We start from the raw sequence: 263,979 nt of genomic DNA on the forward strand, positions 1-263,979 counted from the left end.
CTGGTGGAAGTGAAGGAAAAGAGACTTCGAATAAAGGCCTCAAGTACATTTGTAGCACGAGTGTTAGAGTGAGGGAAAAAGGGACAATGAAGAGCAAGGAATGTAGACCATAATTTCTGGGGTTAAAGGAATGCAAATGATGTTGAATAAAGAGAAGGAAGAGGCAACTTGTCTATTGATAGATTAAAATAGGAAGAGCAGGTGATAAATCATCTCACACAAGAGGTAAATGAGTGGTGTATAGAGGAACAGACACGAAAAGAAAAGAAAAGAAAAGAAAAGAAAAGAAAAGAAAAGAAAAGAAAAGAAAAGAAAAGAAAAGAAAAGAAAAGAAAAGAACGTGAAGTGGTAGATTCCTTGGAGATTAAATAGGCAGGTTACTTAAGTAAATAATTATTGATTGCAAGTTTTAAAAGCTTTCTGAATTTTAAATTTTAATTCAACCTTCACATCCAGCCTCTCACAAATCTTTATTATCCAAAGGTATATATTCACATCTGGAAGAAAAAAGTCCTGAAACACAGCTACAAGTCTTTTATGTTTATCTCATAAGAAACTTTTCTAGCTGCAAAGCTGGAGCTTTCTGGTTCCTTTCTCATTGCTACAGGCATTAGACTCTGCCTAACAGCTGACATGTGGAATTAAGGTCCTGTTGCCATTCCAGGAGGTGAGGAGGAAAAGGAGCTCCTCATCCTTCTGGTATAGAGCTTTTCATTCACTCTGATTACAGTAGCAGCCTCAGGCCTCTATCCTTGGACTTTTTGTGGAGAAAACACTTTTTTCCCTGCCCTGGCACTTTGACATTCAGTGTTCTTTGACATTCAGTCCATGGGGGTATTATCCCACACATAACCACACTGAGGGAGAATCCCAAACTTTTAAGTAAACAGCACTAGATCTCAAACACTTTATCCACTGAATTTGAAATGATTTTTACATACTTCTTTCCACAAGCTGAAACTGAATGCAGACCCTGACCAGGTCTGTCCCCAGTGGGACAATTTTACCATTTCCTGGTAAAATGAGAGGCTTGCTTGGATAGAGGCTGCTTTCTCTGAAAAGAACATGATACTTAGCTAAGAGCTTGAAAAGGGGTGGAGAGACAGGTTAAAAAGCCAAAGTAAAAGGTTTCTTTGTATGAAGTACAGAAAGGTAGAAAAAATATTAATGATGGAATAGAATAAAAGGTTTTATGAGCCATCTTGTACCTGGAGAGGCTGATACAGATCCAGAGCCAACAGTCTAATAATCTCCTTGCTCATTCACTCCACTGTCTCTGCTTGGAACCTTACAATTATGGGTAAATAGCAGGTTCATTAGAGCTGGGTATACAAAGAACTGGCTCAGGTCCATGGTCCTCAGTGTTTTCATAATGTACCTAATGGTTTCTTCATACATTTTAAAAGCTTTTTTTAGCTCAAACACTTCCTTATCCATAGTTATCTGCAATCCAGAAGATAAGAGAGTTAAACATTTGATATTTGATATTTGATAAGACAGTTAAACCCAGGTTTTTTATCCTAGACAAAGCAGAAATATAACTTTTCAGAAAACATTTAAGGAAACTAGCACAACATGAATGCAAAGTATTACAGTAATAGAATTCCTGCTTCAAATACACACCTTCCTCTGGGATTCTGCCCATGTAAATACCACCACATTTTCTTTTTTAAGATTTTGCTATGTGTGTGAAGTGGGTATTAAGACACACTGCTGAATTTAAGGAAAATTATTGAAAATCTTATTTGACTGAGGCCCAGCTGTCACACAGTCTTTTATTTTGCCCCACCATAGAGGAGTTGGGACTTCTGCCCCTGTCTTTCCCTTGTTTCACAGCCTTCCACTAATTCTGAACATGTGCATATTTCCTACACTTTTTGACATCATCAAGCTGGCAAGTGTCTCATCCAATTTGCTGGAGCAAACCAAGGCGCTGGCATGGCTTTCTTGAATGGTAAATATCATCACTGAGTGTGTAACAGCTGAGAATTTTGCCTCTAGCATCTGCCCACATGCTGCAGGATTATCTGGCCTATCCACAATCTATCTGCTAGATTAAATAAATTAAAACAAACAAACAAAACAAACGCCAAAGAAACAAAAACCAATATAGACACAAAACCAAGCATTCAACTCTAACTGAAGCTTTCTTTAACAAATACAGAAATATGACATCTGCTTCAAAAAGTAAAGTTAACAATGAGATCACTTAAACTGCCCACACACTGCCTCCTGCAAAGCAGCAAACATGATGCAGATACAGAGGAAGAAATTCTGTCAAATTCCACGTGGTTACTGTTGCTTGGGAAACCACTTCCTTGGTAACTACAATGCATTCTCAGCACGACTCAGTGTCAATTTCTCTCTGGCTCTGAGAGACACAAACCTGCAGTACAGTGTGAAGTGAGAACCAGAAAAACAAAAAGCCAATAACAAGAAAACCAGCCTGAAGAAAAAAGGAGAGAATGAGCAAAAGATTTCTTCTTGTTGTTGTTTCAAATGTGCCTAAATGAAAAATAATGTAATCAGAAATCTATCTGGAAGATGTTTTAAATATTTTTTGGAGGATAAATCATTGATATATGTCAGAAAGTGTGTCTTGAATCATAAGTGTGAGGTTGGAGACAGGTTCTTGTGTGGCTCTGGAGAATTGGCACTGAGCCTGCTAGGAAGGTTGGCTGTCACTGGTGTTTTCTCTGCTCCAGTTTCTCAGGACATTTGTTGCTGAATCCACACTATAGAATGCAGTTTAAGAAAAGATCTGTTAAGAATAACTCGCTAGTATTTTAAACATAATTTCTAAAGAAAATTCTTGTAAAAAGAAGACATAAACCTTAGACTCCTTTCCCATACTGCTCCAGAAGAGTGGCTCAGTGATACTGCTGCTAAACCACTGACAGTTTCCTTCCTGCTAGAACACAGTGGTCTTTCTTTTAGAAGTATTGATTTGAGCTCTCTGCATGGAATGCAAAATTTAGTTTATTCATTGTTTCACACCAAAATCTTCTGCTGTGTCTTCTGCTTACCTGGACCTCCAACTTCTCTTTGGCAACAGGCATGAAAGCAGCTGAGCATGGTTTTTGTTCATGGGCAACATAAAGGAAATTTAGTTTTTATATGAAATAAATAGAAGAAATGCTCTATAGCAGCAGCAATTTGGTTGTTTTTTTTTTTTTTTTGTCACTTTATCTTTTTCTTGGCCTTCTATCAGAGTCATTATTGTGTCTTTCCAGTACAGAACGTGTGTTCACTGGAGGTTTCTTTTCACATATTTGTATTAAGTGACTTAGGATACTTATAAGGATACTAGAGAAATCATTTAAGCCCCCTCTTTCTCAGTGCAGTGAACTACTCCTTTTATGTAGGTCTGTTTAAATATACAGATTTCTATCTGTACATAGACATACACACATTTGCCTTTTCAAGGACAGTAATGCATTAGTTTTCTGCTTTTTTGCAGACTGAAAATTAACTTGTTGGAGCTATTTTGTTCTTACAGAGGGAGCATCAGCAAAAAACATTAATAGTGCCATTTTAACACCTTTAGTTCAAACATGTCTTCCACCCACACTCCAAATGGCAGAGGATATACGTAAAACACATCTCTTCCAGGAATTCAGGAACTTATTGAGTCAATGCAAACATTGGTGCTAAACTGCAATAATATACTCATCCCATTTCCTGGATTAAAAAGAGGGACAAATCAAGGAATTTGAAAATTAGAAGAGTTTATCATTTGTTCTCTGAAAATACAGAAGTTTGAGTATTTGCTCTGGAGTATGTGGCTGTGGGGAGGGCAGGAGGATATCCCTGGAATACTAGAAAAGATATGATGGAGATCTGGGATAAATCTGGGTAACAACAATGGAAAGGGCACTTTCTCTTTTGGTGTTGACTACCTGGGTTAGAACTAGTTTCTCTTCAAGTACAGTGTCTTAATTCAGAAAACAAATTAGGAAGTTCAGAGGACTTGAACTGATATTATATTGTGTTACTGTGCTCAGGGAGTTGAAATACTTCTTCAGCATATGTTTACAGTGCTTTGAGAATGAAAAACAACAGTGGGAAACGCCAAGTCTTCCACATTGCTGAGATAGCACTTAAAATGTTTTGGCAGTACTCCTTCCCCTCCCTGTGAAATTTAATTACTCTATCCAAAAGCACCAAGTAGCCATTAGGATCAACATTATTTGGATGCTGATGCCATGAAAGCTCTATACTTGAATGTGAAATTGTAGGTCTCATGGTGCATAATTATTGTCTCCAAACTATTTTCAGAAGAATAGCAGGAAGTTACATATATGTAAAAACAAACCAGACAAAACAATTCCAACAAAATTCAAAGCCAAAGGCACAAAGTGAATTGGGATATGTTAGGTTTTCTGTTTGTTCTGTTGTTTTTTTAAGGAAGTTTTTAACAGTTACATAATCTAGAAATGCACATGAAATACTTCATTCTTCTCCTGTCAGCATTGCTGTACTATGAATTTAAATACTGCAGTCATACTATTTCCTTAGTTTAGATGGGAGAAAAATTCTTGAGTATATCATGTTTACAAGTAAAATTTACCACTGTAATTTCATATCTAAATTTGTATCTTGTAGAATAATTACATATTATTAAGAAAATAACATATTAATGATTTATACGCTTTCCTAAGCAAAAACTTTTCTTCTATGCCTAGAGTCTGTTGAATATTTTACCATTGAAGTCACAATCAAAAAAAATTAAGGCAAATATGAAACATGTGAAAATGGGCATCTGATACATAAGATGTAGGCTTGCATCTTGCGGCCTGTTTCAGTGAGCACCAAGCTCAAAACCAGTAAAACCCAGGGGGAGTTCAGTATTTCACATGATCAGTTCCCAACTCAATAAAGTGGGCTGCTACAAAGCCAGGGCTGAGGCTTTGCTGAGCTGCTGTCCCTCAGGGCTGGTGTGTGGGAGCCACTGCAGCCTGATCCTCGGGCTGTGATTTGTGAGCACAGCCACAGTCGTGCCCTGTGCTGACTGGCACTGAGGTGATTGCATCTGTCCATTTGCAGTGATTTGAAAAACTGTGTTTGGAGAAGTGTTTTACCCTACCTTCTCTGTGTAGCTCCTGATGTCTTCCATTCTGCTGTTTAAATGAAAATATAATGCTCTGCAGACTGCAAAAATTCATGTAAGATGAACCAAATCGAGACTGTATCTTTGACGTCTCTGTACATTGACATTTAAGAAATACTTTAGACAAAGAAAAGGTTGGGAAAAAAAAGAAGCTGGATTTTTTAAAAGACTTTTTAAATTATCTCATAGGATCAGAGTCTCTCTCTGTCACTATGCCTTTAAGTAGATAAATACTGCTGCTTCTTACATATTGTTGGCTTGATTCAAGGAAAAAACATCTAGCTTTTTAAAAGTCAGAGTTTGTATATTTGATTTCTCAGAGGATTCAGTTATGTCTACAGTATATGGGATTGAACTGAGATAAATATTCTTGCCTTTCAGGCATTCATTTGCAGGCACATCAGGTTTTCAGTGAATTTTTAAAGTATGCTTGCCATACATCTGAAGGAGGAATTCTTTGTACATGGAATGAGTAACAAACTTCCATTTATCTTTTGCTGTGGTGCAGATAAAGGTACTAACTTGTTACCTCCCTCTGCAAGAGATACTGGATTTTTTTTTTTTGTGAGAAGCACAGTGTGATTAAACCTATTTCAGGTACAGTTTCATTACAGAATTTTGTCAGTGTTTGTCTGTGAAGTGTTCCAAAGCAGTCTCAAAAAGCTTTATGGCTCTTCAATATTAGAATACATGGATAAATTTTCAAAAGAATTGTTTTCAATATATGAGGTTCCTGTGAACAATTTTTGCACAGATAAACAATTAAGAAACATTATTCAGAGAAAAACTGCTGGAACATCAGAGACTTGTACTCAAACCAGGGATTTACACAAAACAGGAACAAATATCCATCTTTCTTGTACCTTTGGTTGAAGTCCTAATCACTGGGATATTGGTATTCTGTGCCATTTCCCATACTTCTTTAAATATGCATCAAACTAATGAAGGCTGATTTGGAACATTGCCCATGACGTTAATGAATCAGGAAGAACAACATCCCAAACCTTGGGCTCCCAGCAGCCAGCCCGTTGCTGCTCTCTGATGTTTTCACAAACTTAATTTGCATGGTCTTAATTTGTTTGAGTTCAGAATAAAGAACAAATGTCAAACCCCTCTAATTTTAACAGAGTTTCCATCTTTCAGGCAGGCTTCCCTACCATTTCTGAAGGCTTTTCCTATGGCCCAGAGGACTCACTTTGTCACAGACAGAATCCAAACACAGTCCCATGAAATACAGCTCTCCTCCAGTATAAACCAGTATAAATGAGCAATTTGTTTAAACTCTGGTTAAACCTTTCCGTGGTGCTGCAGGGAGCCCAAGCACAGCCAGCTCCAGGCAAGGATTGATTTGCAGAGGAGCACACTGGCCCATTTAGGCCAAACCAAGATCCTGTATTTCCAAACGTCCTTCCAAACCCCCGGCAAGGAGCACAGGTACCACCTTAAGAAAAATATCAAGGAAAGTTCAAAGAACACCAGTGGGAGCAGCTATTACGGTGCTAAAGCAGGGAAATTCCGAGGAAATCTTCAGAGTCTTAGTAAGACTCATTATTTCCAGTCCATGGCCTCACCTCTTCTGATACTTGCCCTTCACCCCCACACCACATCTCTTCTCTCATGTCTCCCCAGTAAAATGGATTTTTGTATTGTAGCAACTCGGTTGCCCCTTAAATCCCTTTGGATTTCTTCCCACTTACAAGTGTATGTTTTATCACCCTCTTTGGAAAAGTTTAAGGGGAGGAAAATGTAGTTGTTGTCGCGTTGTCCTTTTCCCTTGTGCTTTTCATCCACCACTCTATTAATAATCATAACCCCCATGACTGTTAGTAAGTAAAAGTCTCTAGTGTTTCTGCTGTCTCTCACTGAAGTGCCGCTGAACTGGTGTCACTTCTAGCAGACAAGTTTTCAAAAAATAGTGGCAAGAGATTAGCTTAAAGCACTAAAAAAAAGGTTTCTCCCTTAATGGATCAAAATTGACATCCCAGCTGGCACAACACCCCCTGGACTGAGCCACCTGACCATTTCAGCCTCCTCTCTCCTTATCACCAGGATATCCATGTGACCACAGCCTCAAAGATCATTCCAGTGCATATTTGTGTCTCATATTTTCATATGCAGAGTGGTTCAGACCATCACAACTGATGAAATAATTTTCCAAAGCAAATATTTTAAAGCTAATGAAAATAAGGATGCAGCTAAAATGTTGTGTCTAGCATAAGGTTATTTGCTTTTTGTTTTCAGCTTGCTAAATAATAGTGCTCCTATAACTGACATGGTTTATGATACTTCTGTTAACAATTCTAATACAACCAAATATGAAAATACAGCCAAGAGTCAGAGATCTTTCTTCTCATGTTTTAAAAGTTTAGTGACATCATTAGTCAGGTAAAGAGATTAAAGAAAGGGAGATACAACAGATATCTATAAAATTATGTGTATTATGAGAAAACTTAACAGCAATATTTACTCTTTGTTGTAACAAAATGACTAGGAAATTCAAACCAAAATTAGAGGCAACTTCACACAAACTGAACAATGGAGATTATTGCTAATACGCAGTGTTGACCCAGTTTATATGGATTCAAAAAGTACATTTATGTATGGAATGAAAATTGGAAAAAGTACAGCTTTGCCTTTACTATCCTTAAAAAGTGGCAACCCTGTGATAAGATATTGACAGACAAGGGACCTGAGAGGTAGCTAAGACAGCAGTTATTAAGATGGAGGACAGCAGTTGCCTGAAAAATCAAGTAAAAATTGATTCTTTTATGCAGCTTCTGCCAAAACAAGAGCAAACCACAAAGCAATGTGTTGCTTGTATGAAAAAAACTGGCTTGGCATTTAAAGCCTAAATCCCCAGAAAATGCACAGTGCTTAAGGATCTGATTCACACTTCTGCAGAAAAGTAGGCTTTTGTTTCATGTAATGGAACCAAATGCTTGAACTCAGAGTTTTTCCTTAAATGTAGATTATTTCTTCAAATAATATGAATTGTTCTAAATATTTCCTTTTCTTAACATTGAGATGACATTCAATTCAGATTTGCACAAAACTGAGTAAAAAGACAGTATAGACAAAAATAAAAGTTTTCTCTCAGTTGCTCCTCTTATGCCACAGTAATGTGACACTGTGAATACAAAACATACTCATGATTTTAGAAAGTACTTTTATGAACAATGGGCTTCATTACGTTTCTTGTATTGAATTTGAAGTAATCCCAGTTTCACTGAATTTTCTATACCTTTATCAATGAAATGAAAAAAAGAAATGAGGCTAGTACTGTCCAACATTCAAGTGATGCCACAGTTGCAAGGTGACACAACAGACCTGCACTCAGCTGATTGTCCCTAGGTCTCCCAGGCCACCTTCTGCAAAGCTGATGCTTTCCAATGGTAGGAATCTACTACTTCCAGCAAAAGTGTGAATATGAGCCCAAAACTCATATTCTCATTCTCTTTTACAGTACTGAAAAGGGTCCCTTTTAATATTCTTCTGGACTATTTTAAATACCCCTGTGGAATCATCAGATCTAATTAATAAATTCTGGTGTTTCCAAGTCTGACAAGACTTCTAATTAGATTGCTAAACTATTTTCCTATGCAGGACTAGACCAAACAAGAACAAAAACAGTAAGTAATTGCAGTCTACATTAACCTTTACCATTCAATAGCTAACCCATGAACACTCTGGTTCTTCATTAAAATCAGCTTTAAAAAACTTTTTTTATTATTTACAAACCTCCAGGTTATGCATGAACTTTCATGAGGCCCAATGATCAAATAGAGCTTATTAGCTTCCAGACTCCACACAGCATACAAGGTTCAAATTTTAAAGCCTCAAAACCTTTTGCCCCAGACTCCTGACATTTTCACTAACTTCATTTGAAATGGTGATATGTGTATACATTTCTTTGACCCTCACTTGTGTACATCTTCTCCCTAAAGTACTCTAAAGTCAAAAGAAAGTTGCAAACGCCACTGCACAGTTTTTTTTTTTAATGCAAGCACAGAAAGGGCAAGTTTAGCAAATTGCCTGAGAAAGAAAAGTATTTGTTAGGGAATATGTCTTAGTGTGTACTTTAGTACTGCTTTAAGTCTTCACATGTACAAATCTTATTTAGCCCTCTCATTTTGAAAGTGAGGTTTAAATTCAATTGAATGCAACTCTTCCTGTGCATTGCTTGTAACAACCACAACTAATTTAAATCTATTTTAAAAATCAGGAGATAGGACACATTATGTAAAAAGATCAGGATAACCATTCTGATTTTGAAATTTTAAATTAAAACACTGGGATATATGATGTTCTCTCTTTTGAATAGTGAAACAGCAGGAGCACTCAGAGACAGCAAGGGGCCCATCCCCTGGATTCCTTAAGTAACTCCACAATTCTGTTTTAAAAAGAGAGATCATTACTCACTTAAGAACACCAAGACAGCTTGGTGTTTAGTACTGCAAAAACTACCACTGTACCATAGCCCAAAATTCAGCAAAATATAATACATGAAGCCAAGGCACCTGGAGGAAGAGAGCTTCCATCACCATCTCTGCCTGTCTGTACTAGTTTGAAAACAAATCAGTGGGAGACCACAAGTCATGAAATAATATTATATATATTACACAAATATATAAAAAATTAATAGGAAAAATTAAATAAAGGCAAAACCCACTGTCTTAAACTGACAGAGTCAGGATACAACCTGACACCCTGTTGGCCATGGTGGTGGTGGCAATCCGATTAAATGGTGGCTGCAGTCCTGTTGGAGTGATGAACGTGGTTCTGTTGAAGCTGTGCTCCTGTGGAAGGGTCTGGTCTTCCTCTGAAGGTCCAGTGGTGTTATGGAGCTCTTGTCCTCTGGGAATGCAGTAGGCAAGGCTGCTGTGGTGCTCCAGCCTCAGATTGTATCCGGGTAGGAATGTTTGGCTTCAGCCCCTGGGTGGAGCATCTCCCAGCGGGATGATGTAACTCCGTGAGTCCTGCAGAGAGACTTGATGGCCCATTAGTGCAGCCAGACCCTGGAGGGAGTTACCAGGGATGAGATCAGGAGCACTGCCCTATCTGTTTTAACAACTTATTAAGATGGTGACAGAATGCATTATTTTGGTCACATCTTACACTGTAACCTAAATCACTGTCCAAGAGTGGGAATTGAGTTTATGGCCCAGAAGAGCTCATTATCAAAGTACATCAGTTCCGTGGGTTTCAGGACCAGTGGATGCCATGCCATTTTCTCAGGACAAAAATGAATTGAACAGAATAGAATACTTCAGTTAGAAGGGACCTACAGCAATCATTTAGTCCAACTTCTTAGATTGTGTGCAATCACTTAGGACCAAAGAGATATTTTTGGCCTGAAAAGAATAAGATTACTAGTCACCATTTTTGACCGTCTTAAGGTGATTTAGGAAAAACCAAACCAGAATTTTCAAATTTTCTTGCCTTTTTTCTTCCATATGTTTACTTATAAATTTCTATGCAGTGGAATATATTGTCAACTATTTAACCTTCAAGAAGCCATATCAATTAATAGCGTAAATGTCTTGTTGTATATTTTTTATTGTAAGTAAGTTTTGTGGCAGAATTCCTGTAGATAAATTCTTGTAGATAAAGATTTATAGTACTGAAGGTTTATATATATCTTTTATAAAGATTTATAGTGTCCTGAAGGTATCTTAAGAGTAAGACTGATCTCTTTCTCCCCTATAAGAGGGTGAAAATTTAACATGGAATCAGGGAGTTATATTTGATTTTTAAAATGTTATTAAAAACAGGGCGGAATTTGAAGGATTCTTATTCTTATAAATGAAAAAATAGACAAAAAGTATTTTAAAATGGTCTCATAGGGCACATTTGAAAACTACAAGTAAACTGCCATTATCTATATGTCAGGATAACTTGTGCTTTAGTGTCTTTTCTGTCTATTTGCTGTGCAAACTGCTTAGGAGCAGAGGAAACCATAAGCTCCAGGAGCCAATCTGCCACTGTTGTCTGTTTATGTAGTCTGATAGAATTTACATGGGCTGGCAGAAAAAATTGCCCTTTGCATGCTGTGTCTCTAGGGGAATTTGGAAGTATGTCCAAGTTTTATAAAATAATGATAATCACAAAATACACCAAGCACAAAAACCAGATATTCTAAGGCGTTTTCTAAGCAAGTTAAGTCTGTGGGCAAAGAGAAGATAACAGATAATACTTTAAAGAAAAGGAAAACCAACCCATTTATGCATCAAAGTTAAAATGGGTCACTCTGCAACATAAAGCACATTTTTAGTGGATATAAATTTAGCAGCTCTCTGCAGCATTATGCATGACAGCTGTCTTGTGATATTTCAAGTATAGAACAGGTCCCTGGAGACACCATGTAATTTATAATGGACTAACCATAATGAACCATAGCAGTCAGGAAAGGAGCTGGTTCCAATGAAATAAGGAATGTTGGTCTACTTGTCTTATAGGAACATCATGCTGAAGATCTCTCTTATCTGGGATCAGACAGGAGAAGTGGGGAGGTCAATTTATTGGTCACTAGAAAGGAAAAAACCAAAACAGAAAATATCCAGTTCGTCTGGAGTAAGAACTTAAAATAAAGAAAACAAACACAAAGGATCACAAAACACTTTTCCAGCAGACTAATAACTAGCAACCCTTTTCTCCAAGTGCACAGCAAATGCCTTTCTGCTGTTTGTGCTGGCAATGCTTTATCATAATTGGTGCAGTAACAAAATCCAGTGATACCTGCAGGGCCAAGGGCTCTGCCTTCCTCAGCTGTGCTGCACATTAATTAGGCCCCAGCTGTCTACAAAGGCACTCTTTATTTGTGATGTATCTGCTCATATTTTCACAGGGTCCGTGCAGGTGGGCTGTGGGTGTCTATTTGCTCTGTTCATGGCTACCAGGGGCTGATACATAACAACCTGCACAGAGTATGGGAAATGTATGCAGATTAAAGGTGCTCTTTCCAACACATAAGGGGATATTTAGCATGTCCATTCAGTGCAGTGATCTGCACACCTTGTAATTAATGACAATTTAGGTTAATGTCTTGCTTTTCAAGGCCTAGAAACTTCATTTCTACATCTTAATTTCTTACCAGCCTTTGATGACATGAGAAATTATTAAAGTTATTATTAACATGATGAGAGTTTCACTTAACATTCTCCCATTCTGTCACTTTTTCCTTCAAAATAACAGTAACAAAGTGTTCCAGTTACATAATACTTTGCAGTTATCAATTAATTATATAATTAAGGCACAGGTATAACGATACTACTGATGTGAGAGTTAACATCTAGTTCAACAATAGTGGAGGTAAAGTGACTAGGAGAGAAGAAGGGGGATGCCACATGGGATACAAACCCGAGGCAAGTCCCAGTCTGATAGCAGGCTTACTGTCTATCAAACAAATGTTTTTGGAAATCCCAGAAGTTCTTTCCAAATTCACAGTATGCAAAAGCTATGGTAATCTTAATGTAATTCCTCATAGCAAAATGTCAGTGCTTGCACACAATTGTCATTCTGTTCCAGAGCTGGGTCTCAAACATAGAATCTAGCAAGAGGCATTCTGTGTCTGCTAAAGAATGATGCAGGGGCATTACAGTTTGACTTTTTGTATTTTCCAATGTCCATATAATTCTGTTTCATTAGAATGAAATAAGTCTCTTTAATTCTTGCAGGAATGAGCAAAGCAAACTCTCTTCTCAGCAGTGTACAGATTTTGCATAAATTGTAGTTTTTATTTCAACAATATGCATGAGTGCTTGCAATATCTAGGCCAAGCATTTTCAATTATAGGACAACAGATTTGTCTTATCTCAGTTTTTAAAGGAGAAAGTTCTTCCTTCCCCTCCTCCATTAATACAATGGCTAAAATATTTCTCAGAGTGTGCACAAAAATGGAAATGGGTGCTTAACACCTTTGGAAATCCTCTGGGCAGAGTAAAGGGAGCAGGATTTGGTATTTGCTTTCAAGTATTGTCAAATGTAAAATACTAATCTAGGGAAAATGTAAGGATTTGGATGCTGGACATGCTTTCCTTTCATCGACACCAGGAGCTACTATCTCATATCACTTTCCTGTAAGCAATCTGAAATGGGAAAACCCAGGTGATGGATGGCTGGACTGCAGTTAAAAGACAGGGAAACACATTATGCCAGAAGAGCAGGCAGTATTTACTGTAAAATCTTACAGTACGAGTGAGGAAACAGCCTTTACTTTTCTTCTGCCTGTCCTTTCCAATTTTATGTTTCTTCCTTTTGTCTGGACCCCACAGAAAGATTTCCCCATGCCTCTTTTTCTCATCCTTAAATAGTTTGAATGTCAAACCTTTTCAGTAATCGCATTGCTTTGGCAAATGAAGGCAAATAAATAATGCTTAACCTTTCTTAAAGAGATCTAGATACCCTTCCAAAACCAATTAAGGCTCACATTTTTTCTGGAATTAGCCAAAGTCATCACACTAAATTTCCAAACTTGTTTGAGAAAAAAAAAACAATAAAATTAAGGCTGGCGAAGAAGAAAGAAAAATTTTGTCCTACCTACAGTCTTAAAAGCTTCTAATTTTAAAATGTGTTATGAGTGAGAGAAAAAAGAAGAAATTAAATTAGGTGATGCATGTTGCACTTCATGGCTGCTGGAGAGAATGGGAGGGAATTTGCTGAATTTCACCACACTGTTTTTTTGTTGTTGTTATTTTGTTTTGTTTGTTTGTTCTTTGTTGTTGTTTTTTTTTTTTTTTTTGGGGGGGGGGGGGGTGGTTTCCACCCCCTTCTTCTGCCCAGCAATTTATTTTCCTATTTGGCACATATATTTCCAATTCAGATATCGTTTGAATGATGAATAACAGCAGCAATAAAACAGCCTTGATTTTTCACAACCTAAAACAATTTATCTGCAAATCTTGCAGATAAATCTTGCTGTCCTGATGTGTAGGTTTTGATCTGTTTATTATCCACATTGCTTCTCCTGCCAGTGTCTTCTCACCTGAAGAAACAATTTCTTTGCATGACATGGAAGTGGAAATATCACCCTCAGTAACGGAACTGCACTGACCCTACCATGAGCACATGAGCTTTTGTGCTGTGGGTTTATCCCTGCGCCTCTTGCCCTTTTTGCTGCTGCCAAGGAGCAGACGACAGGACTTCATCCCCCGTCTCCTGCACGACACTGCGCTCCCGTGCTTCCCGTGATGTCTGCTTCACAGCACCCTCACAAGCATCAATGCCATGAAATTTCAACAAAGGGTTGAAGATTAAGGACTGCCATGACCAGTGAGACCCTTCAGAAAAGATCTTTGGGAATGCTTAACAAGGAGATCTCAAAGGTCACAGGCCAGTTTCATGCGGGCTTAGAAAGCAGCAGATTTCAGATGTACCAGCCAAGCTGAGAGATGAGAGTATGTGTGACCACAAATGCTCACAGTTACACACAGAGCTCTACTCAAGTCCCATTTGAAAACAAAACAGCACCAAAACCAAAAATGTGCAGTTTATATTATTTAGTTTGTAAGGGAAGTTAAGATAGCTTTGTTTCCTTGGCTATATTTTTTTCCAAAAACCAGAAAATTTTACAAGAGTGGTCTCAGCTGGAAGCATGCCTTTAGCCATTAGAGTGCCAAAATGAATGTAATATGTCAGCTGTGACAATCTGTCAGAAGGAGAGAAAAAAGTATTTTTGTTCCAAGAATAAGAGGTGTTCAAAAGTTTTGCCCTAACACTGAAACAAGCACTCTCTCTCTCCCCAGAAAACCTGGCCCAGAGTCTCAGCCAAGGGAAGCACATCTCCTTTTGTACAATCAATTTTCATCACCTGAATAGCCAACCCACATTTCTTGACATAACCATCTTTTTTTTTTTTTTTTTTTATTCATCCCTTGGTTAGACTCATATGAACACCATAATAAATGAGTCATTCTAGATATCCCTCAAGAACAACAAGCATCATGGATTAATAATGTCACGCTGGTCATTAATTTTGATAACCACAGAATTTATGTCAGTGAACATACTTGCTATGTAGTTATAATGTTGCATTTATTTATATGCAGCAGTCACAATGTGTTAGATGCCAGTTCTCATTATTTCAATTTCACAGCTGTTCAGTATTTGACAGATGCACAATTTCATTCTTTAAAATACTCATTTTCCTTTTATAAATGAAGAACTGTGATGTTAGATAATTTCTCTCATGTTTTGTTAATTTTAGATTATCAAGATATATTCAACAGTGCAATTTACCCATAAAACATTGCTATTAAGGTTTCTAATTTGCAATCCAGTAAATTGAATGAAGGAGAGGCCTTGTTACACGTTATGAAGTGTTAAAACTCAGAGTAAAGTAAATAAATTATTCAAATCCCCTATAGTACTGGCCTTATTTTTGTGCCAGTTGATTTGATATAACTCCTGTTAAGATGGGATAACATCAAATGCATTTATAAGCCCAGACAAGTGAAATAGTAGATAGACATTTTTGATTTGGAAATGATATTCACCAATTAATATAAATATTTTTTGTCACTGAAATCATGAACCAGTCTTAAAGTTGGAATACTTTGCTTCCTAGCTTGTAGTAATCTTGAAAATAAGGGGCAACAGTATATCACAGAGTTGTAATAAAGCAACTGTGCTGACATTTCAGTCTTTTTTCAGAACTTTGCTCTCCTTTTCAGAAGCTTCAGAGGAAGATGTGGTATTTTAAACAGTGAGGAAAGGAAGTCATATTTGAGCTTTCCTTAACAGTCTGGAATATTTTACTTCTCATGTTCTGTGTCTCCTGACACAGAGTCAGCATCCTGCACCCAGCAGCTCCTCACCTCTACCATCTGTAAGGCTCAAGTCTTCCCATCTCCAGCCTCTGCTCTCTCTCTGCAGAGCTGGTGCCCTTCATCCACAGAAAAGAGACAGAACAGATCAGTCATTAAAGCAGTGCTGTTGTGGGGCTGGTACAGAGAATAGCCAGGTGGACAACTTCAAAAGGAATTACCAACTGCTGTCTGCATTTCCAGACAAAAATGAGAATTTGGCAGTTTTAGCCTTTGGCAGCCTTTTGTCTGATGGCCATTTGTTCCCTTTTCTGGTGCTCCATCTGCTCCCCCTGGTAGGATCTGCCAAAGAATCAACTGCAGGAATGTGCAGCTACAGCCACCAATAAAACCCTCTAGTACCCCCCATGTAGTAATGCTTGGGGTTTGGAAACACAGCTATGGACTTCCTTTTGTTAGAGCTAGGACAGCAGACAACAGGAAAATCTAACAGACACAAACTGCTCACCCAGCACAGCCAGAAAACAAAGTGTAAGTCTGTAAGTCTGAAATATATTTAAGGCTCAAGATTCCACTACAACAGAAAGAAGCAGCAAAATCAGACTTGTATTAGTGAACATTTTACTTTGGAGCACAATGAGAGGCCCAGGTTCTAATCCCTGTCCAAAGCAGTCAGAGCCTCTCATGACAATGCCTGAGGAGAGAGCACTCTCCTCTCTGCTCATCTTGAATTGTTCTTCAACTGAACCATTCCAACAGGAGCATCTAAATCCACCATCCTGAAAGGGACAATAATTTGTCATCCAGAATCTCTTGTTAGACTCCAAGTAGGAAGAGGAAGGAATGAAACTTGGGACTTCCATATCTGACATGCCTGAGGAGAGAACACTCTCCTCTCCTCTGGTCATCTTGAATTGTTCTTCAACTGAACCATTCCAACAGGAGCATCTAAATCCACCATCCTGAAAGGGACAATAATTTGTCATCCAGAATCTCTTGTTAGACTCCAAGTAGGAAGAGGAAGGAATGAAACTTGGGACTTCCATATCTGAAGTCCACATATTCAGATTTAAGTCCATTTACTGTAAAAGGTAATACCATCCCCCTGTAAACAAACCTTTCCAGAAGGGGAAAAGCAGCAACTCACCATCAGTAACAGCTGCACAGGAGTTGACTCTGAGGAGGTGTTCCTGAACCTCTGAGATTTTTCAGCTGCTCCCTCTGCTCTCAGCCTTTCCTTACTGACCAGCACCAGGCTGCTCACTGCACATTGCTTACTCTCCCAGGCACTCAAGTGCCCCAAGGGCTGCAGAGGCAAATTAACACCCTGTTATGGTTCCCCTTTCCCATCCTACACCTACATTTCAGGTGCCTCAACACCCAACTTCTGAGTCCCTTTCTGACCGAAACTCAGAGTTATTCACTTCAGATGAGAAGGGAAATCTGCAGCTTTGAGAAAAGAGCCTGCCCAACATAACACAACTACATGTACATATTTTAGATTTTCTTTATTTATATTTTTAAATTCAAGAATTACACACTAGCCAACATTATTATATATTTACATGCTGAAACTGGCTGCAATAATTTTAAATTCAAGAAAATATCTCTTATGTGCTACTCATTTACAATCATCATTTTACTACCTCATAAATCCCAGAGGTTAGCAGTCCTTTTGAGAAAGACATGAAGATCTGATGCAATGATATCCACTAGTATTTTGCATTTTCTAGCCATTGGAAAATGTGCATTATGTGCATATAAGAAAGGCTACAAGGTCATTAGTAAGGCTGATGATTACTACATTATGAAATAAATAGTACTAAGTAAAAGATAACTCAGAACTGTGCAAAGACAGTACTAACAGAACCATTTAAACACCCATGCCAATAAAAACGTGATAGAAGTCAAATCATAGGCAGTTTGTCAGAATTAATCATGTTTCAAATGTTCTTTTTGTCTTCAACTGAAAGTAACAGGACAGACCATGAACCATACAGCCTGGTGAGTATCTGCCAAATGACAGGAACAGTGAAAACATACAAAATGCTATCAAATTGGAATAGATGACCTCATGTCTGAAAAACATTAAAAAAATACAACCCTTAGTATGAAAGTAGAGGTGAGATTTTTCATCATTTAAGTTTCATTTTTTTGTCAAAGCACTTACAAAGAAAATAATTTTATATTTATGAAATGCTAGTGTTGCATATTCTTGTAGAGATTATCTATTTCAATTTTATATAATGGATATTTAAATTCTTAGTATTTTTACAAAGTAGAATAGGGCAGTCTTTTTGATCAACAACATTCCATTTGCTTCTTAAAAATTTAGACAAAGTTCCTAGTGCATTTTACTAAGCTTTACCTTTGGTGTTAAGCAGTGACTTTTTAGATTTCCCTTTTAAACAATTTCTGGAGTGAAGATTCTTTGGCTTTGGGGGACTATGCTAACGACAGTCAAACATCCTGGATTTTTTTTGTTTTCTTAAAGGAAAATATAAGCCTACTATTAAATACCATAAGAGACAGATTTCAGAATCAGACAGATGCAATATGCAGGCTTCTGTAATGAAATCGCCGACAGCTGAATTCTCACTTACCTGGACACCTTCACCTCTCCACTCACTGGAGCAACATCAAGGTGCCTCTTTGTAAGTGAAAACCAGGCCCTGTTTGTTTTGGCTAGTCTGAGTACTGAGTGTGGCCTGAACATCTTAACCATACAAAAGAATCAGCTGTGCCAGCAGGAACATAGCCATGGTGGCTATTTTACACTACAGCACTTCCTGTACTATTTTATATCTGGAGTCCAAATCTGTTTATGCAAAAGGGTGTTTAAATTACTCTGCTAGAGCACTGCAATTATTGTACTTAGTAAAAAAAAGTCACTAAACAAATACTGTATCTATTGACTGCTCATTTACAGCTTATTTAATTATTTACATAATTTTAGGACACATTAACCTAAACCATAAGTAGAATTAGCTTTTTGCCTTACCATAAAGTACAAATTAGAAGTTAAAAATGTTTAAGAAATCTGATAATATTTACACACGTTCAGCTTAAGTTATGGTTGCTCACATCGTATGTTCTATGTACACATAGCAAAATGTTTTGACCACTACTGATATAGTATTGTACCCTGGCCATCCCACCCTAGATTATTTTTCTAGAAATAGTTACTATTTTTGCCTTTTTTTTTTTCTTGGTTCCCTAAGGAATTTGTTGGTTTTGAAAATTTACTAGTGGACAATGCTGTTATAAAAAGAGAGAGAAGAAATAGGCAAGCAATGTGAGGACTAGTCTAATTCCAGATGCAAGGAGGTACAGTACTATCATCATGTCAAACGGTGCAATACTCCATACGAATCATAAGCATTGATCTGCTGATATAGAAATGCCCAGTTACCCTGTCGAGTTAGTTGTTTGGTTTTTTTCTAAATACATTACTGTTTATTTTTTTTTTTCTCAAAAATATATTCATACACTGGTTGATGATAGAAACAAAACTATTATTAGCTTATTCCTTTAACACACCAACATGTGAATGTGTGTGCATATATATATATATATACTCAGCACGTGTATATATACACACATATGTCCATACAGACATTTGGGGGTACGTCCATATGCACATACAGCTGGAAAATGTTTCACATCTGTTCACTTTTGTTTAGCACTGTGTTATAGGATTGGAACACAGTCTAATATTTATAGTGAAAATAAATTGAGGTTTTAAATTTTAATGCATGTTTTTCTGAAATAAATAGGATATTTTCCCCAGGTATAAGACCACCACTTATTTTCCCTATGCATTGTGCTTTTATACCTTACAGATTTTATGTCTTTTTTTATTAAATTGTAAGAACTCTCTGAAGAACTCTGCCACATGCTGTTATCTAGGACTCTTGTTTTCCTCCCCTGGGAATGAGAAAAGAAATGGTCACAATGTCATTGCTTGAGTCTTTCTTCCCAGTCACTGAACTGCGATAGGATAGAAACATAACATTCCTTATGCAAACACAGAAATATGTTGCATGAATTTTCAGTTCTGAAAATGTGTATCATACTTACTAGCAGTCATGTACAGTATATATTTACAGATTGATCTCAAAGATTTCATTAAAACTGTGCCATGTTATAGTCATAATTCCCCCATGAATTTCGCAGAGATGAAAAACACCTTAATTGCTGGCTATTATGTCTAATAGAACAATAAAATGTGCAACTATAGTTATATTACAAGTTTTTATCTAAATTATTAACTTTTCTATTTTGTTTATTGAAAGCAACAACAATTAACACGATTAAAAAGATCTAGAATATTGATTTTCGGTCAATTCTAAAGTAAAAGCAAATTTATTCTAGTTTACCTGGAGGGTAGCACACATAGCAAACCCCATATCTCATGACTGTTGGCATCATTTCCCACTTTCACTCAAGTATCTCAGGAGTAAGTGCTTACCTGGGGCTCGAGTTCTGCTTTTTCCTTGATAGTGCCTCACCAGCCTTTCTCACCCCCATCTTTTTATATCACAGTGTTAAGCCTTAGTACAAAATGGTAGAATCTTTCTCTTGCACTAATTTTATACATCACATTAATAGCCAGAAGAACGTAGTAAAAGCAAAAGTGCTCCTTCCCCACAGATAATTTATCTTTCCTAGTGACACCTGAGCAGAAACCAAACATTTTCTTTCACTCTCTGAGTAGCAATATCAGAGAGTATTATGGCTTGTACTGTAGCTTCAGAAAAGTGAATGTGCAGTTCCAGGATTCAATCTCTGTGATTTTTGTAACAGCTGAAGCAGTTACCAATGCAGAGAGTCAACACATTCCCTGTAAGGTTTTATATTTGATGTGTATCAACCACAGAAAGGCTGTGAGCTCCCTGCAGTCATGCTCTGCGTCTGTGAAACAATAAAAGGAGCTGTCAGCAATTCCTGAAATGAAAGAAAAGCTTGTACAGAAGAATACCATAAGACTGCTTTCATTTAGGATAATTAATATAATTTTTAAAGAACATACTTTGAAGAGAAATACTGAATTTTGATATGCACCATTTCTTAAAATTGGGGAAAAAAAAATCCAACATGACTCATACCTATCAGCTGAAATCCCAAGTGCATCTACAAAGGTTATTGCGTTATGCATGAAATGCAGTCACAAATTGAGTATGTGAACAAAGAGCAAAATTTTGACTTGGAAAGTTAATCACATGAGGAAAACCTGTCTCTACATATTGCAGAGTCTGAGCCTGGAGGCAGTGTGTGAATGCACACAACTTCCTGGCAGGTAGGGTGTATTGCAAATCCCATCCCAGGATCTGAAATGATCCTCTCTTATTTGAACCACAAATAAGCATATAAAGTGCTCAGGAAAAAAGTCAGAATATTTGCCTATTAGTTCCCAGAACTATTCTCCTCCTATTAGTGTCATTCACTGTCAAACTGGGGGGGGGGGGGACGACACACCAAAAATAAAACCACAGAAACTTCTAAGAAAATTACTCTTTTGAAGAAAAAAAAAATTTAAAAAAATATTTTATGAAAAATATTCTAAACAATTTTTTTTAGTACCCTGAAAAACCACTTATACTCTCTAGTCTCTTTCAAAAATTTGTACACGGATGAGAGGTAGTATGGATGCAACAGATGTGGCTTTTGCTTCTTGAAACATTGTGTCAAACAACAGTGGGGATCTGACCTAGTAAAAGCCATCAAGAATTTTTACTTTTTTTTTACAGTTCTTGTGACTGCTATTTTCATTACAAAAAGAGTTCCACAGTGGAATAAGTGACAAAATTTTTTGTCTAATTTTTTTTTCTATTCTATTTTGCTATTTATTAAAAACAAAGCTCAATGGAATGAAAAAAAACCTCAACCTTTTAATTCAAGAAGCTTCCCAAAGAAAAACAAATTTACTAGTTTTTCAAGAGAAAACACCCTAAAGCAGGAAACATTCAAGAGTGTACTTACACTCTTAAAGTGATTGCTATGAATTTCTTTCCTTTAGAACAGTGCATTAAGGAAAACAAAAAGTGAAATGGTATTGCCTAATCCAGACTGAGAAAAGACCCTGTCAGTACAGAAATAGATATGCTCAGATCTCACCTGCTGAAAGAGGTACAGAACCTTTAACCAACAGCAGGAAGCATAATGCTGGAAAGATGAAAACCTGGAAGAAATCACACAACTCCACACAACTATTTCAGACTAATGTGTGTACAGCTGACAACATTCATCTGCACTGTGTATATACATACATACATACATATATATATATATACACACACACACTTTTATTTATATGTAGCCTCCTGTCTCCTTGCCCCTGCACTTTGAAACTGCTCTCTCACTCTCCCTGCCCTAGAGAAAGGCAGGGCACCAATAGCTTCCTTCAGCCATCCACAGAATTACTATTTGGGCAATTAATTTTGGCACTTTGGACAGATTCCCTTTCCTCAGCACAACCCAGCAGCATCTACCCGCTCAGTGCTCATGCATTTTTATACTGTCCCTACATTCCTCTACTGATCCCAAGCACAGTCACTGTGACTGAGCATATGTCCTCTCTTTGAAATACAAACAAACTAGTGCTTCTTGCTTCAGCTTCTGTGCAAACACCCAACCCCATTATTATCAGTCAAAGGTTCAGTTCTTTCAATAAATAAAAGGAAATACCTGAATATGGTTGGGAAACCTCTGACCATCATCATCTTGGAAAGATGATAGGCACTACTTGTTTTCAAGTTTACACATTTAAAAAGTAAAGTGTATGTGTTTCATAAGCATGATAACGCAGTACACTCTCTTAAGTGTATATGCATGCCTTGGATATGTACTTTCCCTGGAATGGCATGTACTGCTGTTGAAATTAAGACTTGTTTCTCAAATGCTGCTCTATAATTTGTACCACTAAACTCAAACGGCCATTGGGGAAAAAAAAAAAAAGTGAGGGACAATGCGACAGAAGTGATTTTCAAAACGCAATTTGCCTTTACACTCAAAATGCACTTATATTTTGATAAGGGGATATGTCCATACTGCAACTTAACATATATATGGTTTAGCAGATACAACCAAAACATTATAAAAACAGACCATAGAGTGGGCCAGCAACTAAGGTGTTTTAAAATAACTTTTTGTCCTGAATAGAATTTTTCCAAGTCCCACTTTTGGCTGTACAACTGATTTGAAGAGAAATCCAGTTCTTTCCTCCTGCGTGGCTTTGTTTCTTAGTTCACATAGTAAAGCCAATAGACAATATTGAAGAAGGAAAAAACAACAGGGAAGAATATGCGAGACCATCGATCTATGGCATTGACATCAGTCAAGTCAGGGATGGTGATTTTCAGCTGGGACGCGCGTCTCCGTAGCCGGCTCTTCTTCTGTGCCACGTGCCGCTCCAGGGCGTTGCGGCCGAAGCTGTGCCTGGGCAAGCCGGCTTTGCGGTACTGGATGCTCGAAGTGTCATAGGCCAGCATTGTGCTCCTAGGGTCCCCAAGCCCCATCACAGCCTCCGAGGCAGCCATCTCGTTTTTAATTTCCAGCGTGCTCAACAATATGTTTTCGTGTGGGTCCATCTGTAAAAAATAAGACGTCGGGTTTAGCAGAGGGGAAAGGAAGCCCAGTCAGCTGCAAACTGAAGCCATGCTGATAAGGGCCATATCTAGCGTTACTAATTGATTGGATGTCAGCCTGAAAGACTCTAAGCTTAGCCGTGATTATATTTATTATAATTTATTTGTGACCTCACGGAGAAATAGGGCCAGCATAGTGTACTGCAATAAATGGTATTTCCCTGGACCCAATGGTCAGCAAGCACAAGCAATACCTGGGAACAGAGAATACACTCAGCTCCTGAAAGTGGCATTCTGTCACTGAGTAGGAGATGTGGGGCAAATACTGAAATTTTCAGGGGTTTTGGAAGGAAATTGAGTGGAAAAAGATCTGCTTTGTTTTGGTTTTTCTTCTTTCAAATGAAAGCTTTGGCTCTGACATAAACTTCCATTATTCACGAGGTCTCACCACCTCCATGAATGAGGTACAGAGCACTGCACAAGAGAATGCACATTTTAGGTCCCCATATTCCAAACAGGAGTGCTGGTTACTTGGGGAAAGGCAATGGCATAGTCTAGCTACAGCTGTGTGGAAACTCCATGCCCTAGTACTAATACATTTCTTCAATACAGTGCATGCTGTAATAGCATGCTGCTGTAATAGCAGAGATCTGCAATTTCAAGCAAGGGAAAAGATGTGCAGAATGTAATCACATCAAATGTACATTGAACAGTTGTTTCAATGGGTAGATTTAGCTGCTATGCATTCTTTAAAGGCAATTCAGTGAAAAAAATATGAAAACAATATTGTAGAGAAACCCCTTAGACAAGAGGATTTCAAAGATAAGGAACTAAGTTCCACTCTTAGGCAATCTGGAGAAGATCTGGAGTGTGGAAGTAGATTTAAAAAAGAATCCATTTATAGAAAACAAAAGTTATTTAGGGAAGTTCTAATTCTTCTCAGCCATTTCTCTAAGCATGTATTTTGAATTGTGTGATAACAGATTATAATTAACTAAAAGTTCTTAAAAACAATAATAGCTAATGAGAAGCTAGTTAATTACATTGAATTAGTGATGGTAGTGCAGATATACTCCAGGCCAATTAAGAGAAAAAACTGTCCCAGAGCTCCTTTAAGAATAACTCAGCCACATTATTCATTTATCATGTACAGAATATATTCTATGATTAGTACTCAAAGTGCAAAAACTGTGGCCTTTGTGGATTTCTAAACAAAAACAGGGTATCAGTATATTCTGTAATATTTAGAAACCAGCAGTCTGCAGCACGTACCACCCTGCACTGCCCAGAGCAGACTGTGTTCACCATTATTAAACCCCCTATGTAATATTTACCGTGGTGAGATGAGAGAACTGGGTTATAACCAGTTGCTTTTTAGTAGCACCCCCTGCCCAGTGTTCTGAACTGAGAAGTCAGGCACTCACAAAGGCACTTTGGACCTACTGAAACACTGTCATTTGAGTGATTACATCTGTTCAAGTGATGCACAAAACCTAGTGTTGCTGAGTTGACAGATTTCCCTCTCTCTCACTTTTTCCTCCGATCTGTGTGAGTTTGCACCCCTCTAGTTTCATTGTATTTTAATTACAAATCAAATGTCATGACTCAATGTGAAACAAACAAAGTCTTTTTTTTTTTTGTTAGCTTTTCATGAGAGCCACATGAAATGTATGAAATTCATAATGTAGGAACTCAATCTTTACTTGAAAAGCACTGGAAAAATATGAAAACTGAGCTGGAACTCCAGAAAAATTCCTTTAAGAGCTTTGTAGCATGATACTGAGCATAGTGAGGGAATATTGCTTCTACCCAGGAAGGCCATCAAATCTGTTCTTATCTGCATAGGACAGGTAACAGTAGTATTCTGCTATTGTAATTCCAACAAAGCATATATCTGCAAAAGCTTTCAAAAAGATCGATGAAACATCAAGATGGACTTCAAACATTATTTTCTAATGAGTGTATTTACCTGGAAAATTCTTTTGTGATTTTTTGGGGTAAAACAAAAGAGGACTCATGTTTGTTATTAGATCTCAGACCAATTGTAAGACTCTCAGGGTCCTAAAAATAAAACAATTAATTACAGGCACTTGGCATTCATTGATCCCAAAATGTCTAAAATCTAAGAGGTAAGTTTCCTACATGAGGGGTGCAAAGTCATTTGGAAACTACATTTTCTATATTTTCTATATTTTCATATGACGGGGGGAAAAGAAGTTTTAGTTCCAGTGACATCAGGGGAAGTTGGATATAACATCCACTATGTAATGGGTTTACCCTTTAGCCCAGAGCCTGGGTTATTTTTCACCTCAGTGTTGTGAATTCTAGGATACTATTTTTGAAAATATTTTAGTGCCAACAGTTTTTTTCACATCTTAAATCTTCTTAGGATGAATTTACTTTAAGCATTTTATCCTTTTGATCTGCAATGACATTAGAAATTTGAGTGCTCTTTACATATTTGCATATATTCTATGCAGCACACATGCAAGAGAGGCTATTTTAGTCTGCTAGAGTTAGACACAAACATGTTTTAGCAACATGATATCACTCCAGTCAACTTTTTTTCTTAATGCAGCAAAATGCTGCAGATGTCTATAATCTTGGAAGCAGTTAGTAAGATTAGTGATGCTGGGCAGAAAAAAACATTAAGCAATGTTCTAAACTATCTTCTAGGGAAAAATGTCTTCTTCTGTACATATTACACTCATATCAGAGTTGAAGCACAGCATTGCATTTTTCAATATTCCAAGACTTTTTCAGAAGAAATAATGCAACATACAGTAAATATTAGAGATGGGCGAATCTTCAAGTGTTACAATACCCAGGAAAACACCTCAAAGTTCAGCTGCTTCTTGAGAACTAATTTGACCCTTCTGCATCTGGAACAATGAACTGACCATAAGAATAAATGCATTGAAGGATGGAAGGAAGGAAGGAAGGAAGGAAGGAAGGAAGGAAGCTAGCTAACTCTAGGACCTTTGTCAAAAGGTTCCCTGTCAAATGGGAGAGAGCTGGGACTGTTTTTTCCACCAAGCAGATTCGCCCAACTCTAACTAAAACATGCTTTTGTAACAAAGTGACACCTGAGATAGAATGACAGTGAACTACATTTATTGTAAACAGCACCACCCTTTCAAAAGGATCCCAAAGCGCTTTACAAGCATTAGAAAGAAGAACCACTTCACTTCCCAGTGAAGCACAATCACCTCTGAGGTGAAATGTGGTGACTGACAGTGCAGAACAACACACTTTATTTTAGTCGAGGAAATGGAGAATGTTGTAGCCAATTAAAACTATGGGGTGGGTGAGTGGTGGTGGGGAATGTTGGGTAAGCAGAACAGTTACATAAATTGGTATTTGGCCAGGTGCTTGAGGTTGAGATGACCACACTATAAAAAAGTGCCATGGGATCTTTAATGACCATAACCGGTCAAGACCTAAATTTTACGTTCTCTGAGGATAAAAACATTAGAAAACAATGAAAGATACCTTTGTTGAATACATTTCTGGACAATGATATGTGCCAATTATTCTTCTGTCCTGTAAGTTAATAAAATCAAGACCAGTTTCCTTAGAGATAAGGCAGCTATTATCTTTCATTTAAAATTAAAGCACTGTAGTATAATAGTAGGACAAGTAATTAAAATATATAGGGACCTCTAAGCCAACAATTAGCATAGGTACATTCTGGCTTCAGAGGTGCTATTACTGCCTTGCTGTGCTCCTCAAGGTAACATAATGTTGTGATGTAAATGTATTTTTTCCAGTTGGTCATTTGACCAAGGAAGATATGATGATATGAAAACAATTATTAAAATTATTCTGGGGGAAAGTAAGTGTAAAAGTGGTTTCAAAAGGAGGTGGAGGAAGGTTAAAAAGATCTCTTGGTGCTGAAGGATTGTTCAACCATAGAACTAGACTCTTTATGGTGAACAGGAGAGTTCAAACTTAATGGAGAAATTCCCAGGACAAGAAAGGAAGGGAGGATGAAGATGAAGAAAAAGCAGCAGCAAGTACTATGGAAATAAAAGGTGAAGGCAGAAGTGGAGGAGTAATGACCAGAGCTAAGCAACCATGCAAGACACTGGGGTTTTTATAAATAAATCTTAAATGTGAACGACAAAATAGATGATGCAAATGATTCATTTACAGGTCCAGGTCAAACGGAAGAAAAGCTGACTCTGGAGCCTTGAAAGTGGTCATGACTTTTTTGATGGTCTCAAACAAAGGGAATACAGAGGAAAGCATAGAATTGTTACCATTATATATTCTTCCTGATACCTAGAAACTCCAAAATGATGGCTTTCTTGAGGAATTCATCTTACAATAATACATTAGCAACTGTTAAATACAAGAAAATTACAACTCCCACACACATTCATTAGGAATCCTCCAAGGATGACCAGACCTCTGAAATTATTAACTTTCAGTAAATCAGTTCCTTGGTGTTTATGGTCTGCTGCTCTGCCAAACACAGCTTTATAGTACAGGAGAAATTTATACTGATGAATTGAAAAGATACAACATTGACACTTCTCCTTTCTCATACACTGTTCATTTTCACCTGTAACCTTCAACTACAGGCAGGAACTGGTGGCTCATTTTATGGTAGAGTGACTCAGAAACTGTGTATAAAATAGACAGTAGGGATGGAATTCCTGATAGAAAAACTCTGAAACAAAACAGTTGTAAATTGAAAACTTACTTTTTGTTAAGTAGAGCTGCCAGTAGATTAAAACAAAATCTGGTGAGGTAAACCATGGAGTCTAAACTGGTAACCAGTCTATTATAAAGACTAAAACCTCAAATTTAGCAGTTATATGTCCTGTGAAGTGACATTCCTAAGAAATGAAGACAGAAATAAAGATCCCTTTCTCAATGAAGACTTATGTGACATGTCTAGATATATAATTTAATTTGTTACAGATGAAAACCTTACTATCTATAGCACAGTTTCCCACTTCTTAAAAGCTGAGGTTTCTTGGAAAAGCAGTAATGTTCCATTCCTGACTAGTCACAGGGGCTCAAGTAAGATCAGATGAAAGTGTGACGTGCACTTTACCTGTAATAGGGATCTTCCACCTCATCAGCAAGGTCTGACTCATGGAATGGGAACCACTGAGCTCTGGGGATAGCCCTGACTGCACGGGCAATGTGTGGGAGGTAGACAGCTCTGTGTAAGCTGCTGCTGGGTTCACTCTGGATGAAAAAACAATTAATGAATTTCAAAGGGCACCTGCCTAAAGCTATAGTGGTATTTTTGACATGATAAGCCAGTCTGCTGAGATAAAGCTATGGAAATTTATAAGACACAAATGCAAATATTTCAAAATATCTATATGAGAAACAATTTCTTTAACAATGTAACAAACCCTGCATTTCCATTGTCTGTCCAAAACACAGTTAACTGCCCGTATTGTAGCTACTGTATATGAAACCAGGCTAGCATGTATTGTTGTATACCTAAAATTTGGGTCAGGCTGTAAAGAATAAAGTTAGAGGACAGTAATGGGGTAGACTTATCATTTCAGGTTGCTTCACATGGTTTCAGATCAGAAAATTCAGAGAAACTGCAAATGAGAGAAGGATTTTCTTCAGGTTCTTGACCTTTCAAAGACTAAAAATCTAAGCACACCCTATGCCCCTGCAAGAAACCTGTAAGAGTTAAAAAAAAAAAGGGGGTGAGGAAAAAATATAAGATCTGAACATGGAGCCTTAACATTGCTCTAAATAATTGTAAATCAGTTTATAGACATCCATTTCTACCTTCTGATATATATGACTTCTTGATCATTATCTTTAGTAACGCAGCCATAACTTAGTTGCAAGTATTGCAGGATTCTGGAGAAATGGTTGAAAATATAACTTCCCGTTAGTATGCATTACTTAAACATGGGATTCTGTATTTAAGGCACTGAAGAATGAGTGCCCAGATGAAATGTGAGAGGCTAAAACATCTTTGCTTTGATGGCATTTGAAAAAAACCCATGAAATATGAACTTGTTCAAACCTCTGCACAGAATCCAATAAGCTTGAAGTTTATATCAATGTCTTCTCAAATACAATTTGCAGCAACAATTTTTTGACTACTGAGACATTTAGGAGGAAGCACAGGAAGGTGATCTGGAACAGAAGATTTCTGGGGTAGCAATTAACAACAGCTTAAATCCTATTGTTTCACAAAAACCAAGGTGTTGGGCAGTGCAGATTCTTAGTAATACTGCTCTGATGAAGTTATTTGTTATTTCTTTTTTAAAATATCATCCCATTTACAAGTATACAATTAATTTTTTTGAAGATAATATGAATGAAGAACACATCAGCAAGAATCTGCATCTTAACCTGCTCACTTCCATCTGTGACAAGGAAAATGAAATTTTCATCAAGCCTTTATGACAACCATAAGTCTCCCATTATGGTGTCTTACAAAATACAATTTAGCAGATATATTGAGCACCAAAATTCTACTACAGAAACAGAGCAAAATCGGTTATATAAGAAAGTGTTGTGAAAGACAAAAAAATGCATTGAACACACAATTACCACCACAACTTGCAAAATTTCTAGGGTATAATTTGGACATAGTTATGGTTTTGAAATATGAACTAGATGGTACAAATAAGGTTGTTAAGTTGCTCCTCTAGAACAGCTTCAGAGAAATACATTAAAGATGTTATTTTTCTTGTTTGAAGCCAAATATAATGTGCAAAGAACTACACAGCACATCCTTGTCATGAGAGTGGGTGGACTGAATGGCAGTCTACCAGTTTCATCCGTCTGACCATGATATCTCACTTGTCAACAGATTCAGGCTTGTGGTTTTGGGGAACACATAATTCTTGGGCCCAGGCCAAAGCCAAACATGTTCAGAGACAGCAAGAGGACCAAAGATAAAACTCTGGGGAGAAACTGTAACTAATTCAACAAAAACAACAAAACTAAAAGAAAATTTCTGAAATCTTTCTATGGAAAAATCACTGAGAAGATTTTGTTATAAAGAAAAGAAAGATGATTTTTTATATTTTATAACGATGTCCAAATTAAAAAAGATCCAGAAAAGTATTTCACATGATCAGTTCATTGCTGATTTAGAAGCCTGAAACAGAGACAGTTCCACAGCTATAGATACTGCAAGGCTCAGAGGACTAAAATGAAATGGCTTCTGCTTTAAAATTATGAAAAAAGAAAAACCCAAACAAACCCAAATCTGTCTAAATTAAAATGTTCCTGCCCAATTTACTTGTACATCAATAATCTGGGTTTTTTTTTTTTTTTTTTTTTTTTTTTTGGAGAATCTAACATTTTGTTACTCATTTCAGAATGAGCAACAAGAATGAAGACACTTTCTTGTCAAGATATGATTAATAATTTAAAATATGTTTCTGAGTAAATTTCTGTATATGCAAAATATACACCAATATTATGTATAATTTAAAAATTGTATGCTACTTTAATTGTTTTTGTGTACGCATTAATTATAGGGAAAATAAAAACTAGATTATAGTTTTCTTCATGACATGGTATCTTTTTGTGTCTGTGCATTTCAATCAATTTGAGTTCAGTTAGTTAAATATATGCTTTGAATACTTATAAAACACATGGATAGAAAGTGGTCCAGAAAAACCCCATTACATGAAAAATAATCATATTTATTTAGGCTCTGTGACCTTTACTGTTGCATCCTTCAGGTCACAACTGCTAAGTTTCTGACAACCACATTACCAGAACACAGAGCTGGTTTTGAAAACGTGAGCAAGGACAGGTATGGAGAGCTTTTTTGCACACAGCTGAGACATGCACTAAGTTTAGGGACAAGTCTTGACAATTTTTTACATGGGAAGAAAACTATATTCAAGTCTCTTCTTAAAAGAGGAATGGAGACATAAGAATGAAAAAGGACATAGAAACCATGTTGTAGTACAACCTTTTATCATTGCAGAAGTATTCTTAAAACTAGTTTCTAAGGAGTAAAAAAGATATATTCACATATAGACATATATTGTCTCTACATGCACAGATCTGAGTTTAGGCATAATCCTACCAATCTACCTACCTAGTGTTTTCCTAAGTTACACAAAACTAACTCCTGGTGTCTATCTTTCTCCATATGCAGAATACTGGGAAAGCAGTGGAACCCAAAAGAATTTGTAACTAAGTGAATTTACCATGAAACATAGGTTTTCATAGGCCAGCTTGACTGTTTCACTAAATTTAACAGATGTGTAAGTAACACAAATCCTAACATGCTTTAAAAAAGAAAAAAGTACTAAATTTCCACATGTCTAAATGGATGCCTCTAAATGCATCTAAATGGATGGAGTCTTTAGAATGTGGTTTTCATATAAATAGACTGACAGTCACTATAACAACATTATAATAATATTTTTACCACGTAGTGACACCCAAGTGTACATAATCCAGTGATCCCAAAATTCATGCGCACAACTAGGTTACCTTCTCTAGCACATACTACTTGCAGTCACATCTTATGTTTTGGATAGCAATTTGCCAGCTCCTGGCTGCTGAATTAAGCCTTGACAAACTCTTTAGAGCTGATGTGCTTCAGGAAATCAATTCACCAAATTTCCCTAGCCAGACACACCTTCTGGACTGCAGCTACATACATTTCTTCTACTTCACTGTACATGATTTGTCTTTTTTTGTGTCTTATTTCTTCATGTCTTGATCTAATGACTTAAACTGCACTAAGGGATTCTTTTATGAACTAAAAATTGTATTCTGCTCAGGGTCACTGGCTGCAGATGCAGCATAAAAGCAAGGGGGAGAATGTGCTTTAAACAAGTGTACAGGCAGTGGTATTACATTAATTAAATATGGCATTCAAAGGAGTGCAACTGAAGAAAAAAAGCGTCACGCAGTTGACTTGACCTTTATTCAGATGTCATATGGAATACCAGCACAGATCGTGGAAAATCACCTTCTGACTGCTTCTGCAAAGTGCTGTGAGCAAAATCTGGAACCTCCTCAAATTTCACTCCTATCCAAGCTCTGGTTTGATAAAACATGAAGAGGCTGGCCAGACACCCTGTGCATTGCTGTTTCATAGGCAAGTTGTTCTCTGAGAATGCATGAATAGAAATTTAGGAGAAAGGCTAAGATTTTATAATCCATGCCTACTTTGTTACATGTCCTTCAATAAATTGCTGTGTAAGGAATACCTTCTGATCCTGGATCAACAATCAGTCCTCGTGCAGCTTTACCTGTACTGCAAACAAAAGGAAAACTCTCCTTGGAGAGAAAGAAAGAGGATGAATTCTTTCACTGACATCTGGACAGTGGCAGCATTAGCTCCAGCAATACAGGGCAGTAAGGATTTGAGACCAAAATTTTAAGAGCTTCACGTTGCCTTAGTGTTCTAATATCCTGTTCAGTTTATTAACCAAGTCTGTGCATATAACCAGTTCAAAAATTCTCTTTTTATCAAAAGCTTTTACATCTTGTAAACATGTTATATACGCTTACTCATGTTTTATACTAGAAGTACCTCTGGTCCATAGGGTATAAAGTGCCATTTTGTGTAATAGGTACTGACTGGTTTTAGGTACCTTTGCAATAGTTTCTTCTCCCTGAAGATGCATTATATGATTTCTTCAGATAGAAATGAACAAATATTGCTATGAACTGAAAAGGCCAGCGGCAAGCCAGAAGTAAATCAGTGGGGAAATAAAGGCATTAGCCAAGCCTAATTGTTTTGGAGCATTGCTTTGGAGCAAGGTCTATTATCTCGGGCCTAAGGCCTGCTAATGCATCTTCACACCACAGCCTGAAAATTGAAGAGAGTGACCTTGTCTGTTTGCAGTGCACTGAAAGCCATCACAAGCTGCAAAAAGCCACAGGTACAGATCACAGCATTCTCTTTGGCTCAGGTTAACACACTCCTTCATCTAATTCACTCCTCCTTTTCTAGAGACATCTATGGATATGACAGATTAAAAAAAAAATACAAGGCTCTTCCAGTTATTCTCTTGTAATGTGGTGAAAAAGAAGTTTGGAAGCTGTCATGGGAAATGTCAGGTAGCACATCAGCACCTGAACTGACTGTGCCATTTCCAAGTGTGCTGCTGTAACAGAGGATATTTTGGGCACAATGGACTAGAAAGTTCTCAGTCTCCCTGCTCCAAGAGGTCCCATACATTAGACAGTGAATCTGAAAGCAGGCATCTGGGGAAGGAGGATGCTGTGGGAGCTCCATTTCCTTGCTAGATTACACAACTGACAGTCCATCCTTAGCCTACCAGTTGCGTAGTTGAAATAATTAGGTGTAATCACTTGTGAAACAGGTGATTGCATGCTCTTATTTCTCTCAAAGCTCTGATAATGCAAGAGAGTTCCCTTGGAGTGAAAGAGCTGAGGAAAACTACTTAACTAGTTCAGCTAAACTCGGTCAGACTCCTTTCCTTAGTCAAAAAGCTGTAGGGAAAAAACCAGCAGCTGAGACTGCTGAAGGGGAAGAATTTGAAGGGGAAGAAAGTTACCAAGTGTTTCTGAGGGCAGGTTAAGTTTCTATTTGTCATTGGCTTGCCATCTCACCTCTTTTAACAGCCCTGTGCTAATCCAGATATAACAACACTGGGCCAGGAGGGCAATGAATTGCAAAGATACCTGTGTTTGTTTAAACCTTCTTAGCTTCCTAAGCTTCCTTCGTTAATTTTTTGAGAACATTTCTATTGTATTCAAATGTATTAAGATATGTTTACATTCATTGTCATACTGGCAATTCCAAGTTCTTGGTACACAAATTTTGAATGGAAAAATGTCATTAGCCTGACAGTTTCCCTTGTTTGTGATTTGCACTACGAGCAGCAATGCACTGTCCCTTTCAGGTGTGCTGACTGAATACCTTATGTAATAGAAAGAGGTCTGAGTAAAGAATTACTCATTGTTTTAAAAATATACTCAGTATATTTAAAAAGGAACCTTATCTAAATATGCAGAGGTTAGCAATGTCACTTCACATTTATTTACAGAAAATGACTGAATAAATCTGCATAAACAGCTTTACAAAGCATTGCATAATACAGTGACATTTTTCCCCTGTTTCCCAGAGGGAAATTGCTGTGTTACTGCTCACAATAAGAGAGTATGATTGCAAAATTGAAGGTAGTTTTATTTATGTGACTTATATTATCATGTACTTCAGGTATATTGTCTGTGCATTGGAGCATTCTCTGTGCTTTAAGCTAAGTTGGAAGCATGTAGACTTTGATCATTACTGCAACTGCATCCAATCTAAAATCACATTTAGTGATGTATTTACATGTATTTTACATTATGCAAAACATAATGCTGCTTCTGTGAAGTGCCAAATCAAATTATTTGAAAGAACATAGATAAGAAATTCTATATAAGGAATGTTAATTTGCTAGATGATTTAACTATAAAGAAAAAAAATTAAATCATTTAGAAATAACTTAAACACTACCTGAATGACATATAGGTAAGAATTAGAAGGGCTAGAAATGGAAGAAAGGTGCACTAAATCATTATGTGGTAATGCCTCTGTAAGGTTTGATACCTGAGTTGAAAAAAGGAAGTATCATATCCTGTTTGTAGGTAATGTCCTAGTGAGACAACAATAGTGATACTGAAGAACAGACTGACCAGGACCTCCTCAAAGAGACAGATCTGTAGCTCTTCCTTTAATGAAAATCTTCCTGTAGGAAGTGCTCCCAATACTCACAGTGAGTATCATCTCTGCTGCCTCTGATGCTGTGGAAGAGGATGGCACAGAGCTGCTTTTCCATGGGAATCACCTCTTGTCAAACATACAGATGGCAAGAAGCACTTTACAGAGGAAGGAGTCAGCCTTTCATTTACCATGGTCTTTAAAGTGACAGTCCTGGTTTTACCACTCTAACAGAAGTTTTCTGATCTATCCAGAATAACAAATATAGATTTAATTGATATTGATATTGAAAAGCATTTTCACCCTACTTATGCCTCAAGAGTAGTCAATTAATGCACATAGTAGTTTGGATCAAATGAATCAGATGAGCAATTGTAGAAAAAACAGCAGTAGAGTCCAATAGACAAATCAGCAGGTTATGCAGCTGGCTGACAGGAAATTTAGTAACACAGGAAAACATATGGAAAATATAGAACTTGGCAGGTGATCAACAAATGTTGTACACCTTGCAAATGTCTACAAGATATATCAGACTCATCACAATGGTCAGCATCAGCAAACCCATCTAAATCAGAGTTCCAAGATGGAAACATCCAAGGTAAAATTATTAGAAACAACAAATTAGTAGTACATTTAAAAATTAACCAAAAATAACTTGGCTCCTAGATTCTGGAAAAAAATGTAAGGGGAATAAGTCAGCTCTGAGAGAGCACTAGGAAACTAATTATCTGAGCTGTTATAACAGAAATGAAACTTATTAAAATGGCTGGGGATCTGCCTAAGAAATCACTGCAGCTGAACCAGGCTCTGCACTGGAATTGTGGTTAGGTGAATCATCGTCTTGGAGGCAAAGCCAAACTTCACAGGGAGAAAACCTGAAGAGTTTTATGACAGTACCTTGTTTCCCTCCCCTAGCCCCCTTCCACCTCACAAGGAAACAAGAAAAAAAAATTACAATTAAAAGAAAAACAGGGTCACAGAGGTTTCTAGACCAAATCTTTCTAGATCATTTGTATAAGGAGGTGATTTATGGATTTCAGTAAAGCCTTTGGTACATTATCTTAAAATAGAAGGGATAATGTGTTCCAGATGCATGTACAATTACCCACAGGAAGACAGGTGCATCTTATTGGGAAGTCAGAGGCTGGAATCTGGCCCTGTATTTTAATATATCTTAATCATTTTGAAGAAGCACAGACAATATTAGCATAAAGACTGATGAAATGCAAAGGACCAAAAGGACACTGATGACCATCAGCATTCTTAAATACAAAAGCTCACAGAATAAAAAGACATAACAATGGCTTACCATATATATACCACACTTTATGACAAGCCTCAAGCAGACATAGGACACTCTCAGTGTACCTATCCTTATGTACACTTGCAATACTATGCCAATCAGAACAGAAGAAAATGAGAAACTTGAGACAACCAAGGCAAGAAAGGCATTGGAGACAAAAGATGAAAAACTTGAAAAGAGAGGTGAGGAAATTATGTGAATGCTGTCTCAAATAAATTAAATGATGTCTAGAGTAAGAAGAAAGGCAGTGATTTACCCATAGCAGCAATGTGATTGTTTATAGAAAGAACAACTAGTCTTGGCAAGGCAAAAGATGATGAGTTGGACTAAAGGAACTAACTGCTAAATGCAGCTTGAGAAGTTTCAAGAGTGAAATGATGATTGTCTGAGCCATTTTTATCTGAACTCACTGCAAAGAAAATCAAGCAAGTCCTATATGATTTAACAAGTCTGTGGCAATGTATCTGCTGGTAACTGAGCCTGAATCTGCCTGAATTTTATGTTTTTTAAATTTCTACATGATTTTATAACTCAGGTTTCAGTACCCAAGAAGCAAATGAAGATATAGGCCCAATTCCTTCCCTACCTTTCCATTACCAGAAACAGGATCAACAGTCTTTGAAAAGGGAGTATATCTTATGTGAGGATTCAGACTAGATATATGGAAGAACTTTTTTTTCAAATGAGAGTGGTGAAACAGTGGAAGAGGTTGCTCAGAGAGGTGGTGGATGCCCCCTCCCTGAAAACAGGGATCCAAGGTCACATTGGATGATGCCCTGAGCAACATGATCTAGCTGAAGATGGCCCTGCTCATTAAAATGAGCTTGGAGTAGGTGACCTTTAAAGGTCTCTTCCGACTCAAACTATTCAATGATTTAAAAAAAAAAGACAGAACAAACCCCAAACTATCAGATTTTGCATATGATATGAATATATTGTGAAATTTAAAGAAAGATTTGGTCACAGTTTCATCTGGAATAGCCCTGGGGAAGCTCTGCAGCCAGCCTTATGGAGTTCACTCAAATGGAAAAAGAGGACACCTGAGTCACCAAATCTCCGAGAGATTGCAATGGATTCAGCAGACACTACAGTCTTGGAAAAAAAAGCTTCCATTGCACACTGTGTTTTAGGCTCCCTAGTATCTTCTGAACAACACCAAGCAAAAACAGAGAGATTACCAGTGCCTGTGTCCACACTGGAATCTGTCCATGGAAGAGAATTCAACAGCATAAAGGGAGCATGAATTAACTTCTCCTTTGATTTTGCAATCAGTTGTGGATGAGAGGACTAGTCAGCACTTCCCTTCTCACCACATTCTGTTGATTGAAAGTTTTATGAAATTGTTACCAAACAAGAGTGTTGGAATTGCAAGAAAACCATTACAGATTTGCTGGTCTATAAAGTATAAGCAAAGATGCTGTGCTGCAAACAGCAGCTCCAATAACTATTTATCCACATCTTTCAGAGTGTCAATGCTGAATGCAGCAACAGAAGTTTTGTGTAGAAGTTTTCATCCTTATATTTTGAGGTTTATTCCTCATGGTATCAATCTTCTCTTGTGTAGTATCTGAGTCTTATGAATTCATAATATTGCACATAGTGGTTCAAGAGGAATCTTGTAATATCACAAAAGAACACTCATACCTTGTAAAATCAGTCCTTCACTATTGGAGGCTAGTTAATGATGAACTGTTTGTGTGATCCCATTTCTAAAATATGTTAGTTTTTATGAAAAATTGTTTTTGAACTAATTTCAGCAGTTCAGACCCCTTTTTGATCCTTATAAATGAAAATAATTACATAATATTTTTCTCCCTTTAATAGATAAAATATTCAGGTCCATTAAATATTAATATGTTTTCTTGCTGCTGGTCAAACAACAAGAACAGCTGTCAGCTCCTTTCCTTCTCCCCAGAGCAGTCTGTGCAGTAGGACAAGTTCTCTGATCCTCTCCTATTTGATTCCCTACTATTGCTCAAAGGATTGCAAACATGATTACCAGATCAGAGTGGATCTGGATACCAGAGCAGAACTGCCATAGACTGTTAACCATGCTGGCCTAGAACATTAACTGAAAGGCTCACTATGAAAAAAATAAAAATAATGTAAAATTGTTCCTTGTGTTCCACAGTATATCTTGTGTCAATCCTGTAAGCTGGTAAAGTTCTTCAACAGTTATTGAAATTAATTTACTCTACCTAATGGATTGGATTAACACAACAGTTAGTGCTTTCAAATTCTGCTTCATGATCAGCAATTTGCCACTGGGCTTTGGCTATTCTGTTACACAGCTGAAAGGTCTATTGTATGAACAAGAATGTTGAAAACACCACAAGTGAAGCAAAGTGTACAAAAATATACCTCAGCTATGGATTTTAAATTTCCATTGATGTTAGAGGAAAGATTTCAGGTAAATTCAGATGTAGTCTTATAAAATTACTTACAGGGTAGTATACAGCATTTTTTAAAGTTAAATTTAAAGAAGAAAAAAAAACCCTTAACAATTTAAATAAACCTCACAGATTTTTTTCATTGCTGAAAAATCACCAATAGATATAAAAACATGTTACAGTGTCTTCATGAACTTTATAATGCTAAAAGATGATATATGGTAATATAACATCAACATTAAACTCATCATTATGATTATGCTTTCATTCATTAAAATATATTCCACTCTAATCAAAAAGAAAAAAAAAAGAATGAGATCTGAACCATGGTGATAGAACTCTCCTTCTTAAAAGACTATAAATTATAACCTATAAAACTATTTTCTTTTTGGAATAAAAAGTTCTTCTATCTGCAGACCCACTTTGTGTGTAGAGGTTTTTTTCTAATGATTTTTTTTTTTTTTTTTAAGATTTTGACTTTGATTTTTTTCTCCTTGGATTGTCAAAGAGCTTCCTTCCCCTGAAAAAAAAAAATCCCACAACCCTCTCACCCCCTCCAAAAAACCCCCAAAGATAATTCAACCTTATTTAACTTTCCAATTCTGCATGTGTGTGAAAGTTTATACATTTTAGAACATTTTTGCTTTCAGCACAGATTTGCCACTGTGTGAAATTCATCCCAAAATGGTCAAAGTGATAAATTACAAGTGCTTTATGATAAGTGCCTCATTTTCATTAAGCATAATGGATACTTTTCCCAGAAGTGTGTATCTTGGCAAATACCTTTTCTGCCTCAATTCTCCATCCCTAGGGGGCCACTTTAAATTCAAAATTAAGTACACAGCACATTGATGGTTTATTTCTGAGAAGTTCCTCATTTAGTCAATAGTATCCTGGCCCATTAGACATTGAAAATATGCAAACTTCTCAAACTTTAAACACTTCTGTGGCAAATATTTGTTATCCAGCTCATCTGAAAGATTTATGAAAGCAAGTTAAATTTAGAATTTAGTTCCAATGTTCCATACAGCTCTTCCTAGAATATACAGCCATCATTTTGGATTTATTCCTCTGGAAACAGGTTGTACATATTCAAGTCTACATTCTGACTAAGAAAAGATCTCTCAGTAAAGCTTCACTGACTGCATGCTTTAGAAGCAAGTCATTCAGCTTTCCAGGCTGGAGGGCAGCACTCATTGCTGAGGTAGCTAAGTACACTGCTCTGCAGAGCTAAGACAAGGTCATCATAATTCCACTCCACTCATTTTCTACAAGAAATCACATTTTAAAGCACTGTCTGACAGAAATGAGAACCTGTCTTCCTGGGAAAATGCTAAAAATTTATCCCTGTTACAGTTTACCTTATTGACATCCATTCGCAACTTCTCATTGTTGGCACTGGCAGCTTTTTCTGCTGCTTTCTTTTGACGCTGAGGTCCCCTGCCAAAGAAGATGTAGTTGACCAATGCATACTCCAGCAGAGCCATGAAAACGAAGACAAAACATCCCATAAGGTACATATCAATGGCTTTCACATATGGAATTTTGGGAAGAGTCTCTCGAAGATGGGTGTTAATTGTTGTCATTGTGAGCACAGTTGTGATTCCTGGAAAAAGAATTGAAAAGTCTAGTGATTGAAATAATTCTGATTTATTTTCTAGAGTAATAATTTATACTATTCAAATGCTGAAGTTGAAAAATATTTTTTTTCACCCTGGTGGGGAAAAGATATCTCTAACCTCCTTTCATAATAATAGAATCCTGGAAAGGTTTGGGTTGGAAGGGATCTTCAAAACCATCTAGTACCATGGGCAGGGATCCTTCCACTATGAGCAATGAGGTTGCTCATAACCCCATCCACCCTGGCCTTGAATGTTTCCAGGAACAGGGATGCCCCAGCTCCAGGCAACATGATCCACTGTCTCACTGCACTCACAGTGAAGCATTTGTTCCCAAGATCTAATCTAAATCCTCAGTCCTCAGCTGTCAGTTTAAAGGCATTCCCCTTTGTCCCTCTCCAGCTCTCTTGGACACCTTTTAGGCTCCCAAATGTGCTCTAAGGTCTCCCTGGCACCTTCTGTGCTCCAGGCTGAACAATTCCAGCTCCCTGTCTTCATAGAGAGTGGTGCTCCAGTCACACAGTTATCTTTGTGACATTTCTCCAGCTTGTTAAGGCCCCTCTGGATGGCATCTCTTCTCTCCAGCACGTGGACAGCACCACACAGCTCAGGAACTTGCTGAGGATGCCCTCAATCCCATTGTCCACGTTGCTGACCAAGATGTTAAGCAACACCAATCCCAGAGAGGTTTGACCCCTGAGGGTACAGACCCCTGAGGACACTTGTCACTGGTCTCCACTTGGACATCAAACTGTTGACTGCAACTATTTAGGTGCAACCATTCTGCCAATTCCTTATCCATTGAGTGGTCCATCCAAAAAAAATCCATGACTCTTCAGTTTAGAGAGAAGGATCTCACGCATAACAGTGTCAGATGCTTTGCACAAGCCCAGGTAGATGACATCAGTTGCTCTTCCTTCATTCCACCAGCTGGGACCTGCTGTAGATGGCCACAGACTCTGTCATGCACAACTTGCCCTTAGTGAAGCCAGGCTGGCTCTCATCAATCACCTCCTTGGTTTCCATGTGCCATAGCATAGCTTCCAGGAAGATCTACTCCATGACCTTGACAGGCACCAATGTGAGACTGACAGTTCTGTAGTTCCCCAAGTCTTCTTTTTTCCCCCCTCTTAAAAAGGAGGCTTTGCTTCTACTTTTCCAGTCAGTGAAACTTCACCAGACTGCCATGGCTTCTCAAGTATCATGGATAGAATTTTAGCCAATTCATTTCCCAGTTCCCTCAGGCTCTGTGGATGGATCTCATCAGGTCCCATGGACTTAGTGCTTGGGATCCCCATGTTCCTTAGATGGTCTCCAACAAGATCCCTTCAGCAGGTGGTTCTTCATTCTCCCAGTCCCAGCCTTTGCCTTCTGCAGCTTGGGCAATGTGTCTGGAGCACGTGTCCATGAGAGCAAGGCATTAAAAAGGTGTTCAGTACCTCAGTCTTCTCCAGATCCTGGCAATCCAGGCCTCCTGTTTCCTTTCAGAGAGGACTCCCATGTTCCCTTATCGTCTTTTAGCACCGATGAACCTATACAGAAGCTTTTCTTGTTGCCTTTGATGTCCCTGGACAGATTTAGTTCTGTCTTAGGGCTTTAGCTTACCTAACCTGATCCTTGGCTGCTCAGATTTTTTTTTAGTTATTTCTCACAGGCTACCTGACCTTGCCACCACACTCTGTACGTTTCCTTTTTGTGTTTGAATTTTTTCAGGAACATCTTGTTCAGTCCTTATATTGGACATGGATTTTTTGCATAGCATAAAAAACACTACGCCTGTAATAAAGTGAGTTCAGTCAAGCAAACATTAGTTGGATTCCATAAGTATATTTTTAACTAGATAAACTGCAACCTTCTGTAATGAATCTCAGTTAAAAAATACAGGCTACAGTTGCTTTATCTTGCTTTTCTCCAGCATTTTCAGAATGTCTGCAGTCTGAAATTCTTAAGGAAAAATGCTACATAAAAAGATCTGGTAAAACTCGGATGTATTTTATAACATTAAAATGCCAAATTTTCAATGGCAATTTTTATGGGGTTTTACTTATTTTAGCTATACAAGAGCTGTACTGGCAGGAATCAGTCTGATTTTGACAAAATTTGGCAATAGATATACTTATTTTTGGAATTATGATGAGGGGCACAGAATAAACAGATACACATAGGACTAGTGATGAGATGTACAAATACTCTAGAGATTAATTAGGGAAACAGTTTTGCTTTTGGAACGTAAGGTAACAGCAAGGAAAAAATATAGTCAGATTCTTACAATAATTTAGGTTGAAAAAGACCTTTAAGTACATTGAATGCAACCTTTAACTCAGCACTGCCACATCCACCACTAAACAATGTCCTCAGGCACCAAGTCTTCAAATCTTTTAAATCCCTTCATGGATGGTAACTCCACCACTTCCCAGAACAGCCTCTACCAAGGCTGGAAACCTTTTTGGTAAAGCAATTTCTCCTAGAATCTAATCTAAACCTCCCCTGGCATAACTTGAGGCCATTTCCTCTTGTCCTTTCACTTGGTAGAAGAGACCACCCCCAGCTGGCTGCACCCTCCTCCCAGGGAGTTTTAGGGCTGAGAAGGTCCCCCCTGAGCCTCCTTTTCTCCAGGCTGAGCTCCCCCAGCTGCTCCTCCTCAGTCCTGTGCTCCAGACCCTTCCCCAGCTCTGCTGCCCTTCTCTGGCACATCCCAGCCCCTCCATGTCTGTCTTCCAAGCGAGGAGCCAGGAACTGGATTTGAGGCACAGCCTGCTCCCTCAACATAAGGACAAGTGAGCTGTACAAACCTAGTAAAACTTTATTTAATTCCTGAAAGGAAAAGCAATTTATAATCTATAACACAATGCTGAACGTGTGTTCTGGACTGCTATGGGCAAAAGCAAACTAAGTGCATTCTTTTCAGAGAAAAGAACAATAGAATATGTTGAGACAATTAGGTTAATTTTGATTACAATGATTATAAAGTTAGCTGATTCAGACATGAAATCACTTTAATTTTTATTTAAATTCTGATGTTTTAAATGCTGATGCAAATAATACAAAGCTTAACAAGCCAGACATAAAAATATCTAAGACATATAGTTTTATTTTCAAATCATGCACTATCCACTCAGCCAGAAGATAGAAAAACCATTCAGCTAATGCACACTGCATGAGATGTGTAAAAATGCCTACCTAAAGCAACTCTTGCAGCTGAAGCATCATAATTAATCCAGAAGGAAACCCAGGACAGGATAGTGATCAGAATAGAAGGCATGTAGGTCTGCAGAATGAAGTAACCAATGTTTCTCTTAAGTTTAAAGCTGAGAGACAGCCTTGGGTAGGCACCTAAAAGAGAATATTTGGTATGGCCATAATTTATTTGTATAATGCCTGAAAACATTTTTCTTTTCTGTCATTTTTGTTTTGTTTTTTCATTCAACGCAGAGTACACTCAGAGCTGAAAGATCCAGGATATTCAGGGGCAGAATTTCTAGCAAGAATTGGGATTAAATAATCTTTTATGCTAAGGGCACAAAGATGCTCTAGTTGCTTATCTGCTGGTAATCATAACATTCAACAATCAAAAGCCAAAATACACATCAGAGCAACAAAGCACAGAAATTCCTCTTCCCTGACAAACTGTCATATGCCAGCTTCAGTATGACCCTGATCCTAAACTTGTGTCCAAGAAATGCAACACTCCTCTTTTGCCACTGGACACCAGAAATATTGTAGCATTTTTTATATGTAACATTTGTTAATATGGGTGTCTAGAAATCATTCTTCAAGTACCATTTCTGCTTGATTTTGAAGAATTTGGGATGTACATCATTTTGTAGTCATTCCAAAGATGATTTCTACCCATATCTGGACACTGAGTTTTGAAGATAATTTTTTTAACACACCTAATGGGTTTCTCAAGTAGGTAGAAAACATCTCCTAGTAACAGTCCAATCCAACTCTTGCCTCTCTTGGACAATTTAATTAATTAACATATTGAATTTTAATTTTATTAATTAACATATTGAAATATGTTGTTTTTTTTTTTTTTTAATTTTTTTATCTCATGAAATGCAATCTGATTTTCTGCTCCTTCTCACAAAGCATCTTTTCAGCCTCAAGAAAGTCATGCACTTGCTAGAACAGGCTAAACTGGAAATCCTGGAACAAGCATTTTAAAGATTTTATGTTGAAGACAAAATAATTAGTCTAATACATCTCCAACTTAGCAAAAGGAACACTAAAAAAACAGAGAAAAGTTTCCTAAATATCCTACATGTGGGGTTGGTTTTATGGCACAGAGGTGTATAAGTAGCTTTATCAGTTTTCATAGGTAAACAGAAAATACGGCTCCTTTGATGACCCTGAATATGCCAGATTACAGATGTTAATGAATGGTGCCCTATACACTATGGAAGCTCTGCTTTACAAATTCACAGCTGCTGCTCCATTTTATTCCTGTTTCTAAAAGTTTTGTTCCTCAACTGCACACTGAGAATTAATCCAGTTTTAAAAGTGTTTAAAATAATTCCCGTTTTAAGTTCCCCTCCACAAACCTGTAGAGAAAACAACATTCTTGGTGATAAGCTTGTAGTCCACAATGGAGAACTGTGGCAGTTCGATCTTTGTCACTCCTGTGACTGCATTATCACCCCCACGCCAGTAAAACTCAATGTCATCTGTTGTGTAGCCATCTATAAAAACAGAAATAAACAAGTGAGATACAAATCTCTTCTGACATCATGGGGAACAGTTCATTTACTCAAAACATATAAAACATATTTCTAAAATTAAGCCATTTATAAACATACAGACACAGGTCATTCCAAATACAACTTCAAAAGGCAATCCTAGGTGCATTTTAATATTTGTTGGCTTTTTTAAATTTTATTTAAAGATACATTACATGAATGTATTAACAAAACAGACCTTTAAAACCAATTTAAGACTGCACACATCCCATGTCTAGATATCAACTGTACATCAGCTTAAGGTAACTTCTGATCCCAAGGCTGGATAAAACAGCACAAGCTTGCTGTAATTTCTGTCCCTGAGCTGGAACACCAGCACTGGCAATGTTTAGTTTTCATTGTAAAACAGCATAATTATTTTTCTAAAATGGCTTGAAGGCAGTAAAAGACAGGCACATTCAGTAAGGCTTGTAGGAGGCCTCAAAGGAAGCAACTATAGCAGATGCAACCACCCATCAGTGGCAAAAAAACACCCACAAGAAAATCAACCAAAGAAAAATAAAATTCCCACCACCCAACAAAACACCCCAGAACACAGCACATGTTCACACAGTGATAAAACATATCCATGGAAAAGGAATCTGGGTTCCCAAATGGCACCTGAGCCAAGTTCCGTGCTCCAGAGTTGGTGTACAGAAATGATCGTGAGACATCGGAAATAAATCTATTGCAAAACCAGGAAATACAATATTCATTAATGTTTCATTATGCATTAATCTAAAGATTTTTGTCATTGAAACTAAAACACAGAATAATGACAATGACTTTTTTACAAATTGAGATAATAAATATATAAAACACCTTGATTTTACGTCCTCATTCACAGACTAAGGACAAAATTGAACACTAAATACCATTTTAGAGTGCTCAAATACCACTGAATTTCAAGGAATAATGCATAGAATCAGTAAAATTGTTCCTGTGCATCATCAATTTTTGATAATCCAAGTAGAATCCAGGTGTACAGCATTAGCGGAAGGCAAAGAAGTTTGAAGACATGAACCAAATAATCTGTAAAAACGCTATAACTATAAAAATATATCTAATACACACAATTTTTAGAAGTATTTTGGTAGATGCATTCCCATAGTATGTTGATAGCAATTCCAGAGGTTGTATAAGTGACTCTTTTACTTTCCTGGTCACAAGTCTGTCTTCAGAAAAGAGGCAGACAGTTTACCTATGTTTCCCTGCCTAGCAACTTCATATTTGTCAAGACTTTCTCTAGGCTTTCAGAGAGAGAAATAAAATAAAATCTAAAATAAAATAAAGTCTCAAATAAAATAAAGATGAATAATTACTTTGGCTGATATTGAGATGTAAAAGCAACTTACTGCACTTCATGTTATGAAGAATATAAAAGAACACCCTTAGAGAGTTTAGGAAGGTTGGTATTACTGTTTTGGGAGTATCTTTCTGATATTGTCAAGTTTTGCTGATAATCTGACATCAACCCTGCCCTCCAATGGCAAGTCCCAGGTTCTAATACCATTTACTGAACTTGGATTAATCAAGGTAATATATTTAATTCTGAGGCAACAAAACTGTTGAACTTCACAGCTGATTGATTAGTATTTTATTTTTATTTAGTTTATTTCTGAAAAAAAAAACCCCAAATGCCAAAATAAGTTTCAGCAGGGAAAACCCACACTTTTCTATGTGAGAAAAAAAGTTTATAAAAAGCCCTAATGGCTTTTAATTTGGTTGTATTTTTTAGAATATCCATTGGAAGAACTTTTTTGCTGAACTGCCTATGAACAGTTTAGTCTTGAACTGTCTAATCATAGCAGGGTTCACACGAGAGATCCCCAGGATTTACATTCCAGCTGACTGCCAAATGCTTCAGCATTTTCCTCTACCAGGAATTCTTGGTTCACCTCCTCCCTGGATTCTCACAGCCTTATCCTGAAGAAAACATTGACAACTTCTTAGGAGAGAGGAATCCTTGGAAACTCCCACCCCAAAGTTCACACTGAGCATTCCAAACTCTGCAGCTCTGACTGGCTTTGGGGAGAACTGAGCAGAATTCCCTGCTGCTGAAGGGTCTTACATTGTGCAAATGATAACCTGAGACAGACCCAGAATGACAGGACTTATCAATAAGGAGAATTTCAGGAAGTCTCTTTAAGCTTTCATTAAAATACTTCTCTTTCCAAAAAGAATAAATTATCCCATTCATTTCAGAGTGCGGAGAAGGAAAGCAAAGAATATTACAGTCATCTGCACATGAATGCTCTTGTGTACTGCTAGAGTACCCAAAGATAATTTGATATAAGTCTAATATCTGCAAAACATCTGCCAAAAGAGAGAATGGGCCTATTCATGTCTCTAGTGCATGTTTTACAGAAAAGTCCAATTACCTGTAGCTACAATAAACTCCTTCTGCAGGTATCTGGGACTCAAAACAACTCTACTTACAAGTTAAAATTACTTAAAGATCAACCAATTTAAAGTAGTAATAAGCAGTCTAGAAAAAAAATCTGTAGGTCTTGACAAGAAAAAGCAAGAATTAATAGAGGCAGTTCAATATTTCTGAATCATCAGACACCACATGTTGGTAAAGCAGAAAGGAAAGCATACTAAACCCAAAAATGTTCCAAGTAATCTTTGCAAGAATATGAGTTTAGCACAGAACACTATTTGATTTAGACTGTAAACAACTGTTGGTTTACTATATATTAAATTGTATGTAGCTCTGCTGCCAGCAGAGAGCATCTGATTGATTGCTTTTCCCTCAGTCATTTATACATCATCATCAGCACGATTTACTTCACGTTCAGTAAGTTCAATTTCTCATTTCTGTCATGCATCACACACTGGCAGTCACCCAAATCAATACATTGTCCTGGTAATATGGCACCAATCCTGAGAGAAGCAAAACATTCTCGACTGCCATTAACAGGGACAGGGAGTTTATCATCCTGTATGCATTGAGGGATGACAGATGACGAAGCACTGCAGAGGAAAAACAAACAACTAATAGAACATAAAATAAAACCCCCTTCATGTAGAAATTATAAAAGCACCAATTTTTTTCCAGCCTATTCAAGACAAGTCAAAAATAGGAAATTCTTCTTTCTAAACCAAAAGCTGTAACATTACTGACTGAAAATGAAAATATTTAGACAAAAGACAATTATCATAAACACTGTGCAATGGAAGAAAATAAGCAGATTTTTCTGAAAAACTCATGATTTATCAGGATTCACTGCCTCACAATGCTGCAGTTTATACATGACAGCCTGGTGATATTTTACATCTACACATCTTCGGAGTGCACTGTGTAGGAATTCAAGTGCTCCACTGCTGACACTGTGGCAGCACCTGGAGACTGAAGATAAGGCAGCTGTTGGTTTTTTTTGGGGGGAGAAGGAAATGACAAACACAAAACTGCCCAAAACAAAGGGAGATTTCTGAGGCCATGCCCTATGCTCTCTCTGCTCTGAACCATTTGTGTGAGCTTGGGCAGCACATGCACACGTCCTGCATCGCCTCTGAGCTCAGGAGAGCCACCTCAGCCCTGACCAGAGGCACAGGAGACAAAAGCATCCTGTTAGCAACTGTCTGAATCCCAGCTGCAGCTGCTAAAGCTCATCCAAACAACTGCTCCTCTAGTTACAACCAGTGTCTGTGATTCTGAGCATTGAGAGCATGCAATTATGATGAAGCACTGCTCAGCTGCTTCAAAATTTTTGCTGAGTGGGTCTGGAGACTCGGTGAAAGCAGGGAGCACACACCCCTTTGATCACCTGAGGTATTTGTCTTTTGCTCACTAATAAAAAAATGTATGAGAACGCAGTTGACAGCATATTCTGGACATAAATACTATTAAAAGGCAACCATTTAAAAGATGAACAGCCTATACCTGGTGGAGAATAACAGAGTGGCATTATACACATGGCACTTTTGGGGAAAAAAATCAAACGTACATTACTATATACAAAAACCTATGGCCTCATAGCTAGGGAATGAGTAACAAGCTACTTAATTTCTCCTTCTTCTATCAAATGCATTTTCTTTGCCTAGTCACTCACAATATGGCAGCTTCCCAAAATAAAATGGAGAGAACTCATGTATGATATCTATACCCAAGTGAATGTTTTGATTAGAACAATACAAAATCTTGTTAGCTAGCAATCATAATACATTAATTTATATAAATGTAGGTCATAGACTTTCAGAGTAATTAAAGAACTGGACATCTACAGGCCCTGTAAAATGAGATGAACACTGTAAAGAAATATTAAATTAAGTTATTAATCCTGTTTGCAAAATAGACTGTAGAATACCTTTAGTAGCAATATCTATGCATTGAATTTATTTTTAAACATACCACTACTCCCTCCTTTTTCAAGATTTTCTTCAACAGTTTTGCATTTACACAGAGTAAACAGCAAAATTACTGGTAAAATCCCAAGTAACACGCAAAGCATATTTTGAAATTCAGAAGTCTTTCAGATCTCTCAAACTTGTTTCACTGCATCACCTCAGTCTTTACTTACTCAATTCACTTATTCATTCAACAACATAGCCAGAAAGAGAAAGTTAGAAATGTTTCTTTGAATTTGCAGAGATGTTTAAAGCTGAGGAGAACATAAGACATGAGCTGCTGAAACCAGTGGGGTGATACAAGGGTGAGTAGAAAAACCAGAGTTTGTGTGCCAGAGCAACTGAAGTGAAAAAAAGCACATCACACTTGTTTCTTTCTCCTCCCCTCTAAATTCTGTCTTTCTACATAAAACATTAAAATTCTTCTTACATTCCACTTCAAAGACTTTTTCCCCTAAGGCTCTGAGGATTTAGATACAAAGAGGATGTACAATTTTCTGACTGCAGTGAAATTCAATTGATTTTTGGATTAAATTGGCAACATTTTCAAAAAACAATCATCTTCCAGTTGTACAAATGGCTCCTTTACTGGGGAGAGTAGGGTAGGTCAAAGAGAGAGACAGAAATGTGATGCTGTAATTACTATATACAGCTATTTTAAAAAAGAAAATGTCTTTTGATGAACAAGTGAAATGATAAAATTGATTCCAGGCCTTAGAGTGGGATTTCCATGATATTAGCAGAATCAAGTTTAATTTTTATGTGGGTACTTCAAGCTGATTCTTACAGGAAGCCTGGTAACTTATAGAATAGGTACCCTGGTGGAACTCCTTAATTTTTAATTTTTTTCCCTAAAGATTGCACTGAAAATCATTCATACTTTAGAGCACCTCCTGCAAAATGCTTTCATAAATATATTCCCACTGCTACGATATTTCTAGGAAAAGAAAGAGAGATCAGAATCAGATAGGGAGAACTGTATCCATGCAATAATATTCAAAAACCTTTTATCTCCTGGAAGACAGCAATTTCTTCCAATCTTTTTGCTTCTAGAAGTTCAGTTACTCCCACCAGGATGAATGATCTAAAAAGTTGCTGGATCCAACATCGTGGAGATCCTGCAAGCCCAGGAGCTCCTCATCCAGCAGAGAAAAGAGCATGTGGAGCAGAAGTGCGTGGTGACAGGAAGGTCACGGTGGCTGAGTGGCACAGCCAGGGCGCCCCAGCATCAGAGCCAAGCTCCTTCTGGGGCTCCAGGGAGAGCTGGGCACTCTCTGGGTAGGTTGGAGCTCAGATCTTTCCCACTTCCAGCACACAAGCATGCTCCTCATCTTTTTCCTTCTGATTTCCATCATCCTTTTGTCCTGCAGACCAAGCGCCATGTTTATGCATTAAATATGTCCCAGAACATAATAAAGTATAACACATCTGGTTCAGTTTTATTTATTTAAATGGCTAAAGTCCAGGGATTTCCATCACTGTGGAAACTGGGTATCTGATTTCTGTAGGCAAACAAACAGCTTTAGATGATGTTTTATACAGTGCAGAAACATCCTCTCCCCCATTTCTGCCACAGTTTGTATTCCCTAACCCACTTACTTCATTTAGCAGGTGACCTTTTCTGAGGATAAGGCTGACAGCATTATGTCAGCACATTGATTAAGTCTGGATCATCTTGAAGGTTATTTCAGTGTAGCATGGCTGACATTAAGCACATATGTGAGGAAAACATGGGTGGCAACAGTTGTCTATATAATGTTAGAGCTAAACATATTTCTCACATTCACTACTACTAAAATTATGAAGAAAAAAACCCTTAATCTTTAAATTTAAAAGAACAGATTAGTATACATTAGACTTGTGCAGTCAAGTTTATTATTTCCTTATTACACATACCACAGAAAAAAAGGAGTTATGGAACACACAAGTGAGACTATGTGAGACACGACAAATCTATCCTAGACATAAAAGATTGTGGGAAGCTTAGTTTCATTTGCAATTAAAAGTAGACTATGGTAGAAAACTCTGAAACTCAATATTAAGAAACCCAGTATAATGAACTATTTTCTTAAATCTCAATTTTATTGTCAGTGACACAGAAAACCCAATAAATTTACTTTCACTTCTCACAATGGTAGAGCTTCAAAGAGGCAGTAGGAAATTGCAATATGCAGCCATGAAGATGATACCAATCACTGCTGAGGAAAGCAACATTTAGGCAGAAATAAATTTCTATTGAAATGTGAACTGATGTAAATAGGATAAAAATGAATACATGAATACTTAAGTGATCTATTTCAATGCCATTAAATCACAAAATGAACAGAACTCAAGTGAAAATAACCATTGAGAAAAGACAAGTGCAATCAGGTATAAGCAGGCAATGGGCTTTTTTTTTCCCCCAGAACGATCAACAAAGTGAAAAGATAAATTATTTCCTATATTTAAAGACTGAAGATTTTACTACATAATTCATAGCTATTTGCTTCCACATTTAAATCAATGAAAAAAAAATCAAAGTTAAATAAAAAATAATTTAAAAATACCTTAAATATCACACAGGCATCAGAAATTGCTCATAGGAAAACAAATGTTTACCGTAGTTCACAAGATTTAATCTCAATCAGAGACAGAACACAAGTCCCAGAAAGCTGAACTGGGACATCTGCATGGAAGAGGGAACTCGGAATGTCCAGAGACTACTCAAGGTCTGCTTGACCCTTCTGCCACACCCAAACCCAAACTTTAAAGAGCATGGTAGTGAAGTGCACACACTTTAATGAACATGGCTAAAAATGTTCAAGTGAACAATTCAGTAAATGGATGATGCCTCTCATATATTAACTGGATCATTTTAAAAAGTCCATAAATTTGCATAGGCAATCTCATCAACTCCACAATCAAATATGAAAACTCTTGTGTTTTCAAATGAAGGATATGTGTAAGCAATTATTCAAATAGAAAGGACTGTGTTCTTTTGGCATAATATTAAATAGCCAACATGGGTGCAGAGGGAACAATTTTTGGTACTTTAATGCGTATATATATATAGACACACGGAGTTTTTCAACTGTATTCTGAAAAGATATTTTTGAAGATTGATGGAAACATCTTAACTCTCAACTCTGTGTAAAACTAAACATTTTTCTGCTCTTTGACAATAATTATTAGCAACTGTCTTCTACTTTTGAAAGGCCATATTTCAGGAACAGAACTTTTATAGTAAAATGTACATCCAAAGTGAGTGGGTGTAAATGACAAAAATCTCCTCTCTCCTTTCAGTAAGGACAAGGATCATGTAGGGATACCAAATACTTATATTTGCACCCAACCATGAATTTCATCACTGCAGCCTGTATTTAATGATTTGAGCTGATTCCTATATTTTATCTCATTTGACTACATTAACTCATTTATGCATAGGAAAATTGCTGTCCAAAACAATTATATGTAATCTGTAAATTATCAAGGCCATGGAATATTGTTCTCTCTTAGACAAACAAATCTCACGATCTGTTTATTTCAGAGAAGACTTAATAAAAAGACTGTGTATGTTGTTTGCTCTCTTGTCTGATTTAAGAATTGGTCTTTCTGAAACTGGAAATAGAAATGAGTGGTACATCCAAACAAATGAATCAGCAAAGCATCATCTCCACAAGCTCAATTTTTAATACCTTAGATATGTAAGACCAAATGTTCTAAGTTTCCTCCAACCCACTACCAGCCTACATTTTGAATGCTGATGTACATTTAAAAAAAGAGAGGAAAAATGAACAACATCTGGCAACCTTAACCTTATTTATAAAATTGCAGTAATACTCCACTCTGCTTAATTATTCCATAGCTGTATTAAAAATACAAGGCCACAAGGAGAAAAATACAATTTGTAAAAGAAAGCCCTTCTGTTTGTGGCTGTACCATTTTTTCAATTTAGTAAAATATTCATTATGATATGCTAGCTCGCAATGAAGTGTGAGGTAATATTCTGAAATATTATTCCATCTGTGCCTGAAGGACATCACAGTATCTAAACTACTTCTACTTTTAGGTAAAAAAATCTGGTTATGAAGGTTTAGGAACATTGGACTGTCCAGCAGGAACATGCTAAAACCTGTTATTGCTGAGAGTGAAATGTTCATTAGAACGTGAAAACCCCCACAGATTTTCACACATGTAGAATAATGGTTGGGTTTAGACACTTACCTGAACCTGCAGAAATTAATTTTCTTTTAGTAATGAGCAAGCTATAATTAATGCTCCTTCTAAAGTCATCCACATGTATAGATTTGGGGACTTTTTCTTTCCTATCTGGATAAGTCTTCTGTCATCTAGAAGTTTTTCAAGGATAATTACATCTACCTTTGATGTGGAGAACTATTTATACAGTACCATGTGAATGAAGTTTATAGGAACTTATAATTATAGACCATGATATTGTTAGAACTACATCATTATTTTCTAAAAATTGCAATAGTCCTGTAACATTTCTGTGTCCTTCACACAGCTTGGTTGGTATCAGAAACCACATCGCTGCCTTCTCAAAATATTTTAGTGGGAGCTGTGTGCCTCAAGGCACAGAGGACTTTCCTGCAGGAAACTCTGTTGTGACACCTCTATAAGAAAAGACAGCACAGGTTTGTTGGCAGCATCCCAACTACTTTCCTAGGAGGCTGAAGGGGGCCAGAATAAATTCTTTTGACACCCATCCCTCCAGCTTTTGGAAATGGCATACAGAGAACAGTCATTTGGTGGGTCACAAGATGCTAATGGTTGTGGATGGGTATGCACAAGGTAGCAGGAATTGGAAGCATTTTAATAGGAGATGGGGACAAGGCCAACGGAGAATGAAAGCTACTTCAGCTCTTTGCATTTATCTGGCACAGGAGACTGACCCTGAGAGCCTCAAACACACCATTCAGCAGTCACTTCTGTAAATCCATGGCAGATGAAACCTCGTCCCACATTTTTTTCACTAGGAAAGTCCACTTGCTCTATTCAATTTTAAAGTTTTAGCTGCATTAATTCCTGCTCTATAGGTAATATACTCTTTTACTTAGTATCTGGTATTTGCCTCTGATCTGCATTGATGTACCATACTAGGTTTCATTACTACATTTTAGAAGTTTATAAGTTCACAAAATTGTCTGTAACTTTTCTAACACTCACTTTTCTTCTGAGCTGCAACTCCAGGCAGTGCTCGAGGCTATGCCTATTTCATGAAGTCGATGTGACTGAGACAAGATAATGCCAAGCCTTCAAGGGACTTTTCCTTGCAAGCACATTTTAACACCCTGTTGACTTTTATTCTGTTTTCCTCTAGCTCTAGTATTGTAACTGTGTCAATATGCAAATATGTATTGCATAAGGTTGCCTCTTGGGCTGGAATATCTGCATATAAATGTTCGTTAAGAAGAATCCAGTACAATATTTTAACATTCATAAAAGGAGATCGGCCTCAAATACATAAGTTAAAGAACGACAACTTTTTGCTGAGAGCCCCATGTGGACTGCACCTCTCTCTTGCCTTTGAAATAAATACCCTTTTTCAGAAAAAAACTAAGAGAAAAACACGTGAATAATACAATAATGTAAAATAAACCATGCAGCAATGGAATATGTTATAAGTAGTGCTCCATAATCACTATACAGTCCTGACACAACTGCACAGAATCATTCTTAAAGGAGTTATGAGTCAAAGTCACCTCCAAGCTACAAAAAAACCCCAACCCACCAAAACACCAATGTAACTATTTTCAGATGAACCTACAGTATTCCATACCTGTATCTATCTGTTCCTTTTTTAAACTGCCCTTTCCTTTACAGTGACATTCATTTCTAGCTTATCCTTACAACCCAAGGCTTATGTGCATCACACATGCCATTATCTACGTTTATATTCGTATTTTCTAACTCTGTCTTTCCTTTGGAAGTGTTATCCTATATGTGTCTGTGGGCTTTATGAATCAGAAAAGTTGCTACTTGTAGGGAACACATTGCTTCAGTGCAGAAGCAAGAAACTGAAAGTACAGTGAGCTCTGCTACCATAAATATGAAAATTGGATTCCTCCTCTGCTCTGCAGCATCCTTGGTGCCCAGGAACACATCCCTGAGGCGTGTACCTAACAGCCACCTTGTAAACATGGTTATCAAACTATTGTCCTCTCTGCTCCCAGCTTTGCATCATTAAATTACTGCTGTGCCCTGTTTATGTTACAAGTATGTGAATGCTGTAATAATTGTAAGGAAATATTTTATTACTGTGATTGTATAAAGCAACTATTTGTCCAAAGCTTAAAATGAAAGGCCTCTTGTGTGGCAAAGAATAAGTGTGAAACAAAACATCTTTGGAAGGCATTGAGTTGAAGATAGTGATCTCTCTCATTTGAGTTTTATCGTGTCATTCTGTCACAAGTTAGGAGTGGGAACACTGAAAAACTGACCGGTCCCAAGTGGCTTTTAACTGCCCCTCTGACTTGGAACATCTCAGGGAGCTGTTAGACAAGTGGAAGGTATGCAAACCCAATGTTTTCCTGAACACAAGATCTGTAATAATATCCAATTTGTCTACAGAGTGGGGAAGCTAAGAAATCCTTTCAGTTCCTTCCCTGCACCAAGCATAGATACAGAAAGACAGACTCTGATTCCTGCTTTTTAAAGTATCAAGAGCTATTGAAACAAAAAACCGTTGCCAAGTCAACAGGGAAAACATAAGATACGTTTTCTTCAAGGAAACCAAAAGCCTTCCAGGTCTACAAACTCATAATAATGCAGTGCTGCTTAAAAATTGTCAGTACAGGTACATGCCAAGGACAAACCTGAAAGGGATGAACTGGAGCAGCTCTCCCTGGAGGCTCATTAGACTCTTGCTCTGGATGGGGCTGCCTGGCCATTAGTAATGGTAAATACTCATGAGTACCATAAACAGAAATGCAGGTGACCATAAAGAATGCGTCATCCCCAAATGAGCGCCCAAATTCCTGTGGTGACATGGTGAATACCAGAAACCCAGCAAGAGGAGGATGGAGAGGAGCAGATCTCCGAGAGGATGCCCCACATTCAGTTGTGGTGGCTTAAACAACCTCTACACCTCCTCAGGCACACCCTGAACTCTCTGTGCAGTTTACTGTACACATGGCTGAAATCACCAATAAAAAACCTTCCAATATTACATTACAAAATACATCAACATCTATAGAGCACTTAAAGGGCCTAATAATATTAAATACTAAGTTTAGTTCCAAGGTTTGTTTATTTGTTTTGATTTTGGCTGAAACGGAACACATAGAAGGCATTCTGCCAGTTTAATTACAATGTAAAAAAAAAAAAAAAAATCTGTGCTGCACTTTTGTCCTCTTCACTAACCCAAATGCATTCATGACCTGTCCATTACAGCTATTTGATGCACCATTAAATACAGAAAATAGCTCTATATTGTTAACATTTTCTGTAGGATCACTGCACTTGGAAGAAGGTTGGTAGCTGAAGATGCGGAACTAATGTAATACCAACAGTTAAAGAGGCTGACACACTAGCAAACAATCAATTTAAAAGAGCAGAAAACATTAAAAAAACCCCACCATTTTTCTGAAAATATATTTAAAAATATGCCATATTTCCTTCTGAATATCCAGATTTAAAAATTTGTAATAGCATAATTACACTCCAAATACCATAATTACACCGCCTAATACATAAAGCTATGAATATAAACAAATATAACTTTAATATCAAGTATCTCAAGAAAGATCCCATATAAATAACAATGAGTACTAGGAAAAAGGAAAAACAATAAGTCATTATCAAATGTATAATTGTTGTACATGATAATGGCAACATTCCCATGCATTTACATCAGAGCTGCATGTCCAGCAACGACAACTTCTTTGAAAAAGGATTTTCCCTTACTCTGTTGATAATAATCTTTTAAGTGAGCAGAAATACAGAAGGTGCACTTACATCACCTGCGTTGTGCTGAATTACTGTGTGTCAATATTTCAGAATGATTGTAACGCAGAAACCTCAGAATTTTGGATGAAAGGAAATGACACAGGGACAGTGGCTCAGATGGGGTTGATTATCAATAGATTCCTGAGGGTTTATACCTGTTGGAGATCTACCAACAAATGTTTTTCACACAGAAAGGTGATCAGAAAAATTGTTTGGCTCTTCCTGGATGCATATTTTCAGCTACTTTTACCATCACTACAACACTAGGCTTCATTAAAAACTCATTCATACAAAAAACAGTGTGATCAAGGGAAAAAATCATTCTAGTTTGGAAAAGTCAGATGTGTTTTAGGGCTGAAATTATAGAAATGCAAAAATCAAATAAAATTTGGAAAAGGTAGAAACCCATTGCAACAAAGAAAGGCCCTTCTTAAATAGGAAAATTATTCAGAAACACATTAGGAAAATCCAAGGAAAACAATTTCACTTTCAACCTGTCATTACTTCACATTTGGTAGACTAGAAGTGTTTATGGCTCTAGTTTTATCTAAATTTACTTAAACTATATATTTATGCTATGTGTAAATCAATACATAATCTTATGAAGAGCTAACTTGTCTAAAGCATAGAGAAAAACAGTTTTTAGTACCAGACTTCTGTCTCATGAGAATAATCTTTCAACTTAGTTTCTTTTGCAGTCTTTGTGCTGCAGTACTTTCTTTTTAAATTAGTTCCCAGCATGGACAAAGATGGGCTTTTTTCTTTTTTTTTTTTTTTTAAGAGAGAAACACTTTGCAATTCTACCTGTACATTCCCTAGGGGCAATTTTCTAACACAGTTTTTAGCCAAATAAAATCCCTTGAGAAAACTGAGAGAAACCAAGAATGAGTTTTGTCTGATGAAGATTTCATGGATTTTAGCTATGAAAATTTTAAATCACTTTCCAAATTATCATTGTATGTATTAGGAGTTAAGGAGTATGCCAGCTACAAATTAGATGCAGCCATTTAACAGCACAAAGTGACCTCACACAACAATTTATGGCATACATTGAGGAATGCAAAATCCAATTAAAATTACAGGGGGAGTTTAGCAGGGCAGAATTTAATTAGCAAAGATAAAATTCTGCCAGAAGACTGTGGCTTACACCTGTTCTGAAGTGTGAAGTGACAGGAAATATGTGGTAACAAACATTTGGGTCATAATTTATGTTGCATTTGCTAGACAGTTCCTCCAGTGGCATTTGGACCCTTGTTTCCCTCAGACTGGGGAAGTGCTGAGTTCTCAGCTCCCAGCGCTGCTGCAGCCTCTGACTCATCCCAAAATCCTAATCCAACCCAAGCAGTACTGCTGGAGCGCTGAAATGCTGATTTTCCTATTTCTGCATGCCGTTCGAATCCTGTTTATTTGCATCTTTGCCCTCCTCTCTCTGAAGCTGCAGAGATTCCTGTAAGCAGCTGTGGGTGCCCACGGGACACAAGGGCCGTGCCCCCGGGACACAAGGGCCGTGCCGCCGGGACACAAGGGCCGTGCCCCCAGGACACAAGGGCCGTGCCCCCGGGATCCAAAGGTTGTGCCCCCGGGACACAAGGGCCGTGCCCACGGGATCCAAAGGTTGTGCCCACGGGATCCAAAGGTTGTGCCCACGGGACACAAGGGCCGTGCCCACGGGATCCAAGGGCCGTGCCCATGGGATCCAAGGGCCGTGCCCACGGGATCCAAGGGCCGTGCCCACGGGATCCAAGGGCCGTGCCCCCGGGACACAAGGGCCGTGCCCACGGCACATGGCAAGTGGGCAGGTGAGTCTGAGATCACTCCCTTAGTCAGAGAACAAGGTGGGAATGGCAGGAAGAATTTCAGTGAGTGAAACTGGCTTCCTCACTGGGATTCACCCAGAATGTCCCACCTGGGAGGATAATACACAGCACCTGCCCAGCCGTAAATGCAAAATCAAAAAAACTCAGTTCTATCATATTTTCCAAGTTGAATTAATTTAAGATTTTCTTAAATTCCACTATCTGCCTTTTGTATGCCCAAAGTAGTAATGAGGAAACTTACCTAAAAATATTTGAACACCTCCTGAACTACAGATGACTAATGTTTTTAAGTGATCCCAACACTTAGAAACATTAAAAATTAACTAAAACCATGAACTGAATCATCACCATTTTCTGTTATATTCTTCTGGATTTTTTACCTAGGAGAGTGTTGGTATTTGCTTTGATCCACGTGCAAAACATCCCTGGAAACATACCCTTCATATACAGTTCTAGAAGGGGTATATTGTCTGATAAGAGCATTTTCTACATCTCACAAGTTGTTATATTCACTAACATTGTGAATTAAAATCCAAATTCAATTTTACTCTCTTTAGTGACTGCAGTTAATGTTTTTCTCTAGGTTTACTAGCAACTTCATTATCATTAACATCAAGTCACTGGACTACCTCACTGATGAAAGATGAAGCCACTGATTAAGCTGTTCATTATATCCATCAGCATTATACTTATGAGTTAAAACCCTATCCTATTAGTGATGAAAGGAATACATATCAGAAACCCAGCAATAATGAACCCTACTGTTAGTAAATCCACATGTAGCTACAGTGCAGGACAAATAAAGCAGCAAGATTAAAGCTTTGAGCTTTGACAATTACGTAAATAATGAGAGAGAAAATTTTTAAAACCTTGAAGCAAAGAGTGTTTTAAAAAAATTCATCTTTGCCTTGAGGCTGCCCTTTGAATAACAGAATATGGAGCACAATTACTGTAATTCTCACATAAGGATTGTAATTCAATTTAGAAAATAAAAATTTTCATCATAAAATGAAGGTGTATGCAAGGTATTGCTTTCAATTAATTTAACTGAAAGCAAAATAAAGCCTTGTGATTTGGGAAATTGTGAATTAAATCTATATATTACTGGTTCTCCAAGTTCAGTGCTACATCTTAGGATAGATGAAATAAAAGCAATTACTGGTAACCCTGAATGAATAAAAGAATGCTTCAGAAGTCCATCTAACCAAGCCATCCAAAGCAATAGAAATTACTGTATGTTCTGAAGTGGTTTTATTAAATATATTCAGCTTTAACAAATCTGATTTATTTTGAAAACATGTTTGTTTTTGTAAAGTTGCTTTTACACTGGCAAGAAAGCCTCCAGGGCATGATATGTGCTGTGTGTTTGCTATTTGTTTGTGCACAGTGGATTTCCTTCCAACCCACTTCTCACCTAGAGCATTTGGTTACCCCAACTCAGCTCTCAGGCAGCAAGTGACTTTAATTATCTGCTGAAAAGTGGCTGCGAGCTGTTGATTGAAGAAATGCCTCAATTCCTGTGTGTGCACCTAGCATCAGTTATAACCTGCATCTATAAAATCAGGTATTTTACTACTTCCTACAGCAGCACTGCTTTTAAATCTCAGCAATATGTAGGAATCAACAATTTTAAGAGACTAAAACGTTACTTAAGATACCTTAAAGGGGGTTTTGTTTCTAAAAACTGAATTGCTCTAACTCTGGCTGACAAAAGGCACAGTGAATAAAGAATTGTAGCATAGGCTTAAATCTCCACTTTCCATTATTGCCTTGTCTCTCAGCAGAGAAGATTTAATTGCTGTTACGCTGATTATAATTGCTACTTTTTTCACTGTGCTCTCATTCTGCACCACTGGGCTGTGATAGTAAAACAAGACTAAATTTACTGTTAGTTTTTTACTGTTAGTCTGTTAGTAACAGACCTGGGGAACTTCAGGATGTGCAATGCACCACTCTGCTCTGGGAGTCACTAGCAGACAGGTAGGTGCCAAGAAAGAAACACCCTTCCGGTGCTCAGGCTGGGACTCAGAGTCCTTTACTCCTTTCACTGTGCAGTGGCTGAAGGATCTCTACAGATTGATACAGGCATAACCAGAGAAAGCCTTTTATTTTATTGTATTTTAAAGCAAAAAGTAACCTCAAGGGGAAAGGATCACACTCTAACTTTCCTCTGGCTTATATTCAATAACTATGAAATGAAAATTCCTGGAAAATTCTCACTCATCTAATTCATCTTTCTTATTAAAATAAGTAATGTATTACATGCTTTCTGTCTTTGTTGAAGTAGGTTGGTGTTGATATTACCTGACAGTGAACCTTCTATGCTTTTAACTACACCTAGCAAGAATAGCAAAATAATAAAACAATCTGTCAGCAGTTCACTTTGGCTGCTCAATAGTTTAAACAGCAAAGAAGTGTTTCTGTGGGAGCACAAAGGAACTTTTCAGTCACTTACAAGCAGACATCACTCTTGATTTAGATACAAGGCTCTACTTTATAATGGAGCTTTTGAAGACAGACATTCCGCCTCTTCCATTGATTTTCTGTTCATGAACTTGAATAATTAAACCCAAGATTTCTGCATTCATACATCTATCATTCACCTGGTACTTTAAATAGGGAATGGATGCTTTAGAAGAAACAAAAATGCTACCTCATGGTAGTTTATATACATATATCGGTGTTTATATACATGGCATATCTTTAACACAGACCAATTTAAAGGATTTTGACTTTTTATATATACTGTTGTTTTATTCCACACTGAGTATTTACAAATTCCTCTTATTTCCTTAAGGATATACTTAATTACAGGAATATATTGAAAAATTTTCAATCACTAAGAAATCAAAAATCCCCCACCCTCAGACCCCTTCTCCCTGTCCTAATGATGTACTTGAAAAAAAAAAAAATCACTAATTCAGTTAATAGAAAAGAATAATAATAATTCCAATTTTTTTCTTTTCTGTCTAGGAAATGGATTAGCTGTTACTGGAGATTGGAGAAGTCCCACCTGACTGGCATTTAGATAGCTTTGATCAATATGCAAGGGTGAGAAGTCACTTTAACATGTTATTTTTTCACATAATATTGTTTCTTCTTCATCCTAACAATGAATTGCCTTAATAAGAAAAGGCTTATAACTGAAATGGGGCAAGGCAGCTGTAAGAAAATTGAAAAATGTGCAAGGAATATGCTTAAATAAATGGCTTTGTCTTTATTCATCACATATTTATCAAACCCATCAGATTTAATCAATAAAAGCTGGGCTGATTCATGATTTACCAGTGCTGATCAGTACTCTATTACTTTAGGCTCTACCTTGGAGACTTAACATATGTGCCTTTCACACAGTGAAGGCAGCTATATCAAATTTAGCCTCTTTCCAAAATCAGATTTAAGTGTCAGTGATCTCAAGCAAATATGTTCCACAGATTCCACATCAATTTTAGATTTTACTTTGTAAAAAAAGTAGGTAATAGCATAATCTCATCATTTAAATTTGTAACCCCATGTCAAACAGAAAGCCTCACACAGCATCATATCTCCTCTAGATCCTCAGCCCTCAATTGTTTTGACCTCTCACCTGTGCTGTCAGGATTTACACTAAAGGAGAAGGAAAACACCCAAAAAACACCCAAAAAATCCCAACAATCCACTTTCAAATCCATCCTACAAACCAGATGAAAACTCTGGCTGCTTGCAAAGATGAGAACATAACTGCAGTATCCAACCCAGCATGACCTTGTCATGCAAGTTTTCCTAAAAACTGTGACCTGAGGGCTTCTCATTGAAATATTCCAGGTCCTCCTGTCTCCTTGAGCTCTGTGCTATTAATAGCATGGGCAGCAGGGCTTATTCTGATCTCTGGTTTGGGGTTTTTTGTGGCTTTTTTAGTTTTTCAAAGGAACGTCTGTTTCCTGTGACAAACATTTATTCTCATACTTGATATTCTACAGTTTTATAAGAAAAGACAAAAAATTCCCTGTCCTTGCTGGAGATTGATTGAGACACAAAAGCAGGAAGTTTTTCCTCATTGCAATCCCATTATAATGTGCAAATGTCCTCCATATTCAAAGTGTTTAATTTTAATCAGTCAACTTCCTATACAGTAAAAAATAAAAGGCACTAACTGGATGTTTCAGATAAAAAAAGGCTGGCTTGAGTGTTCCTGAAAATTACACTCTCTTAACTAGACAGTACTTCTGTTTTGTAAGAGAAAAGAAAAAAAAAAAAGTCCAAACTCAAAGAAATAGAAAAAAACCCCAGGAATTAATACATATGTTACATAAATGCAATCAGGTGGAGTGCATTTAATGCCCTGGATTTCAATATACCTGCTCTATTTTTCAAGTCTTGTTGGTATTCAAAATCTCTTGATTACCTGAAATAATTTGCTTTTCTTAAAAATACATACATAAATAATACTGGATTTCTTTTTAAAATGTTATATGTGAATACTGATATGATATAAAATATTTTAAAAATAAATGTAGCAAAAATATAATATAATCTGTTAATTGTGTTCAAGCAGGCCAGACGGCGAATAGCTTGTAATCTTTGGGGAGAGACAAATCAGATTAGTGTGCTCCCATACACTGCCTAATGCTATCAATTTCTGCTTGGAATCTGTAAGAAAAGAAAAAAAAATTGGAAAATTAATGTGAAACAGTCTATAGTATTATCTTATTATGCAGTTTGCACTAATGGGGCCAATCTGTGCATGGTGTGCTTGCTCTTGGGGAGTCATTAGGTGCCTGAATCAAAAAACATGTAGAATAGAAAAAGCTTTACAAAACCAGCTTTAAATAAAGAGGTAATTACATGCAAAGGGCATAATGTTGACAGCAATTATTGCTGCTAACCTGGAAATACAATTTACTGAAGCAGTTCTCCCACAGTAGTACTGTTTCCAATATTATATTTCACTTCTCCTACTGGGCAGCTTCTTCCTAATGTTCTATGCTCCTAACAATCATTCTAGATTGCAACAGCTCATGCAGTGAGTTTGCCAGAGAAACATTAATACAGTACAAAAAGAGACTATAGCATAGATAAATGTCACCACAGGTCACAGAAGTGACCAAAGTAGTAGTAAATGTAGAATCAGAAATCTGTTTGTTTCCCAGTCTGGTGCTTTTCCACACCAGCTACTCACCCTTACTGGGACACAACTCTCATAAATGAGATTTTCTTTAAGAGATACACATTTTTGTCAACTTAATAACAACAATCAGTGACCTGACCTATAAAAAGAAATGCACCTTGCTCTACACCTTAGAGCAGCACTCCTTAAATGGGAATTTTCATCAGGTGGAACCTCCAGGGCCTGGTGCCAGTGTGCACTACTTGGAACTGGGTTACACCCCTGAGATATTTAACATTTCCTGCTCCTTTTTCTTGTAACAATTGTACTCACATATCCGTTGGCATTTATTTAGTCACCAGTTTTCTCTGCAGAACACAAATATAGCCAAAGAAATACCATTCATATGAATATGGCATGATGTCACCAGGATGGCCTTTAATCCCCGAGCCACACAGGAGTGAGTTGCAAGGGCTCTGCTCAACATGTAGGAAACAGTGTTGAGTGATGGGCTGTGCTTAGATACCCTGGAAATTGAAAAAAAAAATCAAGGGAAAAGTGCACACAATGTCAGAGACACTAAGCCTTGCTTCTGACATTATGGTATTAACTCCTCTAGCCCAGATGACTGATCATTCCAAAGATTACTTTGGAATTAAGAAATTTTCTCTGAAAGAATCTAGAGATATAAATACTTATAACACATAAGAGGGTTTTTTTCCCTGCGATAAAAGAAGATGACTGAAGACACACAGTCCTTCAAATCATGAAACCATTCTCATTTTGAATGAATGACCATGATTAAAGCCTCTTAGGAGTCAAATATATTTATATAAAAAGACAGGTACTCATGGGCGAGCACTAAGACCCATGATCAATTGTCCAGATTATAGAGTTGCTGCCTGGATAGAAAATGTATATTCCACAGACACAAAACATGAGGATTTGAGGAAATTCCCAGTTTCACCGGCAGAATAAACAACACAGAATATATATTAATATCTATTCATAGTACAAAAAGGACAAAATTAATATACTGAGAATTCTGAGGACTTTAACAGTGCAATTTCAGGCTAGAGAGAGATTTAGTATCCCTAAATTCAGAATCCTAATCTTGAGACTCAGATTAGACACCTGGACTCCATATGCAGAAACTGGAAATAATTAACCTTCAGAGGGGTACATCCCCTTGTAAGTCAGGTTTGATGACCTGATTTTGGAGGATGTACAACTTCCCATTGGCAGTCCAGGTAGACCCAACAGTTTATTTAGCTAGATCATTGTCCTTAGGTGAGTTAAACACTAGCTCATCAGACAAATGTTACTCTAAGGTTGTTTTTTTTATTTCACTTAGCATTTAGAAGAGTTCAGCAGAATCACAAAACACAAGGACATTCTCCTGAACTGAAGGATGGAATTGCTTTTAATATTGGTCTCATAGGGGGGGAAAAAAAAATAAAAAAAATTGTGCAGACACAGCCAAGCCACAGTCATGAAAGAAATACGTTCAATTTGCCTGTGAACTGTGCCATTTTTATATCTGCTGTGAACATTAATAGTCTCAAGAATTGTAAAGCATCACAGATACATGGAGTGCGCTGCTGGCATGTACCTGAACAACATTAAAAGGACTAATATCCTCCAACACCTTTCTTCTCTAAACTATGAGGAATAAAACATGGGGGCCCTAAAGCCCAACAGCAGATCCCTCTAGTTGAAATCTGTTCCCTTAATTCACTGTGCTGTATACTTGCATTGTGACACAGCCCACAGTGAGGCAATCACATGGCATTTTACCCACACTACTCTCCCTACCACGTATAACAAGCCAACAGAGACTTATTGTTCTCTCAGATACAGAAAATATTTCAACAGCTAAAAGCAACTGTGTACATGGATATCTTTTGTGGCAATCCTGTGCTTTCTTGTTACAGAATCCACAAAACTGGCCATTGATTTATCTCACACAATCATGAGTTATAAAAAAAGAGAGCGAGAGAAAAGGAAGAATATGTGAAAAAGGTATCATATTCAGTTGCATGCATCTTTCAGGGTACTAGAAAATCACTCAGAACAAATGTGATCTGAATACTTATGTAGTAATAACTTTCATCCTTATTTAAAAGGACTGCTTTTCCACAGAAAACATATTAGACAGGATTTCCTCAGTCCTCCTGTAATCTATCTAAAATAATTATTAAATGAAAAACCTGGCTTTTAAAGAGTGGCTGGAATCTATTTAGCCAGCTGTACAAGCAGCCAGGATGCAGCGTGCCTGCTCATTGTGAAGAGCTGAGCCCTCACTGGAGGAGCAAGGAGTGAGGCAGCTTCCCCTCCTGGGCACTGACCCTTCCCTGGAGCTGCAGAGCTCGGGAGGTGACAGGGCTGTCCTGGCTCCCCAGGGAGCTCTGAGTTGGCAGGGACAGGCCATCCCTCCACAGTGCACCTGGGCCCCCCAGAGCCCTGCCAGGAGATGCCTCCTCACCTCACACGCAAAGAGCAGCAGCTGCAAAGGGCCCGTCTGTGCTCAGAACAAGTTGAGGGAAAAAATGGTAGAGAGACTTCTGCTCTGTGCCACAGTATCTGTAAGTATGCAATTAATATTAATGTGTAAGTATCGCCACTGACATAAAGGATATGAGAAAACATTTTAACTGTGTCACAAGTGGGATTTTGACAAAATCAGGCGGTTCGTTAGGGATACAGTACAGCCCATCACATTAAAAATTGTGTCCATCAAAAAATATTTGAATTAAAAATATTTCCATAATATAAAAAAAAAAAAAAAAGTAAGCTTAGGACCAATATGAATTCTGGAATCATGCTGCAACTCAACATTTCTTTCTTCATTTCTATAAAACCAAACAGCACAGTAAGAAAACCCATAGTTTATAAACTGCTGCATATTGACATAATTCAGGATTTTTCTTCAGCATTGTAAGACTGAGCTTTTTCAGTTCCAGTTCCACTGGCAAAGACCTTCACTTGATTATTCCCATATGAAATTTTTTCTGTCAGAGCTTTCTCTGAACAAAGTTCTGTCTTTCATCTGTATTTCTATCAGATCTTTTTCCTGGGCACACGTGCTAATGCCCAGAGCAGAACAGAAGTCAGCAGCAACACAGACTTCCATAGAGCAGGCTGCCAGTCTTCAGCATGCTTCAAACTAGATGCACCATTTGTCTTTTTCATAAATGTATGGGGGAAAAAAAAGGCATTTTGGTTCTGACACTAAGATTTTTCTGAATAAAAGTTTCTGCATTGTTCTACAAAGACGGCAACTTTCATTATCCTAATAAATTAACAAGAAAAGACATCTCTGTTGCAATCATGTTACATAAACATCTCACCGATAGAGATATATCATTAGATTATATTTTAAGCTCCCATATGTCACTAGAATTCATGCTGAAACCACCTTACAATGCAATCTTTATGACAGATTCCTGTGGATTAACCAGCTTCCAGTTTTCTCTGACATTTTGTTAAAACTTTAATACTCTAAGCACTGTCGCTTGACATGCTTTCTGCCACTACTTTTGCCAAGCACAAGCATATGCTACAACACAGCAACGGCTGCACTTTGACTTATGTCTTTTACAAGAAAAATATTTTGCACTGACACTGCATATTGTTTTAAAAGTACTTAGCTGAATAATACATTATTTTATACATGTGGGGCTTTGCTTCCACATATTTTGTTACTTTTACAATCTGTTTAGATGGAGCATGTTAATAGTATGAAACTGACTGACTCTTTAAACGTTCCATCACTGCCTTTCCCTACCATAGCAGAAACCTGGTAAGGTTAATCACAGGAAAGAACTTCTTTAACTAAGGAGCAGGACAGAATACAACACCCATAAAATGATGACGACTGAAGACAGAAAACAGACTGGCTCTGTCCCCTTTATGGCACAGAGCATAGGTCACACATTTCACAAGCATGCTGTCAGGGGAATTCCCTGGTATATATTGGAATGAAATGTACTGTTCTCCCTTCCTGCTGAAGGCTGAATTTTTTTTTTTTTGAAAACTCTTAGGTTAATAATGATGACTTCCAGATTTGAAACAACAGATAATTAGAAGTTGCAGGGCATGAAGTATCTGAAACTAGATTTGTTTCATTCCTACATGTTCATCTGAAAATTCCCAGAAATACTTGCTGCAGTATGTGATCTTTTAATGATGCAGCATGCCATTCCCTCCCTTGCTGAGTCAACTCTGGAATGAAAAGTGGAGCCACATCATCACCAGTTCTTCACGCTGGTCTCCTTTTAGGTATTAGGGCTAGCTAGAACTAATGCCTGATACCCAAAAGCATGAGTCCTATCAAGCATAAATATCTGTGGAAACTTAAAAAGAAGGTGAACATCTCCCCTTAATTTCCAGAACATTGGAAGAAAAGCAATGTTGACAGAAATGCATTAGTTCTTAACCAGCAACCCAGAATAGTGCCAATTTCATGAACACCTAAAAGCCAGGAATGCTGGCCAACTGAAATTGCTCAAAACCCACTGGAAGTTCCTGAGGATATTTTAAATAATATTGCACATTCTTATGGGTTTTTTCTTTCACTGTTACAAGCAATAGAAACAAAGAAAATACACACTGTATTGATCCAGGGTAGTAATTTCCCTCTCAGAAAAAATAAAAAAAACCCCAATCACCAAAACCTCTAGTACTCATTCTCTTTTAAATTATTTTCATAGAAATTACACACACAAGGTAAGAGAGGATAACTACTCCCACAGCTATTCCAGAAGAAAACCTGAGACAAATTTACAAAGTCACAGCCTTTTATACAGTTCAGCCTGTCCTGTGCCTGCAAATATTGAAAGATAAACATATCTATGCATACTCAAATACTACTCAGTATGCACAGCAGTATACTTGTTATTTGCTGATGCTTGTATGCACCTGAAGAGGGAGTGTACACCATCACAAGGAGAAAGTGTAGACAACTTCCTACTAGAAAACAAATCAAAACAACCTTTATGATCTTCGTTATACTCAGAGACACTCATTCTATCTCTGTTTCAGACTGGTAGGAGGAAAATGCAAATATAGTCTTTGAGCAAGACATGTTGACTCTCATCTGTTTATCAAGCCTTCCTTTTGGGTTTTAATCAACTGTTTATAGAATGATAATTTCATGCTGGTGTATCCATCATCATATCCAAAATCTATTTATCAGCAAGGTTAGGGGCAACTGTACCTCCACAGTTCCTGTCAAATGGTTTTCTGCTTGTCTTGAGAGCCCTCCTGGTGTGGATCACAATGGGTTATCTTTTTACTGTGGTTATCTTTTTACTTCCCATTCCTACCACCTCCACTTTGAACTTTCACTGCTGCAATTTCAGATCTTCACTTGTTCTAACCAACATGACAGAGAACAAATTATGCTGTTTCACTGCAGTACATTTTGTATATTACAAGGCTCACACATCTCTTCCTTAAATTCCCCTTTACCAGAACAACTCTTTCCTCTAAGTCATGTTTTCTAGGACTTGAGTTAACTTTCTTGCTATGCCTTGGATATTCTCTGACTGACACAAATCTTCCTTGAGGTGCAGCCTGTAGAAGGACATAGCCTGACCACCACGTATTGCCACTACAGGACCGAACAGAAAAATGCAGTTACTTTACAAATAGCACTTCCACTTATAGACCCTGATGTCAGCCTTACTATTGCTGCCAAGGAATCAGTGTCACATCACAATCCATGATATCTCCCCAAGGTTGGGCTTTTTATTTTGTTTTGATTCCTACACCCCTGTCCTGGGCTGCCATTTCCACCTCATTATTTCCCAGTTCTGAGATGCCAGTATTAGATGTAAAATTGGGAATTTGATGTTTTCAGGCCACCTCTCTAGCGAGAACCATGAAAACCTAACTCTATCCCTTCAAGCTGCACAAATGTTTTGAAAGTTCCATAAACTTCAGATCATTAAATGAAAATAGTGAAGAGGGACTTGATAAAAAATTGTTTCCTTCCTGTAATTTCAACAATCATGTTCATGTTATTTTCCAAATGTGGTTTTCTATAATCCATGTTTCCCCACCTTGTTTATAAGAATATCATTCAATACAACATCAGGAACCTTATTAATGTCAAAATATAGGACATCTACTGCCTCCAGCAAACAACTCTGCTGTTCTGAAATCATCCAGGCACCACCACATGGAATCCCCTCATGAACAGGAGTGTTAAGTTCAAAATGGAAAAAGCAGTCACAAAAATAGGAGATATTTGCATTGGCAGGAGGAGATATAGACAGCTGACCATTTTTTCAGACTAGAGGTTTAAAAATACTAATTGCGCAAATAATTCTGTTGCTCATTTAAAATCATCAACGTTTCCAGCTCTTACTGTGACTGTCCAGAGGTGATTTTTCTCTGGAGACTGTGTCTCTAACAGTGCCATTGTACTGGCAGCAGTCTCAAGGGCTCCTCAGCTGGCACACAGGGTGCAAGGTCTCACTGTGCTGCCAGCTTTCCAAACACTCTGATGAATGCTTTATTAAAGAAGGTTTAGAAAGGAGATCGATCCCTTATTGATGATTCAAACACAAGAACTCAGAAAGCAAATAACAGGTTCAGCATGGGGCTGTCAGTGCTGAGGTGGAGTTATGGGGACACTGCCCATGGTGTGGCAGAGCAGGCACACTAACTGCATTGACTCTTCACATTTGTGCCACAGCCCAGGACAGACTCTGAAAGGCAGTAGGGAAAAATCTAGAAATAACATTTCTGAGCGAGCTATGTTACTACTCCACTTAACAGAGCACGGAGGAAAAGATATACATGCATTTACTACTGCAAAGGCAAGTGGTGACAGAAAACAGAAAAAGGCAATGAAAATCAAAAATCCAAACAGCACAGAACTGTTTACATAGCCATAAAGGTTACTTGCAAATTTTCTGTGGGCTGACATCCTTTTAGGAAAATATTCAATGAAGAATTTCTGGTCTGGTCATAAGTATGGACATTCTACACAGGACATTTAATGTGTCTGGAGTTAAGACACAAATCACAAGGAATTTAAGTAATCAGTATGTCTTGAAATAACATGGGAACATGAAAGGAGTCAACTTGGTTTATGGATGGATAACAACTACAAAGCTGGTGCTGGGCTCCCATCCTGACATTGGAGGATTACCAAATTTTGGGCTGAATGTGGACTTTGTGGAGCTCTGAAAAAAGTCTGATAATTTAGGGATAGGTGGAATTTTAAAGATATGTGCAAGACTTTTTTCATTGCTCAAGAGGCCTGTGATAACCTTACCTTCTTTTATATATGAGAAAATAAGTGGTTGTCAGTGTTCCCCCTCTTTCATCCACTGAACTTTAATAAGCAAGAATGGATATTCTCAGAAATTTTTATATTTCACTCTAACAACCTGAAAAATCAAATCATCAACATCAAACACCCAGCAAGAAAACTGGCTAGGTTCCTTTTTAGGAAGATTAGAGCCCTTCATGTTCAGAAAAGAGAATATTGAGACAGGCACCAACTCCAATAGACCACCTTTTCTCTCTTAAAATACCCTGAAAATTACAGAACTTTTTTATTCTTTACTATCGTCGTTTTTCAGAGAAGTCATACAGAGCATACAGACAGGTAAAAAGTAGATATGGAATGAATAACCCTGTCCCCTAGATGAAATATTCAACCATTAGCAAGATTTATGGAAGCACAAGCATGTGCATTCCATAAGCCAGCATGTCTACCCTTACAAAAAAAATTTCTGAGAAATCTATCTGATCATACACTTCCCAAGGCCTTTTTGCACTAGTTTGAACAACTTCAAATGCAAAAATACGTAATTTAGCTGCAGACACACAGTAAATAACACCCAATAATTTCCATAAAAAACTGTTATAACTAAAGAGAAATTCTATTTAAGTGTGTTTAACTAAATTGTAAATTTTTTTCTGAAAACCAGACCAATTTAAAAATTAGTATCTCTTTTTGCATTCCTTCCTTAACTGTAATGCTGTATGGTCAAACATTGCTGTACTGATAGATTGAGAACTGTCAGTCAAGAAGTATCCATGCTGTGTACACTGAGGCACTGATGCCAAATTTAGGAAACAGTCACAGGACACAGGACCCTCTTGAGACAACACAAATCACCAAACCCTGCCTTGTCCAGATGGCAACTGGAGCAGACTGACCTCACACCTTGGACATCTATGAGCAGCCATCAAGAAAAGACTGGGCAAATTTTTGTCTGTACAGCAAAAACAGCAGACTGACCTCACATCCTTGGACATCTATGAGCAGCCATCAAGAAAAGACTGGGCAAATTTTTGTCTGTACAGCAAAAACCTCATTTAGCCACTTTGTCATATGGATGACAGCAGAATGCTTCCATGGGTAAAACTCCATACACTGATGATGTTCCCAAAAATCTGGAATACAAACCCGTTTATTAAAGACTGGGTATCAGCACACACCAACAGTAACAGGGTTTATGAGAGACCAGCAACACTCAGCTCAAAAGAGCCACAACACACTTCAGACTGCATGTTCCAGTTCCAACAATGATGACTTGAGATGGGAACATCTCTTATGCAAACCTCTTTAAAGGGTGAAAGCTTTTGGTTAACATTTATTTGATCAGATCTTAGTGAGAGATAAGGACTTTGAATCTCTTTTAGCTATATTGACCAGAAAACTACATTGACATCAGCTGCTCCCACAAACGCTACAGGAAATAGCACTGGCTTATTGATAGGTCTGCCTTCTGAGACAGCTGCAATGCAGTGGACAAAATCTAAGATAACCAAGGGGCTGAAAATAGTCCAGGTTACAGTACACAGAGCTCCACATCAGCTCATCTGCCCTTCTTTGATTCTGTAAGAACAGATGTACACTATCTGCTAATTATCTTCCTCTATGCAACAGACTCCGATATTTTGCTCAGATATTTTTATAGCATACTTTGATATTTTTATCATGATTGGAAAAACAATTTAGATAAGGAAAGATCTAACTAAAAGGCTTGCCTAGTCATCATTCTCATAATTATTTAGGGCTTACATTCATCCTTCCTATGGAAGCAGTTTGCAATCTATTCTGAACAACTCACTAGGGATGATAGTGCTTGAGCTGAGAGCTGAGCTTCTTCGAAGGTCACACACTCATGGAATAACCATTATGCATAAGCAAATTAGGAAATTTGGATATATACTTGTAATAACAGAATTATAAACCCTCAGTACAAGGTATTGCCTCCTTTTTCACAGACTGAGTGAATTTTTGGCTGGTCAAGAGGCCTCATGTGTTGACTCATGAACGTGTGGAACCAACACTGCTGTATTTTCAGTCCCAGCTGGAGTCTCCCTAGTGAGTTGTGTTCTACCTTCTGGCTAAAATACTTGCCACAATCATCCAAATCCATGAAGGTAAAGATGACTTTAAAAAGCCACAAAAATGAAAAAAAAAAAAAAAACAAAAAAACCAAACCAAACCAAACCAAAAAACAAACCAAAAAAACCCACAAATTAAAAAAAAAACCCACAAAAACAAACAGCTGCTCTAGGTTGCCTTGCGTTTAAGGAAAACATGGTGCATTCCAAACCATAGTATTTTCCCTGTAAGAGAAAGAAATATCACAAAATGTCATTGTTTCTGTCATCCTACTCACCTCTAGAGCAGCCATATTAACATCTCAGTATTCATTCACAATAACACTTTTCTAGTCTAAGAAGAAACAAACTCAAAGAAGTAGTCAGAGGAGCTGGACTTGGTGGGAGGTGCTGGCTAATGGTCAAGCAGGAAAGACATGCTCCAGACCTTTCAAAAAAAAGCTCATCTTCCAACATCAGATTTCATGCCCAGAAAAAAAGTGCACTTTTAATCACCTAGAGAGCTCCCTGTAAAAGCAAGTCATTCTAAGATATAAAGTATGAAAACACATTAGAATGCTTGTTCATATGTGGCCATTACAACTATGAAAATCATCCTTAAATGATAATTACATCATAGCTTTTACAATTTAATGTCTGGCAAAATTATGGCCATACCATATGTAACAGGCATATTGACCTAATTTATCAAATATATATATTTTTTAAATTCCTTAAAATCAAAAGCAATTTGGCACCCAGCCATAGAACAAAGTGTCCCTGAGTACAGCTTCAAGGCCAAATAAGAGCTAGCACATATGTAAATGTGTGCAAATTGGAACTCACTGTTCAGTTACAAAGACCTATCTTCAGAACAAGGTGACTGAAAGCCTGCTCGTGGATCACTCCTCAGCACAAATTGACAGGAATGTGCTCAGTACAAATGCTACTCATATTTGCATCACTTTCAAGAATCTCCATCCAAAAAAAATTTTTTTAAAAGTATATTTTTGTATGTATAAATAGAAAGATTAGCTGACAGACATTCAGACCTCACATTCATCTTCTCTCAGCAGATTTCAAATATTTTCCATGTTTTGCTGTGTTCATAATTCCATTACACTCATAAAGAAACACACAGATATCAAAGTTAAAACCACCATTTTATTTTTTAAAGAAAGTTACCATATTTAGCAAGCAACTTGTAATTTTATAATGCAAGCAAGTTTCCACACCTATACAATCAATTCTACAGTAGTATCAGCAGTACATAAAGGGTCACTGAAAGGGGATAAGGGGAAAAATGGGAAAATGAGAAAGGAAAAGAAGAAAAGAGGAAGAGAGAAAAAGATCAAAGGGGCAAAAGACAAAAAAAAGAGAAGAGACAGCTATGCCGTACATCACACACTGTAGGGTAAAATGCTAATTTTGGACATAGCGAGATGCCAGCTTTTCTGCCATCATAGCAAAATGTAAAACCCAGTTCTTTAGTACCATCTTCCCAAAAATGAATAAAAATAGAGGGAAGTAAAAGATAGTTCTTCTTGCGCAGCAAGACAACAACTTTGACAGGAAGTTAGGTTGATTTTGCAGGAGAAAATGTCATGCATTTACCCATAATGCTGTGGAACTTGCAGGATTTGAAGAAAGTTGTTCTTGAAACCTGAAAGGAAAGCAACATTCTAACTAGCACCTGTGCACAATACCACCACTACCTACCTGTGCTACAGCAACATAAACAACTTACAGCATAAGGGCATTACACTTGCAGCACTTTGATGCATGTCTGCTCCCCTGCACATTCCTGTTAGCTCTTTGTGGAGAATGAGAAGTTCCTCGGCATGGATACCACCCCAGTGATAATAATTCTAACAGGATAGGAGTCACTGATGTTTCTCTTGATATTACTCATTTTTGGTCTGCAAAGAAAAGAAGATAGAGAGGTACCATAGGTAAAATAAAATAAAAAAAAAATCTACTGTTCTGCTCTTTGTCCCTTTACAGAATTTTCCCCAGATTGTGTGTCAGGAACAGGTTACAAGCTTCCAGACACAAAAAGCCCCCAAAGGAATAACATCATAATTCACAAGAAAAAATGTAACTTACCAGCATTTCAGGATCACTCAGGTTGTCTGTGTAACATTTGGGTGCACTCATTCTCCCAGAAGTCAGCTGTTGAAGGGATGATTGTTCCACCGATAAACTGTTGGCTCCTTGGAGTGCCCGGATGTTCACTGATGGGCTCCCACACAGTCAGATTCAGGTGCCTGCTGTGCTTTTATGGAACTTGTTCCCACAGCAGCCCACAATAGGTGTATTTGGCTGGAATAAAGCTGGACCTGATATTGGACAAATATTCACTTCTAATATATGCTGTCAGTTACTGTTAATAGAACTGGCTAAAAGTGGTGATTTTAGCAGGAAACTGAAACGTAAGTTTATGCAAAATTCTCCAAATTCTCAAATAATCAACTTTGACACATCAATAAAGTGCCTGGATTCAGCAGAGAACTTGATTCCATCATGCCATTGCAGACTCCTACTGGTAACAAGGGGTTATCTCCAGTGTTGCACAGTACCAGCCACATCATGTCAGAGTGGAGAGATGTGTTCCTACACATGCAGCCAAATACTGACTCCCACATTGTTTTTTCTCTGTTATGTTACCCTGTTTTTATGTGAGATTATTGGCTGGGCTCAGGTAACATCTCAAATTCTGGCTGCAGTGACACATCAGTCACCAGATGACACAGGCTTGTCTGAGAGGAAATGCACATAGTGGATTGCTCTGCAACTAGAAGTATGACATACCACAAGTTCAAAATCTCTGCATTTCCAATACATTCCTGCAAAACTGACTAATTATATGTCTGTCCCATACCCAATAAAGACAACTTGTATGTTGTACAGTCATAGAATACAGAGAATTGCCTTTTAAATGCATGTAACAACAAAAATGTTACTGACTCAAACATCATAGTGAAAATTCTGAGATCATTATCCAGGGAAAAGAACCCTTATTTTGAGAATTTTTAAACCATAAGAAGCAGTGACAGAGACACTTCAGTCCATGTAATGGGAATAGTACCTGTGTACCTGAACAGAGAGATAGGGAACAGATTATACCACACCAGAAACTACATGGAACAAAAACTGCATTGTTACTCTTTGTTAAATTACAAGGCTTGTACAGCATCCTGATTTATTCAGAGCATTTTCCTGGTATTGTCATTCTGTTACATGACTCAGAACTTTTTCACAATGCAGGTCACGCAGCACTGAGGTTCTAGTTCAGATCAGTAATGTTAAATACTTATTCCTGATTCTGTAAGGCAGATGTAGGATCCCAGGACAGGATAAATCAGATAGAAAACTTCAATTAAAATTCTTCACTGTTATGGTCAGGCACTGGAACAGGTTGTCTGGGGAGGTTTTTCAATATCCGTCCTTGAAGGTTTCCTAGACCACACTGGACAAAGCCCTGAGTAACTTGGTCTGACCACAGAGCTGACCATTTTATTAATAGATTTGACTAAGGACATCCTGAGGTACCTTTCATTTTGAATTACTCCTGAGGTACAACTTGAAATGCAAGTACATGTTAACCTATTAAGTGACTTCTCTTTCCTCACAGAAAAAGCAACCTTAAAAAACACACCTTAATTCTTGCATAAGAAAGGACAAAATAAACCCCAGCTCCTTTATAAATACAACATAAATGATAAAGACTATAACCGTTATTTCTTTCAAGCACTTAGACAGCCTTTTCTTTATAAATGCTCATTCACAAAAACATGTTTCAGGGTACTGAGAGTAGTAACAGTATTATTGGTGCTTAATTTTTGCTCAGAACAAATGCATATAATGAGAAAATTTATCCAAGAGTTAGAATATTTCATACATAAAAGATATCTTGAATTTCCATCCAAATAATTTTGGACAGCGTGTCAAAACCACATTGGATACTCTGAGTGGCTTAGGTATCAAACATTCCTAAAACTGGAATAGTTTCCCTGGGTAGACCTGCACACCAATGCAAAATAGTAAATTTGCAGTAGCACTGTCTCACTTCAGCTATAGTGGTGTCAGATGGATAGAAGAGAGGAGAATTAGCCAGAGGATAATTCCCCCAGCACTGCCAAAAGTTGGACAATATAAGGCTGAATTCTTTTAAAATGACTTATGACTACTGTCATACTATGTCATACTATGCTTAGTCATACTATGTCATACTTTACTGTCATACTAAGTCATACTATGCTTACGACTACTGTCATAAGCAAAATTAACTTTGACTTCAATATATAAACTTAAGACATAGGAAATGGGACTGCATCCAGTAAGAGAAAGCAGCTTGTTTTTCCTAAGTACTGGTGGAATTTGATCAGCCTGGCTAGCAGCACCAAATAACATGAGCAATAGAAAACAAAATTAACTTGTTTCACAAAGGTCTCATCATTAGCAAGGTGTGATCAAGAGATGAAAAGATCGTAATTTTTAACTTTGCCAAAGCTGCTTCTAATTCAATTTCTTCTCTGTTATTCCACCAAAGTAGAATAATGTTTCCTAGACTTGTCTACTTGGAAGGTCAACCCTTCCTCAACCCAAATTTCATGTCATAATCAAAACTAAAGATGATCTTATTACTCTCTCTGGCTTCTACTTGCTGAAACAAAACCAATTAAATTGTTTTCCTGTTCAGTGACCAATGATGCAAAATTATGCATTTGGGCATCAGTAAGAAAAAGTAAAGAAAACTTGGAGTTTGGAAAAAACCAAAACTAAATCACCCAAAAAAAATATTACAACCCTGCTGGAGAATACAGCTATTTCTTTTCTTTAACAAGAGCTACTGAAGAAGGTTAAGCTCATATTTGAGAGAAGAATCTCCAATTCCTATTCCAGAAACTTAGGTCAAATGGACAAGTATCAGTGACCCAAATACAGAGCACACTGACCAATCTGGTGATTTGGCTTTCTCCTCAAGCAGCAAATTGAATTCTTGTCAGAGAAGGAACCTAATGGGCATTGCCACATCTTGCCCCAGCCCAACCGTGCTGTCCATGGGGACACAAGGACCTTTGCCAGGGTGGGTAAGAGCTGATTGCATTTTGATTGGTGTTGTTTTGTAAACAGGCCGAAATTCCTAGTCAAATTTCATCTGAATCCACAGTTCTGCAGTGACTCAAATATTCATTTTCATTCTTCCCCCACTGAAGTAATTCAGCATGAGCTGAAGAGCATTAGCAAGAGCCCTGGCATTAACTGTTTGAGTTGCAGCTATCAATGACCAAGGGTAAATACATATCAGACTGACAACAGACTCAAGTATCCTCTTGCCCCTAGATGTTTTGAAAACTAAGCTAAACAAAAGTGAACTAATTTTTTAATGTAACTGATGAACAAAAGACATTGTAGTTATAGATAGGGAAAAAGCCCTCTATCTTAGGAAATAAAATGACTGTAGAAACATATTTTACTTCTTTTCACAGGTATGTGATCACTGTGTGATAGTCACAGTTTGCACTGTCTTGTAAAGCAAGAGACCTGAGGTCCAGGGATTCCAGCACCTGATAAATATTACTATTTCATAAAAGCTGTTTATGTTGAAGAAATTATTTCATTTTGAAAAAGACAATAGACTGCTCAAGTAACCAGACATCATGAAGAATGAGCCATTAGGTTTCAGTACCACCTCCATCCCTTTCAATGGTCGAAAAAAATTTTAAAAGACCTAACCACATGTGCCCTGCAAAGAAAATAATAAAAACAAAGTATAATGTCAGAACATATCCTACACCCTAGTAAGGTGTGTAACAATATCACATGAATTTTCCAACAGCACTTATAAATACTTATTTTTCTTGAAGAAGTCACCAGTTACAAGGCATCTGAAAGGAATACCAGAGCTAGAGAAAAAATTTTGCCTAAAGTATAACATTTTATAACTGAGATCCTAAAAAATAAAACAAACAAAAAAAAGGTGAATATTTATCTTGTAAAATTCATACTTTCTCAAAACAGGACTGTAAAGTAGTAAGCCATCAGCTTTCCATACTTCCACATAATTTATTGGACATAAGATTATCAGAGCTTTTGTTAGAAATATATTCTTTCTTTTGGAAAATATCTTTCTGCACAAGAGATGCCTTCCTGGACATGTAATTTTCCCCCCAAACCTTAGCAAATACATTTTCATACTTTCTGAATGGGGACTTTTTAAAAAGGGCCCTTTTTGTTTCCAAATAATCCCTTGATAAAATGCAGGGTTACTTGTAATAAGGAAAAAATTTCTCTTGTTCAAATTGAATATAAAAGACAAAATGCATTAAAGGTTTTAAAACCACTTGCATTTTGTTTGTCTTTTTGATTATACACATTCTCCATATTCAACTATAGAATGAGAAGAAAAAAAAGGCACTTAAAATGATTAATTTCTTTGTGGAAATCTGTGTTGTTGGTCTGGGGCTGAAAGGCACAGATTAGATATTTGTATGCTGTATTTCCATTTAGATTTAACTTCAAGTAGCTCAAAAGCATTAAGAGTCTGTTGCAGATCTCCTGTGCAATTCTTTCTTCATTTGCAAACAGTACATCACCTTGTTAGTGCTATGAGAACTCCCAGGATGCAGAGACTGCTGCAAAGATGTACTGAGATATAATGAAAAAAGGAAAATACTTCCCTCTTGCCTACCTGTAGGCAGGCAGTAAATCTCGGTGTTATTTGAGCTCCAGCCTGAAAGCCCAACCCCCAGCTGGGTGTGGGGGTGTGTGTTATCAAACCCTATAAACTCTGGTTCCCTTGTACACAGCCCACCCTGATCATATGCACTGATGGTGAATCTGAATTTCCTTCCCCTCTTCAGGCGACACAGAAGAATCATCTACTGCTGGGGATTATTTTAGCTCTTCCTGAATCATCCTATCTCCACACTGAAGAGGAGTCAAGGATTTCCTGTTAATTTTCAGTGTGCATTATGCCACTGAAATTATACCTTTTCTCTTCTCAGCATGCTTGAGATGAAATTACTGAGGACAACTAAAGAACAAAGTACCTGTCCCAAAGAAGCCACACTAGAAGCTGATGGTGCCAAAATGGCAAGACACATAGGTGGAATTCATCACTGTTTGTTAAACAACCCATGTCTCTCCTCCACACACAGTGCTGTACAGGCTGAATTGGCACAGAATCCAAATTAGGAAATCTGAATATGGAAATGATGAATGAGATGAAAAAAAGGGCACTTTGATAAGACCACCTTCTGCTGATAGAGGAATATCCTCTCTGCAAGGGCCATGATGCAAAACACTCAGCTGAAGAGACAAAGGGGATGGAATACACATTAAGCTTGATTAAAGGAAGAAAAAAAATTCACAACTTTTAAAATTCTAGCTGTCAGTGGCCCAGGAGTCATGTTTAGCTTTCCACTTGCTGTGCAATTGTTGGCAGTCAAGTGTTGCCATGGTATCCTGTGCTGAACACCCCACTGCTGGGGACCGGCAGCTCCTTGCCTGGCATCCAACCCATTCGCCTCTAACCCAGAAAAGCCCTGCCTGGTCAGCTCCTGGAGTTCCACCATTTGTCCCGTGTGACCTGATTACAGCTTTGATCGATGGCCAGAGCAGCCATCTGCAAAGTACTCAAAGCTCCAGCAAAAGGCTGCTTTGATTTCTTTTCAGCGCCTTAAAAGTACTCATAAAGTCACCTTGAGCGCACAAAGATGACTTCTCTTTCTCTTCTTGATGAGATTTCACAGATGATCTGATTAGGAAGTGTTAGCTACTGGGCTGCACTGCCACGGGCAGAAATGATACTCTTTTGACTCTGTTTCTGGCTTTTCCCTGATTCTCTTACTAAATGGAGGTTTTTAACCTAGTGTGATTCTCTGGTGGTTTTGTCATGAAGTAGAAAAAAATTCTAATGATTTCTACTCCGAACACTTCAGGCTTTCATATAAACGAAACGTCCTGAAAACAATTATGTCTCATTCATCAGCAAAGCATTCCCCCTGCCTGTCTGTGAGTGCTTTTCCCGGGTCAGCACAGCCACATGGGGAGCTCGCTGCCTGCTAAGGGCTTGGACGCGTTGCCTTAATGCCACACACCATGGGAAGCGTTTCTGAGGAGAAACTCAGTGCATTCTTGTTTGTTCCACAGCAACAAAGAAATGGAAAAAAAAAAACCCCAACCCACTGTCACAGGCAGATTCTGAATTTTATCTCAGTATAACATAAATATAGCCAGGCCTAACACATTATGAAACAAGATGAAAAAGGAACTGAAGTAAACTTTTGTCTTTATGTGGTACCACATAACTGTCCATATCTGGACCAAGGTCCAGATGTACCATATGAATCTTGAATAATTGTGTTAAAAAAATTCAAAAGAATCACAATTATTTCTGTCAGGCTGAGGATGTGCAATATGATATCTTATTAGTTTATAGGAATATGAAGTATTCATCAAATTGTCTTGTAATTCTTATTGCCTTTGAGCTCTCACTAGTCTTATGGATGATTAGCTGCGACATTCCTCTCAACAGTTACAATTCCAGAGAGGCAGGAAACAGCAGAGAAATAAAGTCATTCCCAAGAATCATCAGAAACTCAGCAATACAAACTGCAGTGGCAGATGTAGGGTGCAGAACAGACAGGTATTTACTGAGTCAAGTCAATATTCAACTAAAAAAAGAAAAAACTGTTTCCTGCAAGGTGGGAGACTAAAAAATGAATATATAGGAAAATTGGTTTCCCTCTGGTATTGTAATCCTGCTGTTCAGTATGTTGGAGAATAATAAAAGAAAGGGAGAAGTAGAACAGCTCAGAGGAGGCCCCCTTGGACATGATAGCCCACAGGTTTAGAAGCATCTTAGCAGAACAATATTCAACAAGCTTCTGCTTTTAAGGGACCTCAGAGTGTAGCTATTTATACGTGAAAAAAACCACAGGATTTCATGTCTCAAAACTGACACATTTTCAACTAATGGAGAATAGTCCTCTCTTACACTTTGAGCATCTCACTAAGACTGCCCTTAAAAATGCTCTCTTGCATCTTAATAGGTGATATCATCCCCTTTATATCATGTTTCATATTTTATATACAACTCTTTCACACAAGAATTTCTAATTTGCAAATTAATCTATATTTATGCAAATCTAGGCTAACAAAAACTTGATTTTGGCCACAAATGTCAGTAAACACTATGACATGAAGAAAAAAAAATAGCCCAGGTATTTCAGAAGGCATTCAACTCTGGCAACAGTAAGAGGATGAGGGAAGTAAGGAAGAAGGAAGCAAAGAAAGAGAATGAAGGACTTTAGAGACATTAACATGTATTGAAACAGAATAAAAATACCATTACAACTCAAATGACCTGACTTGACAATAACTTCTTTTTTAAACAATGCATAGCTGTACTGGATTTCATAGAAGTATTTGCTATAAGACTAAGTAAGAAAAGACAATTAGTAAAGATATGTAAAAGACGTGCAGGAAATTGCACTGCACTGAAAGGTCATGCTCAATACAGAGAATGACTGTAAGGAAAACTCTTCCTTCTTGACATTAATATTCTTCAGTATTTGTGTGTTGATGAAGTTTCTAATGAAACAAAATCAGCAGGCATTGTCAGGACCAAGGATGAGAACAAATATAACAAGAACTGGATAACCTTGAGGACTGTAGCAATATTAAGAACACTGATTTATGTGAACAGTGTTATGAAATGCCAAGTCATGTGTTCTTAGCATTATGCAAAAAAATTCTTCAAAAAGCCAGCATGAACCCACTGCTGGAAAATGAGTGAGGAAGGGAGAGACCTTACTGTACTGTTCCAGAAAGGACTCTCCTGTGATATGCACTTGTGAAGGAGGCAGAGGTGGCTCTTTGAAGAAAGGCAGGGTTAGTGCCATAGTGTAATACAGATTTCATCTGGGACACTGTTCATGGTATTAGTTATTCCTGATGAAGAACTAAGGACAGTTCTGCATTTCTCTTAACATGCTCCTGCATGAGAAAGCTAAAAAAGACTGGAATATTCAGTTTAATGAAATGAAGTCTATGAGAAACTACAAGTGTTTTCATTAAATGTGTTATGAAGGTCCCAGTAGGGCCAGAGAAGACACTAAATTTAAAAAAGAAATTGCAGGCCCAAGCAGTGAGTATTAATTTCATGCTTTCAGAGGTATGAAAAGACCTGGGGTAGGAATTCATAGAATATCTAACCACTACAAGAAAGCAGTGGTGAAACAGACATCCAAGAGGATCACAAAGGCAAGAAACCAACCTTCTTCAGGCATGCAGCTTAAGCACTTTTTAGAAGTGATTATGACTTCAGCACTGGCATGGAATGACTTGGAAAGTGACTTTCAATCTTATTCACACTGCCCATCTACCTACAGCACTTTTGTCTTAAGTGATTCATGAAGAGTAGACACACAGGTTTTCATCAGGACAGAATGATGTTTATGAAGACCAATCATTTTCTAAAGCAGTGTGACAGTGCTTCAAAACACAGGTCAAGTGTTACTTTATCCACATTCTTTAGTGGACTTTATTATTGCAATGACAGACAGGCTGGCTCCCCTTAGTATCCCAATTTAAATCCATTTTACCTTTGTGATGCTGCAACAGAGCTCACAAACCCACATGCGACCTCTGCTCCAGGCATCCCAACTTCTATGGTAAACTCAGCTTCTACCCTTTCTATGATATAAGGAGCATTAAGTTTTCATAGTGAGTGGAACAACTTTGAGCACTCAATACTAACTTTTTAGGATTGTTTCTTGAAAGATAAGTGATCTGCATCAGATAAAAGGGAAATTTCAATTTACAAGTCCCATATTCTAAGTCTGAATAAGAACAAGTGCTCTCACTGAAAAGCAGAGACAAGACTTAATTTTCTGCTTTGCCAAAGGACTGACCTGACAGAAATTTCCTGGGAATATTTTCCAGAGCAGGTTGTGAAAGGATGAAAGGAGAGATACCTACTTTGTGAATCCCAATAAGACTTAGTCATCTCAGCAATGTAGAGATGGCAAGACCTTTCAGCTTCTACCCTTTCTATGATATAAATGAGCATTAAGTTTTCATACTGAGTGGAACAACTTTAAGCACTCATTACTAACTTTTTAGGGTTGTTTCTTGAAAGATAAGTGATCTGCATCAAACCTCTACTCTAAATCAGATAAAAGGGAAATTTCAATTTACAAGTCCCATATTCTAAGTCTGAATAAGAACAAGTGCTCTCACTGAAAAGCAGAGACACGACTTAATTTTCTGCTTTGCCCAAGGACTGACCTGACAGAAATTTCCTGGGAATATTTTCCAGAGCAGGTTGTGAAAGGATGAAAGGAGAGATACCTACTTTGTGAATCCCAATAAGACTTAGTCATCTCAGCAATGCAGAGATGGCAAGACCTTGTTGGCCATTTCAACACTGCTGTAAACAGAGAGAAAGGATTTCATCTGACTCTCCAGCTTCCCACTTTACACACACATTTGGAAAATAGGAAAATACCAGGTCCTTGCTACAAGTACAATTAAAAGACACTGTCACAGCAAAAATTTTCTCCAAAAAAATCTCTGTAAGCCTGAATTATGCCAATAGTTTTCTCACACATTATAATCAACCTAATATATATACTACCTATATACTGGTTGCAGGTATGAGATCCTGAATCAAATGCTATCAATGGAAATTGCACAAAGAACTACACAAAACCCCAAACAAACCAGATTTTATCCACTCTCAGTGCAGAGTCCACCATTACATTTGCTGCTTGTGAATATCAGTGCACAGAATTTTAATGATAGTCTCAACTCTGCTTACATATGCATGGTAATTATTTCAGGCAACAGTGTCACAAGAATTTTAGCATATCTGTAAATTCCAATAAGATGAATGAAATCTGGACATAAATGTAAAGCATATTCTTAAATGCTTCCTCAAACAGAAGTTCAGCCGCACCGAGCTCTTACCAGACTGTAGCAGAAATTAAGCACAGAAATCACACATATTTCATAATACAGAACTTACTTTAAAAATACACATACTTGTGTACTGTATATTAAAATGTTACATTAATCTTTAAAGTTTTTATATAATCTTAGAGTGTTAAATAACATGCTTGCAATATTGTCATTATAAAAGTGATCATGAATTTTTTTCAGAGAAAAGAGAGATTTTACTTCACGAGTATTATCTACATAAGTTCAATAGACACCAGCCATTAAATCAGTATATATAAAGAGACTGTTTACATGCTTTGAAAGTTTAACTAGAGCACGGTGGTTAGGAAAAAACCCACAAAACACCTATTTCAAGGACAATTCTAACCTCTTGCCTTCATTTATAAATGGAAACAAGCTGCTACACAGTTCAGCAGTAAAGGAGGATAAAGAACTGATATAATCCTTGTGCTCCTCACATGAACTCCAACAAGGCATTTCAATGAGACTTCTAAGCTGTAAATTGTCTATGAAAACACAGAATAACTTTTGCTAATCCTTGTGCCACAAATTATTAATCCATCTGGAAAGCTATTTTTTTGCTTGTGTTTACAGGGATCTAAACATCATCAGACAGAAAGACAAGTGGGTTAGTAGCATGTAAAAAAAGCAACCCCTGAATACAGAACATGAAAAAAACCAGAACTCGACAGAAATAAAAACTCCCAAGCAGTTGAGCACAGAATAAGTAGGATTTGCAGAAGTACTTACAGCTTTCAATCTCCAGCGTGCAGTTCTGCTCATCCAGCGGATATCTCCGCAGGTCCATCATGCAAGCAGCTGTTGTTGTAATTCTGGGGAGGAAGGAGAAGAATTTGTTAATGTGCCTCATTCCAATGTTTCCTCAATCACACTTTGCTGAAAGAAGAACCTGTATTTCTGCAGAAGTGATGCTCTCCCTGGGTGCCATGCCTGCTGCTGGCTGGCCACCAGGGCTGTCCCAGGGAGGCTCTCCCAGCTCAGCTTCCCCTCCACAGGTACCTTCTGCTCTGTGCTAAGCACAGCTGACTGGCCAAAGCACTGGGGAACCTGCTTCCACACCATGACAAAAATGAGAGCATTGGGCAGCAGACATTTGCACAAGCTTTCTTCAAGCTGAAAGGCTGACCAAATGAATGAGATCAAACTGTAAAATCCAAGCGATGAGCTCCACAATGGGATCCAAAGTGGACCAGATGGAGTACCTACAGCACATACAGACACTAAGACATGACAGAATCAATGTCTTTCCAAGGCATTAATGGGAGATTGCGTGACCAACAGTTTTCTTCTCAACATCCTGTGCCATGTATGAGGTTTACTATTGGCCTTTCGTAGTAGATATTTAGAATGTTCAACAAGAGTTCAAAACTTATTGTAAATTCTCTGTTCTGATAAAAAGACTTCAGAGAACTCCTTCATTTGACCCATCTTATTCTTTCTCCTTCAATACCTAAAAAGTGTTCATTAGTGGCAGAAAATTACAGTTGCCTGGTTAAAATTCAGTCAAAATTGACTGTAGCAACTATTTCTAAGGCACTTCAGAATCTTCATAAGTAAGATTACTGTCCTATTCTATTGGTCTCTTGGACAAAAGGAACATTTTTTGGTATCAAGTTCTTTCTTCATTCCATATAGGTCTACTCATAGAATTGCTTTGGAAAATATAATGGTTTTAATCAGTGTGTGTTACCAGAGATGCTTCACAATAAATCTTTTTGGAGTAGGACAAAACACAGGGAAAAGGCTCCTTTGGTGTCTCTCAGTGAAAGCCTTCCATCTTTTAACAAAATGAGACTGCTGAGGAATACATGTGTGCTGATAGCAAATGCAAATTGAGCAAGCAGTAGCATATATTGGTAAAAAAATTGGTAAAAACTCTTGGCAGTTAATAGTTGGTTATTTTTAAATTTAAAGAAAAATCAAAGAAATTGCCCTGTTCCAGTGTCAGTATAAGACTGAGTATTTTGGGACAAACTTCAAGAAAGGTATGGTGAGACCAGAAAAAAAATTACAGGTCATGGTTTTTGTTGGGTCATGTTTTGGATTTTTGTGGGGAGGTTTGTTTTGATTTCCTCAGCCCTTCCATACTTAGCTGTATATAATAGTCAGGATTTTACAAGGGTTTCATAGTCCACAGAGGAAAAGGCAGAGCACAGACTTACAGCCAAGGTTGAAGCTAACCTCGTTGACTACTAAGTTTTCTCAGAGATTTCTCTGCACTAAACACTTCCTTCTAGAGTCTACCAGATCCAAGGGTTCCACACAGAGACAACCCCCAGCCCATGCTACCCTCTGCAAAGCATCTGTCCCCACAGATGGAGTGGAGAGCTCACAATTCTCACACAAAATTTCCAGAGGATTTTTGGTACAAAAAACCGAGAGGGGCCAAAGGCTGCAGACAGTTGGGATAAAAGCTCTGTAGGGAACATCAGGAAATCTTTAAAGGACACAATGCCCTGCACCTCACTAGAAAGTAAAGGGAAAAAAGGTGGCATGGTAAGGAAAATGATTTGTAGAGCAGGGATTTAATCAGGTCAAAACAGACGTTTTGAATAATGTATTAAATTCAACTTGCTTGTTCCTTCCTATCCATAATGCAAATCCATTGAAATAAAATCAGTAGCCTGTCCTTTCCTTTCCTCTTACCTCCCTCATATTTTTAGCCTGGCTTCTCACATTTACAATAAAGTACAAAAAGTTCTCTTTCATCTTCATAGTTAATTAAACAGCAAAACTACCTTTAGATAATTCTTAGTGGTTCACAATTCATGGTGATTAGCTAAATCAATTTACTAAAGCAACAGAGTGCAAGAATTACCACCTTGGAATACTTTTAAAGGCAAGAGACATGACCCACACCTTTTCAGACAGAGGAAGAAATAGCAGTTCATTTTAGAAGTTGGGAACACTTGAAACAGGCCCAAAGCCTCTCCCCCAGAGCAGAGCTGTTTCAATTTTCACAGCAGGATTAAAAGTATTTTTATACAGTCTGTACTAGTGCAAAAAATATAACATTGTGTTTTGCATAATGTAACCTTGAGAACAAACAGTGAAAAAGGAAAAGCTTTTAAAAAAACAACACTAAATCAAGGCACTGCAGTCATTAGGGATGATACACAATAACAGGACCCAGAGAGGCACCACATGAAATGAAACACATCACAGAACTGTCTCTCTCATACACTCATCTTTTAATCTGTTGCTGAAGAAAGAGAAACCTTGTGATATTTTATGATTCCTAACAATGAAAATGAGTTTTCATCTTCCACTTTTATGAATTATAATTTGAATGTAGACTGATTATGAAGCACAAAAAAAAAAAACAAACCCTGAAGAATCACTAAACTGACTAAATAAAGTATTATGAAGTAGACCTAGAGAAAACTTCTTGTGTTAAAACAAGAACAGCTACACTGCAAAAAATCTGCACCAAAACTGACTTGCAGGGAAAGTAAAGTTTGTTGTCAATAATTCAAAATAATTCAGATAAACTCTGAGAAAGATGAACATCTGCTTACCTTGGAGGGTTTGGGATTCAAATAAGAGTCAGAAATTCTCACTACTTCTTTAAGAGGCCAAATGTGAAGGCCATAAAGAACTATTTTAAAATACTTCCAAACTTAAAGTAAGGCAGAAAATAAAACCCATATTATAATACTATCCCAGAAGTGTTAGTAGGTCTTATTTTTCAGTTCTATGCAGGGAACAGTTTTTCAAAATCCTATAAATTTTACTTTTCTGACAAGTTCAAATATTATTTGAAATCCAAAATAGCAACTTAAACAGTTCTGACATCACTAGTGAAGAAAAAAGAGCACTGGAAGAAGGAGAGCAATGCTAATGCCACGTGCAGATGGACAGAATCCAATTCCCTCTTGGAGCTGCAATGGCTTTGCAAAGCTGTGGAGAATAAGCAGCAAGAGAAACTTCTCCCAGCCCTGGAAGGAAGCAGCCCTGACCTGTAATTACAGGTTTACAGACACGCAGGAATGATGAGCAAAAGGGTGACAAGTTCAGATAGCTCTCCTGAGTGGAGTGCTAGTGCAAGAACTCTGTCACACCCTCCTCTCCTGTTCCAGCTCTAACAGACCAGGATACTCAACTGTGGACTCAAAGAAAGAGCTTTGACTCCAAGAAGCCCAGGAGGAAGACACAAAAACTAATTATTTCTCTAAATGTATGCACATATATCCTGTTGAAAGCAGAGTGAAATTCTGCTTCAGCTTTGTGTATCTGTAAGCTGACTGACACCCCATCAACACCAGGATTGCACCAGGAGCAATCCAATGAGCTCACAGGGACAGCAGACTCAATCTCTTTATTGGGGATTTTATAAGAATTCTCTGTGTGTGGTGAAAGAGAGTCAGAACCTCTCTAAATTAGTTACTGAAATAATTTACTGTAGCTAAACCCACTGTTCACCTTTGCTTCTTGGAAAAAGTCCTTGTGCATGACAGCTGGAAATGCATGTGACAGCAGCAGCCAGCAGAACCAATTTTAAAGACCTGGAAATTCTGGGAACAGGACATTATGGGGATAAATCTCTCTCCTGGATGATAACACTGGATTTAAACATATGTCAAGGTTGATAGACATACTAACAGATCTACTTTTAAATAAAATAAATTTATTGCTAATTAAAGAGTTCACAGAATTTTTCTCCTGTTTATTCACAGAAAATAAAAGCTTCCCTTGTGTGATCATAGGTAAAGAGTTGGCTGTAGAAAACTCCAAACAATAACGATGTTTCTAAAAGTTCAACATTAATTCTAAAAATTCAGCTACTGAATTTTCCAACTATAAATCAGCTATAAATTTTGAACTGTGAACAGCATATAGAGTGTCAGTGTAGCTTTATAGGAAAAGAACAGCTTTTTTATTGATGTTGATGTCTCTATTTGAGATGAAACAATATACACATGCTACCTAGAATCTGTAATATGCTCTCTTCTAACACCACTCCTCAACATTTCCTGAGTATTCCAACCTAAGTGCCAACAGCTCACTTTTCTTACTCCATTTGGAAGTAATGACATGTAGATATTTCTCCCTTGATTCTGTAGTGTGCAATCCTTAGACAGTAAGATGTTCCCTGAAAGCACTAAGTATATTTGTCAAAGCTGAAAGGCACAACCATAAGGCAAATACAAAGAATCAGAAAGGATATTATACTAAAGCATTATCTAAATGTAATGCAAGAGAGGAAAAAACTTTTGCAGCTGATAAAACACAGGGACTCAGAACCCACGCAGAAACTTTGACCTCATTAATTTTGTTGTTGCTGAGATTATTGGTAAAAGAATCATACCAGATTTTTAAAGGAAACTAACATCTATATGCCTCTGATCTTTCTTGGGAAGATGTTCTGCATTTCTCTGCTGAAGTACAGCCTATTGTGCCATCTGCATGCCAGAAGGGAAGAGTCATGGAAAATCAGAGAACTGGGCTCTTATTTCATGGTAAAAGAATTCTGTCACAGAAGAATCAGAATTTTGCTGCAGGGTTCCATTCCATCTTCTGCTATATGCTATACATGTAGCTCTATAAATAGTTTTTTAAGTGAGATAGCTTTTCCTACTATCCTCTCCCTGTGTCCAAAATTCAGCCATAATACCATCGTAATTTAAGTCCTTGCAAAAAGCACACATCACAATGCAGTAAAATCTTCTGCTACAATAATCTCCACTTTAGACTGAATTAATTCAAACCTTTCCCTGAAGTAATAGGTTCTTCTCCAGAAAATAACACCTACAGAAAATGGCAGAAAAGCTCAGAGGAGCACTTCATAATTTTAATATTTTATCACTGAGAAATGTATCCTTGTCTTTCAGCATTCACTTCACTTCTCTCTTTCAAAAGAAATAAATAAAAGGCTAAAATAGTACAGGACTTACAGAAAACTCAACAACATCATCAGTAGTATGAAACAAGCAATCTTGGAATAAAGAGTTACTACATCTTCTCCACTTATCCAGAGTTTATTGTCCTTTTGCTTTACTAACCATCACTGAAAACATGGAAGTCTTACTTTCAAATATTTCACAAAACATGTTTCTTATTCTGGTTGGGAAAATTACATGTCTACTTCACTCAATTTCAGCATCGAAATAAAAAGTGTATTATTTCACTTTCTTTCTCTTAAAAATTTATATCATTACCATCCAAGTCACACTGTATAAAATAAATCATAAATACAAAACATTTTTAAACTGGTTGTTCTGATATTACACCACATTAAATACAGACTCTCAAACTAGGGAAGAGAGCTAGAACTTTTCAAGGGGACACAGGAATTTAGTGGGTTTTTAATCAATTCTCACCACCTAAAATAACACGCTTGGCTCAAACAAGTACATTGCACTATAAATGTACCCTATATTAACAATTTTTATTGCTGACACAACCTGCACCTCCCTCTGTTAGTGAGGAGCTTGTGCTCTGGATAATGAGCTCCCACTGAAACTGCAGCCACTTGATTATGTTCTTAATCCACAGTTTCTGTGTATTTGATTTATCAGATGCAATTGATGTATCAGATTCCAGGAAGCTGAGTGGAAGGTATTTTCCCTGTTCTGGAGGAAAAATGTTCTACTTGAGTTAAAAACTAATGTGAAAGTCAAAACAATCTTCAGTAAGAAGTTTTATGGTTGCAGCTTATTTCTTAATTCTTACAGAAGTAGTAAGATAAGAGCCTAAACCTCCCATTCCTCTGGCTTTTGTGAGTCAGACAGCTCATTTCCCACAGGAAAATGTCAATAGAAATCATAAATGCAAGTGGAGTTTTAATAAGCAGAATTACTCCCAGATCTAAAAAGGTGGGAAAATCAGTGAAAAACCCTATGGCACAGATCAGAAATTAAGTTTCTTCCAACAACCTTTACAATAAAGCAGTAATCCATGCCATTCTTACAAAACACTGAAACAAAAGAAAAATGAACTCTCCCTGTCCTAAAACAGGAGTCACACCTTAAAAACAATCAAACAGGGAGACAGTTAAGAGTCAGCATGAAGAAGAGCTGCAAGAAGCACAGTAGAATACCAGACACAGGTTATTAGTACCTAACTCAATTTTTATTAGAAATTTTTATTCAACACAGACTGGAATGCAAAGAGAGTTGCACTGCCTCTGTGTAGGATTTCTATGACACCCTTTACTCTCTATGCCTTTTCTCCAATAAGGCAATCCACTATATACCTTTGCATTTCTAGCAAAAAAGGAAAACTCTCAAATATTTCCTCTCCTCTGCTCTGAAAAGACTTCACCAGAGCTAGTAACGAAGTGTTTGCTCAGCTTTTCTTAATACCTTCTATTTTCTGTTGATAGACAACCTGACCTTCCCTAAAACGCATCAGAAACTATTTCAGTAGCATGTCAAAGTGACATGGTACACATAACCATGATTTGCTCACCACAATAGAGAATGAGTAAGAGAAAAATCCTCCTCCAACACATCCACAACTACACCATTATGTGTTAACCCTACCACCATTGCCCAAGATGTCTTGAGTGCCCCAGTTACTGAAACTTTCTAGAGAACACTGCACCAGGCCACCTCTATCCATGACCAAGTCTTATAAAAACTGTAGATTTTTTTTAATATTATTTTTTTAAATTTTTTTTTTTGGTTCTGCTTTTCCTGATGTCAAAGAGGATCCCATTGTGTTCCCATTCCTTACTCCCTGAATAGGTCTCAAATCAAACTGTCATTGACCAGATACTCAGTTTAAAAAAACAGCATGCCAAGCAATCTCCCAAAGTAAGAGCCACAGATCTGTGTCCCAGGAAAACACATCCTGAGCAACCTCACTCCCTGCAGCTGGAATACACTCTCTACTTTCCACAAAGTGCTCTTGCAAAATGCATCTCCACACTTACTTCTGGTAACCCATCCTCTTTCATTCTCTGAGAGGTGAGCCACTATTAAGCAGCTGTAGAAAATAATTTTATTTTTAAAAAGATTTCCCATGAGAGCTGGAAGCACCTGCAGCTGCTAAGCTTGTCAGAAGGAGAATGATGTAGCCAAAATCTCCCCTGTCCCCTTATGCATGTTGGAGGCTTAAAACAAGCGAAAAAGAGAATGAGAAACGGTCCTGTTTTGTCCTGCTATTGCACAGGCTGATTAAATCTCCTGTAATCATTCAGGAAAATAACCCAAATACCCTTGCAACTGACTATTGTCATAAGATCAATATCTCTAGCTTTGCAAATAAATATTTCAGCTTATTTCTGATATTTAGGGCAGAGCAAGAGACACGTACCCAAATATGTAATTTTACCCTCCTGACATCCTTTCAAATATCACTGTAATATCAACTGTCAGTAAAGGCAGAACACAAACAACACACATGATCTCAAAGCTCCAAAGCATCTGAAAGCCCTCAGACTTTATGCCTACTGTGCTAATGCATTACACTACCATTGGCTAGATTAGCACACTGATACTAATATCTCAGTTTGCTCTTAATTTTATTGAATGACCATTATTTGTAGTTAGTAGGTCATAATTCTTCATCCCCCTGTGGCAATAAGGAGATGGGGATGGTGAATTGTATGGGTAGGTTGTGATGCCCACAGCAGATTTTTTAAAACAAAAAAGTCTGCAGTGCACAAAAGTGTGTATAAATATATATGATATACATGTATGTATGCATATATTATATATATATGAGATATGTACATATATGTATACATATATTATATTTATATATCATGAAATATATACACACACACATATATATATACATACATACATATTTCATTGCTACTAGTAAAATAGAAAGTAATAGAAGGGTTATTATATTTCAATGAGAATCAGACTGTCCATACTACATTTATCTTGCATCTACAAAGCCAGTGCACATAATACTAATTACAAGCATGTTTGCATACCCTCACCTGATCAGCATCTGCAGGGACTGTGTAAAAGCTTTTAACAGGAAAGAATAAGAAACTGGCTTCCCCCCCTCTCCTGCCCCTTTCTTCTGACTGCAAAATTCCTGACTTGATACTTTAAAAACCACATTTTTCAGGACTCAACTCAAATGAAAACGGGAACCCTGTTTTGAAATAATTAAAATTATCTTTTTCCTATATACAGTGGGTGTCAAATTATATGGAAGTAGGATTTAAAAAGAGGAAAACAAAAATAGCTTTGAAACACACAGAACAATTCTATCAACTGTGCAGCCATATCAGTAAACACTATTAATTCCATTTTTCGTTCACATTCATCATGACTGACAAGCAACACAAATACATTCACACACACATATCTATATACATAACAACATAAATAACATATGCTCCTTAATTATACTTGATGAATGCCCTTTCTGACTTTTAGGCCTTATCCCTGCAGCTGTATTTTCCTTTTTTTGCAGCCAAATACTGTTTTCAATCCCTGCCAAACAGGGTAACAAGGATTGGGTGTCAGTGGTTGGGAAGTATCTCACCAAGTTTTTATCCTTGATTTTACACAAATATTTATTACCAATAATTCCTGAACTGTACTTCACTACTGCATCATCCAAGTCCATTTTTAGATTTAACACAGAAAACAGAAGCTGACCAAAATATTAATGTCATGTGACCCCAATTAATAGCTAGCACCAATCTAAAATTGCATTCCTAAGAATTCAACGTTTTACCACTGTTTTTATGTAATTTTTAATTTGATTTACTGAATCCTGTAGCTGTTAAAACAAACAATACAACTGCTGTCAACAAGCCTATCATCTTATCCCAAGTGGTTTTAGGTTTTGCTTTTTATTGCAAAAAGTTACCATTATATGACTACAAAAATGTAAGAAGTATAATTGGACTGGATTATTCTTTTTTTCCCCACGGCTCTGATGTCAGTAGATCGCACACACTGCACACAAAGAGATCACTGGTCAGTTTTTAAAACTATGTTTAAGTCATTCCCTTAGGAGTGTCTACATGGCAGCACCAGGGGCCTATTTCCAGATATTGGAGTGGTACAACTGACACAATACATAACGACCTGGAACATCTCACAGAATTAAAAGAGGCACTGTAAAATTACAGAGAAGCCCTTGGGGGAAGGTTTGAATGGTTCTTTTGCAGCAACTGTTATGTCCATAGAGCAGTGATTACTGAATGGTGTCAAGTTTTTCACTTAGGAATGAGAGCGTTTTTCCCTACAACAGGGAGAAATGTAATGGGTCAACAGCACTCCAGGGATTAGATACCAAGAATATGAAAAAAAACCCAACCAAAAGCCAAAAAACATACATATAATAAAATGTAGTTTTGATGCTGGTGTTAATGTTACAGCTGCACCATACAGGCAGTACTTCACAAGCCCTCTTGCACAGGTACAGGACTGCAGGACCTGTAGATCCAAGTGTCTAAGCACATTACAGGCATCAGACATTGACACCTCACAAAACTGCAGAGGGGCAGGATGAAGACATTTTTAAGACAGAATGAATACTTTCAGTGTCAGAACCTCAATTAATATTCAAATCTTTTAGTCCTATGTGGCTAATTACAGACTACTTTCAACTACTTTTTTCACTTTAACTCCTCCTCACCTGCTTGCCATGATCTACAGAAAGGCCAACACTGCACTGCTAAGTGGGGGGGGGGGAGGCAGTATTAGCAAATGAAAAATGACAAGTAACTCTGCTGCTAATTGCTTTTGAATTGCCTCATTTTACTTTAAGTGATGTTTTTATTTCCATAGGATTTGTTGTGGTTGTATCAAGGATATCAAATCATTTATTCTGTAGAATAGACTCTTAACTAGTATTTTAAAAAATATGCATTTTTTTATCAATTAAAGGTTCAGTGCCTATATTTAATCCTACAAGTTACCTAAGCAGATGTCCATGTATACCAAGCAGGGCAATAAATCCTGCACAGAGTAATTAAGATCTGACAAACATGGACAGTACAAATACAGATAGTGGGTATTCCAGAACAACATTTTGAAATTATAGAAGAGAAATCACTCACTTAAAATGACTACCAGAATTCTTAAAAATGACTACAATTTGTTCAATTTGTATTAAGTTATTACCTGTAAAGCACAGATGAAAGAGACATGGATGTAAATCCTCTATGTGCACACTAAGAATTAACACCTAGGGATTCAAAGCTAGAGATCTTCACCCTTCACTTGATCCCAGTGTGTCCAGAGTGCCCGTGGGACAATTGCCAGTTATCAATTCTCCTGCCCAATTATCAGCTGGATCTGAGGATGTTTAAGCTGTCTTGAACAAATCACCTGTTTGCATTGTAGTTATATTCCTCAGCTCAACAACTACTCCCATGTGAACAGTAACTGGGGAAATGAATAAAGATTTAGAAGATATTTTTAGGCCTAATTCACAGCAAATAAGTTTCAAGTTACAATTTCTCTTACTTTAGGTAAGTCTCCTGTAGAGATGGGTGGAAGAAAAAAGACAAGGAAAACACCTACAGATGACTTTTTATATAAAATGTTGTAATGGGGAGTTGGGAAGAGAAGATCTCCTTATTCCTATAAAGGCATTAGGATAGGTCTGACATGGTCAAAATATGAACAAGCTTATTCTGCTCATTTTATTCTTAAACATTGCTATTTTTCCTGCTCAGGCTAATCTGCAAGTGGAGATCTGTGGGGAAAATCCATTTTGCAGCTATTTCTGATCCTACTTCCTCTTTTCTCTCTTCTGACAGATAGATGCCCAAGCCAGTATAATTCTTTTTTATATTGACAATGAAAAAATAAATTACTTAGAATTGCCTTCTATCACATTCCAGATGTCATATCTGGCCTCAGCACTCTCCTCATCTATTTTGTTAGGCTTGTATTGCCCATTTCATATCTGATCCATTTGGAGCACCAAATACTTTTATTGCTTTAATATGTTATTAAAGCAGCAGGAATATTATTTTGAAAATGAGAAGTCACGTTCTTCCTGAACATTTCAAAATCTCTATGAACATGAATTCAACTCAGCTTTAGCTAAGAGTTTATTGGATGTGTGAGAGAAGCACAACAATGAGTCAAACCTAATGACTAAAATTAACAAGGCATCTAAGTTAACTCCAGCCGTCCTTCTGGAATCCAATTCCCAAGGGCTACATCTCCTCCTCTGCCAAAATTAGGATGCTCAGTCACGACCTTTCTCTTCCTCATCCTAATTTCAGAACATTTGTATCTTTGTTTCAAACAGAAACAGGAAAACCACCCAAAAGGCTTCTGACATATCAGCTGCATCATACTGGCAAGAGCTGAAAGCTTGATAAGCTATGTAACACACTGAATGCTAGAAATCTAAATAGAAAATCTGGATAGGGAATATTCAGTTGGTCCTGTCCTGTTTATGAAATAAAACCTTTGAAAATTCTCAGTAATTAGATCTCAGTGGCCAGAACACTAATCCATACACTGCACCCCCCCCACACACAAAATAAGTTTCTTCTTCATTACCATATTTTCCTGCAAAAAATGCTTTTAAATAAATCAAATCTGAATTCCTTTAAGACAAGCTTCAGAAATCTTACCAAAGTTCCTTCTTTTCCATTCTAAAGCTAGCTAGGTCCATCAGTTTCTGCAGTCCAAGTTATTTGCATTTATGATCAATAAAGCCATTAGATTTGGAAGATACGTGACTCCGACCTGTCAAACAGCCCAGGATGATGCTGTTCACAATCCCATTAGCAGAGAGGGTGTGACCTGAGGCAGATTAGAATCAGTTGAACTCAGACTCTCTTTGACACCTTCAGTCTCAGAGTCTGAGTTCAACTGATTCTAATCAGAGTTTAATCAGGTCTTGGCTTCCCATAGACTTATGCAGTGGGGATCCCTTTGAACGTTCCGTGCAACCAGAACTGCATTTTAATGCTTCACACTGCACTGAAAGTTGAATCAATACATGGGCTACTTATGAAGGCTTTCTTTGTATTGTGTACTTTTATAATTTAATTTAGAAAATATGTCCCCCATTGCTTTTTCTGTTACTTTGTCTATACATGAACCCTCTTGTCTCTAAGAAACAATTTAAAACTAGAGGTAGACGAAGAATCAGATGGAAAATATCAGTCCTACCCAACACAGCAAACATATGTCTGATGAGAAAATAAATGTTTATCTCAGATATATCAGATCTGTCTGGGACGCATTCCTTCAATTCAGGGAATTTTTAAAGCAATCATTTTGCTGTAGAAAGTGCACCTCTTTCTTTCTTTTTTTTTTTAACCAATCTCTAAAATTACTCCTATGCTTTACTTAAAAGTCTTTTATACATCAACAATAGGACAACACATGCTGCAACTCAGTAAATCAAAATCAGAGCCTTGGGAAGCATTTACTTGATTAAATGCACAGGTGCTTTGAGGTGACCACAAACACTGGCATCAAGCAAAAGCACCACTGGCACAGCAGGTTGAGCACAGAGCCATCCCTGAGGCACAGCACAGGGGTTGGTGTCCCCTCTACACATCCTCACCACTCCTGAGCCCAGGCATGTGAGCAGTGCCCAACCCACAGACATCAGCAAAACCTACAGAACCACAGACATGTCAGCACTGCTGTCACTTACCATGGTAAAAAGTCATCACTGTCCACCTGGCAAGACCTTTTAACTTTTTTAGTGTGCAAGGATAACAACAGCACAGTAACAAAACCAGCACTCCCTCCATGAGGCAGAGTGCTCATGGGAAATATGCTGGAAAAATTTTGAAAAATAACTACTCAGCAGCAAAGTCTTAGCAGGGATGGGGACTCAAGTTGGTGCTGCCTGCAATATGAAAATTATCTGTGCCATGTTTTAAATGGGTAAGACAATTCTCTATAAGCCAGTCCAGCATTTTTCTCCTTTCCCAGTACACCTTCTCAAGTATGCAGTTAAATGCTGTGTTAGGAGAAACACCCATCTGTTTGGGTTTTGTTGGGTTCATTCTGGGTTTTTTAATTGTCACAACATATCAGTATTTTTGATACAAATTTACTTTCAGATATTTCAAGCATTGGCCAGAATTTATCACTACTGTCATGCATCACGTTCATTTAACCTAATGCTAAAGCCAGTGACTCTGCAAAATCTCTCTCAGGTGGTAAATATCATTTCTAAGCACAGACCAGAAATTTAGTGAACAATTTCAGCAGTTTAATAACTCTCCTGTTATGGTTAAATGTTTTTCTCCTGCTGCCCCTCCAAGATGACAAAAGAACAAAGTAATAACATGAACATGAGTACTGCATGACAGAAATCATTCTTAGGAATTTAGATGGGAGTCTGTTTATATTGTGATCCACGTTTTATAGAGACAAAGAAACTGGGGCAATAACCAGCTTGCTCAAAATGGCTCCACTTTTCAGAATTTTCAATAGTAACCATCTCAAATTTTTAATGTTGAAAGGATTATAAGTTTGATTGTGGTGCAGTGGATCTGACTCAGTTTTCCATTTACTCCAAGGCTTCCTCTATCAACAGATTCAAACATGACTGCAGTGCCTTTAAAGGGAATTAATAATTTCTCTGTTTTTGGAATAGCAGAGACACTCCTAAATTCAGAATTCCAGCACCTCACTGAGAGAGCAAACTGCATATTGTGCAAAGCTTTGCATTTTCTGTGTTAGGTAACAGAAACCATGCTCTGGGTCAAGCCTACAACTCTGCGTGGAGGAAAACCAGGTTCTCTCAGGTTATTTCTACTTCTTTTTAGGTCACTTCTTCATTCACATATCTGTTTATATTTTGGAAACCTTGACACATGCCAGACACAGTCCTGAGTCCCTCTCTCACCATCACTTCTTTGTGTCACTCCCAAAGGCTCAGCATCCCCAGACCCTGCATGCAGCTTCAGGTGGAGGGGAATTCATCCCTGTATGGCCAGAAGCAGCAAATATGTACTTGCTAAGGAGACACCTGTGGCACAACTCTCATTGTTAGAAAAAGAACTGTAGCTTTTTAAAAGTAATTATAAACTTCCTTTAATTGCACCTGCAGCACAGGACCTTTTCTAAACAACAACAACAAAAAAAAAAAAAAAAAAAAAAAAAAGCAAAATAGACTAAACCAAACTGCCTTAGTATTTGCAAACAATGATCAGGTGCACAGCAGTGATACTTAAGGAAAAAGCAAGTCTTTAAATTATAAGAAAAATATATAAAACCTGTGACTTCTTTGGAGAACAAACCCAGAAAATGTTTGGACACAGAAATGCCAATAATATTGTGTGAAAGAAGCAATAATAAAAAATCTGGGGAGCAGAATGGCCATGAAAGACAGATGAAATCAAAGAAATAAAATTTTAAGGAATTTTCTTCATTAGTTTTGCCTAAATGACTCCTGTTGTTTCTTGCAAGCCATAAAAACAAATAAATGCATGAGTAGAAAAGAAAAGCAAAACAATAAAGCAGTAAAAATATTTCTGTTTTACCTGTCACATACAAATTATGCTTGAATTCCATAAATTAAAAAAGAAATTATTTTAGTGAAGCTTCAATGTCTGGAAATCCTGACTTAAGTTCTGGCAAGTTCACAGACTTGAGTCTGAGAATCTCTTGAACACATAAGGAATGACTTACAGTTACCCACATAAACCTGGCACTGCAAATGTCACATGCTGTTAGCAGGAATGAAAACGAAAATTCAGTGCTCCTGGCTGTGATTTGCTTGAAGGTTTCAGACAAAGCTTGGCACAGGTGTACTTAAAACAGAAAGTGCACGTGCAAATTCTGCCTCCTAGCAACAAGATGTCATCATAGTATTGGGTTTAAAGGCAGGTGATGAATCACAAACCCTCCTAAATAATGAGATGGAAATACACCCTCTTTGCACAGTGTAAATGCCACCAGAGGAGGAGATATCACATAGCTAAGCCACTACCATCTGCACAATTAATATATGCTCTAAGCAAGGAGGGAGTAGGAGGAAAAGCATCATCACTTATGACTATGTAGTCATTAGCCAAGATCCTCATCTTCATTAGACAAATAAATTAAAATTCACATTTACTGAAGCTGTCACAGTAGCTCCAAAACAATACTCTAAAAATGGTTCCACTGGATTTGGATGAAAATGATGCCTTTTGAAAGAGTAGTTGGTAAGCAGAAGTATCACATCAAATACACTGACAATCCCATGCTATTAATCTAAGGCAGCCCTCCTCCCTCCCCCCTCTTTCACAAGAAGGAGAAAAAAAAAGCATGCGCCAAGTTTTAGTGAAAAACAATAACTCAGGATATTAAAGGTCTGTAATTCAATGAAAACCTGACTACAAAAACACACTGCTTTGCCAAAAGTTTTAGAGCTTGGAGAGAGATTTTACATTAGAAAATTGCTAAACAAAAAGCATAGATGAGCACAGTGATGAGGTAGAATAGCAAAACTAAGCAAAGCCAGAAGGGGAGAGGATAATGCATTTTCAAAACTATCATAAGAAAGCAGGAAAACTTGATCAGTGCTAAGACTGTATTTGATGAATTAAAATTTGGGTGGGAGCAGGGACAGGGGCGCTATTTTCATTGCTAATCAATCCTAAAAATAACACAAAAGTTATGCTCAAACAGAAGGGGAATGGTTTTTCTAACACTCACCCTTTGTACCAACATTGACAGGGATGTGTTTAACCAAATGGAAGCTCTCCCATGTTCCTGGGCAAAAAACATCATCACTAAAAGTTTTTTATCAGATCAATCCCCTGATGCAGAGCTCACACCCTGCTCTCCTAACTGGCATCACACTTTGAGAACAGAAGATAATAGATTGTCACACCAGGCCTGAACTGTCAATGTCTTTTAAAAAGCACTTTGAACATCATGTTTTCCTGGGCTAGTAAGAGGTGCTGAACAACAAATAACTGTGAGGAATAAAACTTTTCACTTTTCATCCCTGTCTAAACTAACGAGCAAAATGAACCCTGATACCCTGCTCACTTCTCTCAACTGAAACAGAATTTTAAACGTCTCAAAGTATAAGGATAATTTATTTCTATGAATAGGGGGTTATTATAGGGGTTGTGCCATGCACACAATATTAAATTTTCTGCATTCCCACCCTATTTTGCAGGAGTGGGAAACTGAGGATTCTAGGAGAGATATTCAGCCCAGCAATCTCTCATGTGTTTATCAGCTTGGCCATCACACATCTAACATCACACAATTTGCTGGTCAATGCTTAACAAAGCAAAACAAAAACCTGTTTTTACTATGCATTGCACTGACAAATACAACTTAATAAAAAATTTATCCAAGTGAAAAAAACTGCTTTACCAATGCTTTTTTTCTTTCATATGGGTAAGTAATAATTATCTTTGCCTATCTAAAGTTTGAGTATTTCATCCACTAGTCATGTATTTTCCAATTGCTTTATATTGATGTACTATCCATATCTTCCTCTTAACAAATTACTTATAAAGTTCTGTAATACCTGTAATGGCAGGTAACATTTAAGATTATTTTCATTTTTGACATTAAACAATAGCTACTCTCCATGCTCTTTTACTTGTCTTCAGTTCTGTGAGGTAGTGTTCCCCATGGCTAACAATTTCAGTACCTTGGTTCAGTCTTACCCCTATTTCTAAAACCAGGACACAGTCAATTTTCTTAGCAATCCTATAAATCATAAATATAGATTGTACTCAAATTAAAGCCATATTGAAATAAAATGGAAAGATGAACTGTAATGAAAATTAAATGAGGTGAACCAGAGAAGATGTGACCACATAAGACAGCTGGAATGGGAGTCTATCCCCTTCAATACAAGAAAAATACCTTCAGTACTCATGGAAACAAAATATTAACACAGAAAAAAAACCCCCAAAAGTGCAAATAAACAAAACTAAAGAAATTACCAAAACACTTACCATAATACCCCAGTATCAGATTTTGGGATATCCTTACTCATAACCTTTTTTACAAGGTTTTGTTAAGTGTTCAATTATAAAAAAAGAAAGAGCACCATGTTACAAAGCCTTGGGTCTGTCCAGGAGGAGCAGAAAAGAAATGATGACTGGAGGCCTGAGTTAAATGGCAAAGTGCAGCTGCAGTTGATTTACATGAGTGGGACCCACCTGCAGCATCAGCAGTAACCTCCAGAACCACCTGTGCAGGGGAAAGGTTTCCTCCTAATCCTTGTCTACAAAGATCTTTATACCCTCAATCAGATTTTAATTTCTTCTAGGACTGTAACTTGCCTACTCAGATTTTTCAGGGCTTTTTTTTTGTTGTTGTTGTTTTGTTTTTTAAAGTAACTACTAGAAAAAAAAATCATAATTCTAAATACTGCAGTATATGCATGTGGAAATGACTCTAGGACCCTATGAAGCCAGGCTAAGCTTTTTTGTATTTGTATTATTACAGACATAACTGCAAAATAAGAACACCTTCCTGAACACCAGCATTCAACATTTTATCCATATCCTTCAGTTTTAATAAATGGGCAAATAATTTACTTGAAATGATACCGTGAATTCTTTAGAACATAAAATCACCTTGCATTAGAAGATGAAGAGAGAAGGCTATGAAAAAGTAATCTTGAGTGTGATTTCAGTATCACTTTCTTCAAAAAGAAATAAACTACTCTGGTTGGGAGAAGGGGTGGATGTTTCTTTAACACACAGCAGTGTCCTTAGAAAATTCTTTTTCAGATAAATATTGTAGCTCTTGAATGCACTTCTGGAAGGCATAGCAAAGTTACATGAAAATGACTAATGGCATATCTTATAGCTACTCTACCACCTCTTTAAAAATCCAGCAGCAACAAAAGTCATCTCCTCTCTGCTGTACGTGCCATTTCTCCAGCAACACTAATGCTGTGAAACAATATTCAAAGGCATTTCAGGATAACCATAATGTAATATTTGTGCACTCCAACTGCAGGTGCTTTGGAGACCCCCTTGGAGAAGAGCCCACAGATTGGTGTTTAAAGATGCACAGTGTTTTACTCTCAGTTGTTTGCCAAGAATAAGATATACCCTGGGATGTAACTATAAAATAAGCTCCTGTTGTGTGTAATGAAAAATAGAAGGAAAGAGGGATGAATATTCAGTATTTGCCTCCTTGCCTTTGTCTTTTTTTCCATCTCGTGCACTGATGGTCATCTCTGCTTCTCACAGAGAGAACCAAAGGGAAAAGACATGAGCCATCTTCTAGAGAGTAAATGATATGGTGAAAACACAGGTGATAGCTCCCTGAAAGGATAGAGCTTATCAGCAAGGTCTAACAATAATTTACCTCCTCAGCTGAGCACAAACTAATGTCCTGCAGTCACCTGAGTTCAAGGGATTTCTAAGTTCTTCCCAAGTAGTTTTCATTGCCTGAAATTTGTAATGTTTCAGTAAAAATATCTATGAGGTAGACTGTAACAAGCTTTATGATTACAGTAAATTCAAGATTTCTTGGTTTCTCACATCAGCAGAAGCATTCCAAATTTTGTTGTGAGTGTTTCTTCCTGTGCAGTATCAGTCATATTACCTTGTTAAGGTACAAGACTATTATTCTAAAGCACATATCTTGGTCTTAAGTTAAAAAACTCCAAAGCTACACAAAGATCTATTGCTGATAGCTAATTTCTACCAGTTACAAATGCTGTAAACACCTGCACAACAAAGAAAGTCACCATAGCAAAGCACAAAAAGAGAGCACAGAATTTGTGGATGACAACATCGTGATAAAGAACATTTTCCTTCTTACTCCAATATTTCTGATTCTTACCCAGGTATCTACAAATGGAGATAGGTTCTGGATTGACAGAAACAACACGCTGAAGCAGGGGGTTAAAAAGTTATCCCTGACAGAGAAGCCAGCCAAATAACGCTGGACCACCTGGTCCTAACCCTACTGTTCCAGTTTCCATTAATGCAAGTTAAACTGAGATCTCAAAGTGTTTTCCCAACAGCTACACATCCCCTCTTTTTCTCCATTCTGACACTGAAGAGAATGACCATAACATTTTTCAATATATACTGAATAAATTTTCCACTACCAGTTTAAATAGGAAAAAAGCTTGCATACAACACCTTCTACAGTAAAGATATCTCAGTCTTGCAGGGATTGTTAAGGTCTATCACTACATTTTTCATGTGAAAACAAATGTTAACTTTATAATCCCCAGTGGCTTTACAACCCTGCAAAGGGCTTTGAGAAAAGGATATTTTTCCACATTAAAAGGTCTTGTGCTTTCATATGCCTTTCACTTTTCAAGATAAATTTTTGAGCAAATATTTTAAAATGTCAGTTTTAATAAACAGTCCTGAGACAGATCCCTGTCAGTGAATGAAAACAAACCCATAAGCTGTACATATTTTTTTTGGGCAACACACATGAGGAACAGGGGGCCACTGTGCAGCAGAAAAGTTATTATATATTTACCATTGTGGAAAGACAATGGGATGACTGACACAACTGCAGGGCTCAGTTCAGGGCCCCTCCCTTCAAGGAAAAGAAGACATGGAGGCATTGGAGCAAGGGCAGAGAAGGGCAATGGAGCTGGGACTGGGTTTGGAGCAGCACCTGAGGGACCTGGTGGGAGGGTCAGCCTGGAGAAAAGCAGCCTCAGGGGAGACCTTCTCCCTCTCTACAACTCCCTGGCAGGATGCTGTAGCCAGGTGAGGATCATTGTCTTCTACCAAGTAACAAGCAAAGGGCAAGAGTAAACAGCTCAGGTTGAACTAGGAGAGGTGTAGGTTGCATATTAGGAAAAATTTCTTTACTGTAAGGGCTGTTAAGCATGGTAACAGGCTGCCCTAAAGAGGTGGAGCAACCATCCCTGGAGGGATTTCAAAGATGTGCAGATGTGTCAGCAGCAGCTGCCACAAAAGAAAAAAAAAACCCAAAAACTATGTATCAAATATTTGGCAATTGCTGCAGTTTTTTTGTAAAAAGTGTTCTCAAAAATGACCCACTGCACCACATGAAGATGGAGAAAACAGTGACTTCTCAATTCAGAAGCTGAGCAGGATAAGGCACTCTGGCAAACCCTCCCTGGGAAATGCTGCATGTGGACTTGCAGCCATACGTGAGAATAATTCAGGGTCCTGAATTATTTCTGAATTGTTTCTGAGCGACTGCCAGGAAAGATCATGTCCACAGAACACAAACCCTGGGGATCCTTACTGTATTGATGACACCACCCTGAAACACCTTCTGCTGCTGAAAGAGCCATTTCTGGGGGAGCAGTCCCCAGGCCACGTCAGTGAGGTGACTGCTGAGGTCCTCTTTGTTCTGACACGAGGAACATGCCTCATGTAGTTCTCTCCCTGTGATTTGATCTCACAGTCTCCTCCTGGCCCTGAGATATTCTTGCCATCTGCTCATACAGATGGCACATTCATGTAAATTTTAAAAAAAGGGTTTTCCAAACATTTTCTATTCTCTCACTTCTCAGATAGTTCTAGACTTGCAGACGCAGTAAATGTTCTAGGAATGACTATTCAGAAAGAGAAAAAAAAAAGCAGCAGGAAGAAGAAAATATGGTCTTACACAAGTAATTTAGAGGAGAAAAAAAATTCTAGTCACTGAATAGCAAGTAGAAATATCAGCATTATAGTCTAAAAATCACAGATAGACATAGCTTTAAAGTGCTCTTCTGCAGAGGCTTACGTACATCCTTGTGGACTGCACAGAGATTCCAACCCTTGTGTTCTGCCCACACAATGTGTGTCATCTCCTGAGTCTGGAGAACTTACCTGGAAGCACAAACCCCCAGAATTTCTTATAATTTATCCTAGTTTCTCTTCTGCTAAGCAGGACTGAAAACTGTTCCAAGAAGAGCTCTCTTCAATTACCTTGAACACTGAAGACCACAAGAAATTTGAATTTTCAGAGAAATAAAGAAACTGATGCAGGAGATGCAAGTAAAAAAGACCTCAACAAACCCTTACACTTGAGTTTCTTTATCTCAGAAAACATTTTACCATTGTCTAAAGTTTAATAACAAAATAGAATAAAACATTGGGTGAACAAATCAGCAATAATCTTCCCAGAAAATGCATTAAAACATAAAGGAAATGTGGTTTGGGTGAAAAAAATTACCCAAACTAGATATTTAACTAGAATAAAAACTAAATCCAAGTACTTAGACCTTCAGATTTGGTAGGGGAAAAAACCCCATATTCTTCCATTCAATAAATAGTATTCTACAATGCCTTACATCTGTAAATCACAACAACTAGAAAGTGATTATGGCCCACAAGAGGTTTCGTTAGTTCTGCAGTGTCCTAAGTTTCATTTTTCTTACATGTGCAAGGACCCCAACCCTCCTTCTACTTCTGAGATCCATCTCAGATTTTACCAATTTCAATAAAAAAACCCCAATATGTGCAATTAGAATTTATACATATACAAATACACTCTATTTATTTATGAAACATATATCGTATATGTAAGCATGTGTTTGTATACACACGTTTAGCATCTATCCCATTAGCTGAGTCTTTATCAGAGCATTCTGAGATTTTGTGTATGTCCTTCCAGCTGGAAAATCTCCCTTCTCAGGATCACCAACTACCAGCACAAATAATAAGATCAAAGACTTTGCAGAAGAGAAATGATAGATTGCTGTAATTCTAAATCACATAAATTATTGCATTTTAATATAAGATTAAATGTTTGATGACCTGTATTTGTTTTTGGAATATGCAATACCCTTGGAGCAACTTAAACTATTTCATGGTTCTGATGGAGTCTCTGTTTGATATGGTGAAAGACTAATGAAGACTAAATGCCACAGTCTGTCTGTTAGGCAATAAAACTCAGAATTCTTTTCACTTCATTTCAATGTAATAATTTTGGATAATAGGGCTTTTAATGGAAGAATTCCTGTGACTTAAAGCTTTTTTTATTAAGCTTAATTGAATTAATTATTCACATACTAATGACTTAACAGTGACTTCATAAAAAAATAAAAACAAAAGACCCTTCTGAATACTTATCCCATACTTAAAATCTAATAAAGGGATTGAAAGAGAAAGATATCTTTGTTTTCTTTCAGACAGGGGAGATATTTAAAAGACAACTACTCTCCCTCCTGCTGAGGATGAATGGTGAAAAGAGTCCATTCCAAATCCTACAGGAAAATGCATAATAATCTACGAGTCCTTAACTGAAAATAGATTTTTAGGAGAGGCAATGATCTCCTTTTTTTTTCCCCCCCCAGAAATTGCATCTTTCCTAAAACTGGCTCATTTTGTGAATGGACTGCTACGTAGGGAAAGTGGAACAATGTGATTCTCAGAAAATAAAGCAGATTTGTATCTATAACCCGGCCATCCCAAGGTGCACATGAGGGCTGGCATTTTTTAATTCTTCATAATAATGCTTGGCACTTAGGTAGTGTTTTATGGGATCAAAGCACTTTACAAACTAATTAATTAATCTTCACAATACCCCTGTGAGAAGGTAGGTTCTAGCATTCCAATTTACCAAATGGAAAAACTGAGCAGAGAAGCTGGATGATTTGTTTCATGTCCAAATCTTCAGTTCACAGGACCAGTGTTATTAGAAATAACAGCACTTGCATTTCTCTGCTTTATTCCTTGGAACCTACAAAAGAACTATTTGCATGAGAAAAGAAAACAGCACCTGGGCACACCTTGGGCCAGAGCTGATACCTAATTTATTTAAAACAACAATTAATTCACTTACAACACACATTGGGATTTAAGTTCCTTTCCTCATGCTGGATCCATATTGACAGTGCAAGAAAAGAGCCATGATCAGACATGTCCTGCCCCAGGATTTCCAAATAATGAGATTGAGGTGGTAATGACTCCTTGTTAATGCAGAAATTCTTTGTACTTGAAATTCTACACTATTGTACAGTATTCAATTTTTTCAAGTCTTTGAAACAGCTACATGACTTCAGTTTGAAATGATATTTTACTACATTTGCATTTATTTCTTCAAGTTTCCAAAAAGTTCTTGCTTTGACCACCTGCATACAAGATCTAAAGGTTCTTACAGATGTCTACATACACTAACAGTCTTGAAAATCTGGACATAGGAATTGAATTAACCTCATTTCTTGTGCAAGAATAAACAACTGCATGTCAGACTGTGAATTAGCTTTGGCAAGTGTTGGCAAAGGAAAAGTCAGTAATTGCATCTATAGGTGTGAGCACCAGCACAAAATAATTACCCACTTAACACAATGGAAATGCTTCATGTTCAAACAAGTCTTGTAAAATTACTTTTTACTTCCTCTCTGCAATGCCTATATATCCAAAATTAAGAAAACTTGTATTTTTAATTGGAGAACAGAAAGCTACTGACACTTCAGATATCCTAATAATCATATTCACTTATTTATTTTAACAAACAGCAGCACTACTCTGAGATACTGTTGGTGCTATTTATGCTACAGGCTACCTCATTATAATGTTTATTTCCTCTTCTCCCCTGAGGCTGGACAAGGCCCCACTTGGTGTCAAGGGTTGCACAGCCAAGAGAGGCATGAATGTGATGGAGCCAGAAACACCTGCCCCATTCACAGGCATCATGATCAAGAGCAGAGCATTCAAAACAACATATTCTCCCCAGAAAAGAAGTCCAGGTTCTTATCTCTTCTGAAATCCCCAAAATGAAAAGATTTTGAGAAAATCTTTTGCTTAACATGAATGTGCATTAAAAGTCCTTAAACACCTTCTGTCCGGCTTCTGGAATCATCATATTGTAGCAAAAAGGTAGGACAGGTCTGCTGCTGTCTTGCAGAAGATATTTTGGGATAAGAACAGTATTTGAAATATTGTAGGAAGTCCAAAGATTTCATTTTAATTCACAGAATCAAAAAATTTTAAGGGGTTGGAATGGACCTTTATAACCATGCAGTCCTAAACCCCCTGCCATGGGCAGGGACATCTCCCACCTGGTTCTCGAGCCCCCTCACACCTGGCCTTGAACATTTCCAGCGTTCCAGCTAGTACAAATGATTGTATGATTTTAAAACTGAAAAATGGAGCTTTACCTCCAAATTATGCTTAGGATTTAATTAAAATTAAGTCATATCAGAAAAAAAAAAAAACAACAAAACAAACCAAAAATAAAACAACCAAAAACCACAAAACACAACCCCCCAAATACCCCCAAACAAAAACAAACAAACCCCCCAGAAAACACACACCCCCCACCAAAAAAAAAAACAAAACCAAAACCAACCAACCAACCAACCAAAAAAAACAACAAAAAAATCAACAAACCAGAAACAAAGAAGAAAGTAGCAAAAAAAAAGTTCAAATGCTTTACTGAAGAGTAGCTGGTGGGAGCACTTCACCTCTCAAAGAATGTGGTCTGAGAACTAAAGACATTTGCAAAGCAATTGCTTTTAAAATTGTCCATGGGATTTCATAGACGATGAGGTGCCTGTGAGGAGTAAAACTGCTGAACAAGTCTAATAATGCAACAAAAATACCCAATGCTCTGTTAACAGAGCCAAATATGGCAGAATCTATTTTATTTGCAGAAGTGCAAATTTCCAAGCAGCTGAAACTCAGTGAGCAGACAGAAGAAGGCACAACTGAGACAACACAAAATACATCATCCAGAACTGTTTAGGATTTTGTGACTCAGCGATGCTAGCAGGAAATGGAGAACAAAGCAAGGTCATCATACACATAATTCTCCCATTTGTGGGAGATTACTGCGTTCCATCAGTCAAATAAGAATTATTGCTGGCTGAGGTGGAGACTCATAGTTGGTAATGCATTAGATGAGTCTTGGCAAGTAAAACTGTTGGGCTTTCAAGTGGGAAAAGTCTTTAATTTCTAAAAAAACTCCTCTGTTCTACTTCCTTTTGTTTTCCTTTTGGCTAAAAAGGATAGGAATGTCAATACCTCACAGAACATGGTTTGTATCAGGTGTTCTGTATATATTCAATTTTTCTGTAAAAAAACCCCACAAACTTCATTTACAAAAAAGCATGAAACCATCCTACTGAAGAGATACAAAAGCATCCAATGCTCTTGGTCGTGTAATTATCAGTTGTCTACCTACTGTCACAGAGCTCTCTTGTGAGGAATGCTGGGAGAAGTGTATGCAAGGGTCAATATCTCTCTAAACAGCCTGGTAATGGTGCAAAACCACACAAAACATCTTGGTCTTCAGTCACTTCTTCAAATATTTTTAATCCTTGTATTCTAAACTAAATTTCCCCCCTTACTCTGACACATGGCATCACAAGACTCTACCAGCAAAGAGGCAAGTTCCAGAGACACCGTAACGTGGTTACTCAAAAAGCAGTAATTCTAAATTGGCAAGTTTTATTCAACTTATACTATTTGCTATCCTAGATTTGAATGCCTAAATTTACTGTTCCAAATGTTGTCAAATCACTAATATCCTCTTGCAAGTCATCTTAATTTCCAACATAGTAATTTTCCTGTAATGACTCTTCATTTAAGAGTACATGTTTACAATTTTCTACCATTTAGGTGATTTAAGTATATCTACTGAACGTCCTGGTCTTGGCAGCAATAAATAATTTTCTTGACAGATGGAATATGAAAAAAATACTAAATAAAACATTTTCCCAAAACATAAATAGCTGGCAGTTATCCCTCAGAAATAAAAGTCCTTCGTAACTTAAAAGCAACCAGCATGACATGTTCTCTGTAAAGACAAGGTCAAGAATTTAGTTATGCCCTTAACTAATGCCCTAAGCAGTGAAGACGGCAGGCTATGAGGACAACATAACAACCATTTAGATGCTTCCATTCATTATTTCTCTTTTTTCCCTTCTTTCTCTCTCCTCTTTCAGTGACAGCATAATCCAGGTGCTCACAAAACTGCCTCTTAGTCCTTCCTGAAATTTACCTTCCCAACATCTAATCTAATCAGATGTGACATGCACACCATGTATGGGCTCTGCTCACAAAAACAAAGAGAGCAATGTTAAGGGATCACTGCTTGCTGTATGAAATAGAAATTCAATTGTAAAGACACAAAAGAAAGGGATGGTTAAATTTGTACTGATAAAATCACTTGCTATCCAATGAATTTAGATACAGCAATCAAGGTAAATGCAACCAAAATTCACAGCATTATTTATATATGTGTGTATGTTATGATGTTTATAAATAGATGTATGGGGAGATGAAAAATTTCAGACTGATACTTAAAGGAATCTCAGTTTAGAAAAATGAATCCCACAGTAAATCTACTGAACGTCCTGGTCTTGGCAGAAATAAATAATTTTCTTGACAGATGGAATATGAAAAAAATACTAAATAAAACATTTTCCCAAAACATAAATAGCTGGCAGTTATCCCTCAGAAATAAAAGTCCTTCGTAACTTAAAAGCAACCAGCATGACATGTTCTCTGTAAAGACAAGGTCAAGAATTTAGTTATGCCCTTAACTAATGCCCTAAGCAGTGAAGACAGCAGGCTGTGAGGACAACATACCAACCATTTAGATGCTTCCATTCATTATTTCTCTTTTTTCCCTTCTTTCTCTCTCCTCTTTCAGTGACAGCATAATCCAGGTGCTCACAAAACTGCCTCTTAGTCCTTCCTGAAATTTACCTTCCCAACATCTAATCTAATCAGATGTGACATGCACACCATGTATGGGCTCTGCTCACAAAAACAAAGAGAGCAATGTTAAGGGATCACTGCTTGCTGTATGAAATAGAAATTCAATTGTAAAGACACAAAAGAAAGGGATGGTTAAATTTGTACTGATAAAATCACTTGCTATCCAATGAATTTAGATACAGCAATCAAGGTAAATGCAACCAAAATTCACAGCATTATTTATATATGTGTGTATGTTATGATGTTTATAAATAGATGTATGGGGAGATGAAAAATTTCAGACTGATACTTAAAGGAATCTCAGTTTAGAAAAATGAATCCCACAGTAAGAATATGTGACTGCAAGTATAAGCTAAAGTAAATTAATGCAGCAACAACAGTAGTGATTCTCAGAATAGTGTACAGGGGGGTTTAAATATGTGAGAAGTATAACTAAGCAGGCATTTTTAAGACGTGGAAATTACTAATAAGCAAGAATTAAATATATCAGTAATGTGGACATTTGAAATAACAGTAAGTCGGGGTTGAATTTAGATAAAATAGATAAAGCTATTTCAAACTATAAAACTAAAACCTTAATATTAGAATGAGATCATTGATTGCCACTTGGTCCAGGGAAGGCAAAAGCAGAATATGTCCAGTCACATAACCCTGTTGTATTTCCACTGGTGCATCTTCCCCACCCAGCCCAGGGTTTGAAGGATGTTTTAGCCACAAAGCCTTTCCGAGCCCTGCTGGGCTGAGTCTGAGGAGGAAAAATCAATTCCACATTTCACAAGACTTGTCTGGGGTTCATTAAGAATTAGGACCTGCAAGAAGGGGTTTTTTACATGTCATCTATTAAGTACCTGTTATGTTCCACAGTCCCTGCCCAGAACACACGAGAGCCAGCAGTGCCACTCACCTCCGTGTGCCCAAGGACACAGCTGCCCCAGGGGTGAAGGCAACTGCAGTCCCCAGCCTCAGGTGACACTCACCCTGCCCTCAGCTACAATTCACTGCAGCACAGCAGCAGAACAAGGGCACAATTCACAGCCAGCACTCATCCTCTGCCAGCTCACAGGGCAAAGAGAACTCTGCAAATGCACTGAGTCTTAAAAGAGGCGTAAGAACTGATAATATCAAATGTGAGATTGCTAGGTATACCAGAATACTAGAAAATTATTTCCTAAAGTGAAGTTGCTTTACCTAGGAAAAAAAGCTGTCTAAATACCTTGAACTCTGGGCTGTGCACCAGTCCTACAATAGGAAAAAAAATTAGAGTTATTCTAGAACCATTTTGGATAACATATAGTGATTGCAAGTATTGAAGAAAATAACTCTAGGAAATAAAGGTTCAAAGCATTAATAAAGATTCCTCTAATTACATTAAACAGCTTTAAGTAAAAAATAGATACAATTTCACTTTACTGCATCTCATAAGAGACATTAAAACTGATTTGCTATTTATGCTGAATGAAAAGGAGGAAAGATTTCATCTAAAAAAATCAAGCAGTATCACTGCTGGTTCAGCTCAAAGGAAAGAAACAAAACCCTCAAAATGTTAAACAAAGTATATTTCATGAAAGGTTTTAAGTTTTTGAAAAACAAATTAACATCAAAAGAAACTCTCAGAAAACCAAACTTTCTTTCACTTGATTCTTCTATGGACAATTTTTTGTGAGCTCTACTTACTGTTTACCAACCTTTTAAAAAAAACAGAAATTATTACAGATGCTTAAACACCCAGAATAAAAAATGCCACAAATAGCAAAAAAATGTTAGCATTATTGAAGACATTAAATCTGATATTTATTTCTAATTTATTCTAGAAGAAAATAATAAAAATTATGATTTTAGAATCTTAAATTGAAAACTACACCAATACCACTGTTTTGCTGGCTCTCACTCCATTAATATCAATATGTGTTACGCAGCTGGTTTATATTTCACTTTAAACTGCAGCTGTATTTCAAGGAACCAAGCTGGTTTATATTTCACTTTAAACTACAGCTGTATTTCAAGGAACCAAGCATCTGTTGGTTCACTGAGCAACCACAAAAAGTCCAGACTTGCTCACAGCCATAGTGCCAGAGCCCACGGAAAACACAACAAACTTTGGTAAATGCAATCCCCAGCTCTGCAGCATTTTCTGTTGTTAACCCAGACAATGCTTTCCTGATGTTTTGTTACCTACCCGCACGGCATTGGCAGTCACCTTTTGCAGCTACATTGTTAAATCAGTTTCTCAGCAATAATTTATCCTGCTGACATCACTCAAGAGACAATTTCCCAAGTTTTCAGAACCTCTCAAGAGTGAAGCCCTTTTGTTGATTTCTCCAGTCACCCCTCTCCATACAATCATACAGAACAAGAACAGGCTGTAAAACATTTCAAGTCATACCTCATCTTAGTGAAAATCAGAAAGCTGATTCATCTGGGCAGCATACAAACCAATCTAATATTCAATCAAAAATATTTTGAAAACATATCACTTAAACTATCATTTCAGCTATCATATACATTTCCTGTTTTTTCCTTTAATCCTCATTTTGTATTTTATATTTCAATTCCTTTGAAGAAACAGTTCTAAACTAGGCTTTTAATCCAGAATGAGTATTTCAAATAATATTTACAGTCTTATCTGTTCTTAATACAGGTCTCTGAACTGTACTAAAAATGGCACTTTATCTCAAACATTTGTATAAAAATAAAATCCTTAGATTTAGAACACAAACTTAGAATACTTTTTTTTTTTCTCTGGAATATCATCAGTTATTTTACAGTAATAAAAAGAAAATCGTTAACAAACAAACAAAAAAGAGCAATGAATGGTTTTTATTTTTAGCTTTTTAATCATGGTTTTAAATTAAGAGGGAGAAGAGTCAGAAATGTTCCTACTGACCTGAGTCCATAAAGGACTGTTCCATCTGGATGCAGACGAATCATTCTGTTCTTCACAGTAACACCATGAACAAATGACTTCTTGTCATTCAGGAAATAGGTATCAGGCACCCAGAGCTGATCAGCTACTCTGTTGTCCAGGGTAAGGTTTAGAGGTATTACATTGTAGGACAGCCTCTTATCCCTCCATGCTTGCTGGAAGTACATTGTCAAGGTATAGTCCTGTGATCAGAAAAAAAAAAAAAAAAAAAAACAAAAAAACCAAAAAGTTTGCATTGAAAGATACATATGCAAAAAAATTACAATGCAAATGTACATGTATTCCCTGTGACTGTTCCTAAAGGCAAACATTTCTGTTCAGAATTTCCAGAAGTAGACTTAGTTATTTTTTCAGTACTGAACATCTTCTATGCACTTAATAACAGCAGTGAGAACACAAAGATGATGGGGCATTTAAATTTTATGAATGACTTGGAAGTTCTCACTTCAATATTTAAAAATAAAATTTAAAAAATTGTAGAGATTTAACAGCCTGTAGCACTTTACAAGCCTGGGAGTTCTAGGAAATAGGAGCATTCACAGATCCAAATTTAATTTCAAGGTCTCCACTGTATTCATAGAGCTCTGGATCAAGCCTTCTGTTCCTGAAGTTGCAGTCACCACCCAAAGACTTCCCTAAATTAAAATTTCTTCTAAGTCTGTTAACTTTCCCCTGGGCACTGAAACCAATGGGAATTTTTTAAGGTTCCTAAGCTACACACTTAGCCTTCATTTTACAGATGAAGTAACTCTGGTTACTTCAGGAGGACAATTCAGAGAGCACAATTAGTATCTCAGTAATTATTCACAGTATTATGAGACTTGCATTGTCTTGATGCAGACCACCACTGTACAGTGCTTCAGAGATGTTTTGACTTCTTGATTTTTTAAAGAATAATGCATTTGCAAAGGTTATACCTTTGTCAAAATTGTTATCCAGATGCAGAATAATCATTATATTTAGCCAATGCTAAAAACCCCTCTACAAATAGTACAAAAAATATATTGAGAGCAACCCTGTGGAGAAAGACTTGCAGAAATGGCAATATTAGTTCTTATTCCCTGTTTTATGTTGTAAAGGAGAATCCACTATTTAAAGCATTTTTATTACACTTGGAAAAGAAAAAATTAACTTCCTGCTGAACTACTTTAAAAGTATATGCCACAAGTGTATTTTACAAGCATTCTCATTTAAAAGGATATTTGACATATGAACATTATATAGAACATCTCGGAAAATACAAAAATAAATTTTTCTTATTCTGCAGTTTCACAGACTGAACATCCCAGCAGGATCACTGAAATTGGGTTGCTGTAGTTATTTTCTTTACAATGTACAACACCCACCCTTGAACTAGGAAGGGCCTGTGAGAACTATGGCTATTTCAGCAGAATTCTGTAAGCAATGACACAGAACCTTGAAACTAAGTGACCCTGCCTCTTCTGCAGAACAGTGTGCACTCAGAGAAATCAGTATAAACTATTTTTTTATAGAAATGTGCATTTCAGTGGTGGAAAGACTCTTATTTTTTGCCTCATCTCACCCCAGAAGAGCCCATGTTCATGGGCTTGAAAATGCCTCTTCAATTTTCAGCGAAGCAGGGGGAAATACATGTGCTGTTGTGAATAGTTAGTGCATTTCTTCCTTACCAACACAAACCACAGATGGTACTGCTGTCCCTCCAGTGCTCCTGTCTGCACTGGTTACAGTGCAGCAAGGTCAATCCCCTTCCCTTGCTGCACCCCTGGCATGCCTGGAACCCCAGCACCTTTGGCCAGGTGCCACAACAGCCACTCTGCAGGGACTCAAGTAGGCAAACACCAAATAAGCCTTCCCAGTTGTTTAACTACCAAATATATTCACCTGGTGCTGTTCTACAATCTGGTCAGTTTTAACAATCTGAAGCCTCTTCCCACCTCCCCAGGATCAGGATAAGATTCTGCTTGCAAGAGCATTCCACCTACATCAGAAGGATTTTACTGTTATGCTTCATCACTGTTCTGCAGCATTTGATTCATAACCAGCTATCAGAAAATCTCCAGTAGGAAAATTTATTAGTCTTTATGATACTAATATATCACATCATCAAGTAATGATCTGTAGCAATTGTTTCTCTATTATCCTTGGAAAGCTGCATTTCATTCCTATTCCAAAGAATAGCCTACATGTATTAATATGCTGCATAAATACATAGAACATGCTTTCCTTTTTAAACCTCAGTAAAAGAGGAAAAGAAGAGGAGGAAAAACCCTAAACATACATGGTTCATTGCATAGAAGTGAATTACATAAAACTATGAATTTGGAGCACTGGCATTAGTGAAGGAAAAGCCAAGTCACCAGGCTGGAGTTTAAAATCAAACACACTGTGTTCCAGAAAGAGCTGGTGTTCTGACTAAAAATTATTTGTCATCTGTTGGCCCTGGTTTTCAGATGTGACTGAAGTTTCTGATGGTCAAAACAGAAATCCTTTGAAATTGTTATAAAACTCTCACAAGCTTTTGAATTTAGGTGGTTTTTTTAATGATAATTTTTAAAAACCCCAAAGATGTTCCAAGCTACATATTTCAAAGTGAAATTGATAAGACAGGAAAAAAGCAAAACCTGTCACGTAAACTGTGATCTATTCCTTAGAACAGAGAGAGGCATCTGTTTTCAAAATCCCAAATGAAAGAGTAATTCAAAAAAGCTGTGCTGGTACAAAATGTCCCTAAAGTATCCCAAGACCCTTTACATGATGACATTAAGAACACTCTCATCTAATAGGAATACTACAAGAAAAAAGACTGTTAAACTCACTTTAGGCATGGGTATATTCCCCTCTATTCTAGGGATAAATATCAAATCAAATATGTAAATATCTTGTCTCTAGGAAGAGAGGCACACAAAAGAAGTAGAGGACTAGAAGTAAAGGATGATTTTATTTTGTTAAGGTTTAGCATCCTTTTAAATTCACAGGATGGGATTGTTAGAAGCAGTGTAAGTTTGAAGAGGAAACAGGAGCAAATTCATTTTCACAGCCTTGCACAAGGGACTAATTCCAATGAGCTGAGAGAACTCCAAGCCCAAAGCTCCTGATGACGGTGTCAGTGTAAACCATTGCACAGACACAAACTGCAAAGGTACAGACTGTTTGCAGCACAGCCACATGGACATATTTCTATATAGAAGTAGAGATTCCTCAGTTGCCCTGGACAAGAAATGCTTCATAAAACTGTATTAGTGTTGACAAAAATATAAAGAAGCAAACATATTTTCTGTAAATAATATCCATTTTGTAGTTTTCATTATTATTATTTTATTATTACATTGTTTGCCTAGATTTAAATTTAATAATTCTTTGTTCTGTCTAGAGCAAAAATCCATCAGAAAATGGATCATTACCCCTACTCTGTGATCAAAGAAAAGATGTCACTTTTCCTCACCTCACCTTTCCACTTTCCCTCTTCTTTATTTCATACAATGAACAAAAGAGCAGCAAATACAAGACAAAGTTAATGTTTACGCATAACTTTCCATATGAATGAAAAAGTATCAAACAGTTTCATTAGTATTAGCATATTCATGAGTAACTTTTATTCTGCACATTAACTCTGTGCAGTGGTTGCCTGCAAACAAGTTAGCTGCTGGAAGTGTAAATACACTGAGGATTTAAACTTGTATTTAGATAAACAGAAGTATTACAGACAGACATGGTGTCAGCGAATGGCCATCAATTTCAATTACGTAACAGAAGATAGTGGACAGGAATGCATCAAATCTGAATAGTGGCATTCTTATTTATAGTCTCACATTTCATTCATGCTCTCAAATAAATATTTAAGCAAAAAACAAAAAAGAAGCCAAAAATCAGTTTGGGTCTATTATTAGTTTAAAAAGATTAGAATACAGGCCTTAGCTAAACCCACCCATGGGCCAATAACTGACATATTGCTGATCCTCTTCTTATATTGGAAAAAGGATCAAGGCAAAAAATGAAATAGAGGTCATGAATATTCACAATGACAGTGGGTGTCTAATGCAAAAGACTCTACCAGATGTAAATTTTTTCAAAGCATAATAAGGTCCAATGTGAGAAAACATATTTAAAATATAGCTCCTTCTTCTGCATTACACATATCAGGACTGATTCACACTGCAGCTTAAAACTGTAACCAACACTTGTATTAATGGGGATAGAAACCAGCTATTGAAACACTGGAAGCAATAAAGGCAGAAAACCTCAGAGGAGAAAAAAAATAAGAAGAAAAATAAGCAGAAGGAATGTACAATATCTAATGTATAAAGTGTACATTCTGTGTATTGTAAACATGGAGTGAAGACTATAGACAGTGTATAGACAGAGTGAAGTTGAAGCTGTTAATCACTGCTCTGCAGTAATAAATGGAGAGCTCATTTGTGGTTTGGCTTAAGTCCACTCCTCATCACATTCCTGATTATTACTAACTTGTAAAAATTCTTTACTACATTTCCACATATGGCTATTTTAAAACAGAATAATTCCCTTCTGAAAATGCTTGAAGCCAAAGACTTTGCCTGAGCATTACTTTTATTTAACACATACTTTTATAAAACTGTTTGTTGATAACATTTAAAAGTACTGATTGACAATCCTTTCAAATATTTTTATTTAAAACCAGCCTCTACAACATGTTTGATTCAAAATTATCTACCTCATTCTCTCATTGAGAAAAAAATAATGTAAAAAGTCTGCTTAATGCTAGAGACACCACAAAATACACAAAGTGACATATAAAAGTAGGAAGAACTGTTGAAGGAATGGGTGATACCAAAGAAAAGCCAAAATAGTCATACGCCCTTTCAAAAAAAAGTATTTTTCACATTCTGTGAATCTTTACTTCAAAATAAACAAAAACCCCTCACAAAACAAATAAAAAAGCCACAAACAATGACATCAGGAACCTTACACAGAATTCAAGTTGAATTCTCTCAGTCTAGCAAATCTGACTTCCCAAGCTGGCTTTAAATCTGTGAAACACTTGTAATTAACTGAGTCTCCTAAAACTTACTAGGGGAGTTTTCCTTGATGGGAATTACATCTTCACAAGTTTATGATCTTTCCAAAAAGAAGATCCTAGCACCAAGCTTACCATTTATTTTGCTGTGACTCTCTTGGAATTATTCATCAGCAATTCTCATTTGTCAGCTGAGCAAAGCACCAAAGATGGGCTGTTATCTCCCACCACAGCTCTCAGAAAAACACAGTGTTACAGAAACAAGCAAGAGACTTGGGTATGAAAGCCAAATGACTGTCAGCAGAGCTTGCCTCCTTAGCAGGAAAGTTTTGACTCTGATTATATGAAATCTGAAATAAGAGACTGTAGGATTTCAGCATCAAGAGCATGAATCTGTGTGCCCCTAGCACTACTGAGGGTAGCCAATATTTATATTATATTTATGTTTCTCCATGGTAATTTATAATGGCACAGCCTCACAGTACAATGGATTTCATGCACTGAAGTGAAAGGAAGCAGTTCTGGCTGATAAGTTTCCTGTAACCTTAATTAGTTTAGCAAGACTCTGTGACACTTGATTTTCACTTCTGACAGGTCACCAGACTGAAGTATGACACTGCACTTCTCCTGAGCCAGCAACCTGCATGTCACCGCAAGCAACAGCTCCTGCCACAGCCCTTCCAGCTCTCTCCGATTTGCTGTCTCTTGATAACAGGAGGAAGCTTGATTAAAGTGAACCTGGACTGAAAACTGCAATCTAGCTGCAACTTGGTTAAGAGAGTCATGCGTCTGCGATCCTGAGATTGTTCTCTTCTGAAAGGAGCCCATCATCCTGATACAGCACTGCAGGATTCTCAGATGAATAAAGCAAATGCAGAGTACAATGAATAAATGCAACTACTCTCACTTAAAAGGAGTTATGAAAACAGTAGTTTTCTGCCTCAGACAAAATTATTATTTAGTTCTGTCTTTGAAGTAAAATAAAATATTTTAGTCCACAAGAAACATCAAAAAGTTTATTTTTATTTGAATTTCAAAGTTTTCTTTACTCGTGTATCTCACATTATTTCTCAGAGCTCACAGATCATTCCCTATGTAGTTGTACAATTCCACAGACCTTCAGAAAGGTAAATACCTTCAACAGAAATCACATTTATATTGCTTTCTATTATAACCTATTATATAGTTGCCTTGCAAAATACTAGAGAATTTGTTGAAAATACTAAAGAACAAAAATAATAATAATCATTAAGTAGAGTGGAAAGTATCAAGTCAGATTTTTAGGAGGCATCAGAGTGAAATTCCTTATCAAGCTGGACAGTCCCATAACGTTTTCAAAATTTAACTGAAACTGTGGGTAACCAACAGTTAATAAACCCCTTCCATATTAGCACTGGAAAAGTGGACAGAATCAGGGTACTTTTCTCAATGTTGCCCTAAACAAAGAGTTGGGTATATAGATAAATTATTAATTAATTAACTAATTGCTTTCCGTGGTGCTCCTTGACACTGAACACAGTCACACTTTGTTCTGACTTGGAATATCCTTTAGCAAGATACAGGCTCAGCTATTACACAGTTTTGTCAAAGCAGTTACGATTGTCTTATATTTGTAACATCTGTAAAACTAGATCAAGGATATATTTAATAAAAATATTTTAAAACCAATTTTAAGATCATCTCAAAAAGCAATGTTTACATAGATTGAGCAAAAATCACTGAGAATACTGATGTAAGAGAGGCAGATGTAAGAGAGTGAGAGAGCATGAGTTAAAGGAAAATATTTATAAAATAACCCAAACCACTTCCTTTAGTACTTAGTTCATTGCAGAATTACAAAAACAATGGGATACTTAAATATTCCTTTACTAATGTGCTGTATAACTGAAACACAATTAGAGTAATTTATTTCTTTAGCTTATTACGGTCTCTAAAAGCTGCTGATACTTCACACAAATTTACAGGACAAAATCAGCCAGGTCTGTGCATGAGATTTCCTGAGTTTATTTTTGCTTTATTTTTCTTCTAAATGAGCTCAGAGTCCTTCTCTCTTTGTCTGTATGCATGCATTTTCTCACATACTACTACTAACCATCAGAGACTGTCATGCTGATTTTCTTGGAATTTTTGTGTTTTTCTTTTTCTTCTAAATCTTTGTCAAACACACGCACTTTGGAAACAGAAACAGAGCTGTTCCTAGGCAGGGGTGACCTGGCAGTTTTCTCATGCCATTCCTCAGTCCCATGAGGAGCACCAGCAACAGTTTCCTCCTCTTAACCACTGTCACATTCCACAACACTTCATCCTCTGCCCTGCTGATTCCCAGCTCTCCAAAACGGTTCATTAATCCAGCAGCAACAAACTGACACCTTGAAGGAAGCAAAGTGCTCTGGAGAGCACAAATCTCCCCAGAAACATCCCCAGAAGTGTTTCTGTATCTTGGTGCAATATGCCAGAGGCTGCACTGCAAACTGATGTGTTTCCTTCTCGTTTACTCATCAATCTTGTGGGAACAGACAAACCACCCTGGCTCAGCCTTCCTCACCAATAACCTCTTGCATACTGCAACCTTGTGTACAGATTTAATGAAATCTGAACAGTGAAGAGTGTGAGGATGAAAAAAAAAAGCAATAGTGTCACGTCACCTAGACCTTTTCCTGTATTTTAAATGCTCTCCTCCCTGAAGCCCGAGATATGACAGGATGTTTCCTCTCAAAAATGTCAGGCGCTGCAGAGAACTGGCAGCACTGAAGTAAAAAAGACAATTTATTATAACTGCATATCATTTCTTTCAGTGATGACAAGCCTGTGGAAGCTGGTAGAAGGTCCAATTTGCATGACAGCACAACACTTCAGCAAAGAGAATACACTCAGTTGAGACACTGCAGGAGAATAATTGATGTATTCAGATGAAAGAAAAATTATTACTATTATTATGCTCTAGGAAAAAAATATGAAAAAAAACACAGATTGAAAAAAATTTGCAGCTCTAAGAGTAATTAATTATACTCTAAATTGTTCCTGGCTCAGCAAAGCCAAAACCTACTGGACTATCTCACAGAAAAAATGTCATTACAAGTGCCTCTGTCACAAAGGTGTATTTTCCTCCAGTTCAACCTCACACACAAGGCAAGATCTACTGTGAGGTCAGACCAAGTTACTCAGGGCTTTCAAACCTCTTGGAAAGGGATTAGAACAAGACTTTAATGACAATGAAACTGCTACTTGCATTGAGAAAGAAGCTCCCTATCCTTCAAAAAGGAAAAATTGGGATGGTCACCCTAATCTAGCAGTGACTGCAACTTAATTTCAGTTTGATTCAAAATCACCATTGTCTGATGTTTAGAGCCACTGCACACTACCACTTTTATCTGTTCTGTTTAGTGTATTATTATTTGAGTCTTTTTGTGTCATTTTCTCAGCAATTGCTTCCACTCTTTAATCCTACTACTATTTGAGGCACTTAGAAATCAACAGGATTCAGTTACCACTGAGGTTTTGAATGCAGCCATTGTTCACTATTTTCTATATTCTTCAATTGGCACCAACAATTCCTCATGAAAATATTCCCTGTCCCTATACAGTACATGATTTTTGCCTTTTTTTTGCTCTCTTTCTCTCTTATTCTTCAAGGTTTCCATCTGTACTGAAGAACTTCTATGCAATTAAACAATTTATTCCCACTTTCAACACTGTTAATAGATACTTTGTAAACAATCCTGATTGTACCTTATCAGACTGAAGCTATCTTTTCATCAAGAGCTAATAATGTCTCTACACTTGTACTATCAGTTCAGAAATGTACTCCAAGAACCAAAAAGAAAAAAAAATAATTTTACATCCTTTACTGCCAAATGGGTTTGTTTATTTATCCGTGGCTGATTAAATATCTCAACTCAACCTTCAACATTTGTCACCTCCATTGTGGTTCACAATTTCTTCCAGAGTTCAAGTCAGACTTGTATTTCAGTGACTGAGTGGAAGTAACTGTTTTTACAGCTGGAAAGATCAAGAACAAGACCCAAGAGAACATTTTTTTTCAAGGAATGAAAAGTATATGGTTAATGGAAATGACATGGAAAGTATTTCTTACTTGGCATTAATACTAATCCAGGGTATTTTAACAAAATAAGGACAAATAAGGATACCATACTTTTTTTTTCCCCTGGTCAGACTGCTTGTTGGGGAAATGGCAATAAAAATATCACTGGTTCCATGCCTTTTAGCCCTTCTAGCAAATACCCATATAAGTGAATCAGGAAATTATTCAGGAAACACGGATCACATTTTAAATTAAGCTGCTTCATTATAATTGTACTTTAAATGTATTTGACTTGGCAGACACATGGATGGGTTTTAAGCAATTTTAAGATCTTGCACAGAGCAAACTTTCAACTTCCACAGCAGTTCCCTCCAGCTACACTTACTGGAAGGCATTTACACAACCTGCTGGGACTCAGCTTGACATCATTCCTTCCATCTGGACATCCAAACCAGCAGTCTGCATACAATCTTTCCTGCCTTCTCTCTACTTCACACGCTTGACATTCATTGAAATTTCTGGAAAATTGAATGCCTAAGAATTAGAACTCTATGAATACTTCAGAACCCCTTGAGAAAGGGTTTTGCTTTTTCTTCACAGCTGAAGGAACACTAAACCAGTGTTTCCAAAAGCAGTTGCCATTTTTTCACACGTAAAAAAATGCAATGCATTTGGTTCCTTTTTTGACATGTGGAATTGGATTATCATTCTCACATCTTTATATATTTGGAAACAAATCAAAATTAAACAAGTCAATGTGTATAAAGAAGTCTAAGGACATATTCCAACTTAAAACCTGTCAATTCTTACATTAAAAACTCTCAAAAATTTGAAAAAAGATATGGAAACGAACTAATCCATGGATCAGAAACAAACACTAAATTTGCAGGAGAAAAGGTTATCAAACATTCTTTAAAGCTTACACAAAACATGGTTTCATTCATAAGATGACTTGGCAAAAGTGTTTCAATCCTTGTTTCTGACAGAACCATTATTTCCCTTTCCCTTCAATGGTCAATAGATATCAAACGTATTTTGAAGTCCTACCATTGCAATTTTGGAGCAAAATGAAAATAAAAAACAAATAAAATAAAATAGATTGATTATCAAAATAATCAAAAAGCTCTGTTATGACTCTGCTGAGATTGTCCTGAAAACAAGGACTCGTCTCCTGGCAGCTTCATCAGTCCTGATGAATTTGTAACACTGGATTTTCTACCTTTACAATAAAGATTTTGTTAAATGTGTTATTCATAATTGGTTCAAAAAGACATTAGCTGAAATGGTTTGTTTTTTCTTTCGAATTATTAGACCATAGTAAATAAGTGCAGAGCCACAGCAATAAGTGCAGGGCTTTAGCCGGTGCTAGACAAGCAAAAGCTCCAGTAGCTCAGATATTTGCAGCCATGACCTCATGTGCTGGATATAGTATTTCTGCTCGAGCACCTTCCAGATTAGCTGGGAAGCAGCACACATCGATTTGATATCTACTGGCTAGTAGCTGCTTAATTCATGCATGAAATGCACTTATATAGCAGTTCACTGGTTTGATTGATGACACATCTATTCTTTTAAAATAACAGCATGCTTCCTGTCTCAAGAGTCACGAAGTGCTTTACAACATATCCTTATGTTTCTACACAATACTTGAAATTTAGGATTTTTTTTAAAGAAACTATCCATCTTTGAGATGCATTCTCCATGGTGTTCAAAGAAAGTAGAAGCTCTATAAAATTCTTCCACTAAGAATGATTTTCTTTAAGAAGTGAATTCCTCAGTAATGCATTTCTCAGAAAGGCTGTTTCACAGGTGTCAGTAATCTCTTTTTCTTCCTCATTTTCCTCCCTCCCATTAGGTAAGCATGAAAGAAAGTAAGCACTAACATCCCCGCATGACACATGACATTTTTTTTACCTACTGGGCATTGCTTATCAACATTCTATTCTTGAATTCTGATCATCATCTTTCCCAGAAAGTCACAGGGCAAATGAGGAAGCATTCAGATACACATTTATAAGAAAACACAACAGAACCCAAATTTTATTCCAGGACCATGGATAAGAAACCCTTCTTTGTTTTTACAGACAGGATTTGCGTTTTTTAATGTTACTGTTTCCATTAATCCATAGGATTAATGGAAACCACTAGGAAGCTTGAAACATTCTTTGCTGTGAAATAATTAGAAAAGAAAGGAAACTCAGGTCATAATAATAAAACAAAGTAAATTGGTGAGTACTGTCCCATATGCTCTGCCTTGTTCTTGAGAAGAGAATAGCTGTACAATTATTTTGAGACAAGAGTTCCGTACCTAAGGGTACTTAAATTAAAGGTATAAATTTATCAGAAACTTCGGCAAATGAAACTGGTATATGGGGATTCTACCCACAGTTCTCTCTCTTGTTTGTAGTGCTTTCCTGAAATAATTGTAATATCTCAGTTCATTATAATAAGTAACACACAGAGTAGAGTAGGTAAGGGTTGTAGATCTTAAAAAAAGGAAACATGCTAGCGAAAAGCACTGGTGTTATATTCTTGCAACAATATTCTTTCTTCCCAAATGTCTAAAAATCAATATAAGTGCAAAGAGAGGATATATAGACATGAATGAAATCAACAAAATCAACACAATGACTAAAAGTTATTAGCATGGATGAAGCTTTTTTTTTTTTGTTTTGACTTAAAATATAAAAAAACCATTATGAGAATAACCCATGTTTTCAAACACCAAGTTGAATCAAACATGTAAAGGATTTTGAAAATCCTATTGAATAGATCTTCCTATAAAAGGTATTTATGTTTTCTCATGGCTCTGTTATCCCAATACCTAAGCCAATCCTAAAGTTAAGCAAAAATCTTCAAACAAAGAGTAGGTATTCATTCCAAACAGCATTGCAGAACCAGCACTTACACACTCCTCCCAAAAATGTCTTTATTGATTCTACTCAAAGTAGCTCATTTATTGTCACCATTTGCATTTAACTTGGTTTTAAGTTCTGATTTATATCAATGCAAATTTTTTACTGTTTGTTTTTGCTGTGTTACTTGATGCAACATTTCTTCATTACCTGTACCAAAGGTCTCCTCCTGAACACTGCAGGATGTTGCAGATACTTGGAGTATGTTGCATTAGCAGTGATTTCGCTAATGAAAATATTGCCCAGACACAGATTCTAGCTCATCGTCTTATGTAGAAACCTGGTGCACAATTGGCAGGTTTTTTGTTTGTTTGGTGGTAGTTTTTTTTTTTTTCCCCCTCAGTGGCTGTGAAGAGGGAAAACAGAGAATAAAAGCAAGTACATATGATCTTTCAAGGTCCTTCCCAACCTGGGCTGTTCCACGAGCATTTTGAGACAAGCACACCCTAAATTAATTGCTTTATTTCTTGTATTAGACAACTTGTGATTAATGTCACCAAATATTACAATTAAGTACTCCTCTCAAATTATCTCCTCATCTCTGCAGTGTTCAAAAAGTCAAGCTAGACCTCAGCTGGCCTACGGCATAACATGATTATCTACAGCAGCTCACAATTAACGAATTACGCTTGGAATGCATGCGCTCTCACACACAGTTATTTAGGAACTCACTGAAACATGAATTTAGTGTCTGCTTGTTTCAGCTATTCAGCAAGGAATATTTACAGCTGGAGATGTTTTTGAGCCTGGGAGAATTAAAAACTCTTTAGATTAAATAGGAAAAAATACCTAAAATTAATTATAGCAAAATTTGCACAAACAGAAAGTAAATACAGTCAATACTTGATGAAAGAACCTTTCCTGAGGAAAATATGAAGTGCTTAAAACTGAGCATATAATTTGGGGTTTTACAAAAGAGCACTTTATCAAACCCCTGGTGCCAAACAAGACAAAGCAGGTAAATTCTCAGGCAAAACCAGATCTCTCTTTCAGTTTCATGCAGGATCATGGATTTTAGGCACGAAGCTTAACACATCTGCTAATCCTGCACCTACTGAAATCATGGATACACTTCAGTACAGGGCTTGGGAAAAACAAACAAGCAAACAAAACTTCCATGGATTTTTGATGCAGACAGTGACAATTCTGAGCTTCTCAGAACTGGAGAGACATGTGAGCCACTTAAAAATGGATTCTTCATTAGATTCTGTTTGATTCTTAGGTTTTGTCTGGATCCTTATTTCTCTAGATCAGGGTGCAAGAAAAGCCTTTTTGTACTTTATTTAATTTACTTTTTATTTGCATTGTTATCATACTTTGTAAAAAATGTACCCATTAATAATTTAAACAAACAGTATATATATTTTTTATTTCCTAGTCTAAGTTTATTCTAAATCCTTATGTGAGTGTGATTCCTTTGAGTCAAATATACACAATGGAATTAAAAACCAAAAAAATTACATGGCCCTGAACTTCTCTATTTTTTCTTAGCAAGAAAAAAATTGTCTCTGCACTCTCCTATATAAAAATGCATAATGTAAATAAGTCTTTGGATGATTTAATCAAATATGTGCCCCTCCATATCACAGACGTCAACTTTTATGATCACATCACATGCATTTAATTAGAATTTAACCTCCTCTTCTACCCAGATGAAGTTACAACAAAAGACAAAAGTACTAAATTACTGAGTATCGTTCTTAAGGATATCATGACATTTTAGTACCACAACATATGGGTTTTCCTGACTTGAGAACATGACAATACAACTGCAGTGAGTGAGCTGGGAAAAGCTGGTATTTGTAAGTTATTTTTTCATTTCTATGTTCAAGAACAGCACAGTCTCACAGGAAATTCCTAGTTAATAGGGAAACCTCAGTCTATTCATTACTATATGCTTATTTGTAGTACAATAGCAATTTTTAACATTCATCTTAGGCCAGTATAATTAACCATTCTTCTTAGAATTAAACAGAAACAAAAAAGAAGGGGTAAAAGAAGATTCAGATCCCAACCACTGGATAATTATCCACATACATTATCTATTATCTATACATTATCTATTATTAACATTATTATATATTATCTAATATTAACATTATTATATATTATCTATTATGAACATTAAAAGTCACATTTTAAAACCTGAATATTGAAATCCAGTATTCTTAGCTGCTAGCCAAGCACGGAAAACAGACAGGCTAATACTAAAGAAAACAAATTTTTATTCATTTACCTTCTGTTGGAAATGAACTGTGTAGTGAATTTTTTAGAAGACGAAAATTGTAATTGCTTGTATAATAAAGCTGAAAATTAAGGAGAAACAGATGGAAGACTAAAAGTTCTTTTTTGTAAGTGATAAGAGGATGATTCATAAGTATTTGACATAAGTTAAAATTACTTATGGAACAAATGTTTATGGAAAATGTTCTGCTTAGGACAATGTGCCATCATACAATCAGCAGTGAATTATTCCAATTGCGATCCCTAATCAAAAAGAGAAAAGGAAATAAATGAACTAAGAAGAAAAAAGTAAAAACTTTTAATTTTCAGTGACTTGTGTCTTCAAGTTCTACCTCAAGAACTGAGGGCACTATCAGAAGCATTGTAATAATTCAATTAGTTTGCAATTTTAAGATCACTTTATAATGCCACTAAATAATAATTAACTTCCTAAGATCAGCTCAACAGAATGTGGGAAAAATAGGTGGCATGTAAGTGCATATTTTGATTTTTATTTTTTCTTGCAATGATCCATTTGCCTACATAATCTCTTGTCTTTTTTTCTGTCTTCCCATAAAATAGGATTCCAATGACTATATGAACAGGTCATTGAAACCTGTATCACAATATCCCACATTACATATGCAAAATTGGTATGAGAAAATTGAGGAAATTTTCCAGACTACAGCACAGAATACAAAGTGTGGAAGAGCAACAATCCAAAGCATCTTAAACAGCAAATTTCAAAATGTCAGTTAAAACACCTAAACCCCTCACTCTGTTATATGTCTGATGAAGAACCAAACACCACACCTAAAAGCATGAGGTGCCATTGCTACACATGAACAGCAAGATAAGCATGGACATAATAAAGTTTGAAGAAATCACTTTGGTACCTCCCATTGACAGACTGCTTCCAGTCTTTCACTGGTGGATTTTTCTGCATCTATTGCAGACTTAGCACCTCCTGTTCTGCATGTCTGTTCTTTAAAGATACATTTTTGTTATGCCGAGCAAAGTTATCTGCAACCAGCTAAGGGTACCCCACATCTGGGAAAAACCTGATAGTGACAGGACATTAGCAATATTAGTTCCACAACAATAAACCACATATTTGCACATTCAAGGAAGAAAAATTGCAATGAGGCAAATACTGGAATAGATGAGCACAAATTGTGAGGTTTGAGAATATAGAATATTATCATTCTACAGAGATCTCCAGATACAAATATCATTTCAGCCTAGAACACGCTCTCTTTTTTTTTTTTTTTTTTTTTAGATTTCCAAATCTAGCAGATGATTTTGCACTGATCACTTTCTTTAAATTTGGCAAAAGAGAGATAAATAGGCAAGAAAATTACTGCAGAAAGTGGAAGGCTGGTATCATAACACATGGCATAACTCAGGACCTGATGCAGTGAGGGGTGACATCTGTGCCAAAAGCCTGGCTGTTACCAAGGCTGAAATCCAAAAAAAAATAAACCAAAACAGAAAAGGACCAACAGAACCAGACAACCCCGTATCATAATGCAGCTTTCAAAAAAGTAGAAGGTTAGCTGTGTGGCTTTCTAATTAAAGATTTAAAATCCCACACACAATCTTCTAAAAGCATCATAAAAAATTTCCTTTTTCATTTGTTAATACCTTAAGAAAATCTTCACACAAACATATCCCAATGAAGGGAAAAAGCAGATCAGCAGAAATTAGCTGCATGAACTACCATTAAACACTTTGTCTTCTGTATAGAAGGAAACACACCTGGAAAGTTTCTTTGTGCAATATGTGTTACTTAAGAGAAAATGTCAATGAAATAGTGCATTGTTAGAGGATAATGGTCTCTTGCTGCTATTAAATGCCAAGGCACAGCTAAGCCACTTGCAAAGCAAGGAACATTATTCCAATGATAATATTCTAGTACAAATGGCATTTCTACTACGCTGAATAGGGTATGTTGATTCAATCATTTGATCTGATACCTGCTATTGTGACAGAGCAACAGTTGCTCAAAACTGCTGCTCTAAAATTGCAGTATTTGAACTGACCACCTACAGAAAGAACCTGCAGCATTTGCAACGTTTAATCCCAGCACATAAACATCAGCAAAGTCCTAAATAACATTAGATTTATATTTTTATGACCATTTGGCACATAGAGAAACTAAGACTTGCCCTACCTTATAGTACACCTTAGCAGAACAACTAGAAACAAAATGGAGAAATATTTAACCTTACAGGAGAGATACACCTTCCTACTGGGGTTTGCAGCCATTTGCTAGCACATACAATCTTGGATGTTTTATACCAGCAGCTTGAAGAGTTTGCATCATTTCAGCCTTCCAAATGAGGTATTCTACATGCCAAAAAAGAGGGCATGGAGGGCATGTGGACATCATATTTTCAGGATTTCACATATCTAAACAAAGGAGATTGCTCTTGCCTTCAAGTTGTCATTCAGTCTTCACTCCTGCACAGGAGGGGCCTCAAAGCACTCATAACTCAAATTTGTTTGGTCTCAGAAGCATGGATCTCTCACTACGTTAAAAATGTTTGTTTTCTGAATTTTTACACTAAGATGAACTCATTGAAAAGGACCTGCAGCCCTTCTTCACCTAAGGGCAAAGCAGATGACTGGAGTGAGGCTTCATATGTCCATGAAGTGGCTGTACCTTCAGAAATGTTTTCCAATTTCTTTAGGTGGATGGAGATTTGGGATGGCCCGTGGGGAAGACTGGTGCAAAAGAAGAGAGAACTGTGATGGCAGGGCTTGTGGGTGATTGCCTTGGTGCCTGCCCATGGATCTCACTAAGCAGCAGTAGGTAGAACGAGCAACTGCAGCCAGTGTCAGTTCATCAAGAGCCAGGCTGAAACACACAGAGCACGGGCAAGACACGAGAGCAACAGCTGCATAGTGCTGTTGGAGACAGAAGCACCTATTCCATATTTAAAGATAGTTTAAAAGACTCTTCATATGAAAATGGAAACCCATCAGGGATTCCAGGGCTGTGGAGGACAACACCTCAGTGACAGCAGAGGCACTTGACTCTCCTTGCACAAATGACTGCTAGTGAAGAAGGTCTGCCCAGTGCTGCTGCCACTGCTGGCTCCTGGCACACAAATGAGGGGGCAGCAGCTCTCTTCTGCCCCACACAGTGACCCGTGGGCTGGCAGGGCCAGGAGGCTCGGCAGGGTCACACCATCAGGAGCTGGGAGCTGAAGAACCAGAGCCTTTCTGTGCACCAGTTCACAGCCCAGCATTTCGGTTCTGAATAAACACCTCCAGGTTTCAGAAAGAGCTGCCAACTGGCTGCTTTTCTTCCCTAACAGCTGGTGAGCTAGTTTCCTAACACAAACTTGACAGAGTGGATAAGCACCACAGTGCAATGCAAACTCAACCATGATTGGTTGTGTAAAAACATAACTGAAAAGCAATTTACTAATTAAAGCAAGGATTCCCCTGTGGTCCAGCTGAATAGAGAAAAAATTAAACTTGACTATAACTCAGACACCAGGCACTTGAGAACAAAGGCACAAAACTCTGTTTCACATTTTAACAACTACAAGTATCTCTAAATTTGGGAGATTAAATTACATGCATATTCACAGCAAAACATACACACAGACAGTCATGGGAAGGAATAACAACACAGTTCAAATGATAATCATGTTCATATAAGCAACTGATAGAAAAGTGCTACATTATAAACTTCATCAAAGTGTTGATTTCTATAAGCTTGCTTCCAATAGTTCATTTTGTTTGGTACAATGGTCATTCAGCCTCCTCTAATGAACTACCACAGATGTCATGTTTACAATTACACATTACTGTATAGCTTCAATTCTTCCTATTAGGAACTTCAAGCTCCATTATATTGCACAGAACTCTACTGCATTATTTTTGTCTTTCAGTTTGTATTTGAATTATGAGTAATTTCTGAGGGAGCTTACACAATAAGTGAAAGCACCAAATTTGTCACAAGGAAAATAATTCATATTAATCAGTTATTCAGAGGCAGCTTATGTCATCAGCACCCATCCAGTTCAGAGCAGGAAGCGGTACTGCGAAGGCAATGTGACATAAAATCTTGAAATGGTCCTCTCAAGGAACTCCAAAGCATACAGCCTTGATAACTTTTAAGTTTTCTTTCATTTTTTTAATCTGGGAGAGCAGATTAGGCCCAGGGCATTTTTATCCTCTTTTTATGCAGACCTTTAATTTTATGGTCTAATGTTCGTCTGATGATTTGGTCATTAAACCTCAGTTATGTTCCTCTGCCTTCTACAAACTTCTGGGATCAGGAAGCAACCAGTTAAGACAATCTGTAAGTTCACTATATTTCCCTGCTAGCAGAAGTGTATTAAGTACATTATATGACTTGGACATCCTAAAACTTCCTAGAATTTGACCAGAAATCTATCAATACTTAAATTTATCTCAGCAGACACCAAGATACCACTAATGCTCTAGAGGTAGACTAAAATTACACGTGCTGCATGTTTGTGGTTTTGCTTGTCTCCATAAAGGATGGTTATTTCCTTTTTTATACTCCCTGTGGCATAAGGTAATGTGGCAGCTAAAGTAAACAACACCAGACAGACTTAAAAATTGATCCTACAGTTCATTCTATGTGTTCCTAAGGGCTTTTCATTCATAGCACTCAAAGAGTAAAAGCATAATTTACCTTATGTGAGGTCAAGTTAATTATCTCACATTAAAGCCCCAGTGACCAATCTATAAAACAGCTGGTAGCATCTATTTTCAATTGCAAAACCATTGTCTATCTATCTTTTTTGTTTCCAGAACATTACATGCAATTTTTCATGGTAATTTTTGCCTCATTAAAAGCTGACCTGTCTTCAGATAATACTGCATTACTAATGTCAGAGCTAAATAGAGTCTATCATGGGCAAAAAGCACCTCCTATGGTTCTTACCAAACCATTTCAGATAGTTCAGAGCATCATCTATCCATAAAATACACTTATCCTTTCAGGCCAGTCTCATTTTTAAAAAAATTCATTGTTCATACAACACCAAAACAGATGGAAATCTTTGCTGATACTAAACACATGAATACTGAGAGCCAAAGAAAACTCTATTGTTCAGAGACGTATAATAATGTTACTGCTGCATGACTACACTTAGACATGACTACATGGCAAAGCTTACCAAAATTATTTTCTCACTCATATTTCTATGGATAAGAAGAGAGCTTTGATGAGAATAGAAATTGCTCATTTTTCTAAAAATGCAATGTAACACCTTTCTTTCGTTTTTCTGTCTCACGTACTTCAAAAAGTCTAAAGCACTTCTGAAAATAATAACTTAAAACCTGCCATTGCTGCAGAAATGTTTAAGTGATATTACTGGTATTACTACAGAATTATATGGTATTACTACAGAAAGAAATCCCATAATAGTACCAATATGTAACAGTCACAAATGGTGCAGGGGCAACGCAAAGTTTTAATTTCAAAACATGGTGATATATATTAATGAGGTATTGTGAAAAACTCCAAATGTAAAAATTTGGGGATTACCACGTATCAAAGGGGGAAAAAAAGACAGAAAAGGTCATATGAAAAGAAATTGGTGACCACATTTATGTAGTCAGAAATAAGCTCCTTTAATCTTAAACTCAATGCCAATGAACTCATTAGTGTGAAACAGAGCAGGATAATGAACAGAAAAGACTCTTAAACACAGGTGTTGCTCACCAACTCAAATTCCTTCCCTCTGTTAAATTGTTCTTAAACCACAGACATTTCCCTCTTTTCTTCTCACCATTTTGGAGCATTCCCCCACAACACAGATGTGTTTTTCAGAGTGCATAAAACTGTTCAGATTCCTCCTGCTTCAAATTAGGTGTGAAATTAATGTACAGCATACATGAGATAACTCGGCCACTGAGAATCCACAGGGGTAGATAGGGAAGTGTCCTGTAGTATTCTTAGTAATTCATAAAATGTAATTTACTTTTGTAATATGCTTAAAAGCAGTCTTCGAAAGAAAACTATCTCCTGAGCAATGCAAAACCAAATTCTGAAACATTTACAGAAAAATAGTGATCAAAAAATCTTTTACCTGTCAAAGTAACAGTCTTTCAGTTAATGTCTCCTCTAATAGAAGCCTTTCAGGGCAATGCAAATCTCTAAATAACATGTTTTTGTTCTTCCCAAAACCAGATGCTCACATGAATTCTCCCTTTAAGCTAAATGACTCTCCCATCACCTGATTTTTACCCTAGTTATCATAACTGCAAATGCTCTCAGAAGAAAGTCAATTGAAAAACAAACAAAAAGTCCAAAAACCAGAAACAAACTCCAAGCCCCTTAAAAATGGTGCTCAAGTAGCTCTTGAGGTCCTGACTTCTCTATCTTGACCATTCCTGTGTGCTGCTTTGGCTCTACAGGATATTTGTCTTTCTGCATCTCCTGCCCTATAAGTAAGACCTCCTAAAAGCCACTTGATAGCATTTATTACATAAATTACTCTTCTTTAAAAAAGTTTAATAAAACTCTGAATGGAATAGATTTTGCCAACTGTGATTATTTCTGCCATCGAACATTCTCAGGGATACAGGTTAGATTACAAGTTCCTCACCTTCTTGAATGAGTGAGGAAGGGAGGATGATGCAGAAAGGAAAACAAAGAAAAGCCAACATCTTTATTGTTACTGAGGTGAAAAATTAATTTACTTTTATCTGAGGCTTTGGTTTTGTAACTACTGCTATTCAATGTTTTTAATACTTCTGAAAGCATGGAAGAAGCATATTGATTCCACTAAAATTTCTAATCTCAATGTTTCTCCAGACAAGCAACAGCTTTGTCTGCCTGAAGATTTATCATGAGACAACAAAGAATATTACATTGAGAAGAATATAAAGAGCTGCAAAAAATGTATCCCTTTCTCAGCAAATATGGACAGACCAGAGCTAAAACTGCAAAACTACCCAGCTTTGGGCTAGGCAAAAAATATTACTCCCACACATCAAAAAAATAAAAACTACTGTGAAATATAAACTATTATAGTCTTTAAGAAAGTGAAAACAAACAAATGGTACATAAACTTGAATAAATCTCCTGTCATTGATTTCACTTGGGAAACATCATTAAAGGCTGATTTTTTTGAAACACAAATTTCACATAGTCATATTCTTCCTCTATTGCAGGATTTCTGAAAAATTACTATTTTCTTCCTGCATAATAATTCCTCAGCCCTTAGCCAAAAGGGATTAAATATCTTATCCATTAAATATCGTTTTTGTTCTTGTTCAAGCTGTTTTTTTTTGTTTCACACCTCCTGAAGTGTTTCCCTATACAGGTCTACTCATTTCTATATATCCACTGGGAGCCTTACAGCAAGGTGTCTTGCATTCCTTACCTCCCACCCTCTAGCAATGAATGCCTCTTTGCATCCCTGCTGCTTTTCCCAATGACTGTATAGCAATGTTTCAGTGTGTATTTAAACTCCTCAGTGCTGCAGGTTAAATTGTGATGTATAATAATAGCTCTGAAAATAAATCTGTCAGTAATTAACGGCTTTATGCGTACGATTGTAGAGTCATGCCTTTTCCCAAAGTCCACTTGCCTCAGATTCTCAGTGTGACAGTAGTAACTGCACAAATGTTGTTGTGCAAATGTTACTGCCTGTGGGTAGTGCTCTAAAATTCTCACTGCAAATTAAAGCCCCAGTAGGCTTGCACTGGGCCAAACACATAACAAAAGAATGGTCTATGCCCCAAAAAGTCCATTGCATATCATACCATCCAACTGTTCCAAATTTCCAAAGCTGCATCTTCACAGATTTTGACCTCAAAAACCAGAAATGCTGTGCTTTTCAATTATACATAGCTTTTTCCACCTGAGTCATCAGTTTTGTCTGACTCCCCACAGGCCACCTGCTTGGCCTTCTCGTGTTGTGGTGCTCAGTTAAGTACCTATATGTACCTTCTAAAATAGGTCTGACTCCCTCACCCAAATCACTCCCTAAATGAACCTCCTTGGTGCCATTTTGCACTTTTCAGCACTGGCCAGATGACTTCTTTGTTATTGTAGTGCTTCTGAATTAAAATGCAAATTCACCAACAGGAAGACGTGCAATTACATGCACAACAGAATGCTCCAGAAATTAATGTTTCCCTCTGTAGAAAGTAGAGGTATCTTAAATTTTAAAATCAACATTTTGTCTTTTGTCTCAACATGCATTTTATGCAACAAGGTTCAGAATATGGCAGGTAGATGAGAATAACACACTTCAAAAGGAGAAACCCTCAAACTCTGTGTGGTTTTGACACAGATACCTGTGTCACCGTTCACCTGCTTCTAAGGATGTTGCAAACTTGAAAAGACATGTGCTCATGAAACCACAGCTTTCATTTCCCATCAGAAAATCCTCAACAATCTCTCTACTAAAAGGTATGAGAAGTCATGAGTAAGAAATAGGGGATATTCCAGAAAGTGAATTCCCCGCAAACAGGAGGCAGCAGCTGCTCACAAGCCCACAAAGGGTGGGGGAGCAAATGCAGGTGACCTTCAGAAGGAGAGTATGCCAGAAGCTCAAAGCAAAATCCAGCTCTCTCTTTTTTACAAAGGTTAGCTAAGGGTTAGCAAGAACAAATGAAGAACCTGAACCTTGGTTTAGAGCACTTAATTCCTCCTATATACCTCCCAAGTTATAAAGTAAACACGTGGCCAGAGAGAAAAAGGTGGAATTTCCCAAAAAGGGAACAGATTTACATTCCACACAAAAAAATCCTCATCTCCAAAATGTCCAGATAAAGTAAAATATGAGGACAGAAAGGTAACACAGTTGATATGGCCAGTAAGATTAATTATTAATTCATAGAGATTGCAGACAAAACTGAGATCTCTCTCCTTACTCTCATCACACCATGAATCAGTTATACATAGCTCACAGTAATAAATGATGTCACTAATTCATTTTGTTAAACTTTATTCATTTCTTTAGCTCTTGGTTCACTTGACTTCCTGTCATAAAAATTAAAAGCAGAATTAAGAAACAAAGCACTTTTCTGACTACTAAACATCAGCTAAGAAAAACTGACAAGACGAAAGCTAATGGCTTCTGGTCTAAAATGTGTATTTCACAGTTTTCAGACTCCAATGTTTTCATTCTTATCTCAACTGAAAACATTTCTACTGAGATATTATGCAAATGAAGTGTGGAAATAAAGACAAAATTTTCTACCATGAGGACTATTTATGGAATGGAACCCGTCCACACTGATGCTGAGGAGGGGATTAAGGCATGCAGCTGTAGTCTAGAGGAACCATCCATCACTAAGAGCCTGCTGGTTTTATGTGACTCACTTCACTTATAAGTTTTTAAAAATTTTAAATCCAAAGTCAATTACTGAGATACTGAAGCTTTCTTGAACCAGACTTTTCATATAATTAAGGTCCTCTGAAATGACAGTGATTTTTAATTGCATTTCACACACTAGTTTGGATTGTGTGCCCAAAACCAGAGGTGACGATTTCTAATACAGTACACCCTTCTGTCTTTCATCATTACTTTCAATCTCCAATTCAGAGCTGAGAGATAAGAAGTAATTCCTGGGCAGCCCAATTCCTATTGGCTCCAGCACATGCCATAAAAGGGTGCTACACAGCTCTTGGTCCCTGAAAATAACCCCACAGAGCACAGATTGATGAAAACAAGTCTGTTCTCAGTAAAAGTAACAATTTCACCAGGAGTATAGATCTGGAATTATGTGACAACTCTAAAGTGCCAGAAGAGGTTTGGAGTGCAAGAATTTTTCTGGAGATGTTTATATGTGTTATACTGAGGTTTTTACAATACATAAATCAAATATTTCCTTTACAGAATAACAGAATATTCTGGATTAGAAGAGACCCACAAGGATCACCAAAATCCAGCTCCTGACCCTGCACAAGACATCTCAAGAGTCACAGAGAGTGTTGTCCAAACTCTCTTTGAGCTCTGTCAGGCTGTGCTGTGACCTCCTCCCTGGGGAGGCAGTTCAGTGCCCAGCCACCCTCTGGGTGAAGAGCCTTTTCCTGTTATCCAGGCTGTACCTCCCCTGACACAGCTTCAGGCCATCCCCTCAGGTCCTGGCAGTGCTCACCTGCGCTTTCCCTCATGAGAAAGTTGCAGATTGCTTCAACCCTGTGTGGACTTTTAATGGAAATTGGCTGCAGTCTGCCAGCACATCACTTGTCAGCTGCACACAGCACTGAACAACAACCAGGCCATTAGTTGGTTACTAATTTTAGCCTCTTCTAGGCATTCTCTCCTTTTTTTCCCCCCTTTCTTTATTTTCTGTTACAAAAAAATTACTAAATTTTTCAAGAGGCTTCTTTATAATAATTTAGGAATGCATAAAGAATGAGCTGTGGTTTAGGCAAGCAGAGCACAGCCCTAATGCTGACTTATTTCCTGCATTGCTTTCTACATAGTACAAAACACACTTACACAAACATACAAAGCTATGCCAGCTTTTTTACATTACAGTTAACTGAGATAATCAGCTGGGACAGAAAATATTCAAAGAAACACTTTTCTAAGCTCAGTGAAAATGCTATGGATTATAAATATGTTAGACAGGAATGAGGCATACATGTTGTACCTTGAAAACAGAATTTGATGCTTACTTCTGAAAAATGCCTAGTCATAAATAAAATTCTGCATAAAATAAGGTACTCCCCCAATGTAAGGACAGCTACAGTGCACAGTTCGAAGTTAAATTTTGTATTTCCAATTTTCTTATCCATGTTCCTGCACATATTCTTTCTCCATCAGAATGCAATGACTCTAAAGGCTGCCTAAAGTGTATGTGTGTATGATTCAAGTGCCCTCGAACACAAACTGGAATTATTTTTAAAGTGCATCTCTATTTTCTATTTGGAGGATAAGACTGAGATAAGAGCAATGCACTTTTCAATATACTTAAAGAAGAGCAGGTAAGATTCTGCTGCAGGCAATTACCTTAATTTCACACATATTCATTTCAATTTTTAAAAGTACATTAACTACAGACAACCTGCTAAAAATAACATGGCATTGTACAACTGTAGAATATCGATAGCAAAACACTGGCATATTGGCCAAACTACTTTTACATGTCCATTATTACTCATCTGAATTCCCCATTCACATCACCATTTTTTATACAACCTAATACACTCACACATATAATAAAATCCTCCCAGACACAACGCATCTTCAATGCCACTCAAACTTGCCCTCTACCAGCATGAGAATAACTTCAGGCTGCACTAAAGTCTATGTCACAGGACTTAAACACTTAAAATATTTAGAGTTTTCTGAAAATATAAATAAAAGCTCTCCTCTTTGGAGAAACAGCACGCAGACATCAAGGGAACATTATTCTTTATTACAAGTGTCTCTCAAGATGTGTTTCTCCCCTGTGACAAAGTCTGTTGCAATCACACTTTTAATAACAAGATCAATGAAATTACCTTGGCCATAGAATAATGGCATGTGGAAAGCTGCTGAAGCTGAAAATTATGTTCTCCCAGCAACTTGAAAGATAAATTGAATCACTGAGCAACAATAAAAAAAGCACGACTTTAGGATAATCCTGCAGAACTAAGGCTCAACCACTGTCTATCCTTAACTTGTGCCATTTAAAAGCAATAACTTAACTGCCATTTGCTGACCTAGATACTTGGCTTGCACTCCAGATGTTCTCACATTCCCTGGTGCTGGATTTGTTTTCTTCCAGGCAGTATGAATGGGTACTCCAATCATTAAAATCCTCAAAGCTCTGGATAGTCACAGTAATACAAAAGTGGTTTTCACATTCTTTCCTAATGCTCTTATCTTCCTTTTTTTTCTTGCGCTGTTTTCATTCAGCAATAGAGGTCTGGAAGGTGTTGGGGAAAAATTCAAAACCAGCTGTTTAAAAAAAGGGGCTAACAGTACCTGGGGAAACTGTTACCAAACAATCATCTGTTGGTAGTATTTAGTACATAGTCATCCCTTCTGTCAACACAGACTATGGAACACTCAGATCAACTTCTAACCGAAGTGCCACTGTCACTACTTTTTAGTTAACAAAACATACATTACATTAGTGATTCCCTCTGTGTTACAGACAGCCAAGCACCAGAACAAAACTTCATCATTAGTCATTTAACATTAACCAGTCCACTCATTTAATTTGCCTTTCAGGCTCAAAGATTCAAAGCAGAAATATGGCTAAAGGGAACTCGAGTTCAGCTCCAATAACTCGAGGAATTTTATTTTTTTTACAGAACTGAGAGGAACCTTGCAACAGTGTCCAGATGATCCAACAGATGAGGCACTGAAATTGCTCTCAGATTATTTTATGAGCCCAGAGAATTGCATGCTGTATTCCAGACATATTTCCTTCTCTAGGCACACACTGACATTCTACTAAAGGAGCATTTATGAAGATGCAAGAGGAAAAGGGATAGCATGAACAGCATGTAGTTGATAAAAATGAAAGGAAATTTACCTACATGGAAAAGATAGAAGGTGCATTAGAAGGGTCATAAATGGAAAAGGCAGTATTTATCTGGAGCTGGTACTCAATATTTTGGAGTGGTTACTACCAAACATATAAAAGTTCTAGCTCAAATGCTACTGTGTATATATATGTCACTGGTAAGTGATGACTTTTTAAACTATTTCAGATCTTTTAAAATAACCAAGTCAAAGTTTATGGATAAACCCACATAAAACTAAACGTCTTATATCCTATCTGGAGACTTTTACAGCTCTCAAATTGATATATGAATGAAAATAAGTTTTAATCAAAAAAGGGGCATATGAAGCCAAAATGAGTAGCCCTAGAGAAAGCTGCTGACAACAGATGCCTAAAGAAGAAGGCATTTTATAAGTCAAACCTCGTCTACTGTAGTATGATGAGGAAAGGTTTCCCATTACTATGATGAGGAAAGGTTTCCCATTATTACAAACACTAAAAGTACCTTCAGAAAAATACCTGGGTTAAAAAACAAAACAAAAACTACCAACAAGTAACAAGCAAAAAAACGCCCCAAAAAACTAAAAACCAACAACAACAAAAAACACCCCTGAAAAAAATGCAAAAGAGAAAAAGCCCACACAAATTTAAAAACCACCAAAAGTAAGAAAACTAAAACTTCCTCCCAATTCTTAACTATGAATCTCCTTCTGCTATTGCCACACCTTCATTCAGAAAAGAAAGATGGACCCAAAAATCAAAAAAAAGTCACACAGAAATAAAGAACTGCAAAGTAACAACAGCAACGGAGCACCAGCCAAAGAGATAATCCTGAGGATTTTGCGTGTCACTGTCAGGCAGATGAATTCCTGGGAGAACTGCAGCCCACAGTTCTGGTTTGCAATGTAATGACAGCATAACCTTTCTCAGTAGAAGACAGGAATACTGAACAACAACCTACAAAATTTGAGTGATAGTAACTAAAAGAATGCTGCTTTTAAATGACTGCCTTCACATGAATACCTCTGCAGGTCTGAACAGTGAGAAAAGTTTGATTGCAATTAATCATTCCAAGCAGAAATACTGCTTATTTTATAAGTGGCCTGTGTCCAGTTAAAGAACTATTTTTATAACAACACTGGAAAACTGACACTGCTGGAACAATTGGCTTAGCTGAGTTCCACTTGTTAGCTTAAAACCTCCCCTGTCTGTGGTTCACCTTAAGAGAAATCATTACCCTTTTCCTAAGAGACAATGCTTTAGGCTGAAAAAAGGGGAAGTAAAAATCACAGAGGAAGGTGAATAATTACTGCTCTCTCAAAATTAGGTCTTAAAAAAAGATTTTGAAAGCACTTCCACAGTTGGGTCCTACAAACAGGAGAGAAGAACAATCACCAGCATTACAAAACCTCTTTGCTGTAGCTCATTAACAATCCTGTCTTTGCTTAAAAGGGTATTTCCTTATGAAACTATTTCAATTTTGCCAGTTTTTGCTTACTTAAAAATAAGTGACTAATATGATATTTTATTTTCTCTAGGCATATTAATGCAGATGGCTTCAGGAACCAGACTGCTGTTGAGTTATATCTAGAAAACATGAGGGCAAATACCCCAACACAGCAATTCTTTTCTGCTAGTGAAGTCTTTGTTTGAGACAGAAGCCATGTGGCAACTGTTCTTGCCTTCATGATTAAGATTATTACCTTCATAATCTATGTAAATTCCAGCTGTGAATTAGTAATCAATAATTTTAGAAAAAAAAGGCGCTAAAGGATGGGAAAATTTTCTAAGGTTGCTAACAAACCATGCTTTAAGGTTTGCAACTGTGAAATTGAAGCCTTGTTGGTAATGTAGCCATTTGTGCAAAATCCTGTGTCGGGGTGCACAGAGGGAACAGAGCCATTGTTCCACAGCACTTAAAAATACACAAGTAGCACTTTGGAAGCCCAGGCACACAGGATAGTGAAGTTCCACCATCTGAGAAAAATCAGATCTTACATAACTTACAACTACTGGATGGGTAACTGTCATATTGTTAAAAGTCAAAAAGATTGAGTTCAGAAGGATGGATAGGTCTTTCTGAAACACACATGTTTTTTTTCCAAGATTTTAAGTTTTCATCATATCATCAATATGATGATAATCATAATCAATGATTATCAACATATTGATAAAAGCCAAGAGACATTATTACTAATGCCCATTCACAATTAAAGTAAATATTAAATTTTCACAATTAAAGTCAAATAACTTCATTCTCTCTCCCATTCTTTCTTTATGTATATGAAAGGGTAAATTGAAAGTAAACAAAAACTCACTGCCCTCTCTCACCTTGTCCAGCTTTAGAAGGTCAGCTAGTAATTAGGTACAGGAGATTTGAAATGGGTGCACTTGAAACTGGGAATCAACAAATTCCTGTAACATTGGCCTAACTCAAGAGAGGGCTCCAAGGTTTAACATATGCTCAAATTGATAAAAAATTACTTTGATGTCTTCAGACAGGAGGAATTAAAACCATATTTCTCCATCACACCAATGCTTTTTGTGACAATTCATCTAAGACTCAAGTTATCTTAATATCAGGAGTACAGCTACACAAGCAGAGACAGAGGAAAAAAATAAACTAACACACTCCAGTAAAATTCTGCCCATAAAAATATACAACTCCAGCCATTTTACTGTTGTAAATTGTAGACTTAGCTGTGTTCTAAGGTTTCTGAAAAGTAAGTGTTGCATGGGCTTTTTTTCCTGAATTTGTTGTTTTGGTTTGTTCGCTTTTAAATACAGAAAAAAAACCCCAGGTGAGATAAAATTTGGCCTCTCTAGGAGATCTTTCCAGAGTGGAAAGTTTGCAATCTGTACTACACTACCACCGGTTCTAGAAATGCTTTTCTCAGCAGTGAGCTTCAGAAAAAAGTTTATCATAAAATACTGCATTTAGTGACAGCCCCACAATGTTTCTCTTGCTTTTTGTAGAAGCTTTTAGACACACTTAAAAATTAATCTTTTGGGGAATTTTTCAGATAGCTTGGGAGCTGGATTATTAGTTCCCACTTGAGACAAAAATTGCAGTTCATCTCCTTCAAGCAAGAGTTCTTTGTCATTTTTTACAAAAGGGTCATTACCACAGCTTGGTGGCTGCTACTGCAAAATAAAAAGAAACTGCAGCTTTTCATAACCCATAGTTTGAAAAGTCTTACTGATACAAGAGGAAGCCACAGTACTCTCAAGCAAAAGTTAAAAGCTGAAGTCAAGTTTTACAAAAATTGAATTAAGTCTTAAGCAATTCTTCTACTGATAATATGTGATATAGTTAGACAAATAATTTTTCTTCCACTGCTATTCATCTATTGTCAATTATTCCATGTGCAACTGCATTATTTTTCTATTCTTTAAGACATGTGTGTCATTGGACCAGCAAGACAAAGCTCTCACTTCCAAAGCAACACCTTCTTCCTTTTTTCCCAGAAGAAACTGGTTGAAGTTTTACTGGCCTCTCAAGAACTAATGTTTCACCTTGCAGTTCCAAGGTTTTACATGGTGGAAATTAACTAATTCTGAAAATTTTTATTTTGGTGCAAATAAAATCATGCAGGAGCAACTGCCTGCAATGGTGTCAGCAACATGTTCCTGGGAAGTTCAGGACCTCACAAAAGCAGTAAATAACAAAGGTTAAAACTTCCCATGCCAACCAAATTAAATAACTGCACTTTTTTCCCCAGAGAAAGACTGGTTTTCCATCTTCCCACTTGGCCTCCAATGTACCTGGACACTACTTAATCCAGCACAGTTGATTATTTAAAACACCACTCATACGTAGCTTTACAAATTGCTGTACTCCTCTATATTCTAAATGTAATACTCTGCAGCAAGGTAAACTTTCTAAAAATAATACTAAGCATATTTTAAAAAGTCTATGTAATCTGATGACTACAATCAAAACACTGCTTAAATTTGCAACTCAGGAATTGTGAATTTTAAATACATTAATTACTTCATATTTGCTACTCATGAGTCAGCTTTGATCTGCTAAAATAGCATGCAAAAGGCATTCTTTCCCCTCTCAAGATTTTTATTTCTGCATTATAAACAAAATACTTTTGTTAGTATTTAAAAATGACATTAAGATGACACAGCAAAGTAGTGTGGGTGAGAATGTGTGGGAAGCTGATCAGAAGCACAATGAACTTCTTGGATGCTCAGAGAACAGCGGATCCCTCCAGGGAAATTTTGAAAAAATATTCTGCATAGAAACAACTCTGCCTATATATCACATTTTATCTTTTTCTCCTAAGGTTCTTTATCACTTGAAATATTTGCTGGAAAACAGATTTTCTGTCTTGATGGTTGTCTAATCTGCTACGAACAACTCCAGACATAATCCTGTTTGTGACACTGCCATTGGTAACAACAGAAAACTCCCCCCACATCCATCTCCACTCTGCGGTCAGGATGATCCAAAGGATCATCAGCAAAACACTTCCAAGCCTAACCCCAAACATATGCTTCTGTCTTCTGGGTGTGAGTCCTCACCAAAGGAGGATGTGAGGGCAGAACACCCAGAAGTTCCATTTTGGGTTGTCATTACTGCTGCAGCCAGAGCCAGGATCTAAGGGCAGTGCCAGGTAGATCATTAAAACCAAGAGGGGAATTTTGCAGTTAATAACATGCCTGTGCTATTTGAGGAGCTCATGACAGTGGATAACTTCCAGAGATCCTCCTCATCTGTTCAGAACCAGGTTTACTGCAAAGTCAGATCAGTCCCCTCAAGGCCTTGTTTCAAGTGTCTGAAGCACAAAGGATTTTCACAGCGAGGGGAGTCAGGCAGTGGTGGGACCTGAGACCACAAATTCCCTTGAAGAAAGCTACGACTGCTGGCTCTCGCCTTTTCCCTGGGCATCTTCAAGGAGAGTCTGGCTCTGTCTCTTCTGTAGCCACCCGAATGGAAGACAGCAGGTAAGTCTCTAGAGCACAGAGATGACTGATGGTCAGACATTTACACACTACAACTCCACTGGGTTTGTTTGTAAAAGTGCTCACACTGATGCTCAACCATTTTACTCCATCAGCCAGAATGAAATAAGAGACGCGGGTATGTGATCCCTGGGATCTCTTACACACACATACAAGGGGACGAGGCAGACACAGGCACTGCAGAGCCAGGCCAAACTGGCAGAAATTAATGAACAAACAGGAAGAACAAGACCAAGCAGTAGAGGAACAGATCAGCTATGACCAGGAAAGGTTTGCACTCCAGTTAAAGTGGAATACAAAGAACTCCATGATGGCATTTCAGCTTGTAAAATTACTCAACAAGAAAACACATATACGCATCCTTTGTTTTCAAAAAGTTTAACTCAAGAGGTAATTTAAGTTACATAAAATACAAAATACTTCCATAATAAAACAACTTGATTAAAACCAACATTGATTAAAACAAGCCCTTTACATATCCAAAAGCAGCAATATTGATTGAAATCTCATATTCTCAATCTTTACAAAGTAATTGCTGCCTTCATCAATAAAACTGTTATCCAGCCAGCATATTATTGGAACATAGATAACTATCCTAAACTCCCATATGCTGTATCAAAAGTTCATACACCTTTGCATTAACAAAAAATCAATGCAATTAAAAAATTAACCAAAATTTAATCCTACTCTTTAGAATTTGCACTACCATCTAGCTTAACCCAAGATGATTCTACAATTTTAAAAAGTTCATTTTTATTCATTTAACTGAAAGGAAAAAAACAATACCAGAAAGATTCTGATGTCAAGTGATGTCTCCCATTTAACAAGAGGCAAAGTTTGGCCCCAGTAGGAGCCACATGAAGCTCCTAATGCTGCCTCAGAAATGCATTTGGTTATAGCACAAAGTCAAGACCAAGAGTAAAAAAAGTGTACTCTTCCTATGACTGGACTAATTGGGTTTTAAATATCCTTAATTCAAAACTGCCAGCAAGGTTTTATTTATGACTTTCCAGCCAATTAAAACCACCAGTAACATCTACTCACCTCAGAAGAGCACCTATTGCACAGCAAGATTTTTGGAGACTATTACCCACTCCCATCTACACTTAGTGGCTGAGACATTATAAGAATCATCTTGTATTGCATTGCAAGTCACTCAAGTGCCCACAAATCTGTGAAACCCATGCAGAAATAGCCTCTATGGAAAAATCAGCATCACATTTACACATCTTAAGACTTGAAAACAAGGCTCACGTGGGACCTGAGCTCACAAAAGCATTCTGCAGAGCCTATGCACAGAGGTGGGTACTTTTAACAGCAGATTTGAATGCAGCAGGCTAACTAGAATTATTTTAGATTTCTCTGTAACTGGTCACTTGTGTCACATAATAGTAGATTAATGCAAAACTGTATTTATTTCCAGGCATTTACACTAACAGGAATGATTATACTTAAGGGCTCCCTGGCATTTCCATTACAAATCTATTTTTTGAGGATTTATATGTCAGCTATAATAATACATTTTTAGCTGAAACTCAATATGAAAGGTCTCAGCTACACATTATTCAGGAAATGCTCCCACACCTTTGAAAAGGCTTCTTACAAAATTAAGAAAAGTGAGTAATTTAACCTCATTTTCCTATTTATTGTGGCTGTTGAGCATTTTCTTTTAAGCAACGTAAGGCAGCATTTGCTACAAGATACAAACATTACATTGTTAATTCTGGATGGACTTCCTACAAGTATTTCACAATGCAAAATGTCAGTGAAAAAGAGCAATTGGACATAAAACACATTGAACAGTCACATAAGTTTAAGGAAGATTTCAGGCTGATTAAAAGTGCTTCTTTGGTCATTTCTGGACCTACATGACTGAAGAAACAATGATGGAATTAGTAGAAAAAATGCTCCTTTTCATGTGTAAATGACATGCATATTTGTTTAATCCTTTTTCCTTCTTCCCTATATATTATCTAAAATGATAAATCATTTCCTAATAAGGAACAATGGAACAGTTACACTCCTAAATTATTTCATTTAGGAATTCAATCTACTGAACCTTCAAACTACTTTTTTCCACTTAAATTTTATGCCTCCTTTGGTGCACATCTTGTCAAGCACGGATTAACACTTATTCTGACACACCTGAGAGAGCCAGCAGAGTCTATTGGGTCACCAGTCCTTTGGAGAGGAAAAAAACTCCCATAGTGCTCTATAAATTCTTTGGAACTGCAGGACTATTAACTCAAAAATACACTTATAAAAGAAACAAATAAGGATTAGACAGTAGACCATAACAATTTCTGGACTATTGGGTGAGAACTGTTATGCAAATGACAACACATTCACCCTTACTGACCAAAAGTAATTAACAGTATTTCACTACTTTCAGTGTGGTTGCAGTAATGTGTCTCCTTTTTTAAACAATATTCATTTTTAAAGGTCTATACAGAAAATTTTAAAAGTCTGAACACTAATTTTATTCAGTCAAGAAGAAAGAATCTCTTCCAATTATTAAAAAAAACAATTCAAACTTCCATGGGCAAAAAAAATTAAATCAATCCTCTTCCAAGAATCTCAAGAATCTCTTCCAATTATTAAAAAAACAATTCAAACTTCCATGGGCAAAAAAAATTAAATCAATTTACAATAGAAATTAGGATCAGATTTTCCAAAGGCTTCTGCATCCACGGTAGTGAATGGTTATTAGAAAGGCTTCAGAATCTATTCCAGTACTTAATTAATACATTTTAATAGCTGGTTCTCACTGAGAAATAGATGCCTTCAGTTCTTTGAAAGCAATAGGAACTTCTGGCTACTTCACAGCTCTATGTAACGCAAGAAATAGAATGAGGAAGACTTCTGAAATATAAATCACAAGTCCCCATTCTGAGCCATCCCAAATATATGAATATCCACACGCATTTCTGGAAGACCTTCTCATCTCAGTTGAGCTTAGCATGACCTTTACCTAACTCTACACCTAATAACTTCTCTCCAAGGGTTATATCTAAAAATAAACAACTCTTGGAGCATTTTGCACATTAGGGTCTTTTGCCCAAACCAACTGTTCAAGGAAAGAGTTGTGGCGACTAATCTCTGAAAAATATTACACTCACCAGTTTCTGCCATTTTGATGATTTATTTTGCAGTTCACAAAGATCTGCACTGCACCTCTGCTCAGGAAGGCAGTGCTCCAGGTGAGCAAGCATGCTGCTCCTACTGAATCCCATTCAGACAGGTTATAATATTTAATTCTCATGCAAATATAGACAAAACCAGTGTGCTTAGGTAATGCCTAGTAACAGAAAATCATGGCTACTCTGGTTCAAAAGCATTTCCAGTGACAGAGAAGGCAAAGGATGTGTTGTCAGCCTTTCACAGGGTAATTCAGGACACGCAAGGCCTGTTTTTCTGGTCCCCTGACACCTGAACTCTCCCACTCCCAAGAACCAGGGCTAACAATCCATCTAGAGTGGAGGTCCCTGCAGCCAGGCTGCTCTGCAGCAAGGGATGCAAAACCTGGCCATGGAAAGAGACAGTCCCAAGCAGTGATGAGGACATCCAATTGTGAAGGAAAATTCTGGGGTTTAATCCTTTGTTGCAGAGTTGTTTGGTTAATAGAAATGCCTGTTCATGAAAGAAGAAACAGTCCAGAGAGCAGACACTGGAACAAGGACTTTCCCATTCAAATAGCTGAATTTTTTGAGTAAGGCTCTCATTAGGGTGATTTAATATATTGCTCCTGTTCAAGGCCAAGCTTGCTATAATCTTTTTCCACTTGTTCAAAATTTATAAAGTTGAGTTTGTCTTTCAGCACAATCAGTGGTTTGTACACAAGAAAAATCAGTGGAAAGACTCAGAAGTGACACATTTACTATAACAGCACACACTTGAGTTGCAAAATGCATCTCTCAGAAGGGTTGCTTGTCTCCCCACACAGTTAAATTATTACTTGAAAACTAACAAGAGAATCCCTCTGTCAGTATTCACAGAAAAAAAAATTAATAGACCTCAACTTTGATGGAGATATGCAAAAAGGAGCTCAATATAGACAGAAATAGCACAGAACCCCTGTTCCTTAAGTCTGGGGACAGGGGAAGAGGTCACACTCTCAATGCTTTATCTGACCTGTGATAAACTATATTGAATATGATCTATATATTCTGTATTCAGTTGCATATACGCCAATTTCCTGAATATTAAATGCTTTCTTATTTAGAACAGAACTTCTAGTTTTTACTGGGAATTAATTACACCCTTATTTGAAAAACTCATACAAAAATGTCACATGCAGTTGGTGTGATTCCAAGTCTTGGGAGGATCTTTGCATTGTTCAACTAATTTGAAAATACTTAGCCAGAAAATTTGCATGCAAAGATTTTTGTAGGGAAAAGCTGTGAAGTGAGAGCACTGCTACTTCACTGGCCCTCGGTCAGGCAAGACTGAAACTGTAAATATGCCCCTATGTCACTGTTCCTCCAGGGCTTGTGCTGTCCTGGCTGTTACCCATCCACTGTACATAGCATCTCTGTCAAGAAATGGGAGCAGGGTGGGAATCCCTGTAGAAGCTCAGTTAGGGAAATTACAGTAGAGCACAAAGGCTGATTCTGTCCAAGTTTTCTTTTTGCAAACCCACAACTGACAACATTTGTTAATGAATTGCCTACAATTCATACGTAATTATACTCAGGTACAGACAGATTGTATCCTCTCTAGTAGCATATTTTTCAGTTTTAGTAACTCCAGACATTTGACTGTTTCTGAAGTTATCATCTCTAAAGACAAACAAGACATGCCATCTTCCATGTCTTAAAAGGAGACTTACAAAAATGACCTTGTGGATGAGCACCATCCTTTGAAAGGAGGGCACTGACCCTTGCTTACTTTATTCTTACAAGCACTATCTGAGAACTACAGCATTAACCACTGAAGTCTACTAGGAATCTGGATTACTTCTGGAAAAAAAAATATATTACTATACAAGACTGTACTTCAACATGATTGAATACTAAAGGTTCTATTATAAACTTTGCAGAAGGTTGCATGATGTATGAGGATAAAAAAGGGAGGGAGGAATAATAAGGATTTAGTCATGATGCACTGACAGACTTTGGAGTCACTAAGGAACACAAATACAACCATTGGAACAGCTTAAACTTGTAACAAGTTTCTAGAGTACAACATAAAAATCTTTTATTCTACTACACAGCTCATCTATAAAGATTTTATGTGATTTTCAATAGAGGAGTTATGAAATAAAGCAGCCCATAGCAGGAGCTAACAAGTGCACTTCATGTTCATTCCCACGCATTAGCACCAAGACACTGCCCATAAAATACATTAAAGATAAATTTATCTTTTCTTCTGTGGCAAGAGCCAAAACACTTCAATATTTATAGATCAAGGCTTTCTTAAAGGAAAACACAAAAAAAACCCAAAAAACTCCCAGAAGACAACAATTCTTGTTGAATACAACAATTCAGTACTACAAATCACCTCCAAGGCAATCTCTTTAAATTACTAACAACCATCCCCTGGTCTGCAGAAGGCAGTGATCACTTTGAAAAATCACCAACCACATCACCACCAACCAAACAAGAAGATTTTTCTACTGATTAAAGTCGTGCAACACTGTGGCACCCTGAAAGTGCAATCCAATTAACAAACAATTTATATTGACCTTAAAGAAAAGTGAGAATTACGTCACCCTTCTAGAGATGTAGAACATAGACGCACATAATATATATCTAAATATATGTAAAAATTTATTACTTGTGAACTATCTTGTAAAAGCAGTTACAAACTTGCTATATTCCTGCATATATGTTCTAGATTAATATTTTCATGCTGTGGCTACATATATTCAAGCAAAACCAGCAGAAAAACTTCAATTTTGAAAACTTCAAAATGTGGAGTATCAATAGGCAGACTTATTTTGTCCTCAAGAATAATATTTTATTTAGACATAGGAGCTCTTATTTATTTTCACGTGCCTTTAAGCTAAGAAAGGAAAATTCCTGAATTAGAGGCATGTAGTAACCAAAAATGGAAACCCATACTAATGTAATTTAGTTCAGTTCAAAAATGTCCTGTGATGTTATTCCAGACAGTAACTGAAGGAAAAGGTGAAACAAGGTTTTTCAGTAAAAAGAAGTTCTCACTTCCAAGATGTACATCACCTGCTCTGCATTCACAGAAGTCTCTGTAGACACATTTCAGTATGAGTCAGTAATGCATAAGCACAATAATTTGACAAGAGCCAAATTCAAACTGTCTGCTGAGAAATGCAGTTTTATGTGAAGAAACATATGCATTTATGACACAGAGAAACTAATAAAACCAACTGTTTCTGGCAGCAGAAGTATTTAGCAAAGCAGCACCTTCTCAATATTCCAATATTTCATTTTTAATGCATTTTCAGCCCTGTTCTCTCCTTTTTTTTCTCTACAGAATACATGCAGCAACATAAACAACGAGGAAGGACTAAAATGAGAAGATATTGCTGACAGAAACCATTTCCATGACCATTTTCCTCATCTCTTTCTGCACCAGTGTATATAAGACAAATTTTCCTCTTTTCATTTTTCTCTCTCAGGACTTTTCCATGAAGTGTTGGGGTTTGGAACAGCTCCACTCTATTTTCTTACCACTTAATCCCCATTTGTTTTTATATCACAGGCCATCAATTCCCTTTACACACATAAAGATAATTGCTGCTATTTGAGAGGCAGCAACACAGCTCCTGTTGTTTTCATTATTTAAATCTATTTCATAATCTAAACCCTGAGCTTTGTTAATGTCCCCTACTGAAAATACCTCAAGAAAAAGGAGAGATTTTAAGTAAGCCAATAGTGGGCTTCCATTATCAAGAGCAACTCAAAATCTGAGGTCTACCAGCAAATTACAGCTATGCCTGCACATTTCTGAGAATATTCTGATCTATGAGAATTATACTTATTGTTTTGTGCAACTTGGGCATTACTGAAATACAGAAGTGAAATATAATATTAGAAAAAATAAAAAGCTTTTTTTTAGAGCTTTGAAGCTATTAGGCTCTGCTATGTAAAACTTGGCACACACTAAGAAATAAACCTTTCCCTGATAGATGGTAACAGCTCCTTTGTTTCTCCAACTCCCACTTGATGGAAGGATTATGCTCTCAATCAACAGTAATGGCCCCACTAAGACAAACCAATATATCATCTCTAACTGCACACGCACTACTGACTCCATGTGCCAAAACCTGCACACTGGGCAAGCAAACACTGGGAATTAAATAAACACTTCAGATTCCTCTCTGCAGACCCCGATCACCCACAGTGTGAATAGTTATATTTAATTATACTTTTATCTAGACAAAAAAAAAAACCCAGACAATAGTGACACTGGACCATGCAGCCACCCCAGGACAATTATACAACCCAACTTCAACAAGCATATATTTCCTGAGTAAAATCTGTAGCTACAGAATATTTCTCTCTCTTTTCAAGACATTCTGTACTAGAATCCAAGAATAGCCACAGACCAAGAGGGGAAAGGAGGGAAATGTTGACCTATTTAATAGGGAATAAGCCAAGACATTGAAAACTAACACATGATCAACATTATCCATAGAAATCCTCATGTCTTATCTATATAGACCAAATGCAGAACATATTACACAGAATCTTCAGGCATGTCTAGGGAAGAAAATTTATTTCTGTACTTCTTAATGAACCTGTAACAGTTTTTACAAAGAGTTCATGAGGGAATAGTTGGGAGAAAAAGGGAGAAAATTAGAATGGAGAATAGTCTTCATTGCTACATTTTCAAGGTGTCTATTCCAAAAACTAACTGAGAGGAAAATGTGGAAATGTGAACATTGCATTAGACTCACTGCACCATAGCTAATCTTACATAATATCAAATTCATTAGCCCAGGAAAACCATTTAAGTAGCCTTCACAGATCTCCATCTTTGTTCTCCATTGTTACCTGAATAAGAGAATCCCTAAGGAAATCTGCAGTATAACTACAATAAAGGATACACTCAACAATATTGCAGGACCTGCTGCTGAGTGGAATTAGCCATCATCATTCCTGTATCACATAAAATACCTGCTGCAGATTTTTTCTTTGCAGAATACAAAGAAATTAGTCAAAATAGTCATGATATTTGTTGATAACCACAAACACTTGAAGTTCTCACAAGTTTCTCATGTTCATTCAAGGCATTCCCCAGAGCTAGAACAAATTGTTTTCACAAGTGCCAGTACTTTGAAACCATTTCTGTAAACTCAGACAAATTCTAGTTCAAGTTGCTGACTGCCCAAGGTAAACAGCTTACAGTTTCAGCTCTGTTGCATAAAAGAAATAATTATAAGGCACCTGTAAAGCCTTATACAATCTGAGTTCTTTATGATGCAAGTACTTATCACCCCTAAGAACTCCAAGTCAACAATAATATTCTTAAATATCCTTAACATACTTTTACTTTCTATAAGAGCAAGTCTAAATTATCCTGTTCAACAAAATGAAAACTTCATGATTTACTTCATGACACTGGAGTGACAGAAACATTCTCCCTGCAGGGTGGCACAGGTTTATATGGTAGATGCAATATATCAAGACTGAGAAAGAAATGTAATTTTAAAATAAATAAACATTAAAATTAATAGAAATTATCTCAAGATGAATAACTATGATTATTTAGCCTTTCTCCCAAGGCATAGGTTTGACCCCAATAATGTTAGTACAGGAGTCCAGGCAATGATCTGCCTTTATCTAAAGTCAGTAGTGTTTGCCATGACTACAGACAAAGCTACAGCAAGGCCATGCTTAGAACAAAACAGGGCCATAAATCCAAAAGGTTCTTTCTGTGGCTCTTATTATCTCAGAAGGCTTTGCATCATGGCATTCCATGGTGTTCCTCCTGGTTTCTACTCCAGATTCTGGTGAATGTCCAAGCAAAAAAGCCAAGGCCTTGCATACTTATTTTGTTGTTTCCTTGTATGTCTCTCTCCTCACATATTTCAAGTTATATTCAGGGTATATTAGGACTTGCTATGTTATACAGACCATTGTAAAGTCAAGTGTTACATTTTGCAATTAAGCAGATTATAATCTTGGTTTGGTGTCTCTAATGAAACTGTAAGTGAAAAAAAATTATGTAACATGATTGCCTGGGTTTAAGAAATAGGTGGCTTCTTAGAGTAAAATAAGCCCAGAGCTTAAATGCTTTAGGCAAATTAGTAGGACAAAATTGTATATACAGTTCCTCCTCTGAGATCTGCAGATAGTCTGAAAAGACTTTTTTTCAGAAAGGTCAAACATTTCATTATAGAAACACAATAAACTGACTACAGAATACTAAAAATAATACTGCTTTATACAGTTAGGCTGTAAGTATCAGATCACAGTATTCTGATATGCCATCACCTTTAATTGGAGACCAAATGTCTAGAAACCATTTAAAGAAGCAAAGAAAATAATCAGAAGATTTTTAACAATTTTTTCACATGAACTTTCCAGTTCTGAAGGGATGGGAGGATACAACACTGACCTGGTAGACTGCAGCCCCAACAAGAAACCCTCATCCTTCCCTCACTGCTCAGGGCTGGCTAAGAAATAACTCTATGTCCCTGTTTCCCCTACCCACAGTTCTCTTCATGAAAAACAAGTGGTCTAAAATACAGTGTACTTTTCTTCCTCTGCACTTAAAGCTCCCGGAGGTAGAACACTAGATAACAAGTTTAGTGATACAAAGTTTGGGAGCCTCTTTGAGCCACTTAGAAATTTCCCAGAATAATGTTTCAGAAGGTGAAATTATTCAGGTTCACTGGTATCTTGAAAAAGAGCAGCATCAAGCACACGGTCACCAACACCTCCCTGTCCCACAGTAAAATAACCTGTAATGTTATCCTCGAATTAGGCCAAGGGCTTTATTTTACATTCTGAAAAAAACTCCCGTACATCAGACAAGTCATTCAGTTTGAGAACAAATGTTTTCCAAATCATCCAGTGCAACATCTCTGAGAACCCAAACATGACACTGAGGAATTAAATATTTTAGTAGTATAATGATCTTAAAACAACTGATAACTTTCCAAGTGTTATTTTCAAATGCATGGTTACAGCTACAGCAATAAACCTAAAATCACACTTGCATTTAAAAGATGGTCACTTGACACCTCTTCAAGAATACTTGACAAAATCACATTTATTTTGCATCACTTTTGTATCATGTGCTACTATCTTTTACTGTCTTTTGTTGTTCTTTATAAGCCCCTATGAGTGTTAGGCCAAATTCCATGTGCTTAACCAATTAACACGCAAATTAAGATAGAAAGTTTAAAACTGGACCCCAAACATTTCCAAATAATAAAACTGAATGTTAGTAAAGTTTCATCTAAGTCAAGAACAGCTCTTTCTAAAGTATGAATCAGACTTGTCCAATTTTCTCCACACCTCATTAGTCTGTCAGGGGATGTAAGTGAAACACAGAAAGAAACACGTCAAATTACTACATTCTGAACAAGTTCAGTATTTGAGGACAGTCAGTTCTAAATAAGAGAGACAAACATCTCGGAAAAATTAAACTTCTAAAATCATTGACTCTTTCATCACCACCCAAAAAAAATGTCAGGCTAGGGAAAAAAAAAAAACAAAACATAAGTTTTGAACACACACACAGAAGCAAACCCCTCTTTTTTTGTTTTTCTTGGGAAGTGCACGGCTGAGACACGGGAAGCACTGCTCGCTGTTATTTTCCAGCAAGGCACGCACGAAGGGCACGGCCGGGGCTGAGGCCGAGGCGCGGCGGCTGCGCGGGGCGCGGGTGCGGTGCGCGCGCGCGGCCGGCAGGGGGCGCCGTTGCTCGCTGGAAGGCGCTGAGGGCGGGCGCGCCCCCGGAGCTGCCGCAGGAGCGGCCCCGCGCAGCCCCGCTCGAACCGCCGCTCCCCGCCCGGGAGCAGCCGCCGGCAGCGGGGGAAGGCCGCCCCCGACCCCCCAGCAGCCGGTGTGCCCCGCCCCGGCGCCTCCCCGGGGCAGGAGGCCGCGCCGGGTCCCCGCACGCCCGCGGGCACCGCTCCGCCTTGGCAGGGGCGGGGGGAGCGGCAGCCACCCCCTCAGAGAGCAAGCGGCCCCGAACCCGAAGTACTCACCATATTGACTTCCGAGACCATATCTATACTGGCAATGTCTATGTTCATGCCCACAGCCACTGGGGGACCTGCAAACCAACAAGATGGTCCGCAATGTGATCTCGAAGAACTTAACTCGTTCTTACCAGAGTTAGCAGGGCGAACATGAAACGACGTTTGAACACAACCAGAAAGTCAGGAGGGAGGCATGAAGCGCTCCCCCCGTCTTTCCCCCACAGCGGGGTCCGGAGCGGGGCCGCACGCTGCCCGGGCCGTGGCGGTGCTTTATGTAACAGCGCACACGTGCGGCACCGGCGCGCCCGCTCCGCGCCCCTCCGCGGCACGCTCAGCCCCGCGCCCCGGGAGCGGCAGCACCCAGCCCCGGGAGAGGGATGGGGGGGGGAAAGGGCCACCCACAGAGAGCACGTCCGAAATAAACAAACTAGTTCGAAGTAGGAGCACGCAGGGGGTTAATGACATTTTTGTATCAGTTAACGGCACGTCTTGTACTCGAAAATAGTAACTGTGATCACAGGCACATTAGGCTGAAAGGAACAAACGTTGGGTGAACTTAAGAGAGGTTTGCGTCTCGATGAAACCAGTTAAACCAGGATTTAATTACAGGTTGGTAAAGTATCATCTCACACACACACACACAATGAGGGACCGATTACGAATATACAAGTGATTTAAGTGATGGCATTAAGAGCATCCTTTGCTAAGAAAATTGAGAAACAATGGGCTTAACTTTGGATCAGCTACAGGAAATGGCAACACACACACCCCCCAAAGCAACAGCACCCACAAGACGTTTGAAACCGCCCCCATACACAACGCACCCAGCCCGGATATGCAACCTCTCTTATGCAAAAGCAGTCAAATTACCTCCAAAATCTGGCCTCAAGCGAATATCATAGCCCTTCAGCAGTCTATCCACGGTCTCTTTCACCAGTGACATATTACTAGGGTCATTGACACTAAAGAAAAAAGAAAGAATAATACTGTATTATTTCTGATTTCTCAGCCCCCAGCTGTACATTTCTCTCAGCAGCAGCATGCGCTGCAATTCAAAGTAAAGGAAAAGCGATGCCTTAATCACTTACCTCTGTGCACACACCGCAGCTATTATCAAAGGGAATGACCAAATCCCAAAGTAACCCTTTTTCCGGACTCTCAGCATCCCTTTAGCTTTTGATATGATTTAGGGTTTCAGTGAAGAGAAGAAGAGATCCAACTTATTCTGGCCAGTGCAGTAATTCTAATGTGAAGCGCATGCGCACGGCGTACCACAACATCAAAAGGAGCAGTGGTTGCTGCTGGAGATGGAGCAAATTTCCTTGAAAAAAAAAATTAAGGGGAAGAAGGAAATGCATTATTAAAAAAAAAAAAAAAAAAAAAAAAAAAAAAGAGAAAGAAAGAAAAAGTAATCCACAAGGAGGATCCAGTATATTTTTGTTGTCCTTTTTGTTATTATAGAATATAAATCACAGTCAGAAGAGAAGTTTTAGGAGTTGCAGGGTACAGCGGCTTTGCAACCTAGTTTAAGCGTTGGGGGGGCTGTACGGACTCGGATTAGGCACAGGGAGAATAGTTAAAAAGGCGAATGCACTGCGTACGTATGGGGGCAGGTGGGGGGAGAGAGGGGGCAGCTTAACTTTTTAGTCCCTGGAAAGAACCGCCTGAAGCGAGGAGAGGTGCGGGCAAAGGAGCCGGCGCTGGCAACGGGGGCGGGCGGTGGGGGAGGAGGGAGATGAGCGCCTACAATATTTCTCACGGAGGAAAAAAAAATGATGACGAATAGTTTCTTGTAAGAGGGGATTAGGCTGTTTCTTTCCTTACTGTGATGCCAGGCGCTATTCCCGGAGCACAGGCTCTGGGAGCTGAGGGGGTCGCCGGCTGCGACCGCCGGCTCCCTCTGGTCACTGGCTGGTGCCTGAGGAGCACCCGCGACCCCGCTGCCCCCGGCGCGTTTTCCCTACATCGACCGATGTTTAACCCAGGGATGCGAGTTCTTCAGGTAGAACGGAACCTGGCCACGGAGCTGGGGGAGGGGGCTAAGGGAAGAAAAACACCACCCTGAAAGGATTTCAGTGACCATCCAGACCCCACGTAGGTGCATAAACCCACTTACCTTAGCGGGTAAAACACCCAGGCTCTTCAAATGCAGCGCGTGATCCAATTAATGCCTCGGAAGAAACCGGCGACGAGCGGAAAGCTGATCTGGGGATGCTTTGAGTGACATTTAAATCCTGAGCAGAAAACGAGATAGATAGGAGAGAGAGAAGGCAAAAAACAAACCCATGAAAAACAACAAACACCGGAGTTAAATTATTCCTCTCAAATCTGCTTGGTGCCCGTCGCTCCTTTTACACCACCTCCTCCTCCTCCTCACGCACATACCCGCTCGGCCCCGCGGATCTGTGCTGCTTCACCGAGCGGATCTGGGCGTGCACACGTCCTCGGTCGGCCCGGGCGACGCGGGGAAGGGATTGGGAACACTTTGGGCGTCAATTAACAAAAGAAATATTTAACTCGCTGCAGGAGAGTGGAGGAGCGGAAAAAAAAAAAAAAAAAAAAAAAAGGAAAAGGAAAAAATAATAATTAAAAAAAACCCCGGCGGGTGGTGGGGGGAGGGACAAGGGTGAAGGTGTTGCACGGAGATCGAGGCGGGCTGGAGAGCCGCTCGCTCCCCGGCACGGCGCGGTGCCCGGCGCGGGCTGAGGCGCTCCGGAGCTCCTGCCCTGCCCTGCCCCGCCGCCCCCGGACCGGCCACCGCCTCCCGCTCCCCGGGAAAGCCGCGATTCGCCTCGCACGGCCGGGCCGGGCCGGCCCCAGCCCACATCCAGGCGCACCCTGGCCCGGGAGCAGGAGAGCCAGGAGGGGTGCGGGGCCGGGGGGATGCTCGGAGGGAAGAGGCGGCGGCGGCTCCCCGGGAAGGGCTCGGGGAGGAAGGGCTGAGGTGGGGGCGGACGGCGAGGCAGTGGGATGAAGCCTCACCTAGGGAAGCGGCGGGGTGGAGGGGGAGAGCTGCCAAAAAAAAAAAAAAAAAAAAAAAAAAAAAAAAAACAAAAAAAAAAGCCTCAAGCAGCCAAACCGTGAAGCAGTCGGCAGCCCCGAAAAGCAGGCAGCCATTTAACAGAGACCGACAGCTACCTCGGCCGGAGCGGGGAAGCCCCGCGGCATGCACCTGCCGCTGGAGCGGGGCCAGGGCGGCCCCCGGCCTCCCCCGCTCCCGTCCCGTCCCGTCCTGCCAGCCGGCACCCGGCACCGCTCCGGGGGAACAAACCGTGCCCCTCTCCCGCACTGCCAGTGCCTCACACCGCCACGCTGTGCCTTTCGGCTCAAGTAAGTAGCTGCTCGGGTTTTCCTCCCAGAAACAAAACAGCCATCCTTTAGGGGGCTGGGGGCAATTCGTCAAGGCGTTTTCATTACCTTTTCCCAATTGTAAGAATTGGAATTGCACAGAGTGGGAAAACACACTTTTCCTGCTGAAACAGACAAGACCGTGTGGGTGATAAATTTCTCCTGTAAATTTCTCATGTATGTATTCAATAGAAAAAAAACCCCAAACAACTAAGTTAAAGAACGTTTAAGCATTTTTAAAATCAAAACACCCACGGCCCCCACCCCATTTTTCAGCTTTTCTTTCCGTGGCTGATTTTACAGAGCCACTCTCCCTGCTCACCAGCGGAGGTTTCTGTTCTCACACAGCCAGGCTGTTTCACTGCCAAACCTCTTGAAGTATAGCCCTGAAAGGAAGATGGTGGATATGCTGTGCAGTGAATCATTTGGCTTTAGATGTATAATAGGCACTTCTTTTTTTCTCTTTCTGCAATCATATGATAAGACCAGGAGGTCTCAAGATAAAACACTTTAATCCTGCACTGTGAAATTCACCTGCAAGTGCTAACTTGGTGGCACATCTGACACTCCTGAGCTGTTTCTGAGTGTCTGCTATTAATTGCCATTAACACCACAGAAACGTGTCATTTGCCACACCTGAATATGACCAGATATCAATATGAGCCCGATGCTGAAGGCTGGTCATATTTTGTGCTGGAATGACAAGATTTTTGATTTTCATATTAAGAAGCATTCAAGCAATGCCAAAATATCTCTGATCTGGTGTGTGCACTGGTAGTCAGAGAAGACTTGTTCCAGGCCCAGAGTACCCCTGTGCCATGTGTAGTGAAACCTACTCTGTCTGGCTATCCTAGCAAAAAGCAATTGAACATATCTAACAAATTCAATATATGTGGATATCATGGTGCATTATGTGTGGAAAATTAATGTATATCCTTGGGTTTTGGAAGTTAAAAGGTTCCATTGAGCCAAGTTTGGGTTGATCTGCATAACTCATTATTTTTGCTAGCTGTAAATACACCACTATCTAGATGTGTCTATAGCAGTAACATTGTCTTAGCAACACTGCAGTCTCTGTGTGCCCAGACAAGCCTATGGGCTAGGGGTTTCATCATTATATATTGACAGTGTGCAAAGTCATACAACACTTCCTTTTACAAATGGGTTCATGCTTTGCTATACACTATTGATAATACCACTTTTTCTCTGACTATGGGGTTGTGGTCTATCTCTGCCTGTTAAAATTTCTTATCACCTTCAAAATCTCCCATTTATTTTAAGCAACTTGTCAAATAAATTGTTTCCCTCTTGTTCTCACTTGTGTCTGTGTGTTTGATTGAAAAGTGGAGGAAATAACTGGTGTGAACACCAGTATTGGCAAAATGCAGAACTGTTCATGTGACATGTTTAAGGATTGCTAAGATTTTGGGTGTCTTACAATGGGCAAACAACCTGGTTCCCAGCTGGGTCCTTCTGGTTCTAAAAATATCTCAATTAGACTACAAGTACCGTAATCTCACAGAGAAACCAGCAAAGATGGTCCTATTTTAAATGACAGTTGCAAAGTATTTTGATTCTTAGCTTTCAAGACGGAAAAAAATACCCCTCAAAAGTGAAATATTCTTAAATAATGGCGCACAGCCCTTGCTGAGCTGCATGTGATACTATGAAATAAATTGGCAATAAAGTAACATCATACTTACTCATCTTCTGAACCCTTGTCTATAGATTATTTTCCTATCACCACAAGTAATATCCTAGTCCATATACTAAGAAGTCTAAAAGGTTTTCAAATGGGTTGCTGTAAATGTGTTCGTTATGCAAAATAAACTCTCAGATGGAGTAAGAGTTTCACGATAGGTTCTCAAGAGATCCAGTCACTCAAGTCGGTAGGGACAGAAGAGATGGTAGCCCAAGAACTGTAGCCCTGTATCAAAAATGGTGTGACTAACAAGTGCAAATTCCCACTTCAAAAAAAAAAAAAAAATTCTTTTCATTGCACCTGAACAGGCTGTTGTGTTGTCAAAGTGATGTTTCCTGAATTTTTTAGCATTTGGATAAGATGCAGCAGTATCAGAAATATGCAGATGAAAGTTGTTTCTATGTATCAGATAACATTTAATTATTGAATTAACGGAAGGATTTTTATAATAAACTATTTTGATGATTTCAATTTCCAAATCCTTTAAAGCTATAAATTCATGTGAAGGACAACACAATATAGTCAACTGTTGTAGACATTTCCTGAACAAGGTTTCAATATACTTTATCTTGGTCTCTTGACTTTCACTGTAGGTTTTCAGATCTAGTGTGTCACCATACACCATCCCATTAGTAATCAGCATGTCAGCATAAAGATACCTGTTACATCACAAACACAGAAAAAAATATTCATGCAAGTGTCTTGATTCTGCTTTTCATGGGCAATGGAATTCACTTTTTCATAGCCCCAATTTTCTGGGATTCACATCAGCTTCAACCACTGTGTATCTAAAAGAATCCAGACCGGTAAATGTATTGGCAGACAATAAAGCAAACTTTGTAAGACTTTCCAGTTATATTGCTCTTGGCCCTTAAAAAATATTAATTTCTCAGTATTGTACAGAAAATTACTTCAATAAGTTGCTCAGGAAACAAGTAACACTTGATACAAGCATGACTTTCACTTAACTGTAAGAGAAGAGCAAATGGGAGGGGCAAATAATAATCTCTTCTTGGTCTACATAATTCTGTAGGACTATAGAATTTGGAGCTCATATGTTTTCATTCTGTAACTCACTACATGCATCTCCACAGGGTTAAAGATACTACAGGTGAGACCTTACCCCAGTTCTTGATCCAGGCAGTATTTTATGAGTCAAGGACTTGCTGTATCTTTAAACAAAAATATTTTGTGTAGTTTGAGATCAGCAGAACTTAAGTGTATACTGAGGAATGTCTTTTAATACGAAATTGAATTACAGATTTAAAAAAAAAAGGCAAGTAAAAGGTTGTACAAAACATCCCCAAGTGATCTGATTGCAGACAGTTGGAAGCAACTCAGTGGGGACTGGAACAAAATACAAAGTGTCAGGCACTGAGAATTACGATGGATTGAGAACTGAAGTCCTCTTATCAAATCATGAAATCACCACAAAAAGCTGCCCTATTTCCTTCAAGGTAGTGGAATAAATTAGTTTAACAGCTATATAGACAGCAATTTTTTTAATTCCTTAGTTTCAGCTACATTGGCACTTAGCTAAGAAATATCTGCAGCATTCATATCCTTTGACAGGAAGGCAGGGCAAGGAAGAATGAGTGATTGTATAGGGTAAGGATAGTAAAATGCTCAAAAGACAGCAAAAAATGTGCACCAAGATTATGTCACTCTGTGTCTAAAGCTCCTTCATGATGTTTGTGTAAGATTCAGCCTGAAAGCAGACTGCAGAAACCTGTTATGTTTCATGGAATCAATATTTGCTTTACCTGGGATTCTGCCTCTGTTTCCAGATGTAAAAGGTAGAAATTTCACTGAGAGATGTTTCTGTTCAGCAGCAATCACCAAGTCTGAATGCTCCAGTTTTGCTGCGTTGGGAGTGTTTTTATAGAGCTGCATTATCCTCTACAGAAAGAGTATTGTTGCCTAAAGGGTATAGCATGGAGATGGGCTGGTGCCAGTGAAGATGGCAAGGCACCTGTGTTGCAACTCAGGCCTAGAGGACATTATCATAATCCTGGGAAAATTCAGAATGCCAGGACAGAAAAAAACAACAACAATAACAAAAAAACCACTAAAACCAATCACAAAACTTACTGTGGAATAATCCCTTTCAAGAAGCTATATACAGCAAAAACCTCTAGGAATACTGTCAGTATTTACCTCTTTGCAATCAAGGATCTCTCTTTAAAATATTTCAGTGTTGTTGTGGAGAGCTCTCTTTCATTCTCTTCACCCATCCCATTTTGTGCTCAGACTTGCTAGTTTACAAACAGCAATGATCTGGAAGAGATCTCATTCATGCCAGTTTGTACAATATTACCATGCCAGTTTCACAGGTGAGGTAGAGGAAGCATACGCTGACTCAGCACCCAAGACAATCCCTACTGGAATTAATGGCAAAATCCACATTCAAGTCAGCAGTAGCAACATCAAGGTCCATCATACGAAGCACTCAGTGTTAAAAAACTGCAAGACACCCAACAGACATGATTATTTAATCTTTTTGCCAACCTGGTCTCTACCACATTTACAGGGAAATTAAAAATACTTTCTAATTTCTATCTAATGAAGTCCTAGACGGAATTGAAAACATCCTCAGGTTGTTATAATTTTTGAGGCTACAGCTTTCAAACTAGAGGATGTCTTAGATCCGCTAAGGTCCTTAGTCTTTCAGACTAGATGTCTTATTAGAGAGGTCAAAGGCACAGCAGTGATAGGGGGCTCACAGAGGGTGTGAAGCCTTGATGAATTTGTTTTGTGTGACCTCCCCTCTGATGCCTAGGGACATTTTGTATTGATTCCACACAAGGCAACCATAAGGTCACTTCAACAACTCCTATCGATCGCTTTGCCAGACGTGGGCAGTTCAGGGAAATCTTAAACAGGGTGACAAAATTGTCTTGAGAGCCACTTGGAAGAGCTCTGAATGAACCAGTCAGAGCAAGAATCTGTCACTGGAAGCAGCTCTGGGTAGTCATACTAATCAAGGTATTAACTTTGTAAATTTATTCTCATATGTGGCAAAAGCAGCTGAGTAATACCCATAGTTGATGTTGTTACACAGCAAATTCAAAGGACTGCTTTGCATTTTTTCTCTCACCATGGCAACTTTGGACATTTCTTGCCAGTGTAAATCAGGAGCAACTCTACAGGTTTTACACCATTACAAAAAAACCTCCAAATCCACACACCCACACCCACCAAAAACAATCTAAAAATAGAGTTAAGGGAAAGACCTTCTCTGCAGAGTAAAATAATCATGATTCTTTATTTATATATTTACCCTAATTTTGGTGACACATGTCTCTTTAGCTCACTATGAATAATTAAGTATGCTTTATGCAAATTCCATAACAAATCTCGATATTCCTAACTCCATACATGAATTACTTGCATATTCATTCCTTCTCAGAGTTCAAACTCAAAAAGAGCTGGACCTTTATTTCAACTACCTTTTCATCTCTCCAGTTATACATTATAAATACAGATAATTTGCATCACCACAAGGCATCAAGGATCACTTGAACATGTTAAGAACTTATGAGTTAAACACTTGTCTACTTTCCTAAATTTTAAGTCCAGCTTAAATTTTTTCTGTTTTGAGCTTGACCATCTTCTTCCCAGTATTAGTCCCTATTAGAAGGTTTTATGCTAAGTCAGAGATCCAGTTGACACTGTCACAGCTTTCTGCTGGGGCAATGGGTAAGAGTTCTCTTTTCTGGTGCTAATAAATGTTGCTGTCATTCATTTGCAATTTTTTTGGAAATTGGTTTTCACAGAGATTAGAACAGCCTCTAACAAAGTTTGTTAGGGCAGCTATCATACCAAATATATCACAGCATAAATTGGAAAGACAATTTTGAAAGTAAGAGACAATTGCATCTTGCAAGAGCTAGGTCTGAAGCATAGAAGAGAAAAGGCTATTCTTGACTTTGCCTTAAGTAACTTTCTGAAATAATTCCTGTAAGTATAATTGACCTGCTAGAGAAAAAAAAAATAATTAAATGTGACGTGTTTTGTGAGACCAAACTAAGGGGTACTTTGCAACACTGGAATTTAGGAGCCAAATTATTTTTAAATGAGTAGGCTATACCAGTTCAAAAGACAATGAAGTAAAAAGAATAGAAAACTAAAATCTATAGGCAGCAGCCTGGACACCATGCTGTTAGAGAGTCATGGGAAAGCTCTGAAAACTCTGGTATACCAAATCAACAAAAATGCAAGGAACAGAGTAGGTTTAAATATAAAGTTGGCCTTGAAGCCACTTTTTATCAATGAAACTCAGATTATGGCAGCAAGTAAGAGTCCTAACAATGGCTGCCTAGGAGGCTGTAATTCCAATATGATTGCCAAAAATAAGAACGAAATGCAGTAAAAACTTTGGAAGCTTAGCAGAATGCATGTGGGATGTCAGTACCCCCAGAGATCTTTCAGTGAGACAATAATTTTATTTTGCTCTTTAGATCTAAAGTGAATAGGAGAAACCCATACACAGCACTGAAGTAGAAAGCAGCTTTTGAGGCATTCCCAAAGATACAGATATCAAAAAGTCTGTGCAAGTAGTGGGTATAATAAGAAGACTGAAGCAGTGCATTGCCTCTGCATTTTGTACCTTTCAAAATACACATCTCCACTACTGTATCCTTGGAGGGCTTCTTGTGGAATTATATTTAGCCTGGGTATCAGGAGCTCAGCTCTAGCAGCATGAAGCTCAGCATGCACTAATTAGTCAGGCTCCTCAGAAAGCACTTGCAGGCCATGCTCAGCCCTGAGATGCTGCAGACACTGCTGGCATTTGAAACACACACCAGCCCAAACAGCTCATTTGGTCTTCTTGTAACTGCACTAGAGAAGACCCTACAAAAAGATGCATTTTGCCCTTGTGTGCAGGTGTCAATGAGCTTGAAAACAAGACACCAGGCAGCTGGGCATGAACATATGCAATTATTCCATGTTATGTCATATCTTACTTATATCTTCTATGTTTATGTATATAGAGAGAACATACACCTATATCATGTCTTCTGGCCTTTTCTTTGCTTTACTTCAGCTGGAAGTTGTATGTCATGCACAAAACAACTGCATAATGAATAACAAAAGCATGTTATTTAATTCTCTTGGGGGAGACCAGCAATTACTGTATACTGACTGTTCAAGGGTGTTATTTTTGTAAACAAGAAAGAAACTAAATGAGCATAGAATTCATCATTAGGAAATCATCTCTTATTCAATTAATACACATTCAAGAGAGCCCCATATGCATGTGCTCTAGTCGGTGAAGTACTGTAGGAAAATAGGAAGAGAACTCCCAGGGTGCAGCACACCCTGCTTTCTCTGCCATATGCCTTCTAAATATGTTCCTCTGTGTCACTACACTCACAAGGCAACTTGCTGATTCTTGGCAGATTGATTCTGATACATTAAAAACATATAATTCCTAAAGAATAGGTTTTTCCCTTATCAAAACAAACCAGCAAAAAAACCAAAGCTGCCAAATCACCAAAGCAACCACCCAAAGAGAAACACCCTTATGAAAGTGATCTGTGAGTTCTGGCAACCGGTAAATAATTCCAAAATCTGGAATAATCTACTCTTGCCAAATTATGGTCTCAACAAGGTCTGAAAACAGAGCTTGAAAAACTTGAGAGACTCCATGGTGCGTGAAACATATCAAATGTATTTATCTGGTTAAGATAGTACAGACAAGAGTTATTATAAATATAAAGAAAGCATGACAGATACAGGGAAACCATAAACTTTTTTGAGATTAGCCTAAATGTGGATAAAAGAAATTAGTGAATTTTTAAGAAGAAAATGCTAGAGGAAGGCTAAGGAGTTCAAATAAGCTGCTGGTTAACTGCAGATTTTAAATAACATACTCAAATTTACATTTATGGTCTTAATTTTCAGCACTGTTCCATAAAGTTGTACAACAAATTAAGTAGGAAACTTTGTTATTAAAAAGAGACTTTTAAAGGTCCTCCAAATAGTCATAGAATAAGGAACCACTAATTAAGAGGAGATGGGAATATAAAGGATAATGGAAGAAGAATTTAGTTATATAAAATTCAAGATATATTAATACATTTTAAGGAGTGTGTGTGTCTGTGTGTTATAAAAAAAAGAATAAAAATGAACACGGAGGAATTAAGGCTGGATGAAAATAAAAGTGGTAATAAAATAGCATCTACAGGTGGTAACTGAGATTAGAAATGCAAGAGTTGAAGCATTAGCAATCAGTTTTAGAAACTCTTTGAGAATTGAAGAGGTCGCAGTTGATTAGAAACCAGTGATTTGTTTCAGTACTTTGAACAGCTTTCTTAAAATTATTTAAAATAGCTGCACATCTGCAAGTTCTACATATCTTTACTGTGGGTTTTAAAGACACAAAATTCAGTTTGTATGTTGTCTGTTTGATTCCTAAAGTTAAAATGAGTAGGAATGCTTTTCCCAACTACTCAGGAACCTGAATTTCTAACCCCACAGCCTGTGGTTTCCCTGAAAACTGGCTGGATTTGGGGACACTAAGATGTTCTAGTGCTTAGCATCACTTTGCCCAGCCATGAGTTCCAGAATATTTCGTCTTGTTTTATCTGAACTTTTGCAGTCACTGACATCCTAATTACAAACTGTGACGGAAAGTAGTTTTAAAACCAGTTGTATAAACTAGAAAATTCCATTGAGTCCAATGGGAAGAAATAGTAATTAAAGTGTGTAAAAATTTTCAGTGTTATTCAAGAAACACACTTGGAAATAGATACAGTCATAAGACCACACATTATGTGTTTTTCAATACCAAACAAATAATTCTTAAGACAGAGCCTTTTTACAAATGGCTGTTTAAAATATGAGCAGAAAAAAAGTCCATCTGCAAATAAGATAAATCAGGGATGTAGTGAGTATTCACTGGGTAGATATGATTTATTTCCACTGTGCTCCAGAGAATCCATCAAAATCTATCACATACAATGTAGAAAAGATGGGATCTATATTAAGAAGATTTTAGTGTGTAGAAGGCTCAATATAAATCTTTTTGTAAAGTAAAGCAAAAGCTAAACAATGTATATTATGGTAAAGGGAGTCTAAGGAGGATTTTGGTTATAAGTTGACAGTGAGTCCTGCCACAATATCATGATTCTTAGAAATTAATCATGTCCATTTTGAGAAATTCAACCATGTCATAAAAATCTCAGAGGAACAGAGCTGTCTTATTTTATATTCATAACAAATCATATAATGTGCAACACATTTTATTTATCTTGACTTAAATTCTAAACAAACAAGGCCTTAGTTCTAAAATAACACATAATAATAAACTATTCAGTGACCACTGATAGCATCAGCAATACAGGACATTGCTGGAGAGTTACTTTTATTTTCCATGTTTGAAGAGTAGCTTTCTGTTCCTTAGAAAATACACAATTGAACATTTGAATCTGAGGCTTCTATTGTGCATCTATAAATAAATCTGCTGAATACTACATGGCTTTCACAAAGTTTCCACCTATAATTTTGTTTTACCTCTCTGTCCTTGGCACCAGTGAGTCTCTGGCCTTAATCTCCTCTGTTCTTCATACTCAAAATTTCCAAAGTAACAAAAATTCTTATTCAAGCATTCAAAGAAAGTTAACACCTTCAACAACAGGAAATAATTTAAAATATTTCTCATTACACTGTTCAAAGAGATTGGTATTTAAAGTAATTTTTTAGATTAAAAAAAATTGCAAGCTGTTTGCACACTCAAAATTACATTCCAATTATTCCATTATTACACTAACTCTTAGTATCTAATTTTTTTCTTCCTCAAATTTTTGTTCAATTTTATCTATGCAGATATTTCTCTGGCTATTCACATTTAAAGATCTTTTTGAGACCATTTTGAAAATGCAGCCGCTAATGAGAGGGATGATTAAGAGGCCTAGTAGTTTGATATTAGCATATGGAAAAGTGAAACAGTTTCCATCTGCATACCTATTTTTATCTCTCTGTTTCTCCTCCTGCCCTTAAAGTAGAACTATTACATTAGGTAATCTGCCTTGTTAAGGCATTGGAAGAACAACCCAAAGTGAGAAGCATCCTGTGACTGCTGATGGAACTGCCCAGAGAAGCAGTGGCTCTCTGCACATTATCATCTTTGTGCTACCACAGATTGAGCAGCACAGTTGTCTTGACTGACGACTTGGATTTTAGATTGTGGTGGGGGGGAGGGTTGTTTGGTCAAAGTCTTTGATTGTATTTCAACATTTCACATAAATAAAAATGTGTACAAAGATGTCACATATTAACATAAAGTACGGTAACTGCTACGTGTTGCATGCTAAGGATTTCCTCCAAGTTCATAATTTAACTTTTGGATTAGAGCCTATCACAAATAAAATGTATTTGAAATTTCCTTGTGAATATTCAGTGCAGTACATCAGGCCTAATCTCCAGCCTCCAAGGTTAAATCTGCTAACAGCTTCTTATTAAGCACCAGACAAAAAAGTAAACAAATCCATCTTTAATTAGACCGTCACACTTTCCCTGCCCCCCTTTTTTTCCTTAGTAACAGACTAACCAATGCTTACAGAATTAACAGATTGAAGAGTAGTAACAATCTAAAACTTCAAATTAGTCTAATGCTGGATTCAATTTAAAGACATTAATCATTCTTCAATACTGCAAAATTACAACCATTTCCAAAACAACATGCATACTAAACCCCCCAAACTTCATCACATTCTGAAGCACTGGCTTTGAATTTCTTGTGTTTAGGTTGAGCCCAGCAGAAAGTTGCTTTCTCTTCCTTACACATTCTCTCTTTATTAAAAGAGCACAAAGGGACACATCATCTGCAGATGGTACCTTTCAGTGAATATGCATCAGTGGACTGAAAGAATTTCTGAATTCCCTGTTAATTCTTGACCATGCCTGAGTCAGGCAAAAACATCCTCAAACCAACCTCAAACCCACCACTGGACCAGCTGCAGTCAGGAGAGCTATAAGAACTTTGAAGTTTGAATTGTGTAGCTTTCCTACATCCTACAAGAAAATGCCTGTTCATTACAGTAAGCTAGGAATTTAAAATTAAAATATATAATGATGTTACTTTAGCACAAGTGGTTTCATGACTTTTAAGCCACTGTAGATTGTTGCTAGTCTGAGCACACCTTTGGAAAGCAAAGAGGGACAGGCAGGTATCCTTTGTCCAATCTGTAAGCAAGTTTCTGCATTTACTTTAATAGATTGTAATAATATATTCAGAAAGTACTTGCACAATTTGAATCAAATACTTTTTAAACATCAAGCTAGCAGTCAAGCACGTGTGTTTTCATGGAAATAAAAAAAAAACCAAAAAACCACAAAACAACAAAAAGCTAAAAAACCCCCTGCCCCCCACAACAGCCTGATCAACATGGCTTGCCTGGGACAATGAAAAATAGTAACAAGGCCAAACAATATGAAAGACAAAGCTACTTTTACAGAGCAAGACTTTTCTTATATTGCTAATAGAATTTCTTATATTGCTAATAGAATACTTTGTCCAGAGCAGTATGTATAACACAGATGCAATAAACTGAACTCAGGCTTCAGAATAGCATACAGAAGGGTACTAAATGCAAGCAAGAAGTTCAGAAGCAAGCAGCTTCTGAACTATTTCAGTACTTGAAATATAATCTAGTTAGTATAACACAGGAAATAACTTGCCTAATTTCAGGTAGAAGGGAGATAAAGCCATGTTTCTTAGCAGCATCTTCATAGACAAGGAGAAGTATTTCCCTTTGGATTTACCTCTTTCCTCTTGAAAAACAATATTGCTTCGTGAAGCCAGTCACTATTTATTTGCATTCTAACAATGTCTATTATCAAATATGGGCTGCAAGGAGCAGCCCTCCCCTTTCTTACATAAATCCAGTCAGGAAAAAATTTAGTTTCATGGAAATTACAGGCCTGTACACAGCCTAAACACAATCAAACATTGATAGACAATCACTGACTCGAGGGTGGTTTTTTGTTTTGGTTTGAGGTTTTTGTTGTTATTGGATTTTCTCTCCATCAGCAGCTGTAACAGCTGCTCTGTATCTTCCAGTTCGTCGCAGTGGTGTTTCCTAGGATGCAGGTATGAACTGATGCAAGTATGATCAGGCTGAGAATTTTACAGCTCTCTTGATGGAGAGATGATGGCTGAAGTCAGACACAACCTGCCAGGCTGTGCCAGGCTATGACTATTGCTAAGTCAGCTCATTCTTGCTAGCTGGTGAGGTGTTACAGGAGACAATTTCCAGTGTAACTGCATATTCAGAGCTCCATCTATTAAGTGCTGTTGAATCCTCACTGTTTCACATATGACCACAGGGACTTGTTGCTACAAGCAGCACCTAACACCCTGTGGAATCACTTGGAACACAAAAATGCTTTTTCAGAGCTGCCTGACACTGCAGCTCTTTACCTGGGGCATGTGTTTCAGTACCTCCCACATTTTTAACACTTGACATGCCCAAGTAAATCTTTGAGGTTGGATAAAGTACAGACAAAAGGAAAAGAATTAAATTATATTTAAACATGCAAGTTACAAAAACTTTCTCATATCCAAATCTTATTATTTTCAAAATTAGTTGAGAACCCCAAATCTTGATTTGCGAGTTGGCACAGAATGAAGATTGGGCAGTTCAGTTCAGGTGTGCCCAGTCCTGTGCACAGCAGGACACAGCTGGGGGCATGACAGTACCTTAGAAACAGAGAAAAACAGCAAGAAAATGGTAAGGAGAAAAGCTGAAGCAAGAGAGCAAGAAGGCAAATCTAGCAGCTGCCCAGGGGGCCAGAATGCAGTGGAACAGGCAGAGATACACTGGGCAGAAAACCAGGCAGCAGCAGTTGCTGCCTTAATGCAGTGCTGAGTTTTCCTGGCAGGTGATACCTGATGGTGCTTCTCTGTCAGAATCTGATTTTAAATACTTAATTATCCATTGGAGAAAGCAGTGAGCAACATTCCAGCTCCTTGAGATTCCATTAAAAATTCTGCATAAGCATCAAGACTTTATAGAATTGGAGATATAGAAGAAAGGTTATAAAGGCAATACTGCAAACCAAGTAAAGGTAAATACTTGTTCAATTTAAGGAAGAGTAGATCTTAAGCTAAGGGGGAGAAGAAAATAAAAATTTTAAAGCTTTTACAGTGAAGGAAACAGTTGGATGATTGGTATGAAGCTAATGATATGAATTTGTATAATATTGAATAAAGATTCCATGAGAAAGAAAGACTGAATAAAGAAACCTGAACCTTTACATATAAGAGGCAAACTTTCTGAATAGAGGACTAAAAAATCATCAATAAAGCATTGTGTAATACCAGTAACTGAGATGTTAAATGTCTTAGGTTACAATGAAAGGTGTAACCAAAAGTATGTATTCTATTCCCATCCACATAAGATGTTAAGATAAGTGGGCCAGTGTTCCTTATCTCCTCCATGACTCATCCCTGATAACTCCCTCCAGCGTCTGGCTGCACTAATGGGCCATCAAGTTCTCACTGCAGGACTCACAGAGTTACATCATCCCATTGGGACATGTCCAGCCCAGAGGGAGGAATCAAACATTCCCACCTGGATATAATATGGGACTTGGAGCAACAAGAGAGCCCTGCCATTGGATTCCAAGAGGACAAGAGCTCAATAACCAGCAGTAAACCTTCAGTGGAGGACCAGATTTTACTACAGGAGCGCAGCTTCAACAGAACCACATCCATCATTCTAACAGGACTGCAGCCACCATTTAACTGGACTGCCACCACCACCCTGACCAACAGGGTGTCAGTTATTTTCTTAGGTTACAACATAAGATGTAACCAAAAGTATGAATTCTGTCACCATCTTCATAAGCTGTTATGAAAGATAAATTGGAAATTCTCCTGGATGAGAAACAAACACATATATAACTGGTATTACTGCTGGTGGTGGTCAGCAGAATTAAAATCCCCTTAAATTTAAATTGTAAATGCATTTAAATCAGGATGCAGATGGAAATTCATCACTTTTTTCAGAAGGTCAAGAACCTTTATTTGTAAATGCATAGTTCATGCTCTAAGAAAGCCAGGAAGGTTCATCCCTGAAAAAGCCTACAGAACAGTTCTTAAACACCAATCCAGAATGCATGGGCTCAGCAACACGGCAGGAGAATTTCCTCATGGCAGATTGGCCAACAATGTTATTCTGCAGCCAGAGTAGTAAAATGCTATTATGTTTTCAAACACTGTAGCTGAAGGTATTCTGGACTGTGCTGGTCTTTAGTTACTAACTATCCTGATTCATATCTTTCAACATGATCAAACAGGTATCACTTCCCATCTTCAGTGCTTACAAAGGGTCATTTTTCCTGCCAAATAAGAAATCCAGTGGCTGGCAAAAAAAACCTTAGGAAAAGGAAGACTGAAAATTCAAAGGTTGCTAAAGACCAGAATATTAAATGTTCCAAATTTATGATAGTGCTAGAAAGCGACAACTTCATTTCAGTCATCAAGTGATGATGGAAATTAGATGAATAAAAAAGTGAAGAGAGTAAGTAATAGAAATTAAAAGTTATGCATCACGGATAAAGTAGAGCTACTGCACTTAGCCCAGCATATCTTCAAGATATTTAAGCATATTCTTAATTTTCAAGTTTGAATTTAGGATTAGTGGTACAAAGAACTTTTAATAAGCTCTATTCTTCATGTTTCAATAGGAAATATAATCATCTCATTCCACTCTCTCTCAGTTTGATTTTAGGATCCTCTCCCAGAAAGTCAGACTGCTAAGATTAAGTCAATTCTGTCATATTTAATTAATAAGAAATTTTGGAGGGTTTTTTTTTATAAAAGAGAAAAAAATAGCCACAGTATAAATACAGTAAAAAGTTACATAATTCATCGTATAATAATTAGAGATACAATTTTAAAAAATACAACCAGTAATGCTTTATATGAAAAAAATACAAACAACAACAAAGCACAAACAACCCCCAAAGAGTACTAAAGGAGAGGAATCAGAGGCAATCTCCTGTCTGCTAGCATTAACTTTCTAATAAATCATGGAAAGCTGGAGTAACTCCAGAAGATTAGAAGAGAGGCAATGTTGTGTCCATACTAAAAATGCCAAAAGGGATGAATCAGGTAACCACAGGCCAGATGCCCAACTTCTGTTCTTGGCAATATAAAGGGAAGCTGCTGCAACTGTTTGACAAATTATAGAAAAACATTTAATTCCCGGCTAAATTATTTTAGAGGCAATTGATCTGGACTAAAAGCTTTCTATTTTTTTATTCTTTCAAAAGACTACAAACTTTGTTGATTAAGGTAATCATGTGCATGTAATAAACTTAATTTTTGTGAGGCATCAAAACCAAACAGAATTTAATATTGTGCTCCATCCATGCAGAAAAATGTATCTGATGGCTCTGGAGGATTAGCCCTTAAATTTCTGGGACTTTCTGCTTTAAAAGACTGAGTGATAGTAGCTACAGCTGAGCTGAGACTGGAGCAGCCCTGCAGATCCCTGTGTCTGAGTGCCCAGCTGGTGAGGAAAGTTGTGAGAAATACAAAAGAATTTACTTCAGATTCATTTTTTCATACAACAAATAATAGCTTAAGAAGTTGCACAGAAAATTATTTGATCAGAATATTTCTGATTTGGAGATCTGCTTTGAGTATTTTTGACTGCCTTGAAACAAGAAATATGAGAAGACTTCTGTGGCCACCACTGGAAACTCCAAAAGGGGAATTCTGCACCCTGCTTCAACATATACATTTTAATAAAAGTTTATTTATTTTGTCCTGCCCTGTCCAGGGCAAAATAGAGCAAATGACTTACAGGGTAGACAAACTAAGTGTCTGTCCAGCTGCTGGTTTTGAAGCAGGTTTGGAGTTGTTTTGCTTGTTGCATTTCAGTATTCACTTACAATGAGAGAGGCATCAAGTACCAACAAATTCCTTAATGAGTAATGGAAACCAATGGCGAAAAGCTACAGTCAGATAAACATTAGCTGGACATAAGGCACAGTTTTCAGTGAGATGGTTCACAGCATAGGATAAATCAGGCTGGAAGATACCTCAGTGGTCATTCAGCACAATCTCCTGCTAAAAACCATATCAGCTCTGATCACTCAGGGTTTATCCAGTCTAGTCTTGAAAACTTGCAGAGGTGGAGACTGAAAAAGCTCCTTGGCAGCCTGTTCTATTGCTATTCACTGCTATCAGGGCTGAGCATAAAGGTGAAGATATACTATAGTTATACATTGTTTTCTGAATTGAAAAAATAAGTCTACAATTCTGAGAGTATTGGAGTCATTCAAGGATGCAAATGAAATGCTACTAAGAAAGGGGCAGCTGAAAAATAAAGATACTAAACTATCTCTGAATGGTACAGTAGTTTTACTTTAAACCCATTTTTTACTCCTAATACAATCATAGAAACATCCAAGAATAATTTGGGCCATTAACTCTTTGCAATATGATATCAACTCTTCATTAAACCCGGGTATTTCTGTAGGCAATGATGGTCAAGTAACATCAGATACTGAAAGCATAGGGAACTACATTGTCAATCATGACTTTCTAAGGATACTCTCAAGAAAATGACTTTGCTTTATGCTAGACAAGTTGCTTTTTTCAAAAGCAGCTGAGAAAAATTGACATAAGGAGGCCTTAGTCACCAACAGATTTTTGGTTGAAAACAAAAGATGTGTTCCTACGTTGTTGAAAAAAAACTATGTAAAGCACAATCAAGATATTGAATGCATCACTGCAGGCTATCATTATTCATCACCTCATCAATGGGAGCAGGACAGGCTATTAAACAATTCTTAAGAACTCTGATATCAACTATTCTGCCATAAAAAAGGGGAAGCCTATAAGCAGCTCAAGAGATGTGAATTTCTATTCCTCTGACAATATAAAGTAAAAGATTATATTTTGTAACAGAAATAACTATTTATTGTTTCAGCACGGGGTTCTAGGTCTATTGGTGTGGGGGAGGTTGGGAGGTTTTTTTTTTCTCCTTTCTCTCAGACATTCTGTGCATGTTCCACAGTAGAAACATCCAGGAAGAAAAAGAAAAACCAAGGCACATCCCCCAAAGCACTATAGTTTCTACAAAGAGGAAATTTGCAATCCATTACTCATTCTAGTCAAACTTCCAAGGCATTGCAGATGTACCGCTTCATGTGGCTTACTTCAAAATAAAAGAATCTCAAATTGTGAATCATTTAGTGCTACTTACTTGTGCAACCTATGAGATGTCTGGCACTTGAAACTGCCCACGACTTTAATAATCAATTGGAGGATGCAGCCAATCACGTTGTCCCCATGACAGTTTCCAAGGTAACCAACAAAGATACTGACATGGGCTGCATGCAGTGCAGAAATGCACAAAAACACTGCTACATTGCCACTTTTTTTCAATACTTTGGATTGTATATTATAAAATGCTAAATATTCCCTAAATTAGTATTGACAAACCCAGTAGCAAAAAGGCCAAAGCAGAATTAAAAGACAGTGATGACAAATTCCTGTCTGCAGTGATTCAGGAAGATTACAGAGACTTCTTGAAGCTCTGCTTTTCATCAGCTGCAGTATGGACCCCTCCCTTCCCTGGTCAGCCACAGAAAACGAGAGCTGCAGCTCATTAACACAATTAGAACACCTTCTCTGTTTCGTTCCTGTAAATACTTTGCTTAATTGATATTTGTTTGTGATGCCTTCATCATGAGATACTATGACACACTGTTTTTTACATAGATTTATGCTAGAACTTTTAGTTCTCAGCTCCCAAGAAAACCCCTCCAGACCAAAAAAAGATCAATAATATTCCTTATAAAGAGTCATCAAATTACTCATTAGAAAAGCTTTCTCCCCACCTCTCCTTTCTCACCCCATTCTGTCAAGCAAAGCAGAACATGCAGGGGGGAAAATGTTGGGATTTTTGTTTGCTTTTCCTCCCCTTCATATTCATACCAGAATTTCAGGCCCTACTTTCTTTTAAATAAAGTATCTCCAAAAAAATCGTGATCTGGGCAAAATGAATCTGGAGCCAAATTGAGTTTCTGTTACTTAAAGGCTTAAAATTGGGATTTAGGAACACATGGGTTCTGTGAAAACAGAATTGAGCATTGGGACTTTTTCAATAGCCATTATTATTAAGAATAAATAACTGACACCTGATAATTGGCTCTGGTACATGAATGTTTTCCTGAGAAGCACCTTGGCATAGTTTCTCTAATTCTGAAGCTTTCCTGGTCAGAGATTGTCAGTCACATTTCTCAGTGCAAAGCCAAATCGTGGAGAGACATCACTTTCCCCAGAATCTAATCCGGAGGCTTGAGTTTTCTTGTGAATTCATCAAAACCCAAACCCTTGACCTCCAGAAAAAATTCTTCTTCAACAGAAGAAGGATACTTTGCCTTATCCAAGAAAGTCCCAGAAAACAAACCAATCAGTCTCACCATCCTAGGAGGCCTTTATGTTTGTATCCCCAGTTGTCTGTTCAGTTTATGCTGGGTATTAAGTTCTTCACCTTTAGGACTGGTTCCCAGAGCAAAGGGGGTTTAATATTATTCATTTTTTTATGCTTGTGAATACTTTGCTTGTTAAATAAATAGGTTTTTCCCCACTTTTCTCCAAAGAAATCTTTTGCCGAACCAGCTGGGGGAGGGGCTGCTTGAATCTGCTTTCTAGAGGCCTCCTTGGGAATTTTCCTCCCTTTGCCCTAAACCAGGGCACACACCCAAAACAAACAAAAAACCAAAGCAGAAAACCCAATCCACACACAAACATACACAAAAGACTCCAGCCACTGGCACTATTTCTCTCTGCTCTGTATATCATGTAGGCAAGTCCTTCATGAAGGTATTCAATTGTATTATATTTTATAAAGCGCAGAATGACACAGGCTGCTTGATGATGTTTGTGGAATTCACTCTTCAAGCTCATAGATTGGTCTAAGTAGTTTGAAATGTGTTAGAAACTCAAATGATTTGAGTAATTTCAGCCAAACTGGTTAGATTATTAAATTTAAAAACTGTGCAATAATTGCTAAAAAATTTAAAATGCAATAGTACTTTTCGATTACTGAAAAATTTAACACTAGCACTCTCTAAGATAACCAAATATATAAGCATGAGAGTAGATCTAGTGTTGGCAATCAAGTCTTAATTTTAATTACATGTATATCCTATTAAATCTTGCTGTAAGATAAAATGGTTTCAGAACATAACCCTAATTCATTTATATTCTGCAAGCCTTGTGAAAAAAGAGGCACAGCGAAATCAACTTCCTATGTTGTTTAATAAACAGCTTTGTAAATAAAAGGAAAGCCAAAGTTTGAAGGCAAGGTGTAGGCAATGAGACTGCAATAATCCTTGTTTGCACATGCAGACAGGATAATAACATACTTAGCCATCTGTCAGCAGAAATACCAGCTTTTATTCTTCAGCTCTGAAAACAGAGTTTTTAAACTTTACCCTGAAACTTCATAGACTACAATAAAAAGTAAGATATATTTTTATTGTCCTCACACTATGTAGTAGTAAACAATAACAACATTTCTTGGAAATATAAAGATGCAATGCTCCTAGCTTGCCCATTTGCTTTACATTTCCCCATCTATTCTGACTGCATTGGGTGGGAGAAAGAATGTGTTTATTAAAAATTTGTATGAGAACAGATTGACCCAAATGTCTGCTACAAAAATAGATTATATTAGCTAGAATGAAGTGTGTTTCTTCCATGAAATCAGCCACAGTCTTATGAAAATGTCAGCTCTTATATATACATTCTGATGCAGAATAAGTAAAATTATTTTTCAACTCTGAAAAATACATTAGAAATACTTTGCTTTGTACTATGAGCACAGAACATAACTCTCCTAGAAATACTGTTCTTGCAATCAGTTTCCTTCAATGCTGAGTTGTATTCATTGATCTTGATAGACTACCAAAATAAATCAGTTTCAGACAGTCCTTTAAAGTCACTAATACTCAAAATTAGCAGATAGGCATTTGCCATGATCAGTGGTGATCTCTGGTAGACCAGTATAGAGCTCCTTATGTCTGGTCAAATCATCCCCAGCATGAAAGCACAGCAGCTTATTCTTGCAGATTTAGGATATGGTATAGTTGCACTGTAGATTTCAAAGGATAGGATTTCAAAGGACAGGACAAGTCTCTTGCCCTAAAAACCTCTACAGTGTTTCCATTTCATCCTGCATGTCAGAAGGAAGCCAGGAACCCCTGCTTGCCAGACAGCAGAGCATTTGAGTGTATGAAGACATTAAACCTGCAATGGGTTGTAACTTGTCCTATTCAAAGATTGTCCAACTCGCTGTATTCCACCCTTTTCTTCATAACCATTTTTCATCTAGGTTTTTATTTATATGCATTTCTGTCACAGCACACAGGGGAGAACAATGCCTCCTTTAGTCTCAAAAAGTTACAGCTATTTCACTTTTATCCAGAGTTTTCTAACAATTAGCTAACACAAGAGCTGTAAGATCTGGGTTAGATAAAATGTATTGTAGAGTTGGGTGTTAACTTATTAATAATGATCTCCATAATGTTTCACAGTGCCACAGAAGCATTTGCAAATGATCAATCAATTCATGCTAAAAAAATACAGCAGAGAAACTAACAACACAAATAAAACAGGAACCTCTTTGGGGCCTAAGCATCCAAGGGCAGCTGACAAGAGTCAATTGTATATCATCCATAAGCTATTTCTCTCAGTAGACCCTCCTCCACACACTGTTTGCAATTGCTAAAACATTTACAATCTATATTTATCAGCAAATGACCAATACATTGTTATTTCTTCTAGCAAAATATTTCTCAAGCCATGACTATTTAACCACCTTCTACTTTATACACATGCATGCAGGAGAAAGGCTACTGGTCTACTTAAACACTGCTCAGTGCTGCTGCTTTATGTGTTCACCCTTTACACCTTTCAGTTAATTTACTGACATCACAGGAGTTACCTCTTGTTTCTTTCATTTCCTGAATAGATTATCCCAAAACCTATTGGGAAGCATCCAAGTATTTACCAGGTGGAGTCACCTGCTGTCAAATGTATGTGCTACCTTTTCATTAATAATCTTGTAAACAGGATTTTCTCACTGAAATGCAGGTACCAACAAGACATGGATAATGTTCTGTGTTTTATATGAAATTATACGTTTAAACACCCTTAATGATTGATATTAAGGAAAACTCCCTAGCTTGAAAGCTCAGAATTAAAGTATTAATGTTAAGGCTCTAAGTTTTTGGGTTTTATATTAATTAATTCATTATAAGAATAGGTCATTATAAAATGAATAAGTAGAATTGGCCTGAGAGCATACCAGCATCCCCACTAACATTATATACATTTTTAAGAGTGGAGATTTGTATTTATTATGAAGCCAGGCATACAGTGCACACAGATTTAGCATTACATGATGCATCTGGAACTCTCTTCCATGCATTCAGTTGAATAATATTAAGAAAAACAAATGGTAACATCATCAATTGAGACTAGAAAGAAAAACTTTGTCTACTCTTCCCTTCTGTTTTGTGGCATGTCAGCATAACAGACAGATGTGAAGATGTGCTTCCACTTGTGTTGGCCATATGAGTAATCTGTTAAATAAATCCATAGAACTATTTGGATACTTGTGTTAGAATAAAAACATTGCAGTGTGGACTTTACTCATCCCTAGTCCCTACTGGTGTGTAAGCTTAAAAGTAGAAAAGCTTAATATATATTTAAAAGGAAAAAAGCAAACACCAAACACAAATTTATGTCTCCCATTTTTGAGGAGTTTGTTACTTAGCAGATTATTCCATTCCTACAAGAAAATATCTATACTTACTTAGATTTATGATTATTTAATTTTAGAAAATATTAGAATTGGTATTCAGCCAGCAACACTTAATAGTCCAATTTCTGAAAGAAAAAAAATAAATGAGAAAAAGGAGAGCTGATGAAAGCACTGCAGTTGCAGTTATATTTCTTACAAAATTAATTATGTTAGTGAAAAAGTAATATGCACAGATGTTTCTACCAGGCCATACTGACTAAATGTCACAAATAATTTTTATATCTCCATTGAACAATACTCTCCAAGGTTGAAATTCTTGTTAATTCGAGGACTAGCCTTAAAAATGTGGTTTTCTTCCAGCAGCAGAAAACAGAAGTCTGCCTATAGCTTTAACAGATTTTCAACTAAAGTTGTGTGCCTAAAGATGTAGAAGATACATATGGGATTTATAGAAGTGACTAAGTGAAATTCAGTGGGAAGTAGATACTGCTGTCTAAATTGACTTTAAATAATTCTGTTAAACATCTGACTGTATCGTCAAAGCACCTAAATAGATCTTTCTTTAGTAAATGCTTCTCTTCATCTTCAGCATTCCTGGACAACGTGCTTAGTTGTTAAAGAGATTTTCTTTTTGCTTAGCAGTCACACCAGCTTTGAGATGTTAAGAGGCAATGAGTTATTTAGAAATATTATTTGAAGTAACTAAAAAGTAGAGTGTCTTGCAACCCGGAAGTCATATTCCATATTTGAAGTCTCTCAAATTCAAAACCAGAATTACTGCCAAATCTACATAGCTTTCATTGCACAAAATAAAGTCTCCATTTAGTTTCACTGTTTCCAAAATAAAATGTCTTTCCAACAATTTGGTTACTCTTATTTTATCGACACTTTTTTGGGGACATCATGTCCAAATGATGTCTCCAGGGGGAGAAAAAATAAGAAAGGAAGAGGTGACAGTATCACAGACACATCTGAGAGAGCAATTTACTTCTGGGTTTCTTAATTCAGATTCAATTGACAAAGCAACAGGAAAGTTATTTTGTTATCATTTGACCTGGGTTAGAGAGAAGAATTCGTACCAAGGCATCTTTGTCATCAGGCTCTGTCCTGGGGAGGATGGGACATGGAGGAGAATGGCTTCTGCATCCCTGCCTCCCTCCTGCTGCAGGGCCAGGTGCCCATCCATCCCTCTCTCCCCTCCTTCTTCCTGCTGCAAAGCCTCCTTCAAATCATAAAGTGACACTTAAAATAAGAAAAAGTCAGGCCACGTGCTCCTATCAGACAGATTTAATGCAACAGAAGAAAGTATTTTCCAGCTGTGTCTTCCACCTTGTACTCCATGGTTGAGACAGATTATATGGGACTTTCTATCTCCAGCCATGGAAATCCTCAGAACTGGGACAAAACCAGCTAAACAGCATCCACCTGTACATGGTCACTCAGAGTCAGCACTTCCAACTCAAATGGTGTGAAGAAAATAATCAAGTGTGGTTACCGAGAAGGACTTGAAAGATAAGTGAGAGACATGAGCTGTGATTAACAAGCCTACTAATTTTACAAGTCACCAGTCCAAGACTTGATAATAGAGATCATATTTGCTATCAGGAGTTGAAGTTAACAGTGAAAGGCAGCAAAAATGTGTTGAGAGCTCAGTACAGTGGATTCTTATGTGACTTCTTAAAAAAAACTAAAAAGATGTTTTGCTTTTATAAAGGAAGACTATTAAAATACACACCCTTTGAGTACTCTAGAAGTTATCATGTACAGCCTTCCCTTCCAAGGGTTTTCTTATTTCCACTTGAATGAAGGGAGAGAAGCAATTTCTAAAGCTCTCTGAAAACCCAAGGGAATGCGTTAACTATTCAATGTTAGGTTCTGGTCCTACACATTCACCAGAAAAACCTCACTTATTCCACTCATCTTTCTCCATAGATACTTCTGGCAGCCATGAATGAAATCTCTCCTTCCAAATAAGTTGCTGCCCTTCATCTGACAAAAGAATAACTCTACAGATCTAAAGACATGCTTACAGGTTTTTTCCCACTGACTACTACAGCTTATAAACCCAAATGTCATCAAATTTTGCTGTTATTGGTGAACTTGTACTATCAAAATATTCAATGATCAGGAAAAACCTATGTGCTTTAAAAATTGGAGCAATGAGAATGTTTTAAATAAGGGATGTTAAAACAACACCCTGTGCTCCAGAGTACTGGAAAAGTCTCCACATATTCACATTCAATGACCCTATCCAGTGATCCAAACAGTTGTTATTTATCTCAAATTACCTTGTGATACAGCTAGAATTGCAGATAGAATTTAGTAAATCTCTACATAGTGCTCATCTTGAGTGCATTAATGAGCTTTATTAGTCACATGACACTGAGCATCTTACTGACATACTCCATTCTGGTCATGCCATGGAGAAAGTGACTCTTGGAACTGGACACTTCTGAGCTACCACAACCTGCAGCAGGGAAGGATGGCAATGCATCAACAGTCCAGTTGCTTGGTACAAGAGTTGGAGTTGTAGTACAGTAGTTCTGGAACGCTGGATTCACTTTTTTTTTTTTTTTTTTTTTTTTTTTTTTTTTTTTTTTAACATTCAAGGTCATAAATAAAATGGCAGGAAAATTGTATATGAAACATCTGTAGCTTAACCTACTTGCATTACAAAAAACTAAAAAAACAGACCAGTAGGGGAAGCCTTACCTTACTTTTACTAAGCAACAATTTTAGAGGTTTTGAAATGATCAGGAGAATCAAACTGAAATCTTGAGCAAAAGATGATCAAGTTTATAATTCCAATTTAATTACTATAGGGGTAGTTTTTCCTTGAATTATGTTTTAGTTTTCAGTTTGGACATTTCAAAGCAGAAGAAAATTTTGTGAATTCTGTTGATTATATTATTGAGTTCCAAAATAAAACCAATACTAACACCCAATGCTTGCTCACTTACCCAAGTGAGGTCACTCACAGTGGCATAGACATTGTTTCAGAAATGAGGGGCAGAAAGATTTGTAAGGAGAATTTGCTTATGTTGCAAAGGCTCCTGAATTCTCAGTCTTCTCACGCAATAGAGGTCTTCTTTAAATAAGGAAGAGTTATTCTGAATTATCAGGTCTCCTTCTGCCCCATTAACACAATTTAAAAATTTAATAATCTCTGTCATTTGCCTCAAGAATTAATTTTTAGTACCTAAAATGTATTTTCTGACAAAACTGACAAATTTATCACTTGCAAGAACTAAAATGATCATCGGCTTGCAGAAGCTGCGAAAAATTAATTAACTTGAATACACACAGGCATGCTCACTTGTATTGAACATAACACCTGAGTGTGCTGAAAGAAGTAACTGTCCTTATAGAGAATGAAGCACATGTTACAGACATAATTGCACACATCAAACATTAAAGATATACTAAAAAGGTCAAATATTTTTCTTTCAGTCCACCTGCAAACTTCTTTTTAGTTTCAGTCATAGTCTTATGCACCATCAGAACTATTCCAAAGGATCTGATTTTCTTCCTCAGTTATCTCTGGCATTATTCAGAAAATTTAGGTACTTTATGACCTAATAATTACCCAGATAACAGAAAAGGTTAGGGGAAAACAAAAATACATTAAACCCCCCCACCCCAATACTTTTGGTAGCATTAAGTCATTATCATGTATCTCTACTATAGCTCAACTAATGGCTTTACTGAACTGCACATAAGCTTAATCTTTAATGTTTCATTAAATTGGATTATTTATTTGTGCTGTGATTCTGGAAAAAAAAATAAAGTCTCATTTCTTATTGGAAAAAAATGGTAATAATGGAAAATTAACGATAAGATTTAGTAGAAGACAAAACATGAGGAAAACTCACTAAAAACATTTTTTTAGAGCATTAAACATTGCTAGCAAGGTAATAAAAAATTGAGACTTCTCTTGGTGCATGAAATTACAATATTTTAGGAATTATGCAAAGATTTAGATAGGGCAGGTTTTGCAGAGTAGGAGAAAATTAGTACACTTGCCTGTAGTATACACATTTAAATTAAGACAATCTGCATTTCAGTTGGTAATACAATATAGAACTCAGTTGATTGTTAAAATAAACTGATAAAGTCAGCACAGGGCAATGAAAGACCAATATAATTTTCTTTATATCTTAAACATCTTGATATCATTGTTAATGAATTTGGATCAAAATGAACAAATCCTGATATAATGAATGCACATCAAAACGTGATTTTGATCATAGTTCAGCATAGTTCAGATAGAAGAAAGCACATAAATAGTAGCCTGATCATCTTGGAATAAGCAACAAAATTTTCAGACTGCTAATATTAAAAAAAAAAAAAAAATCGGTCCTCCTAATGAGCAAATGTTACATAATCATGTTCAGATAAAAGTAAAAATAAGCTGGGAAGTTCAAGCAAGAGCTGAGTAGATGGCTGGCTGGATTCACATGCAGCTGTGTACATAGTTTTTTTCTCAGATAAAATATTTCAGTAAAATATAGCACAGAGTAAAGGCTGGGCACAAAGATATTCTTCTTGGATGGTTCTCTACACTCAGTCAAACTGGCATTCTGGTGTACCACAAAAAAGCAAACTTCAAGACCAGCAGCTTTTCTATCAGGAATTTCTAGTGTCTCTAGAACAGCTGATCACCAATAATCATGCAAATCTCAACCAATAAGCTAAAGATGCCAAACACCATTTTTCTCTGTATCTACAAAATAGAAATTCACCTGATTTGGGATAAGAAAACTAAAGAACACAACCAAACTTTGCAAATGAAAGTATATAGTGACTTAAAAGGTAAAGTAACTTTGATAAGGGTATGGAAAATAATAAACATTTTATTAGTACAATTTTGAAGCACTAATGCCTCTAATTTAAGGAATTTATGAGTGAAATTACACAATATTTGCTGCTGTAGTCATAACAAAGCTGCTCAACTTTAAAGACTCCTATTGCAATAATTTTTTGTGAAATATTTAATAAGTGCACATTAGTACTAATACAATTAATTCATGCTATGAAGCAAAACCAATTAATAAAAATCAGTGATGCATCAACTGTTAAAATCAATAGATTTCATGATGAATGTTCCTCTCCATAAGATTGTGCCTCTGTATTATAGAGCAAAGGAAGCTGAAAATAGGATTTTTTCAATAATTTGAAATAAACCAATATGGTCTTTATGCAAATTATCTTAATTGGCTGTAGCACACATGTGATGTGTTGCAGAACACGAAGGTTTGTCTGTGTGCTAAGGCAGTCCCAGAGCCTGGGTAAGCCCCCGCCAGTGCAGCCACCGTGCAGTGCTGCCTCCAGCAGATGGAGACAGGAAAACAAACGAGATGGGCGCAGCCAGCAACTGCTGGGCAACTTCTGACAGCTGACATCGTGCTGTCAGAGACATGGAAAAACACGTGTTTTCTTTTATTGCTGTTGTTTCCAAGAATACTTTCTCCCCATCAGGTACTCAGGGTACATTCAGTAGGAATATTTCTGGAACTGCACTGCGGCCTAAAGGAGGTTCATTGCTACTCTCTCATTATTATGCCCTGCTCCTCTCCTTTCCCATTTTCATCTGTAATTTCACATTCTCTGCTGAACTCTGTCACACAGACTGTTATTATTTCCCGTTGTTCACTGTGTCAAATGCTGATTGTGTTGTGCTGTTTGTGGTGTTTCAGGTACCTGGTGCAGGCTGGCAGCATCTGCATGTGCAAGGCAGATCAGAGAGGGTGGGAGGAATCCCAGAACAGCTGGAGTTGGAAGGGATCCAGAAGGATCATCAGGTCCAAGTCTCAAATGAATGGCCCATACAGGGATGGAACCCTTGGTATTATCAGCACCATGCTCTGACCATCTGGAAAGTTCCATTTCACACACAGTCAGAAGTTCTTTGATGAGAGGAGGAACTTCTGGTGCAGGACAGAAAGACTAAATTTATATAACTGATATAAAGCATGAAGAAAGCAGAAAAAACTGCAAAAAAAAAGCAATTCCAGCTAGATAAATAGAAATAAAACTTCATGGGAAGATTGGTCAAACAATGGAACAGACTAGCCAAAAATGTTCTGCAAGCCTATCCTTGGAAACACTCAAAGCTGAGGTAGATTTCAGCATAAGCAAATTGATTTGACATTGAAACTAGGTCCAAGCTTTGAACAGGGGGCTAGAACAGATTACCTCCAGCAGTTCCTTTCAACTGACATTATTTTAGGATTTTATGAAAGCATATGGTTCCTTTTCTTATCTCAGATATACCAAATGAGAAGCTAACAATATCATTATAATGATACAATGAAAAAGTAAGCAATTATGTTTTTTAAATATTTTAGGACAATATTTTACTAGGGCAGAACTGTTAGTACAACTAGTATTTTTATCTGTTGGTAAGAAGCTGCTTGTCAGACAATGACAACTGGGATTATTTAGTAGTCTTTGGTTGCTGAAACTGACAGACGTTCAACAATACTCCCACAGAAATAATTTTTGACTGAAATTTAGCTGTTAAATCTGCCATTGGTTTAACAAATACATTCTTGAGGAAAGCTGGCAATTCCCATGAGGCATTTGATTATTAGTTTTCAAAGGTTCAGTAGATAAGCATTACCACGTCAATGAAGGCTCTCATACAGAAACACCACGAGTCAACTGTACCAGCACTGGAGAAACTCAGATTATCATGGACTTCTGCAAACTACATGATCTAAATCAGAAAGGCAGACATGTAAGAGAAAAGAAGGACAAGGAAGGCAGTATCATAATTACCTTTGACTGAGAAAAGACAAAGGGTTTTTGCAATGGATTTTGACATTTGGATTTATGAAAGATAACAAAATCCAGAAACACAGATGTCTCCTGCAAAACTGACTTTACTGCAGCCTTCCAAGAGAGTTTTCCTGATCTGTGGTTAATGGGAGCCCAGATAATAAGACATGGCAAGAGTTCAGAGCTGCTGTTGTAAGGACAGAGTCCTTAGAGAAGGTTTAGATCATGTTCCCCTATTTAGGGGACAATGTGCCTGCTGAGGACCTGGGTCAGCAAAACTTCCAAAGCCTACAGATGCTCCTCACAGGAAGAATTCCAAGGTTCTCTGCAGCTGAGACAGAACTTGAGAGCTCTCTCAGAGTATTTATTTCAATAAAAAATCATGAGTAAAAATTTTGTTATCATCATAATTTTTCCAACTGGCTATTGCTACAACTTATTCTTCATCACTAGTGTAGACATTTATAGAACGTTTTACATGAAAACAAATTTTAGTAAGAGCTGGGCCATTAACAGACTCCCATATTTTCTTGTCACCTGTCGTTTTCTCATGAGACAAGATTTACCTGTACTAGTTCTTTCTCATGAATTGATCTTGCACTTATGTGAACTTAAATATATGTTCTTGTAGTATTAAAATTGGAATAGTATACCCAAATAAGTGCACCACTAAAAACTTCTGATTTTGGGGTAGATAAGCTAGACCAGAAGTAGTTGAGGCTTCACGATGTAAAATGATCAGTCTGCAGAGAGACACTACATTTACTGGGATACAAAGGACGATGGAACTCACTGGACACAATATAAGGTGGCATAATCAATCTAAAATTACTGCTGCTGTATTTTTCAGGTACTACCTTTAAAGCAAATGCTACCTGGGAAAAGGTTTAGAGTTTGGCGATGGACAATTCTATTCACATAAATTTTGGGTAAAAATTGCATAAAAAATAAGCCCAGTAATACAACGTGCAAATAGAAGAATTGCAGTCTCTGGTAAAAATTAATTGGGTGGGAGTTGTTTTTTATCCAACCCAGATTCCATACATTTGCTAGAGATAGCACAATATTACCACTTCATCAGCTCAGAAATTATACACAATAGTTTTCTTCCACTGATCACCACTTGCACACATAGATATCAAGGCATTTCAAAATAGAACCAGCATCCTTCTTCCCATCCACTCAAGCACTGAGACTTTAGAAAGCTGAATTTATGTTAAGAACTTAAAGCCACTGTGACCCAACATATTGATTAAACTGAGAGGAACAGCATCTGTATCTAATTTTCTACAACTGTAGCGTTTGCATAGGGAAATCACATGAAAGATTCAATTAGGAATACCATTACTGTTGTGAAGAAAGGGCTGACATGTCAACATTAAAATAATAAAAGCATTTGAATATTTCTTTAATGCTATAAATACGTTTGCAAGAAATGGAGAAAACATAGCTATGTAAGTTGGGGAAAATAAATTGTAAGGATACATTAGAATAAAGGAAAAAAAAAAATCATCAGTATCTTCACAGAAGCCAGCATCCAAAAAGGAGGACACTGATCCAGAAATAATTATACTGGGAAATAGGATAAAGAAGATAAAAATAGCTGTCATTAAACTGTTATTTTTCTTCCAGTTGTCCTATAATAGAATGGGTTTTGCCCACTGCCTAAACTATTTTGTCTCATATATTACATGTATTAGCACATATATGAAAAGATGCTATGGCTGAATAAGACTGTGTGTTTATATGGTTATATATAAAAATAGATTACCTACTATATACAAGAAATTACAAATGCTGCAAAAATACTGGAGGAAATAGAAACCATTCAGATGAAGTAAATATGTACTTTCAGATGGATTTAATTTTAAATGGATGGGCTTTTTCCCTATGATCAAGTTTAAATGAGGCTACAGAAAGTAAAATTATCAACAGTGAAGTAGGAGGAGATGAATGGAAACAAAGGGGCACAATCCCATGAAACCATAGGTTAGATAGTGGGCATTGCAATAAATCTGCTAAACTACAGCCTTGCTTGATTGGAAAATCCACTGTCCATGCTTAGGCTGTACCCAGCCCCTGTGCAAATTAATACTGTACAGTCTTGGAAGAAAGCACATGTGGGGTTTTTGTTTGTTGCTAGTAGTCATAGCCACTATATTTCTTTTGCTGTGAGAGGCACAGCTCAGCTGCTGACTTGGGCAGTCTTTGCTCAAGGTTCTGAGGCACAGCCCAGCTCTTTCAGGTGCTCTGTGCCCAAGGTCCAGAGCTCTTCACAGAGCAGCTCACTGCCATCCCTTCACGGTGCTCAGCAAAACCAGCAGTGCTGGATCACATCTCTCCTTCCTCGGGTCTATCAATAAGAATGTTCTGGATGAAATTTCATGTTCCAAATCAGATTTCCTAAGCTCTGTCTGCATTTCTTTACTTACAAGTGTTCTGATGGTGACAGTAGAAGATGGGAGAGTTCACTAAGTCATATGAACAGGGCTAGAATATCATGCATATATGAAGAACTATCAAAAATCCACTTCAATCCACTCTTGACATTGTGTTTATTTATCTTTCTATTTAAAGACTAAAAGGATCATTTTATCATTAATATAGAAGTGTCAGCAGCTTGATAAGCCTCTGAGTATTATATCTGTTGTCATAAAATTACTCTGGAGTATATTTAATTATTTTACTATATATCATGTGAAAGAACATCTGGCAAATATTTGAAGCAAACAATTTATCTATTTTCTTTCTCTCTCTGTGTCTTTCATTTCAGGCACTGCCAGATCCCCTTTCTAGTAAAGGTTATAAATACCTAGAAAGCACGTATTCTAATTAGTATATCTATATTTTATAACCAGTGTCAAATTACTGATTACAAGATGCTTACCCAAGAAATACAATTTTATCCACTGTAAAAACAGTAGTAAATAGCATATACAGTACCACAAACTTCTAAAGATAGGAAAAAAACTACAATAAATTATAATTCTGAAGGTTGTTGTAAAAGAGGGGCAGATGATTCAAAATTCTTAAGAACTGGAGGAGTACTAATCAGTACATGATTAAAAATTTGATTGACTATATGGGTTTATGAAATTCAACAAAAATTATTTTACATTAAATATGTGGCAAATACATGATAAATATAATAATATTTTTTTATTCTTGTAATTTTCTATATAAATAATTCCACACTAAATTTTTGAAATAAACCCACGTCTTTAATTATCTTTTTATTCAGGATTGCATTGGAAGAAGGCACATGCTATATTTATTGAAAATAAACTGCATTTTCTTGCTTTGTTGTGCTTAGGTTTTTTTCCCTGCAGCTCACACTATAATTTTGGTTTGGTTTGGTTGTTTTTTTTAATCTATACACATAAACAATGCTCACTTTTTAAGCTAAGAGAAGATACAAAAATAGATACTTCCTTAAACTTGATTACATTAGGCTTTATCTGAAGCTTTTAATCCATATGTGAGTTGGGTGAGATAGTGAGCTCCAATTTGGAGTGAGGCATGTTATAATTTATGGCTTAAATATCTTCATGAAGCACCTTTGCCTATTACAGCAAAACTGAGTTACAAAAACTGCAGAGAAACCACCACACCCTCAATAGGGCTCCTGACCTGCACTGCTCATTGATAGAAACAAGATAAAGTGATTCAGTTCTGGGCTGTGGAAGAAGAACATTCACTGAGGGATGGAGCTGAGCACCTTCAGGGTGAAGAGCACAGCCCTGGGGTCCTCAGCTGCCAGGCTGGCACAGACCCTTACATCAAAGGTGAGGAGAGGTTTTGGGTGTAGCCTCTGGTGAGAGGCAGTGAGCACCCATCCTCTGCTGTGCAGAGCAGCTCAGCTGAGGGGCCCCTTCACCCGGGGAAAAATCCATGTGAAGGACAGCAGAGGGGGTGTCCTGAGGTCGCCCTGTTCTTCTAAGCCTTTTGATGTTTATGTTCTTGTAACAAACTCTCTCAGACGCTTTTATGTAAATACTTATTGTTTTGCATTCTTTTCTGGAGGAGGAGAAATTTGATGGACTGTTGGTTTGTCCAGTGTCATTGGAGAAGTGGCACTGTCATCCTCCACTCCACTGTCACTTTTGGACATCTATAAATGTTGGAGTCAGAATTTAAACTGCCCTTCTTTTTATCTTGGAGATTCCAGTGTCCTCATCATTTTATTTTGTGTCCTAGAGCGACATCCTGGCCCATCAAAGGCCCCCCCAAAGGGGTCCCCAGACCCTGCACCAGAGATGGTGCAACAGACCCTCAGGGTTGCAAGGGACAGTGTCAAACTGGCCCCTGCAAGGGAGGCACGTGGGTGTTCCCCCTGCCCAAACTCACATTAACCCATTGCATTCTGTCCTTTCCCTCTGTGACACGTGGCAGGGGACTCACCACTGAAACCAGCTGGAGGTAAACCACGAGAGGCTGTTGGGACCCCTGGAAAGGTGACGCATTTCTACCTAACCCCTGTCACTCTCTCCTGGTCCTCCACCCCCCATGCAAAACTCTTTTTCTATCTCTTTCCCTCTTTTACTATTAAATAAAATATACCAATATTTTTTGGCACCAACTTCTAACCTTGCTTGGTTTAATCTTGTTTTTTGGGTATTTTTTGAACCTTTGTGGGTTTAATCTGTTTTATTCACAGAAGCTTAGTTTCTCTCACCCTTCTGTGTTTAAACTAGTTCATAATAGGCATTTAGGGACAATCTTTACAGATGTACACAGCAAAGTCACAAAACTGTTGTGTTCTCTAAGAGGCCTAACAACTTCTGTTAGAAAACAAATAAATGCAGCACCTTGAATATAAATCTATAGCGATTTACTTGCAACATAAGAAGGAGCAGAAATTTTTTGCAGTATGAGAAATTAATATTTTACCACATCTGTTTGATAGTCTAATATATTTACAGACAGGTAAGCAAAAAAATTGACTGTAAAATACCTCAGTAGATTTACAAAGACAGGCTACATTTTCTGAGATGTTTGGCAAGTTAATATTTTACAGCACCATAACTTTGATGATGCTAGGACTGATGTTAAATAAAAACCCATTCAATATTATGATTAATATGCAGGTTGTGTAAGTACTAAAGTAGAGAGAAAGAAAAAGTTGCCACCTCCACAGGGAAAATATGTGACAAATATAATTTGTATTGGTTTTAATAGAAAATTTATTGTTGTTGTTGTATTTCCTGACATTGAAATAGGAAATTTCAGAATAAAATGTTTTTGTATTTTTTTCTATTAATAGAGAGCGCTACATGTGCATCTTACTGCTTTCTATAATGCAAACCTCTAATCTTTTCTAATAACTTCAAGCAACTGTTTGGAATGAACTTAATTAAGAGACACTTAAGTGGCTTATCTCTATCCAAACAGTCAACAAGAGGGAAAGATTCAGATGTCAGATGGGGTGTTTTATGCAAGCATCCAAATACTCTCCAACATGGAAGGTAAAAGAAATTTCAATATTGTGAAATGAAGGAAAATAAGGAGAAACCTTTAAGGACTGCCAAATAATCCACAAGCGATACTTTCAGAAGTCTTGCCTGCTCCCCCTCCCCTCATTTTTTCCCCTGAGAGGGCAAAGAAGAAGGGAGAAGCCTAATGGTTACAACTACAGGAAAATTATTTGCCACAATAAAAGGGACAATTAAATTTTTCATTTCAAATATTTATCTTAACATATTTTGTATAAATGGTGCTCTACAGTATGCAATATTTAAAAGCTGTCTAACTTGTGACTGCCACGCAACTTACAAGAGGCTCTTGCTTTCTGTTCGAGTACCCAGCTAATGGCACATTCCTAAATGCAGAGAAATACAAGTGCATGACTTTGGAACTTATGCATTTAAATTATGTATTTCAATTATATAACCGTTTTTGAGAGAATATATAAAACAGAGACAAATATAGATGAATTAATTTTGCTCAAGTGCTTAGGTGAGTATCTACAGGGAAGTGACATAAATCCAGTCTCTGATCACAGTCAAGGAGTGTGAGCTGGAGGGGACGATGGTGGTTATCCGTGTATGCCACAGTCACTCAGAGTGAAATATTCCTATGTTTAGTACAATAAATTATATATTTAAGGCATTCTGGATCTGACATATATTAATCTTGTTCAGAGCCCCTACAATAAATTAACACTTCAACATTACTTTGTTAGCTAACATACAACTGAAAAACCAGTGACTGTGAGATTCCAAGAGAAAAATATAGATTCACTAGACACAAAAAAAGTCATCCAGGCAATGTAGGGGTTTAAGTAACTAAGTAAGAGATGAACAAGCTCAACACACACACATTTTTTTTAAAAGTCTCGTGTAAAAGCAAACAAACAAAACCCACTGAAGATTAAATCAGAAGTTAATTTTTTACCTTCCTTTGGGTTTTAAAAAGAGTTGAAGTGTGTTAATGATATTTTTGGAAGAAAAACCATGTAGAGAAATATCCACATCTCAGAAGTAAGTCTCTAAGAAAGTTACCTTTATCCAAAACTAATATAAAACCAAATTAAATTTAACCATAAGTCTGTGCAACAAAACAAACCTCATTAGGCAATAGCTGGGAAAGTCTTATTAAACACACATCTGAAAGTTGGTTTGTTCATTTGGGCTCCTTTCTAAATTTGGGTTCCTAAAGACATGTGCTCAAGGAAAGAATACCAACCAGCACATTACAATCTCTTAAATAATTTGTCTAATTTATGTATCTTGTGCAGTCATGCATATATTTAACCAGACAGCTTTATCTTTATGTTAAAGATATTGAATGTGTCTATGCTCTGTCTGTACATCCTTGACAGTCCACCACCTCCATGGCCGAATAGAAACCCATTTAACAACTACCACACAACTACCAGAAAGCCAGCATAGACTTACTGGGATTTTTTTTCACTGTGCATTTGGGCTCAGCATTGTCTCTAGGCAATGTACAAGAGGACTGACTTACAAAAAAAGCAGAAATCTTGAGACTTAACAATTGGCGATCACTGATTCTTCAAATGTGAAGGAGGCCAGGCTAGAAACCATCTCTCTCTCATCAAAGAGTTCCTGTTCAGTGAAAAGAAAGCATTGCCACCATTATTACAATTATATAATCACAGGCATTACTATTAGCTGACACTGTTGAATTCACTAAGTCAGGGGCAGTGAGCCTGCAGCTCCCAGCACCTCCCACCCCAGGTGCTGCTGCTAAACAAGGATTTCCTTCTCATTTGGAGCTTGTACCTTACACCTGTTCCAGAAACTTATCCAAACAATCAGAGAATCAATGTGTCCTGGGTTGACAGTGACATAAGGACAACTTGCTTCTGCTAGATTAGGACTTGGACACTTGCCAATACAGTCAAGACAGGAAAGTTTATGCGAGATCCATTAAAAACCAGAGAATATGGAGTAGAACCTGTTTCTCCCCTACTATAAATGTTTATCCTCAGATAAAGGATATTATTCCTGACAAATTAATATTAAGCCTCATTCTTTAGTTGTGAATGGCTCTGTAAAGATTATTTAAATTGAAATAATAATGGATAGATACCACCAACTACAATTAACTTAACCTAGTGAATCAGATTTTTGCTTTCTGCATTGCATCTCTGAGGTACAAGAAAGCATCCTCTTTTAGGAATTGGGAATCTGACTACATAAATGAGATGATCTGGAGAGCCAACAAAACTTCAAAAAGTTCAGTGACAGAATGACCACCCTACCATCAGCTCTGCTGTCGGTGATGGTGCTTAAAAATCAGGTGACTGAGACACACAGGGCACATGATGACACATTGCTGTCACTCCTGGTTCCTTCCCTCCGCAGTTCAGAACAGGAAACAGTTGTAGGGACACATGATGACACAGTAGTATTGCTGTCACTCCTGGTTCCTTCCCTCCGCAGTTCAGAACAGGAAACAGTTGCTGCCCTCTTGTCTGTTAATATTGAGAGGTGACTGGAATGGCACGTGGCAAAAATGCCAGCAAAAGGAAAGGTCTTTCTGGTGCCTAAAAGAATCTGTAAATGAAACAAGACACACTTCTGAGATGATGTTAGTATAGGAGGTAATAGAAAGGTTGATCTTTATTGAAGGGCCCAGAGGCAGATATGGAAAATGTCCACAAAAGTCCACCACTCCACAGGGTGAATACTGTTTTATAAGTTTAGTAAATTAGTATAATTGACAAAAATCACCAATTAGGAGTACCAGTGGTGATGAAATTCTCCCTGGTTCAAGCCCCTTCTACATCCTCCCCGCTCAGATGGGACGGAACTTTGCTGATGAAAATATGTCTAAAAGAGCTGTTTTCAACCTTGGTTTCTAAGGAGAACCAAGACAGCATGGGGGTCTTGGAATGTGTTTTGTCTTTCTGCCTACCAGGGCGGGGAAAAGTACTGGGAGAACTAGCTATGAATGCAATGACAGGCACAGAGCTCCAAACATATGTGTAAAGAATACACAGAATGCATAAAAGAAAAAAGGCAAAAATCATTAGGCATCATTTCAAGCTCTAGGGCAAAGGAGGGTTGCACAGTTTATTCCTGTGTGGTTCCTGCCAGGTTTGTTTTGTGGTGTTTCACCTCTGTACAGCAAGTAAGGAGCCTAAGGCCTTCAGTCTGGTTTAGGTTATTTGTAGATGCCTCAGTAGGCATCTAGAGAGAGCCCTCAGCTTTCACAGAATGATTCATGGATACATCACATTTCCCAGAAACACACAGTTCCTATGAGGACAGAAATACCAAGAAAACCAAGAAACCACACAATACTTGTATCAATTTGTACACACAGTGTCAGCCAGTTCCAGCTGTACCTCGAAATGCCATTTTTGTACCTGCACGGTAGGAGGAACAAGTACTAACAACTGAACAGCAGTCTGTCCCCTATCCTTCAAAAATGCTTAATGAAGAATTTGTTTCATTTTTTGACCAGAAGATCTGCCAAAAGCAAGCTGCTTTCCATTACTGAGGTGTTTATGCTAGACTGCACACTGAATAATGCTAAGAGTCAGCCTGAGATTTGAAGTGCTGTGGTTTCTGTGTGTTTGGACCTTTGACTTCCCTGGACATAAAAGCAAACTCAGATTCAATCTCCTATGCAAATATGTTCAAATGTTTAAGCATTTAATATTAAAAATGAAAGTGTATGTCTGCATATGCCTTTGCAGGTGCATAAATTTCTATGTATCAATTAGACATTTTTTCATAGTCATGGAGCTTTGTACAGGACAAGAATAAATAGGGCAGAAGCATCTTTCCCTCAGTGTGTTCCCTTAGTCCTGAGAGCTGCTCTCTCCCGTGCCAGCTCCTGGTGTTACAAGGTACCAATAAGGCAATTTGTGAGCAGATGACTCATCCACACTTGGAATTATCTGTGGCAGAGTGGGGTGAGCAGCACAGGTAACAATATGTGCATACATTCTCCCTGAAGGTTTTGGAAGGCAGAGGAAACATTTGAAAGGGTAAACAGAGTAAACACTGTCCTCTGACAGCACGATGAGCATGAAGGAATACCAGTCTGGCCGGCATTCCATTTACACAGAATTGTACAATCTTAAAACTATGTGCTGCTGTATATTCCCTGTAAAAATAATTAATTCACTGGGAAATAAACGTTGTAAAAAGAAAAGTCAACAAACCTTGAAATGCAAGCTTTTCCCACAAAGCAAGGACAGTTTTAAAATAAAGTTTCCCTATGACCCTTGAGTTAATTTATAATCACATCCACAGTATAAAATCTTATTTCTTCTTATGCAGTATGTAGATGCTGAACAAAAAGAAATGGGAGATGCATTTCTCTGTCAGGGGCTGAACAGACAGCAGGTATCAGATTAAATGCAAATATGAGAATCAATTGCAATCTTGTAAGCCTTTGTGCCAAATTTGTCATATTTTAACTTCCTAGTTGCCACAGAAACTTCAGTCAGACTATTTTCATTTCAAAATGCCTCAATTTCAAGAAGAAAACAAACATATTTCTCAAGAATTTTTCAGCTGTAGCAAAAGATCTAATTTTCAGCAACAGTATTCCCAAATGAATCAGAAATCTCATTTTTCATCTCATTGCTAATGACACCCTACAAGGTGATAAAATTAGCAGCTGGAAAGTGTAATCTTGCCACCACACTTCTCAATTTGCCATTCACTTTTTTTTCAAGCCTGTTGTTCAGTTCATGTCATTTTCTCAACAAATTTCCAAATTGTTTGTTTAATTAAAAGCCCTAAGCATATGTTGCTGACAAGCCTTTTATAACATTTTCATTATTCTCATGAGAGCTTTGTCTACCAAGAAACATCTCTTCCTGTCTCCATGATCACTATTCCTTTTTAAAGTGTGCTCAGTTCACTTATAAAATTCTAATTTCCAACTGATTTTCTCAGATATGCTTATTTTCAAACTGGTTTGAAAATCATTCTCAATAGACTTTGCTGGTTTGATCTTCTCTGATAGAGAAATTTGATTGACAGTAATTCATTTCACAAACAGAAAACAAACACAAGTGTACCCAACTTCTTGGTGCAGAGAATTTCAAAACTGCTGAGAAGGGGAATATATCTGTTTCACTCTTAAAAGTTTCAAATCCACACAAAGAAAACATTAACAGAAATTTCAAGATAAATTAGATCTAACAATCTGTCCAAAGCCTCTCAGCTCCTGAAACCATCTAGCTCTGTGACTGTAAAGCCCCTCTTACTGCCTTTACTTAAAGGCTGCTTTAGCATTTCAGAAAGTAGGCTGGAATATTTTGAGTGGCTTAAAGATTTTTTTTTTTTCCGTGTCTTAGACTCTAACTGCAAATTTCTTATGAAGAATATTATAATGTAATTTTCTTGCAGGGAAATCCCATCCTGAAATTATACAACTTATTCAAAGAATGCAGCCCACTGGCCAAGTTTCCTGCTTTGCCATCAGAGATCCTTCCTGCCATGCCAGAATGGCTGGGCTAGACTCAGAGGTGAGATAATAACAGAAAACGAGGGGAGTCCAGAGAACATTCCAGCCTGGGATGTATCCCAACCTGGTTCAAAAAGCAAATATATTAAACTCTCCCAATTTCCAAGGGGGAAAAAATAAAATTCTTTGTCTCTGACTCACATCCCAATCTACTCTTAGTGAAAAAGACAGTTTATGTTTTTACACAATAGGAGTCTAATTTGGAACAGGGTGCTATTGAACAAAAGGTAATTGACACTTATGCAATTAACAGAAAATGAGGTTTACCTAATTCACAACAAAACAAAGTGAAGTAAAAGAAGTAAGGAGTGGTTGGTGGCCCCATGTAGCACTGGCCTTTTAATGCTCAGGAGATGCTTATTAAAAGAAACTGCAAAAATAAACCTTTTAAAAGAAGACAAATTGGATGTGTTCTATTCAGCTGGGGGATGCTGATGAGACACAGCATATGCTTAATTTTATAAAGTTAACTCTTCTTGCACATTTTGTGAAGGAAATTTGAACACTCCTGTTAATATTTTGCCAAGACTTTTTTCCTTTATTGAAAAAGGAACAGGACATTATGCCAAGAGGAGATGCAAGGTAAAACACAGAACACAGAACCCTTAGACATAAATAAAGTGATCCAATAGGTCCAGAAAAATAAAAGAAAATTTAAAAAGAGCCTTTAACTTTTAAGTGTATTTACATATTTAATATTAATGTGAGCATATTTACAAAGATGAATATTAATGAAGTTTACATGCTAAGTACAGTTTTAATATTCTGAGAAGAGTTCACACAAGAAACCTCACACATGTCTAAGATTAAACATAAGTGAAAAATGGGGTAAAGTTTCAAGTGATAGATTTTAACCAAGACCAGAGACAAGAACATATCCCCAGAAGGTTCTCATTTGTTGAATTTCCTTTTCTTTTTTTCCCTGTTCCATTTAGTATTTCATACAAACCTTTGATTTTTCATAGATGCAGTAGTATTGTCCATGAAAAAATTAATGCAGATAAATGGTTCTGAATACCAAGAAAAATCCTGAGCTACACCAGCCCATGGTGAATTCACAGAATTCACATTGGTGTATTCAGAGAGCATTTCCAGGGACTGTCAGGAGCTCATGTTTCCAACTGTTCAAAGGCAGACCTGAAGCTCTGGCAGAATGCAGAGCCCACCTATGTGGATTATGTCACATTACTGCCCATGGCAAAAGGGAAAGGGACTCAGTGACAGAGGATATCTTATATTTTTGATCACATCATTGAATTCTCTTGGTTTTGTAGCATCACAGTCTCTCTAAAACACAAAACTTGAGCACAGAACTCCTGTGTCAGTCTTAATCTACTTTTACTCCTGAATAAATACGTGATTTTCCTAGTTTCATGTGAATACATTTTTCCATTTCTTGATAACTAAAATATTTTCTTAGGAGCTGAGAAAATGAGGCCTATGCAACAAAATATTATGAAAACAACTAATTTTTTTTGGTATATTTATTACTCTCTCTGTATTACCATGTAAAGAAAATGGACCCAATTCCTTTGTTGACAGTGTAGCTAAATGACAAGGTGTTGCTTCATTCACTGTTTTCTTGAGAAGTAATAAAGCCACACAGAAACCTGGAGCAGTGTGAACTTTTTCCTTTAGGGCAGACTACATTAACACACCTACTAAAGGAAGGGACAGTAATGATCCAGTCAGTACTTATCAGGACAAAATTAGTAATGATATATAATCCCAGTGGTTTAAAAGTAAGGAGTTCCAGTTCTAACAAAAGTCCTGGTAATGCCTTGGTTTAAAGTCTGAGTGAAATCTGTGTGTGTAACCCTCCAAAACAGCTTAGTATTAACAAAAACAAACAAACAAACAAACAAAAAAACCCAACAAACAAATGTAGAAATCTGAACCAGAACCAACTTTTAGTGTCCAATGTCCAGATATCAACATTTAGATACTGGAAGACTCTGTACAATTCTGTACAATTGATCTACAGGAAAACTGTTGAGAAAGGTTAAAACCCCCAGTAAATTGTAAACTGTAGGGTTCCCCCCCCGCCAAAGTTTTAATGATGTGGAAGCTGCATAATAATCTCCCTGTGAACCATAAACATAATAAAAGCTGAGGCCATTTCTAACATAATCTCTATCAGCAAGATGCCAGCGCTTTTCCAGATTTCCTAACGGGTCCCTGCTAATTCCATGCCAAAACTAGCAGTGGATTTCTTCCTTTTAATCTCCCCTAATGCCTTATTCGATTATTGTCACTGCTCTCCGACCGCGCACCGTCCCTTCAAACCCTAATTCCCCCGGTGGAGCGGTCAGATGAGGCTGGACGGCGGCGGCGAGTCCGAGGGACACGCACGGCCGCGGGCACCCCTCACGGAGCCGCCGCGGGCACCCCTCACGGAGCCGCCGCGGGCACAGGCCGGCCCGGGGCCGCGGGGCCGGGGCTGAGGCGGCCGGGGCTGAGCTCTGCCACAGCTCACCCGGGGCAAGGATGAGCGCCGACACTGGCTCCAGCTGACGGGTCTGAGGGCACCTGAGCCCGCACACACCTGCGGCATGGCTCTGCTGCTCGCCTGGGCGTGTGTGGCTGTGAGGTGAGTGAGCCCCCGCCACCACGCCGACCCCCGAGGGCTCCCCGCAGCCCGGAGGGGCGGGAGGGGCTCTGCCCTTTCTCCCTGCGCCCCCCGGGCCGGCACTGACGGGGACTCGCCTCTCCCCGCAGCGTGGGGACGGCGCTGGGAGACCAGGGCGACCGGGCGGACCTCTACTCGGAAAACATCACTCGGATCCTCGACAAGTTGTTGGACGGCTACGACAACAGGCTCCGACCGGGATTTGGAGGTAGTGGGGAAGCCTCGTCCCTCGGGCAGCCGGCGGGTGGGGAAGGGCGAGGCAGCGCTCCGGCTGCCCCGGGCAGGAGCGGCTCGTCCCGCGGCCGTGGCAGGAGCGGGGGAGGGAGGTGGTGGCAGTCCAAAAGCGGCGGCGAGCAGCAAAGTTCCCGTGCCCTCGAACAGGGGTCCCGCAGCCCCGGCCCCGCTCCTCTCCCAGCCCCTCTCCGTGTCCTGCAGGCGCCGTGACAGAAGTCAAGACTGACATCTACGTGACCAGCTTCGGGCCGGTGTCCGACGTGGAGATGGTAAGGGCCCCGCTGGCCGCCCCTGCTCTGTTTTCCCGGGATTCATTACGGTGGCATCTGAGTTGACCGTCATTAAAGCAGATTACGAGGCTTAATCTCTTTGACAATCTCTAGGGCCCAGCAGAGCAGTTTGGCCAGAGCTGCATACAGCTATTTCCCGGCCGCGCCAGCGGGGCTGGGCGCACACAGCCCCAGGTGAGGGCACGGCCGCAGGTAAAAGATGCCTGTTGAGCCCTGTGAAGAGGATGGTGAGCGCCCGTGTCCCGGCACAGCTCTGGGGAACGCTGCCTGCTAGGAGGCAACCGAATGAGCAGCTGCGGGGGAATGCACAGCTGACATTGCTGGCACAACTGCCCTGGTCATGCTGGGTGCCCCACACTCAGGCAGCCGCAGGCTTGGGTGGACTCAGTCTGTGTAGACAGAGGTTCAGACTTGGGCAACTACAGCAGTAGCCCCCAGGAGCACGATAAGTCATGGAAGTGAGGGTGGCATTGCTGTTCTCTTTCTAGAGGTTGACTTGGGCTGCTGCTTTTGCCGTTCTACACCCCTCTAACATCAGCTCTGCACCTGAGCCTGCAATCCAGTCTGCAGGCTGGGAACTGTGGGCTCCAAGTACTACCAAAGGTTTTCCACTGCTCTTCATCAGTCAAAGAGAAGGCATAACTTGCATTCTTACAAAACTTGTCCCTGGCCAGGTTTAGCTCTGTTTCCTAAGCAACTTCTGCAGAGAGCTCTTTTCTGAAGACTTGTGAAAATATTACTAAGAATTCTTGGAAAAAAGTCCCATTGGTTTAATATTAACTTGACACCATAATCCTACTGTGATGTGACTCAGATCAGTCCTCACTTTGTGAATATCCAAAGGAAGCTGCAGAAGAGTCACTGAGCATGTCTTTTTGTTTCTGGCAATTAAACACTGATAGCTTGGTCTTTCACTTTGAAAGGTACACATTTGTATTTTCTTAGACCTCAGTCACTTTGAATTAAATTAATATCTATGAGAGTACAATGAGTGTTGTTTTTTTTTCCTTACTCATGTCCAATTATCTGTTCACTGCTTCATTTGTAACTGTTCTTCAAATAACAAGAAAATAGGATATGTTTTCATGCATGACTTTTTTAGTAACTACTTAATGATAATAGGATTGAGTGTTTAAGCAGTAAATGAAATGCCATGACCTGTGTGTTAGAGTGTCTCATGGAGTTACTGTCCCCACAGCCACTTGGGACTGCCGACCCCCACACAGATGTCAACCCCTATTTATTTTCCGCAGGAATACACAATGGATGTCTTCTTTCGTCAGACGTGGACTGATGAGAGGCTGAAGTTTAGTGGGCCAACAGAAATTTTGAGACTGAACAATTTAATGGTCAGTAAAATTTGGACACCAGACACGTTTTTTAGAAATGGAAAAAAATCTATTGCTCACAATATGACAACTCCTAACAAACTTTTCAGAATTATGCAGAATGGAACTATTCTTTACACTATGAGGTGAGAGTTTGTTCTGCTTTTGGTTGACCTGTATTTTTGATTCTGTCAGAATTTTCCTTTGTACCATATTTTTTCATTATCTACAACTGTGTTCTAGACTAACCATTAATGCTGACTGTCCTATGCGCTTGGTGAACTTCCCAATGGACGGACATGCTTGTCCATTGAAATTTGGAAGCTGTAAGTTTTTCTGTATCTTTCAGTTTATTAAAGTAACACATTTGGTCAGAAGATCCTAAGATATAACTTAGTGACATAGCTGAAATTTTAAGTTGTATTTTATACTAGAATTTTACCTTTTTCTCTGAGACTCATACCATTCATATAGACATGGATTTATTCACTGAAGGGTGACTGCTGAAGCATATTTTATTGTTTATTATTCGTACACTTCTGGTAGTCAAAGTTGGTCCTTCAACAAATCATAAAACCTCTGCTACATTTATTATATTACATATAATTTTGAAAATATGGAGTCTGTGGTAACCAATTTTGAAAATATTTAGTTGAGCTGTGGTAATCAATGTGCATGTTTTATAGCAAATTAAGAAGTGACAGCTAGCTCATCTCAGGTCCCACCTCAGCCATTCTCTTACTGGTTTGGTTTTGTTTTTTTTTTTGCCATTAATGAGGTTAGGAACTTACTGGAGTAGGATGCATGTTTCTGTGGGCATTTGAGCTGCAAAAGGGATTATTCTGTTTATTTTTTCAATTGCTTATAAAATACATCATGGTCATTTTACCCTCTATTTCTCAGATGCTTATCCAAAAAGTGAAATAATTTATACTTGGAAAAAAGGACCACTGCATTCAGTAGAAGTACCACAGGAGTCTTCCAGTCTTCTGCAGTATGACCTCATAGGACAAACTGTATCTAGTGAAACAATTAAATCTAACACAGGTAAGATGGAGCCATGTGGAAACTACTGGTGTTGTGAAACATCTTGATAATAAATTACAGGGTTTTTTTCATATATAATGAAATTAATTATCTTTTGCCATTTTAAAATGTAAAACCCTTGGATAGACTCTAACCACTCTAACCATTGTCTCTTAAAAGACAGCTTTTCAGTACAGTCCCATCAAACACAAAATTTTGTCATGAGATTCTTAAGAATGCCCACTGCCTCTCCACCCCAGTAAAAACAATGCATAAAATGAATATTATTCTGCTCTGTTTCCATAAGGTCATTTTACCTTTTTTAAGCAGCTTATTTTTATTATGCACTAAGAGGTCTGTGATTTCATCAGAACATATTATGTTGGGTTTAAGCCAATAATGTTCACTCACATGTTGCCAGAATAATGCTGACATACTTGTCTCTTAACAGGTGAATATGTAATCATGACAGTTTATTTCCACTTGCAAAGGAAGATGGGCTACTTCATGATACAGATATACACTCCTTGCATTATGACAGTCATTCTTTCTCAGGTGTCTTTCTGGATTAACAAGGAGTCTGTTCCAGCCAGGACAGTTTTTGGTATGCTGTGTTAAGGTCTTTGAGCTCAGCATCACATCCAGCATTCATTCATTCATTCCTTTCATTACTTGTTTGTTTTAGGAGAATATTCACTCCAGCTGCTCTATTTCCATCTGCAGAGGAAAATAGGCTACTATCTCATTCAGACATACATTCCATGCATCATGACTGTCGTCTTGTCTCAAGTTGTGTTTTGGATTAACAAAGAATCTGTTCCAGCAAGAACCGTGGCTGGTATTTGTGTTTTTCCTTTTGTCATTCATTTCATTCACTGTATTGAATTCATTGTATCAATCAGATACTGCAAGCCAGGGGGGATTAGGAAAGGCAGCTACTAGGTTTCAGTCAGCAAAAGTAAATACTAAAGTGAAATGATAGTCAATTTGCCTATGAGGGTCAAAATTCTTGACTCAGAATGTTTGGGTAGCCAGACTTGTTTGTGACAATTTTCAATTGTATTCCAATTGTATTTTTGTATGCAGAAAGGGACAATTTCAAAGTAAATGTCATTTTTTTTCAAGAGATTTTTTTTTCCCCTATGGATTTATTGTCTCATGAAACCAGTATGAGTTAAAGCTTTAAAAGGAAAAAAATCAGATGGAATGGAGTTGTTATCTGACATAAGGTACCCCATCTAACACTCATTCTGGAGTGCTCTCTTCCCCTTGGTTACGAAGGTAACAAGGGCTTTAGATGGATAAAGATCAGTGAGATGAATAATGTCCCTAGCACAGGTTGAAGTTATAATGAGAAAGATATATCCATACTGCATGGCAGGGCCTTTTTCTTTCTTTCCAGTGGTTTGAATTAATGCTCTCAAAGCTTTGAGCCTCCTGGTTCATATATATCTGAGGTTTATACTCCAGATATGATGCTGCCTGGATTGTAGAGTCACATCCTCTACATTTTGAGTAACATATACTTGTGGGCATGGAAGGTAACTGTACATGCCTGAAGAGCTGTGCAAGTAGGTCTGTAGCTGATTTGATAATAATTATTTAAATACCCCAAACTGGAATAACAGTCCCTAGGTGTTGTATTGAAGAGTAACATGGACTTGAGAAAACATTTTATGAAAGAGTAAAATTAACTCCTTTCTGTATTGTGGAAAATAGTGATAGCATTTTAAAAGAATTATTCCATTTGTATTTCTCCCAGGGCACAGTCTGAATTTGTAGTCCTGACTTGTTCAAAATCCCATGGATTCTGAATACCTTAATCTAAGGAAAAAAGGGCAAATTCCTTATGACAAAAAAAAGACTTCTGGTCTTTTTCAGTGAAAAAGAAAATTTTAAAATGGAGAAGGTTTAAAATGCATCATACTGCAAATACTTGAATTATGAATTTTCACTTTTACTTGTAATTCTGAAAACTAAGTTTGAAAGAAGAGAAATTAATAGTAGAAGAATAACAATGTGCCTAAACCAGTTTTTCAGCACAAAATAATTTAAGGGCTTTGTTTACCTCCAAAATGGATGCCAGCTATCAGATTTCAGTGTTTGCATTATGTAACACATCCTTCAAAACTTACCAAGAAGTGTTCAAAATGTAAAGACAAAGGTAAACAATCAGCAGTTGCACAGTTTACCAACTGCAATTTGGTATTCAGTTTGATGAAGTAGCTTTCCACAGTGCAGAGCATTTCATCAATATTCACTCCACATGGAGAGAATTCTTATCTATATCTGTAAAAGAACAGGAGACGTATTCCTAAGTTAAATTCCTGCTGCAGTAAGTTTTTATTCAGATACAGAATATATCAATTTTATTACTAACTAGCACATGGACAGATTCTAATCTAATCACACGTCATTTCAAAGAGTTCACCCTGGACCTTTGAAATTAAAATACATCTCAGCATAGTTGTATTCATATAATAAAATGAGTCTGGCAGATTTGGGAGAAGTAGGAATCCTACATATTTCTATACCATCTCCTATTTGTATTTCATTAAAACGTGATAAGTAATGACATTGGGATGTAGTTAACCTCAGACAGCTGGCAAGCCACATCATGTGAAAGAGTTGCAGAGAAGCTCTGAAAATAATGTCACCCTTTCTGGATGCTGCAGTATGCTATGACACTGCATCCTTTCCTCTGAGCATCACTCATAGCATATTGCTTCATCAACTCAACATGACCATCCCAATATGACATTAAAACATCTTTTACTTTGCCACCTACCCTTTCCCAGCTGCAGAAAATAGAAGAGGATATTCTCCACCTTACTGTCTTTAAATACCCACAGTTTTTACATTCTAGCAGGCATAATTATAAGTAAATATGAGTCACGGAGGCTTGTATTTAAATGATGAGTTTGTTCTTGCATTTTTTGCTTGTATCAGGCAGCAGTAGGAAGTAAGTATATTTCCTACATTATTAATGCTGTACACTCCAAAACAGAAAGAATAAATTCATGAATTCATGTGACGAACACCATGGGGCCCATGGGTTACATGAGCAGATTTGCTCTGTGAAAATAGATAAGCAGCTCTAGAGAAGTAGCTTTTCTGTCCTTCCCTGTCTGTAGCTAGGGGAGCTTTCAAATCAAGATACTCTTAGTGAATCTTAAAAAAATGTATCCAGTGATTAAAGACAGCAGCTCAGGAGACCAAAGCATTGTTACTTGAAATGTTTGGATCAGGCTCTGACTGTTTCTAATGTAGAATTTGACTGATTTGTGAGGGTTCTGTAAGCCATGATCTGTCTTGTACTACAACAGGAGAAAGAGAGGATCACTGTTGGAGAATGACAGTATGTGAATCCAGGTTTCTGCCAAACATTCTACTTACTAACCCACAAGGAAAACCTCCTTCATATTTTGAGCCTGGATTTTGTTATAGCCATGTTTATCACAATTCTAAGAAGCTGTCCCATGTAGAATGTTGTTATCTTTTAGTCTCCTCAATGCATTAAGGAAGTTTTTCCAGACCTTTTAGATGCTGAATCCAGTATACATGTGTTATTTAAGGATACAAAATACTTAGGAGTCTTGTTGGGATGTAGGATTACAGCTAAAATCAAAATGGCTTTTTTCATATATGTGAATTTAAGAGTATCAGGGCTGAAGCCAAGTTCTAATGCCCCCCATTTCTTTCTCTTGTTTCCAAGGAATCACCACAGTCCTCACGATGACCACTTTAAGCATCAGCGCTCGCCATTCTCTGCCCAAGGTGTCCTACGCCACCGCCATGGACTGGTTCATAGCCGTGTGCTTTGCCTTTGTCTTCTCTGCACTTATTGAGTTTGCAGCTGTCAACTACTTCACCAATCTCCAGGCTCAGAGAGCAATGAGGAAGGCAGCCAGGGCAGCAGCACTGGCAGCAGCACTATCAGCAGCAACTGTACCGGCAGAGGACGAGATTGTCTCGGTAATTGCTCGCTTTTCTGATAATAAGCATCATATAGGAACAGGCAGCTGAAGTAGTGAATGCAAAACAATATTAAAGTGATCTTAACCTGAAGCAGATTATGTAACCAGATTGTGTCTATTTATCAAAGCATTGTTCTGATTCCAGAAAATGAAAATACTTCATTTATTTGTAGTGTTTATTTAAATTTGCAATATGATTTTCTAGAGGGATGTTTATTTGGCAAGATATTTAAGGAAAGCCATTAGACTGTTATCCATGATACTTCTCCTGAGCAGTGCTGTAGGCAGTGTGGGCAGGCAGCTGTTGTTCCCAGCAAGTCTGCAGAGTTTGTGTGACAGTGTTTAATGGAATGAACATGTGCGTTGGCCAGATGATTATGGGATCACTGTAGTGCAGGGGTATGGACCATAAGTGAGCTGTTTGGAAGATGGGTAGTTAGCCTATACATAAACTTGGCATCTCTTACCTTACTGAAAACTGTGTTGGTGGAAGCTTTGAGGAGAAAAAACATAAATGAAGGATAGATTTTAGTACACGTGAAAGAGAGGAAGTCTTTCTAGTATCAAAAAACTGTGTCAGAATTGCTTGCAAATTTCACTCTGTAAATCTCATGCTAAATTGTGAATGCTGTCTCACAGCATATGTTCATCTATTTATCATTGTGGCCTTCCTGTTTCAAAATCAGTTTTACTACCCCCATGATTTCTATTTTTAGAGAAATAACAATTTGAATGACCTTTTGCAAAACCTCTGAATCCATAATTGAATAAGGGAGTCAGTCTAAGAGGTGCCCATACCAAGGCAACACCTTACCCACCAAAGAGTAATTTTTCCACATTTGTTGATAAATAGCAGTTAAAGTTACAACATTTAACTACTTTCAAACTATTAAAATCATAGTTGATAAGTTTTGCTGACTCTTTTTTTGGAGGACAGGCTATCAGAAAAGAAAAATCAAAAAGTTCTCCTGGTTTTATATAGCTTGAAGAAAATATTGATAGCTACTACATCTTGAAGAGGAACAACAGCTTGTATCTGTCTTTCACACACTTCCTTATTCAAGTTTGAGTTAACCATAAGGAGGTTTACTAGAAAGGAAAAAAACAAAACAAAAAATACTACTTTTGTTTTCCCTGAAAAGTCCCTGCTGAGCAATATGAAAACATTTAGGCTGACTCTGCGCATGCTGCTGGTGCATTCAGAGCCACTGTGGCCACTCCCCTCACATTCCCAGTCTCAGGAAAACAACTGATCCAAAAATAATCTCCTGCTTCTGCCCAGATAAGCTAAGAACTTGTTTCTGATGATAGGGCTCTTCCAAATTTACATGATCTATGAATCCCAGCTGACCAAGATAGGCACCAGGCATAAAATTTTTGTTGAACAAATGAATAAAAGATAAAGAAGTTAAAAGGCTCAAGTTTCTCATCAAGGTCTTCAGTCTTAAACAAGCAAAGAGCAAACTGAAGACCCTCCTTCCTGTTTTGTAAATATTGTTAGGTTTTCCAAGTAAAAACCAACAAAAGAAAAAAGAAATCATCTAGGAATAAAATACACATCTAGGAAGCACCTTGCACCAATCTCCTCAAGAAAATTATTTACATCTAGCTGACAGCATACAGATTTAGAAGAGTAGTAAATCCCATAGCATTTAGGCCCTAAAGTAAACTCAGTCTCTAGAACAGCCCACAATGTCCACAAAATTCTACAGACCTCATCTTTCTCAAGGCAAGACAGCCATTTTCAAGCCCTGTACATCCAGTATGTTTTCCTCCCAGGATCAGCTCTCTGTGAGAACTGCAGTAAGAGAAAGAGCAAACTCAGTGAGATCATAAAAACAAAGGGTACCTAAAATTGAGGGCAAGATGATGTAGTCAAAAAGGTTTCTAGAAGAATTAGCTATTGGATTTAAAAGGTTCCCTTCCAAGGGCATTCTGGGAAAAATGAGTGATTATAGGATAACAGATTTTAAGAAGCTTTTCTTTTTTCATTCCTGTTTTTTTCCTTTGGTAGAGATAAGGGGGAAGGAACTTTTGTATGTCGACGCATCCATAGATAGACTGCAGTCAGTGATATAATTTCATATGACACAGTCCTGAAGTGTCTAATTTGAATGCTAGCAGTGTATTTAACACAGGCTGATTGCATGTGTATGACCATTTCCTCTGGACTGTCATTTTCACTGGGCCTTGTGCTTCTATAGCTACATTACTGGTCCTAGAGCAGTTATTTTTAAGGCACAGAGCATAATACTCAGTATCCTGCTAGAGTGAGGGCTGGAGTCAAGACAAACATATCTACAGAATATATATATATATATATATATATATATATATATATATATATTTTGTGATTCCAGATTAAAGTTTTTGTGAAAAAAAACCAAACAAAAAATGTAAAATATTAAGCAGCCTTCTTTCCCCTTCAGTCTAGTTAATTTTATTTAAAATTTCACTTTATTCAAATAAAGTCTCTCACACAGGTTTTTATAATGTAGAGAAAAAAACCTGTACACTCAGAAAAGAAATATGTTAGATCACCAAATTCTGCTCTACTGTAGAATGAAAGTAGGAGAAAATGCTGCAGCCACTGAACTGTGGTGGGGTCAGCAAGAGAGATGAGGCTGTGCCCATGTGCTCAGCAGAGAGCCCAGCAGGCCTGGGCTGGCTCCAGGAAAGCCTCTCTGTTTACCTCAGTTAACTGAGAGCAGATTTGGCTTGCTCTCTCCATCAGCTGCAGGCAATCCCTGTGTGAAGTACAAAACTATGGGTGTTCCTCTGCAGAACACGAGGGCAGCAAGCTGAGCATTCATCTGGACCCTGACACAAAGCTGTTCTTACTCATATGGTGGAAGCTGTTTTTAGCATGTCAAAACCAAACGTCTTACACATACACATATAAAACCATGATGGCATTTAGCTTTTAAATCCATTTCAAATGTATCTTTTCTACATCAGTTGCATTGTTTCCTCTTGATGGTTTTCTTTTCCCAGGGAGATCCCAGTCCTGGAAGTTGCAGGGAAAGGGGATTGGTAATACTGTGTGAGCAGACCATTGGCAGAAATGCTTTGTGGGATGATCAGGGAGTAACCCCATGGATCAAAAGACATCCTTTCCATGTGAGAGGCTACTTGTAAAAGACAAAAGATTACCACTCTGTAACAGCTTGCTCACAGTTATGTTCTAAAAGTCCTCATGTTTTAACAGAAATCAGCACAGAGCAGTGAAATACCTCTGGGAGAGCTTCCTTCTCCCTCCAGCCTTTTTTCAAAACAACACAGCTTGGGCTGGAAAGGATTCTTATTCTTTTTAAACCTGGCCAGCTGCAGAACAGCTGTATGTAAATGGTATAGAGGATTTAGTTTCCTACCATTATGTCAGAATATATTGATTATGTTTAATGAGTATCCTGGTGTAACTGGATCACCAACCACGCTTTAGGTATCATCCTAAAACAGCTATATGCTTTAAGGTCTTGACTGAAACATTGAGGCCTAATCCCAGTACTTTTTTTTTTTCAGGAGGGTAGTAAGAAAATCAAGTAAATTTAATTATAGGAGAAAAACATATGGGCAGACACTGATAGATTTAAGAACCAAACATGGCTTTGAAAATTTAAATCTGTTTAATGTAAAAACATATTTTGACAGCAGAGAGGCTCTGTGCCAATTATATGTTTTTTCTGGCATGCTACAAATCAATGTTAGGAAGAAACTCTACCATAGCTCATTCCCTTTGAAAAGAGAATGACCAGGGTTCCAGTCTGTGCACTCCTTACTGCATATCTGGTTTATATGACAGCAATTTTAATACAAAGGGCATTGGGTATTTTTCAGTTATGCTTCCTGCCTATATAGATATTTAGATTTTTCCATGCAAAATAAAATAGCTTTGAAGTAATAGGTAACAGCCTCTCCCCTTATTCACTCTCACCTGATGTTCAGGCTATATTCTGAGAGAAGTGAATTTCATTTCGTGGAGGTTAAGAAAGGAGTTGAGTGTGGTTTTCCCTGCTCTAAGTGAGCAATTTAACCTAAGTGATTTAACCCTTTTACTAGGGTAAAAAATGATGAAAACAAGTCTGCATGTTTTTCCTCAGTGTTTCTAGCAAAGGTAATTTAAAATTCCTAAAGAGATGCCTGAAGCTAGGGCTGTTAATGACTTCTAAACTACACTCAGCTTTTGATTATGCAGGACACTGTTTATAGCAATTCACACGTTATTTGCAATAGACTTTTTTTTTAAATCAGATCCCACAGATGAGACATTTGAAGTGTCCAAATTAGGGTTGATAATGAATCTGTGCCATGAGGTGGATACTGAAACTGCACAGGACTGTGTTGAAGGAGGTTCCTTAGTACACCACCAAAAGATGTTGCATAGTGTAGTGAACTTTCCTGCTGGAAGATGCTGCATATGGCTTGTTCAAGAGCTAAGGAGAGTTTTTGCAGATCACACTGGTGGATGTAGGGGCTAAACCATGTTTAACTCCCCCTTTGGGAGATAAGTCACTAGCACGCTGTTATGTCTGTAATGGTTGAAATTTCTCAAACTGTATCTACTAATGAGCAGAGGCAAAAAAAAAAAAAAAGTTTTATATTTAATTAGGCATTCTGCCTTTGATTGACACAGACACTGAGCTCTAGGTTGGTTTGTGTGTTTGTGTATTTTGATATAAGGAAAGTTCAGTGTCTTTAATCAAATAAATTATGAAGAAAAGAATTAACACATTATTTTTATCTAAACCTTTAGAGTTTATTCTCATGAACCTCTTTTTACTGCATTGCAAGCAGGAAAAAGAGATGTGAGTAAAAGAGAGATAAGGAAGGACATACAGATATTCATTTTTTTAAAGTTAGTATCTGGGTTGCATATATAAGAGACTGATGTTGCTGTTAGATCATAAACTAAACTGATAGTGAGAATATGCATTTGCAGTACAAAGCAACAGAGGAGAGAATTCTACAAATATGAATTACAGAAATCTCTTGAGGGAAAGAAACATAAGAACAAAGTGCATTCATAAATCACAGTTAGCATGCACCAATAGAATCAGAAAAAGCAGACAAAGAATTTTATTTTCTCCAAGGTTATGTATGCTGTATTTTTTTTAGATCTGGAAGGTAAGAAATTTGGTGAAAGCCTCCTGAGATACTCTAAGTATAAGCAACTTCTAGTGATATTGAGGAAGGTTGTGAGAGGGCAGAGCTTTATGGACAGGAGGAGAGTGCTTTGTGAGCTCTCCAGGGGATGGATAGCTTGGCTGCAAAGCTCTATAAGAAGGCAGGCTGTACCTTACAGGCCATTTACATACCAGTGCTGCCTAGTGCAGTGCGGTGGTGTCTCACATTAAACAATGGCCTGGCAATCTGCTCTGTGTCACTGCCTCCTCACACAGAGCTGCAAGTTTAATTGCCTGATGGGACTAACATTCCATATGAGTGCAAGAGTTCCTCTGAATCAAGGTTCAGTAACTCCAGAAAATCCATTATTTCCTTACGACAGAGTGTGCTGTGCCTCAGGCTTCTTGTTCTTGCTGCTTGTAAAACAGTCCTCACTTGAGTGATTGGCTCTGGAAGCGATGCAAAATAGGCTATTCATTTCCATTTTCTCTGTTTTGTTAGCATTTCATGATGTTAGTGTATGTAATCTTTGTCAAAAGGAGAAGTTAAATCTAGATACAGTAGACAAATTGCTGTAGCTGCTGTTGAGAACAGCGGTAATATGGAATTATATGGTCTCCTCTCTGCCTCCTGTTCTTGGTTTAGCAGTGAATTCCAATGAAAAATATGAGTTGTGGTTCTGGGGCAGCAGTCTGGGCTACAAACAACTCCCATACTGAGAGACATCCTCATTACACATCTGAGATAAATTTGGACTTAGAATTCCATATCCTGAGTAGGGATTTAGAAGAAAATAGATTTGACCTGAGTTTGCTGTTACGGGGACACAGGACTGTTAAAGATAGTTAAAAGAACTACTCAGGGTTTTTCCTGAGATGAAATCACATTGAGATAATCCTCCTACTTTAGCAATCCTCCTTTTATAGGAATAAGATTTAATAAATATAAATAAAATAATGACCAGGATTACACTTTTCCAAGTGCTTATTCAAATGATCACAAAGATTCTCCTACCTCCACATTCTAAATATGTTCAGTTCTAAACATCATCTAAAGACCATACAGTACATCTGTTCTACTTACTATTAACTCTGTCACCTAGCACTATAATTCCTGATTCACGCTTGAATAATCCAGAGTAGAATTTGACCCTCCTTGTACCAGAATATTGTAGTTAAAAAGGACTAAGATTCAACTTAACACTTGTATTTTTAGGAACCACACAGTCTCCACAAAAGGTCAAGTTATTCCACAGACACTGAAAAACAAGATTGAAAAAACAAGATGCCTTACAACTTGTACAGTTCTGTTCAAAGCAGGGCATGCAGGCAAATGGAACAGAGCTTGAGTGAAAGCAGGCAGGCAGGCTCAGCCAGGCAGTCTGCTCAGAGAGGGGGATTATTATTATTATGATTAGCGCAAGTGGACATGGATAACCCTCTTTCTGTTTCTGTGACACATCTGTGGCTCATCCTCCATTTAAATCTGCCTGTTGCTTTCTGTGTTACTGCAAAATACAAAACGAAACATCTGTGTTCCAGAGCAGGAATGCTTTTTAATACCCATTCAGAGCATGACACCAGTCATATAATGTATAGAGGGCAAATTGATGTGTGATGATTGATTGTAGGGGAAGAAAAAGAGCAAAAGGTAAGAGAACTACATAGAGAAAAAGTACATTTTTCCTTTTGAAGTAAGGAAAACTTACTTAACTCTTCACCTTTTGTTTAGATTAAAATCAGCTGTGAGAAATCCATCTCTCCCTAATTTTAGTTGGATGCCAGTCCATTCATTCATGAACAGAACTTGGCATCCTGTTGTGGAAATGTCACTTGTTCTGATTCTCTGACAGTAACAATGACTTCTGGAAGGATAATTCTTGTTACAGCTATTTTAAGTCACCCAGGAGACACCAGTTGTGTTAGGTTAGTCTGTTATCTAGAAATTGTGGCCCAAGTACAAGAGTGGAAATGTATCAGAAAATGCTTCTTTTCCTTTTAGTGACTCAGTCATTTATCTGATTGACTAAAATCTGTTCCCATGCTTAGAAATCCTGCAAGATAAATCCCAAAAATGCTGACAGCAGGCTACATTTATGTGAATGGTTGTCATTAAATCACTCCCAATGAATGGCTTTGGAAATTGCCTATCTAATAGCATTTTTCTACCTTAAAATCATTCCAGTGTTAGTCATCCATTTTACTATAGATGTATGTGCTGTTATTTTGGGAGTTATTTACATTGTCCAAGACTTCCCTCATCTGCTTCAGCCATTTGGTCATCTCGTTCTGCTGACCGAAAAAGCTTTGTATTCAAATCCATGAACATCTGTGTATGTTATGTGATTTTGTGCACAAGATTTTTCCTCAGTAATCAGGGAAATTAATTTTATGGACAAAGTTTTAGGCTTAAGCTCCATATTAACAGAACACTACAGTACTTCATCTCAAAACAAGCAACAAACAAACAAAGTCACTCTTGGCATCCCTCTGTGTTTTCTCAGCCATCAGATGAATCTTAGAGCTGCTGCCATGCATCCACAAATGGCCATCCTGGGATGTGGCAGGAGCAGCAAGGTTTTTGAATATTTCCTCCTATTTGACACTACTGTGAAAGGGAGCAATTGATATCCATTAGAGCAGGTTTAGAGCCTGGGATAGGTCCTGTTCCTAATCATTTCTGCAAGGAAGAACTCTATCACTTCTACTCTTGTGAAAGTAAAATAATGGCATTGTGGTCCCAAATAAAACAGATGTACAAAATTAATGTACATTTTAGCCTAGTAACTAAGAGGCAAGCTCTACATGTCCCTGAGTTCTGGGCTGAATTTTCAGAAGAGTTTTAATACAGCTTTCTGAAGAGTAATTGGACCTAGCTGCAAATACTGCACAAAATATGGGAGTAATTTGGTTTCATTTCACCATAAATGAAAATAAAAATAGTCCCATTACAGCTAAGTATATTTTTCTTCATCTGTATGCATGGAAGTGCTATGGGAATTATGAGATATATTTAAAAAGGAATTTTTTTCCTAGAAAAAACAAGAGGACAATTCAGCATTCATGTCTTCAGCAGCTGTAAAGTTAGTCCATTGCCTTTTGTGCAGCACTTTTCTAGTTCTTGCATGACTGCTTGATGCCATTCAATGTTTACCAAACTCATCAATGGGTTCAGCCAGGGAAGATTGCACCTGAGCCAGCCTGTACTGCTGTTTGGTTTAATCTTGATCCATATCTACACAAACTTCAGTCATATCACCCTACTACAATTTAGATACACCATTACCTTCTTTTCCTTTTAACTCCGTCTTCTCTTTTTCTCTCTTGGAACTTCCACTTAACACAGTGTTAACAATGTGAAAAGCACATATTCTTTCATGGCTTTACAGCCAAGCCTTAGGCCATAAAAATATATATCTTTCTGTACAGATGCATTATTTTTGTGATTTTCTGAGATTGCACTATAGCAGAGAAGCAATAATAAAATCAGAAAGTTCAGTTAAAAGGTGGAAAGAAGTCTAAAGATCACAAAACCTAAGACTCTGTATCCAAATATTGATGCAGGGGCGGCTCAGGCATGTGTAAGGGAGAGAAAATGATGAGGCATCTGACTCCATCATCAGAAGGCTAAATTACTTTATTATTCTATATTATAGACATTGCATCTAACTGAATCTGCCTTGCACTCACCCTTGCTCACAGCTGCACATGCTGCACTCATCTCAATTCTCTCGTGACTGTCTGGGGACAGTCTGGACTCACACACACGCTCTCCCTGATAGGCCAAGGGAACAAAACATTCGCACTTTGGGTAAACAATCTCAATATTGCATTCCACAATATTGCACAGCAAGAGAGATAAGAATTATGTTTTCTTTCTTCTCTGCTTGTCTCACAACTTCTCTCTGTTCAGAGGGCATGTGAATATCACATCCAAATATCACTTTTTTTCCCTCTTCTTTTTTCTCTCACAGCATTCTGACTCCAACTCTAACCTGAAGAAGCGAGTGAACTCCATAGCATCTCAGACAGAGCAGTCTCCTGAAGCCAGCATAATATCAAACACTGCATCCCAGTGTCAGCCTCTGCCTGCTCCTCCACCAGCCCCACCACAACCACCAGCTATTGGAGGTGCAAGTAAAATAGACCAGTATTCCAGGATCCTCTTTCCAGTGGCATTTGCAGGATTCAACCTGGTGTACTGGGTTGTTTATCTTTCAAAAGACACTATGGAAGTGAGTAGTAAAGTTTCTGAATACTCATCTCTAATATGTAATATGTTTACCTGGCCAGCATTATGTCAGTTGTTCATTTACTGTTGCAACTCAGTTCATCAGTCCTTTCTGAGAAATACTAGAATATTTTCTCCAAACAAACCATCTGTAGCACTCAGTACAATGCAGAAAGGCTGTTTGAGGAGGGGCAATGTAAACACTTCTCTCTAACTCATGCTGCACTGAGCAGAAAATGCTCTGTAAGACAGCACAGGATGACATTCTCAGGAAACAAACTGATCTTAAATCTTCTATTTCTTAACCTGTTGTAAGGAATGGTAGAAATATCTGTTGAAGCCATGAAGTGAAAGAGATAAGAACTTTAATATCCCAAGGTTTTTTCAGGGAGCTAATACCATAAATCTCCCCAAAAAGTTTGTTATCTAGTATAAAATATTAATAACTGCAGTATAAAATTTGTGAATCAAGAGTCCCTAGTTTTGTACGTGCCAGTACATTTTTCCTGTTTTTTTCATATCAATTATACTGCCTTATGAAAATAAGGCTGAAAAATCTTTTCTTAAGTTTGAATGAGGCACAGAGTGATTACATCTTTAGATATCCATAAGGTCCAGAAAAGACACGTGCTCTGTAAATTGAGAATGTCTAGAATAATCAGTCAGTAATCAGTCGTTAAACTTTAAGCCTTTAATGCTTTAAATCTCTATTTTCCCCCTTTTTGCCTAAATAAAATTAATGGTGTCCTATTTCTTTGGTAAAAAAGATATTAATTTGCCTCGTTGCTATAAAGTTTTGGATCTCACTGTACATTGCAGTCAATTTGATTGGTACATTTAGTTTATTTAGGACAGCTAGAGAGATAATGATGGTATTTAGATAGCACCAAATGCACAAAGTCCCTACATCAATAAAAACAGAGGCTGGAGATCTGGTATGAGTGAGGATCAGGCTGTACCTTTGTTTCCTAGATTAAAGGTAGAGCAGGCTGAGGGAAATCTTGTGGGCAGCCAAGAGACTCTGCAGTTCAAAGAAAGGAGACAGTGCTGATCAGCGGACTGGTGGCACCTCACCTCTGCTAGAAGGCTGCTGCTCCAGCAGACTCTAATTTTTGCTACCAGTATGATCTGGAAAATGATGTCTCTCAGAGATGGAGTGTGCTGCCAAGCAGCTTCTATGGAATTGTGAGGGCAGGAAGGTAGGAGACACTGTCTCTCACAAATGTTCCTGCAGATGTCTCTCAAGAGGTCACAGCTGCCAGCTCCTGGCCACTCCAGCCCTGCCCAGTGTTAAATTTAGCATCTGTGCCAGAGTTACTGATCCTGCTCTTAAAATATTGACTATGTGTGCAAATTACTTTTCTCAGTCAGAGAAGGGAGGTATTGAAAAAGCTCATGTCTGATCATGACAACTTCTGTTTAGAGGCCAGCTCCTCAGCTTGCCAAGACTCCAGTGATTAAACCATTCACATTCTGGATCTGGAAATATTTGGAACATACTTGCCATTTCCCTTGGTGCTGATGAAATATTTACACTAAACCTCGTATATTAATAATAACATTAGAACCAGGCTTTTAAAATTCTTCCAAAATCTAGGACTAAGTGCTGACTATAAATATTTTTAAATGCTACTCTGCAAGCTCACAAACATGCTCAGAAATTATGTTCTGTAGTAGCATTATACACTAACAGAAATCCAGCAGCAAGACTTAGAAAAGAGAACAGTATTGACAGCTGGGGTGTTTTGAATTATGAAGAATTTAAACAATTGTGTAAATTTTGACCAAGCTCTTCTTCCTAAATTACATTTCTGCATTTGTGTACTCAGTTATAACTAATAATAATTGTGGTACACACTGCTGGGTTTCTAATTCAAGTGCTGTATCACCAGTTGTTACTTTCAACAACCAGGATTCTTTTTGCTTTAAAAATGTATTAAAAATATGTAAGCTTTTAATTCCAAAGAGAGGAGATACAAAGGTTGGGTGAACAAAGCATGCCTGAAGGGCAGTTAAACTTAATATTTGGCTCCCTCAGGCCTAACAGATTTAATGTTGCTACAGTATTATTCAGTTTATTCAATTTAAAAAATGCATTTTGTGCATTATTTCAGGTATATTAGCTTTTTTAAGGTACTTTATTGAGTTCGTGGGACTTTTGTTTAAAAACCAGAAAGAGGAAAAAAATCTAATTAATTTATTGAAATAAACAAATTTCCAGTACACCATTCTGAGCACAAAGATCATTCACCAATTCATGTGCTTAAACCAAACAGCTGCCTACTGGCTTTGGAGGTACACAGAGAATGGATCAGGCATTTCATGACCCTGTTTGTAAAAGCAGGTTATAAGCACTGGAATCAAAGGTCATTTTCAACTGCTGTCATTATTTTCTGGCCAGGCTCTGCCTTTGGCTTTGAAGGAGGAGCAAGAAGAGTTTTTTACTTCATGTACCGGATTCAGAGCCTCAGCTGGAAGGAGCAGCCTTGTTAGTGTAATGACACAGAGTTGCATGAAATGAGGAGCTCTTTTCTAAGCTGTTTGGTTCAATACACTACTAAGCAATTTTCTTTGGCTTAGATAATGTGTTACAGAAATGAAAAAGTAATTTTTGTGTGTGGTATCTCATAAGATTTATGAGAACTTTGAGGACTGACTATTTTTCAAAGTGATCCTTGGATAACTTTTTCTTCCCCTGCCATTAATAATTTTCTCTTCAGGTTAATCACCTTTTCTCTTACTACACATGTAAATTAAGAGTATGGAAATTACACAGACATTTTTTGATTTGGAAGTTTGTATAAAGAAGAAGGTGTTCTTAATAAAACGTACACCTTTAAACATTTGAATATTATCATCGTAGACTGGTTTGGTTTGGAGGGGAGCTTGAAGAGCATAGAATTCCACATCCCTCTCATGGCAGGGACACTTTCCCCTAGACCCGGTTGCTCCAAGTCCAGTACAATCTGATCCTGAAAACTTTCAGGGATGAAGCATCCACAGCTTCTCTGAGTAACCTGTGCCAGGGCCTCTGCACCCTCACAGGGAGGGCAGCCAGGACTGGACAGACAGCAAAAGTGTTTTAGACTGAACTTTGTATTTTTGCTTCCATACATACTGCACCAAGTCAAGCTTTGCAAACTAGGAAGCTTAGTAGCAGACTTTCATTAAAATATTAACCATTTTCTATATTTTAAATCAAAACAGCACCATTCTCTGAAGAAAAAAAAAAAAAGAAAAAAAAAATCTAGCTTAAAATTAAGTAATTCACCTGAATGTTTTTTTTTTACATGGATGGGGATAACGTTCATCTTCTGGCAATAATATTTAAATAAAGGGTTTGATTCTCTATTGGAACAACTGGGAAAACATTATTATTCAATAGCAGTCGTCCACTGTGCAACTTGATACATAAGATATTTCAGTGTTAATGGTTTTGCACTGGGGAGTAACAATAGCATTGCAGGGCAAACAACTGTACTGGTCAAAATAAAGAAATTAAACTAGCAAAGTTCTCTGTCTGCATTTGGTTAGATTGCATATTGATAGAACCTAATATAACCAAAGGACTACAAAATGTACAAAATAACTGATGCTAGTTTTCAGACCACAGAAAAGGATGTAAGATACTTGTAAGATAAGCCCCTTTTTCTCTCAGAAGGTTTTATAAGTTAATGCTGACAGGTGCTAATTATAGTGATATCACTGTGCTATTTATACTATGAAAAAAATAAATAAAGCACCAGAGTAACTCTAAAGAGAGCTTACTCCCTCTCTATATAAGGTAAATTAAATTAGGTGGAAGGTTTGAGGATGTAGCATCCCCATGATTTATACATGGGGGATGGAACAGACACATTTCTATGGTTCATATTGTTCTGTAGGGAGCAGTAATATCTGCCATCCACAAGAAGCTCTAAACAGTAATGAAAAAGACACATTTGTCTAAATTGGACAAATAGAAAAGTTCTTGAAAGAAGAGCAAACCTTTCTGGCAAATGAGGAAAAAGATATTCTAGCTTTTTATTTTGTCATACAGAATATTTTGGCTTTTTTCTGTTTTAAACCTTCCTAAGTCATTGAGCTGAATACTAATTTATGACAGTGACCTTGGTAGATGAATGGCACCCGTAGTTTATTTTAAAATTTGCTTGATTTAGAGTGCAAGGAGTCCCCTTTTAGAGGGCTGCAATTATTACCTTTGCCACATAACTCACAATGCATATGCCACTACCACATCATCTTATGCACCTTATTTCTAAATTTATCTATCTTAATTTTTATATGTAACATTATATTACAGTTTCTCATGTAATTAAAAAAATAATAATGGAGTGAATCAAACTAGATAAGGACATGATGTTAAAATTTTGATGATAAATCCAGAAAAAGAAGCAGAGGCAGCTTTTATATTTGGGAGCATAGGAAGATACAAAGTCACTGAATGGACCAAAGTTGCTGAGTCCTGAATATTATTTGGATGCAGAGAACATAGCAGGATGGCAGGAGAAGAGTTATATAATAAGCTGAAGATGCTAATGATGTCAGGTGTGAAGAAAAAAGAACAGAGAAAGAAACAAGAGCAGGAAAAGTATTTAGCTTCAGTGTATTTGTATTATAAAACTTGTACTGGATGTCATTACATCATTTTTCAGTTTAAACACTGGAAAAATAAAGGTTAGGAGGAACAGTCATTGCCATATATACTTAACAACTGAGCTTTGATGATCCAGGTAATGAGCATCAAATTCTAAGAGGATTCTCCTTGTAGTGCAGTTCTATTTTGAGTCTGCTGAGAGAGTTAGAAATCACATGGGTTTGTGGGTTAACTCAGTTGTTGTTAACAGTGGTTAACAACCCACAGCTTAAACCTCTCTAAACTTTTCTTCCAGTTTTTTGAACCTTCGGCGATGCATTTTCGAAATGACCCTCAGTCCAACTGAAGAGCAGCTCAGGATTTCAAGCAAATCACTCAAGGTCACAGAGGATTGAAGAGACTTCAAAGGATTTGTCTGTCCACAGGTGATCTCAGTTTTCAAGCAGGGAATATTTTTATTGGTGATTATCTGGATGCAAACTCTGGACAAATCAAGAGCTGCAAACTTCTTAGCAATCTAATTAATATTTTCTTAAGATTTCTTACAATGATTCTACTACAGAAGTTCTTCTAAATTATTTGTTTAGTTGTCAAAGGAAAGAACATTAATTTCTTCTAAAACATTTGTAAACAATTGAATGTTTACATTTATATGAAACATCAATTAAAGGTTTTGGGTTTTTTTAATAGAATAGGGATTGCTAAACTCAGCTGATTCTGAAATGGTATAACTTGGCATGGTTTCAGTGAAAATCTAGGAGTTGTACTGATTTCCAACACTTGAAATTGACCCAAAACAATGTTGAATAGAAATCCTGTGAAAAGGAGCTGTAGTTCCATCATGTTTTAACCCTTTCATACAAAAGAGAAGAGATTAGTTATTAATTATTTTTAATTTAATTTTCATCTTTGAGATGACACTTATAAAGAATGAGACACAAGGGAAAAAAAAGGAAACATAAGCTCTTTTTTGTGTGCTTTAGCTGGTTGGTTACCACAGTGTAACTTTCTTTGTTGAAAGTCACCATTAAAGTACAACCAGACTAATAACAAGCAATTTCTTGTCAGGGTCTAGAAATGGAGGACTGGAATTTCAGGGAGTTTTCAAGGTTTAAAGCTGAATAGAGAGAAAGATGCAGCTCCCCATCAGGCTAAATGCAAGCCTCCAGCTCCAGGGAACTTCCTGGAAGCAGGCCTTGATTACCAGTTAAGGAACAGCTTTTTGTCAGCTGATTCTACTGAATTGCCTGTAGCAAACTCCCTGGAAATGTTTTCTGGAGCCAAAGAACTGCCAGCACATTCAGAGTTTAAGGGTAATAATATTTTGCCACTCTCAACACAAACAATTACAGAATTCCTTCATTCACCCTTCATCTCCATGATGCTTCTCAGGAATGCAATTAGGAAACCTATGCCTAATCAAACCAAACCCTAGACCAAGTTATTGCAGGTGTAATGGACATTGGGAGGAGTCAGAAGCACTCCAAGAAGTTTTATATGAAGCTAAATAAAAATTAAGGATTCCATCCTATCTTGAAGTTTCAGTACAATAAAATTAACCAGAAACATGAAATAATGCACAGATTCAGGATATCCAGGGTCATTTGCTTTGTCTCCACAAACATCTTAATTCCTGCGAGAAAATACTTACAGGCTGACTGATTGATTCCAGTAAGTCATCAACTCTTTTATTGCTACTATAACCATTTTAACTGTTTGAAGGACTTGCTCCAGCTGTTTTCCTCCTCCTATTTCTAGAGCTTTTACTAGTTTGGTAGCTGGAGTGATCATGGGAATCCTTTTTGCACACCCTGTTCTCTAACTCTGAAGGGCTTAAATGGAACAATTTAAGGATTCTGCTCAATAATAAATATTCTTTGTACAGAAATATCACATTTGCTGCTTGCTTTTTCTGACTGGCTGCAGGCTGGCACACTTGGATGTTTTTGTAAGTGCATGGAATTCTATCTACATTTTGTTTTCAAACTAAAGTGAAAAATTTTCCTATTTTCAGCCTTTTTATACTGTTGTAAGAAAAAAAAATTAAATTAAAATACTGGGCAAATATTTTATAATTTGTAAATACATCTTATTTTGCAAAAAGCAAATAATGCAGCAGGGACCAAAAAATTATTTTTTAGAATAACTATACTCTTGCTTCATGACTAATTTCTATTTTGAGTACATTAATATCTGTAAGAGTTTCCAGAGTATTTTAAACTGGTTTATGCACAATACGAAAATGTTTAAAAGCTACGGTAAAACATGTGACACTAAAGGAGCTAAATTTTCTATCTGGTCTTTGCTTAAAAGAAATCTGAATACTAATTTTGCAGCAGATGCAGAGAGTTACTAAATAGTGACTATATCCTTGAAATGTAGTATTTCAGTGTATAAAATGGTGGTAACTTCCTGATTAGGAAGCTGTATCGGCATCTTAAAATTGTTTTAGTAGCTCTTGGTATTTAACAACACATTTCAACATCAGCACAAAGACTGCTTGTATTTTTTTTTCTGAAGAGCTTTTCCTGTGGATATGACTGAGAAGGGTTGCCCTCAGCTTTTTGAATGGTAGGAAGGGAATGTGTATTTTTTAAATATTTTGTAGAGACACAGGTGTAATCAATAATGTTGATAATGTCAAGTTATAGCTTAGAATAAATGCAATTAATTACAATTAATGTCACTTAGCAATCCTGGTTATGGTCAAACACTAATCAACCAAGCAAGAGAATAAAAGAGCAGAGAAATAGAAAAAGGTTATATACATATATGTATATATTTCTGTATGCATATATATATATGTATTTCTGTAGAAAATATAAATAGTAAATAAATAATACCATAATAAATAATTTATATTCCTTTCCTTAGCACAAATTGAAAGGATATTGAGGGGTATGGGTTTCTTCCAGTATTTTTGTCTGTACTGCAATTGGAAGAGCAGAAGCCAAGGTTGCTCTGGGATGGGAATTCCCATGTGTGAAACAGGGCACTGTGGGGACAAGATGTGCAATTACATTGAGCAGTTGCACTCTGATGCACATTATTCAACACCAACTTCCCTTTCTATGGATCTTGGTTAAAAGGATGCTCTGGTTTCAGCCCACACCGAGACCAGATGTAGTTTACATTCAGTTTTAGCATGTTCTGCTTGATCAGAAGTGCAAGAAAAAGGATAACTAAGAACAAAATTACAGAATTATTTAACAGTAAGGTAGAACCTTCAATTACATATAAATCTTTCCTGATCTGGGCTCTAACCATCCCATTATTTTTTATAATTTCTAAGCCAAATGAGAACCCAGCAGTTTTAAGACATAGAAACTATGCAACGGCACACTAGATCAGCCTTGAGATCATCCACTCTTGTGTTCAAAGGGTACTCTTCCTCAGCAGCTAAAGCAGGAGCTGCGTAAAACCTATAAATGTGAAGAAAATGTCCTGATAAAGGGTACTGTCCAGTGTTTTGATGTTTTGATGCTACCTGTCAGGTAACAAATTCAAGGCCTTTCTCTGATATGCAAATAAAATTCAGAGGTGACTTTGTCATTGCTTAGTTCATTACATTCTTGGTTCTCTTCCAGTTCATGACAAGAGCAGCATTCCTCATCTGCCTTCTATAATGAATTCATTCTTGCAGGATTGTCCTCTAATTGGTAATCAATCAAGGCCTTTCAACTCTGCATAAATGATGCCTGCCACCTGGCTTTATGGAGAAATGTGTGAAGGAAAAAGTCCTTATCCACAGTCAGAATGGGTAGGACTTGAGAAGTAAACAGTTGTGTTCTGCATCACTGCTTCAGTAAAATCATCCAGCCAGTGCTGGTGTGGTGCTTGTGTACAGAAAGGAGCTCTGCAGCTCATTTCCAGGCAGCACTTTGGTACAGCCCACAGAAACTCAGAAAAGTGTATTGGAAGTAGAAGTTGGTGGCAAAGCACAAATGAGATTCAGCCATGGTTGGAGATGCAAGTCATAAACCAGAAGTTTTACCAAGAGAAATGAAGGAATCCAAAGAAACCAAAGCATCTCCACAATTGTGAAGTAGGACATAGAATTTCATACTTATTGAGAGTCCTTAAAGAACAAATATGCAAAAAACCAACCAAACAAATTCTTACTCCTGCCCAAAACCAAATTATATGTGATCTTCCAATCACAGTTAGGGAAAAAACCCCATGCCCATGCATTTAATGTAGTTCTATAAAAGTAGGACAACACAAGGCATTGAGGAATCCCATAAACCATGTAACATGCATCTGTACTAAATCACTTTGCAACACACTTGGCTGGTTCTCAAATGAGTCATTAGTTCATGAAAACATGATCTGGCCTCAGTTATGACTATTTTAACCTTCATAAATAAGAGTAATTTCTAATGTTTTAAAGGTACTAAATTCTTCACATGCCTTAAGGAGCCAATAAACCTCCTCCAGGCTATACATAGTTACATGTTTAAGTATTAAAGCAAAGGTTTTTCTCCCCATCTCATACCTGCTTTGTTTCTAATAACACTTTCTTGGAGCAGATAAAAATATTTTATAATTTAAAACTAAATAAAACTAATAAAGAAATACTTATTTCATGCTATTACTGTACATTAAAAAAGCTTGAAAGTATCAACTGTTAGAAGTTGACTTTTTAAGGGCTTTTTACATCAGGACTCTGTGTCTTGATGTAAGCTAGGTGGAGTCATGGTGTTCCCAATTGACATGTGGGGAATGGATGTGAGATTAAAAAGTGGGATCTGAGCAAGAAAGTCATAGGTTTTAACATGAGGATGTTAAATTAATGAATTGTTTGTTCCATGGATGAGTCTGTTGGAAAGATTGGATAGTGATGATGAGACTGACTGGAAATGATCAGAAATAAGCTACTGCTTCATCCAAAATTCAAAATTCACTGAACTGAAATTTTAAAAAATAAGCCAGGAACATCTTTGTGTGAACAGAAAGTTAAAAAGTTTTTTCCATAAATGTAATTAATGTGCATTCTCAAGTTTTAGTAATTATAAATTCCTTGTGAGCTAAAACATGTAATGCTTCACATACCCCATGCTTTTCCTTTTAAATAAGTAAAAACTATTCTTATCTGGTGCAGTCTTCACATAAAATACAACATTAATTGTTTGGTATGAGGTGTCTGCTTGCAACTCAAATGTATTCAAAAGTCTGACTTAAAAATAAGTCTGACTTCATGGTTTTAATAGTAGCTACAGTTTTTATTGGGTGGATTTTTAAACCAATGAAGCTGTGAGCTTTACCCTTACTACTTTAAGGGCTTTATTCTGATGTCACTTCCAACACAATAAAAGTGGAGTAATTCTAGTGAAGCAGACTGAGGAAGGCCAAAGTGAAAGGAAATTACTAGTGACATATATAATAAGCTGTTTTAAATGCCAGCTTTTAAGCCTAATTGATAATTCAGTTGTAATAGTACTGCACTACTTAAACTCATATAGACCAACTATTACAAAAAGAAATTATACAAATCAATTTAGACTGAGACCCCTTAAAAAAGGCCCTCTAAAAAAAAGCAGGATGACCTACAGCTTTCAGTAATTACATGAATTAATGCAAATGTATCCTTAAATACTGTATTAAGAATGCCTATCACAGTACTTTTTATAAAGAGTGAAAACAAAAAAACCCAAGCCATTGTTTATGTGCCCTATGAAGCCAGCATGAGGAGATTATAACAGTGAAAAAAAGGAAAAAACACCCACAGGACTAGGAATTTAAAAGCCAGAAACACCACAGAAACACAGAGCCTTTATTAGAAGCTCTATATAGAGTGGACCTATTTGTACTTCTGTGTACAAAAATTTTATAGCAGAAATTACTTTTTATGTTTGAGATCTGTTCATTAACAGCTCATTATAGAGTAGTCACAGGAGTATTACTGTGCTTGAAATAAATTAAAATTACCAGGTAAATGTGCTCTACTCAGGACCAATAAAGAACAAACAAAGCTAAGTGATCTTATAACTCCAGCTGCTCTACAAGTTAAGATCCACATGACTCTGAAAGCCTGCCTTTATTTTAAGATTGGAAAGTAATTTATTCACTCACAAGGTATCATTCCTTTGTGGGCTGATTGTGGAGTCACCAATTTTATAAGTGAACACCTTAATGTTCTGAAATCACCGGGAAAATATCCAGGTCAGTGATGTGCAAGCTAAGACTTTTTCTCCCTGCAAGTTCCATTTGAAGGTGCAGCAACCTCAAAACATCTCCCATGATACTCTTGCAAGAAAAAAATAATTTCTTGAGTTGCTAATGGGAAAAGAGTAGTTGGAAACTGTTCTGATTTTATTACTAAAATGAGAAGGCATAACTGGACTTTGTTATTCTATATTTCTGCAAAGGAGAGTTTGGTCATTAATATTATTCAAATAAATGTCCTTTGTGATGGTCTCCGAAAAAGAGCACTGACAATTGCAGGCAAATTAAAACTTACATTTACCATCTAAGCCATATTCCTTATTGGCCACACTAACATTTCCTCAATGGTTGAGAAGATGGAAAAGGTGTCGGCTGGATTGCAGAGAAAACAAGGAGCAAAGCTTCTTTTGTTTGTGGTGTTGAAGGACAGGGAGCTTTGGAGTTCCTTCACATCAGTGGAGCAGCAGAAATGTAAGAACACTTGGACCTGAGTGCAGTGCAAGCACGTGCTGCCAAGTGTTCTTGTCCTGACATGTCATTGTCCATGGAAGCCAAGGTGTCACATGAAAATTAGCATCAACAAAGGTAAGCAGAAAGCACTCACCTCAGCACAACTCTGCTTGACATTGCTTTCAAAGAAAAGCATTTCATTCTAGAGACAGTAAAAAAATTCCTCGGAAATTATCAGGGCACAGCTTTTCTCTGTCAGTTCTCATTTTATTCTGCATTCTTTTCTAGGAAGTTTAATGAAAACTGGGTGGGTTAGGTCAGTCTGTGGTGGCCAGGAGTGACACCACAGATGTGTCACTCCCTCTTAAGCCATTTTTAGTACATATGCTGGTCCTTCAATCTAGAAGGAATTCTGAGTAATGTTTTTATTTCTGTGAAGGCACATGCAAAACCTTTTTGGATCTGCACGACAGGACTGCACAAAGGCTGCTGGATGGATTCTCCAGTAGGGGAAAGAAATAAAAAAGGGCTGAGGATCAAACACACAGGAGAAGTGGGTCTTGAACTAGAGAATTTAAATGTAGAACTGGACAGAGAAATGAGCCTGCCTTCCCTCCCTGTAAGATTTTGATCAACACAGATTAAATCAGAGTATTCACGTAAATTGTGATTTTATTAAAATCAAAATATTGGTTATCAAAATTGTTTCTTTTGTTCATTTTAATGCTTCTGGCTAAAATTTTTAGGTTTGTTTTCAAAGTGTATCGCCATCCCCACCACACCTTCTTTTAAAGATGCTGGATGAATTTTCACTAAAAAAAATCCTGAAAACATTCTCTAGGGAACAAAAATTTTGTTTTTTGAAGAGACCAATTTTCCATTGAAAAACAACACCACCAGAAATTCATCAGAATTTAGTTACCTATAATTTATCCCAGAGGTAAGAGAGGTGGGACAGTAAAAAATGACATTCAAGGAAATTACTTCTTTCCTAATGATGGTACAAGGATCACTTCATAGCAGAATTAATGATAAAATGCAGGACACACATCCAGAATAATATTCCTGGGATGGCATGCCTTTCATTATGAAGAAATTCAGAGGGTTGTTACTCCTTTAATTTGAGACAGCAGTTCCCACTGCAAATTTAAAGATGAAACAAAGAAAATTGGCAGGACTCTCAACACCCAATGCCATCCCCACATCCCCAATTAAATTGCATGTAAGAATGCAGTAAAATGCATGTAAAAATGCAGTGGCCTCCGGGGGAAGAGCCCACATGGACGAAGAGGAGCATGGCAGCCATCCCAGACTTTGCCAAGATACAAAACTCAGTCGAGGGTGTCAAGAGACTTTCAAAAGGACACGAAGGGAATGAACAAAGCACCACCAACGTGCCAGCAATGTAATCTGCTCAATCTGTGGGTAAGAGGAGGAGGTGTGGACAGTCATGCACAGCAATGAGGAGTTCTGACCTAATTCCAGAGAATGGTTATAACTTGATTTAGACAGCCAAAGGTCTTCTGTTCCAGACACTCCCTGACAGGGAGCAAATGCCTCATTATTGGTGATGAGCTGCAGCTAGCTGCGATAAGCTGGGACTGTGATTCTCTCATAACTGTGAAATCAAGCAGCCTCAGCTATTTCAGTCATCAAACTAGCTAGGTGAGTCTGCCAAAAGAGGGGTTTTTGGTCTTAGAAGGTGTCCAGGAACGTTCCAGTTCTGTGAAACCAACTGGGTCACAGATTCCTTGGTTGTTGGAGTGCACAGCAGTTTTTAATTTTGTTTGTTTTCCATTTCATTCCAATAAAAATGATGGCCAGAACAGCAAACTCCATTGTAACCCATTCAGGTGTATGGAATAGGCATTGCTGTGGCTTTTGTGACAAGGCTGTCCCATCACCCACTATCATCCACTCAAGGCCACGGCAGTCAGTCTCAGCATCCCTTCCTCACTTCTGCCAAGTGTGGTTCCCACAATCTCATTCTCATTATCTAAAATTCTTTTCCAAAATATGAAGACTTTCATAATCCCAAAACCCCAAACTTGCTTTGTACAGCTACTTCATCTTTTTTCACATTATAGTCTTTGTACATGTGGCTGAGTAATACAAATCACTGCTTTCTGACATTTTTGTCAACTGCTGAATACATTATTCATGAATGTTTGTTTATTACTGCTGAACCAGCTCTAGAAATAGTAAAATAATATCCACTAAGTAGTTTTAGTGTGCCTTTTATTTTTATAAATCAAATAATTTGGGAATGTATTATTTTTGAATCCAATGTGCTATGTTCATTTTAAGGACAGTGTAGTCTGGTTAGATTGTCATAAATGCCTTCACACAAGGAAGCTGGACTAGCACATGTCCTGATTGCTATTTAAAAGATAGAAAGAAAATATTCCAAAATATGGAATGTGGTTAAGGGCAGACAAGTGATCACCCTAAATCCCATGGCCCTTTTTGGATACAGAATTCAGTCAAATCATTATGTTATTCTAAATGCGGTGTTTTTTCAAAAACATGAAGGTACTGGGACAGGCCAAATTAAGATCAATTTGAGATCTTAAACTGACCCTTCATTACTGTGTTTTTTCAAAAACATGAAGGTACATATACTGGGACAGGCCAAATTAAGATCAATTTGAGATCTTAAACTGACCCTTCATTACCTTACCACTAATTTAATGCCAATTCACATCCAAGTCTATTAACAAGGTTTTAATTGTACGTATTTGTTACATAAACAGTGGTTTATGCCCACCTTAGAGTGAAAGGCTTAGGAAAAGACAGATTATCTCTGTTTTTATTTAAATACAGCATTATTTTCCATGAGCAAAGTGACATGATCCCTTAATTTTTTATGACACATAAAATATGGAAAAAATTAGCATAATATATTTAATCTCTGTCACAATTTAACTTCTAAAACATGAATTGTCTGCTGTCACAAACTGTAGAAAATGGCACCTCTGATACTGCCAGTGAGCTTTTCTTCATTAGCACCACACATCCTCAGTCTTCATGCTCTTACAGTGCTTTAAGCAAATTCTAAATAGGAGAGAGGTGCCTTAAAAGAGTGGAGATATTTCATGTTTTCATTAAATAGGCCAAGGCCACTTACAAATTCCCAAATTCCAAGTGCCTGTCCAATGCACATCTCTTTACAGAAAGAAAACCCTTTGTGAAAGTCCCTTCACGCTGCATCCAAATACAGATATTTATAGTAAATCAATATTAATTCACTGTTACAAAACCTTGTACTAGACTCCCATCAAGTTGATGCTGTCACTTTGTCTTAAAAATATTTTATAAATGACTCAGAGCTACTTTTCCATAATAGTTTCTTCAAGAGTTCATTTCTACCTTTCACTATTAAATGTTTTGATTGAAAGGCTTATGAGGTCCCTGTAATTTATTGAATTTTATGTAACTTGTAGACACACTTATGTTCATCTGGTGTTTCAGTGCATGCAATTAAGTGCCCATAATGCTGGTTTATGAACAGAAATGCCAGGGTTTGCTGGAACCCAGACAGTATTTCAGGTCAATACCTTATTGAGTTGGCACACTTAACTAATAGAACAATGCAAGAGTTGTATGTGTGTGGCAGTGAATGCACAGATTAATTAATCTCACGACAAAATAATTATGCAGAAAATGTAGAATTTAAATGTCTCCAGTCAGAACAATGAAACAGACAAAAATATGTTGAGAGACCTCTAAAACATCTCACCATGCAGCAGATGGATCAACAATTGAAATTAAACTCTCCAGTACCATTTCTCTAAATAGTATCTACGTAAAAAGTAGATCTGAGGTGAATAGTCAGAGAAGAGAGCTGGAAGGTGCTTTCCAAAACTGAGAAAACTTTGAATGCCTAAAATCTTTTACTGAAAAAAAAACCCCTACCTGATTTCTTACAAGATTGTCAGAAACATATTTGTAAATTTTAAATACACCAGGGCTATCTCATTTTATTGCTGTGGGTTGTATGTTATGCAGTGGAGGATATGAAAATGTATTTGAGTACATCATGAAGCACTGATGAGTCAAAAGTTCAGCACTAAGTCAGCATCTGATTTTCAGTCTAGTTCAGCTCCCAGTCTGCTATCAAATCAGACTGAGATAAACTGGGACTAAATAACACCCATTAACTTTGCTTGGTATCTTTATGACCAGTATTTTCTCTCTGGAAATATTTAGAGAAATTTTAAAATGGAGTTGTCATTTTTCTACTGCTAAGAGCAAAGTGGTTCACTTCAGCAAGTGCCTTGGGTAACTCTCTGGCTGCAAATGTCACTTTGAGGAAGGTCTGAGGAAACATTTCTTTAATGTGTCTTTTACACCTTGTTTCTATCTACTTGGCATCCATTTTGCACATTTGTTAACCCAACTGCTTGATCCTTTAGATGTATTTGTCATTGTAGAGAAAGCAGTTTTGTGTCTCATCTATCAGCTACCTGCTGACCTACCTGCTATCAGCTCTTCAAGCTGGGTTTATTGTCCTAGTTAAAATATTGGTACCATGACAGCTTAAACCTGCAGCTCATTACTAAGCAAAAACAGTTCTAGCAAGTAAATCTGTCTAATTTAATAACAAAAAGGAAGTTTCTTTTCCTTCTAGATCTGTTAAATTGCTATATAGCCTTTGTGGTGATACTTTCTGAATGTAGATATATGTATAGTCAAGTCACTTAAATTGTGATTTAAGTAAATAATAAATTTAATAATAATAAATGTAAATTCTGGATACATGTTTTTCATGCTTCTGTTTAGGTACACCTGAAATGTCCCTCCAGTGCTAATAAACTGGCAAAAAATTCATTTCTGCAGGCATTATTATTATTACCTTCTATTTCTTCAGCTTTGAACATAACTGACAAGTGGCACAAATCACCCCCAGTTTAGGGGCATAAGGACAGTAAAAATAAAGTATTTTCACAGTAATTTCTCAAGTTTTGCTTGAGTATAAGGCCAAGAAGAGGCAGAAAATGGGGGGAGGATGAGGGCATCATCACATACACAAAATGAAAACAAAAAAATCCAACAAAAATCAAAACCACCAAACCCAAACAAGTCAAATTCATGAAAGTCTGATCACTGGCATTAGAGAATAACCTCTTATTTTGCCATCTCATATAATGTTTCTGTAGGGTGACATTCCCTATCACTGCAGGAATGGAGCAGGCAATGAACTATATGATAATCCTAAACTAACTATGAAAACCCCCTTGGCAGTATTGTTCTGCTATTTGGAGTGAGAAAAAAAAGAAGAGGGTACAAAATACAGTATGTTTATACTGTCAGCTCATAAAGTTTCCAAGCCAAAGAGATGCTATTTGGGAAAATAATTCTCAAGCAATTCAGGTTACTAAACTTTACAGGGTTTTGTGAGGGGAACAGTGTTCCTGCTTTAGGCTTGTTGGTCTTACGTTTCCATCTCATTTCTTCCCTGCAAATTGTGCAACATTTGCAGTTGCCTACTAGCAGCCAAAAGCTGGTATCAAAGCCCTGCTTTAATTAACAGAAAACTGTACACAGAGCTCAGGGGCTTCACTCATTTTGCTAAAGAGAGAAATTGACAGAGGTACTTGTTAATATAAGAAGATAATTATGGAAACTCATATATAAACATACCTTTCACAGAAATTTTCACTTTGTGGCCTAATTAAAAGTGCTCAGTACTACTCTTGCTAGCAAAGAGGTGCAAAGCTTGAAGGATGAGTGGAGAGCATCTCTCTGCTGGTTCCATTCAGCACTTCTGAGACTTTACCATTGAATTTGTCAAGGGTTAGAAGAAGCAAATTTATTTCATATGTTGATAAATAAATTTTTACATTTAATGTAACACAGTCCACTTTCATGGTGCCCTTAAAATAGGGGATTTTCTGTAGGCTTCAGCAATGTCAAGTCCTCCCCATTTATTTTCATGGAGCATAACTCCATGTGGAAGTGTTGGAAGGCACTGGCTGTATAGCTCACTGACTTGATTCCAAAAGCACAAGAGAGAATTGTGAGAGTTTTCAAAACTAAATTCTGCCTACCATTGAATTCCTTTTAAATATAATCTCTCATCATCTGATTTACTTCCACCTGATGCAGCTTTCGTTATGTGATTCTAAAAACCTGCATTTGTATTAAACATTTTAAGATGAAACTATTAATGTGAATTTAATGTTTCATGCAAGATTATGTATTAAATGTATGTATTAAATATAAGAGTAATTTGAACATATTGTAATGACAGGTAGCACCAAATGCAGCAGCTACCGGTCATAGGAGCTCACATTCAGTTATGAATTATTTACTATAACAAAATGAAACATAATTGTTTGCTTTGCAATTCAGATTCTACTGGCTGCTTGTTTCAAAAGAAAATGGAAGTGTTCTCTGATTTTTGGTCTCTACCTTTTTAATGGTTGTAGTCTTAGTGTGGATTTACATACCCCCCTGCTTCCCCCCAAGCCAATAAACTAATGTTTGTTCTATGCTTCTTGATTAAAATAAGAAAAAAACCACATTGTGCTGATGAACATCTGTTCAAGACAGTTAAATGCAGATTCATGTTTATTGTTTAATTTGCTGGGTGGGCTCAACATCACTGAATTCTCTGCCCGTGGGAATTCTACACCTATTGATATTCAAAGAGGCCTGCATTGTTCACCCCTCACCCAGTCAGAACATCCAAATATTGACAATTTTCTTCTACCACTGCCACACCTGTAGCTGCAATGAATAAGAATAAGCAATGTCCTTTGGAAAAAAGGCATTGATTATGTCTATAAATAGGATGAAGAAATACAAATTAGCATCCATTTTGGAAAAAAGGGGCTTTCTGAACATAAAACTTGAAAGATTTGGGACCAAAGTGTCAGACAATTTTCACTAATATCTTTAAAGAATGCTTAAAATTAGAGCCATCATTTCAAAAAGTCCACATTATTTTGGTCTTGTCCAGTTTTACGACATAATTATTTTTTTGCAATAGATTTTTTTCAGAAGACTTTTCAAGATTAACTACTTAATTTTACATCATTCCTGTGAGGTGAATGCAAATGTGGTGGAGGTCTTGTTTGGCTTTTTTTTTGTGGGTTTTTTGAGGTTCTTTAGGTTTTTTTAGCTGATCAGAAAACAAAAATGGCAGGGTCACCAGCTCAATATGACAGTCAGCACTCTATGCACTGGAAAATTCTAATACTTCATAATTTAGGTTAAGTTTGTGTGTACATCTCAGATGACATAAGACATTCAAAATTACAGATATCAATGCAATTTTCCCATGTCTGATGAGTCAAGACAGGAAAGAAATGAGAATTCATCACTTCCCTCCTCTGTGGCACGTTTTATAGTTACCAATAGACTCACAATAACCATGCAAGGAACTCCAAGGGTTGTACCATTGAAAAATAAAACATTCTGCAGAAACGTAAAGTCCACCTGCTCCTCTTTTAGCTGGAATTTTCCAACAGTCTTTTGTGTATTCAGCAAAAGCTGAATTCTGGTTTTAAGGAGGCAAAGGATAGCACTCACCTAACTCATAGGTGGATTTGCTCCAACATTCAAAGAAGTGAAGAACTAACACACAATTTCCTTAGCCACAGTCCAGACTCAGGTGTAGCAGCGTGGACCCAGTTTTCTTCCCAAAGGACACCAGTTAGATAGTGAAGTTTCCAGTAAATGCACTAAACAGTATTGAGGACATTTGAGTTTCTTTGCTGATGCAGTCAAAATCTCACATATGACCTTGAGAAGTTAATGATTTCTCTGGAATTTACATCTGGGAAATCCTCACAGTAATGATTTCTGTCTCCCCTACATACACTGTAAACTCTTCAAATCAGGGTCTGTGCCTTCTTATGTTTATTTCACCAAAAGTTCCCAATTAGTACTAACCCATCATCGCTCTCTGAGTTTCCACAATATATAAATACACTAAGAATTATTTGAGTATTCTAAATCATGCAAGTCAATGTCAGGAGACATTTTATCTTGTTAAAGAGAATGTCAGGAGCCTCTTCATCCCACTTATTCTGCAATTGGTGAACATTCATCCACCTCACTGTGGGTAGAAACACCTCTCACTTTCAGAAGATATGATATTTTTATGCACACACTTATATGCAGCTGTTATTAAGAATGCAGTCACATCATTTTTTATTCTAATAGTGGGAGTACATAATCAGTTCAAGTGCTTCACTAGTAAGGAGAATTCAAGACAAATTATAAGTCATAGATAATTACTATTAATAGAAAATATGCCTCAAGGAGAATGGAGTTATTAGATAAACATCATTGCAGTGCTTAGTAGCTTGGGAGTGGATAAAAAGAAAGGAGAATGACTTGCTCTGGGATTCCTTCACCCTGTAATAGTTTAAAGGATATTTTTTTAGAATCCTCTCTGTTCCTAGTCACATAAATGCAGATTTCCTTTAGGAGGCATGAGGAACTCCAGAAGTGCCATCCTGGAGCAGTGCAGCATTTGGTACCTGCCGTGGGAGATGCCCCAGCTCCTCAGCCAAAGCAAAGGCTCTCTCACTCTCCTGCCCCAGGGATCACAGTAGAACTCCTCACAGCAGCACTGCTAGAAACAGGAATTACTTATCAAAACCAAGATTTCATCTACATGACCTGGCTGCTTTAATGTGAATTTGTGTAGAGGTGACATATTTTGCTGCCTTTTGCCCTGTACTGGATGGAATGTTTCCAAGCTTGCTCTTTTGCTTCTCTTCCGAAATTTGTTATAATTTTTTGTTCCTCCTTTTCTCTCCACCCCAGAAGCTGGACAGGGTGTCTGACTGAGGCAGTTTAGCAGCAGGGAGAGGATCCCTGTGGAATATTGCCCTGCACAAGGCTGCTGGAGGCTGAGAAGGAGCACTTAGGCAGCAGGAACACGAGAGCTGACATTAACACTGTCTTCTCGGTGTTTTGTGAGCGAAAAACAGTCTCCATGGGAGTTCCACAAATCACAATCCACATCTCTGCCTGTTTGAGTCCCTGACACATTCCATGTGACTTCCCAGACACAGTTCTCAGCTTTTTTATCAGCACAGCACCACAAGCTCACAGACACACAACTCCCCCGTTGGACAGAACAGCGGAGCCGAGCTTGGCACGGTTTGATCCCCCTCTGTGTAAAGATGTCTCGGGACATCTGTGGACTCAAGTGGGAGCCAATGATGGCCCTCTCCTGCCAGCTGGCTGAGGGGCAGCAGGGATGGCAGCTATGGAACATCTGCTCTTCCACCTGCAAGAGCCATGGTGGCAAAGCTGCCTTCTGACCAGTGGGGGAAGAGACAAATGTACATTTTCTAATTATGCAATTGCACTCTCCTGCTTATTTTCCACTTGGGAAAGCAGAGAAAATTGGCACAACTAGAAGTTTTGCTTACTAAGGCACACATGGAATCAGCATCACATACCAGAAACAGCAGTCAAACAATTTTCAACCTCTAACTAAAGTAATGACAGGAGTTATGACATCAAGTAATTTGATGTACAAAAACTCAGCAGCGGTGGAATAGCAAAGAAATGACATGAGGAAGAGTTTGGAGTCAAAGGCTAGATTCCATGATACATATAAATATTTCCTTTACAAGTCACAGCAATCAGAATTTGTCTTTGAGACACTTCAGAGAAGAGTCAGTTCACGGATCCAGGAACCTAGGGAACTTTATTTATTCACTGGATGTGTGCCAGAGCAGCCCTGTGGCCATCACTGGCCACAAACACACCTGGATGGAGATGTGAAAGTGTTCTGCACGGCTCAGCAACTTGACTTGTGCCTGACAACCCTGCAAGGTACACAAATGGGTACTCAGAGTAGAACCTGTAGCAGCTGGTTTTGGTACTCACAGCACAAATATTCTCCACTAAAATGCAGAGCATTAAGAACCCCTTATTGCAGTTTTGGACTGTAAAATACTTCATACAAATGTAAAGTAGAAAGCTGTGACAACAAAGACTTAGGCAGCTTCAGCAAACCTTCTGAGTTTTCATGCTGCTTTCAGACTCACTGAGTGGCATCCTAAAATTCTCCCTTGGTCATTCCTAAAAGGCCTCATATGGAATAAAATGCTGCATCACACAATAATAAGTTACCTATATTTGTCCTTTTTAAATAAATATTTTTAAAAGCAGGTTCTCAAGTAAAGAAAAACCTTTAGGATGTCATCTTGGGCAAATAAAACACAAAGGAAAGCAAACAACTTTCTGCCAACATCCTGGTGATAGGTAGCAGGCCAGAAGCCAGAACAATGTGAACATGTACAGAAAGTGAGGTGGGAATCATTAAATAAGGACTTAATATTTCTGAATGACCCCCCCCCCCCCCCCCCTTTTAAATCAGGGGAATGTACAGTCAAATCCAACTTTGGAGCTGTGCCTGTCAGAAGCTCTCAGAAGAAGGTTTTCAAGCTCTCACTGTTGATGTTTGGAGCTGTGCTGCCAAGGGAGGAGAGCTGACAATGAAGTGCTGTCATTAAAACCATAGAGCTAAACTCTTCTTCCAGAAAACAAGCACCAATGTAACATAAAAATAGTTACAGATATTCAGGATTGTTTTGTTGTTGCTTTATGTATATTTTGCTGGCTTTCTTAAAAATGGGAGTATCTCTTCCAAATCTGATGTTTGAAAAGTACCCTTATAAGGCTGGTTAAAATTAGAATGAATAGAACTAGAATAAACACAATTTCATATTAGTTTTCATCTGTTATTATTTTCAGCTCTCCATTTAACTGTGAATGATCATGAACAAAATTTATTTCTCTTACTAATGATACAGTCCTCTTACTCTTTCATGTGGGATCACTCAGATTGAAACACACTAATGAGGCTTTCAGAGCTGAGCTCACATTTCCCACTTTCTTTGAGCTTTGCTTCAGAAAGCAGATTTGCTATTCGTGGAAGTAGAGAAGATGAAGAAGCTTTAAAAATGAACCCAGGGTGGGTCCAAGGGCTGATCCTCAGGATGCACCAAGCCAGGACGTGGGGATGAGATGACAAAGGAGGCAGAGTGAGCAACATGCACCCTCCAACATCCCAGCAGCACCTAATGTTCTGTTTTTCAGAGGTGCACAGCCCGAGTGCTGACTCATTAATTCATACAGAATCAGGGAGGTGATGAGCCATGCAGGTCCAGGCTCCACCAAATATTTCAGTGTAAACCCCACACTTCCAACAGGCTGGGAAGCAGAGAGACACCAGGAATGGGTAAGAAAGAGTCTCCAGAAGTTCATTTGTATGCAGCAATAGCAAAGCACTCTTGCTTGAACACAAAATAAAACCACAACCCAGAACACTCATACAAATACATTTTTACTCCATAATTGGTTTTTGCTCAAGACAAAATAAAAGTTAGAATAATGACATCTTCTTTTCAGTAGTATCTTAAGACAGCAACAGTAGATTTAATAACAACAAGCAAGCTATACCTTGAATGCTTTAGGTTGGGAAGCTTTTTCTACTCTTATTTTTATACTTTATATTTTTATATATTGAAATACATTCAAAAGCCTAGAATAGAGTGGTTAGAAATCAAGAAACCTACAGAAACAATAAAAAAAAAAAAAAAAGAGAAACAGAAACTTACACAGAAAAAGATTTAGAAGAATGCAGTTCTATAAAAGAGCAAAAATAAAAACCTGTGAATATTAACAGGAAGGCAGGAAGAAAAAATGAATACTAAACATAATTTCAAACCCTTGAGAAGGTGATTTCAAAGGAAACAGGGAGATAAATGGATGGCAACATGCATATTAATGAGACCAAAGCAATTCTCAATTACAGTTCATTATCATTAACCATTTGAAAAGTAAAAAGCAGATAAACAACTCGGCCTGCTCCAGCAGGAGTTGAAAATGGCAAGAGATGGTTCCCTCTCAGGAATTCTGAGTTAAGGCAAAGAGTGTTTCTCTGGATGCAACACCAAGGATTCCATTCAGATAATAAAAAAAGACCTGGGGAAAGGGGAATTGAGTTGCATTACCCAGAAATCAGCACACTAGTCATAATCTGAACCCTCTGTTAAATACATCCTCCCATGGTGGCTTGCAGTAATAAGCTGGTCTGAGCACAAAATTGCAGTGCAGCTCCCCTGACCTTTCCACCTTCATTTAACCTTTCCATCTCTCTCCCAGCCCAGCTCACTCTGAAGTAATGCCCTGTCAGCAGCTTCCAGGGGCTGCTGATTGTTTTCCTGGTGCTCACTACTGTAGGGACCTTCCCTGAGGATTGCTGACTAAATACAATTCCCATGCAACTGCATACATGCTGGGACCTATTCACAGCACACACATTATAGGTTCAAAGTCAACACTTTCTTGCCTTGTAACTATAAAATGAATCACCTGCTTTGCTCAGATTAAGTTTTGGAAGGGACAAGGATATCAGAAGGGGGCAGGATTTAGAAACTAAAAAAAAAAGAGTGAAGAGACTGGTAGAGAAACTTTGGGAGCCAAGGACTCCTGTTACTTGCTGTAAAGAGTATGGTGTGCTCTGTCTGTCACACTGAAGTTTTAGAGACTCCTTCTCCTCTCAGGGCCTGTGACTGGCAGCTCTGGTAAGCCTAAACCATCACAATCTCCTTGGAATGCCTAGAGTTTGATAATTTCCAGAAACCTGGAGGGAATTTGGTGACCTACTAATGAAAGAAGGGAGCCCAGCAGCTCCTCGGCTTCACCATCTACCAATACAAACAGGTTTTGATGTTGGCAGTCTGACATCAAGCACTTCATTCACAGAGCAGATGAGGCACCTAAAGGAAGATTCTGGATCACCCTGCTACAAAATAATCCAGGCTTTGGCACCAATGAAGAGATCCCCAGAGTGCTACCTTGGAGTCAGCCAACAGGAGGGGTGTAACTGTGCCTCCCCAAGGATCCTGCCCGCCCCTGAGGCCCTGGCAAGGCTTTGTGCCTTGAGGATGCTCTGGGTGTCCCTGTGTGGCACAGAGGATCCAGCTCCCCCTCCCAGCTGCAGCACCCTCGAGGAATGGGCCCTTCTGCCATGGCACAAGCAGCAGCTCCCTGCCAAAACTTCATCAATAGTGTAATTTATGAACCTATTTCATCCATGTCCTAAACCTCTTTCATCTGTATTCAAAATTTATTTTTTCTATGTCAAAGCTTCATAAATAAACAATTTATAAGCTTTTTTTTCCACCAGACTTTTGACCACACAGAGATAGGAGTCTCATAAGTGACAATTTCTGTTTACATCAGAATAGATGTATTTATGCCCTAACTGTCCCTATAAAAATCTGTGACAAGAAAATAGTGGGTAAGAGCTTGGCAAAGAAGGAGAAGCCTTGCAGTAATTTGGTGTGAAAACCAGAGAGGATCAATGCAGCACTTATTTTCATTCTTTTACTTACTAAATCTTATTTACAATCCTATAACTTTTGCTAAATTCTATGCATTCTTGGTATTTTTCCTCTTTTGATGTTACAAAGTCTTCTGCTTTCATAGCTCCATTCTAGACAAAATAGAAGGCCATTTTGCTAGACTTTAAATTTTGTAAGATTTTCCTAATTGGATCTTGAAAGAAATTCGTATCCGGCCACTGGGTCCTCAGTACAATAATTACAATGATTCCCTTGATGTGAGAAACATTCATTTTAACTTTGTAATGTAAGTTGCTTTAAAGTTTTATTGCCATCATGCATCTAGTACAGAGGGAATAAAGCACTTGTTGAACACTAGACCATTACAATTTCTAGGAACATTTTATTTCTTAATCAAAAGCTGAGAGTTTGTGCAAACCATCAGAAACAGAAACTGTTTGGGTTTATTTAATGGTGCTGTATGATAAAGTTACCAGACAAAGAATTTGTTGTGAAGATCCATTTCTTTGAACTTTGCAACATGGCTCTTGTTCTTTTTGGTGAAATCAGAGAACAATTTGGGTCTGTACAATACACACTTCCTAATGCTTTTTTTTACCAAAACGGGTATTGTCCAGTCCTAGTCAGAATTTCAGAACAAGTGCTAAGACTTGGAGCAAAGGAACAAATCTGTCATTTTGAAACCTTTTTGCTAATGGAATTAGCAGCTTTGATGCCCAGTTCTACACAAATACTTCCAACGCCTCTAAATGAGAATGATCTAAATTTCCAACTTTTTAATACAGTAAGCAGAAAACTGCAAGTATGTAGTTGTTCAATATTTGCATTTGATCACTAAAATTTAGGAATTATAACCTGATATTTTGAAAGCATTTGAGTATTTCTTGAAAGAATTTTTTTAAACAAATTACACAGCAGCTTCTGTGTAGTACATAAATCTGATTTTGTTTCACTTTTTAATTTGATGTTGGAATACTGTGGGATGCTTTCCCATAAGAATATTAATTTCCCAAAGCAATTGAAATGTATGTGGTCAGCACAGGGTTTGGGAAAACAGAGCAGAAATAATTAATCTGGATAAAGATCTTGAACTGTAACACTTGTCCATTTGTGCAGACATCCCTCAAACACTTAAACCAGAGTTAACCTGTTATAAACTCTTTGATGAGAAGGGCTCTAATGACATTTCTTTTAGCAATTAACAGTACCTCTTCTGAATTCAAATGTGTTTAAGCAGGCAGGGTAGGTAGAAATCAAGCAACAGAGAAGCACACCATTACAAAACCTATTCAAATAAAATACTCATCTTTTAAAGTACCTCTCTATGCACCAAGCCCACCATATTCAGGTAGCAATTGACAAAAATGGTCTAAATTTACTTTCTGAAGCAGAAAATTCTTTATGGAATTAAGAATTATCACCATTTTTTTATTTGTTCTCTAAGCAACTTTCTACTTCACTTACAGCAGACCTACACAAATTCACACAACTCACTGGCATCTCACAAAATTATGAAGTTTCATTTACTCTTCATTGCAGCAGCATGGTTTTCATGACTTCTGGCCAAAAGGGTGATATGGAGAAATCACACAGCTTTTACCAAAGCCTCTACAGAACCCTCAACAACAGCTACTATTCTTCTATTCCTAAAGACACTATCATATGTGGCATTAGGAAAATAAAAAAAGGGAAAAAAAGCCATCCATAATTTATTTCATGTTCAATTCTTTTCCCTGCAGCTTTGATTAACAAAGTTCACTATTGAAGGCATTTTCTGCTTTATTGCTCAATATTACAACCACACTGTATTTTTTCATTTGAGAAGATATTTCAGCGTAATATTTACTATCGAAAATGTCTTGATGACTATCAAGCCAACAAAAGTTTCACCATTAATTTCAATAGGCATCAGCCTCCAAATTCATATTAAAGATATATTTTGCTGATGTGCCAGTTAGCAGTGTGATTAGGGGGGTATATTACCCACTGATCATTTCAATGCATAGCTATTGCAATAAAACATTGGGTTTAACTAAAAGCTTTGATGTCATCAGCATCCATGAAAATGGAGCATAACGAATGTGTGAATGGGAGACCTCTCCAATCTGGAAGTCAATTTGCATGACATTATGACCTTGTTTGCATAGCAGAATATTAAAATATTCCTTTTAGCAAACACTGGCATTTTGAATACCCAGGAAATGCCATGCTGAGATTTTAATAGGTTATTAGTTATATTTCAGCTTCCCCAAATTTTTTCCAGATGGGTGTAATAAAAGAAAAGAAATCCGTATTATGAGAGAAAGGATAGGATTTTTTCGCTTTAAACATCCAGAATAATGTACACATATATTAAGAGACCAGTTTTAATCTATTGTCAGTCCTCCTTGTTAATATTGCACTGTATTTGAGAGTAATACGTCTCTGTAAGAATGTCTATTGTTCAGGATAAAATTATTTCCTTTATAAAAAGCTGAATTTTGTTATTATTATATTTGTTAATGAATGAACAGAAGGAAGTAAGGCAGAAATACATTTCATCCATCAGCACAAAATCTTCAGCACTCAAGGAAGCAATAATGCCTTATTACCCTCAAAGGCAACTGAAGGGAACAAAAGAAACTTGGCTTACAGCCCTAGCCCTTAGTTACACTTTGGGCTGCCCTCCCCAGCTGCTGACCTGAGCCCACCAGGCCCAGGGCTGCTCCAGTGAGAGCAGTGAAAGGGAAGCCTGTGGCCAAGAAAAAGCTGAGCTGCTCCTAACCATGGCAGCAGCTGCCAGCATTCCCAAATGGAACCCCTCAGCCTCTGTCCCATCCCAATCTGATGGGGACAGACTTGACTTCTCCAACAGGAAAGCCAAGAAAGAAACAGCAGATGTACAATCACATTTAGTGTTTGAGGTAAATGGTATTTTTATGCATAAAGTCTTTGTTTTTAATGGAATCTAAGCTTCAGAAATAATTTCAGAAAGTATCATAAATCTCATCAATCTTCTATACATCATGTCACTGCACATGCATGTAGAACTTGTACTTGGGAACTCATCAGAAGATTCAGGATGAAAGATATTTTCTCTAAATGCCCAGCTTCCAGACTAGTTCTTTGGAAAGCATTCATTCAAAACACACTGAGAAGGGAAAAAAAAAAGTTTTATTCTTAGGTTAAGCATTCCAAACTGCCTCAAAAAGGGACATAAATATCTGAAAGGTAGGCAAAAGATTATCTAATGGCAGTCCACAGCTACACTCCTATTTTCATACAGAGTTATCAGCTCTTTCAAAAAGAACCAAGAACAGCTCTTGTCTTCTGAAAAATGGTACTTAAATAACAGTCTGTTCTTTTCAAGAATTTAGAGGTGTAGAATATTCCAACTGATGGCCAAAATGTTCTTGTTCTTCTATTTATTTTTTTGCTTTGATTCTCTTCAATATGTTAGCATGCTGCTGTGAATGAAAGTGTTACGAACCACTGTATGATTCTGTGATCACCAGAAGTACAACTGCAAGATCAGAGACAAGTGGAGTCAAAAACCAGGTGGGTCATTCCCAGTCCTTGGGTTGGAGGGGAATGCAGAGTCCCTGGCATGCCCCACAGCCCAGGCCCAAGGGCAAGCTTAGCCCAAGCCCTTTAAAGAAGGATTCACACACGGCTCAGACGTGCAGGACACCAAGGGAGTATAGAATCTCTGACATCAGACTTCCATGTCCAGCTTATATCCCATGAGATTTTCCAGATATACAGTCATTTCATCTGCAAAAAAAAAAAAAAAATATTAGCTGTCTTCAGGGAAGGGGATGAGCATTTCACTCAGAAATGCAGAGGACAGAAATTGGAAGGGAAATCTAAAGCTCTTCTCAGAAAGCAGAGGTTCTGGCAATGGGAGGACAGGGGGCCTAGCCATTGCCAGGCTGCTGACAGAGCTGCAGGGCCATGCACCAGTCTCTGTTTCCCTTGTTCTTATTTTCCCTTTTCTTTTTCTGCTGTGTTGTTCTTTCACTGTGCTTGTTGCCTTTGCTGCTTTCTAGACTGTTTGGACATTGTCCAACTGCCAAGTGCCAAACCTATTTGACTGTGAGATCTCCCCTTCCCTGTGGAAGGACAGAGCCTAGGCTAATATGGACTAGTCCTCCGACCTTGATGTTAGAGAGACCATTCTTTGCTGATTGTCTGGGAAAAGTGAAAAAAAAAAAAGTATTCTTAAGTGACTTCATTTTCCTAAGACTGCCAATGCCACAGAATCATCATGTCCATGTAGGACAAGGAGATGTTGTTCAAAGGCAAAATCCCCTTTTATTCTTTACGGGCATAGAGATAAGTTTGAAATTTTTTAAGAAAATTGTTGTTTCTAGCACACGCCAGCAGGTCTGAGTTTCTGTAACAAATGTGATAAATCCAAAGCCCTGCTCTTCCCAGCACACAGGCACTGCCTTTGAGGACTGCTGGGTGCACAGCAGGAGTGAGCAGTTCTGGAGAGCCCTGGCTGGATGTGAGCAGAACAGGAGGTGTGATTCACAGCAGATTTCACAGCCCTGGTCTTTCCCCATCATCTCAGGAGAACTTGAGCCTCCATCTCCACTGTGCCTGCTGCGTGCAGCCCAAGGGACTGGGGGATGGCCGGGAGAGACCCAGGTGTCAGGTCCTGCCATACTCTGTTCATCTCCCTACAGAGTTTCCTCTGGTGGAATGTTATTGGGAAAATGCACCTCTGTACCATCTGAAATGAAGGAATGAAAGGTCAAAGGAAAGGAAGTGGACTATTTCCCTTAGGAAAAGGGGAAAAACCCCACCCTGTAAATGGACATGGCATGCCATGGCTGCTTCAAGGCTGCTGTGCTCTGCAGTTCAAGCACAGGCCACTGGATCCAGCCAAGCAAATGTCATTCAACTGCTGCTGCATTTATAGTGGTACTGAAAAGGGGACTAGCAGCACACATGCTGCTTCTGACTTTTGCAGCAATATCTGAAAGAAAATAGTGAGACCTTTTTTGCAATTTTTAATGGAAGAAGACAATTCAACTTGAAAAGGAAGGACTAGAGCAAATTTAGCCCAAAGACAATTTGAATACAGACTACAGAATTTAAAGGTAAACTACAGAAAGGTCACTTAGTAAATTTTCAAGATTTGGATACTTCATAAAGCCTCTGAGGCCTTGTAGACTACTGGCCCTGCTACTTTCAGAGAAAAACAGATTCTGACTGAATGCATGTTGAAAAGATACCTGGAGCAGTGTGCAATGTTATACTCTTTTATCAGTGACCTGAAAATGGAGTCTTGGCTGCTGCTTCCTGCAGTGCTGCTGAAAGCATTATGCCCACTTCACATGAAAATGGGACAAACTAGATGGGCCATAAGGGCAGATAAGGCCTGAAGCAGTTTGTGTTTGGTTAGCAGGTATGGTCAGCATGCTTGGCTTAGTAATGTTCTAGACAGAGCCCAGGAACTCTACAAATAAAACAGCATTCTTTTACCTTTTTTTTTTCCATTAGAAGAAAATAATGAAATATTGAAACCATAAATTCCACAGAAGTACAAAAATAATTTGAAAAGTTTTGGCTACATGAATCTGTAAATCAGCAAAATCAATCACAGACATATATGTAGATTTAACTTTATGCAGAAATATAATTTCATGCATTTAGAAAGAGAGACTACTATTTTGTCTCAGGAAAAAAAAAAAAAAAAGCTCTCCAGTAATTTCTTTCTGTTTTGATAGTTTTCTGCCAACAGCATAGTTGAGACTGGTAGCAATGAAAGAATGTTAGTAGCAGGTGAAGGAGTTGCTTTTGTTTTAGAGAACAAAATATGAACATCCTTATTTTTACTGTGCAGATATTTAGTTCCTTCTGCTGGGCAATCCAGTCATCCCCTTACCCAATCCTGTCTACAGGTAATCCTAGATCTTGTCTGAGATGTGTTTGTTACAGCAAGAAGCCAAAGACTTAAGGGTTTTGGCTGAAATAACGATAATTTCAGATTTATTTTGGTCTGTAGTACACTACTCAGTACCTGATGATAAATCATCAGTACCTAATGAACTGACCTAATACTGCCACTGCTATTTAGTAGATATGGATATCTAGAGTTGGTGACAGCTCACATCACTCTAGTCTTTGAGTCAGTATATATGATTTTATCAATGCATGGCATGCCGTGTCCATTTACAGGGTGGGGGTTTTTCCCCTTTTCCTAAGGGAAATAGTCCACTTTTTTTTCTTTGCCCTTTCATTCCTTCATTTCAGATGGTATAGAGGTGCATTTTCCCAAAAGCATTCCACCAGAGGAAACTCTGTAGGGAGATGAACCCTACTGCATCAAGGGCTGGAGAACAGAGCTCAGCTAGAAGTGGTGTGTGGCACCAAAGTGAGGTTCTGTGCTGTCTCCTCTTGGGACTTAGTACCACTTAACAAGGGAAGTTCCTCAGATTTGGTTTTGATTCAGAGCCTTTGTGAAACACCCATTTTAAGGATGCTTGGGCCTGGGGGAAGCAGAAGCTTCCTCTGAGCATCAGTCAGTTGGCCTGACCAGGTGCATCTGATCTCAGACATGAATTATGCCCATGGTTAGATAACACATCCCAACCCAGAGGCTCTGCTGCCTTGAGATGGCCATTCCCCCTCCCCCAAGCTTATATATAGCAAGAATATTTGTGTGTTCTGAATCATTATTTTTCTTTGAAACATCTAAAAATACTATTGCTGGAGGAAGCCAGCCATTTGAACTATGTATATTTAGTCTTCTCCAGCTGCTGGAAATGCTGATAGGATTTGAATTTATCAGAAATTTGGTTTAGGCTGCAGGTTTTTTTCTTAGCAACAGTTGCTATGCAAATTATTCAGAGAGTTTCTGCTGCAATTGATGCTGGATAAAGATTTGGACTATCACATTCTTAAAAATCTTTGCTGCAAGACACCAAGTTCTTAACCTTTCAATTTGCTGAAATTTGACAGCTATATCAACAATCATTTGCCTTCCTTACTGCTCTTCAGTCATGAAATCTTAATATTTTACATATATAATACAAATATAATACGTAGAAAAATTCGTTTCTAATCTTCACAGTATTACACAAGAGAGCAGTCAAACAGAGATGAAATGGCCATTTTCTCTACCCTTTGGTTATCACAGAGGTCTTGGTCCTTTGTGAAGGGGAAAATACTATTTCTGCCCAGTGACAGTGTCAGACTTGAAGGAAAAATGGGGAAAAACCAGAATTCCCTTCTAGCATTATGCCTATTAACATCTTTGTGAAGTTTGGTTCAATTTTGCATTCACTGTACAGAGACAAAATTCAAGTCATGACTAGGCTGAATCAACTGTTAAAACAGCACAATGGAAGTAGGAATAAAATAATCCCAAATTTCCAACACTCAATGCAAGTCTGTAATAAAGAAATACTGATCATCTTTCTCGGGTCATCTCTTGAAGGTGTTGAATTTCTATTATCTGCTACTATGCATTTATGCAAAAGCATTGTATATAAACCCTCTTGTTCTGCCAAGAGTGCCAGTGGGGGACTGACCTAATGCTACCACTGCCATTCAGAAGTAGATATTATATATAGGCTGAGCTCTAATCATATTTCAGTCCAGTTTAAAAGCAAGGATTCAGTGTTTGAGGTTCTGGGTGAGTTAGAGCCATAGGTCAATACTCAGTCAGAACCTGTCTTTCAAAAACCCCATTAAGTTAATACAAGAGCATTAATCACTCAGATTTTGTTACCAGTCTAGAACAAGAAAATTAACCACTAACACGTTGAGCTCATATACATAGGCATGTTCCCAGAGCTACATATCTCAACAACCTTGCCTTAACCTAGGAAGAGGACGACTTAAAGACAGACTTTTCAGCTCGCTGAGAAATTTTATATAACAAATGTTATCCCTTTGCTCACCCTAGTTAAATAGAGGAGCAGGGCAGATCATCACCAGTGACCTGCTGATACTTCCCGAACCACAAATGCGTGGGAAGATGGGAGAACTGCAGGTCTGTGGTTATATTTTGCATATTGCTACAACACTGATCAGCTTAGAGGAAACCTCTAGCATTCAGCTGCACTCAGTGGCACATCCAAGCTGCATCCAGAGGGATGAGTAAGGCAGGGAGATGCTAGGAAAAAAGCTAACCCTGTCAAAGTTAACTAGGAGGTGAAGAGTAACAAATTTACAGAGGTCTTCAAAAACTGAACAGAAGTTGGGCTACTTGGAAAATTTCCCCCTGTGCTCCAGTTCTGTACCTCTGCTGGGTGCATTGATATTTATAACTGGGAAGTTTGAGCTCAATCTCTATATGCCCTTCTGTAATCCCTGATTACTTCTGCAAATGTCACACTGATTAGCCAGATTCTTATTGTCAGAGACTTGTGCATTTCTGTTTTGTGTAAACAATCAATGAACAAGGAGTCCTCTTCCAAGGGCATGACAGGCAAATACATTATGTAATATCTTACATTAAAGAAGTGGAAAGCATAACACTTGGGATTTTCTAAACTCTCCAGCTAAAAACGGTGTAACAGCAAAAAAACAAAACAACCAACCAACCAACCAACAAAACAACAACAACAAAAAAACACAAACAAAAAACCCACTCAAAAAACCACCAATTTGTTATTGTGAATAGAAAATGTAGATTTCAATTATTGTGTGAAGTAGCATGCAGTAGAAGCAAATTCACAGTTTAGTTACTCCTGTCCTCACTGCCATAAGCCATTGTGGCTCAGCAGATGTGACACTCACTCAACCTTCTGTGTCAGCTGGGGAAGGTGGGCCTTTGGCAGACATGGCAATGAGCAGCACAGAAGCCTTTTGTATAGGCAGCTCAGGGACAGGGAAAGGGGAAACATCTATTGTAGCAACTTCTTTGTAAGCCATGAGCAATGAATTTACTCACTGAACTGAACTAAGAGACAAAATATTAATAACAGCTTGCCTTGGGCAACAATTTTTTTTTTTAGAAGAAGTTCTGTTGCCATCATCTCTGAGCATTAAAAAATGTTCCTCTGACTATTTAGCAGAAGGTTTGCTCCTGTGGCAGGAGGGCTGCAGTGCCACTCTTGGGGTGAACACCCTTTCCTGGACAGGGCTCATTGAACCTTGTGTCAGACCTGCTGTAAGCAGCTCCATTTCATCAGGAGCCTGGACTCCTTTAGGGACACAGGGGAGAACCAGGCTCGTTCTGGGTACAGCTTCTCCCACTCTGGGGCAATTGTCTGAACCAGCAGACAAAAATTATACCCTAGAAATGAGTCTGTGAGGAAGTCTAGCTCAGCAGCTCAGATGCAGGCACCTATTTCGTAGGGAGCTAAAATTAGGTGAGGAAAAATTCCCTACCATTCCAAAAATTCCCTACTATTCCATCTTCAGTCTCAGTCTAGTGCATACCTGAAGCCATAACATATGGAAGAAGTTATCAGACAGATCAAAAATGAGTATTTTAATAACTCTTTTTGAACACTGCGTATCACCAGTCAGGTTCCTTTATTCTGCTAATTCCTGATATCAGGGTAGAAGGCTTCCCTCTGTCTCAAGAATTGTCTGTTCTATTATAACTTTGGTCATTAACATATTTCTGATAATTTGTTTCTCCCAGGAATAAGCACAGTTCTTTGAAGCCTTTTGGCGTATTTTAGGTAGATCATGCTTCACAGTCAGGGCCTTTCACTAATGGGCTCATTGGATGGGTCACCAAGCAAAAAAAAAAAAAAAGGAGGAATATTCAATTGCTTTCTGTTCCCTTACACAATAAGGATTAATTGTGTTCTCCAAGTGAAGAATAAAGAAAATTCCTCCCTGTTTCTTGTCTGGGCAAAACTATGCTCATTTAAGACAGGTGAAAAGAACTGGAAGAGTTTGGCCATTGAATTTAAAGAACTGGCCTTATGTACAGTATGTATTTTATGATATGGAGAACCAATTTTATCTTCAGGATTATTTCTAGGAGCACAATGTAAAAATAATGAAAAAACTACAAGTATATGTTTAAAGTTATAATATGGTCCCTGGAAAGATTGAGGAAAGATAAGCCTAACTTCACATAAAGATTTCAGCACAATAGGTTATATTTATTTAAACATTTATTCACTTTTCATTTCTTGTAGGAATTAAAATGAACTATTATAACCTATTATAAGTGAACAAGTTAGATAAAATAGCATACAGATCATTATCGCATGGCAAATTTATTGTTATTTTAATGACTTTGCTGCTAGACTGCAGGTTACTAAGATTCATAGAGAGATTTGAAAGCTAAAGTTGATTTTCCAGCATAAAAGACCCTTATTCCATCCTCCTCTCAACCCATTGCTTAGATACCTCCTATTCTGTCTTTTTACATAGCCTCAGCAACTCCAGCCTAAGAAAACTAATTGCTTTGCTGTTTTTGAAATTGCTGTGAGCATTCCACTGTAGAGAAGCTGCTTTTCTAAACCAAACATATATGAGTTTCTGAGATAGAAAGGCTTCAATTGACATCAGAGGGCTTTAGAATTGCTTCTTACTGTTCACATACTTTTTAACAAGGCTGAATTCCCTTTGTAGAAATCATTAGTGCAAAATATTTTAGCGGACTACATTCACTTCAGTCATTTCATTTGCTGTTTATTCTGAAATGATTTAACATTCCAAGCAAATGAAGGCCTGCTGCAGTAAAAATACAACTTCTTTCTGTGCCTCTCTGTGCCACTGCATGCACTAAATCCAGAGAAGACAGAACAGAATAAGAGCAAGAGTGATTCAAACCACAGCCACTTTTCTGATATGTTTATTACTGACCACTACTGCTTGTTATGCTGATTTAACTGGCAGAGTTGGGGTATTTTGCATCTCTCACTTCCTACCTGTTCCTGTAGAAGTCAGATCAGTTTATCTGACCTTAATCTCATAGCTCAATGAAATGTCAAAATCCTGAGCTAAGGAAGGAAATACATTCTCCAATTAAAAGCTATTCTTTTCTGTGAATCTGCCCCTAGTGAGAATCCTTTCCTTATGATTTTCAACTCTTTAAGGTAGGTTTGGGACAGTATTATGTCAGACCTTCTCCAGCTTCCTCAGTCTGCTGAACCAACCTGACTGATATGGTCCTGACAGCTGCTATAAATTGAGTAACAACTAAATCCTTCCCCAAATCTCTTAACAGAGATCCTTTCTGCCAGTGGCAGGGCCAGCCAGCCGACCCTGAAAATCCCGATAATGCTATCACTCTGAATTTCACAAACTCAAGGCACAGGAATGGAGGGGGTCAATCTCACATCTTTTACTTTTTTTACAAGCACATTTTTTGGCAGCCATCAGCTACTGAATTAAGTACAGACCTGAAGAAAATTTCAGGTTAAAATCATAATATATGTGAAAATCTAGAAAGAAAAAGAAACAAAACCATGTAAATCTTCTTTTATATTAGCTTTATTGGATTCCTACTGAAAAATTCTCAGAGACAAGCACAAGCCCACAGAGCAGTGCATTTAATGTTTTCAGTATTTGATGTCCTGCTACTTAAATTATGAGCCAGACTTGGGGAATAAACCAGAGAAGTTTGACATGCAAAGCAAAGAGGGAGCATCCACATCCATCAGCATTCCTGCAGCACAAGCTTTAGTCACCTGAAAACAACTCCTGTGGTCGTGCACAGCCCATTGTGGTGCTTAATGCAGCTGTGAGAAACATCAGTGCTGTCCTTTTCGGCTGGAAAAAGGGTGTTGCTTGCAGGGCAGGACAATATCAAATAGAAAACTAAGAGACCTTCAAACAACTTGGGATGGAGTGAAAAAATTCTTCTCTTTATCTTCAGTTTCTTTAAACAAAAATAGAGGAACTGGAAAAAGGAAATCTGACTCTGCCTGGAAATTTTCAGTCTTCAGTAAAGCCATGTGTGAGAGATGGGAGAAAATTCCTGTGAACTCTGTGTTCAACATTTTAAAATGCAACAGTTCCTGTTATTTCTCTGCTCTTTAAACTGCTTTGTCACAAGAGGCTGTCCTACACTTGATAAATTCCACTTTAATCAGCAGGTGCCTTAATTTATGACTCAGTAGAATAAAGAAATTGGTTAATCAGTCAAAAATGTATATAATCAAATAAAGAAAAAACTCCTAGAACCTCTGGGGCACAGTGTCTGGAGGTGATTAATAATTAAAGTTCCCATTTTCAAAGGGAAGTTTTATTCTTAGAAGTGACTAATTTTCCAATCCAAGATTCCATTTTCCTTATTGCTTTAATATCTTTTTGGAGTAAGGGGAAATGTTATTCACAAAATATCATAACTCTCAAATAAAATGAAAATGGAAATGCCTTTTAGTACCAACACTTGCTTTCCTTAGTTTAATGTGGAAATTGTTTGTTATTTCCCTCACTTTATGTATTTCAAAGGAGAGGAGGATGATACTGTACAGGAATATATTCAGAAATTAATGAAATTAATTAATTATAAACACTGTCAAAATGGCCTCCATCTTAAAACAATGCCTATAGCATAATATTTGCCACATTTTCATTCCCAGCTTTCTCTATTCTCTCTCACTCCATACAGAGATGTTTGAGAACTGAGATGGGTCATTAAAGAATGATAAATTGATAAATTAATAGATAAATTACAATTACCCATTGTAATATAAAATAAGATAAAATTAAAAAAAAAATAAGTGAGGTAGAGTATATTTGATACACAGTAAATAAATCAAGATGCTGCAACATTTTCTCCTGTCTGCAGAACAGATTAGCAGAACTGTGATAAACTATCCCTACCTAAAAAGAATCCAGTTAACAGTTTCTAGTGGACCATGGTCAATAGAAATTACTTGTGGTTTTACTATCCAGAACTCTAACACTTAAAACTCTGTGACTTAATGAAAAGCACAGCATAACCTTCAGCAGTAAACCTTTCCAGCAAGAACTCGTGTGCTTAGACTGCCAAGTGAATTTAAATGCCTTCCTAACAGAGAGGCAGAAGTTCCCTGTGTGGTGGGAGCAGGCATCAGCTCCAGCCGGATCCTCCAGCCCAGCTCTCAGACTCTGCACACAAGCACCAGCTCTGCCACAGGGCTCTCAGGGCTCCCCCAGCCTTCCTTGGAATCTCACCACCAAACCCAAGGCAGGATTGATTTCCCGTCCCCAACACAGCACATCCCTTACTGGATACTGCTTCATCATCCCTGCTAGAAATTACTTTTCCCTGGAGCTTAAGGAGAGGCTTCTGCAGAGGAAAATCTCTCTTTTGCAGTGTATCGGGCTGCCCCAAATGGCAGGTATTTTGAGAGGACTTGTTCCTGAAGGAGGATAACCTCCCTACAAGGTCTTTACTCTTCTGCTTTACCCATCTCCCCCAGCTGAGCTCTGCACCAGCATATTAGCATGCACAGCATCCCCTTCTGAAAAGCAGAAACATTTCCAGCAAGGGCACTCCGTGCGAGCTGGTCTGCTAAGTGGCTTTGCCTTCTCCTTAAAATATGCTTAAAATAAAGCGGATCTCAGCAAAATAGTTTCCCTGTTATTCCTCTCCCTGTGCAATGTATTCAGAGTCAGGACATTTTTAGACCCTCTCCTTTAACTCCTGTGAGTTTGCAGCCAGCCCCTCTGCCTGTTTATGGAGGAGATGTTGCTCCAGGCTGCCCTGTGCCCTCACTCTGCTGTGGCACCAGATCGGACCAGGCACCTGCACGTGGGCTCTGGGCTCTGCCAGCACAGCCCACTGGGAAGCAGCTTTGTGCCGTCATCTCAAAGTCAGGGCAGAGGATTTTGGTGATCTAATGGCTCCACATGGCATTAGAGCAGGCTTCAGTAGTCCTGCTGGATGTTACTCTGTACTTGGGAGAAACAGTAAGAGGAAATGTATGGGCTCTGTTTAGTCTATGTCCTAATTAGCAATCTTCAAGTGCAAAAATAATTTGCCAGATCCTTTCAGATTTCACCATACAAACTACAGTTTCTGTGTGGGTTCAAAACCACTGCTGACTTGAGCATATCAGAGGTTGTTATACTGCTTTCTTACACCAAGAAGAGACTTCACAATTAGGTTCTGCAGCCAAGGCTTTCTTGTCAAAGATAAATGCAACTGTGACCTGCAGCTATTACTGTTAATTTATAATAATTATTTTTATTTCTCAGTAATCATGGCTACAGATCAGATAGTCATATCAGTTTGCTTTCAATTAATAAAAAATATCAAATGAGGCAAACATTTACGCACTTATATTGCTACATTTACACACATCTCTGGAGATTCAAAACCCACCTGGATGAGTTCCTGTGTCAGCTGCTCTGGGTGACCCTCCCTTGCTCTGGACAATCCTCAGAGGTCCCTTCCAACCCCAAGGATTCTGTGCACATACATCCCACAGGTCCACATCTACTTCAAAGGGCAGAATCTGACCAAGACTATTCTAAATACAATTTTTTATGCACAATGGTAGACCAGAATCTATGATTTCATGTAATGACACAACTGGATTTCAGCTACTAAACTTTTATCCCAGCAGAAATATCCATTTCTTACTTTGTCATAGAGTATGGATTATATTCTGTTAGATCTTAACTACAATTTGAAATATTTAAAATCCTTTACACAATCCCTATGAATTTTATATTTGCCATTTATCTATGACACTGTATAGAGGAGTTAAGAAATTAAAAATATCTATTGCATAAATAGAAACAACGCGAGACAATCAAAGACAAAAGATTCAGGCAGATGCTTCAGTTCAGTAAAATACTCAAGTGTCAGCTCCTCTCAATTAACTGGGACTATTTACATTAAGTTGTTTGCTTTGGCTGAAGGCCAAAGGAGAGTGTGGCTGTGCTGCTGATGAGTTTGGAAAGATTTCCCTTTCTGACCCACTGCTGGTCCCAGCTCAGTCTGGAGGTGAGCGCGTGGCTCTCGCAGCCCGGAGGATGGGCAATTCCAGGCTGGCTGCCCTGCACTGACTCCAACCCAGCCACCCAGAAACTCAGGAGCAGAGCCAGGCTTTGCCCACCTCCAGGGGCTGCTTTGCTGTCCCAGCCAGCACAGCTGGAGCTCCAGCAGGAGCAGATGGAAACATCGAGGCACTGTAGGTGTTTGCTGCTTCACCACTCACAGGTGCTCAGACTTGATTATGCTGAGCACAGAATAGGAATGAGACTGGCAGAGAATAGAATACAAGCTTAATGAAGAATAGCTGTTAAAATACTGACTGGTATCTTTTTTAAATTGTTATAAATATAGACAATACAATCTCTGGCAAAGCCCTCAGACCTTCAAATCTATACTTAGCTCAGCAAGTGAACAGGAGTAGAAGCTAAAATGGAAGTGATGGTATGTATTTTAAGAGAACTGATAAATCATTCATCAGTCTCTAATTATCCTACTCTATAATCAGAGAATCAAGCAATAAGTATTTTGTACCCAAATTGAACACTTCTACCTGGCCATTGACTAAAATTGGGAAGCACTTAAAGACTTCTGTTTTGGTTTAATTATAGACAGCCCAATTTCAATCTATTTATTATGTCATTTGCATCTCATCCTGAAAAACCCATATGCATTTCACCATCTTTAATTGTGTGATTAGACCAATGACATTAATGTCTGCAAGAGTTTTTCTTTTATTTTGAATAACATTACTCTGGTCTGAGAATTAATCTGAAAATACTTAGTCACACTTTACTGTATTTTAATAATATTCCTCAGCACTCAAATGTAAGGGTTCTTCTTTTGCTGACCTGCTTAGACATATTCACAGGAAAATGGTTTTTCTGGGGATATGGTAAAATTCATATAAAAAAAAAATATATCCATCCCCCCCCAAATAAACAAAAAGCCCAATTCCTAAGGACAAGGTCCAGATCTCCCAGATGTTCTGGCGGAAGATGCCTCCAGCAATGCTGGGGGTCACCAGCCTTATCTCAGAGATGCTGTTGACAAAACGACTCTAAATCTCGAAAACTTTCCAAGCAATTAGGGCACCCAACACAACTGAAACCAAGAGGAAAACTGTTCACTGATATCAAAGGCAGAAAGATTTGGCTGAATTATTTTTAACCTGCTTAAACTATGAAGTCCTCCAAGACTATGTGTGAGGGCACTGTAATGTAATTGAATCCATTTTGAGGAGAAGATATTGGTAACAAAGGTGCTGGGAAAAGATTTTCATATTCATCTTTAAAAAAGAGTTCAATTTTTAAGTGTTTTTAGACCTTCCAGTGAAGAATACTTGTATACACTGGCTAAATATACTGCAGAAATTGTAGCAGATCTGGATGTGATTGTGTAAACTGAATACCAAAAGTAGCCTATGGTCATGCTTTAAACAGACTATCAAGATTGCTACTTTATTTAGGCTCTGTTAGAGGCTTTTATGTCTGTTAGACATAACAACTGAAATAAAATGTGAATGCATGTTTTTGACTGAGTAATCTTTAAATGCCTCAGAGATTCTCCATTATTGTTAAAGTTCCATTAACATAATAAAAAATCTTGCATGAATCTTTATAGATTATAAGCCCTATTCTGTTTGTAAACTTAAAATTTAATTATGAATTTTTACATAAACATGACCTTACAGCACAGAGGCATAACAATATTAAGTGGAAAAATACCATTTAAGAGAGTCAAACCTGCACATTTACTAATATATTCTGTTTGTAGATGTTGTGGTTTGACACTGGCCCAACACCAGGCACCCACCAAAGCTGCTTGCTCACACTTCCCTGCCACAGATGGGCAGAGGAGAGGAAAAAAAAGTTAACAAAATGTTCATGAGTTGAGATAAGGACTGAGACAAACATTTCAAGGATAAAAGAGGCCTAGCTTAGAGGTGCAAACTGAATTTATTACTAAGAGAGGTCCTTAAATTTTAACAAGGGACGAAAGCTGACATTATTCCCTGTTCATTGAAATTCTATCCATATTACCTTCATAATGTAAGTTTTCATTGAGAAGATAAAAATAACACCATGAATTAGCTTGAGAATCTGTACCAGTATTATGTCTTGACACACAAATAATTGGTATTGACAGTTAATACTCTCATGTAGTATGTGAAGAGTCTTTTTCCTTGAACTTGGGAGAAATAGAGCAGTCACACAAAAAATATGGCAAAAACAAAACAAAAATAAAGGTTTGGCTGGTGTAAAGATGTGATTGTGCAAGGGGAAGAAATAGAAACACATTTTCCATCAGTTCCTGTGCTTTGTTCTGCCTACTGACTTTATTGACTGGACATGAATGTCAGCAGGTGTCCTGGCACTGATAGGGAGAATAAAAAGAAGAGATTCTTTTAATTTTTTTTTCTTATTTTAAAAAGAATGAATTTAGATTGCAAAGAATTTGTTTTATAAACTCATGTATTTCCTTTTTGATTTCTTTTATTAGGTTTTTGGTCCAAAGCAATGTTTGTAAAGTGTAAATGCAGTATCATAATTTTGCTGGAAAAAGTAAGGATTGACTTAATGCTGGAGCTTTTCTTGTTTATGAGGTGTGACTTGAAATCCTAGAGACACTGAAAATTGGGATATTTTGAGTGGATGTGTTTTATACTTCTCTTGATAGTCTTACAAAAAAAAAATAAAATCACAAAACCTGCAAAGCTGCTCCTAAAAGACACACACATTTTTCCTGGGAAGGTTAGTTATCTGTCTACTCATGCCTGGTGCTAATCTTCTGAAGAGTTTTGAAAGGGGCTTTGAAGTGGCAGCAAGATGAGTGCCAATATCCCCAGCAAGTCAATATATTAATTCCTCTGAATACCAACTCAAGGCTTTGGAAATGCACATAAAAGGCCGAGGCAGAAATGACACTTATAGCTGCATTCATTAAGAGCAAGTTCATACCCATTTTCTGCCTTAATGAGCATCCAAGATAAATCAAACTTACTGAGCTCCCCAAGCTTTGATTTAAAGAGATCCTTAATAACCTAGGGCATAAGATATAAGTGCAACTATAGTCACACCATCAGAACCAGGCCAAGGATAAGGTCTTGATCCTTTGTAATGGCCAAACATCAATTATCATATACTGACACTGAATTTCAGAAACCTTGATTTACTTCCTGATTTGTGAGTAGTTTCTATTCTAAGCAAACAACTGCAAATTCTGAGTTGATGAAAAATGTTGCAATATAAATAAATGTTTAGAACATTAAATTGCTTCCATAATTCACCCATGGCGTACACTCACTCCATCTCTAGCCCTGTATAAGAACTTATTTAACTAAATGTATTAATGGCTGCAGAATGGTGCTGGGAGATTAAGACTAGGAATTGAGCATATAATGCATGCATTAAAATTACATAATGTTAATGCTCTTTTTAAAGAGCAATTTCTGTAGAGGAATTTAACAAACATTCTGGCTTAAAAAAATGATGGATGCAAAGTTCAGGACCAGAGCCATTAATAATGCTGCAATATTTTTTTCCAATACAAATTTGACAATGTTTCATAGCTTTGACTTTCAATTCTCCATATTTTGTTGCAGCAAGATCCAAAAGGTGTTTTCCTGGTTAGATTTACTCTCAGCTTAATTCAGAAGCACATGTGTTATTCCATATTTTCAAAGGAGCAGTGGCTGCATCAGGAGTGTGTTTCACATCTTGCTTCTCCTACTGTGGTGCTACACCTCTGCTGATTCTTTTCTGTGCAAACCTTGTCTTGCTGTACTTTTTACGACCAAATTTCCTTCATTTAGCAGGTTTATGTCTCATGACTTGAAACATAGATGTCAATGCATGGACACTCTCAGGTGTCACAGGTTGGTTTTGCAGTTGTCGTGACCAGCTCAGGGTGTTAAGTCCTCCTCCCTTGCTGAAACACAAATACTTCTGCACAGGCCATGCTGGGACCAATGGGACCAAGGCTGCTGGCAAGAAAAACTGAAATAAAGCTTTCTATCAGTGCTGGTAGGGCATAAACCACCCTTTTGTATGGGACTGTTCTACACTACAATAGTCTGATTAAATTATCAGGGAGTAGAGAATACATGTAGATACTGTATTTGAAGGTCAGGGAGGCAAAGGATGACAATTCACCCTTCAGGATCTTTTAAAGATTACAGTTTTCATTGCTTTAATGTTTCTTCCTCCACAGCAGTAAATCTGTGTTAAGACAAGTTGAAGGGAGCTGGCCTGTTGTGCAGTTCTATGAATTACCTGTCCCCATCAGTTCACTGGAAAAACTCTCTTATGTGGTTATAATAATGGAAGAATCCAGCATATTTTCCA

The 263,979-nt window shown here is 37.7% G+C and overlaps 2 protein-coding genes across 4 annotated transcripts; one reads left to right on the plus strand and one right to left on the minus strand.

Annotated features, from left to right (window-relative positions):
- Positions 1-22,995: 22,995 nt before the first annotated feature.
- On the minus strand, positions 22,996-161,038 carry GABRB2 (gamma-aminobutyric acid type A receptor subunit beta2). 3 transcript variants are annotated; one of them, XM_041397670.1, is made up of 11 exons: positions 160,930-161,038; positions 159,902-160,134; positions 159,684-159,775; positions 158,820-158,887; positions 116,056-116,276; positions 86,414-86,496; positions 44,963-45,100; positions 43,599-43,751; positions 40,161-40,405; positions 26,949-26,999; positions 22,996-23,459 (listed from the first exon to the last, which is right to left on the minus strand). In XM_041397670.1, exons 2-11 carry the CDS (start codon positions 159,976-159,978, stop codon positions 23,112-23,114), a joined length of 1,476 nt encoding a protein of 491 aa, XP_041253604.1. In that variant the 5' UTR covers positions 159,979-160,134; positions 160,930-161,038; the 3' UTR covers positions 22,996-23,111. The 3 variants fall into 3 exon arrangements, with proteins under 3 accessions (XP_041253604.1, XP_041253605.1, XP_041253606.1); XM_041397671.1 differs by lacking the exon at positions 160,930-161,038 and having other exon boundaries at positions 159,902-160,136; XM_041397672.1 differs by lacking the exons at positions 26,949-26,999; positions 160,930-161,038 and having other exon boundaries at positions 159,902-159,978.
- Positions 161,039-203,950: 42,912 nt separating this feature from the next.
- On the plus strand, positions 203,951-225,308 carry GABRA6 (gamma-aminobutyric acid type A receptor subunit alpha6). The gene is made up of 10 exons (XM_041397650.1): positions 203,951-203,988; positions 204,117-204,235; positions 204,463-204,530; positions 205,805-206,025; positions 206,123-206,205; positions 206,783-206,926; positions 207,357-207,509; positions 210,621-210,880; positions 219,980-220,240; positions 225,129-225,308. The coding sequence occupies exons 1-10, from the start codon at positions 203,951-203,953 to the stop codon at positions 225,177-225,179; spliced, it is 1,398 nt and encodes a 465-aa protein (XP_041253584.1). The 3' UTR covers positions 225,180-225,308.
- Positions 225,309-263,979: the final 38,671 nt, after the last annotated feature.

Source organism: Onychostruthus taczanowskii, unplaced genomic scaffold (genome assembly GCF_017590055.1).
Source record: "Onychostruthus taczanowskii isolate IOZ18803 unplaced genomic scaffold, ASM1759005v1 scaffold14, whole genome shotgun sequence".
Classification (NCBI taxonomy): Eukaryota; Metazoa; Chordata; class Aves; order Passeriformes; family Passeridae; genus Onychostruthus; species Onychostruthus taczanowskii.

Bases quoted from the DNA above. Each gene is read 5' to 3' on its own strand.
- GABRB2 (XM_041397670.1), bottom strand. From the start codon at position 159,978: ATGCTGAGAGTCCGGAAAAAGGGTTACTTTGGGATTTGGTCATTCCCT. The intron at 158,888-159,683 runs GTAATTTGACTG...GTTGGTTTGCAG, and splicing joins CTTGAGGCCAGATTTTGGAG to GTCCCCCAGTGGCTGTGGGC. The intron at 43,752-44,962 runs GTTTGTGGAGGG...ATTCTCTTTTAG, and splicing joins GAATGTTGTTTTCTCTACAG to GTGCCTACCCAAGGCTGTCT.
- GABRA6 (XM_041397650.1), top strand. From the start codon at position 203,951: ATGGCTCTGCTGCTCGCCTGGGCGTGTGTGGCTGTGAG. The intron at 207,510-210,620 runs GTATGCTGTGTT...CTTGTTTCCAAG, and splicing joins TCCAGCCAGGACAGTTTTTG to GAATCACCACAGTCCTCACG. The intron at 220,241-225,128 runs GTGAGTAGTAAA...CTTTTCTTCCAG, and splicing joins TTTCAAAAGACACTATGGAA to TTTTTTGAACCTTCGGCGAT.